General features: G+C 40.0%; 3 protein-coding genes across 4 annotated transcripts; 1 reads left to right on the forward strand and 2 right to left on the reverse strand.

Annotated features, from left to right (window-relative positions):
• The first annotated feature begins 1,851 nt into the window (after nt 1-1,851).
• INSM1 (INSM transcriptional repressor 1) lies at nt 1,852-4,713 on the forward strand. The gene has a single exon (XM_081953058.1). It carries the CDS (start codon nt 2,188-2,190, stop codon nt 3,568-3,570), a length of 1,383 nt encoding a protein of 460 aa, XP_081809184.1. The 5' UTR covers nt 1,852-2,187; the 3' UTR covers nt 3,571-4,713.
• A 25,038-nt stretch (nt 4,714-29,751) lies between these two features.
• Nucleotides 29,752-222,673, reverse strand: RALGAPA2 (Ral GTPase activating protein catalytic subunit alpha 2). 2 transcript variants are annotated; one of them, XM_081950241.1, is made up of 40 exons: nt 222,391-222,673; nt 216,304-216,414; nt 207,494-207,543; nt 206,315-206,372; nt 204,984-205,027; nt 200,552-200,729; nt 183,799-183,911; nt 183,159-183,297; nt 181,787-181,986; nt 178,781-178,993; nt 176,500-176,673; nt 172,426-172,554; nt 170,641-170,789; nt 168,593-168,704; nt 166,209-166,446; nt 159,948-160,112; nt 151,033-151,173; nt 148,472-148,639; nt 147,210-147,301; nt 138,013-138,085; nt 137,690-137,848; nt 136,628-136,821; nt 135,777-135,875; nt 133,793-133,948; nt 114,573-114,701; nt 112,710-112,835; nt 111,147-111,205; nt 110,602-110,710; nt 109,649-109,759; nt 107,477-107,545; nt 107,022-107,159; nt 106,310-106,493; nt 101,022-101,793; nt 96,131-96,202; nt 94,551-94,674; nt 93,523-93,678; nt 86,221-86,379; nt 71,854-71,981; nt 38,993-39,114; nt 29,752-29,791 (listed from the first exon to the last, which is right to left on the reverse strand). In XM_081950241.1, the coding sequence occupies exons 1-40, from the start codon at nt 222,494-222,496 to the stop codon at nt 29,787-29,789; spliced, it is 5,724 nt and encodes a 1,907-aa protein (XP_081806367.1). In that variant the 5' UTR covers nt 222,497-222,673; the 3' UTR covers nt 29,752-29,786. The 2 variants fall into 2 exon arrangements, with proteins under 2 accessions (XP_081806367.1, XP_081806368.1); XM_081950242.1 differs by lacking the exon at nt 151,033-151,173 and having other exon boundaries at nt 222,391-222,672.
• On the reverse strand, nt 153,953-154,955 carry LOC309390673 (general transcription factor IIE subunit 2-like; the record flags this gene model as incomplete). The annotated part of the gene is given in 3 exon segments (XM_081950257.1): nt 153,953-154,014; nt 154,017-154,358; nt 154,361-154,955. Coding segments are annotated over 3 exon segments (867 nt in total). The 5' UTR covers nt 154,824-154,955.
• Nucleotides 222,674-272,114: the final 49,441 nt, after the last annotated feature.

The raw sequence follows: 272,114 nt of genomic DNA on the forward strand, positions 1-272,114 counted from the left end.
AAGATCGCTCAGGAGAATATCGGATCAAGGCCAGAAGGTGGAAAGAAACAATCCTATCTACCGACAGGAAGCCGAAATAAACGGGCACGGTTTCCAAAGAATTGGGTTCACTGTAATTACATGTTACGCGGGGGGTGGGCAAAGCGGTTAGAAAATAGAATTTCGAACCTGGCAAGCAGAAGGCAGAAGAGTCCAGACGCGGCAGATGGGAGGGGTCCTCGGGTGTTGCTTGAGCCCCCCCCCCCCCCGAGCCTCTGATGGCAAGAGTAGGGAACATGGCCCCGCTGCTTCCCTAACCGGGTAGAAAGTTGGCCAGGAGGGGGATTTAAGCCGCGGAGCTGCACAGTCGCTGTTATTCCTGAAAACCGCTGGGTTTTGAGTCGGACTTGTTGCAAAGACTTGAAGCCAGATCCTGCCCCTAACTAACTAGGATCCTCAAAGACGGCTGGAAGAAACGAAGCCCCCACTCCCCGCCACCCGGAAGGTCTTAGAAAAGCAAGTAAACGGTCCATTGCTCAGGATGCTCTTAGGCCCAAGGTGTTACCTGTATTTACAATACAATTCTACAGTATGTCAAAATGTCTCATCGAGTCAAGGCACAAAAGCCCATTCCACTCTGCTCAGTATGGCCTTTCACATTGATAAATACACCAATGCTTGAACAGGGTAAACAGCTGAAGCAGCAGTGACGTGACATGCGCATCCCCAAGGCAGCGGCGTTTCGTTCCTGAGCGTCTGCGCTACAGCGCACATCTTTGCGGTCTGAAACAGCCACAGGTCTCCCCGGCTGTCCGGCAAGTGTTGCAATCTTCTGGTTGCGGTTCTTCGCCCGGAGTAGAACTGGAAAGGGAATCGCCTACGAGCGCCTGGGATTTCGCTCCCCCCCCCCCCCCGGTTGTCCTGATACGTTAAAAATGGCAATACCCCACTGAACTTTATGGGTTTGCTGTTGAGTAGGTTTGCACAGGATTAAGCTGGACAGCAGGGGAGAGGGTTGCGAGGGGAGGGGGCTTTTTTTCCTCAAAAGCGCCAGCGCAGCCGCAGTGCTTTCTGCGGACAAAGCTTTTCGCCGCGAGAAGCCTTTGCCTTGGCAAAGACAACAAGCGGCTGGAGGCGAGGCCGGGCTGGCGCGCGTCGCCTTGTCCTCCTTTCCTCCCCTCTCCTCCCCGCCTCCCTCCCTCCCGCCCCCGCAGCCCCCCATGTGTGGCGCCGGGCTGCTTCTGTTCCGCCACTAGAAGCTCGCGCGCCCCACGATTTCTATAGCCGCCCCTTTCCTCAGGATTGTCCTGGCCCCAGAGGGCTTTTGAACAATTGGCCTCCTTCTCTGGCTCCGCATCGTTCGCGGCTCCCTCCTTTTCTCCCGCCTGCATTTTACCCTCCTCTCTTCGGCATATTTCGACTCATTCTTCTCTTTTGTTGCTATTTTGCTCGCGGAGGTGTGGGCAGCTCTCTCCCCCCAACTGCCAACACACTCGTCCTCCCCATCCCTTATTGTCATGCTGATGGCTATTTCGATTTGGCAGCTCTTGTGCCCCGCCTGGAGAAAAGACACAAAAGGGAGGCACGTGCGCCTTCCCATAGAAAAGCAGCAGACCGTGAAAGGAGGCGGAGCTGGGCGTGTGCCTTTTGGCGGATGAGGAGGGGAGGGGGAAGGGAAGGCCTAAGAAAAGAAAAGGAGGGGGAGGAAAAACAAAAAGAAAAGAGAAGCGCCGAGCCCCTCAGGTACATCTGCTGCGCTCTACCTAGCTCAGCCACTTGTTCGGCGGGCGCCTGCCCCCTTTCTGCCTCAAAGCCAATGGAGCAGCCGCGGGAAGCGCTGATTGGCTCCAAGGAGGAGCAGGAGCCCAGAACAATGCTGTCCTCCCCCCTTAAAAAGCGGGCGGTGAGGCTGGGCGACTCGGGGGGGGCAACTTCATCGAGAGTCGGCGGTCGTGGCGCTCTGGCGGGGACGCCCGGGGAGTCCTCCTCAGTACAGACTGCGGGCGCGCGAAGTGAGGAGGCGAAGAGAAGCCTCCTCCTCCTCCTCCTCTGTTTCTCTCTCTCTCGTTTGCCTCGGCTGTCGGAGGGAAGGCGGGCTGGTGGAAGAAGGACCCAGTTGGATGCTAGCACCGCGCTTGCCGATCAGAGATTGAGGCAGCATCAGCATCACCAGCCGCAGCCGCAGACGCCTTCCGGAGCTGTCCGAGGATGCCCCGGGGCTTTTTGGTGAAGAGGAGTCGCAGACCTACGCCCATCTCTTACCGGACGCGTTGCTCCTGCTACCCGGCCGCTGGGCTGGAAGGAGGCGATCCGGTGCAGCTCTTGGTGCCTCCGCCTTTTCCCGCCCCTCATTTCCCCAGCGCAGCTTCTGCCTCGGAATCCGCGGAAGCGGCGCTTCTGCCTGCGTCCGCCGTGCCGCAATTTGGGACGCCGGAGGGCCCCTCTTCGCCGGCGCCGCTGCACAGTCCAGCGCGAGCGGTGAGCGAGGAGCGTAGCCTCCACCTGGCCTCGCCCGTCTCGGCCGAGTCCTTTCCGGCGCCGGAACCGTTACTCTTGGGCCCTGGAGGAGAACTCAAGCTTTGGGCAGTCGCGGCGGCCGCTGCCGCCGCCCTCGCTTCTGGCCCGCCGCCTGTCCCTCAGCGCAGCCATGGGCCGAGCCCAGGCGCGTCGAAGCGATCTCAGGGCAGGAAGGCCAAGGCGGCCCGCAAGTTGCACTTCGAAGACGAGGTGACTACGTCGCCGGTGCTGGGGCTGCGGATCAAAGAAGGGCCGCCGGAGCCTGCTCTAGCCACGCAACAACCGCAGCAGCAGCAGCCGGCTGGCTCGGCCGCTGGGCTGAGAGCGGGGAGCGCGCAGCCGCTGGGCGAATTCATCTGCCAACTGTGCAAGGAACACTACCCGGACCCGCTGGCTCTGGCTCAGCACAAGTGCTCGCGGATCGTGCGCGTCGAGTACCGCTGTCCCGAGTGCGACAAGCTCTTCAGCTGTCCGGCCAACCTGGCCTCGCATCGCCGATGGCACAAACCGCGGCCGGTCAACGGCCCCCCGACCAAGGCCAAGCCTGTTCCGGAGGAGGCCGCCAAGGGAGGAGGGGGCGGCGGCGGCGGCGGCGGCAATAGTAGTAGCAGCAGCGAGCGGGATACGCCGAGTCCAGGGAGCGGTGGGGGAGGCAGCAGCGGAGAACCGGAGGCCTCCGGAGCCGAGGAATTCGCCTGTCCTCGTTGCGCCAAGCGCTTCCGACGCCAGAGCGCCCTGCGGAAGCACCTGCCGCTCCACCACGAGCCCCTTGACGGCTTGTCCCAAGCTCGGCCGCCTCCCGAGGCCTGTCTGGAAGAGGCGGCGTCCGGCCACAGCCCGCTGAGCTTGTCCGGGGAGTGCCACCTCTGCCCAGTGTGCGGGGAGACCTTTCCCAGTAAGAGCGGCCAGGAGCGTCACCTCCGCGTGCTCCATGCAGCCCAGGCCTTCCCCTGCAAATATTGCCCAGCGACGTTTTACAGCTCGCCAGGCCTCACCCGACACATCAACAAATGCCATCCCTCGGAGAACCGGCAGGTTATCTTGCTCCAGGTCCCCGTGCGCCCAGCCTGCTAGAGGGAATCCCGCAGTGCCTTACCTCCAGCACCAGCACCAGCACCAACGCCGCCCCGACCGACCGACCGACCTACGGAAGGGCAAGGACTTCTAGACTTGGCTGGCCCTTCCTGCGGGAATCCGGCCGGGTCAGTTTGCCAACTAGCGACGATCCTTCTTCAGCTGCTGCTGCTGCTGTTTCGTAGGGCTCTCTCCCCCCCCCCCCCGACCCCTGCCAGCCATTGAGCATCTGTGTGATGTTGGAGTTTAAGGCGTCGTATCCGTGCCGCTCGGAGGGCGCACTCTGGAGCAGCACCTTCCCTCTTTTCTCTGCTCCCGGGAGCTGCTCCAAGGTCCGGGCTATTTTAATGGGAAAAAATCCCCGTTCTCTCTCCCGCTTCCCCAAGTGAATCTTAAGGAATGATGATGGATGCCTTTACATTTCACAGGCTGTGAACCGAACATTTACCTACTTGATTAGCTTTATTATGGCTTGTGAACTGCTGGGATCTGGCTTTACCTTTTCGTTGTTGTTGGTTGGTTCGTTTCCTTAAATTTTATTTTGTATGTGAACAAAATCAAACCGCTTAAAGATATAACTTTGGTTAGTATAGCCACAATTGCCTTGACTTTATTGTTGTTGAAAAATGTTGTAGACGCTGCCTTAATATTATAAAATGCCAACCGTTCGAGTTTCTTTTTTGAACTAGAGATATTTGTTGACACTCTGTGTATATGTTGATTTATGCGCAATGGTTATTTATTGGTTATTTATTAATTATGGTGTTTATATCATTTTTGATGTGCTTTGCATTTCTCTTACCATTTCACTGTGCTCTTAAGTGCTGCAGTCCCAAACTCCCCTGGACAAAAGTCCTTCTGAAATCTGTGGGGCTCATTTCTAGGTAAATATACATTGGGTTGCACGATTAACTTTTTTTAAAAAGCAAATCTGCTGAAAGGGATTTAATTTTTATATCTAGAATAAATGTACAACTGCAACTCTTATTCTTGTTTGGAGAGCTCTCAAACAGCTCAGTTTACTTTTAGATGCAATCTCTTTTCTACACACATTATTTTCTTAACTGTTAGCTATTTATAGAATGCTTCAATAGAACTGTTTTAACTGTATAATTATTTATTATTCAAATAAAATATTTTCAAATTCAAGTGTACATTGTGTTTTCCCCATTTTTCTATGCTTTATCCATTCCTACAGAATGGCCATTAACCATTCTCGTTGGGCAAGATTACTCCATTGGGATTGCTGAGGCTACAATTGGAAAAAGAAAAGTGTTGTGCTTAGCAGCTGTTAAATAAGTCTGAGTTGGCAATCACGATTTGTCTGCAATTTGAGGGGAGCATCTATTTCTTCAATTTAGGGGCAAATGCCTAATAAGTATCGGAGCTCATCACATTCATTCCTGATTTATTATTTCATTGTCTGAGCTCAGCCCCAGAAGCAGAAAGAGGTGGTAAAACAATACTCTTGAAAAAAATGCAGAGTGACCTTAATGGTAGCACTACCCTGGTGGACATCCTTTGAGTTAGACTAAGGGAGCGTTTTTGGTAGAAAGACACTAAAGCAATTAACAGGGAGCTTCTTAGAAAAGCCCCCTAGAGCCTTCAAGCTCTTTTCTGCTTCAGCTCACCATTCAGATACCTCTTTTCCACCAACACCTAAATTTAATTTTCCTCTTACTGCTTTATTGTACTGAATGCAAGAAACCACTCCAAAGTCCTGAATTTATTAGTATTTTAGTGCAGAAAAACTTATTTTCGGCAGATGTACCAAATGGTTTGGAAGTTCTTTCTCAGAAAACTAAGGGTTTTCTTCTGGATGCAATGGAGCATGGAGGGAGAGGAAATGTCCTCCAGAACAATTTGTTGGGCACAACAACACTAGCGGGGAGTCCACCAGTTCCAGGGAAGGAAAACACGACCAGGCTCCATAGAATTCAATGGTGAGTACAGAATTACAGTCCAGTCCTTTGTGGGTTTGTTCCAGGTGAGTCTCATTCATTTTAATGGCGTTTCCTGGCTGGATGTGAGCGTGGTTGGTCAGAGAAAACAAAGCAAGGGGAAAACTCCTTTTGGCTTGAACCCTCATTCATTCCCCCAAAAATCTCCCCCCCCACCCTTGCAGACGAGTTTCCTTTCCACGGAGGCCTGCAGAAAGTCGTCTTCTCTTAGCTGTTGCCCCTTCCAAAGCCAGGGACTCTAGTGGCCAGAGCCGGCGCTCAAGGAAGCCCTGCCTGCAGACGCATTGGCCAGGGGGCTAAGGCTGCCCTCCAGAGACCGAGGCGGGAACTGCACAGAAAGGGAGCCGCGCAGGTTGTGCCAGACGAGGTGACCCCGAGGACCCTTCTCTGGGGTTTTTTATATAGCGTTACGCATTTCCGGCCTTCGCTACAGGCAGCTGCAGCTCCACAGCCGAGGAGACGCGTCGTGCAAGGCGCGCCCCAGAAGGAAGGTAACGCGCGAAAGGCGGGGACTCTCAGTAATTCCTCCCTGATATTTCAGAGGCAGGGGGTGCTGGAGGCGCAACAGCAAAACGGCAGGACTTGGCTTGTTCTAAGAAATACACTCCCCTGCCCAAGGCTCCTGCCCGCGCTCCCCGCTTTGTCCGAGGGTCGCCGCCGGTCTCCGGGGCAGGCAGCAGTTCTAGCCTTCCTCTCTCCCGAGGCGCTCTCGAGCTCAGCACGGACTTCCTGGACAGACCGTCCTGTCGCCCCCACCCCCGCGGGCTGTAAAATGTGGGCGTTCTGACGTGAAAGGTGAGGATTGTTACGTCACCCGGCGCTGCCTCTGGCCCAGGGCTGCCTTCTGTGCTTGACGCTAAATTTCGGAGGAAACAGAGGTCTAGAACAGTTTCGTCTAAAGTTTTGTATTTTGCCAATACTGCGCCTTATCCGAGAGGATTTCAGTTTTTTTCAGCGGCACTGAGCAATTTCTATGTAATCGCGAGACATTTATCGCCTGGGCAGGAATTCCGCTCCCGATGGCTGCTAGGATGCCAGCAGGTGCGCTTTTCTTACCCTGCACCCGCAAGGGCGGGGGGTGGGTGGGGAAGGCCACTGCTACACAGTTGAAGCCTCACCCCTTTTCGCAATTTATTATTTATAATTTGTAATAATTATTTCTATGCCACTAACTTGGATGACTCCAAAAGACTTCTAATTAGAATGAAAACCTTCATTAGGGCATTGGAATAGTCTTTTTTTCCTATTTCAAACATATTTCTTGCACTCAAAATGATAATTTAAAAAAATGACTTCTGCTGTGACACGGTAAAGATAAACCTATTTAATCTGGCTTTAATAACCATGGAGCCATTTTAAGCAGGTGTATGTCATCCAGGGAATGAATTATATGTTACACATACAATTTATAGCCACTTCTGTTGGGGATCAGAAAGGGAATGTTCTTGCATTGTTGATTCTTGTGTTGGGCAGAAATTCTTGCATTAATAAGCTGGCTAAGTGTAAAAAAGAAGGACGAATCAAGATAAGTGTTAAATCTTCCAAGGTCTCTTTTGTGGTGACTGACACTGATCCTATAATTATTTTCCTCAAGGTTGGCTTCTTTGAGGTCAACAATGGTTATGCAGGGTTTTGTCTTCATTCAGAAAGAGGAAACCCACAGACCCAAATGTCACCTTTGTTATAAGATGGCAAAAATTGGGGAAAAAATCTCCCCCCCACCCCAGAACTTTGTTCTGTTTTCTGAAAAGTTACAAAAATGGAAAGACTTATTACTGATCCTCAAAATTCAGGCCATAGCTATATAGTCCCTATAGTCACGTGATATTAATTTGGGCCTACCTGCATTTATGATAATGTTCATTAAAATGTGCAAATATAAAGATAACAACTATTTTCTTATCTTGGTTATACAAACCAAGAAGAATATAAAAAGTAAAAATGAAGTGCAGAAAAAGAAAATAATGAAGAAAAAAGATAAAGAAATTACTTCTTCCTCCATTAAAGCAAATACAAAATTCAGTAACGTATCACCTTCTCTGATATTTCAACAGAAGATACCTTATTTAATCTATAAAGCCTTGTCATTCAATCTGATCAGCAAAAATCCATTAAGAGTTACTAGGTATAATAATATATATTTTAACCTTAACCCAAAAAGTCAGTTTTACATTCCTTTCCTTTTAATGCAGTAATTTATCACTTTCCTCAAAAAAGATGGAAATCCACCCCCCTTTCTTCCAATATTTTATTTATCTATTCACATACGTACTACTAAAAGGGTTGGTAACCTTTAATCAGATGAAATGAGGCATCATAAGGCAAAACATTTTCAACCAAGGTATTTGAAATAGGATATTACAGAATGCAATCAAAATCTGGGATCTATGACTCATGTGGAATTGTAATTTGTCAAATTCTATAAAATATGACAAAAACTTTATTGGAAAGCATTTTATTATTTCATACAAAATGCCATAAATCATTTCCTGCAGTCAACTCCTGAAGTTTGACTATACTATACAGTTCAATATGGGCTACCTTCAAGGCAGATACCTTTCTGAATATTTCTCTGAATTTTTAAGAACTTTTCCAGTGAAGGCAGTACATCAGAAGCCCTTGAAAGCATCATTTTCTATGTCTTCTCTTAGAAACTCCTTTACTAGTTTAACACCCCTCTTTTGTAAACATAATAAAGCTGTCCAAATCATTCTTCTGATGTATTACTTGTTGGTCCCTTTTAACTATTAAAATATCAACTGGTTTCATTTATAAATTTAGTGTAACATTGTTTTCCATTTCATTCTTGTAGCCTGACATTTTAAAATCCATTTTCAGATCCACATTCAAACCAGGATCACTCTGTTTTATCCAGTAAAATTTGTGTCCTCCATAAATTTCTTCTGAATTCATTTTTTTAAATAGCAGACATTCTTAACAGTAAATTTCCTAGTCCATTGTTTTGAAATATTAAATTTCAATTCTTCCAAAGTCAAATAAAATTCTGTATCTCCATTCTGTATCAAAAGATCTTTTCTTTTAGTTTTCTGTATCCCTCTAATCAACTTTCTAGGTCACCTCCTATCATTTCCCCCCCAAGATCCAACCAGGTCCATATTTCATTCATAACTTTTGGTTGATTGGCTAGTACCTGCCTATCTTTCTGTATCTGGAAGTCCCACAGGATCTTAGCTTTCTTATTCCCTGTGACTTTCTGTGGGATCTCCCATCTGGACTCAGGAAGAGCTAGCCCATATTCTGTGCAGATCTTGCTTTCTATGGGTCTGGTGCTTAATGCTTGTGTTGCTATGGTCAGTGCCTTAGTGCTGTCTTTAGTCCAGCCTTTTCTAGACACCAGTGGGATTCCCGTGTCTGCCACCTCAGCTATCTGCTGATGGTACATCTCATTTAGGGTCTTGTCTTGCCATGGCATTTTCTCTTGTTTAAGCTTCCTCCCATGTCTGCTGCTGCCTCAGGCATTCGCTCAGCAGCTCAGTTTGGGTGCATCTTATTGATGCATTCCTGGATGCTCTGGATTTTGTCTAGAATAGATACTTTGACACGCACCATGCCCCAACTGCCCTGTTTCCAGCTAGTATACAATCTTTAGGTGTTGAACCTGGAGTGGAAACCTCTGTACATTGTGAGGAGCTACCAGATCTCCACATCAGCAGCTTCAATTTCCTTCTTTGGCCAACTCACTATACTGACAGAGTAGTTGACGATTGGCAGGACATGCATATTGATGTTCTTCTCATTGAACTGGCTCTTAAAAACCTGCCACAACCTTGGTAATACTTGGATGTTGCTGTCTTCTTGCCTCATCATCATGCTTTCCATGTGACTGTGGAATACCAAAGAAATTGAAACTGATCTGTATATCTGCTATATGGCCCAGATAGTTCCACCCCATTAGTCTTTACTTTGCCTCTTTTGATCATCTGACCAACATTTCTCTACTTTGAATGACATCTCAATGTCCTGATTGTACATCCCTTTCAGATGCATCAGCAAGTTGGTGTCTCATTCACTCTTAACATACAAGTTGATGTCATCCACATATAGGAAGTGGCTGATGGAAGTTCCACTCTTGAACTTGTATCCATATCTAGTCCTTGTGATTATCTGGCTGAGGGGATTCAAGCCTATGCAGAACAGCAGCTTGGTATATTATTTATTTATTGAATTTAAATTGCCGCCTATTCGACCATGGTGACTCAAGGCAGTTTACAGAATATAAAATCACATTTAACATGATAAAAACTAGCAAAAAGAATAAAATAAATAAATATAGTACAATATAACAAAATCACTCCCCACCTCCCACTCCTGCCCAGGCGACAGCAGATCACACCAGCCATTTAATGGGCTCCATTTAGCTCTGGGTTCCCCAGGCCTGCTGGCAGAACCAGGTCTTCAGCACCTTCCGGAAGAGTATTAGAGTGGGGGTCATTCTAATTTTTGGGGGAATGATGATCCAGAGAGAGGGAGCCACCGTGGAGAAGGCCCTTCTTTTGGGTCCCACCAGTGTTTCTCCCTTGGGGATGGGACCCACAACATTCCCCGCCTCCCCACACTGAGGGGTTGGGTAGATGTGACTGGCAAGAAACGGCCCCTCAGATTACCTGGTCCCAAGCCATGAAGGGCTTTAAAGGTGACAACCAGCACCTTGAATTGCACCTGGAAGCAAGTCAGCAACCAATGCAGCTCCCACAGGAGAGGCAATACATGTGCACACTGGGGCCTGCACAAAACCATGCGGGCTGCTGCATTTTGCACCAACTAGAGCTGCTTCTAGATGCTCTTCAAGGGCAGCCTCATGTAGAGCGCGTTGCAACAATCAAGATGGGAAGTGACTAGAGCATAAGTGACTATGAGTAGGGACTGTCCAGGAAAGGGTATAACTGGCACACAACCTGCAGTTGCACAAAGGCCCTCCTGGCCATGACCACCACTTGCTCTTTGAGCAGGAATCGTGAGTCCAGGAAAACCCCTAGATTACGCACAATCTCTGTTTGGGGTAGTGCCACCCCATCCAATTCTCCCTGAGCCAACGAACCCCAAACCCAGAGCCACTCGGTCTTGCAAGGGTTTAGTTTTAACCAGTTGCTCCCCATACAACCATATGTAGCTCTCGATGGTCCCTTGTGTGAGCTCTCTTGAGCTGACTTCCAGTGTTGTCCTCCACAGTCACTCTGACTGTTTGTGTAGGGTCCTGTTGACTTTGTATAGCCCCAGGCATTCAAAGATCCATGCCTGTGGCAGTGAGTTGTAGGTTTTCTGAGATGGCAGTCTGGCTGATGCTGGGCTTCAAGTAGAAGAGGAAGTGGCAGCAGGCTTAGATTGTTCAAGTCCACCACTACAGAGTGCTGCTTCAACCATCACACACCCATACACCCTGGTGCTTGCCCACAGCACTCACCTCTCAGCCTGTAAATTTCACCTGCCAGCTGGCCTGTTTCTCTTGTCTCTTCCTCGTAGGAGTCGCATGAGTGCCTCATTTAACAACCAATGTGGTTCTGGGTTTAGGACAGCAACTATCACTGCCAGCATTTCAACTGTTAAGTGATGTGGTCATGTGACATCACACTTTATGACCATGTTGCTTAGCGACACATTGAGGAAATGACTAGGGCCTAGATATTGAGAGGTAACTTAGGGGAAAAAATAATTTATCTGAATTGATTTTTTTTCTTTGTCTTGCAAACAGTCCTTCAAAATCTGTCTTCCAGTCAAGAGCAAAAATTCATATCAAATGGGAAATGGAAGTTTTCCAGTAAGTTAGGATTATATTTTTTCACAAGATGGAATGTTTCATTTTTGATTTAGTACTAAGATATTATCTAGCCTTTTTGGTCAGGTTTATGTAGAGCCTGACAGAACTGCAATTTTGGTTATCTTCTCTGCTATGTTTAGTTTTTGATTTAGTTGTACTGAAATTCTTGTAGTTAAGCACCTAAGGAAGCATTACATTCTATTGATTCCTTTTAAATAGATGATAACTGGCATTTATAAATGACAATGCTCTCATATACACCTTTTCAAAAGCTGCATTGGCATGTCCTGATACTTTGATATTTATAATTTTGAAGAGCTAATTTTGTTGGAACCTATTATTGCCTTATTTATCTATTTAGATAAATACCAATGCTAGTATTATATGATATATATAATCTAGGACTTGAAATAATAAAGATATATTTCTAAAGTTATTTTAGAAAATTGGATGGGGGGGAATCCAAAACAAGGACTCAACAAAGTAACCGTACACAGCTTGGTGGTGAGGTTCATTTTAAATCTATTCTGTTGTTCCTGGAAAACATCAAAGTTGTTTTTCCTGGTAAAATGTCATAGCAACAGCAACTATTCTATTTTCTTGCCTATCGAGTATGTAAATGATACAGCAACGGGTCTGTCACTAACATTTGAAAAGTTCCTATTAATCAGAATTTATTATTAATATTCAAATTGTATTTCACAACATTAAAGACTCCAAAGCCTGGCACACCATACAATGTTAGTATTTAGAAGTGCCCAAATTATGTTTGATATTCTATTCCTGCATAATAAACTTACAGATCACGCTGTTTGTGGCCTTGAAACATAAGAGTGACTGATGATATTATGAATGTAATCCACAAAAGAAATCATTCATATGTTATAATTTTATATTATAAATTAATGCATACCTGGAAATAATGCACTCATAGCAGTTACAAAGACATATGGTATGTAATTTGAACATGTATCCAGGAGTCATCATTTTCCCCATTGGGTCAAATGCAGGCTGCTCCCCAGCCCTTTTCCATTGTATGTCTCTGTTTTTCTTATTATTATTAAATGGCAAAAATCTATAGGTACATATGTCAGTGTTCCAGATAGCATCCAAAATTAAATTAGAGTCCAAGGCAACGTGCTGCTTAAGGTTCCAATTTATTAAGAGAGCCATGCAGGTACATCTGGGGGAAAACCTGAATCTGAATTCAATGTAAAGTTCAAGATCTTGCCCCCATACCCACAAGTCCATCACATAGTCTAATGTTCCCCTGCCATGCTGGCAGTTCCACCCATCCAGTTCGGGTCAGGGGCAGAGCCACCAAGACAAAGGATGACCTTGGCAATCTAAAAGGAATTTTATTTGGTTACATCACATCCTACTCCTTACTATCCCCCTCCCATTCCCCCACTATAGAAACAGCATAGAAGTGTGGCAGGCCAAAGATCCAAAAGGAACATGGTTGTAGGCCTGACATCATATTTATTTTGTCCTATAGGAACAAGCAGTTTTCAGGGCCGGGGGAGAATATTAGCTGGAAAAATGACACGGGGAAAAGGATGACTACTTATAACTTGAACTAACTCTGTTTAGGGAACTGTGTGAAAATCTCAGAAAGGAGTCATATAGGAAGTAGAAAGAGAGACTGGTCACCCACCAAATGTGTTTGGGATCCCAGGTAGGCAGAGCAAGAACAAATTAAGAAAGAACTAGAATCAGCAAAGAAATTTAGCAACTATAAAAACGGTTTCTATTATGCTGAAAATACTGTAGGAAGAGAAAAGAACACTGCCAGTCAGTGTTCCAGGGTAAGAGCAATGTTGAATTAACATATCAATAATTAGGAGATGGAAAGGAGATAACAATATGACAAATGCTCATGTCAACAATATTGTTAAAAAATAATGGCTATGCTAACATAATAAGGGGCAAGATGGGGTCATTGTAATACTTAGTTAGATGGCCATATAAACCTGTTCAATAAATAAATAAATAAATAATCACATTGGTGAATCTAAAGGCCCACAACATAAAACCCATAAAATTTCCCACACCTTATGGCATAGTTATTCTAAACAGCCTGTTTAGGGTTACCCGGACCCTTCCAGTAAGGGGGAACCTGAGGTTCATCTTCAGTGCTCTGTTGAGAAATTTTCAATACACCTGGCAAATAAAATTGCTCAGATCCATTCTCAGTTGGAGACCCAAGCATGGTGCAGGGGCTTTACAGACTTTCTCAAGCCAGACAAGAGTGTAGATGATACTAAACTATTTAGTGTGTAAAAACTAAAAATAATTATGAAAATCTCCAAATGATCTTTCTAAATCGGAGGACCAACAAACTTTGAAATATAATTTAATTTAAATATGTGCAAAGTACATTGGGGCACCTCCCTGACCTCCCCATCTTCTTATATATATATGAAAAATGGCCAATATTGTAGTGCCCTTATATATATTTATGGTATTTCCATATCTAGAATAGTATGTATAGTACTTGTCAGCACAAGGATATAATAAAGCTTGAAAAATGCAGATGGGGACAATCAGTGAGAATGAATTGTATAGAGGTTTAATCAGTTTTCAGGTAGCGCTGCTTCTGGTCAGTGGAATTTCTTGAATGTCAGGCTTAGCAATAAAACAAAAATCTCTTGACTTACTACAGCTGAACTTGGCCCTTAGGCTAGAACTTGCAGAAATATCCAGACTGCACCTTGGCTATGTAACTATTTCAATTGTAAAGAAGAATTAATAAAACAGTTGATTGCCCTTTACCAGTATATGATTTACACTCTTTGCTTTTCTCTCTTGCTCTTTCCATGAATTAATATCTACATTACTTAGTCCTTGGTGGCCCTGAAGCTAATGGGTTATTCAATGTTTACCAAATTGCAATTTTTGCTTAACTATTTTTGTCTGTCTTTAACTCTTACAGATGACCAATTATTCTGGCCTTCCACTGCCTACCTTATATTTCTTTGAAAGGGATATCCCTTCAAAATTATAACAGGGACTCATGTAACATCTATATGGCTTCTAATTCCAACTGGAATTCTTCATGATTGCTGTTTCTATACTTCCAGGCAGACCTTTACCAATGTATCAGCATTCGTCATAGGTGAGCAACATTCAGTTAAAATGTTATTAGATGCCCCACTGGATTTAACCTCAGAATGAGAACAATAAATATTTCACTTCTGACCACCTTATTTATTAATCAATGTCAGAGATGGACTGATCCAAAGGTATATAAACTTTAATGCTGTATGTACTGTCTCATGTAATGCAGGTAAAATTATAGTAGTTTACAAGGTGGTTCCTAGATTAGAGGTCCTTATCTTGCATAAATAGGATACTTGTGATAAATTTGTTGTACTTAAAAGTATGTTGTCTAAAACATATCCCAACTGCCTAGCACTCTCTTTACTATTAGCAGAAATACAAAGGGCACTTACTCTTTGGGGGAGGGGGGATCTGGAAAGTCCTTAAGAATGTGGTTCTGTTCCAGGCCAGAGGTTAATATGTGCATGATCTGTTGGTGGGGCTTCTCGTATTTTTAAAAAATTTTATGTGGTCCATAATTGCTTTAATCTGGGCTGCCTGTCTTTGTGGGTTTTCATTGTTTTATCTGTTTTAGTGTTCTTTGTGGATTTTGTAGGCCCAGAGCCTTTTGGAGAAGGCTACTGTATCATTATAAATAAATTCAATTCAATTAAAAACAGGGAATGCTGCATGTGGCATCAGTATGATTAAGGCTCACAACCTATGAATAAAAGAAAAATAGATATGATTTCTATCTATGAAACTAGGAGAAATGAGAAGGTAGAATATATCTGAACATAGATTCATAGAGCTAGAAGGGACCTTGGAAGTCTTCTGATTCAACTCCCTGCTCAAGGCAAGAAGCCTCATACCATATTGGATAAAGGGTTGTCCAATCTTTCCTTGAAAACCTCCAGTAATGGAGCATTTTCAACTCCAGGAGGCAAGCTGTTCCATTGCTTAACAGTTCTTACTGTCAGAAAATTCTTCCTTATTTTCAGATTGTATTTCCCCTTGATGAGGTTCCACCCGTTGCTTCTTGTACTACCTTCAGGTGGTATGGAGAGTAAATAGATGCCATCTGCCCTGTGACAGCCCTTTAAACTGTTATCATATTTCCCCTCAGTTTTCTATTTGTTCAGCTAAACATACTTAGTTCTTTTAGCCCTTCTTCGTAGGATTTAGCCTCTAGGCCAGGGATGTCAAACTCAATTTCATTGAGGGCCGCATCAGGGAGGAGGGCTGGGGGAGGGGCATGCCCAGGGGTGTGTGGCCAAGGTGGGCATGGCCATGGGCGTGGCACGGGACTTGAGGGGGCACCTGTGGTGTCCAAGTGCTAAGGCAGGACTTCCCTGAGATCCTCCCTCACTCTCATTATACAGGTAATCCCCGAGTTATGAATGTGACAGGGCCTGCCAATTACATTTGTAACCTAAGGATTTGTTTGATTGAATCATGTTAAATGAACGTGATCACTCCCTGCTTTCTCAAATGCATTTGTTAATTGAATGTGCAGATCACTAAATGCACATGAGGTCTCAGAGTGGGGAAGAACATGCAGGGCCTAATGCTGCAAGCAGGCCATCCAAGGCTTCCCCCAATGCACTGAGATACTTCATGCTCCCCTGGGTCCCCACAATTGCTTTCCCTTCATCCTGCCCCGCCAGGTCTCCACACACCGAGCCTGCTTTGCTAGCATCCCAGATTCACTTACTCCTCCCCACCCCATTTTCCATGGATTACTTACTTTTTGAAGATCTCCAGAGCTCCACAACAGGCTGACCCACTGGCAGAGAAGCCAAAGTGTTTTATTCAGATGATTGCAAAGCTATAAGAACATGAAATCTAAGGAAAACATTTTCACCAGCTTCTAAGTAAAAGACTTCGGCTGGGGCCATGTGACCAGCAGGCCTAGGCCTGGACTGGGCCACAACATGGTTAGGATCTGGCCCGCGGGTCTTAAGTTTGATACCCCTGCCTAGAATAGCTTATTTTCGATCATTATTAGAAATCTTTGAAGTGGTGTGAGCAGAATTTATATTATCTAAAAATTCTGAATGGCCATTGTTTAATTAAATAAATATTTGACTGTACTATTTGGGCAGGAGACATTATCAGTGCCCTGAATTATCATTGGAAAGAGTTTTGGAAGATTTAAAAAAAAGGTTTATAAAATGTACAAGTAAAGAGTATTGATACTATTTGCTACAGGTAATTTGCAAGCTAGTTGGAATGAGGAGTTGGAAAATTTTATTTTAGTAAGTTAGTGAACTATCCTTTTACAGATATTAAATATGGATCTTTCATCTACCCTATTATTTGCTATAGTAAAAAAATCACTATAAGAATGCTGAAATACATAGTTCTCACCTGAGGGAATTAAGCATGAAGATGTTTCCCATCTTGTGCTATCTGGTTCACTTCCTTCCTCTGCGGCTGCTCTCAGTCAGTGTTGATAGGAGGAGAGATATCTAGCCCTCACCCACTGCTTTGTGGGGTTCCGTAGGGCTTAATACTCTCTCCGCTCCTGTTCAACATTTATATGAAGCCGCTGGGTGAGATCATCCGTCACCATGGAGAGGTATCACCAATATGCTGATGATACTCAGCTGTATGTCTCAGCCTATGGTAAGTAAAACGATGCCATAACCTCCCTCTCGCAGTGCCTGGAGGCTGTTAAGGGTTGAAACAATGGCAATCTGAGTGGCTCTGTTTGGGGTTTGTGGGCTCAGGGAGAATTGCCACCTATGGTCTTGGATGGGGTGGCACTACCCCAAACAAACCCTGTTCTAGGGGTTTTCTTGGACTCACGACTCCTGCTCAAAGAGCAAGTAGTGGTCATGGCCAGGAGGGCCTTTGTGCAGCTATGGGGTGTGTGCCAGTTACACCCTTTCCTGGATCAAAAGTCCCTACTCAGTAACTCATGCCCTAGTCACTTCCTATCTTGACTATTGCAATGTGCTCTATATGGGGCTGCCCTTGAAGAGCATCCGGAAACTCCAATTGGTGCAAAATGCAGCAGCCCACATGGTTTTGTGCAGACCCCGGTGCCGATTTGCTTCCAGGTGCAAGTCAATGTGCTGGTTGTCACCTTTAAAACCCTTCATGGCTTGGGACCAGGTTATCTGATGGACTGTCTCTTGCAGGTCACATCTATCTGACCCATCAGAGTGAGGAGGCAGGGAATGTTGCGGGACCCATTCCCTAGGGAGATACACCTGGTGGGACCCAGAAGGGCCTTCTCCGTGGTGGCCTTCTCCCTCTGGAACATCATCCCCCCAGAGATTAGAATGGCCCCCACTCTAGCACTCTTCCAGAAAGTGCTGAAGACCTGGTTCTACCAATGGGCCTGGGAAAAACAGAGTAGTTTGGAGAAAATATGTCTACAATCAATGGCATTCCCTTACAAGCTGCAGTGGTGTCAATATGTGATGACATATGTGTCATGATGTCATTTTGCAAGGAACGTGGAAGTAAATGCCAGTAAATAAATAATTTTCATCATAAAATAATGCCGTTGCTATGCTCCCCCCCAAAAAAATCTCTTTAGGCATGTCTATGGTTAAAGTCCTGCTAATGTCATTCTAGTCCACTAAGTATTTATAAATTACCTAGTCACTTAGGTGAGATGGGTGGTGTAGAATTTTGATAAATAAATAGTAAGTGTAACCAATAATACTATATTGTGTTTTTGAAAACAATAATCTTATCTACTTGTAATTATAATTTATCATATTACTTTATTTATTAATTATATTAAAAATAAATCATTTTATCAAGACAAATTAATTCTAGGCTATTTTGTTTAGTAAAGAAAGACTTTATTAATCATTAAACATATTCAGTTGCTTTTAAGTAACTTTATCCCTGAAGCCAACATATGGTTTGCTTCTTATCCCATTATGCAGTTATAGTCAGTAAGCTACAATGAGCATATGAGAAGTTTTAGAGTCTCCCAAATATCATTAAATGCCTACAGTTTGCTGGAAGGATATGAAATTCTTAACCTCTTAAAACTTTAACTGCTGTTAGTAGATTGTTGCAGTTTGATTCTGTTTGGTTTAACATACATACAAGACATCCACAATTCTACCTCTTATTTTTACATGCCAAGCAACTTTCATAATATGGTAATATATTTCAAAGATGCAATGCATAATTGAAAAGTATTTTTGGGACAACCATGACCTGCATGACTGAGAATCTCCATAGACAACCATTGACTATGTTATATTCATGATAATTGGCCCAATTCAAACCTCAGTCTATGATGACTACAACTTAGTACAGTAGTTATGAATTAGGTTTGTTATATCCAATTCTATGTCAGGAAAAGGGCTGCATTAATTGCAAATAGCACCAGAAATAAAATAAAATAAAGCTATGCCTTCAATCATTTTTTTTCCACTGGGCCCATTCCCACCAATATTGTTCCCAAATACTGTTGCTTCATCTATAAGCTTTTTTGCCTGTTACCTATTATATAGATTAAAAAACTATGGATTTTAACTTTATTGTAGATCCATAGAAATTAATGGGGATTTGGGTGACTCATGTTCCCTCTTCTATCTTTATGGTGTTTTCCTTAAATCTCTTCTGAAACTTATTTAAAGAAAGGAGCAGAGAGAATCAATTTTGAGGGCAGAACAAGAAAGAAGTATCCATTCCATCAGATTCCATGATATCAATATTGTGCAGACCCCAAGAGGTAATCTGCAGCAAACAAAAACTGATAAAATGACTGTAAAAAAGAGTACCCTAAAAACTATTACTGCAGTCATAGGGAACCTTTTCATGCAACTGCAGTGTTTTGAAAACAAGATTCTCATAAGTGAGACCATAAGAAATGATTTTACAGATAGGGTATTTTGTCGCTCAGGTTGAATTGTGGGGTCCTTGGTATTCTGCCCTCAAAATTGCTCTCTAAGCTTGTGGTACCACCAAGTTCAGAAAACACAAGATTCCACAGACAAATGTTTGCTACTCTCTTGCATTTGAGTAATAAAGCTTGGTTGTCTTCATTGTAGCTTATGCATGTTTGGGACTGATTGCTATTTGAATAGGAAACAATCAAGAAGTCCTGGGTTTGAAAGCTCTGCTGGGAAGTCAAAAACCATCCCGGCAGAAGGGAAGAGTCGGCTATCTTCTAATGAGGTAATAAAACCAAATCCTGCATGGATGTTTTCAATAAAGTCCTCAGACTTCAAATTCAGTTTGGAGACTTTTCCTACTTCGGCAACTATATTCAGCAAACATCACAGAAAAATAAATAAAGGTAGCCCATGTTCATAAGTGTTCATAAGAGGTATCTGATTACTAACATTGTCTATTGTGCAAGGACTTTGGTAGTTTGCACTGATATCCCAAACAACACTTTACAAAAAGGCTTTGTATACCTGAATCAGATTGATTCCTCTTCATATAGAAATTATTCTGCTTGTAAATTCTGAGTGGTTTCAAACAAGCTGCCAGGAAATGTGTCTTGTGCAAACCTCAGGTGGGATCATGAGTTTATGATTCACTGTATTGCATGAATCCAGGCAGATGGATTGAGCAAACCATAAGTAGCGTGCAGTATGAAATGACTCATATTGATCCATATTTCCCCAGGTGATCAGTTAAGTAGCTGTTCTATGTTGATAAAGTAGCCAGTATTCATAAAAACAATGAATTTAAGGATTTGCTTGGTAGTTTTAACAGAACAATCAGAAATAGGAATGTTGAATTGGCACGAGCCACTGAACTACTCACTGTAAGATTTAAATGCCATAGGTTCACACTATATATCTTGCATATGAAATAGTATTTTACCAGGCAATTTAAATGTAGATTTTACTACTGTTGTATTTATTTAACTATATAAATATTTAAAAGCGCTATTGATTGTTAAATAGGAATTCTTGGTTATAAGCACAACAATAAAGTTTGGAAATAAGTAATATAAAATGATGTTATATTGGAAAAGATATTGTAAAGGCATAATCACTTATCATCTATATATTATGTAGTTTGTACTTTACAGCATTTTTATTTAATATAAAAAGGAAATTACTAGTCAAAAGTCCTTCATTTTGGTTAACTGTGGCTCTCCATCAATGAAATAAAAAGTACTTTCTTCTAGTAAATTTTAAATCACGCTGAGATTCCAGGGGCACGATGGCTCAGCGGTTAAAGATGCTGGAGCTAATCAGCTTTACCTTTACAATGAGATTATTAACGTTACATTTAAGAAATTTTCGAGAGGAAGGGCTTTCAGTGACTGTTCTGAATTCTCCTTTAGAGGACATAAAATCGGCAAAAAAAAAATTAGATAAAGCAAGTATCTAGAAAGATAGACTTCAATATTTCATAGCAGCAAGCTATTAACTGAGCTTCAAGAACTAATATCGGAAAATATGAAAAAATTAACTTTGAAATTTAAGGAATAATGATTTCATAGCAGAAACAGAAAATAAAAAAAAACCCTTCATTATACAGTCTTCAAATTACCACCTGGAAAGAGAGCAGATGAACATGTAGATTTCTTCTATTATTTCAAATTTCCAAAATATTGGTGAAATCTGCTTTGTTTATTCGGTCCTTCAAGGTGCAGTAAAATCATCAGTCAAACATGTAGTAATGTCTGCAAAAATGAAGAATATATTAAAACATTTATTAAAGAACCTACAACATAGGCCACTATACATTTATTGGTTAAAAAGATTCTACAATGCATGGAAGGCTGAAATAGAAGCCACACAAGATTTAAAGCTGATCAGCTTGCTTTCCTATACCACCTCTTATGTCCAGCTTCTCCCTCTACAAGCATATGGAAAGGGCTGTCAGGGAAGTGGTATAAGGCAAATGATACCTAAACCTGTTGCCCAGCTGGCACATCACTTTGCAGACTTTCAAACTATCACCAAGGTTGCAAACTGAGGACATCAAAAACAATTGTACACCTCCATGGAGAAAATGCCAGATATTTTCTCTCTTCTATAATGTCTTCACAAAAATAAGGTTTGTCCTTCTGCTGGCAGTCCTAAAGGTCAGATTTCAAAACATCTTTTATAATAAATGAAATTATCCTCATGGATTAGGAATAATAGAAAATGCTATTTTATTCATATGACTTACTGTGAGGCTAGGAGAGCCAATGCTTGCATTTTTTGCAGAGACAATATAGCTGAAATTGGCAGCTAAATGTGATATAAAGATTGTCAAAATTCTCTCTGGAAGAAAGACAGATCTGAAGTTGTCCATATGTATTTTAGACAGCATTTTTGTGAGCAGACAGTAGAAACATTCATTTTGCAGCCACTGAACAGTCCCATCATACTCTTAGTTTAAATGTAGCCTTTCAGGATTAAAGGTTTGACAAAACTTTATCTTTTTATTTTTAAAAATTTGGAATTTTATCTTTAAGATTGAAAAACCTTCAGAACCACAAGTCTACCAGTTGCTAGATGGGATTCTTCATCCCATCAGTCTAAAAAGAAAGAACATCAGCTTTGTAAGATCTTTATATTTTTAAATTTCTTCTAATATATAGCAAAAAGGTTCTATCAAGAGTTGTTCCTGGGAAGCTTCATTCATTGCTAAGGCTTGTGAAACTAACTTAAAGACAAACAAGAAAAACAAGAAACAAGAAAAAAAAGTTTGCCTCTGCCTCCCAGCATCCTTTTAGTATTCATCTGGCTAGTGTCCTTGCAGCAAATAGCAAACAGCCTGGTCAGCTTCAGCGCGTTATCAGAGCCCCAGCATGTGGCTTGTCAGGGCTCCGCTCCATTATGCCCACCAGTGGTCAACTGAGCTGAGCTGCTCCCACCGCTGGGGAACACTGGAGCCTTCACTGCTGATCAGCTGTTGGCAGTTGGATTGGCCTCCCGGAATACTGCCGATCAGCTGCTCTAGGTGACAGTGATCAACCTCGTCATTCACCGCCACTGTTCACCGTTCACCACTGCCACATTTGGTGGTGGTGATTGGTGGCGGCAGCAATCCCTGCCGCCTAAAACAGTTTAATAGTATAATGGATTAGTTTTTGATATCTAAATAAAGAGTTATTATTTTGGTAATGTTTAGTAGTTTTTAATTCTTTTCTGCATGTTTAATTGTTGATAGAGGGAGGAGGGGAAGTTAGATTAAATGAAAAGGAAGATTATATACCTCAATTATTAGGCATTTTTGTTTATTTTTATTGGATATTTGCTGATTTCTAAGGAGAACAGAAGATTTAGATATTTTTATAGAAATTAGGGGGAGGTATGGAATGAAGAGGTATTTGACTGTGTTTTGAGAGGCACTGATAAATTATTAATGTTGAATATCTGTTGGGTGTAAAATGTAAATTTTTAAAAGTGGGTTCTGCACTTTCTAATTTTTTCTTTTATGAATTATTTTTGTATTGCTTTTATATTTGTCTTGTCTGTTTAATATAATCCATAATAAAATTATATTGAGAAAATGGTACTTTATGCTACCTTTTAGAGAGACCTCATTACACTTCCCCATTTGAATTTTCCAGGTTGATCACAGCAATTTTGTAAATTCTGACAAAAATCTCATTACATATAATGTCACAAAATTCCGTGCAATAACACATAGAGCCTGACATGAGATACAACAAGGCAACTTTTGTGAATTTAATTTTGTCATATCAGTCTTGGAGCATTTTAGATTTTAAATGTTTTTGTTTATGTAGATTGACTACACTGGTCAATTCTCTAACAAATGACTTACTGTACAGACTTACAAACAACACAATTGCTTAGTCATTATGCATTCTATCTTGCTTGCTTTGGCTATAATTTATTTCTCTTTCTACTCTTCCTTCTCTGTAGACTAAATAGTGGATTAGAAAAATTAATGTGGCTTGTGATTCTGAATATCTGAATGAATTCATTTACAGTTGATCATTGAAAATTGTACAAATTCTCAGTTACAAGAGGGTAATATGTATAATATGTGTATGTATTTGAAGGGTTTATTATAAAATTCTTCATTTTTCTTATGTATTCTGATGAAATCCATATTCAGAAATGTATACACAATTGCCTTAGGACTATATCATTTCAGATGGCAGACAGAATTGTATACCTCCCTAGATCTTTTTAGAAAATCCATACAAATAAAGATATATTCTAGGCTGTTTCTAGGTACATTACATACAACAACATATCACTTGATGATCATCACAACTGAATGTGTATTGTTATTTTAAAATGATTGAATCTGATGGAGGCCATAAATGTTCTCGCTAATATGTTCACCAACATGACTATTTATCAGATGTTGACAAGCACTTTGCATTAATTCAGGGCTAGAATCTTCGTGATTGACTTCCTTGCAGGGAAGTACAGATTTTAGTAAAGTCTACAGCTGATGTGATGGAGGTCTTGAAGTGTGGTGACTTCAACTTCAGTGTTCTATATCGCATCTGTGCTATGGCTGGGCCACCTTCCTCTGATTCTTGGGGGCAAAGTGTGCTCTCCCAAGATTTACTTATTTTAAAATGTCATCCATTTTCCTACTTTAAATGCATGAGGGAATTTTACGCTATGATCTCGGAGTGGTGTTGGAAAGTATGCAGATATAATTAATATTTTAATAATAAAATATGTAACATTTATTTATTCAACATCACTTTGTAAGGCTAATATACATTAAAGATAATTTAGAAATCTTTTAATAAAGCAAAGTTCCTAGGTTTCAGATACTGACATGAAAGTTCAAAATCTGGAGTGACAAACACAGCAAAGGGGTTTTGGTGTAAGACAAAGAAATGAATGCCATCCATTTTATATTTTTGTATCAAAATACAACTGGCAATAGTCCTCAGATAGCTTAGCAAATTATATTGGCGGCTATTCCAGACAAACATGAAAACATTAAGAAGAAAAAAGGAAACTAGCTGCTACCACATGATGCAATTCCTAGAAGAGTAACATGCTCACACTCATAACAGAGACAGCATCACCAGCAAAATTAACAGTTTACCTGTGATGTGTGTCTCTGTGTCTGCCAGCTGTAAAAATGTTTGGATTCATGTGAGCAGTAGTAAATTGATATCAGCTTCTGAATTGGATTTTTTAAACAAATACTTCGGAAGGGAAACTCCAGGGAAGCATAAAATAGCTATGATACGTCTAATAGTTATGCTTCCCATCTAGAGATTTTAGTTTCTATTTTCACTATATTGTTGATCCAAGAAATCTGTTTTTTTACTGTTTACATAAACATTTACCTAAAGTCAAATAAACTTACAGTCATATAAACAATTTGTGCTGATGTAAGACCAAGTTCATAATCTTAGGATGGATGTGTATGTTGGGAGGATAAATGTGAACATTATGGAATAACAATTGTTCCTTATGTTCTATTTAAGATGTATATTCCTCTATATATAAACAGTTTATTTTTATATAATACTCTAATTTCCTGAAAGATATAAAGCAGTTTCTATTTAAATTAATATTTCTCTTGTACAGACATCATAATTTACAATGTCTATTTATTTAGAAATACATTCTAGGCTATTTAAAATGGCTGAGTTTTTGTATGTAGAATTTCAGCTAAAATTGCATCTCTTCTAACTGAAGAGAAAAACTTACTTAATTCAAAGGCAATCAAATTTATTTAAAGCATATATATACATGTACATAAGACAATGAGGATGCAGGATCTCTAGTTAGTTCCTCAGCATAATTATAATCAATGCTCCCAGGAACAGAGAAATGCATGTTGCAATCAAGTACAGTTGTTGCTACTGTGTCTTTGATCTGTCTCATGAGACTTTTGTAAATGCAAAGGCCATTTCATCAGCTCTCTCTTAGTAAAGAACTTTTAAACAACGTTATCCATTTCCTGCAACGTCATGTGTATGTTTGTATATGCCCAACACAATATACACAATTCTTTTGAGAATACAGTTAGTTGTGTGACTCCCATAAACAGAAGAAAAAGATGGATAAATTTGTATCTAACACTGCTAGTTCTTCTGGTTTTTTAAAATTATACACAGGAAAATGCATTCTTAAATGAAAATGTTTGCATTGTACATAATGCTTCATCTTGATGAAATGACAAAAAGGAAATTTATCATCAGAGTGGAATAGTTTTCAAAGTGGCCTTACATGTTCCTCTGATACCACTTTAAGCAGAACGGGCTGAATCATTTAAACAATCCATGACAATCCACACATCAGCCCATTTCCAGATAAGCCAACCCTCGCACTGTTGGTATTTTGGTTAAAAATGTGAAAGTCAGCTTATCTGCAGATGGATTATCTCTGAGTATATAGAGAATATATGGGTATTTGAAAAAGTATTATTGTATATACTTGGAGTTAAGCCCATATGTAGATAAGCTGAACTCATCATCTAAAATTCTATAGACTTATCTGCAAGTATATATATTAATTATATCTTGCCACTCAACCACAAAAAAAAATGTTCTTTGTTCTTCATTCTTTTCCAGGGGTACAGTACACATGTCTTCTGCTATTTTATCTTCTGGAGTGCCTCTGAAACCTGGGGGCTTACGAGGATCCACATGTAGTGGGGGTCTGCACAATTGTGATATGACCTGAGCCCAACATCACCTCTGCATTCTGGACAGCAACTAAGGCCTCCGTTGATTTGTCATCAAAAACAGAAACAATCCCAAATTCCCTTTGGAAGTGAGCAAACCATCAGCACCTGGGATAAACTGATTGAATAGGACATTCCTCTATTAGAGGAGTCTGCTCTCCCAAAACACCAACTCTCTCCTACTTTTATCTATCACATCCTCATGTCAAAAGGCTCCACCACGTAACACAATCATGGAGAAAATCTATCTAAATAAGTCCAACAATCTACTGACATACTAAGAGAGGAGCAGTTTTGCTCCCAACACTATCTCCCAACAGTGGCACTTATTGCCACTATAGCTGAATCCAGCTAGTTTGCTCCTGGCCATCCTCTTCTTTTTCTTTACATTTTTCTCAGGATCAGAGCCTTTTCTAGGGATCTAAGTCTTTTTACAATGTGTCTGAAGTAAGATAATTTGAGCCTGACCATTTGTACCTTGACTAAGAATCTGCATTAATTTGTTAAATAATTATAATGTACTTGCTAAGAATCAATATGAATTCGAGAGCACATAATCAACCAATTATTGGTATTATTGATTCTTATCTATCTTATGTTATTAAATTTTATCTTGGCATTTAAATTATTGATTATATATTGCTGCTGCTTTTTTGTTGTTGTTGTTTGACAAATTACTGTGAATCCATAGGTAAAGATAAAAGTTTCCCTTGTTCAACTCTAGGGGTGGTGCTTATCTCCGTTTCTTGGTTGAGGGAGCCAGCATTGTCTGAAGACCTTCTATGCCACATGGCCAGCATGACTATATGCCAAAGGCGCATGGAACCCTGTTACCTTCCCACTAAAGTGATACCTATTTATCTACTCACATTTGCATGCTTTCGAACTCCTAGTGAAAGTGATTATTGCTTTTGAACAAGCCTATTATTGATCACCATGATGGCCAATGTTGCAGGTATCCAGTTTCTTCTTAACCTATGTATCACATTGGCTGTCCTGTAGGTTCGACATTATTTATGGCATTTGGGCCACCTGGTTACAGCCTACATATTTCAATTATTTCAGATAAGCAGGGAAGTGTTTTTGCTATTACTGCTCTTTATACATGTGTGAGGAACAGAGATTGTGAAGAAATACTAAAACAGACTATTTAATTCTGCTCTTCTGAGGATTCATCTCTAACCTACTCTACTTTCTTATCAGATGTTCTACAGTTAAACTACCTTTATTTCAGTTACTGTGAAAGCAAATGGAATGGAGATTTATGTTGTGAAATGTTTGCTGGTGAAGAAATTGGGCTATTTCCACCAAAAGTTATTTTGGGACCAAATTCTCTGTAGGTATACAAATACAAATATGTGAATGTGTAAATGATATTAAAGCACAATTCAAGGCTAGTAGTCTGCTGCTAGTTCTTTTGAAAATTTTTTTATCCTGAAACCTCTTTGTTGCAGATGTATTAATTTAAGCAATTTAAAATGGAATACTATTTTTGTTTGAACATTTAGATATTTCATAGAATTAGAAGGATAATTTCAATTCAATCTAGTAAATGTAAGTTGAGTGATAGAGAGTTAAAACAATACTTTTCTTGAGGAAACTCAAGCAAAGCTCATTCAAAAATCTGGCAAGAAAAGTTCAACAAATATGGAAAATATTGCAGGACAAATAAGGAAAGATGGTCACAAATGAGACATTCCATTCAGTCATAAAACAGGTCAGTCACATAATTTCACGGTCTTTTTTGGAGCAGTTGTTAAGTGACTTCAGTGGTCGTTAAGTGAACCAATGCTTTGCACTGGGTGCAATTTTTGCTGAAAAACAGGAATAAATGCTGGCTTTTGGCAAAACCATCATAAAAAGCAGATGTGACAGTGGGACCCTGCAAATGGCTGCGAACGCAGCTCAGTTGCTGAGTGCTGTTTGGTCACATGATTACAGGGAGCGGGGGACTATTGGAACTTAGAACCTCAGTCATAAGTAGACCCAGGTAGGTCCATTGCAAGTCAAAGACTGCCTGTATTTCAAAAGCAAACATTTAATCAGTCAGGATTTTCTTGTGTCATGTTAATAGGGAGGGGTGGATTAATCTGTTCAATTTGATTTTGCCTGGTTTCTCATTTTTTCAAACTTAGCGCCACAGTCTCGTGTTTAATTCAACTATCCTTTTTCATAGTTCATATGTAAAGGTTCTCATACACATTTACATAATACTATATTTTTCCTAATGAACACACTTACACATTGTGCTTTCCTTTCATAATGCACTTTTGTACTGTTTTCACTGATATAAACAGTTTCCACACATTTTGAAATATTACTTCATTCTGTTTTGGAAAATGCAAATACATTTTCCCATTTGATTAATGTGTATGAAAAAGTTGCAGAATTAAGAAATAAATGCAAGTAATATAGCCCTGTTATATAAATATTTCACCGATATGGCACAATTTTCAGCTGCTCAGGTTTTTTTCTCATCGTTAGGAATGGAATCTTGTTCATATTCCTTTATCACTATATAGAAAAGAATAGTGCAAATACTATTCCCATAAAATAATTCAAATGTTTTAGTGAGAGATTATTATAGCAAGAGGCAGATAGAATGCATTTTTGCCTGGTGCAAACTATGTAAACCATTAAAAACATATTTGGTTGGAAAGTATGTCTCGACATCATTCATCTTTGAATAATAAAAGACACAGTCTCCAAATAAAATATTAGGAAATTGTATGATTTAAATGGAATCACTTCCAAGGAAGGCGAGCAAAGTTAAATCGATGAAACATTTATATCTAATAGATATGTTACTCCTTGAAACATAAATGGCTTCCTTTCCTTAGGGACCGTTCATCATAGAAATTTGCTAAATGAGTATGTAACTCTGATACAGAAGGCTAGTTTTCAGTTGATGCAGAGATATAATGCAGACTCATTGACCAACCTGAAGAGCTGGCCATTTAGGCAAGCTGTTCTTTGAAAACTCAGTTCTCTTTATCCGCAGGCTGGTTTTGCAAGAGTTAAATCAACGTCCCAGCAACCCAGTGAGTGCATCTATCCAGCAATGCTCTGCTGCCCAGCAGCTTCCTTCTTCCTTTTCAGGATTGCACTGAAATTGCCCAAACAAGCAGAACCAAGCAGACTGCAAAGGTCACACCTGGCGTGTGGCCAGCTTGCTCTCCGGCTCCAAAACTGTACCCCCAATTGCCAGGTTCAGGGCAGCCTATGTTTTCCCTCTTTTGTTTCCCTTTTCTTCCCCCAGCTGTTCCATTCATAGGCCCAAGCTCAGCAATCTGCCCTTCCCAGAAAAAGAGCCCCTTATTAAGCTGAGCTAACTCAAAGGGCCACCACAGCACGTGCCACTCCTTATCGGCACCATCTCAAGATCCTATTCCATGGTGCTTAGGCAACAAAAAAAGTAAATGGTTTTAACTCCCATTGGCTCCCCTACAGCAATTCAAACAAAAGTGCAAAGCAACAAAGACATTTTCCACCATGGCAGGTGTTGGTGTCAAATTCTGCCTGAAGCAAACAGGCGCAAGAAAAAGAAAGACGAAAGAAAGAGGAAGAAAAAGAGAGAGAGAAAGAAAATAAGGAAGGGAGAGGGTTTTCTAACAAAGCTTAGACCTTCAGGCCCAGAGGGCTACGAATAATATTCTTCCTAGTACTCCTTAGCGAACCAGACATAAACAAGAACCATTTGATCTCAGAACAAACCCAGTGGAAAAGCAAGAGACCAATCAAAATTAAATGACAGCTATTTCAGCTTCATGCAAGCAACAGAAGGAATCTAGTTAGTAAATTGAGAATGACGCCATGTGAGCAAACTCTTACCTTTCTCAATTACCGTAACGAGATCATTACATATTTTAATCTAAAGGGAAAGAACACAAATGTATGTAAATATGGGAATAGTGCAGCTGCTGCTCTGATGACAGTCTTATACATACATTATTACAGAGTTATTAGAGGAGGACACATTGGAAATAAACCTAATGAGCATCAGCAATATTATGAAATAAGATGCAGATAGTAATAATTCTACAATGCTGTTTTTGCTTACTTGAATACATTGTCTAACATAATTTATTAAAAGCTTGAAAATTGTACCTGGAGTTATCAGGCAGATAGAGTAGAATATTTGTATATTCAGCTTTATTACAATCTTCCCCCAAAACTCAGAGTAATGTTTTTCTTTATACAAGTTGTGAACTTGTAAATAAATATTTAGAATAAATGGATATCGCCCAATTAAACAAACAAATCCCTCCTTACTGTTTTGTTTTTACAGAATGGTGGAAGTTTGTATTTTTGACAAATATGATAGAATATTGTTGTACTTGTTATATTTTCCCATCCCAATTTTTAAAGGTTTTACAGGTGGTCCTCGAGTTACGAATGTAATGGAGTCTGCCCATTCCATTAGTAACTCGAGGATTCGTGGGAGTAAATCTCATACCGTGAACATGATCGCTTCCTTTTGCTCACGCATTCTGTAATCAAATGCATGACTCATTAAGTGCACAAGGTGTCTTGGGGTGGGAAAGGCCATGAGGAGGGAGGGGGCTAGTGATGGAACAGGCCACCTGCTTCAGACCATTCAAGGCCTCCCCGACCCACAGATACCTCATTCTCCATCTCTGGGGTCCCCACAATTGTTCCCCTCTATTCTGCCACGCCAGGTCACTTACCTGATGAAGTTCTTGTCTCCTCTCCAGCTTGTTTCTTTGCCTGCTCTCTCCTTTTTCATCGCCAAAACCTTCCTCAAGCAGTTTGGCGGCAAGAAAGGAGGCATGGAAGGGCACACATGCCCTTCTGGGCCTTTCTTACTGCTGAAGCACTTGAGGACAACGTTGGTGATGAAAAATGAGGCCCAGAAGGAGTGCCTGTGAAGACCTGGAGGGAGGGGGTGAATAGGCAGGGCGAATGTTGCAGAGCCTCTGCAGTTATTCATAAAGGTGAACAACTGCCGTGGTGCTGCAGTATTACTAATTTCAGGATTTGTTCGTAAACCCTAGGGAGTGCTTATCGCGTAACTTCGAACGTTCACTAAGGGAACGTTTGTAGCCCTGGGATTACCTATATAAACTAGGTTTTATACTAAACAATTAATTCAGAAAGAAGTGTTTCTTTACCACTTGATTTTTGAACATGCCCCATGACATACAATAACTTTTAGGATTCTGAATTTTGATGAGCTAGCAAATCATTCAAGGGACGTAGCTTGGCCCTCTGATAATCTTATGATATGGGAAGTTATATAGAGAGTTTAGAAGATTAATAAAATACATAATGTAGCACACAATCACATTCCCCATACTTTTTATTTCTCTAGCTCATCATTTTCAATCTTTTGGATTATTAGCAAATCTACTCTTCAGAGCACAGATGGCAAAACATTACAGTGTATCAAAATGATTACTCTTTTGCTCATGATGTTATAAATATGATGTTATAAAGATATCAAGGCAGGAGTGAGACATCTTTAACTCTCAAAGGAATGAAGTATGAGGGGAACTGGTTGATATCCTTTTGTAATTTAATAATCCTAATATATTGACTGAAGAACCATTTGGCAAATCAAATGGCCATCAACTCAAAGCCCATCAACAACAGTACAGAAGATCTAAAATTTCCCCCCCTTTTTTGCCAATTTTGTCCTGGTCTCTTTGCAAACCCTCCACTGGTGGAGGATAGTTAATAACCAGGTTCTCATCTACACAGTAGGAATTAATGGCTCCCATAGTTCTTCTTTATCCAATACTACCAACTGCAGTTCAGCAACAGCACAACGAAAGATTTACTTATTTGATTTTGCAGATGAAATTCCTTTATCATGAGTCTCTGCACCAAAGCATTAATAAAAATTAGGTAACAATGGTTCTGGAATACAAGCTTTAAGACAGGAACTGGGATAGGCAACTGCCCATTGCTATTGTTGCATGTAGGTATCTTCATGCAACATCTAAAATTAATACCAAAAGCCTCTGATCCATGATCTCTCTTCTTCAGAAGCTTACTCCATCAAAGAATTGTAGAACTGAAAGCTGATTCAAAGTTTACATTTAAGATTTTTCAAGGTGAGTGTTTCTGTGTGTGTACACACAGAATATATATATACTGTATGTTGTAAACCTGAACACTGATCCGTTGCAACTAACAGGCCTGGTCCTCAGCTAATATGTTCTGCACAGGTATACTATAAGTTACATATAATTCCTTTACAAAAGTTACGTTAGTCAGTTATCTTGTACTACCAAGCAGCCTATTTGGTGAGACCCTATTGTAAACATATGGTTGATTGTAATAAATTCTATTATTTGTGCCTGTATTATGCTTTTTGCATATGACAATATAGTATTAACCTTTTAAAAATACTCTTTCCTATCTTCCAAATTATTAGCCTGCATATGAATGAGCCGTTCTTGTTCTTGTTGCTGACAAGATGTGTCTCTTGTCTGGCTGCTGGGCCAGGTTGGGCTTGCTTTCGGCCGTGGGGGAAAAAAAATCGGCTGTGGGAGAAAAAAAAAGAGAGCCAAAAGCAGTCCCTGAGCTACAAGCATGTCCTTTGCCTTTGCTGCTTCCTGCAGCCAATCCGGGCATGCCTTGTCAGCAATTGGATAAAGACACCAAAGGCCAGTTTCTGGTGAAGCACAGGGCAACAGGGGGTCAAAAAGGCATAGATGGGGAGGAAGCTAGGTAACTGGGGGGAGTTGAAGTGCCTTTGTGGTTATAAGTGTGTTTGGGCTGCCCCGTATCTGAAGTTCGATCATATATTGGGGGTGCTGGAACAGTCATAACTTTGGGCACAAGTTGTAAGTTCCTTAAGAGCTGCTTAACTCATTCCTTGCATCAGACTTCACACAAAAAGAAACAATAGCCCAGCCCAGGGGTCACCAACTTTTCGGACATCAGAGACAACTAAATTCATAATTTTAAATCCCGCAGACCACTAATATGATTTCCCTAATGACCGGCTGGGTGGGCGTGGCCAACTCGATGCACTCATGTTGAGGGGGCACCTTGCCAGCCTCTACTCACCACTCCTCACCTGCCCATCCGGGCTCCTTAGGGCCCCAACAGGAAGCAGTTGCCGGAGCTAAGCAGCCACCATGACAAAGAGTTTGAAAAACAGCTGGCTCAATTCAAATTGGATCTGACTGAGAAGGAGGCTCAGCAGAAGCACCTCACTGAGGACTACGTGCACAGGCTTTCCAAGCAGAGGGAAGACCTGCAGGAGTGCAAGGCCAGGTACCGGCACCTAGAGGCTCAGTGGGTTGAGATGGTCAGCCAGTTCCAGGCCATGATGCTGTCCCACTGGAACAAGGCCCTCTTCACCACCAGCAGCACTTCCCTCCAGCCTTCGCCCAAAGCCCCACACCAGGAGGCTGAAGCAGACGCCCAAGTCGGAATTTCTGCCTCCCTCTGACCAGAAGGGGAAGACTCTTTGCAGCAACACGAAGATTCATTCCACATATTTGGCCCAGGGGCACAGTTTGAGGACCTCTGATTTAGTGCAATATAAAAAAGGCAAACAATTTTTCTGTGGACCAAAATGTTCTCGTGGATCACCAGTGGTCCATGGACCACTGGTTGGTGACTGTTGGCCCAGCCTACCAAAAACATAATTGTAAAAGATGGACTAAATATAAAAATTAAAATAAGCAAGAAAATGGAAAGAAAACACCTGTTTGATCTTGATGAATATAAATCACCAGGACTTGATGGATTACATGCCAGAGTTCTAAAGGAGCTGGCCGATATTATTTCAGAACCATTGTACCACATCTTTCAAAAATTCTGGCGCACTAGAGAACTAACAGGATCGGAAAAGAGTTGATGTGGTTCCCATCGTCAAAAGTGTGTGTGTGTGGGGGGGGGGGGAAACAGTCCCAGGAAATTACACACCAATCAATACTTGGGAAGATATTGGAAAAGGTAATAAAAAAACAGATTTGTGAGTATCTAGAACAGGGGTGTCAAACTTGTAGGCCCCAGGGCGGATGCGTCACGTGCCAGTCTCGCCCACCCCCTGTTTAGCGAAGGGGAAAAAAGCCATGATACATCACGTGATGACAACGTGATGATGCACGTTTGTCAAACTAGAAACTAGATTATGATTAAGCACAATTAGGGGAGTGAAATGATATAGTTCCCAACACCTCTATCAGAGTGGCAACAAGAAATTACATTTAGTATACAGACTTTAGTATCACAGAAAACAGTATGCTACAGATGTAGGACTGGATAAAATGTTAGGAGGCAACACAATAAAGCTGATATTTAGTTACCCTTTTTGTCCCAACATGGCATGGAACTATATAGTAATAAATGTTAGTAAGGACTAGGATCAGGGTGGGGCCGAATTTTGTCTAAATATGATACCGACTGTTCTAATCACTTTGTGGGAGATGTATAATGAAAATTAGATGGGTGATATTTTGCTATATCTCATGAATCTCTTGGTAGCTTTCAACACCATTAACCACAGCATCCTGGCTTGTCTTGTGGGCACAGGGCTTTGCGGGAGGGCATCCTTTCAGAAGATGGTGGTGGAGGATGTCTCTGACATCTCAGGTTTCTGTCTTGCCTTCTTTGCTTTTTAACATCTACATGAATCCAATAACACAGGTCATTTAGGGCTTTGATAGAGAATGCCATCAATATACTAATGCAGCTCTATTGTTTCTTAAATCTAATTGTGAGAAAACAATCACTATCCTTGAATGTTGCTTAGATTTAATAATGATCTGGGTAAGGGAGAACAAGCTGAAAATAAATTCAAGTAAGATTAGACAACCCATGACCTGTTCAGTCAGAGATATTTCCTTTCCAGATTCCTCAATGCCTTCAATAATGGCATTGCTTCTAATGCACTTTAAAAATAAAAAATCAAGCCTTAAAAATTCAAGGACATATTCAGAGATGTATCTGTCTTGAAAGTCTGAATGGTACAATTTGCTGATGCCACCTCGCCACCACCTCACCTCCATCATCTAGCCATGGCCATCTCGCCTCGGGACATCTCAGCCAGGCCAACACACTGTGGGGAACAACTTGCTGAAATCCTGGCCCTTCCACTCTGGTTTCCCAAGCCGGCCTGGTTTAAGGAAAGCAAAAGTTCCAGCTATCCTCTAAAGGCTCACTTTCCAGCAGCCATCAGCAAATAGCAGGCTAAGTGGGAGTTATTGTCCCATGCACACATATAGTACACACACCATTCCGAGTTTGGGGCCTTTTATCTGCATCCAAACTGGATCCTGACGGTTCCCAGGCAGGGAAGGGGGCAAGCAAGGACAGTGGTAGGACCACTACACCTGGAACAGTGACTCCCACTTAGTCCACCTTTCCCGGTGTGTGTGCGTGCGCGCCCGTGCACTGGAAAGTGAGGTGAGGAAGTCTTTGGGGGAATGCAGGTGGGCCACGGGAAAGTTATTGTTCCAGGCTTCAGTCTTTGCAGCGATGGCTGTCGGGAGTCAGTCACCCTATTACCGTCTCTGCTTGCCCCTCTCCTCGCCTGGGAGCCATCAGGGTCCAGCTCAGCATGCTGAAGGAGAGGTTCTTTTTCCCAAGCCTGGGCACAATTGGCAGCTTGCCAGCTTAGATGCTGATAAAAGTCCCCAAACTTGGAATGATGGGTGTCTGTGTATATGTGGGGAACAATGAGTCCCACATATTTGCCTTTTGCTGTTTGGAGGGAGTTGCCCTGTCACTATCCCTGCTTCATTCTCTTCCTGCCTTGGAGCTGTCAGGGCAGCACACCAAAGGAGAGGTCCTCCCCTAGTCTGGGCAAGAGTGCCAGCTTGGATGCAGATAAAAGTCCCTATCTCAGAATGGTGTGTGCGTGCAAGCACACGGAATCATGACTCTTCCTTAGCCTGCCTTTACAGGGGGACTCTGGAAAGTGAGGCAAGGGAACCTTCGAAGGAGGAGTGGGAAACTTTGCCTCTCTTAAGCTGGGTCAGCTTTGAAAACCAGGCAGAAGGCTCAGGCTTGTAATGAGTTCTCCTGGTGGCAAGTTGGCTGGGTGAGGTGTCCTGTGACAAGGTGCCAGTGCCAGGGCCAAGTTGTCACAGACCTCTTGAAAGTAGCCCATATTGAACTGTATAGCCAAATGAAGTATCAGGATTTTCCCCTAGGAAATCTGTTATGACATTTGTATGTCATAATATGTTTTATAAAATTTGTCAAATTTCATTTTTTTAATGGGAATAATGGATCCCAGATTTTGGTTGCATACTGCAAATTAGCCTATTTGAGGTATCTTGATTACAAAAGATTTTATATTAAAGTGCACCATTTCACCCTGTTAAAGATTACAGACATGAAAGTTTTAGTAATATATGGCTAGAGATGCTGTTGGTAAGGAGACTGGACTCAAACACTGAGATAACCCCTGATTTGATGAGGTTGCACTCTTCCTGCATGTACAAGTTTTTCGTTTGGGACCACTCTAAACTTGCAACTTATTCCTCCTCCCGCTTTTCTCTTTCTATTTTTTAAATTCTCTCTATTGCATTTTTTAAATGTAATTTTTTAGTATTTCAAATTTGCTAAACTTGTTTTGTTTTAGTCCCTTTTTCTTTCCTTATCAACATGTATAAAACACATATATCCTTATTCATTCATACACATACCCCCCCCCCCAGTAATAACATAATGTAGATTAATATAAAGTTATTTAGATTAGGACATACATCATTATTGGAAAATAAATATCTCGATATATGTTTTTTCCTTAATTTCTAAATTTCATTTCAAATGTTCTACTTAATTTTGAAAAAGTCAAATAATAATATGTGTAATATTAATATTCACAACTATAATATTGGTAGAAAATCTACTTTCTCTTATCTATATACATTATTTTAAGACATATAATTGAACATTAAGAATCTAAGTATATTATATAAATATCACTGTTGAAAGAACATATTTCATTTAATTTGAACCTGTACTTCCATTTATTCTTTATTACTTTTGTCAGCCAATCTTCAATTCCATATTAATCAAGGCATTCCATTATTCAATTCAATCCAAGTTTATTATATCTTTTTTTAAATCAACAATTGTAAAATAATTTCATTCTTGCGTTCATGCAATTTCAGTAACCTGTTGAAGAGCAAAAACCTAGTCTGACATCCTCTGCCCAGCATAAAACTGCACTGACCTTTCCAAATTTTGTCCATTCTAGTGCTTGTATTCCTTCAACCAAAATTCTATCAGACATTTTCCCAGCTACACTTAATAGGTTTCTCTGTAGTTTTTGCATTTTTTCTAGCACAAGGGAATACAGCATGGACACACCATAAGTACACTTGATCTTAGCCAAAAGGCTGAGGACCAATGACATGCCATAAATAAATCACATCCATATTTTAACTTTTTCCCAATTACATCACTTGTACCTGCAGTCTTACCATTAAGCATGGTGAATATTCTCTCACTGTATTTAACAATGCTGGTTGAAAGGGAGAGAGATTTGATTGGCTCATTAAATTGAATTTTATGAGATTTACTGCCCTCCATTTAAACTGACTAATTAACTTTCATATCTAAATTGCTGGGAATGTTTTCTCCCCTTCATTACATGCATGAATTCCAGAATGTCCAACTAGAATTATGTATAAATCACATGTATGTATATACATTTCAGCTAGATGCAGGCTGAATCTCAGTTCTCCATAATCTAGGTACGCTGTTTCATAAAATTTAACTTTCATGAATGGATTTTTATAATGTATTCTTTGTAATCATTCTACTACTATTGTTACATAAACAGTTCAGTTGTTCACAATGCTCAAACCATGTTGTTCTATAAAATTATGAAACTCTTTCATAAAACAATGACAAATAATCTGTGTTTGATAGAATATATAAATAACATATACAAATCAATTCACAGCTGCACATTTTAATAGAGAAAAGATTAATCAAAGCTTTATTTATAAGCTTGCCTAGTGTTGTTTAGTATTCCAGTTCAACAAAGATCAATAGAGGCCATTCCCGTCTCTTGACGCCTCTCCAGGAAACAGAGGTGCGATTATGTAAATAGCACTAGTTCCTCTATACTTCTGCCAGCTTGCTTATCTCCAAAGCCTTCTGCCTGCTGCCATTGGCGACCAATACAGTATGTGCATCTATCCCATATCTCTTAACAAAGCTCGGGAAGTACAGCCAGTCATGTTAAACCGTGATGCATGCCTGGTTTTATTTGTAAAGTGATTCATTTCAATACCTTTAATCTCTGTTGTATTTAGTTCATATATAAAAAATAGCTGATCAGTTAGAATAAGAAAGAAAACAGATGCATCCAGACATTCACTGGTGCTAGGGATAATCCATTGACTTAACAATGCAACACAGCATTGCAATATAATTAGGAAATGTCAGTGTCAGAAGATGGACATTGACTATACGGAATAAAGGAATGTTCTTCTAGAACGGCACCTGGTTGGTTTGCTATTCTTTGCAAGACAGCAGTAAATCATAAATTCAAAATAAAACAATTATGTTTTAAACACTACATAATAATTAAATAAATTTATCTCATAATAAAAACAGGGTTGCAATAAATCAAACATCTAAGCACTGATATTGCCTGACAAAACATTGCATTTATCTTGCACTCTCCTAGCCTAATCTCCATTTAACATTACTAGCAATGGCTCCTACTGTGAGGGAGTGCTTTTTTATAAGAATGCACTGATTCACAAATAGCTTTTGCACAACGTATTCTCAGCTCAGCAAGAAGTCTACACTCTTGAATGAACCAGAACACATTAGTGAGAGAAAGTTCATTAACCTTGCTAGATTCAGAGGGTTAACATGATACTGAAAAAAGGAATTGAGTGAAAAGCTCTGTTGCAAAACAAATTAAAATGAATGTCATCATTCCTTTTGATATTCATTAGCTAATTCACAGGGAAAGTGGGTCTTTAAAAAAAAATGCAGCTATTTATCAGTGAAAAACAGGTGTACACCTGCTGTTTAAGTTGTTCTTAGTGATGATAATGATAATAATAGTAATAATAATAGTAACTGCAGTACTAATAAATACAATATAGAGACTTACCGCATCCACTACGGGAGTAACTGGGAGAGGGGGAGAAAACCTGAGCAGCAAAATCTTCAAATGACAGTAATTCTTTATGATTCCGGATTATTTCATCAAGATATATTGCTCTTTCCTCATAACTGTTGGAAATAGGCTAAGGAAATACATTCTGTTACCAAGCCTTAGCTATTCAACTTTGTATTTAATAAATAACATACGGAAAGAAAAGTGTACCACAGATGCTATGGTATATTTCCAAAGCCACAGAATTCTAAGTGTTGCAGTAATTAACATTTAGATTTTTTCACATAAATGTAATAGATTCAGTATTAAGCAAATTATAGTATTACAAACACTGGTTTTCAAATTAAATATAATGGATCTTTATCAGTGATAAATTGATAAATTAAAATTATATAATAATGAGGAAAAGTGTTATAGTAGATATATACATGTAGACATACTCTACCTTAATATGAATATAGACATGCACATACATTTGAGATATGACACGAAAAGAATTAGAAATGTTAATTATTTAAATTAAGAATATATATAGCTATCAATTATATTCTTAAAATATGCTAATGTTTCATACCTGAGATTTTCCAGAAATACTGGCTAGTCAATCTTGAAAATAGTCAAAATTTTAAAATAGAACATGTAGTTTTAGTTTTAAGCATCAAAATTAAAGATGTTGCCTTTAATTAAAAATCAGCAACCTGGAACACACCCCATATAAATGCATAATCAAAAGCCAGTCACCAATAAAGCTTACAAGCATAACAAGCAGAAGCAACTTTCCAGCTGTCTTAACAGGACCCCTGCTTGTGATATCTTTTCATGGGGAAGACAGCAAATCTCTCTCTTTGTGTGCAATTTCTAATTTCTTTGACGATGAGTATAGTATTTTGTACATATCTGGTGCTGACAAATTTATCTTATATTGGACTTTATGACTTCAGTGGTTAGTCATTATGTGGTCAATCAATAATCACATATATTGCTATTCAGATTGAAAATATGTTTTCAATTGTATCCATTTTTTAAAAAATATATGAGAAAATTGCTTACTTTTATATGACTCCTTCAGGGGTTGGAGCAAATAATAAATCCTTTACTACACTCTTATCTGTTATTTGCTACTCCTTAATATTTTACAAATGTGTTACTTGCATAGCACATTTCACTTTAAAAATACAACAGAAGCAACTTGTAAGCACTTTCTAAGAGGACAAATAACTTCTTTCTTGGTCATTATTACTGAAATCAACTGATTATCATATAAAACAAAACAAGGTGAACATGGTTTTTAAAGGTTTTTTTTCATATCTCTGTGTCATTATTGTGCAGGGATAGAAACTAACTTCACACTGCATACCTGTTTATTTTCATCCATTCCTCTGGTTTATTTAGTTCCCATTCCTAGGTATTGTTAGATATGCATTTCTGTTATATGCTGAATTGCTGATGACTGGATGCCAAACTTCCTAGGAGAGAGAGCCATGCGCCTAGAACCTATTCTAAAGGGACTGACGGATGCCATTCACTTCTCATTATGAACATACTTATTCTGCCTGGTGCTTGGCTGTTGCTAGGGATCTCAATTCCACACTGACACAGCAAGTGCTGGTCCTGAACAGCAGGATGTTAGGCCTGAGTGGCCGTCTGGTGCACAGACTTTCTGACACTAAGCTGGCATGTGCTGGCGCAGCAGGGGAAAGCCAAGGCGTGACAAATTACTGAAAGAGCTAAGCTAAACTTATGGTTGAAAACCACCTGAGCCTGTGGACCACTGTGGGCTTGCCATCTCTTCTCAATTCCTTTCCCCTTTCCCCTTTAAGGTCCATGGTTTCTATGTGGCCTCACTTTTGTGGAAGCAGTTAAAATAAACATTGCTTCCGTGCTATGTCTATAAACATAGTAAATGGGAGAGAAGGCATAACAATTTGGGAGGAAGGCGGGGATGCTTGCATATCAGAAAGTCTGATTAGCCAATTATTTTAAACAATGAAATCAATAATAGTACTTCAGAGGAGGATAAATATTCACCCAATAATAACTGCCAATGATTAGCAACAACATCTGGAAATTATTATAGATTTGCAAAATAATATCCCCTCCCCTGCCCTGGACATACACCAGGATAGGCAAAGATGCCCTTCAGTGGAGTTAATGTCATAAACTGCCAAGCTCTATACCAAGTAGTTTTCTTGGTAGCTATGTGGAAGTGTTATTGCTACTGCCCTCTGATTTACATTTACATTTCTCAGTCTAACATTCAACGGTTGTATTTCCTAGTTAACTTTCATCAAACTAAATTCTGCTCTGCTTAGGCAGTTTCAAAATCTACTAAGATCAGCTAAGTATTTCCAGTGGTAAATTATATAAATAATAATAAACATATTTTAAAAGTTTCCTTAAGTGTAATATGGGGAAATTTTCTTATTAGACGGTAATTAGAGAATAAGTTTAAATCAGTATTTCCTGCATATTGAAAAGGTAAGACTGTAAAAAATACAGCTACATTTACTAACAGTGAAGCCAACAAAATTTAAAATTCCTGTTCATTTTTTATCCTAATTTTAGATAATTTATAGTATTAGGTTATTCTAGGTGAAGTAGTTAGTAGGTATTAAGACATAGCATAATAAAGTTTAGTTTCCTTTCATTTTAATTAAGCCAATAAATGTTAAAATTTTAAGGGAAAGTAAGATTTCAGTGTATTTGGTGTAATAGTTAAGATACCAGTCTAGAAATCAGGAGACTGGGACTTCTAGTTCTGTACAGACAACTGGGTGATTTGGGCCAGGATTTCAAGGCTCCTCATAAAATTATACCCAATTTGGCTAAGTTATTTTTTGAGTGCAAACCAATGCTAGTGATTTAGAACTGACTGCAGTATGGATGCTGCCTGACCAGGCGTATCTTTTAGTCTGACATATCTGAGAACTGTACTTGGAAATCACTACCTGTCTTTTGGACTCACTTCCTTTCTGGTTATTAAAAACTGTTAAAAAAAACTACCTGTGTCAGGGACAGATAAGTTTTTTGGCCATATTTTTTAGTAGCATTCACATGTATATAATATCCTAGGAGGTACGTGCTAGGAATGATTAGTATCTAAGCAACGTTCTGAGTGGCCCTTGCTTTCTCTGTCAGCATTAGTCATTCACAATTTCCCTGGTATTATTTGCTGCCTGCCAGGAAAAGAAGCGGAGGGGCTTGATCATAGGAGTATTCTAAAACAAAAACGGGCAACCTTTTTAGTTACTGCAGCTGAATCAGTTGACAGATTGATGACAGTACACATGCATGTGCATCCATTTTCTCTCTCACTCATTCACCACTGCATTGCCTTCTCTTCCCAACAATCTTGATCAGGGGCATTAGGAGGAAGTGGGGAGAGTTATGTATTTTTGATTTATTAGATGTATAATCTATGTTTTGTTTGGAAGTCAAGGCAGCCAACACTTTCATCACTACACCATGCTCCACTGGTCCTCAGTGGTGAATAAGGAAGAATTCTCCTTTCAGGTAACTGACATCATGTTGTAGGAAACCAATTATTATAAGTCAGATAGCTGGAAAGAGGGTGAATTTCCCCCCCTTGTTTTGTGTACTTTTGCTCAAAATAGACTGAATACCAGTAGCAGCAGAATCAGCATTCTTGCATAAGGATACAATAGGGGGAAGCAACAAGTTTCCCCCTAACATCCTGTTTAACATTTCCTGTTGTCAATAGCAATAGAAAATGAATGATTTATTCTTTACTAGCACCTATATTGTTGGATTGTAATACTATTTTTAATGTTTTGAAAAGATTTACACTAATAGAATAGATCATTAAAGTTAACATAATACACATCATGCATAACAACAAAACAGCATACACCTGAAAAGTTTTTGCTTTATTGTTTTGTGATAGTCTCTACCATCTTAAGCAGCATCTGCCCTGGGCACCCTTCCATATGAAGCACCATGGCAGTGTCTTTTTCCAAAACAGCACTACTGCTTACTAGGCTTATGATAAACAATACTATATGACAGCTGCAATATTCAAAATATGAGGACAAGTTATACATTTGTAATTGCAATAATTATTCATATTTTGCTGTAGGAAACTAGTGCTTTTTCTGAAGGCTTTTTCTGGGGAGCAATGAAATATTGTTAGTGATTAGCAGCACTGTGGTTGTACACACTCATTACTGTTATCTATGAACATGAGTAGATTTTCAAAAATCACTTCAGGTAATTTAAATTTTGCAAGCATATATTACCTGCAAACTCAGTAACTTCCATAATGTTTCTCGATGATTGTGTTCAGATAACCTAGCTAGGCCATTTTCTGTATTTGTACAATATTCTGAATTATAAACAAGTCAGATGAACTTGGCTTGTGAAACGAAGTGTTACAAACAACAACAACCCTAAGGTTAATACCATCCAAACTTAGTATGTACAAATCTAGTTGCTAGGTTTAAATTGATCTGGTTAGTATGTTGTGCAAGCATAGCCAATGTCCACAGAAAATTTCCTATAAAAACAATAATAAATCTTTATAAAAATCAAAATGTTGAAGGCATGGGAAAAATATTGTGGAAGGAAAACACTGCCACAATGACTGGTTAGAACCTGTATTGTTCTAAGTGGGAAGTAATGCTAACACTGACAGGATATTACTCCCTACAGATCCGATTTATATAGCTAATCATCAAACCACAAACTATTATTGATGACAATAACATTTTTGATGATAACATCAAATTTGCAGATGACATTAATGTGGCAGGAATTGCCAACACCCCAGAAGATAAGCTGAGTATCCAAAAGGATCTTGACAAACTTGAATAATGGGCCCTATCCAACAAAATGAATTTCATTGTGGAGAAAAGTGAAGTTTTACATTTAGGCAGTAAAAATCAAATGTATAAGTACAGATTAGGCGAGACCGGGCTCAACAACAGTTACTGTGAGAGGATCCTGTAGTCCTAATGAGTGATCACTTGAATATGAGCCAGCAGTATGCAGCAGCAGCCAAAAAAGCTAATACAATCCTGGGTTGTATAAACAGAGACATAGAATCAAGATCACGTGACGTACTAGTACCACTTTATAAAACCCCAGTAAGACCATACCTGGAATACTGCAACCAATTTTGGTCACCATACCACAAAAAATGTTGAGACTTTGGAAAAAGTTCAGAGAAGAGCAACTAAGATGATCAAAGGCCTGGAGACTAAAACATATGAAGAACGGCTGCAGGATTTGGGTTTGGGTAGTATAAAGAAAAGAAGAATTAGGGGTGACATGATAGCAGTATTCCAGTATTTGAGGGGCTGCCACAAAGAAGAGAGGGTAAAATTATTCTCCAAAGCACTAGAAGGCAGGGCAAGAAACAATGGTTAGAAACTAACCAAAGAGAGATGCAACCTGGAATTAAGGAGAAACTTACTAATAGTGAGGACAATTAAACAGTGTGTTTTGACCCAGCTCCCCAAACACAACAAACCCTCTGAAGTGAACTCAAATATTCCTGTCAACTCTCCGTGTTGATATTCCACACATACCATCAGCGGAGCCGGATCTCAGATTACAGTAGTTGGTTTGAGATGGGTGTATCTATTGGTTAATGTGATTTATGACACAGACTGAGGGGAGGAAAGGAACAGGGGCAAAGTTCAGAAGCAGATAAACAAACCAAAGGAAATGGCTGCGAATAAATCTTGCCTAATGAAGCTGTCAATAAATCACAAGTTTCTGTATTAAAACATTGGCTCTTATTATGAGTTAGTTACGGCATCGTTAGGAAACTTTACAATTCCTTTATTAGGAGTGCTGGCAGCCCTGGAAACAAGTTTCTCTTTCAGCACAGGCTAACAAGTCCATTTGGCTGGAAGATGAATAGTTGTCTTCCACATCTATTCATCTCTGTCCCCTGCCTTTTATCCCAGAGCTAGTGTGGGGCCTCACTAGCAGCGGTGGCTCTTCCTTCCCCAGGATCAGCCCGCGACTTTCCACTGCTCTCCTCTCCTCGGCCTTCTGCGCAGCCGCACATCAGGCACTGGACCCAGCTGTTCTTCCTCTTCTTCATCAACCACTTCCTGACCTGGGGGCTGTTGACTGATCTGAGGGCTGATGGCTGGTCCAGGCTCCGCCTCTGTTTCTCTCTGCCAGCTCCATTCCCTCTTCCCCCTCGGAGCTCTCAGGCTGCCTTGATGCTAACCCTGACTCTCATGCCTCCTCCTCTTCTGATTCAGCTGTTGGAGGGGCTGGCAGCCGACAGGCCACAACACAATGGAACAGCTTACCTCCAGAAATCGTGGGTGCTCCATCACTAATGTTTTTAAGAAGAATTTAGACAGACTGTCAGCGTTCCAAATATCATGCAGAATTAAATCATTGTCCAAGGCAAAGTAGTCCTTAAAACTCCAATTTAATAAGACAGGCATGTTGGCATTAAGCTGGTGAAATTTCAACTCTAAGGTACATCCGGTGAATTCCCCAAGTTAAAAGTTCATCATCTATCCCCACACCCCATAATTCATCACATGGTCCAATCTTCATCTTCCACTCTGGCATGTACACCCCTCTTCTTCCGGCCAGGTGTCGAGGTGCGGAGACAAAAGACGACCTTGAGCTTCTAAGAAATCCATAACAATACATTCCACAATCCTACTCCTTTCTATTCCCCCCTCCCAACTACTATACCAATGAAACAGCATAATATGTATGTTTTAATTATGTGGCAGGCCAAAGATCCTAAAAGGAACAGAATTACAGGCCTGACACAGACACTTATCTGAAATGGTAGAGGTTCTCCTGCTTGAGCAAGGAGGTCCCTTCCAGCTTATTCTATTCTAAAGAACAATGTCAGAGAGAGTATAGACATTATTTCTATATTGTTTTGTATCTAATCAGGAGATTTTCATCTCCTAGGTAGTTGAGATGTGAAATACCACATATTATTATAGCCACCAAAAACTATAGCTATATAATTTTAAAAAATGATGTAAACAGAATTCTTTTCACTGCAAAACAACTGTTACTTAAGAAATCCATTTCCAAGGGAGTCTGCAAAGGAACTACTAATCAAAAATCTAAACTTATGTAATTACATAAAACATTAAATATGTACAGGCAAAATTAACATCACAAATCTACTGTACATATCAGCATTTTGCTATAATTTGTTGCAGATATCTGTAGGTATGTTTCAACTGACTTAAACACTGCAATGGCACCTGGCATTGAGATAAGGCTTTAAAATGCTTTCAACCAATTACTGTAAATCAATAGCATAAGACTAATACATGAAATTTATAATCCATTTCCATTACCTGGTTTTAGATTTTTCTGTTGGTACTGTATATGCTCCTAAAATCTGCTGATGCAGGCCGACTACTGCAGGAAATAAACATGTGAAGAAAATGTGCATGATTTTAGAAGCTATGAATGACTTTGATATACAAGTAGTCCTTGACTGGTAACCGCTCATTTAGTGACTGAAGTTGGCACAGAAAAAAGTGATTTATGACCATTTTTCACACGATCATTGCAGCATCTCCATGGTCACATGATCAAAATTCAGACAATTGGAAATTGACTCATATTTATGCTGGTTCAAGGGATCATGTGATCCCCTTTTGTGAGCTTCTGACAAGCCGTCAATGAGAAAACCAGATTCACTTAACTGTTACTAACTTAACAACTACAGTGATTCACTTAACAACTATGGCAAGAAAGATCGTAAAATGGAGCAAAATTCACTTAACAAATATCTCAACAAGAAAATTTGGGGAACCAATTGAGGTGGTGAGGCCAAGACTCCTGTATAAATCATTATTTTTTAATTTGGTATAGTTCCATTTAATGGGTTTGGTGAACTTGACTTTCTTCTATTATGGGGTTTCCTTCTAAGTTACTTCCCCCTCTGTCTCCATGCAAAAGGGAAAATTAAACTAAAAATAAACATACATTCGATTGCTATGAATTGGCTGCCTGTAACATTACAAATTAAATGAGAACTGCTGCTATATTTTTGATTCATATTTGACATACATCAAAACTTTCTGAAACTAGTACTAAAATAATATTGTTTTGGGCTTAAGAAGGTTTTTCTGAATTAATTTCCTAGCATGAAGCACATTGGTAAGAGGCTATGTGCTATATTATTTATAACCTGGTCAACATGATCTTATTTTATATAGCAGGAAAGGATGATAGTTTATGTGCAACTGTGCAAAAAATAAAATTGTCATTGCTGTAACAGTACTTATTCTTGTATTGTTGGAAGTAAAAGCCATATGTTTTATCCATATCCAATAAGCAAAAGATAAGCCACGCATATAGCAATTCTCTCTTGCAAAGACTCACTTTCTTCTCCCCCCCCCCCAATGAACACACAAACACATAAATCCCTGAAAGAGATGAAAACAACCAAAACAATAAGAATGCCACGTGGAAGGAGGGCTGACAAAAAAGCATCAGTGTCCAGGATGAACTTCAGGAATGCTGCCCATCTTTCACCAAATACTTCAGGACAATTGTTACTATTAAGCCAGTGTACTTCAGAGGTCTGTTGTGAGGATGGAAATGAAGGAGAGCTTTTGTTTCCCAAGAAAATGCTGGATACAAGCATAATAAATAAATACACTATGTTACTGAAGTTCAAAGTTGGACTGATTGGCATTTAAATTACCAACTATATAAATCTTGATGTTTAGAAATAGCAGCTTGAGCAACACCTCGTTAAAGAATGGGTGGCTTCGGAACATCCACCACTTTCCTTTGGGAAGCTGTCAGCTGTTTACACTCTATCAGAGCAATCACCATTGTGTTGCGCTTGCTTGATAGCAAGGAAAAGCAGATGGACACGGAACATTTCCGTTAGGGATGAAATGGGGGGAGGGAGAGGTAAAGATTCCTCCATGTTCACCAGGTAACACAGGAGGAGTCAGAAAAAGGGATAGGCTAAAGTGAGACGAGAAAGCAACAGGTCTGGTTGAATACATATCATCTGGCAGGTGATTTATTTTATTTGAAGGGACACTGGCTTTACACCCATCAGTATTAGAGATAGAAACCACAAGAACAAAGCTGGCTTCCACTTTCACATTTCATTCTATAACTGACAGAATGTAAATCGCATGGCTTCAACATCAACCACCCTTCCTTAGCTTATATCATCCATCTCATCCTTTCAAAATAATTCAAACATTTGCACATTATTTTCTGACACTCTGATTAGCTTAATATGGAAATAAGCAACCTGAGCTTTAAAAAGCTATACAGCTTTTTTGTAATATAATATAATCATTCAAAATTTACAATATAAAGAAACGTGTTATAATTTATAACATTTTCAATTTTCTTGACATTTCAAGGCTCAGGCAGCATTGCTTCCAACAATATCTCAATCGAGGATGTTCTTTGATTTGTACTTTTGTGTTCTGGCTACTATTTAGTGCTAACATATTCAAAGATGAACAAGGATCACACATTCATATTTTGCCAAGCTCAAGCAAGAACTATTAAAACTAGACCAACATTTCTATATGGAGAGACAATCTTCAGATCAAAACAAGGATGGGCAGTTGTCAATGAAAAGAGTGAAAATGAACATTAGCACATCAAAGGCACTTGTTGTAAAAATAAGACATGGCACACACTTTAATCTTTTTTGACAACCTATTCATGAACGGAGAGACTTCTGACACAACTGTGAATACAAGGGAATCTTTGCCAAAATAAAGGATGTGCAGAGTCCTAAAACTTTCAAACAACGAAGACCACAGCTTGCAAATACCCCAAATTAAAAATTATTTAATTGCAAACATGAATCAGAAATTTCAGTTTCCTTAATAAAAATATGCAAAAGACACAGAAACATACACACACACACGTATTACAACTGCATTAGTGTCATTAAATAACTCCAATACATGGAATTAAAAGCTCAGCAATAGATTTCCTTTGTGTTGCCAGGACTGATTATTGTACACTGATTGTAAACACAAGATTCCTCCTGTCCATAGTATGCCTGGTCATTTCCCAGAAAATTATTGCCCTGTGATTTGCTCATACAATAATGCTTGTTAGACAAGCATGGGAAAACAACACATTTATTTGGAGTATTAATCTTTTTATTTCAGTCATGGTTGATTTAGTGCTTTTAAAAATTGTTACATTTTCTGAATTTTTTTAAATATATTGCCATACTTTGATTTTTATATTACTGTTATTATGACAGAAAGTAAAGTTTATTGGCAAGTCTTCCAAATTATTTGTTGTTGGTTCTTCTAGTAATATGAGAAGTTTTATTGTGCTTATGGCACATACACTGACATCTAATATTTCTGCAAAAGAAACAAAGATATTCATTATTTACCAAGTATTGTGTTTAAATGGTTAGTTTTATAACCGGTACTAGTAGCAAGTATAAAGTCTTTGCTTTATAATGAAACTTTGTGAAATAATAGCTTTGGTGATAATTTCTATTTTTATATATTTAGGATTTACAAGATGAAAGCCTTCACTGAAGCAGAGTAAATATCAACAGTTTTTAAAATATGTAATCGAAATTCACAATTTTACTTAATCATCTTCATTTTGTTCTTAGATCTCTGAATTGTCATGTAGGGTGGTATCATAGAACATGGGTAGGCTCCCACTTTAACTTCAGTAGGAAACTACTGTCACTGTTGCTATGAAGAACTCCAAAGTTAGAGCCAGATATAGAAGCACTCTCTAGATATAATATTTATGTAATTAACCAACATTGATTGCATAAATATTTAAATCACTATATCTAAAACAGTGCTTCTTTACCTGTATTAAAGTAAGGATTTTCCAATTAAATCCCGAGATGTAGTATTAGCAGACTTTGACATGTAATACTTGGCTGTATTATTAATCATCATTACAGAGGTAATGCTGACTGCAGAATGTAGCTACAGAATTTTGTATTCATCTTTATATACAAATTCTAAAGATTGAAAGCCTGTTATTTTTGGTCAATAGGAAAAATAAGGCGTAGTTCCTATGATACATACTATTTGATAGTGTTTATAGGGAATCAAGAGTTGACGTACATAATTTTATAAATTATTTATTATATACAACAATGTGAAGTCACAGCTGCCAGTTCTTTAGCTGGTGTTGGCCTTTATATGCATTAAGTCATTTATTTATTTGATTTTTATCCCACCTTTATTTCTTTATAAGTAGCTGAAAGTGACTAACATACGTAATATCTTCTTCTTCCTATTGTCCCCATAACAATCCTGTCAGGTGCTTGGACTGAGAGTGAGTGACACAAAGTCACCCAGTTGCCTTTTATGCTTAAAATGGGCCTGTAATTCAATCTCCATATTTCTCACCCAGCACTTTAACCATTATGCAAAACTGGCTCTCTTCCCAAGAACCTAGGATGTTCTAACATTGGCGTAATATATGTGTGGATTCAAGCACTGTGAAAATTTTGCCAATGTGAATATTTTCTGGGTGCCATCCAAGATTTTTGGATATGGCACCCAATGTGCTGATAACCATTGGGACCACTATGTTGGTTTATGTCATAATCTTTCAATTTCTATTTTCAGATCTTGATACTTTTATGACCTTCTCCAACATTTGGCTTTTATTCCACTACCTCTTGGCATTATGTTTATCTAGTAAGGATTTTGTCTGTTTTATCAGAAGCTGACTTAGTGGAATTATGATATAAAGGCAAGAGATGCTTTAGGTTTTCATGTAATGGAAGCCGTATTAGATAGTGCAAGATATTGTTTCTTAATGACCTTTAAGAGCCAATGAAATGGTTGGGATAAGAATCAATGTAACAGATGAATCCCAAGATTGTGCCACCAATTAACTGAGATGTGACTTGTAGTTTTTGAAAAAACAGGGGGTGGGGGGAGATTAGTAAAAAAAATCACTAGATGTAGACCCAGTAGGAAATATCAGCAGAATACTGAATTGAGCAGAGTTCTCTCAAAACCATTGTCACACATTGGACCAGGAAGATGAAATGGATTATTGGATACTATTGTTCTGGAGTGCCATTTCTGGCCAGAGGGAGCCCAGAATGCTTCCTATTTTTGAGAAGATATGTGCAGTGAAGCAAACTGATAGATTATTAGAGTGCAGGTGGCATAAATCATGCAGCAAATACAACTGAGCAGAAGTGGGAGTGCATAATCATATCTGCCACATGGCAGTGGAAGTACTTAAGAGGGCTGACTTCTATAGTATTACTGCATGCTCAGTGAACTGCCCAGTAGTGCTTTCTTTAGTGGTGGATAGCTAATCAAGATTAGGTTAATCCAAAAGCAGCTGTCTACTTAATTAAAAATGCAATAGACAGAATGCTTACCTTCACACCAAATCAATTGGCACACTTCATACAGAACACGCAGAGATCATGGAGATACTACTAGATTTGACTCTGGAACAGTTTGTTATTGCAGCTTAAAGAATGGGACAAGATGCTGGGGTTGGTGGTCTATTACCTGATACTTTGACCAGCTTTTCTCAAAGCTGTGTGTAAATTCAGATGATTGCCTATAAACTTCAACTCCCATAATTTTCAGTAATGCCCATTCTGGCAAGGAAATTCTGGAAGTTGAAATTCACATGTCTGGAGGGCTCTAGTTGGGGGGCAACTCTTACTAATAAAGAGTGGTAAAATGAAACAGAAAGGGTTTAACTGTATGGATCTAGATAGATTAGCATCGGCTGATAAATGATGTCTTTAGAAGAAGCCAATTTGTAGTTCTACTTCTATGTGCTAGAGGGAAAGTGTTATCTACAATTAAAACAAACAAACAGACATAAACATAATAATAATGCTCCAGAATGATATTCATCTATCATTGCCAAGATTAATTTCACTAATATTGACCTACATCTAATGAATTAATGATTTCAGAAAATAGCTCATCATCTCCAGAGAATTAAATGAAATGGAAAACCAGATGTGAATTTTCTCCAAGATGATACCACATACTTCCGTCCATCTGAAAATCTACTACAAAGCCTGTTAAAGGTTTAACTCTGGATAATGTTAAAATGGTACAAACCCTCAATGATGGCAAAGATACTTGGAGAACTATGAATGATACCTGCTAGTGTTTGTAGAAATTGGTGAGGGAACGTACACCTACATAATTTGTTTGTAATTTTTAAAACACAGATTTATAAGTATAACATATTAAATAGTCTATTTTTTTAACATGATGCAACTTTACCATATCATCCTCATTTTTCTATGGTGTAGCCAGTTAAAAATAAACAAGATTAATATTCCTCTTTCTCTTTTGGAAAGAGACTATCAATATATAAAAGGAATATATATATATAAATTTGAACTTTAAAAATCTTCAGTATGGATCAGAACAATTATCTGACAGTAAACATATATTTCAATTTTCATTCATGCCTCTCTTCCTCAGTAAGACAATTTATTGCAATGTCAAATTATCATAAAGACAAAAATAAGAACATAAGAATTTACATTGGTGTGTTCATGCTAGGAAGACTTCAAAAGATTGCTTTTTCAATAGAATTTGCAGCAAAATATGACTATAAGAATTAAAAAAACCTGTACAAATGTTCGCAAGCATGTTCTATCTAACAGTTTTTAAAAAATTACATGCCTTTTACAATGCTCAGGAACATTTAAGAATTTGTTAATTAAACTGCTCATGGAACAGATGGAATGGTTATTTGGGATCTAATTATGTTAAGTTGTCCAGAGTTTGCAGATTTTAACAAGCTCAATAAAATGAATGATTACATATCAATCACAATTAGAGATACCAATAAGATAGACTGAATAATAATGGTAACATGTCAAGCATGGAAACACAAAGAACAACAGGCAATGGAAACTCTAATTAGGAATTAAACAACCCATCTTTACCCCCGGGAAAAAAGACTGAGGATATTTGCACAATTTGTTTCATTTCATGTATGTAGATCAATTCTTGCATTTCCCCTCTTCCATTATTTTATCCATAACCTGAATCCACTTGCACAAATGAACAGACTGTCAAATTTTTTAAAATCAGCATTAAACATACTGAACATGCTGGCTAGTAATGGCATTATCATCTGACTTCTTAAAAGAGTATGTTTCATAGGTCTAAAAAGGCCAGTGTCAGTCAATTATCACTTTTACTCGGGTATTCTGGTATATGTTTAGATACGCTAAACTCAAACTAATCTGCTTTAATAAAAGTTTTTGATATCTGGAAATAATGTGAACAAAAGTATGACTAATGATAATGACCTCATTGAAGACAGGTAGGTCCAGTTACTTTCTATTTAAAAAATATGATTTTGAAAAATTGTATGCAATAAAATTTAATGTATTCAATTTGGGTGCCATCTGACTTAAGACAAGTCTGGGTAGCTCACCATGTAACAAAAAATAAAAACGCAATATGAATAATCAATGACAAAATAAATAAATATAAGTAAATAAATAAAACATACTAGGAACAAAATGGTGACTGGCAACCACTCACATAATACACTCCACAAGGGCTCAATCTACTGCAACTCAATGCTGGGAAAACAGCCATGCCTTTAAGGCCTCTGGAACACCATCAGGGTGGGAGCTACAAAAATTTCCAATATAGTTTTCAATTCTATTGTTAAGAGTTCAGAGAATACATAATCAAAAACTAAAAATAACTTTACGGCAACAGTTTAAAAAAAAGTGTTACAGTATTATGGTATGTGCTGTTTGTGAAGAGTTAATATAGTTTTTAAAAATATATTCTATAAGCTACAGCCTTGAATATCTAATGTCACAACAGTGCAGCATTTCTTTATTCCAGCCATTAAGCAACATGTCCTTAAAGTAGGGCTTGGTTTGCTACTTTACATGAATGAGACACACATGGTCTTAATACCACATTATGTTGGCCCTTATGATTGGAATTCAACATTACATTAACTGGTTTCCACTAATGCTGATTATTCTTTCTTTTCTTCCATCCTGCACATTCTCAATACTGAAAGTGCAAGAGTATGTGTGTGTATGTGTAGGTGTGTGTGTGTGTGTGTGTCAAGGTGGTAAGGGGCACTGCCCCCTCCTTTCTGTCAATTAAACCTTTCCCATTACTGGAAACATAGTGTTAGATTTTATTTTTAATGCTTAAACATCACAAGAAAACTACATAATTTTTTTTTTATTTGTATGTCCTCCACTTTAAAAAAAAATCTTTCTCATCTCTAAACTGTATCTATTCTCTATTCTGTCTCAGGAATTAGCATGCATATCCCCAGATTAAAAAAAGATGTTAAACTGCCTCTGTATCACCACTTCAAAATACTAAAATGCAGGCAGTGCAGCTTGTCCTTCCTAAGATATGCATATAGCCCAAGGCTTTGAGGAACCTTTGCCCTCCCTCTTACTTTGCCAATTGTTTTGCAGCAAGTCCTTAGAAATTCTTTCTGTGTTTAGGGTAGTTATATGAAAAAAAATAAATTAAAACATCCGGGGCATATTTCGGACATATGGTTAAACTATGCATTTTGAATTAATTTGCTTATATATAGTCCTTAGTTAAAGATCATTCATTCAGCAAGTGTTCAAACTTCTGAAGGAGCTTAATGAGTAGTACTTATGACCATTAGTCCTCAAGAATTCCAATCGTCCCAGCAGTTCCAGTCATATGATCATGATCTGGGAGTTTGGCAAACAGATGCACTTAACAACGGTTGCAGAACCCCATGGTCAAAGGTTTGCCATTTTGACTTTCCCTGCCAGCTTCCCACAATCAAAGTCAATGGAGAAGATGGCAGGGAAGACTTCAAGTGCTGTTAAGTCACACTCCTGCAGTCTTTTCTCCTGATCAGCTCCGCTGCAGAGTACAATATCAGCACACATACCACAGCACCTTTCTACCTGTAGCAGCCACCTGCGCACCCTCCCTCACTTGGCTGCAGCCATCCCTGGCTCCACTGAACCGATGCCGCGGCAGCCATTTAATTGTCATCGGCTTGCTTGTGAGCTCCTGGGACTTGCAACTTTCTGCCAGCTTCTTTGCTGACTTTGCTTGTTGTAAGTTGTAAGGAGGTCCTCACTTAATGACAAGGACTGCTATCACTAATTTAGTGCTTTATGACTGGATTGCTTAACAAAGAAATTCTGGTCTCAATTACCACTGTTAAGAAAGGACTATCTGCATTGTTTATGTTGTATATTTCAGTTGTTAATGATAAAATGGTTTGTTTTCTTCAGTTTTAAGCCAGTTTTAAAAACAGATATTGAGCAATGATGGCAAAGTATGATAAATGGCACAGGCTTAAGATTTTACACTACACTATTTGGAAGCACTTGATTGACTGCAGGGAGTTATTACTTTCTAAATGTATTGTCTATTTACTAACTTGCACCAGAACAATTTTATTCTAGAACTCGTTATTTTTGAATGCTGCTTTTAGCGTTCACATAAGCATGTCACATAAGACTGAACAACCTAACTTTGGCTTAAAAGGGCTAGGCATCCATCATATAACTGAAACAAGAACCTAATGTTTTGGTTTTGCAACTATTGATAATGACAAGATATTTCATTTCATATTGATTATGCTTTTGTGTATTCACCGTTGTTCGGATGCAATTTTCAGTGGCAGAATACTTGAACTTCTGAAGACATAAAAACAAGGATTTTAGTATGCATTTGCATATTGATCTGAAGGCTGTTTTAAGCAACACTGACTTTTCAAATCCCAATTAGTTCTTCATTACTTTGTATCGGGCGTTTGCAAAGCCTTTTCTTATTAATCAGAACAGAATCATTTTAGATAAACATAAGGCTGCAATATATAAGAATTCAATGAATTACCCGTCTAACTATATTGCTGAAAATCAGACTTTTAACAAATGTATTTTCAAATTTATTTTCATTAATATATTATTCTACTCAATGAAATTTATGGTAAAATATTTCTCATACCTTTTAATCCACATTTTGTCTAAGAAGTTATTCTTTAGATTTCCAAAGATCTCTGACTGAAGCAAAAGATTTTCTCCCTGAGGGGCTAAAAGTATGGGTGTGGAAGAGGGCTTTTGTTTGAAAAATTAGCAATGCTATGAGTCATTGTGCATTAGTGCTAGAATAGTTTTGCATCTTGTATGAACCCAGACACCATATGTCATGCGAGGACCTATTACTTTATTCGGTGCTGTTGCTGACAGGCAGACACGTGGATATCCCCAATGGAAAGACTGTCTCTTCTCTGTAGTGAGTACAGGAACCCAGTGATCTGAACACATCAGACATTGTAACTAGCAGCAGGAACAGCTGGTAAGCTAGGAAGAAGCAATGGCAATACCGAACTAGAATGTTAATGAGAATGTATGAGCTAAACCACAGTGCTAGCCTCAAAGGGGGAAAAGTCAAATTCATTTTATGCTACTTGTTCATGTAACATATCATTTGGATTTCTTTATTTTGAAAACATACTCTTTCATTCTGATTAAAGGATTAGTTCATATAGTTATAAAACAGTAATTATTAGTGAAGATTCTCAAGGCATCTTTAAATGTATTAAGTTACCCTTTCCTCTAAAAATAGGAAGGTACTTTCTGAAAAGAAGAACCTAAGTTTATTTGTTTTCAATATCACAGAACCAACCCTATTTTAGCTTAGTTAAGTAAACATCAACATGACACTAAAGGCTGCTACAAATAAAAATGCAATTCAGAATACATTTATGTATTTATATAATTAATATAATCATTAATTTGGAACAGCAATGTTTGACTATTACTAACTATGAAAACCAAGGAATAAGTACTTCCTTTATATATGTTCCTGTGCATGTGTGTATATGTTAATGTGAGCTACCTGCTTTTTAATAATAAGTCCACTAGTGTTTTCTCAATAATTTGAGCTGGAAAAACTTTGAACCGCAGTTTCCAATAGAGAAACCAGTGGCTCAGAGACAGAAAAAATATTAATTCAAAAACACAATACAATACAAAGAATAGTATATCTCAAGCCAGGCACATTGTTTATGACAAGCAATGGCCCCTGCATTCTATAGGGCATTGCCATTGAGAAAGAGAAGTTGCAGCAGACCTTTTGAGTAAACACTGGGAAAGTGAGGTAAGGGAGCATTCTTGTCCCCGAATAATAGCTGAAAGTGCAGGGGTGTACAACAAAGAAAAGAACAGCAGTCAAAGTAGGCAGCAATGTTAGGTGACACAGGCTGGAAAGCATTACATTCAACTTGGAGCAGGAAAACATGGGTGGATACCTGGAAGCAAATAGAAAATGGCAGGACCCATTCCCGTCCTCAAGAATGTTGGGGAGGGCATGGTGGAACAACCTGGCAGTGTGTGGATATGCTTTGTTGTAGGAACACTGAAGTGCAATATTTATTCCATTTTGCCTTATGGTCTTTTAAGGGAAAAAGAGTGGTTGAAAAAAATAAGCCTGACTATTACATAACTGACTGCTATGGCCTGGCAGGAATGCATCTCCCAACCATGACTGACCGTAGCAGCCAAGCTCTAACTAATGGTGCCTGACTGATTAATGGGGAAAGGGGGTTTGTACTATCACAAAGCCTTGCCAGTATTCCCCTGGTGCAAAGACTCATTGGGTACTAGGCACTTCCTCTCTGTTATGAGCATCCATGCCCTGCTGCCTTTGCTGCTCTTCCATCTGTACTCAACAGAAGTAGCAGCAAAAAAAAAAAAAAAGGGCATTTGAGGAATAAGGTTGAAATTTTCCATCTGCTGAAGCTCTGCCCTCAACATGTCCCTGGAAGTGGAAAAAAGGGCCCGTTTAGCAAACTTTCAGTAATTCAAGACCTATTGCCTCATTCTAAATTATTATGCTGAAGTATTGGCTGTTTCACTATATCATTCCTGATTGGATAGAATTATCAACATTATTTCTAATGTTTATTAAAAAATGGCACTAAAGCAGCAGCAAGAAAATAATTTAAAAACATGAATTGCTCAACTTATTTTTTCTTTTCTGAAAAGATTTGTGCTTGGACATGAAGATCCACATACAGCCATAATAAAAATGCTTTAATATCAGGGGAAGACAATATCATTTATTAGGGAGAGTACTACTACAAGGCCTAGATTTTTTTTCCCTGGGTCTAAACAAGTGGTCCACAACTTTTCCGGCTTGGTAGCCTGATGGGGAGGAAGAGGAGATGGTTCCATGTGAGTAGTAGACACTTGCAGAAATGAAACTGCGTGTGTGAATGCACACACTCACTGCTTGCACAAGTGGGGCTGTCAGTGTAGGCATGCCTACCACTTCCACAGCCTAGTTCCAAACGGGCTGCTGTTTTTAATACAATACAGTACAATACCAGAGTTGGAAAGGACCTTGGAGGTCTTCTAGTTTGACTCCCTGCCTAGGCAGGAAATCCTATACTGTTTCAGACAAATGGCTATCCAACATCTTCTTAAAAACTTCCAGTGTTGGGCATTCACAACTTCTGGAGGCAAGCTGTTTCACTGATGAATTGTTCTAACTGTCAAGAAATTTCTCCTCAGTTCTTAAGTTGCTTCTCTCCTTAATCAGTTTCCACCCATTGCTTCTTGTTCTACCCTCAGGTGCCTTGGAGAATAGTTTGACTCCCTCTTCTTTGTGACAACCCCTGAGATATTGGAACACTGCTATCATGTCTCCTCTAGTCCTTCTTTTCATTAAACTAGACATACCCAATTCCTGCAACCGTTCTTCATATGCTTTAGTCTCCAGTCAATCATCTTTGTTGCTCTTCTCTGCACTCTTTCTAGAGCAGCGATGGCGAACCTTTTTTGGCTCGCGTGCCATAAGTGGGGGGAGTGCAGGGGGGTCATGTGCAGGTGTGCCGCACCCATAATGCAATGCGCGACCCCCCCAGTGCACATGTGTGCACTACAGGTGCGACCCCCCCATTTCTGCATGCTTTTTTCACCCTCCCCAAGCTCCAGAGGCTTTATAGGAGCATGAGGAGGGTGAAAACAGCCTCCCCCGCCCCTCCGGAAGCCCCCCGAAGGCTTCAGGGACCTTCAAGAGGCTTCCCTGAAGCCTCCGGAGCAGTCAAAACGACCCTCCAAGCAAACAGGAAGTCCGTTCCCGAACTTCCGGTTTGCCCATAGGGCCAGTTTTTTGCGCTCTGAATGCTTCAGGGAAGCTCATGAAGCCTCTGGAAGGTCTCGGGGGGGGGAAGCTCTTTTCGCCCTCCCCAGGCTCCTATAAAGCCTCTGGAGCCTGGGGAGGGCGAAAAATGGCTTTAAAAAAGGGTGAACTCAGCTGGCCAGCATGTGCATGCATGCTGGCCAGCTGACAGGACAGCGCCTCGCATGCCCTGACAAATGGCTCCACGTGCCACCTGTGGCACACGTGCCATAGGTTCACCATCACTGTTCTAGAGTCTCCACATTTTGTTTACATCGTGGTGACCAAAACTGAATGCAGCATTCCAAGTGTGGCCTTACCAAGGCATTATAAAGTGGTATGAACACTTCACATGATCTTGATTCTTTCCCTCTGTTTATGCAGCCTAGAACTGTGTTGGCTTTTTTGGCAGCTGCTGCACACTGCTGGCTCATATTTAAATGGTTGTCCACTAGGACTCCAAGATCCCTCTCACAGTTACTACCATTGAGCAAGGTACCACCTATACTGTACCTGTGCATTTTGTTTTTCTTGCCTAAATGTAGAACCTTACTCTTTTCACCATTGAATTTCATTTTGTTAGATAGTGCCCAATGTTCAAGTTTGTCAAGATCCTTCTGTATCTTAAGCCTATCTTCTGGAGTGTTGGCTATTCCTGCCAACTTGGTGTCATCTGTAAATTTGATGAGTTCCCCATTTATTCCCTCATCCAAATCATTGATGAAGATGTTGAAGAGTACTGGGCCTAAAAGGAAAGGAATGCCGAAAGGAATGACAAAATTTTGGTGCCTCATTGCAAAACTAGATAGTTGATACACTGTTGCAAAATTTCACAGAATATCTGATTGCCCCAATGTTCTACATGCAATGGGAGTGGGCATGGATGTCATGAAGGTGGGCAGTGATATCTCCAGTAACTTCCAATTCTGGCTCCTGCTGCTACACTCTATAGCCCTGTCTAAGGATCTTATTAGCCTAGTTTAAACATTACTCTAAAAATATTACAGAAAAATATTCTCATGGAAGCTTGACAACCTGGCATAAGCTTTTCAGATTACTCATGGCAACAGATTTCTAAAGCAACTGAAATTGAGAAACAAATTATACATAATTCTAATCATGTGGCTGATTCCCTTGAGTGCATTATTTTCTTTTTTTGCTAATAATGAAAGCAGCTTCACTATCTGGAGGACCACATTTTTCTACCTTTCAAGAAGAAAATAAATTTTTTTCTCTGTCATTCTCCTTTGAGCACATTAACAGTTTGTACCTTTTAGTCATCCAGAGAAAGAATCCAGGCAATTGATTCAGCCTAGGCAGCACTGGGCTGGATTAGATAGCTGAGATGAATTGATGGACATTGCATGGAAATGAATGGGAAGAATGTTTGAGATGAGATATATGTAGCAAAAGAAGGAAAGAGAACATAAACAGAATGAGAGGAAGATGTCCACAGGTGGTAGAAACGCTGACAGACTTGTAAGAGTAAAGAGAATGAGAGTTGGATGAGGAGGAAAAGTCAGAAGACTGACACCAAACATGAAGTCACAACATGCAAAATGTTGAGGACTAACAGGAAAGCTGGGAAGAATTGCTATTGCTACAATTTGGTGGAAAACTGTTGCAAGATTAAAGTAGAGTGAAGTCTCTACTTCACTCTACTTCTGAGGCCATGAGAATCAACATGAGTCATTCATGCCTGTTTCCAGACCTGAACTACTATCACAGGTTCCATTTGAGGGTTTTTGACATTATAGGACCTGGCTAAACAACATAAGAAGTATGTACCAATCTTCCTTAGAGGTTGGGGATAGTGTTACCATGTGATGAAGACAAGGACACCTACTTGTGGAGAATGGGAGAGGGTAGCCTGGGCTCACTTTTCTTCAGTGAGGAAGGAACAGTTGCGGGCGGGGGGGGGGAGAAACAGGAATAAGGAAAAGTAATTGGGATGATGGGTGAGGATGAGAAGACAGACACAGAGGAAGGTGACAGAATGGCTATGACGGACACTGTGTCTGAGTATCTAAGAGGCTGTACAGATGAGGAAAGGATGTGATAGGAATGATTATAAGCTATAAGATCTGGTTGCAATTGCCAAACCTGGAACAGGAGTGTCAGAGATAGGATATTTATTCATTGCTTTTTTTAAAAAAATAAATTACTCAAAGTGCCAAAAATACATAATACTCCTTCCTCGTTCTATTTTTCCCACAACAACTTTATGAGATGTGGCATACTGTTTAAGGCAAACCTATTGATGTAGTAACAAGTCAAGAAATATAATGATGGGAGAAGTTGGACAGGCCATTCCAAAGAAAAGAGCTTGACTATTTGATTCTTATCTCCTCTTCTTGGCCAATTATTTCAATGCAACAGCATCACTGGCATCAAATTACTGCTGTTAAATGCTAGATTGATGTGAAATAAGATCAAGTAGTGTCCACAATTTGGCGATTATGCTTACTGGGAAAAGGTAGCATATGTCCACTTTCAAATTCAAATTCAAATCAAATAAGCAAAGCAGGATCCCAAAATGATTCTGCATCAGACATATTCCCAGGGTAGGGAAAGTAGAGGTCAAGATGTAAACGCCTATGATATTGGGCCACAGGCACAAGCCCTGGGATCCTCCTTGGGTACTCTTATTCTCCTAGACCTCCTCTTGGAATGGTGGTAGAATATTCTTTATATTCTGGGGGAACAGTCTCTGGAAAAATCTCTTCCCCCAGAATATAAAAATAGAAAAAAAAATAGATAGTAGATATACAATAAGAGTTATTCTAACAGAACACAAACTTTAATATATACAACACTTAAAAAATTCTACTGCTCTTTCAGCACGAAGCCCTCAAAAGGAAAAAAAAAACCCATCCATGACCTACTTGTTTTTGAAATTTCTCATATTTTTATTTAAATTTGAGAACTTTGAAATATATATAGAAACAAAATCTTGTGGGCACATGGTACCATAATTTCAGAATTTCACAATTAAGAACATGTAACTAAGGAGAAAAATCTAATACATTCTGCAATGTTTATAATTCGGCTGCATGAGATTCTAAAGTCCAAAATGGAACAGAAGTTAAAATAAGAGCAACTAACATGTATAATAATAAAAGGGCTTCATATCTCTGAGGGATATTAATTTTTTTATGGTACCTATGAAATATATTAATTCTTTGTAAACCTATATCACGCACAAATAATAACCCAATGTTAATGCTACTCTGAAAGCTTCCCATATTATTTACAGGTTGGAACAGATTACAGCTATTGATTACTGCCTAGAGAATGTTCTTTCTGTGAGAAGCCAGGCACATGGAAGTGACAGTCAGCTGAGCTATTGATCTACTCCAACAAAGAAACTGCACTCCAAAAGGAGGACAGTACTTTTTCACACCATTTATTAAACCTTCAATAATACTTATCAAGACACTACAGAGATTGGTATGATAGGACTGAGCAATCTTAAGCCTAGTACCTTATAAGTACCATTCAGAGTTTTGGGCTGACAAGTTCTATTTCTTTTCCTTTGGTGAGATAAAACTAATAATTTTGAAAGACAAAAAAGTGAGGCTATTTCAATGTGCTGCATGGGAAAGGTAAATGCAAAATTTTACAACTCACAAAAGGATTATGAAGTTTTTATTGACTCACTATGTTAATGTATTTTTGCCATAAAATTTATATTTCATAATTTCAATCAATTCAATCCTTGAAGCATAAAGGTCTACATGGACCATTTATTATAATAGCCTGAAATTCTATAGGAACCAACCTAACTTCACCTACTCAGAGCCTTCCCAGAAAGATATCAGGCAGACCACGGGAAGACATTAATATAACTACACCATAGAACCTCTTAGGATATATCTAGTAGGTTAGGTTATAACTACAGTTTGGCAAGATTCTGTCCATTAGGTGTAATCAAATAAAGAGTTAAACTCCTCTGCCTAAAGACAGTGAACTCACTGTCTTGTCTCTGAGCTTGGGCCTGACACTATCCCTTTCTTCCTGCATACACTGGACCTTGGAAGGCCTCCCATTATCAAGTCCCTGTTGAAAACTTACTTCTCATCTTCTTTTATGTTGAATTGCTTACACAAGGCTTTTACCAGTCTTGCCTACTCCAGAGAGGTCATCTCATTCTCAATCTTATTATTATTTTGTAAAGTTTTTCTTTTTGCTCAGTAAAAATACAGTACCTGGGTGAAAAAGATTGCTTACATTTTTGCAGAGTAATATTAGCAAAAACCTCTAAGACAAGGGGTGTCAAACTAGTGGCCCATGGGCCAGATGAGTCCCATGCAGGCCATACCCACCCCAGCTCCATGAAGGGAAAAAGTCGTGAAACGTCACATGACAGCAACATGATGCCGTGAGTTTGAAACCTGTGCTTTAAGATCAGGAACCTCAATATGAACTACAGGAAGTGTTGCTTTTTTGTTGTGGCAAAGAGATCCATATTTTTGTAGCCTTTGAAATATTTAGGATCCATTTAATATTCAATTCCTGGATGACTCTCTTCCCCAGTTCCCCATGTTATAGTTTCCTTGCTGGTTTTCTACTTTGATGGGCAAGTGATAACTTTTTGCCTATTCATATTTCCTTGTTCAAGAAACGGATTTTTTTTTGTCCTAATGATTGACATAAGGCTTCACAGAAATACAGTATATCTGAAGGAAGACAACTCAGAACTGACTTTAATGGAACTTTAAAACAAATTCATCCCTTTACAGCCAGACATATTACATCCCTGGTTCTGAAGGTGCTGACATGATTACTAGGTAATCTTTAGAAAAGCCTACAGATAAGACGAAGTGCCAGAAAATTGCAGAAAAGTGAACATACTTTCAATATTCCAAAAAGAGGAGAGAAAAAAACAGAGGAAATTATGGACCAGTTTTAAAAGAGATTACTAAGTAGAATGCCTTCAACTGGTACCAGGAACCAACATGAATCTGTCAAGAAGCTATGCCAGAGCAATGGTATCGCCTTTATGACAGAATAAATACTTAGATAGACTAAGAGAAAATTATAGATATAAATACCTTGATCTCAATAAAATTACTATGTTTTTCATACTATCCTTATGAACAACGTGGATAAAAGTGGGCTAGAAGATAGTGTGGTCCACTGGATTTTCAACTGCTTGAATAATCATACCCATGTTATAAATGGCTCTACATTGACGAGGATGAAGTACTGAGTGAGCTCCCCAGTTCTTTGGGATGTGGAGACAGCAGCCAGACTGTCCAGTAAAGAATTGGACTGAGTCTACATTTGTGATGTCATCGAGCCCTGGTGACTCCTCCCAGTTTAGATGAAGTAGACTGTACACTCAAGTGAGAATTGTGAAACAAAAAGATAACTGTCAACTGCATATTCTCTCCTCCGCACAAAAATGTTCAGTTCAGAGTGACTTACACTAGGGTGCGGCTGGCTGCTGTCTCCACATCACAGAGAATGAGCGTATCAGGTAAGGACCAACGCTCATTCTCCTATAATTGTGGAGACAGCAGCCAGACTGGAACTTACCAAAGAAAGGGCTATCCACTAGAGTGGGGACAATTGAGCAAATATTGTTAAGGCACATGTACTTGTTGTAGTACTTTGCGGCCAAAAGCTGCCTCAGCCGACACATACTTGTCTAATTTGTAGTGGCGTATGAAGGCCGTGGGAGATGTCCAAGTGGCTGCCTGGCAAACTTCCTCCAAAGAAGCCTGTGTAGACCATGCTGCCATAGTTGCCGCACTCCGGGTAGAGTGGGCTGTAATGTCCCGTGGAACCTGTAAAGACTGAAGTTCATATGTTAATTTAATACAAACTCTGATCCACCGGCTCAGATTCGACGGTGAAGCCTTGTTTTCCAAGGACGCCTGGGGAAAGAAGACAGAGAGAGATTCCGAATGGTGCAGTGAAACGGTCGGTTGAGATAGATTTTAAGGGCTCGTTGTACATCAAGGGTGTGCCGTTTGCGCTCCCGTTCATGGTGAGGAGCTGGACAAAAATCAGGTAATGTCAATTCTTGGTCCCTGTGAAACCGGCTGTCGACTTTTGGCAAGAAGGTAGGATCAAGGCGCAATACAACTCAGTCTGGGTGCAATTTGCACAGATCGTGCCTCACAGACAGGGCCGCCAGGTCTGAAATACGTCTGGTAGACGTTATAGCTAACGTCTAAAGTATTGAAAGATAACAATTTCAATGCCGTGGACCTTAATGGTTCAAATAGAAGTGAGAACCTCCAGGACCCGTGGTAAATCCCAAGTCAGGTATCTGTTGATGACAGGAGGTCGGAGGTTCGAGGCACCCTGGAGAAATCTCTGAACCAGAGGGTGAGTTGAAAGATGCTCTGGGGATGAGCCGTCTAGGAGGGAAGACAAGGCGGCTACCTGTTGACGTAATGTGTTTGGGGTGAGACCCTGAACTAGCCCTCTTTGTAAGAAGTCCAGCACTTGAGGAATGGAAGCCCTGAGTGGATCAATACTGAGGGTAGAGCACCAGAGAGCAAACACTCGCTACGTGGCATCATAAATACGGTTCATTGAATTTCTACGAGATGCCTGAATAGTAGCAATGTCGTTGAGGGAGATGTTATCAGCTGTTAAGGCTTGCTGTTCAATCACCATGCAGTTAGTTGTAGCCACTGGGGGTCGGGATGTAGGATTGACCCCTGATGAAGAGAAATTAGTGACTGTGGAATGTGCCACGGTGGGGAGATTGATAGTGTCACAAGGTCGGCCAATCAAGATCTGCGCGGCCAGTGGGGCGCCAGGAGTAAGAGTTCTGCCTCCTGTTCCAACATCTTTTGAACTACCCTCTGGACGAGAGGGAGTGGCGGAAATGCATATAGGAGGCCCCTGGGCCACTGGCACCTGAGAGCACCTACCCCTTCTGCATTGGGGTCCACAAACCTTGAATAATACCTGGGGACTTGGTTGTTGTCCGCTGTCGTAAACAGATCTAGGACTGGCAGGCCAAACAGGATCGTGAATGGAAGAAGTCTGGGTGAACACTCCACTCTGCCTGATCTATTTTGGCTCGACTCAGCCAGTCCGCCTGGACATTGGAGATGCCTGAAATATGTTCTGCCTTGAGGGATGCTAGATGAGAGTTCACCCAGCGGCACAATAGATTGGCTTCCTGCATCAGCGGCCAGGATCATGTCTCCCCGCCTGTTGATGTGTGCCTTGGTAGTGGTGTTGTCAGTCAGGACGAGTATATGGTTGTCCTGTACTGTCTGTTGGAAGTGTATCAGGGCAAGACGGACTGCCTGCAGTTCTAACCAATTTATGCTGTTTTGGCTTTCTTCTAACAACCACTGACCCTGTGCCATCAGATTTTGCATGTGAGCTCCCCACCCTGTCAAGCTGGTGTCCGTCGTAAGAGTAAGATGGCCCGGCTCTCTGAATAACGTCCCCTGCAAGATCGCTGGGGACTGCCACCACCTCAGAGACTGGGTGACCTGCCTAGGGAGGAGAACCCTGTGGGGGGAGCAGCTCCTGTTGTTTTTCTGGTGCGGGAGCATGAACCACTGCAGGGTTCTACTATGGAACATGGCCCACAGTACTACCCCAAAGCAAGACACCATTTTCCCTAATAACTGGGACAGCAGTAGAATGGACACTTTTGAGTAGGTGCAGGACCCTCCTGAATATATCCCTGAGGCTGAGAATGTGGTCTTGGGAAGAAATACCCTTCCTGCCACAGAGTCTATGATGACTCCGAGATGTAGAATGTGAGTCCCGGGAACAAGGTGGCTCTTCTTGAGATTCACCCCGAATCCGTGATCCCGCAGAGTCTGGATGGTTTGGGCTAGATTCTTCTCCGCTTGAAGGGGCAACCTGGACAATAGGAGAATATCGTCCAAGTAACAAAAGCTCCTAATGGGTGACGATCTGATGTGGGCGGCTAGAGCTGCCAGCACCTTCGTGAAGACCCTGGAGGTGGAGGAGAGGCTGAACGGGAGGTGCCTTCCCCCATAGGAGAACCAGAGATATCTTCGGTGGTCTGCGAAGATGGGAATGTGAAGATAAGCTTCGGTCAAGTCTACTGAGGTGAGGAAATTGCCCTTTCTGACTCCCTCCAGAATGGTGTGGAGGGAGTGCATTTTGAACCACTGATAAACAATGTGGCGGTCAATGACTTTAGGTCCAGGATCGCTGTCCAGCCCCCAGAAGCCTTTGGTATCACAAAGAGGCAGGAATAAAAACCCTGACCACTCTGATGCGGAGGGACCGGCTGGATGGCCTGAATCTCTAGGAGATGCTGTATGGCTTGCTCTATCAGCAGCTTCTTGCGAGGGCATTGGGACATCAGGCCTGGCACAAAGTGCTCCTGAGGGATGGAGAGGAACTCCAGAAGAAGGCCGAATTGGATCGTTTTGATTACCCAATTGTCTGTTGTGGTCTCCTCCCAGCGGTGAGCGAAAAACGCTAGGCAGCCCCCGATTGGGTGAGAGTCCAGATAGTCACTTTCACTTTTGGAATTGGCGATTACCTCCCCTCCAATAAGACTTCTTGGGGGGGAAACGCTGGGTGTTTCTATTAGACCTGTCCTGATTGGATCCCTGTCTGGGTGGGAAGGACTGGCGTTGTGGACGGGGCAAGGAGGATCCCCCGTCCGCTGCCCGAAAGGGCAACCTTCTATAGAATGGAGAAGGACGGTTTTCCTGCTTCTTGTATATAGAGGAAAGGACCTTGCGTTTATCCTTAGACTCCATGAGGTAAGGATCCAAGGGAGCTCCAAAAAGCTGAGTGCCACTAAATGGGGAGGCTGCAAGGAGCCACTTGGTCTGGACATCCGCCTGCCAAGGCTTAAGCCAAAGCAGGCGCCTGGCTGTGACTGAATTGGCCATGGCTTTTGATGCAAAATGGGCTGCGTTTAAGCAAGCATCCACTGAATATTCAATGGCCACCCTAATTTTGTTCTGATCCTTGTGTGACCTAGTATCAGTGGTCGCAATACATTCCTGCAGCTGCTGAATCCAGACTAGTGCTGCCCTGGAGAAAAATGAAGTGGCTGTGGAGGCCCGTACTGCCCAGGCAGCTGCCTGGTAACCCTTCACTAAAGTTTGATCTGACCTTTTCTCCTCAGGCTTGAGGACTTCCTCTGGGGCTCCAGAGACCACTGTGGGTGAAGACAGGGCTGCAAATGGCGCGCCACTGATGGTGTCTCAAGAAGCTTGGTGAGTTCTGGAGCGACACTGTAGAGGCGTTTGTCCAAGGTGGTTGGCAGGGGACCTGTGCCAGGGGAGGCCCACTGTCGTTGAACCACATTCATAAAGATTTGGAAATGGGATGACCTCCTTTTCCACTATAGGTTCAGAGAAAAGAGCATCAGGACAGTCACTCGAAGATGACTCAGCAGCCTGGGTCTGAGTAGATGAAGCAGAAGGTAAGTTAGCCACTTTTATTGCTTTGAATAGAAGAGATTTAAAGTGATCAGTTTTGAAGCAGGGTAATCTGGGGTGATACCCTCATCATCCGATAGATCTGAATACCTGAGGGTATCTTGGTCTCCAAAGATGGAAGCCTGACTGACTGAAGCAGGTGTGGTTTGCTGAGTGCCCCTTGATGACCTATGCCTGTGACTATGGGATGATCTAGATGATGGGCACTGCTGAAGCCCGGCAGCAATGCCTTGTTTTATAGATTCTGAAATTATGGCAGACATCTCTGTAGGAGAGGAGATTGAGGCTTGGGGCGCCCCAGTGTTCTGAATTGGAAGGGGACCAGCCTGTTCAATGAACAGTCCCTATTGAGAGGGACATCAAAAAATTTTCCCCTGGTATCAGGCTCTATGGAAGACAATGAGAAGGACAATTACCCATCTGATTCATCTAAAGATGGATAAAGCCCAATAGGTGGTAGTTTGGGGGGGTGAGTGGGTGGGTAGGGGAGGTAGCTTGATCCCCCATGGGAGGGGGAGGAGAGGCTTGGATGTTCTGGCTCGCCTGTTTTTGGGCCCGCTGAAACTGACTCCCAGCAACACTGGGCATCCAAAATGGCGACCACTGCTTCTTCGCATGCTTTTCCAAGCTGCAAGTTGGCCACTGCTGATCTTTGCACGCTTTTTATGGCTGGCAGACTCATAAAATGGCAGCTGCTTCTTCCGATGCCAACCGGGGAGCGAAACGGCTGGTCGTGAGGCTTCTGAGACAGCAGTCACTTCCAAATGGTCAGGGGATGCAGCACGCTTCGTTAAGACAGCCCCAGAGCCGCAGCTCGTGAGCTGAGGAGTCAGCGCCGTACTGACTGAGGCTGGAATGCGTCCCAGAGTGAACTCGTGGTCGCAAGGCAGACAGGCAGCTGAGGCGAAGCCTGAAGGCTGATTTTTGAATCTCCCGCCCAAATCAGAGCAGGAGACAAGGAGAAAATATTCCAATCAAAAAATTTAATTTTGAAAAATGCCAATCTAGTAAAATAGACCAATTTAGAGCAATCGCAAAGAGGAGAGATCAATTCTAGGTTGGACTGAGTCTAAACTGGGAGGAGTTACCAGGGCTCGATGACATCACAAATGTAGACTCAGTCCAATTGATTACTGGACAGAGAAACCCAGTCTGGCTGCTATCTCCATGATCACAGGAGAAACATATGGCTGCTTTAACAGTTTGAAATGTTATTCATGGAAACACACTATACAAGGCAGCAGCTAAAAAGATCAATGTAATTTTGTGCTTTATTAACAGAAGCACAACATCCAGCTCATGGGACATAACCGCCCAAGTGTACTCAGTTACAACATAGTTGTATCTAGTTCTAATTACCAGACTAAAAGTGACATGGGAAAGCTAGAACAGGTTCAGAAGAGAGCTACCAGGCTAAATAAGGGACATAGAAATCAATCCCTTTGAGAACTGATTAAAAGAGCTGAGCCTGTTTAACCTGCATATTAGAAGGCACGATAGCAATTTACAAATATCTAAACAGTTTTCACGTAGAAAAGGAGGCTGGTTCCTTGTTGAAATTGAAGATATTCAAAGCTCTAAGAGTCTGAAATTAAAAAGTTTAAAATTTAATTTAGAATTAAAAAATAAAAATTAAAAGGACAAGATTAAAGCTGAATATTAGAAGTAATTCTCTGATGGTACAAGTTTCTTTTCTTTTTTTACATCAGCAATGGATTCGTTCTCACTGGAGGTTTTCAAGTGGGCTGGATGACCACTAGGGATGGTTTAGTAAATTCCTTAAGTAAAGATGGCTTTCAAAATTCCTTCCAACTTATTTCCATGATCTGATCGTGGCAGGTTACTCTAGTATATAATCTTTAATCGTTTCTACAGCTAACTCAATGGCTCAAAAGTTTAGCCATTTTCTGGAATTCATGTACTGTATGTGCCAGTGTAGAAAATCAATGATACCCTTGAAGAAACTAATCAAGGCTGTTAGAAAAAATAATTTAAATCCAGAAGACGAAGAAAATGATAGAAATTCAAACAATCTTTCCCTTAACTTTCTTGAGTATAAGAAGTAGAGAGTTAGACTTTCATATACTGTTAGGCTTTCAAAATTCTATATTGATGATGTTCCACTCATTCTTATGGAGTCTTGTTTTCTGACCTGGCTACCTTTAAGAGCTTATAGCCAACATCTGGATCATTTTGTTTCAGAGGAAAATTCATTATTTAAAAGATTTTGGCATTCAGCTGTAATCATCATCACTTGTGATCTATCACTTGTGATCTATGATAAACAAATACAAACATCAATGTAGTTCCTGTATGATTATAACTGGATTTGAAGAGAGCAAGTGATATGTTATTTTTTCTGATAGGGAAGAAGACATCGTCATCAAGATGATGGCTTTTCACAAGATAAGGTATCAGGTTTTATAGATCCACAATGTGCTCATTGAATTGGAGGAAATTAGGCTAAGAATCCTTATTCTCCTGTTTGAGCAAAACTCTAAACCAAAAAATGTCCAGAATTACTTCCATTTGTTGTGGGCGGGGGGGGGGGAATTCTTTGTATTTATGATAACGTATTTCAATGTTTAAACAATGAATTGAATACTATCATGACATGATTATTCAGAAAAAGTTTTGATTAATATATTAATCCAATATGAAATATGAACATTCCCTGCAATAATATATAAGCCTCCAAGCAATGACTTCCTTGAAGTGAAAGTGAAACTCCTGCACACATTTTCTCCCCTTCTAGTGAAGGAAGGGAGGCAAATGAAATAATTTTATTTTACGAGCATCAGAACAAACTAGTGTTGAAGCCTTTGGTTTGCTATCTGATTTTCAGAGGCCCATGCCAGATTCTAGGTCACTGTCTGTTATTAGGGGATGCAAGCAGGAATATATTAAACTGAAAAACTCTCAATGATGTTCAGAGCCTTTTGACTCTTAACCAGAAACTGTATGTATGTCAAATATACAAACAATAAACAGTGACATTGTTACATTGTTACCAAGTAATTCACACACAAATTTGCATTGAGAATTTTGCCAGATTTTTCCCTTCCACATATCACCTACATATTTTTCTTCAATATCAGCTTACCAGTTTTGAGGAAACCTTGTAATCTTGAATTCAGCTATGTTTTTGCACTCTTCATCCTTTATAAATTAAATGTATCAGTAGGTTTAAATTTGAATGAATCTAAAAATGTTGTTATTAAAGAGGTTGAGATATAGCATGTTTTTCAGCACATGCTGAAAGATAGATGGATTTTTCAATCCTGATATAGAAACAAGTGAAAAAGGATACAAGCTCTGATAGAGAGTTATAAGAGATTTTACAGCTCTGCTGGCATTGACACATGTGGCCCGTATAAGATTTGGCAACAGTTTTCCAGTCACAATTGCTCCATTAAACAGAGGGCCAAAAAATGGGACCTGTCAATAAACAAACAACATGAATATAAAGCATTAAAGAAGTGAAAGAAATTCCTGTGAAAGAATTTGTATTATATTTGAGTTTTTAGCAGCAAAAGTGTAACACCTATGTGCACACATACTATGTAAAAGTTTAATTTCTGTATTTTTGGTGGAAATCTTTGTTAAACTTGACTGCTATTACATAAATCAACCAATAATTACAGCATTTAAAAAAAATGTTTAAGAGTCTCAACAGAGTTGCCTCTATGTACTAGTTTTAAAACAAAATCATTACAACAGAAACAACTAATATAATTATATATTATGGTAACTACATAGCCCATTAAATATGAAAATATGAATTCTGAATTTAGATGAAACTACATCTCTTAATAATCATTTTCAATTTTCAACATCTGTGCTAGATCAATGAGAAAAATGTAAAAATCGAGTTTCCTGTAATTGAAGACATCCCCTTCCCTTTGACATAATTTTTCCTTTGCTGCTTTTGAAACTAAAGCAACTTTATTGTATGGCATATATTAAAGTAATTTTTTGTAGAATGTTTCCATTCTCAAAATGACAGTCTTCTGCCAACATGAGATAAATCTTTTTTTGGGGTGGGTGAGTGTTATTCATAATATGTGAAAATAACTTTTTGGATGCTATTGGCTAGGATATTTCAGGATTCCAAAAGTAGTGCTTCTAGCAGCCAATAAAATGTACAGATATTTGAGTTTTCTTCAACATATTCTTTCTATTTACATATGTGAATGTATTATATGTATTATATGTATTATATGTATTATATGTATTATATGTATTATATGTATTATATGTATTATATGTATTATATGTATTATCGCGAGGAGGCGGAACCAAACTGTCCAAATTGGTACCGCCCCAGGCGCCTGATGGAACCGGATAGGTTCCAGACGGAGCTTGGGCCATTCTCTGTAGCCCTGACCCGCTCTCGCTCCGAGAACCTAGTGGCCGCCTGGAATAGGGCGGCCGCTGGGGCCCTGGACCGAGTTGCGCCTTTGCGGCCTCTCCTGCGGCGACGACCCACCCTGGCTCCTTGGTTTACCGAGGACCTGAGGGTGATGAAGCGCCATAGGAGACGCCTAGAGGGCAGGTGGAGGTCCTCACGCTCCGAATCTGACCGAACACAGGTAAGAGTCTATTCACGGACTTACCTTGTGGCATTAAGAGTGGCCAAACGCAGACATTGCGCCACTCTTATTGCGTCCGCCGATAACCGCCGCCGCCCTATTTCGGGTGACCCGCTCTCTCTTATCACAGAGGACGCGGGAAGCCCCTTTACAGGGCAGAGCAGAGGAGTTTGGGGAATATCTGCAGGACAAAATCGCTCAGATCCGGAGCGGATGGGCCCCCTTCAGTGGACCAGAGGAGCCGCCAACAGTGAGTCTTGTGAGACCATTCTGGGAGGAGTTTGATTCTGTTGCCCCCGAGGATTTGGATAGGTTGCGTGGACGGCTGCGACCGACCACATGTTTAATGGACCCGTGTCCCTCCTGGTTGGTACTGGCATCCTGGGAAGTGACACGAGGCTGGCTACTGGGCTTGGTGAACGCCTCTTTGAGCGAGGGGTCCTTGCCTGCCGCCTTGAAAGAGGCGGTGGTGAGGCCCTTACTCAAGAGGCCTTCCCTTGACCCGATGGAGCTAGCTAATTATCGTCCAGTCTCCAACCTTCCCTTTTTGGCGAAGGTTGTAGAGAATGTGGTGGCACAGCAGTTTCCACGACACCTTGAGGAATCCAAATATCTAGACCCACGCCAGTCCGGCTTCCGGCCCGGACACAGCACGGAGACGGCCTTGGTCGCGTTGGTCGATGATCTCTGGAGGGCCAGAGATAGGGGTTGTTCCTCTATCCTGGTCCTATTAGATCTCTCGGCGGCTTTTGATACCATCGACCATGGTATCCTATTGCGCCGGCTGGGGGGGATGGGAGTTGGAGGCACCGTTCTGCGGTGGTTCGGCTCCTACCTCTCTGACCGGACGCAATGTGTGTTGGCAGGGGGGCAGAGGTCGACCCTGAGGTCACTCACTTGGGTGCCTCAGGGGTCGGTCCTCTCGCCCCTTCTGTTCAATGCATATGTGAAGCCGCTGGGGGAGATCATCCGTGGTTTTGGGGTGGAGTATCATCTGTACGCTGATGATACGCAGCTGTACATTTCCAACCCAGACCACCCCAACGAGGCTGTCGAGGTGATGACCCGGTGTTTGGAAGCCGTCGGGGTCTGGATGGGGGACAACAGACTCAAGCTCAACCCCTCCAAGACCGAGTGGCTGTGGCTACCGGCACCCCGGTTCAGTCAGTTGATTCCATCACTGACCATAGGGGGCGAGCAATTGCCCCCTGTGGAACGGGCGCGCAATTTGGGCGTCCTCCTAGATGCCCGGCTGTCAATGGATGACCATGTGGCAGCCGTGGCAAGGGGGGCGTTCCATCAGGTTCGCCTGGTGCGCCAATTGCGCCCCCTACTGGACCGGGATGCCCTACGCACGGTCACTCATGCACTGGTGACGTCTCGGCTGGACTACTGCAATGCCCTCTACATGGGGCTTCCCTTGGGACGCGCTCGAAGACTGCAGCTAGTCCAGAATGCAGCCGCGCGGGCTATTATGGGGTGTACTAGGTACTCCCACGTAACACCGCTCCTGCGCGAGCTGCACTGGCTGCCTGTGGTCTTTCGAGTGCGTTTCAAGGTGTTAATTACTATCTTTAAAGCGCTCCATGGCTCAGGACCTAGGTACTTGCGGGATCGCATCCTACCACACACTTCCCTGAGACCGATTCGCTCTCACAGGGAAGGACTCCTCCGGGTGCCGTCCACTAAGCAATGCCAACGGGCGGCGCCTAGGAGTAGAGCCTTCTCTGTGATGGGCCCAACCCTCTGGAATGACCTCCCCCCTGATATCAGAACCACCACCGACTTCCGCTCCTTTCGACAAAAACTGAAGACTTACCTGTTCTGTTTAGCCGGCCTGGCCCATTTATAGTTTTATTCTACCTCCTGGCAGATATTTTAATTGGGTATTTTTAGGGTATTTAAATATTGCTTTTTAACTACTTTACTTCAGATATGTACAGTTTCTTATTGCCTCCTCTTTGTGTTTGTATTTTCTATTTATTGATGTGTTTTTATTTGACTGTACACCGCCCCGAGTCCCTTTGGGGAGAGGGGGCGGTATAAAAATCTAAATTAAAGTAAAGTAAAGTATATGTATTATATGTATTGTATGTATTATATGAAAAGAGGAACCAAAAACCTGTGGTGACAAACCACCTGAGGGTTACAAGCAGATTACAAGCAGTTTGGTGTCAAAACTGCCCGCTAAATTCTAGGGATGAAGTCACAGTAATTAAAATAAGTATGAGATTTCAGTTTGACAATCCATCAGATAAAATGGACCATGTTTAATAAACTTATACTGTAGTCCATTAAAACATATATGAAAAATATGAGTGTCCTATAGATTTTCAAAATTCTTGTGATTGTAAAGCAATATTATCTTCATTTACATTTTTGCTTAGTTGGTAATTATTGAGCAAAATGAAGTAGTGCTATAACTCAATTAAAATACAGTTCAGTTTAAACAAAGCATTTTAGTTCAGAGACCTATCTTTGATAGTAAGCAACATAGTTTAAAAGCTTGTGAATGAGAGAATTATTGTACCAAATGGCTGAGCATTAATCTCTGATGACTGGCTTCAATATAACGAGGCATCTGTGTCCCAGGGACCTCTCAGTGTGTCCCTGGTGGTAGGCACACTGTATTGAGTCTCTATGGCATTCTTTGTCTGCTTTTACAGGCAGCTTTCCCACTCATTGTTTAGAGTATCTTAATGCATCTGTGATGGGTGGTATGCATTCATACTAAAAGACCTACTATTGTTTTCTCTCTGAGGCTTTGTTGAGCAAAAGACTGAATCATAGTTCCCAATAATTATATTGGTTAATTAAACAGACAAAAAAGTTTGTCAATCATTGCATGGTTACCAAGCAGGAAGATAAAAGTGAAAACAATAAAACTGTAGCAATAACAAAAGTAACAGTTATTGCATCAGAGATTCTTATATTATGAAGTTATTAATGCAAAATTGGTAAATGTTTTTTTTTTTTGTAATAAAATTTTATTGGTTTTTCAAAATTTATAGGGAAAAGGGTAAATGGACAGGTATACAAATTTTGGCAGTTGCAAAATGTGAGAGGCACCCCTCCCTCCATACCCATAGTATACATTTATATATAATGCATTAGTATATAATTGATTACAATCAGCATATTAGTTCTATTATTAAATTCAATCAAATTAAACAATTCAATATAAAATCCTAATATAATTCCATTTTCACTTTCGGTCAATTTATAATAATATGATTTTCTTATTTATTTCTGTGATCTGAGTCTTCTTGCTATTGCCCCATCTCCCTCCACTGGCAGAGCTCTGGCCCCTCCCGTGTCCTGCGTGTCCGTTGTGGTGTCTGGTGGTTTCTCTAGGAGTGTTTTATTTTTTTCCATAAAGGCCTGCGCCTCTATGGGTGAATTAATTCTGATTCTTGTCTCCTCCCAGAATATCAGCATACCTTCAGGCATCAACCATCTAAACCACACCCCTTTCTGGTATAATTTATTCGCTAATTGCGAATAATTTTTTCTTTTTTCTCTAATCTTCTTAGGGATCTGCTTCAGAATGGTTATCTCCATATCATGATATGTCAATGCTTGCCCCCTTTGTACACCCAGAATCTCATCTCTTGTGCTTTTTCTAAGGAATTTAATGTGAACCTCCCTGGGTACATTGTGTGTTCTAGCGTAAGCTGAGTTCACTCTATAAACCAGGTCTATATCCCACCCCATCTGTTGTTTTTCTTTGTGTATGTAGTCAGCCAGAATGTTTGTCATGATGTCCCTTATATTTTCCCCATCTTCTTCTATAACATTTTGAAATCTAAGATAATAGGACATTCTCTCAAATTCTAATTTCATCTGTTGGATGTCAAGATCTTTGTTCCCTTTCTGCACAGCTTCCACCCCCCCCTCACCTCCTCCACCCCCCCTTCCACAAGATTCAGTCTTTGTGAGTTCTTATATATTTGGGCTTGATTTTCTTTAATTTCATCTTTCATTTCCCTTAGCTGTTTCTTGATTTCCTCCTGGCCCTGTAGAATTTGTTGAAGCATTTGTTGAAAGTCCATCTCTGTAGTCTTATGTTGCATCAATTCTGTTATCTTTGACTGTGTGGCTGGACTGGATGTTGCGGATGTTGGAGCAGAAGTGGCAAAGCCAGGTTTTCCAGGAGGGGGTCTTTTAGATGCCATCCTTTATAACGTTAGAAGTTCAGTCCAAATATGAAGTAAGCAGTTAGAAAAGAAGGGTAGCCAGGTGAATCCGGGAGCAGAAGAACCAGGCAGAAGAGAGTCTCTCCAATAAGTCTGGCAATAGATAGAAAATTTCCCCTAGAAGGTTGAAAAAATACCAATCCACAAGAGATTCCTCTGGGAGACACGGAGACAAAGACCGGAAGCCTGAGTTTTAAAGGTGGAGTCAGGTTTCAGAGTTCATAAAGACAACGGAAGTGTGCCATCTTGCCCTGCCAGTTTTGGGCACAGAGGCGTAACGAAGTTTTAAAAAGTTCCAAAAGTCCTCAAATCATTGTAATATGTAGGATTAAATTGAAAAGAAAATCATCTCAGCCTAAGTGAGGCTTCATTCGTTGGCTCTCCCCCCTCCTCCTTCCCCGGGGGCTGAGAGCAAAATTGTTTCTCGCCGCTTGTCCAAGGGGGGGGGGAAAACCCCCCTCCCTCTAGCCGCACCTCTAAAATGCTCCGAAAGTTATTTTAAAGTTTTAAAAGCTGAGTAAATCTTCATGCAAAGTAAGGGATGAAGAGAGAAGCAACCTCACCGCACCGCAGCTGCTTCCTTCAATTGTAGCATTCTCCAGTCGGCTTATAGCGAGGCGCGAGGCGTAGGAACGCGAAGCGCCCTCCGAGCTTGCTCCCCGGTGCCTTGGGCGCGCGAGAGAGCTACCGCCGGCTACCGCCGCTGCAGGAGTCCTCCGCGATGCCGCCCCTCCGGCAGGACCCCTCTGCGGGGTGTCCTGTGCCCCCCAAGGAGTGGGGAAGCCCACCGGGGAGCCGGAGCGGGCAAAGAGCTGCCCGTCGCCGCCGCCGCCGGAACCGGAACCACAAAATTGGTAAATGTTAACATTACTCCAGATGTCACTACCTGGATGCAAACAAAAAGGCTAACATTATGAATGTAAAAGGCCAAACGTTACCATGGATCCTGGAACCTGAAAAAAGAAATGACAGCTTTTTCATTTGATTAGAGAACTCAGTTTAAATACCAAGAATTGCAACCAGCCAGTATTTATCTCTACAAGACACTTTCATTCATTCCATGGTCAGTAGCTGATTGACCAAAGGTCGGTCACATTTGCCCCTGAAATGTGTTGATTGTATCACTATAATTATATTTTTAATGGACAATAAATTCAATTTTGGTCTTATTTTTTCCAGAGGATTTTTTAATGATTAATGCATAACTTAAACAAGCTTCTTCCTATCATATATTTGCAAATATATTTTAGATTGTACTTAAAAGTTGCTTTAAGAAAGTTGTCTAGAAATTGAATAACAGCAACCACTTTTAATATAAGCATTACAAAAGACATGGTGTTAGAGGGGGAGAGTCTAATATTTAAATATTATCTTCCAACTGGTTCCTTCCAAGAGTGAGAAATCCCAATGTTGGAATATTAATATTGAGGGGTCCTGGGTGCTCTCTGAGCTTGATTGTCTTCTTGCTGAAGTTTCTTTACCCAAACTAGATAACATCATCATATTTTGAAATATCTACAAGAAAACAATCAAACTCAGAGAGCACCCAGGACCCCTCATTTCAACCCTCAGCTACAAATAGTCTCCTTTATTGACATTGATAAAATATTGGCATGAGATAGGAAAGAAGAAATTAGATTCCTAGAATCTATACCTCTCACAACCCTATACAAATGGCCTTCACTTAGTGACTGCCTTATACAACAGCCATTTGCAGGTATAAATATGATCACTTACCACCAGTCCTAGAACTGACAACCTTCACAGATTTATAAAGGAAAGCTGAAGGAAGATTGCACGCCCAGTTGCAGTTCACCAACTAATTACTTAATGAACAAGTTTCCAGTCCCAAATGTGGTTGATAAATAAAGGCTACCTACATCAAATTACTGGTTTATAGAGAGATAAGCTGCAATAAAATAAAATGCATAAGCTCTGGCAGGGCAACCTACTATGTATAGGGAGCAAAACCTACACTGACTTGCACTGATGATTTACCCAATTGAGCAATGGAGGTCTACAAGCAAGCAACCTTACTCAGAAAGCTAGGTAAGCTGTTACACTGAAATCTCTTGAAACCTCTTCACAAAGAGGTCTTCAACAAAACTTTCAGCAAGTTAAAATTGAAATTTGATTCTTCTGCTTAAAAGCACAGTGTTCTCTCTCTTCTCTTTTTTAGTGCTAGATTTTTTTATTGGTCAAAACCAATCTTTTTAATCAAGTTATACATCTGAATTTTAATAACATAAAAGAGGCTCTGGAAACCCCCGGCTTGAAAACAGGGCAGGAGGTTCAGTTTAAAAACCCACATGACAAATTGATAAACTTTAATATTAATAAACTTAATCTAAAAGTGTTATGTAAATACATTTCAATGAAAGAGATTTCATTACGGAGTGCCAAACAGATGCTTGATTTCAACAAACTTCAATATGTCGGATATTACTACTCTTCATTCTGATGCAAATTTCTAACTGCAAAATGTCTTTTAATTCTCTACACGTCATCTGCTTCTGAATCTGAGCACCTTTTCTTTTTTTCTCTGAGTGCTTCAGTGCCTCAGGGTAACAGCAAGAACTATCCCAGAAGGCTGACTCAGTGTGCCATTGACATCATCTTAAAATGAATTTATTAAGCAGCTGAACATTTTCCCCACACCAAACAGTGCCACAGGACTACATTAATAAACACACACTGAAAAATTTGTGTAAACTGTGAAAAATTACAGCAGCTGAACAGGTGAAAATTAGATTCATCAATTTTGCTACTGGATGATTGAAGGCACTAAAGATTAAAGAAAGAGAAGGGAAAATAAGAGCACATGATCATTTTTGCTCATCGTTATTTGATATGAATTCTTACATCAGATCTTTCTAAGAACATAAGCAGGCATTTTGAGGTTATATAACCATGTATTATTCAATCAAAAATAAAACTAAATAAAAGCGCAAGTTTTTCTCTGAATGTTACCCCCAAACTATGGAATGTTCATTTTTTTGTTCTTTTTTATTGAAAATTAAGATAAAAATGAATACAGAATTAAAAGGAAAATAAAAAAGCAAAGGCAACTCTTTCCCCAAAGGGGGAAAAAAGAAAGAAAATAAAAAGAAAGCATTTTGAATTTATTTTTGGGATTCATTATAGAGTGTGAAGGGCTTTTTTTCCAAAATCTTTTGATCAGAATGAATAATTAACTGGGCGATGATATGCTATGTAAATTTGCTTACTGCCAACACATTGTAGAAAGATTCAATTTAATGCATTTTAATGCCACATTTGGATTATTTTCATAGATTTAAATGACTTAATGAATCAATTAAAAACAACACTATGCCACGAAGAGTTCCAATGAGGTACATTGAGTTTAAATCCCATGCTCTCAGTTTTTTCAAGATTTCCAAAAGAACCTGTCATAATGGATATATGGATTTTATATAATACTGAAAAGATTCTCTTAATTTTAAAACAGCTAGATGTGTATAACTCTTCAAAATATATTAATGGTTGTAAGTTATGAGTTTTATAGCAAGCTTAAAAAAGGAATTATATAACTTGACTCATCTGAAATAAAGCTGAAACATGATTAATCCTTTTGCAGAACAGATTTAACAATATGAATGTTCATAAATAATTACACGTTTAATTCTATTTAACTCAGTTCCTTGTATTAAATACATCTGCCTTTGTAAGAAAACTATTAAAAAACAGGAACAGAAATCAGGAGAGCTTTCATTTTTCAGCTGTCCAAGTTTTAACTATCAATGAAATGACTGTCTAAAAGCAGTAGTTTTTTTATTACTAAAAGGCTGTTGAATATTTTTATTTCATCATATCTTTGAGGCTTTAAGGATCCCATGGATGCCATGGCTTTTTATTGTTTATTCAATTTATTTTTATACATTAAATGCATTTATTGTTATAACACACAGCAGTACTGAAGGACAATAGAAAGAAGATAAAATCATAATATAAAATGCAGATAGAACAACTAAATGATAAACGGTATAGTTCTTATTCTCCAAATACTGCTGGAACAGTTCAGTATTTAAAACTACCATTCTAACTTGGGGGGGGGGGGGGCATCTCATAGTATAGGGCCACAACTGAAAAACACTGATGTCTCCTCCCTCCGCTTTATTTACTTCATGGACTGGGAGTCATAAGCCATTCTGAAGAGGTATGTGCATTTTAAATGGGTTAAATGGGCTGCTTCCTTACAGAAAAGGCAGCCTGTAAGCATCTAAGTGTCAGGGGAAGAACACAGGCAGGTGGATGCCAGATTCCCACAAGGAAACTCAATGCAGAAGCCAGGAGAAAGTCACAATTTGCTCCTGCTTTTACTGCTTTTCTGTCTGCCCTTGGTCATTCTGTTTCTCTATTTAGGTAAGGAAGTATCTCTGAAACAATGATCCAAGAGGTCATGGATTGTCTAGGTTTTTTAAAACAACAAATCAAAGATACTTCACATCCTCTCCTAAACCAGCTCCTGCTATGTCCATAGTTCTGTTTATTTTGTGACCATGGCTCTGATTGCCCTGCGTTTTCTGTGAAAGACATGTCAGAAACTTTCATCTTAAGCTTCCATTTCTGCTATCCTTAACTACAAGGGAACTAGCTATACAGCCTGATCTCCATTTTCATCAACTATACCTGGTCTTCTACAGCCACAGTAATGATAGCATCCTTTCACCTCATCTTCAAAGAGGGGAGAATATTACCAGTACTATCTTGGACAGTTGGCCCTGAAGCCACTTCTTAGAATTTTAGCTGGCTTTTTTGTCCCAATAACTGAGGTTTTGTTGAGTTAAATCACTCCACACATCTCCATTCTATGATTTGTATTTTAATTTCTTAATTTGTTTCCACCTTCCAGTATATCTTCAGTATATATTGATTAGATGCCTTCAAGTCAATGTCAACCACATAAATAGATAATACTTTAAAATTTAAATTCATTTTGTAAATATTTCTAAGCATTTGTGATAAAAAAACCTGCTGCTTTAGCTCTGATGAACATGTCTATGCATAGGGGAAATAATGATATGGGAGGCAGATGTGCCCTAAGAAACTATTCCAGAAGCTCCAATAGAAGAAAAAACTACTTGACTATTATGTCTAAGAAGTTAAGCAACCTTTCTCAACCTTGGAAGCTCCAATAGAGCCATCACCTTCTCTTTGTTGGCATTTGCAATTACTGAAACAGCCTGTATCTTTCTCCTAGGTAGCACACCATAGCAGATTTAATCACACAAGCTGCAATTGCTCTAGATTTTGTTTAAGAGACCAGCCTAAGCTTTGCAGGGAGCTATCTAGGGTAATATATGGCTTTCTTGACTTTGCTTTTCTATTATTGGTTCTGTGCTTTGCTTATTTTTGGTTTTTAATGATGATTTTACACAGTTTGAAGCATATTATCAGGACAGTTTTCAACAAAATATCAAAAATATTATAAATAGGAAGAACATATACTAAATTAAAAGTAGAGAAACTGTACAAACAGAAAAGTGTATCAAAGAAAAAAACTCAACACATCAACAAGCCTGCAGAAATAAGTGAAAATACGTGTGGCTTTTAAGTTATCAGAATGAACAAAAGGAATGCTCTTTTCAAGACAGAGTTCCACATGCAGGGTTTCATCTTTTTTTTAAAAAGAATTTTATTGGTTTTTAAAATTTATGGGAAAAGGGTAGGTGGATATACAAAAAAAATTTTTGGGCAGTTCCATCGTGCTACAGGTAGGAATCTCTCCAATTCTCACAACTTTTTACAGAAAAAAACCCCAAAGGATAAAAGATAAGCAGAAACAGCATCTTATTATACATTGTATCAACCATGTGTTCAATCATCTCTTTTGCCACTTTCTAATATATCAACAATTAGAATGATATTCCAGATATATTTATTTTTGTGACCTGAGTCTTTCTATTATTGTTCCCTCCCCCCTGTCCCCAGGCAGAGCCGCAGCCCCTCCTTCCTTCAAGTCTTGTGTGTTGTCGCCTTTTTCATTACTTCTTATATTTCCTAGGAGGGCACTATGTTTTTTAATGAAGGCCTCTGCCTCCACAAATATGTTAATTCTAATTCTGTTTCCCTCCCAGAAGATCAGCATTCCTTCTGGCAATAAACATCTAAACCAAATTCCCTTATTATATAATTTCTTTGATAAGGAGGAATACTTCCTCCTCTTATCTCTTATTTTTTTTGGAATTTGCTTAAGAATGGCAATTTCTTTATATTTTAGTGGTCTCCCCCTCTGAGCCCCTAGAATCTCATCCCTCGTGGTCTTCCTAAGAAATTTAACATGTACTTCCCTTGGAACATTATGTGTTCTGGCATATGCTGAATTAATCCTGCAAACCAGATCCATATCCCACCACAACTGTTCTTTATCTCTTTTAATATATTCTGCTAAAATTGTACTCATAATATCCTTAAGATCTTCATCTTCTGTCTCCGGTAGATTCTGGAATCTGAGAAAGAAGGACATTCTTTCAAGTTCTATCTTTGCCATAAAGTTTTCCAATTCTATATTCCCCTTCTGGACTGCCTTAACCTCCTCTCCCAGCCCAATCGCGCCCTCCTCTAGCACACCAATTCTCTGTTTATTTTCTGTTATTTGTTGCTGCACACTTTTAAGTTCTTCTCTAAAATCTGCTACCTCCTTTTTCAACTCATTTTGTCCCTGCATAAGAGCTTGAAACATTTGAGTAACAGATAAATCTTTTGAACTCTCTCCAGTCCTTTCTTGTGAAAATGATGAAATTTTTGTCTGTTGAGTCGTTGGACTGGATGCAGTAGAAGTCGGTGCCGAGGCTGCTTTGCCTGTAGGTGGTTTTCTGGGCCCCCTTGTCCAAGTTCAGAAAGAGTATAAATCTTTTGCAAAAGATATGGCGTCTGTGAAGCGCGCAGGTGAGCGAGTCCGAGAAAACAGGCAAATCCAAAAGTGAAAATTAACCCTCTGTCACAGTTCCAAGCCAAGAAGTCACTCAAAAAAAAAGAAAAAAAAAAGAAATCAAATAATCCAAATCCAGAAAGACCACGTAACAGGAGAGGCTGCAAGAGCCCTTCAGGGGGGATAATATAAAGCCAGACTTTCTTCAAAGGTAGTTTCAAAAGGCAGACTTCATTTATAAGTGCGAAGAAGAAGAAGGAAGAAGGCCATCTTGGCTCCTCCTCGGAATCAGGAATAGAACTTTAAAAACTTCCATAAAGCTTTCAAAACAACTCAGCAATCAGCTCTTGCAGTTATGATATAAATCTTTTCACATAGTTAGTTCAAGTGGCTAATTCAACTTTTTGCTCTCTATCTCCATTCCGAGATTGAGAGACAGTCCAAATGCCGCTTTGCCTGAGAGGGGTAGAAGAAAAAAAGCAACCTCCCTCCAATCTTCCTACTTCAAACAGATTGAATCCACAATTTATAAAAAAGCTGCTGCTCATCAGTTGAAAGCAATTAAGGAGATTGGAGCGAATTTCTCACCTCCAGCACTTCAGCCGCTGCATGTAGTTAACACTTTCCTTCCAGAATCCATTCAGTGAAGGTGCTGTTATGCACCCCCTACGCTCCCCGGCTCCTAAGGCGAAACTGGAGACCCCCCCATGGCTGCCGCCTATCTGGGGGGTTCCAGCAAGCCACCCTACGGCAGGTGGTACCTCCAAGACCACCTGTGCTCCTAAAAGGAGTCCACCGGAGAAGCGAACAGCGGACCAACGCCCGTTGCCTTCGGAAACCAGAAGTGATCTCCAGGGTTTCATCTTTTGTACATAGTCCCAGCTATACAGAAATTAGAACACCAGAACAAATTGTTTTCAATGAAGTATGGAAAAAGAGGAAGAGCAAAAGCAATTCATAAAAGTTCATTATAGGTTCAAGTACCCCAATTCCATTTAGAATATAGAATATGCCCTCGGTTGCAGGAGGCCGTTGCAGCCAAAAATGGAGCTCAGGAGCCTGTTTTCACTGGCAGAGCACTCGGGCCATCACAGCCTCCCTGCCCCCCCCCAGGTCAAATACAACCCTTATGCGGCCCTCGATGAAATTGAGTGATATCCCTGGTCTAAAGGATGTCACCACAAGCAGTGTGAAATGTCATGCTATATGCAGGAGGATTCCTGAATAAAACAACCCCAATTATCTTATTCCGAAGGAACTTTTCTGTTCTGGATAATTCTAAAATGGCATGCCAATTACAGGAGATAAAAACAAACACAAATAGAAGGCAACATTTGATTTAGTTACAGTACTTACAAGAGTAGCAAGAATGTTTTGAAGAAGTACAGTATAAAGACAAGGGAAAAATACTATTCATCAATACTAATATGAATGTAGAAAAATGCCATGAGATTATATCAATGTTAGTTTCAACTACAGAAAGAATTCAATATCATTTCAAATTCATTTTAACATCAAACCTAACTTTTGCATTTTTTATTTTTATCTGATTTTACTTTTGTAGTTGCTGTAGATTCATCTTGGTGGGGAGAAAAAGCAGGAATATGTTATTAATTTAAAATTTAAATGTTGAACTTCATTTTTTGTACACTTTGAAGCCATGTATATACATTAAAGGAAGTAATTTTATTCTACTTTCTCTCATTTTTCTACAGTTCCTGAATGACTTTGTAATAAATGAATGAATGTGTGTGTATATGTATGTGTGTATAACACATATACTTTTTTCTGCAAAGCTTCTAAACAGGTACAAGTTACACATCTGTCAGTAATTAAATCAATTCACCTCCACTTATAAATATACCAGACTACTTAACATGGAATTTTCCATTTCATTAAGAGAAAAAACAATTTTTAAGAATAAATTTTCTTTAGAATTAAGAATTATTCTACTATTATAAGAACCTGACCTTGTTGTATTGAACTTCAGGACTTACCTGTGGTTTCTTCATAATCTCGATGTAGAACATACGGTTCCTCATTGGATAAATAACAATTAAAACGTCACCAAAATCTGTTGGTATAATGCCCCTGCGATAATTTCTGGTGTGTTCAGACCAGATAACATGAACTTCATCATTTCCCAAGTGACGAAGCTGTAACAGCAAATGGATTTGCTATTAATCAGAATGACAGAAGAGTTTGAGGAGGTAGGCTATAGGAATGAAATTATAATACCAACAGTGTATCAGCTTCATCAGAGAAGATTGTATAAAAAATATTTTCTGCATGTTAAATAACTTCCTTTTTTCAAATATCATGGGACTTCACATGGATTACTATTTTGTGACAAATGAGTAAAAACATATTAATGACTGGAACATCAAGAAAATGGGACGAGCTAATAAGAGATAATTCACAGTAGATATGCTTTGTATCCATTGCAATTCAATAATTTTCATTCAAGTTTTAGTAACTACATTCAAATAATCAAAGATAAAATTAACAAAGTGAACATTACAAAAAGAGTTTATAATTTCAAAAGCTCTAAGACTTACTGTATTTTTCGGAGTATAAGACGGACCTTTTCGGCATGCCTTTTTATGGTACAAGGGAACTAAAACACAGGGGTATTTTAGAAGACATTACCTACAGAAGGCTTTGCTACTAAATTGGGAGAAGATTAAAAGACAATATTATTTAAAAATTCCAGTCTGGCTATCAACTATCGAAGCCTTTTCATACGCAATAATATACAAAAAGGAACAAACAGATATGGTGAAATATTGAATACAGAGGGTGAACTTAAATCTATGCAAGATCTGGAAGAGGAAGGTATAAAGATGAATTAGTTTTCATATGTGCAAATACAATCTAGATATGACAAGGACCATAAAGAGGAAGGTTTTTATGATAAAATGACTGTTAGATAAAATTTTGATGGGTACTGATGAAAAAATAATTTTAAAACTTTATGGACACTTATTAGAGGTTAAGTTAGAAGAAGAATAAGTTAAAGGAACTTTGATAGCTTGGGGGAAAATTTTTGGGCATGGGATTAAATTAGAGAAGTGGCAGAAATTGTGGTCCCAAAATTACAAAATGACAATGTCAACAGCATATAAAGAAAATTTGTATAAGATGTTTTACAGGTAGCATCTACCCCCGACGAGAATAGCAAGAATGTTCAAGAATAAATCAGAAAAGTGTTGGAAATGTCACCAGACACTGGGTTCATATTACCATATGTGGTGGACTTGCGCAGAAGCTAAAAGATATTGGACTAAGATCCACATGTGGTTGGAGAAAATGACACAAAAACGTATAGACTTTAAACCAGAGACTTTTTTTATTGGGAATTATACCAGAAATATATAATAGAGACTTGAAATACTTGATTGTAAATGTTTTAACAGCAGCTAGAATTGTATTTGCAAAAAATTGGAAAAATGAGAAAATACCAACGCAGGAGGAAACTATTCAAAAAATTATGGAATGTGAGGAAATTAGTAAATTGACATTTGAAATTAGAGAACAAGCTGATGAACAATTTTACAAGGTTTGGGATTTATTTTATCAATGGTTAGATAAAAAATCATGGTAATGGAAAAAGTGGGAAAACGTTTTATATTTTAAGAATAATAGAATGATATATGCAATACTATAAGGGTTTAGCACTGTTAAACAGATTAGAATGATGTAATAGAATAATGTTGTATGTATGATTTCAATATATAGAATATTTTGTTTAAAATGTAGGAATAATAATTGGAGTTGAACTATTGAGGCAAAATGATGTTGTATGTATGGATTCAATCTTCAGAATATCTTATTTAAAATTAAGGAATAATAATTAGTTGAAAAATTGACATTTAATATTAATGTACTTATGTTTCTCTAATGAACAATTTGTGATTCGATATATAATTGTAAGTGGTGACCATGTAAAGGACGCACAAAATCTTGTAACCGACACACTATATGAAATGGAAGAAGGTTTTATGTGTTTTATGTTTTTTTGTTTGCTTTTGTTTGTTTAAAAATTAAAAAAAACTTTTTTTAAAAAAGACGGACCTTTCCCCCCCAAATAAGAGGGTGAAAATCTGGGTGTCTTATACTCTGAATGTAGCTCTGTTGGCCCCCACCCTTCAGACATTTTCAGCCTCCGTGCGTCACATTTTCGGGCGGTTCCAGGGGGCGGGAATCCTCACTTCCACTTGGATTTTAATAATGAGCAGCATAGATCTTTTAATCCATTTAAAACAAACTCTATCACCCTACACACATTTAACTGGAGCGGGTGGGGTGGGGTATGATTTCCATGGGGGAAGAAGAGGGAATTGGCACCGAAGGCTCCACTCCCGAGATGCCCCCCATCTTCCAACCAATAGCTGTCGACATTGAAAACTAAGCTTTCTTGCAGCAAAGCCCGGTAGAGATGCAGCACTTTAGTCCTCCTGGACGCTGTCATCTTGTAAACAGATTGCTGGGCTTCCCAGCAAGTCCCCTGTGCCTTTGCTGCCTCGGTTGGAGCCTGATTCCCGAAGTGGCCTTGGGAGCGTGGAGGACGGGAGTCTGTTGGTGAAGCAGGCACTACGCAGGAGGTGTAAAGCAAGGTGGCTCACCGTTCTGCCTGCCCCTTCGGTGCCAAGTCCCTCTTCTGCCCCTATGAAAATCATACCCCACCCCACCCCACTCCACCCACTCCAGTTAAATGCGTGTAGGTTGATAGTTTTTTTTTTTAATGGATAAAAAGTTCTGTGGTGTTCGCTATCAAAATCCGAATGGAAGTGAGGATCCCTGCCACCTGGAACCACCCGAAAATGCAAGGCACAGAGGAGGCGATGGTCTGTGGCAATCCCTGCAGCCTGGAACAGCTGATTGGGGGGGTATTCCACCTGCCAATCAGCTGCTCTTGCTGAATCAGGCTGCAATAATGTGCTAAAGCTGACCAGGCCATTTGCTGTTTGCTGCAAGTACGCTAGCCAATGGATGCTGGCAGGCAGAGGCAGAAATTTTTTCCCCGGTTTTCCTCCCCAAAAATCAAGGTGCGGCTTGTACTCCGAAAAATACGTTAGGTTAAAATGAAAGTTGGGTTCTTTCTGAAAATTATTTATTTATTTATTTGCGCAGCTACAATCTGATTTTCACTTACTTAAAATTAGTCTTACACAATGGGACTTAACGTAAGTAATTGTATATATTCTTGCATAATGACAACGGCAAGTAAAAAAACTTCTACAATTAATATTCAATTATTAACTTGATATACCATATTTTCCAGAGTATAAGACGCACCTTTTTTCCTCAAAAAAGAGGCTGAAAATCTGGGTGTGTCTTATACACTGAATACAGCATTTTTTACCTCCCAAAGCCCTTCCCCTTCACCAAAATGGCCATGCATACCCTTATGGAGGTTTTCAGAGAGCACCTAGGGGGTGGGGAGGGCAGAAATGAGCAAAAAATGGACCATTTTTGCCCCTCCAGCAACACTCTATAAGCCTCCCTAAGGTTATGCATGCAGTTTTTTTGAGGAAAAAAGGGCCCATTTTGTCAAAAATGGGCCATTTTTTGCTCATTTTTGCCCCCCCCGGAGCACTCTGCAAGCCCCCCAAGGCTATTCATGCCTTTTTTAAAAAAAGAAAGGGGCCGTTTTCATGAAAAACGGGCCGTTTTGGGGAGGTTTGCAGAATGCTTTTTTTTCCCTTTTGGAAAGCTCTTTAACTGAGTGATGAGAATTACATTGATCAAGTGCTGTGCCAGCAGAAACAAAGTCTTATGTGCTGCAGATTGTCAGTGATTTCTTTCACATGGATAAATACACCTGGGAACATCTACCTACCTACCTACCTACCTACCTACCTACCCACTCTCTCTCTCTCTCCCTACCTAGCTACTATATTTCTCTCTCTCTCTATCCCTCTACCTACCAATCTACCTACTCTCTCTCTCCCTCTCCCTACCTATCTACTGTATTTCTCTCTATCGCTCTATATTTCTCTCTCTCTATCCCTTTATCTACCTACCTACCTACCTACCCTCTCTCTCCCTCCCTACCTATCTACTGTATTTCTCTCTCTTTCTCTTCCTCTCTATCCCTCTATCTACCTACCTACTTTTTTTATTTTGCCTCTTCAAAACCTTGGTGCGTCTTATACTCCAAAATATGGGTACCTCAATTATACCCACATCTACAAAATCATAAATTTGGGAGATATTAAAAGGTATAATTATAGCACACATTAAATCTTAGTTAGTTTACTACTGTAATTTTAACAGTAGAAACCAAAAAGCACAGAGAAAGCAAGTAGAAAAAATACAATTTGTTAGTCCATTATTGTCAAAAAGATATACAAAATAATTTCTTACTTCTAAATTTTTCTCTGAGTATTAATTTTTTAATGCTTATTACTGTGTAAGTATGCAAAGTTAGTACAGATAGTCCTCATGTTAGAACCATAATTGGGCCTGGAATGTCAGTCATTCAGCAAAGTAGTCATTAATCACCCCTATGACTGCTGTTGCTCAATGACTGCAATCCTGGCACTCCTGGTTGTGGTCATCAAACGATCTCCTGGGTCATTAAGCGGACCTAGCGAAAGAACGGCATGTCAAGTTCAGCTCTCCTGTGTGCATGGAAAGGAACTGCTCTAATGAGCTGCAGGAATGGTGCTGGGATCTTTGGGATCTGACCTCTATTTTTGCAGCCTTACAGAAGAGTTAACACCCCACCCATGCGTGGAAGTGAACGGCAATGGCAGGCTGCAGGAATAGAGTTCTTTACTGCAAGTTTGCTTCTGCAGCCCTTTGAAGGGTTCATTAGTGGAGAATTCCATTGAAGGCCTGAGAATCAGAGCAGAAGCTTAGTTTCATGGCAGGGGGCAGCAGTTTGCAGCCTTCCCTGTTGTTTTCCCCATTAACTTTCTAGGGAAGCTGGGAGAGAAGATTGAAAAAGATGATCACATGGGCACTTGGAAACTGGTTGTGAGAAAAGATTGTTAAGCATCCAGAACATGATCATATCATATCACTCTATGATAGCTGAAAGTGCATTATGGGTCGACAAGCACCCTTTCCAAGGCGATTGTAACTTCAAATGGATGTTAAACTGCCTGTCATAAGTCGAGGATTACCTGTATTTAAAATGGCCCAAGCTGTTAATATTTAAGAAAGCAACAAATGCTTATACTGGAAATAAATGAACTTAAAATACTGTTTGTTTACAATAAATTACAGATTATATATAAACATTTTCTGTGTATGCATTAAAATAACAAGGGTTTAAAAAGCAAGTCTCAGTTTTTGATAATAAATATTGAGTTCTAAAATGCAGACATTAAAATTAGAAACTGGATCCATATTTTAAATGATCCCAAATAGAAGGACATCTTCAAAGAACAAAAGTTAGTAAAGAGTCTAACTTAAATTTTGCTATCAACCCTATCGAGAATTATTACATTTCTTCAATGTATTTGCATAATAAGATACCCTGTAGATTTTGAATATTTGCTATTTTTTAAAGCCTTTTAACAAGAATTGCATGTTTGGGCATGCAAGTCTATGTGTCATTCGGCAACTACTATTTAATAAATAGTGATAAAAGATCTTTAGCTATTCTCCTTGTCTGCCAGGCTTACACACTAATGCTGACTGTGGTCATGGTATAGACACCTAATAGTCTGACCTTTTTTCCCTACTAATTGTATTATGGAGCCAGCTGGCTTCAGAAAGGAGTTGTCTGCATGATTGAAGAACTTCTGCTAGGGTTAGGCAAGGGTGCTACTTTTACTGAGTAATAGCCCATCCTGACATCCCCATTGTCTTCCTGACAGAGTGCCCATCCTAAAATCGAAGTTTTATTTGTAAATTAACCAAAGAAACTTCCTGCCAGAACAGTGCTGCCTGGAGACTGATAATGTGTGCCTTTCATTCCCTTTCACTCTTACTGTATTCACTGCCAATTTGTTTTCTGCTGCCAGCCAGCCTTAGGCTATAAAAAGCCTTGTAAGACATAAGTGCAATTATAGTCCTGGAGTCAAATGAATTGAACAAATCCAATAGCGCAGCTCTGTCTCCACTTTGCAAACCCCTACAGCAGTTAGATTAGCTGCTAAAAATCTAATCTAGCTATAACTAATGAATTTCTTGAGTAAAGAGCAAAGGTTCATATGGGGGGGGGGGGAGCCGTGTTTCTCAGCTGATTGGCTTTCTGTCACTAATTGATTTTTTAAATAAAAAAGCTACATATAATTTTGACAAGGAGCTGTTAGTTAGCTATGGTGCATGAATCTCTACTATGGTTACAAGATGATTGGATTGAAAACCAAAATGAAAGACTGTACATAATGACAAATCCTTACGACCAAAAAATACCATCAAATGGTTATTTCACAAATCTGCCAGCAATTGCAATTACTTTACTGTTTTCTCACCGGAAAATAGAAAACTGAGTTGTCCTGCTAGCTGGTATTAAGGAAACATGTCTTTAATTATTTTATTCTAAACCAACTAGTAATATTCCTCAACAGTTGTCAAATTTATGGTACTTATTTTAGATGTCATGTGCAGGTGCAACTATTTTACATACAAAAAAGCCTCTCTTAGCATTAAATATTTCTATGACATCTGTTTTATTCTGTGGGTCAAAAAATATACTGCCTGCTGCAGAATGGTCATATTTATAGGCAGTTTTTCTGGGCAGCAGGTGGTATGACCTTCTGTCATGCTATTGAATTTGTCACTAAGCAAGTTATTCAGCTTTCTCCTTCCAATGCTTGGAAATTGGCAAATTAAAAGGAAGGGGGAATGATAATAGCAGGAATACAAGTATCACCTAAATAGCTGAAGAGGCAAAATGTATTGTTAAATAGAGAAGCAATCTTAAAATGTGTATTTTTTCTAACAAGAGATTTGAATATACAAATTTATATAAACGTAATCTAGAAAATAAATATTAAAAATGTCTGCCTCTATAGATAAACTTTTAAAAGATGTTATGGAAGAGAATCAAGTTCTACCACACAAGATCAAGACTGATTTCAAAGTGGATTTAAAAATGATAATGCTACAAGAATGACACAGAAAAGATGTTACATTGGACATGCAAAACAAACCAGGTGATGTCTTAATAATTAAAAGGGATATGCAAATAACATAGCGAGTAAGTGATTATAATTGTAGTCTTTAATAAAATTTCTGCACAAAACCCCCAAACTCAATAAACAATCATGCTGCTAACAGAAGGCAACACGCACTTCTGAAAAGATATTATACTATTTATATTTAGGTTTATATTTTACCTTTTTGGTCAGTGAGTCATCTGAGTCAGATGGCATTCGTGTAGATACATGAAAAATTACTTCTACAGTTGAAGTAGCGTAATATGGGGCTGTTTGTCCTGTGCTACCGTTACGTTGAAGGCCACCCATAAACCCACAGTGAGTTGAAAGATCAACCTTAATCAAGCAAAAAATAAAGATGTTAGCCTTAATTTGTAATTAAAAACAAAGATAAAGGAAATATCCTGTGAATTTACTGGAACACTTTTACTAAACAAACTTAAAATTAATGTTTTATTTTTGTTATTTTAACTGACTTGTAAGTCACTTTAATTGAAGTCCACTTTGATGACATATATCTCAGTTTCATAAATTGGTATAAAACAAGACCTTACAATAACATACACAAACCTTAAAGTAACACTAAAGCAAAACATATAGCACTAGGCACAAAAATCAGTTTATTTTATAATTATTCCTACACAGAACACTTCAGATAAGATATCCAATATATTACAGATATCACAGATATCATACATGTTATATTATAATATATGATATGCCATTAATGTGTATTAAAAAAGTAAATGGTTTCACTGACAATTAAATAATGAGGTCTGGAGTCAACTAATGGGTTGTAGAATATCCAGAAGGGTGTATAAAGTTCTCCTTATAAACATTTTATGGTAGATTTTCTGAATGAGGGTAACTAAGTGCTCAGAACTAAAATTCTTGCAGTAGTCATTGGGACTATATTATTTGGTAACATGATGGGCATTATGTTGGGGTTTATAGATGTTCTGAGTAAAGAAAAATTATAGAATTAGCTCTCCTGGCTTCTTTGCTAAGTAGTAACCTAAGTGATATTACATGTCTGTTGAGAACATGTGAGAGTTGAACTCAGGCTCAGTAACAAAAGAAATGCTGGATTAAATGGATTGGACTAGACCAGTTAATCTAAAATGTGGATAAATTAATATCACAACTCAAATATTCCATTATCACCACTAATATTATTATTTGAAACAAGACATTTGGGCAATATTTACCTCCCAACCCAATCCAGCAATAAAATCTTCATATGCTTGGCTTCCTTGTGGATTGGACAATATTGAGCATTTATCTTCTTGTCCTTCAGCAATGTAAACTACTGCAATCTTATGAGTTTCACGACTGCAAAAACAAACAAAAAATATTGTACCTTTATATAATGTATTTTTATTCTGAAGAGTTTACATGCAGTGTAAAACAGATTTCAACAAAAATAATGAAGAATGTGTAGTTAAAAATATACAAACAATAATTTTGTTGACAACTGAAAAAATATATAACCCCCTCCCACAAGTTTAGTTATTGGCACTTCACATTTTTCTTAAAAATAAACAATTTTAAAAAAATTAAACACTTCTCCCTGCATGGATTGCATTCTTCTCTTCTACTCATTAAACTGACCCTCTGGAGTTAACATTACTTTCTTCTTTTACTATCTGTTTTTCTTTTGTGAATTTGACATGTCTGTAAGCTATGAAATATAATGTTACAAATATTCCTACAACTGCTGAATTCTACTTCATTTGACATTATTTTAATCTTGGCTAGGAATGTAAACCAAAGATCATTGCAAACCATCTATTTAAAAAATCGTAAATTTGTTTCCCAACATTCTGAAATAAAGCATTACAATGATTTAAATATATGTCTACTGAGTACTGATTATTTAAACTCAATTTATAACCATATCAATTTTGTCCTTTTATTTTATCATATGACCACAATTTACAATATTTTTTGCTCAAAGCTGCCATTTACTTCCAGTAAAAAAACCCTCAACAATGCAATTTTTTTTGCACTGGGTTCCAGACAATGGGTTTGCTGAATGACTGTGATGGTCACTTAATGACTGCTGCAAAGAATGCCACTAAGTAAAGGGACTCACTCAGTGACCACTTCAGAAAAGGTCATAAAATCAGGCACAGCCACACACTCACTTGCTTAACAACTGGCCTGGTTTATGGACATAATTCCAGGCTCAGTCATAAGTCAAGGACTACTTGTCCTTGAAAACCAATCCAAAACTGTCCAAGAATCAAATTTGTGTGGATAAGTAGATTTTATTTATATATGTTCAAGACCAACATGATTTTTAATGGAATTTGTTCATAACAATGGGTTTATATTTTATAATTATAAAGAAAGAGTAAGATATGTATTTTTAAAGGTAAAGGTTCCCCTTGTACACATGTGCTAGTGGTTCCCAACTTTAGGGGACAGTGCTCATCTCTGTTTCAAAGCCGAAGAGCCAGCGCTATCCGAAGAAGTTTCTGTGGTCATGTGGCCCGCATGACTAAAATGCCAAAGATGCATGGAATGCTGTTACCTTCCCACTAAAGGTAGTCCCTATTTTTTTACTTGCATTTTTATGTGCTTGGCAGAAGCTGGGACAAGTAACAGGAGCTAACTCTGTAACGCGGCGCTAGGGATTCAAACTGCCGACCTTACTGATCAACAAGCTCAGCGTTTTAGCCCCTGAGCCACCGCGTCCCTATGTATTTTTAGAAAACATTAAAATATTGCAGCTGATACTCTAAACATATTCATGAATTGTAAGTAATTAGAATGTTTAACTTACCATTGTCTAGAGTCTAAATTTTTCAGCTCTCTCAATAACTTAGAATTTTTCTTCAAAATATTAAAACTTTTTCTAAAATAAATAGAATAAAATTATGGTAGAATATCTCATAATACGTAACTGGTATATTTTGTAACTAACAAACTGGTGTATTTTGTTAATTTAGCTACTCTGAAGTCCTCCTATCTGACTGCTTTTGGCTCTCAATAATTCCTCCCTCCAAACATATTAACTTCTGTTTAATGGTCTAGCATCAGGATCTAGAGACCATTTCGTAACTATTTACGCAGCTTCGTCAGAATGGAAGTATATTAGTTACTTGATTTTTCTATAAGCATGTTATCAAGTACATAAATTTTCTATTTTCAAATTATATTTTCTAACTTACTTATAAAATTTCAGTTTGAGAAATTCATTAAAATTGAAATATTTCCTACCAAAATAATGTGTGTATGTATTTATGGGTACATACATACATGCATACATACAAACTTATCTGAAAGAAAAAATGAGCAAATTTCAATTAGGTGATATCTGGAAAATAATACAATCGTGACACTTAAATAATAAAATACATTTTATGGTATAAATTCTTAAGAGCAGAGGTTCTTGGGTTACTGTTGTTTTGCTGAAGAAGGCTAAAGTGGCAGTGCCTATGCCTCTGTAATTGAGAGTGAAAACCTAGGATCTACTTTTAAAGATCTATTATGGCAATGGTGACTTAGTTCAAATGTGATAATTTAACTTTTGGGGTACTCTGGTTCTTATAGGACCGTGATGGCGAACCTATGGCACGCGTGCCACAGGCGGCACGCGGAGCCATTTCTGAGGGCACGCGAGGCATTGCCCTGTCAGTTCCAGTGCGCATGCACCCGCTGGCCAGCTGATTTTCGATAGTTTTTTTAAATCTCCAGAGGATTCCCTGAAGCCTCCAAAGGGCGAAAAACAGCCCAATGCAAAAAGAGCTGCCGGAACGGGGGAAAGACAAGCGGCAAGGAAAGAGGCTTCTTTCACTCCTGCTGGCTGCTCTGTTCCCCCCTCTCCCCTGCTACTAAAAAGGATCCTGCCCGATCGCTGAGAGAGCTGCCAGCACGGGGGAGACAAGCGGCAAGGAAAGAAGCTTCTTTCCCCCCTGCTGCCTGCTGTGTTCCCCCCTCCCCCCTGCTACTAAAAAGGATCCTGCCCGATCGCTGAGAGAGCTGCCAGCACGGGGGAGACAAGCGGCAAGGAAAGAAGCTTCTTTCACTCGTGCTGCCTGCTGTGTTCCCCCCTCCGCCCTGCTACTAAAAAGGATCCTGCCCGATCGCTGAGAGAGCTGCCAGCACGGGGGAGACAAGCGGCAAGGAAAGAAGCTTCTTTCACTCGTGCTGCCTGCTGTGTTCCCCCCTCCCCCCTGCTACTAAAAAGGATCCTGCCCGATCGCTGAGAGAGCTGCCAGCACGGGGGAGACAAGCGGCAAGGAAAGAAGCTTCTTTCCCCCCTGCTGCCTGCTGTGTTCCCCCCTCCCCCCTGCTACTAAAAAGGATCCTGCCCGATCGCTGAGAGAGCTGCCAGCACGGGGGACACAAGCGGCAAGGGAAGAGGCTTCTTTCACTCGTGCTGCCTGCTGTGTTCCCCCTCCCCCCTGCTACTAAAAAGGATCCTGCCCGATCGCTTGAATCCACAGGGAAATGAGGAGAGCAGGGGGGAAAGACAAGCAGTAAGGAAAGAAGAAAAGAGGCTTCTTTCACTCAACGTGGCTGCTGTTGCCCTTTTCTCCATTTCAGTGCTAGGGCATCGAGGTTGCCCCACCCACCATCGCCCAGGTCCTCACTTCTCCCAAACATTTCTTTGCCTACCTGATTTCCAGCTCCATCGCGTTTCTTGCCATCGTGTGCAGAGAAACAAAGTTTGTGGGACAAAAAAAAACTTCAATCAATTACAACTTGGGGAGGGGGAAGAGATCTCCCAAAGTTGGAATTGATTGATTGAAAGGAGTTTTTTTTAGTCCCACAAACTTTGTTTTCCTGTCCAAAACGGCAAGAAACATGATGGAAAAATGCTACGGAGGGGAAATTAAATAGGCAAAGAAATGCTTGGGAGAAGCGAGGACCTGGGCGATGGGGGGTGGGGCAGGCTCCATGGAGTGGTGCTGAAATGGAGAAAAGGGCAACAGAGCAGCCCCTTGAGGGGGAAAAAGCTGTTTTTCCTTATTTCCTTGCTACTTGTCTTTCCCTCATGCAGATTGGTCTCTTCCTCATTTCCCTTTGGATTGCAGGGACCAGGCAGGATCCTCTGTGCTAGCACGGGGGAGGGGGGGAACAGAGCAGCCACCTTGAGGGGAAAAAGCTGCTTTTTCTTCTTTTCTTGCTGCTTTTCTTTCCCCTGTGCCAGCAGCTCCCTTCCTCATTTGTCTATTGACTGTAGTGCCCAGGATCCTCTTTAATAGAAGGGGAGAATTTAGCAACTGGACTCACACCTGCCATTGTAAAAAGGGCCCAACCTTTACACAGGAGAATGATAAGGGAAGGTTTTTTGACACAGGAGCACACTTCAGCATCCCCCCACCCCCACCCCAATCTCTGCCCGTTAGTGGCAGAGCAACTTCTCCCCTCACTGGGTGTTAGCCAAGGGGAAGCAGCCAGAGCAGGGAGTGGCGAGGAAGCCTTGTGCAAAAATGCACGGTCCACACAGGTGAGCGGGGACATTACGTTATGTGGGTCGGCACTCGAGTTCGTGTGATAGCGCGCACGTATGTGCTTTTGGCACCCGAGGCGAAAAAGGTTCGCCATCACTGTTATAGGAGATAGACGTCAAAATAAGCACTTTTCAATAAATACCTTTTTATACTGTATTGGAGTAGGGAAATCCTTATCATTGAAGAATAAATTGGAAAATAATTATTTCCTTTCCGCCCCAATGTATTACTCATAAATGCTGAATGCTGAAGCCAAATGACAACTATAGTTCATATCAGAATTTTAATTAGTAAATAGCAACTTAAGCATGGCCTATTAGTTTGACTATAATAAAAATTTAATCCATTTAGGTTGAATTGCTATGCCAATCTAACTTCAGGAGAGGCACTGAGATTATTTTTAGAAGCCCCTATTATCACCCTTTAACCACATGGATAGAAGTAGCAATCTCACTTGAATTACACTAATTAACGCAATTTATTTCCCACTTTTGTGATCTTTGCTCAGATCTGTCCTTCATTAAGGAGGCCAAGAAAATATTAAATTGGAAGGGGAAGAATGATTTTGCTGTTAATTTTTATTCTTGAATTACCCAGGAGGCATTTTCCACCTTGTGGTAGCATTCCTTTTTGTGTTTAAAGACTCCAATCTTTAAAACCTTCTCAGAGGGAGGAGCTATCTGTCTCCCAAACCAGACCGAGAGAGCAAGATTAGCCCTCAACCTCATACGTTTTTTTAAATCTGTAATTTACTTCAGTAAAATGCAGAGAATCAGGATGCATATAGTTAAACTATGAAATTCACTGTCAAAAGTTGTGGTAATGGTAGAAAAAAAGTTTTGTAAGGGATCAAACTATCAATTTTCTTTTTAACTTTTGGGATGTGTGTTTTTTAATGTTGTACGCCGCCCTGAGTCCTTTGGGAGAAGGGCGGCATATAAATCCAATAAAAACAAAACAAAACAAACAAAACAAATTCCTATTAATAATTGATATTTGTTTACTATTTTCTAGTACGCAGAAAGTCTTAGATACTGTCTGCTGAGAAGCAATCTAGAATAGAATAGAGCTGGAAAGGAGCTTGGAAGTCTTCCAGTCTGGCCCCCTGCTCAAGCAGGAGACCCTATACCTGGGATGGTGAACCTATGGCACGTGTGCCACAGGTGGCACGCAGAACCCTCTCTGCAGGCACCTGAGCCGTCACCCAGCTCAGCTCTACTGCGCATCTGCATGCACCTCCCACTGGCCAGCTGATTTTCAGGTCTCTGCTGCACATGCAGGAGACATGCGTGCACGTACAGGGGGGTCTCACATGCACATGTGCAGGGGGTAGCACGGGAGGGGGTGCCCCCCACACCCCATGTTTGGCCCCAGGAGCCTAGCAGGGAGGAACCCTTTTTTTAAGACAGGGCTTGCCTGCAAGTTCCAGGAAGAGATCATTCCAAGGTGGAAAATGTTTTGTGCACAACTCAGAAAAATAAACAGAAAGAAAGAAAAAGGAAACAGCAGCAGCAATGAATAATAAAAACGTAATGGTACAGAAAACTCTGAAAAACTCCACAAACTTAGCAGTTGATACTAGCTGCCAAATTATGTTGAATTACAACAGGGAAATAGATTTTTCCTTTTCTTTTACAGAGAGTAGATCTGATTGGAATTCTGGAAAGGCACCAACTATATCCCCCCCTTTCCACAATAAAGAGCTCCATGTACCCTGTTCTGCAAGTGATGGGAGAGTAGTCCTAGTACTTCTTTCATAATAGATACTGAGTGCCTGACCATTTAGAGGCAGCTTTTAAAAAATAATAAACACCCCCCCCCCTCGCTCACTGTACAAACTGAGTTAGAAGAAGAGGTTGATTTGGTTCTTCTCTACATAAAAAAGGCTTAGCTTTCCTCTTTTCTTCAGAAATAAGTATCACTTGAAGATCCAACCTTACCTAAGATAACTCTTTACTAAGGAAGAATAGGGAACCTTTAGAAAACTTGTGACTAAACATTGGACTATCTTAAGAGAGAGAGAATGTAAACAAGGGCAGAATGACCTCTCCTTCTCCTTGGATACTAATTAGAAGTTGGACTTTAACTCAGTAAAAATTGCTCTCTCCCATTGGGTAAGGAAAAGTAAAAAGCCTTTTAGTCCACTACTACTGGGAAAGGCACTAATGTTCCTCCCCACCCCCTCAAAATTCTTAGAGTACTGTGAATGCTTACCTTTTTTCCCACGAATTCATTCCTAAGTCATTTAGCAAAAGCCTACATAAATGAAATGGTGACTGTGGCAGAGCAGATCTTGGCATCTTCTGATTTTCACTTTTTGTATTATGATTCAGATGGTATCCATGAGCATATTCATTTTCTATACAACTTTGCTGCATTATTGCTTCAATTATATCATTAGCTTGGGCGTGACTCATGACAGACGGGGATGGGGATGGCTCATTTAATTTTATTTGTGGATGTAAAAGACACTCAGGACTACTACTGCCAATCTTTTCTAGCAACCTATCAAGAGCATCTTCTCCATCATCTATCTGAATGAAATCAGTTGGAGACTCAAAGTTCTGCTTATTTTTTTCCATAGCCACAGAGAATTTTCTGTTCATCTGATCTACTGAACAAGCAGCTAATGGTCCATACATCAATTGTCCATCCCATGAATATTTTCCAGAGATATCCCTAACAATTACTCTTACTTCTGAGAATGAGTCTTCCAATTCATCAGCCATTCCCCTTTTTGAAGGAATCTGGAGGTAAGAAATGACAGCATTGTCATTAAATTCAAAGATCTGTAAATTGGGGCTTCGGAAGATTTCAGGTGAGAGTTCAGAAGATTCCATACAAGAATTGCTGTGATTTTCACTGATAAGACTATGTAGAACAGCAGGTCCTTCAGTTAGAGGATAATGGCCCAGATTGTTAACTAGATGTGCCTTAATCATTCGTGCTGTCAGTGGTATTAACTCCAAGCTTCTCCGCTTCATTTCTGAAAATAGTTAATCATAACAATGATTATAATTTTAAAAAATAAAACAGCCTACAAAAACACATACACACCCTTTTCAATTTTGAAATTTAGGACAAGATACATTCTCAATTTTTATAAATTTCTAAAATGAGAAGGTACAAGTTGTACAGTCTGACAAGAAATTAACTAATAATATAATTTTAAGAATAGTATCTAAAGATATGCTATTTGTGGATTTGAAACTAGATAGGTTTGCTCCAAGTATATTTAAAGATACCACATTATTTAACCATACATTGAAAACTGAAGAATATTAGAAACATTTTTTCATAAATCTACATAAGAGAGCAAAAGATCAGGAGCAGATTATTATTTCAAATCATCTGCAATAACTGTTTAATTTGTTCCTATCTGTGATGCTGTGATACTTTGGCAACAATATGCAAGGTGTGTGGTCCAGACTGAAGTCTACTGCATCAGTTCCCAGCCTTTCCAGCTTGGCATCCTAGCTCGATGTGGGGTCGGGTGACTGGCAGGCACACGCATGCACAACAGCTCAATTTATGCAAACAGTGGGCGCTGGCGCCTTCCACTAATGCAAATGGAGTTTTGCACATAAGCAGATGGTGTTTGTGTTTGCGCAAAAAGTTCCAGTCACACGAGCAGAGGGCGCTTCTGCTCACATGCAAAATTCCACTCTTGCAAGTGGAGGGCACTGCCACATTCATGTGAATGGAGTTTTATGCATGACCGCAAATGCCCTATGCTCACATGAGTGGCGTTTTATGCGCAAGCACAAGTGTGCTATGCTCGCGTGAGATGAGCTTCATGCATGTGGGCTTCCCATCTCTCCTGCGCCTGTTTCGAATAGGCTGCTGCCCGGTAATTGGCCCTATTGCTTCCCATCTTTCTGTTCCAAGAAAGCGGCAGCCAATTGTTTTCCTTCCTTTAGGCAAAGCTTAATGCACATAAACAGTTATTTTTTAAAAAAATATTTATTTACATACATTTATCATGTCAATTTAAATTTATTTACATAAGAAAAAAGAATGGAGATGGAGCCAATCAAATGATAAATTTGATTATATTGCTGCTGCCATGGGGTAAATGGAAAGAAAGGAAGGAAGGAAGGAAGGAAGGAAAGACAGACAGACAGACAGACAGAAAGAAAAGGAATCAATTGGTCAATTGGTCTTACAAGTCACATTATCCTGGGATATATATAATCAGAGAACTGGCACTTTAAGAAGTAATAGTAGAAGTGGATCAGAGTTTGACAAAAACAGCTAAAGTAATAAGAATAAGTAGTTGAAATAACAAAAATGTGAAAAAGTCCATCCTTAACTTTATAGTGTTCTAATGTTCTAAGGTTGGATTATACTTAAGAAGAAAAAGGAACTGGCAATAAGGCATAAGTAAGTATTTAAAATTTGTTTAAACTTATGATGAACTGGTTTCTAAAGCTGTGAGCTTTGTACATTGTCCCCAGATAGGAAATAACAATCAAACCTAATTGTTATATTTCCAACAGTGTTTTGAATATGTATTATATACTTTGACGATCAACACTGCATAATATACTAACTAAAAAATTCTCATGCCAGTTTTTCCTAACGATAATATTCACAGTAAATTTAATATCCACCTTCTATCAATATTTCCTTTATTGCATACCAATTTTCCTGTAATTAATATTTCTCTCTGAATTAATAAGCTCTTACTAGGTAAAGCTGTTCGCCTCTGTGCTATTTTACTTTTGATGTTAAAGGGAAGGCCTAGAAATTATTACAAAGCAAATGGTTCACAAAACAGGATTTTTTATTTTAAAAGCAGTTGTGGTGCATTTTGATGCATTTGGATATATAACTTTTTATTATTACATGTTTGTGTGTTTGGGTATATGTCCCTTATACATATGTACTATACATACGTATATCGCATATATGAAAAAGGATATATAGGGTGACATATTAAGAAAGTTATCTGAATTTGAAATGCTTCTACCACACAGAATATATCCTAATGCAAATACGCATACATTATCTATTAACTATTAATCTCTCCCTGCTGCTTCTTTAACTGCAAGCTCTCTACATTGATTTAAGATTAATAAGCAAACTGTTAAGATATCAGCTATCAATTGCTTACTTTAAAAGTGGAATAGGAAAAAATCCTTGCACCAATTTCAATTGCATTTGTAGGAAGGGTAAGTTGACAGGTCTGACTATTTTAAAAAGGAAATACATTGATACAACGGAAGACTAAAAGGAAATGAACTTTATGAGGTAGCAAAATTTTAATATGTATTTTATATTAATAAGGAAAATATATATGAATTGTACTGTGAATTGTCTAAGTAAAGGCATCTTTTATACATAATAATTGAGTTTATCTATTAAAATAGTGGATATATTTTATTTGTAGAACAATAATAAGCAAATTATTTCTGTTATTTGTTTCAGATAAGAGTTTCATTTATGAAATCTGGTTACAAAGAAAAAAATCTTCAAATTTAGAGAGATACAGTATGAGAAGTCTGTTGTTCCCAATTTTTTTTATTTTTATGCAGATATTATCTTCAAAAATATTTAAAAACCACTACATAGGCTAGAAATTAATTAGCACTGCAGCAGTTATGTGTAGGATTATACACGTGTCTTCTCAGTATGTGCAAATTCTCCAACTTAAATAAAAGTGAAGCACCACACACACACACACACACACACACACACACCTTAAATCTCAAAAGATTGACAAACCTCATGGTGCTCTCATCTTAAGCCTTAATTATTTATTCATACATTTTCCATTACACCTTCTTCTCTAGGAGCTCAAGATGGTATGCATGGCAACCTCCTCCTCCCTCAGATTATCCCCAATTAGATTGGGTTTGGTCACTCAATGAGCTCCACAGCGAGGTAGGGATTTAATCTTGATCTAAACCAATACACTACACTGGCCCTCTGGAGATATGGGACAAAGAATCCCAAAACGTAGTGAGGTTTGATTATCCTATAATATTTTGATTATTTTAAACACAGCTTTGATACAATACTAATACCATACCATACTGCAGTTTTCTAGTAGGGTACAAAATGTCCCTGGTGGAGAGACTGAATGACACCATGAAATATTATTCTTAAGTTTTCTTCTGGGTTATTATAAACCATGAACCTCAGCACAAACACAACTAAAATTATTGAGTTCTAGATTATTATTGGAAACGCCCTCTATAAAACCTTGTTGCCAAATATTATAATGAAAGAATGATTAGGTTTCCCGTATTTGCATATGTCAGCACAGGATTTTATCTAAGTATGAAAACTATTCCAAAAGTAATATTTATTGAAAAGGAAGATTCTTCCTTGTCTTGTTGTAGCTCTTTCAGAAAGTATTGCATGATGGCCCTCAAGAAAGATTTGAAATGTGGACACTAAATTATAGTGACAGAAGAGAAAGACATTCAGGTGGAAGCAACTTGCATCAGAACATACTCCAACATGCTGCCTCCAAATTAAAGAGGAGGGTGGAGGAGGGTGCAGTCGGGCTGGGGGAGGAGGTTAAGGCAGTCCAGAAGGGGAATATAGAATTGGAAAATTTTATGGCAAAGATAGAACTTGAAAGAATGTCCTTCTTTCTCAGATTCCAGAACCTACCGGAGACAGAAGATGAAGATCTTAAGGATATCATGAGTACAATTTTAGCAGAATATATTAAAAGAGATAAAGATAAAGTTGTGGTGGGATATGGATCTGGTTTACAGAATTCAGCATATGCCAGAACACATAATGTTCCAAGGGAAGTACATGTTAAATTTCTTAGGAAGACCATGAGGGATGAGATTCTAGGGGCTCAAAGGGGGGGGGGGGAACCACTAAAATATAAAGATAAAGAAATTGCCATTCTTAAGCAAATTCCAAAAAAAATAAGAAATAAGAGGAGGAAGTATTCCTACTTATCAAAGAAATTATATAATAAAGGGATTTGGTTTAGATGATTATTGCCAGAAGGAATGTTGATCTTCTGGGAGGGAAACAGAATTAGAATTAACACAGTTGTGTAGGCAGAGGCCTTCATTAAAAAACATAGTGTCCTCCTAGAGGACGAAAATATAAGAGGTAGTGAAAAAGGCGACAATACACAGGACATGAAGGAGGGAAGGGCTGCGGCTCCGCCTGGGGACAGGGGGGAGGGAACAATATTGTAAAGACTCAGGTCACAAAAATAAATATATCTGGAATATCATTGTAATTGTTGATATATTAGAAAGTGGCAAAAGAGATGATTGAACACATGGTTGATATAATGTATAATAAGATGCTGTTTCTGCTTATATTTTATCTATTGTTCTTTCCTTTCTGTGAAAGTTGTGAGAATTGGAGAGATTTCTACCTCTAGCACGATGGAGTTGCCTAAAGTTTTTGTATATCCACCTATCCTTTTCCCATAAATCTTGTAAAATATATATTTTTCTTTTCCAAAGAGTTTTCAATGAAAAATAAAAGATGCTGTTCCCTTTCAAATTATTTGTTACCTTCAGCAACAGTGAGCAAATTATTCAGGTCTGCAGAAGACTGAACCAGAATTACTTCAGAATTCCTGACATTTCCTAGAGGCATAAAGGGATCATATATCTCACTGGAGAGATCGGCAAGACTTAAAAGATAATGGCTTTGCTGGGTGTACAGGCTTGAACCATAAACACAACAGTTCAGGATCTGCAGTAAAACAAAAAAACCATATATAAAATGAAATACCATGAAGTTATTCAAGAGAAAGCACCTTAGGGATGTTGAACTTGAGCTTCTAATTGTTATGAACATTACTAAATTAAACATAAAACTGCTTGAGTAATTCCTAAAAAAATATCTTTTAAAATGGAATATATATAGATATAAGGAAAAAGCCATAATCTCAAATAGGGTATTGAAATGATACTGAAAACTTGTTCTATTTCACATTTGAAATACATGAATATAGAAAATAAATGGGACAATGATACATTTGAAAATGTATCTAATACAAGAGCAATCGAAAGGAATTAATAATGTCCAAAGCACATATTTTAAAGACAAAACTGGTGTAACAGTATGGGCAGGATCTCAGAGAGCTGTACACAAAGTCTGACGTAGTTCATCAATCAAAACTAATGGCTTTTTTGTAATTGTGTTTCGATTCAGTATGGTGCTATTCATATACATAGTTATCAGGAAGTGAAGTATTTAGGTACAACAATTCATGCTTACCCTATAAATATAATCAAGCAATGGAGTATTAGAAGAATACTGATTTTCAAAATTGGAAGTAAATACAGGCTCCAACAGTATCTTCACTGGCAATGTCATGCACCAATCCAATAAACAAAGTAACAATGAGACTATAAACTAAAACAGAAAAATGTCCAAATATTAGTTACACTTAGAAAGTTGTAAAACCTGATTAAACAAAATTAAATTTATCAGGAAATATATGATATGCAATCAAAAGAATATGATCTGAAAAATCTATGAACAAATACCATTCATTCATCAGCACTAAAGTTATTACCGATAATCTATTTGAACTCTAAGCTAAAATTTGCTCTCTTCCCTGAAAACAGCAATTATCAATTATACAAGCCAAATTGCCCAATTTAAACATTAGCTCTTCGTGTTAACTATGCGATATTGAGACAAAAGAAAGGCATCTAATCATTACACACCTTTTTATCACTTTCCACAGAAGAATATTCTGCACTTGGTAACAGAAATGCAATAGTGGCAACAAGGACCTGTGACAAAGCAATTTTGAAATAAATTTACAGAAATATTCAGTTTCCCAGTCAAAGCATCGGGCAGCTCAAAAATATCAGTGAAATATGAATTATTACTTTGTCATTATTTACCATTTATCTTTTTTCTTCAACTCTATTGCCTAAATGATTATCAAAGTTTCCAAGAGGAAAAATAAAATTTTGTACTAATGTGATTTTCTTTTCCTTCACAGATTTGCAGTCAGCTAAATCTCTTGAATTTGCAAAGATCAGCTTAAAGCCCTAGAACCATGATGGCAAACCTATGGCACACGTGCTACAGGTGGCACATGGAGCCATTTATTAAGGCACACAAGGCGTTGCCCTGTCAGCTCCAGTGTGCATGTGCGTTAGCCAGCTGACTTTGGCCTTCTTTTGAGGCGTTTTTCACCCTCCGGAGGCTTCCTTGAAGCCTCTGGAGCGCGAAAAACCGACCCTAAGGGCAAACCAGAAATTCAGGAACAGACTTCCGGGTTCCCCGTAGGTCCGTTTTTCGCCCTCTGCAACTTCAGGCTTCCCTGAAGGTTCCAGATGGCAAAACCTGGCCCTAAGAGCAAACCACAAGTGTCTTCTGGTTTGTCCATAGGACCGTTTCTCCGGAGCCTTCAGGGAAGCCTCCTGAAGTCCAAAATCAGCCCTATGAACAAATTGAAAGTCACATTCCTAAACTTTTGGGTTCCCCGTAGGTCTGTTTTTCGCCCTCTGAAGGCTTCAGTGAAGCTCCTGATGCCTCTGGGGGCCAGGGAGGCTGTTTTCGCCCTCCCAAGGTCCTAGAAAGACTCTGGAGCCTAGGGAGCGTGAAAAAAACCATGCCAAAAGCAGGGGGTGCTGGTCGCACGAACATGCATGCACGGGGTTGGTGGTGGTGGTGTTGCGCACATAGCATTATGTGTATGGCATGCCCACACATGCCCGCCCTGCTGTTGGCACGGGAGTCAAAAAAGGTTAGCTATCACTGCCCTAGAACATCCTGCAAAAACTTTTTATCAATGTTGCAGTAGCTGATGATATGTTTATAATGAATAATGATTACATGAATGGACATATGAGTAGCTAAAATAGAAAAGGTAGTCCCAAAGATAGCAGACGATCTCATCCCTGGCTAATGAAATGAGTAAAGATTCCTCTGACACTTAATTTCTGATGCTTTGATATACTTGGAATGTTTGCAAATGATGGACTTACATAAATTTTGTCCAACATTTTCCTGTTAAATGAAAGCAGGTGAAGTTTTATACAATCTGAAGAGAAGCCAGATTAAGAAATAAGTTCCCAACTTTCTAAATACAGATATTTTGATCTAAAGAAATCTATGTCCAACATATCAGCACTGGCCCTCAGAATGAACTAAATTCATTGTCCTCCAGAAGGAGGGAGGCAAAGTTTGGTATGATAAAAAACCAAATTAACTTTTGGTAAAAAGTAAGGATTTGGATGCAATTCATTGTCATGAAAATGCAACCCTGAGACAGAAATATAACTTTAAAAATCTGTAAGTAGATGCGACTACCACTAAAATGAGAATGAACTGTTTCTAGAAATTTCTAAAGGCTAGAAAGAGTAGCACTATTAAAATATAGCTGACGTTCCAAGTAGAGAACTAATTAATGTAATAATTCTTTACAATGTTTTAAAGATTAAGATATAAAAGAAAACTATGAAAAAAACCTCAATTGTAATTTCTGAAATAGGTATATTTAAAAATGGAACCAGCAAAATATTGGTTCCTGCACCATATTTTGTGGGTTATTAGAAAGAGAATAAACCCTAATTAGCTTATATGCTTTGTAGTAAATTGCAGCCAGATGGCTTTGGCAGCAGAGGGAGAGAGGACTCAAATACACCACTACAGAATTACTAGTGTTATATCTGCTGAGAGGGACATAGAACATGAAGTGGTTTGTGTTTTCTAAAAACATTTTATAATTATTTTAAACAGCTACTGAAGTGCACAGCATCTCCATTAGCATAGGAGGATTAAAATGTGTCTGCTCCAAATAAGGCATTACATTTCACTTAAAAAGCAAGCATTATAAACAAATACCAATTTCCATATATAACTATTTTGGAAATGAAACATACTTCAATAATTTTTTGAGGTAGAGAAATGTTGTATTTCTGTAGTTTTTCCCAGTAAGATGTCAACAACTGGAAGATATCACATGCTGCTTGTGCAATCTGCTTGTTAGAAAACTGCAAAAATGAAAAACAAATTAATAAGAAATAAAGAACCAATACCATCACAAGTGGATTGTTGTATTTTGAAAAATTTCTTTCTCACTATCACTACATAAATTAACATTAATAAACAAAATAACATTAAATTGGCCTCTCTGCATTATGTGACTTTATATCCAAGGGTAAACGATGCTACAATTTCAATCAACCGTGATTTAGGCCAGCAGGTGGCTTTTCCCATTTGACTCTGTAAACAGCTTAGAGTGCTGTAAAACACTATGAAGCGGTATATAAGGGCTATTGCTAAGTGCTACTTTCCTTAGAATACCTTAAGAAGGAATGGAGTTAACAATTCTCAAAACAGTTGTGTCCCTAGTAGAATTACTATGCTAAACCCATTTGCTAAAAAAAAGAAATCTCAGTCACAGAGGGTAAGGAAGTTTTTTGCTTTGTTTTTAAACATGAGAAACTGAAAATAGGTTATTATTTCAATAGAATTACATAATTCTTTTTGCTATGCTGCAACTCAGCAAATAATGACTATATATAAAATCCAGGTACATCATCCCAAAACAGTCTTTCGTATGTTTTATTAACTCTACAAAAGCTTGAATTATAACAGTTTTATTTAGATATCAGAAGACTTGTTGCTCTAAAAGCTTATTCATAGTAAATAATTTGTAAATACATAATTCACTGTCTCTAATAAATGACAAATGTTTCTGATATTTTCAAAAACATAATAATAGACCAAATAAATGAACCTTCTGAATAACTTAAAGAATTCCAAGTGAATACTCTTTGTTTTTGGTCAGCCCACAGTTGAATACACTTAAAATCATTTGCTATGCTTGTACCTTTAGTGTCACACCAAAAACATTTATTGCATCTTTTACTTGAGGATGGTTGGTACAGTTCACAAGTTCTTCACATATCCAAAGCCCAAGACAACAAAGGGCTAAATACCTTAAAAAAAATTGCTTTGATAAGTCACAAAGTCATCTATATTTTTTTATAGTAGTAGGGTCTTTAAATTGAATTATAAATAATCACCATGCATAACGTTCAGATTGTCTCTATTTTAGGGTAAATGTTTTTTGGTTTTTTTTTAGTGCTAAATGCAAGCCTTAACATTTCTGCCACAAAAAGCAATGTTTGGTCTTTTGCCAAAGTTGTATTCATTTTTTATATTTATACTCTAGCTTTATGATGTTAAGGGTCTTATTCTACATGTAAGGACAATGAAATTACAATTATTTTTTGCCCTCTTCTGTGAGCCGTTGGCTTTACTTTTTTTGTCTGTAATTTACTTTGAGGTGAAATTTGTCTTTCTTTCACCAATATACTGTATGTTCTTTAATTATATTTTGTAACATTTTGTTTTGTTTCATTCAGGTTTTACCTTGAAGCTTCACTTGGTTCCTCTGTGGCATTCTTTAAAAGATTATTTATGAGGCAAAGCTAGAAGAAGAAAATACAATAACAAAGTATTTCTAGATTTTTGCTTTTTTTCAATAAAATTAAGTAACAAAACTTAAAGACAAATAAAGTTAATAAACTCATTGGACATTTCTTAAATCAATAAATGAACAGTATTCGACATCAATTCTGAAAACTGCTACTTAATAAATAATTACAAAATAGCAAATATTATTCTATTTAAACCTTGTTAACATTTGTTTTTGTGGGAAAATGGCAACATTGACCCTCAAAATAGCACACCTGACCTCACTGTAACTATCATTTCTCTGCAAAGGTGTAAACTCTTCTGAAAGCTACCAGCAGCTTAATTAAAAGTATTTTTTTTCCAAATTCAGGAATACATAGTGTTATCCATTAGAAATATATTATGCGTGTTATAAAGGACAATAAATATTTTTTAAAATACCATTTCCTTAAAGAATCAGGAAAAAGTAGAACTTCTAGGTGGACATTGGCGATGCTACCAAATAAATACATTGTGCAGCTCTTTTAAAGTTCTTCCACTTTTCTGAGCCAATGGATAAACTTACATTTTTGAGATGATGGTTTAAGTAATTTCACACAAGAGCTGCCATAGGAAAATAGCATACACCAGCAGGCAAACAAAGCATCAGTGTATGCATTCATCACCTTATTTTCTAAGATAAAATTCAGCAGTACTATTGGCAATAAAGTTATGCTGGAAGCTGTACTTTGAATGCTATGCAAAACATTTAAAGGAAAACTTGTGGGAATATTATTGAAACATCTCAATTATATTATTAAACTTGTCTGTATCATGAAAAACTGTCCCCATCAAAACAAAAAGGCTGTGCAGAGATAAGTCAACATGTGGATGAGGGAGAGCAACTACCTGATTAAAGCTTTGGAAGTATTCTTTGAGTATATCTATACTCACACTCTAACCCTAACCCTAACTTTAACCTGATTTATATCCCAAACCCACTGGTTAACGCTAAGCCTTAACTATATATTATATTGAGAAATATTTTATTTGTCTTATAATTTCATTAAACTAGTTTCAGTGAATAAAACTAAACACTGAAGGATAAATATGCATAAACACAAAACAATTTTTCTTTAATTTTTCCCCATACTATTCCTGATTCAATTTCATTCCAAAAAACATTTAATTCTTTGGCATTTCCTCATGGGGAGCTGTTTCAATGCCTTAATCATTTTGGTTCTCCTTTGACTCATCTTTTCCATTTCTAAAATATCATTTAAGATATAACTATTCTGGCTCTAAGTTGCCAATGAACTGTTTATCACATGTGCATTAAGATCTAAATCCCTTTTGGTATCTCAACACAATTTTTTTAAAATAATATTTTCTATATCATTTAAAAGTAAGAGAATAGCACAAGTTTATGCATGGCACTCCAACACATAGTATACAATATATTAAATGCAACACTTATTTCAGGAAGGCAGCCTGACTACCTATTATCATATAGATCAGCTCACAAAGAAAAAAAATTACTTTGACATCTGCAGTTCCTGTTGTGATTCCTGCTTCAGTAACAGATGATAACAATAAGATGTCTTGGTAAAGGTTAGGGAAGCAAATCAGAGATCCAAGAATAGTATTTGCTTCTAAGCGAGGAGCCTGTAACAAACAAATGCATATGTTTATATTGCTATATTAATAAAAAATAGATCCTGGTAATATCAAAGCAGAAGCCAGTGGTTAAGGCTCCAGTCTAGAAACAGGGAGACTGTGAAGTCTAGTACTGTCTTAGGCATTACAGGCAGCTGGGTGACTTTGGGCCAGTCACTCTCTCTCAGCCCAACCACCCTCACAGAGATGTTGTGGGGAAAATAGGAAGAGCTTTAACACTAAAGCTTTGATGTGTCTCTTATATCAAAATGGCAAAAAATTGATAGTATAACTAGAAGAGCATCCAAAGGCCACAAAAGGAAGGACTGGGGTCCATAAATTCCTTTCCCTTGAACATTTTCAACAACAGTCAATATACCATAGAGGGAAGAATTCACAAGTTTCAGGTACTGTTTGATACCATTTCATTTATTCATCAATGTTTGCTTCTCTAACGAAATTGGCTTGAATTAACAGAAAACTTCAGTAATTAACAAAATCTCTAATTACATAAATATTTATGAATATTCAATCTTTGATGCTTGAAGACACCCACAGAACATTGAATTCCACTGCCAATTTCTGATATCACAGACAGTCCTTGACACAGGACCCCAATTAGGACTGGACGTTCCACCATAAATAAGTGCAATATAAAGTGAACCATCGTGTAAACTGGACCTGATTTTATGTCTATTTTTAAAGTGGCCGTTAAGTGAATATTTCTTCCCAATTGTCTTTGCTTGTGGGAAGCTAGCTAGGAAGGTTGCAAAATTCAATTACATGAGTACAAGATGCTACAATCATCATAAATACAAGCTAGTTGCCAACTACTCAAATTGTGATCGTGATTGTGGGGGTTGTATGACAGATACAACTTTGTGGATGGATCATAGTATTTTTTTCCAAATCACTGTAACTTTGAACAATTGTTAAATGAACAGTTGTAAGTTGTGGACTTCATGTACCCAGAAAAACAATTCGGGGAACAAATATAATTTGAGGGAAGAAAAAAAAATGTTACCACAAAATAACTTTCAACTGAACAATTTTTGAATTCCTTATATGTTTGACTAAACTGCATGATACAGAAGGAAAAAAGTATTCATTTTTTCTTTAAATGGTATTTTTCATCAAAATGACATAACATTTCCAGATGTTCTTCTGCAACTACAAAAGATTGCACCTGCAAATGTAAGATGGACTGCATAAATTGCCATTTTTGAAAATTTCTCTTTCTCAATGAACAAGTGATTAATTTCTGACCAGATCAGAAATTGAAACATGAACATAAAAATGAATGAATTAAAAATGAGAAATTTATTCACATCTCAATCAAGTAAATTATCATTTCATAGCTAAAACAAATGACATCTAGAAAGCTCATTTGTTCTGCTTATATTTATTTTCAAAAAGACTGCATTTCCTAGCATTCAACTTAATATTATTAATATTATTATTAATAAAAATATTCTACTTCAACAACATGAGTTCTGGCTTCACTATGTAACTGACAATGGGAAGTGATCAACAAGATATTTTATACTGTCAATCAGAAAAGAGATATCATAATGAAAAATATACTGCTATCTTGAAATTTGAGATGTTTGGCAAGTTCTTATTTGAAAAAAAAAAATATCCAAACATAATTCTGCTCCAATGTCACACTGCATTAATGAGTTAATACTAAGAGTAAGAAAATCTGCACACTGTTAACAATCATACACTGAACCCTGACTTACTTACCTCCAACATGTTTGTACTAAGAATTCTAGTTGTCGCTGTTATGAAGTCTCTTATTAGCAGTGTAAAGCCGGGTAAGTCCAAGAAGAAAAAGAATGGGGAGCAGTGTTTGATGATAGTGTTCAAAACATCCTGAAAAGGGGAAACAATGAAATGTATGAATAAGTTAAGAATTTTTCATTTGTCCTTAAAATCAGTATCCTGTTCTTAGGTAATAGATCATAGGCGAAAGATGCTCTGGTTCATGAGGACAAATGTACTGCATACTGCAAGAAACCTAGTTTTTTTTAAATACAACTGGCTGTTATATGCAGAGTACAGGTAGGGATGGGCAGCTGAGATCATCTTCATTCTGGAAAGGAAAGTTAAACATATAGATATAATGCCTACTTTGAAGTAAATATATTTCAATATTAAAAATGATTCTTTCAGTATTTATATATGAATTTTAAAATTCACACATGCATGAAAGGTCCTTGGTGCTCTTTGAGCTTGGCTGTTTTCTTGCAAATATTTTATCAAACTAGGTAATATCATCAGACAAATGCTGAAGATGTTGCCTGCTTTGGGTGATGAAATATCTGCAAGAAAACAGCCAAGCTCAGACAGCACCAAGGGTCCCACCAAGGGCCCCTCATTTCAACTCTGAGCTACAAATATTCTCCTTTATTGGTACACATGAATGTATCCTCATTTCAAAATAACATATTGCCTGAGGAAATATCAGCAATACACAGTAACACAGTAATATAAAAAAATGGGAACCTACAAGATTCCAATAATGTTCAGAGGTGCAAGAAATGTACTAACATGGGGAGGAACACAACCCTAATTGACAATATTTTTCTTATATTCTCCTCTCAGTCTGGTAAAGGAAACCCATAGGCAGGAAATCCATAGTAGCAGGACACCCCACCCACCCCCATCCATGTCTAAAAAGCTACCATAATAAACTTTTTGCCAAATAAACAATAAAAATAGCAATGTGATGTTACTCCTCTTTTTTGCAACCATAGACCAACACAGCTCTTCCCCGATGTCTAAAACCTGAAAGGCTTATTTCAGATTTTGAAGATTAGTTTTCCAGCTTCTTTCACAAATGTAGAGTTATAGATGACATGTGACATGTGTTATGTCAAATGGGAGTGCAGAAATGCATATGGCTTTTCCAACTCTGTCTTCTTTTCCTACAATACCATGTCTTGGTCTGTTGGATTAAATTTGGGTCTGTTGCTAGAAAGCTGATCAGATCCTGCCTTAACAAGAGTGACTGCTGGAAATAATCTAATAATCTGGCTCTACAAGATTTTTTCCACTTCTGTTCTGCATTTATGCTATAACTATTCTCAAGGCAAGTTCTTCAAATGGAAAAGGAATGCTACTTCTTCTAACCCTATAGGCAAAAGAAAATAATAATTATTAGACAAAAAGGTAGAAAATAGACAGGAGGCAAACTTCATAGTTAAACCTTCATATGAAAACAATTTAAATCAAAGAAAAAAATTAAAATATTTTTGATATAAATTACATTCTTCTTCCTCTGTGTTATGCTTCCACTGTGGATTTGTAAAAGCCCTGCAGTTTTGTGGGTTTTTTTCTCTAACAAGACTGATATTCAGGAAATGTTAGATAAAAAATGTTACTCCATATGACTAAAACTTTACGGTTTTATTCACTGATAATAAACAGAAACAGATTTTTCTCAAATATTGACTAAAAGGTAAATAAATGTTAGCATCACAACACACAGCATTTCCCCATTGAAACATCACTTCAGTTAATGTTCAAACTGGTTTTAATCACTTCCCATGTTACAATTTAAAGGCAGTATCAGTCAATGCAAACATTCTAAAAGAATGAGCAGATGGAGACTGGAGTCATGAAGTGGCTGGTAAACTCCTGTTCTGAAGGCAGAACAAAAGACCCACCTTTTCCATAATTACTGGACTGATTAATGCATTGCGTTTTCTCACAGCACACCTGTAATTATTGAGAGGTAAGCATTGTGCTGTGTGCCTAGTGTCTGAACCAGCTCTATAGCAGCAGATGGGGCTACATCTCTGTTGACATATGTTACAATAAAATGACTCATGAATCTTGGCATGAAAGGCAGAGTGCAGCATTTTAAAAGATTAATAAATTCGAATTGTTAATCTTGCTGTCTTCTTTCATTAAAGCCATGTGTCCATAAAAAGATTCCAAAGTATTTTTCAAGTAGAGGCTAAAGCCACATTACATGAATGGACTAAAACTTCACTTTCCTTCTAAAGTGAGAGGTGTTTGGGTCTGGGCCCTTTGGGAGTCTATGAAACAAAGGGCACAAGACACTGTAAAGTTCTCCTATGCAAGTCTTAATTGAATGAATGGAACTTGAGCAAACACATTCATGGCACATTGCAGCAAGTTGCTTCTATAGCTGAACCCAGTTATCATCTACGCTGTATATGTTTAAAATCATTCACTGGTAGCATAAACAGGTATGCATTATTTTAAAAATAAATCATAATAAATCATTGTAAGCTTTTTAATTTCTATGGTTCAATATACTGACTTTCTTGAATTGCAATATTGTGCTAAATATAATAGAACTGATTATATAAAATTTAAGAACAACAATATATCCACTTGTGAATCTCTTCAAAATCTCTTCTTTGAGATTAAACTGAAGGACTAAATAACAAGATAATGAACATGAACATGATATTCGGTATCAATGTTGTGGAAGCACACTATTGCTGATATATGCAAATCAGTTAAGTCATTAGGGTGTCACAGGATCTTAAATATATTTGTTACTCATTTGTTTAATTATGTCTGATTCTTCATGACCAAACAAGCATCAATTATCTAGTTTCATTTGTGAGTAATTGCTTAGGTTCTTGTAAGCTCATGTTTGTTTCATCAGTAATAGTTTGTAATTACTTCATCTTCTGTCAAGCTTTTTTACTTGCTGTTGATATTTACAAGTGTTAGGGTCATCTTCAATAACTCTTTTTTTCACATTAAATGTCCAAAATACCTAAGCTAGCTGCAATATTCATGCTTCCAGTGAAAACACTACTTCTTTTAATCTAGTATTAAATTATGTATTCATCTAGTAGTCCAAGGTGTTCTCAACAATTTTTTCTAGCACGAAAATCCATCATCAAGCTTTTATTTTGGATTTTCTGTTACTATATGCACAGAAAAATATGTATGAACAGCAATGTGAATAGTGAATGCAATTTATAAGACTACCTTCAGGGCTCACATCTCTGCTGTATTTGCATTTGATAAAACAGCAGCACTGCTTTAAAAAAATGAATGATGTTGAAGAGAAAATAATGTGTTACGTAAGCCCTTTTGAATTTTTACATACATACATACATACATACACACACACACACACACACACAAACACACAATTCATTTCATTGGGCTCTTTATCCAGTGTTAAGACATGTGGATCACCAATTTTTAAACCTCATTGCTTATGTCTGGAAGCTTTTATATTACATTATATATTAAAAAGCTAAAAGAAATAAATTTAAAAATAAGTCCCACTAAATTCAGTAGGACTTATCCTTGGTACAACTTCCCCAAAGATACAGTACTGAAATCAGTGCCATTCCTATTGATCTCAAAGCAGATCTATAGCTGTTTAGAGGGAGTAGGATGTTACTGTTTGAAAGCTTGATTATTCTTTATGGAAGATTCCCTTAGATCTGCTCTCTCTAGGGTAGCGGGAAATATTCCTCTGGGACTAAATGATTAACTAAATTACTGACCAAATCCAGAAGGTATAGGAAGCAGAGAATTTAAACCCAGAAAATGGTTAGGTGGACTAACGTTAGCTTAAACATACACAGGTACTTGTGGATGAAGATCTAGCTAGAAATAAGAGTAGAAATATGTAAGAGTAGAAACCAGGTAAGAATTTCTACAGAGCTTCTGTGAACTGGGACTCCTAATCATTGGAAATTATGCCATCCTACAACTCTCTGATCATGCTATGCTACTATGGTAGTTCTAGCCATATATATAGTCTGGCTTTGATTATCCAACAGATTTTGTTGTTCTGCATTTAAAAACAAATTCCACAGCTCAATCCTCTTTGAAGCACATAACCTCAATAAAGATGGATTACACAAATGAACCTTGGCCTGCCTAGTGACAGTGTGTGAGTAACTGACCTGAATATTTTTGCTAATTACTGTTCCAACCTATGTTTTAGATAGAATAACTACCTTTCAACAAACTTTAAAAATGGCTGTCTATAATACCAACTTAATAGCCATGTCTGATCTTGTCTCTTATACTGGAAATTAGAGCCTTGTTATTATTTCCAAACAATCTGCAACATTTACTAACTTAAAATGAAAAAAAAAACCTAGCTACAAATACAGATAAAAGTAAAGGTGCCCCTCGCACATATGTGCTAGTTGTTCCCGAGTCTAGGTGGTGGTGCTCATTGCCATTTCAAAGCTGAAGAGCCAGCGCTGTCCAAAGACATCTCCATGGTCATATGGCCGGCATGACTAAACACTGAAGGTGTACAAAACGCTGTTACCTTCTCACCAAAGTGGTCCCAATTTTCTACTTGCACTTTTACATGCTTTCAAACTGCTAGGTTGGCAGAAGCTGGGACAAGTAATGGGAGCTCACTCCGTTATGCAGAATCTTAGCCACTGAGCCACCGCGTCCCTATAGCTACAAATATAGGATCCTATTATATCTTATTTTATATTTATCATCTTGTTACCCTTTCAATTCAAAAATATCTTTAATTTTGTTTTTTTAAATCATAACTGCAATACTTTCTTGAACAACTTTATCCAATATGGTGCCAGTTGTGTTGCATTTCATCTCCAGTAATGCTGAATGAGGAGCATAAGGCTGGATGAGCCAAAGCAAACCAAGCTCTGTTGTCAAAGTTAAATGTTAGAGAAAAGTAACACTATAACTGTAGTTTTGCTATCTTTTCCATAGCCGTATGATGCCAATTCAAGGAAGCAGGGGAAAACTGCACTAGAAAACAAATTGTGTTAAGAAAATGAGGGGGGGGGGGAAGAAATGCAACTCTACATATTCCAAGTCTTATGTCGGGTTACAGCATTAATGTACCTGCCAAAATCAACAGAAAATGTAAGACAAACATGTTACTGAAATATTCTTACAATAATCAAGCTGGGTAAAATGAAACCACAAAAAGAATTGAAAATCAGATGTAGCTAGCTATTTCCAGCATGGTTTGTTAAATATCTAATCAGAATGTATTTTCTCTTGTATCCAATTCTCAGAGATTGCCCAGAGAAGTCTCTTGTGTTATGGCTTTTTTTCAGAAGTGGCTTGCCATTGCCTTTTTCTCACAGCTGAGAAAGAGTGACTGGCCTAAAGTCACCCAGCTTATTTTATATCTAAGGCAAAACTGACTGTACTGCTAAAAACAAGATGTGCTATAATTTTGTAGTACCGTATTCTTAAGTATCATGAATCATATTACTGGCTTTCAGTTTTTTTTTTTAGAATTTTATGAAACTATATTTGCATTCCCATCTTAGCTTAGTGAATATTTATTTTTCTCAAGGTTTTAGGTTGAATCTAAAACTGGTGACCTGCGGGCCAGATGCGTCACACATAAACCATGTTCATCCCAACTCCACGAAGGCAAAAAACGTCATGATACAACACATGACATCAATGTGATGTGTCAAGTTTGACACCCGTGATCTAATACATATTGCTTCTGAAGTGTATGGTTAATCAGTAATTCTTTAAAAATTCATTTTGCTGAATTTGAATTTCCGCATTCTCAAATCAGTAGCCATAATTTAATGAGTTTTGAATTCATCCCATTTGGATTAACCTTGATAAAATACTTGTAAATACGACTTTGTTAATGGGAAAAGCCTACTGGTGAGCCAAATTTAAGCAAATTGCTACTGGCAGTAATATTCCAATTTTTTTTACAACTAATTACAGGAAGAATACGTCTTGCTGATCTCAGGGACATCGCAAAGTCACTGATTGACCCAAGAGAAGTTCTTCAAGCCGGTGACAAAAAATCCAGCCATTTGGCTGATGAAGTCGGGGCGGCTCCAAAATGGAAGGATATGGAAAGAGAAAGTGTTTCCAGCTGGTGAGGAATTTTTACTGTTTTAAAAGTGACTGCCTATAAAAAAACTTAAAATTAATTTAAATTGGAAAACAGAAGAAATAAGCGGCAGAATTAAATTTGGACTGGTTTTGGACAGTGGGTTATCTTACTTTTTAAACGCTATCTTCACGGATGGAATTTATGCAAGTCTTTTAAACGAATGGATTAAGTTTTCTTCTTCTATTTTTTTTTACTATTCTCTGTAATCTATGGACTAAAATTCTCCTCTTTCATTACTGTAGGTGTTTTTCTAACTCATTTAAGAATCAGACTTTTTTTAAAACTTGAAATACAAAAAAGAAACAAAAAGAAGCAAAGAAATTGTAACATTGTAACACTGCTACTCAGAGGCTGGAGGTTTGTGTATTGGAAATGAAACACTTTTTTCACTGATTATCCTGGCTTGGCACTTCAAGGTCTCACAGCCTGTTTATAGAGAGTGATAAGAAGAAAAGCACACAGATGTTCCTTTGAAGTATATTTTTAACCAGAGAAAGGTGAAATGTTATTTTGAATCTATGCTTAATCCTGTTAAAACCTTCTAAGCTAGAGCAGCAGTGTTTGTTAGCTGAAGATAATGGCACAATTTCAACAGCAGAAAGAAGTTTTATGTGTGTAAAAGATACTCTCAGAAATACAAAATTATCAAACACACATGAGAAAAGAAGTTGGAAGTTTTAGTGCACCTAACAACAAAATATAATGAAGAAGTTGAAGATGCTAATCAAATGGAAAAAATGGCAGTTAAAATCCTAAAAATTGAAAAGGAAAATGTATATAAACAAATTAAAATTGCTGATATTTATGGTGATTGGTTTGTCTCTGAAAAGGGAAAGAGTGGAATACTGAAAGAGGAATTAAATGGAGGGGAAATCTACCCCAGATGGCAAGATACAGAAGAAGAGAAAACAAAATAATTTATGGATTTAAAGAGAGAAATTTTATTAGCAATTTCATTGATAACACTACCGACAATCAAAAGATAAACTGATTAAGGAAACAGAGGAAGGGCATCGAAATTACATGAGAGATTTTATAAGCAAAGAGTTGCTAAGAGGAGTCCATACAAAGTTGATTAAGGAGATAATTAGAGGACTGACACCAAAAATGGCAGAAGATATGAGACTGTTTTGCTACTGGAAAGATACAGGTTGATAGATGGAAGAGTATAATTTAAAACTAGCTAAACTTAGTGAAATTTAGTGACAATATATATAGTTAAATAAATAATCGATAATGATAATAATGTATACAATGCATAGTGTTATGATAAGTAATAACTGGGTTCCTTTCATGAATGGTACCCATGAAAGGAAGATTAGAAACCTTTTTGGATTATATATAAAGGTTAATTAAAAAAAAGAATTAAGTTAGAGATTCAGTTAAGTCTTGATTATTAGGGGGGGAAATGATATGGTGCAGGATATAGTCAAATAAAGAAGGGATAATGATAACAACGTATATACACGTATGGATACAACATAAGGAAATTGGATGTAAATTGTAAACAGTGATTTGGAAAGAAGGATTAGAAAACTTTGTTATTAAATATTATGGATGTTTAGCTAGAATAGGACGTAAGGATTTAGTGCAGGGGTGTCCAAACTTGGGAACTTTAAGACTTGTGGACTTCAACTCTGGGAGTTGAAGTCCATAAGTCTTAAATTTCCCAAGTTTGGACACCCCTGATTTAGTGTCATTGGAGGATTTTAGAAATAGTAAATGAAATGCCAGTATGTGGTTATGTATTAAATCTTGGTATATTTTATGATGAAGGACATTTAAACAATTATAGTCAAATGAAAATGGAGGTATGATGATGGTAACATATATAAATATCTGAGTTAAAATACTTGAGTTAATATGAATTATGCTTGATGACTGTCGAAGAGATGCACGAAAGTCTTTTGTAACCAACTGATACACTTTCTACAGTATGTAAAGAAGGAAGATTTTATGTGCTGTGTTTGTTTTGAAAATTTTAAAAAAACTTTGAAAAAATAATAATCCCCGATGGCTTAGATTTATGTAGCTTTTTCACACTGTGCCTAGCTAGGATGAATTCAAGGTAGCCAAATATTTTTTGACAAGCTGTTGCTGTCAAATGTTTGAAATCTTCCCTTTTATAAAGCAATACAGAAAACTGCCAATTTCAGAAGAGAATTCACCTCCAAGGAAATTGCAACATAAGAACTGTGTAATGTCAGGGAGTTTACGAATACAAAAATAAATAAGGTAGTTCAAACATACTAGGTTGTTTCCTTCCTTCAAAGTACAGTTCTCTAAATGTAAATAGCATTCAGCAGCATGCAGCCTAGCAAATCAATCATTTTAATTGAATGCTAAATACACAGAAAGAGTAAGACCACAACCAATAAAAAAAGCACAGAAAAACATCAACAGAAATAGGTTTATAACTAATCCTGCCACACACATCCTTTGCCACGTTTATAGCTGATCTATAAACATGCAAAATGATTTTGGATTATTATAGTTCCAAACCATTCTACAATTACCAAAATGAAAATTTCAAATGAGAGATTGGTTCTGTAAGTGCTTCCATTGTTTACATAATTGCAGAATATAATTTAGTGTCAGTGCTGTTATAGAAAAAAATAGGAAAAAAGCACTGCAAACCATTGCTATACAAAATGTTGTAGAATCAGAAGAAGGGAGAGTTCTGCTTGTGATTAAATATCATAATTTATGTTGATAAATTTACATTTTCAAAGCACCAAAAAAATTTATACTGCATATTTATTTTAATATCTTCTTTTACCTCTATCAAATTTACTGAAAGGTTATAAAATATCTTTTTCTTATATTCATTATTGACTATTGACATTTATACAAGTAACATGATAGTCTGCCATATGTCTTCAGAAAGTTTGAGTTGTTCCTAACCAGAAAGAAGTTAACAGATTAATTCCTGCCTTTAATTATGTAGAGCAGGTTTGAGGTGCTAAAGAGCTTAACATCATTTTCCTTTTTCAATAAAAAGAGATATTTAAATAATAAACTATAGTAGTATGGAAGGCAGCTAAGCAATATCATTATTTAATGAATTATTTTGATAAAATACTCAGGTACACCCAATTCAAATATTTTTAAAAGACTACTGAAAGGTTTATTAAGAACAGCATATAGCACTAATAAACTAGTGTTTGCACTAAGAGTTTAGAAACTTCTCTGCATATCCTTAATTGTTCTGAGCCATTAGATTTTTCTCTGCATCCCAGTTTAGTATTTAAATTAGGCTTTCTGTATAAAACATCAAAACTGCAAACTCCACGTCCAAACCCTCATTAATTGCATGCTATTGTTTCTAGTGGAAATACAAATAATTAAAAGGTTTATAGGAAATTACATTGTTGAAATATTTTTGGACTTTGTCAGCTACATTATTTTCCTCTCTGAACGTAAGATTAATAAATATATAATTGCAGGATGCTATTTCTAAAACACAGCCTCTAATTCTGATTGCATCTAGAGTAAAGTATGCAAAAAATAATAATGATGATGATGCAACTGTTGCATGATGTTGCTCTTTTAATTGGGAGATGTTGCTAGAATAAACTAAGGGAAAAGAAGAATGCAAGACACAATGAAGAAGAAATCATTCTCAATTCTTACCAAATATCAGAACCCCGAAAATTCCTAAAGTATAACAATAAAGTAATACCAACTTTGAATTTATAACAAATGTCTACTTTAGGAATTACATCAACATGAAGTCTGGAAGAATGAAAGGGAACATTTTATTTCAATCAATTGCACTGAATTCCCAGTGTATTCCCTTGCAACCATACAATGATTTCACCTCAACCTTATCCCTATAGCAAAATAGTAACTTATTTTTTAAACTTCAATTAGCAAAACCAGCAAAACTTGTGTGCTCAGATGTTTTCCCACATTGATGGGGTCTACCCTCCTCCCACTTTGTTTTTCCAGGTAGTGGTAATGGTACTTTTCATGCTTGGTCTCTGATACTTCTAGACAAGCCCCTTCACCAGGGCTGTGTTACTGCCCCTCTCACCACATATCTGAGAAAGATTGCCCTGTGCTTTATAAATAACATGGTCAAAATTAATACCTGTTTAAGGACATGGATGATGCAGAATGCTGTCTTCCACCACTTGCACAAAAAAATAGCTAAGAGTATTTTCCTATAAAGGATTCTATTCAACAAAGGGCTATAATCAAGTGAAAGTCATGATTACTTCAGAAGTTTCATGTTTTTGTATAGCAAAAAACAAAACAAAACATGAGAAGTTGTATGGAACTGGCGCCATGCAGTGACTATGAAGTTGAACTAGAGCAGTGATGGCGAATGTTTTTCTATTCAGGTGCCAAAATGCAATGCCCTTCCCCCTGACGCATGTGTGCACACCCCTCCTGCCCTCCACCCTGCACACAGGCCTCACTGAAGCCTCCAGACATCAGGTAGGCCCGTTTCGCTGTTTCACACCCTCCCCTGGCTTCAGGAAAACCTGCGGAACATGTGGATGGCAAAAAACAGGCCCAACTGGAAGGCCCAACTGGGGAGGGTGAAAACGGCCTCTCTTTGCTCTCTGGAAGGCCGAAAATCAGCTGGCCAGCTAGCAGATATGTGCCGGAGCTGACGTAGGGCAACACCTCACGTGCCCTCAGATATGGCTCCACATGCCACACGTGCCATAGGTTCACCATCATGGGAGTAGAGGTTGAGAGACGCAGATAATAATTGTAAACTTTGCTGCTGATCTTTAAGTTTATTTGTGGGTGCTTCCAAAGTTGATTTCCAGAAGAGGGCATTAGTCTCATACCTATCAGCATACATATACAGCAGTATCTTTTAATCTCAGCTGACTGGGACACAATGGCTCAGTGGCTAAGATGCTGAGCTTGTCGATCAGAAAGGTCAGCAGTTCAGCAGTTTGAATCCCTAGTGCTGCGTAACGAATCAAGTTCCAGTTACTTGTCCCAGCTTCCGCCAATCTAGCAGTTCAAAAGCAATAAAAAATTCAAGTAGAAAAATAGGGACCACCTGGTGGGAAGATAACAGCTTTCCATGTACCTTTGGTGTTTAGTCATGCCAGCCAACATGTTTTTCATCTAGGTTTTGCAGGACAGTAAAGGAATTTTTGACATTGACAAAGGCATTGGCTTTTGAAACAAGCCTTTTGCTACTCTTAAATATATACAATACATAACATTATCCCTGTTTCATATAGGTGATCATTTACTATCACCAAGTCTCAATGCTTTACTAGCAAGTAGTAACCTCCTATTGCCAATTAGATCTGTCATTGCCTGGAGGATGCAGTTGAATCAATGTGACCTGTTTCACTGAGCTGTCCACGGTACTTTCATGGCAATCTGGATTACTATCAACCCCACTCCATTGTAAATCATTCCAGCATTCTCTGGAAGAGAATACCTTTTCTTAATTTCTAAGACTCCACAAAAGGGATTTTTAAAAAACTATTTCTGAAAGAGTTCTGTGGATCTGAAATATCAGCAGGAAAATATTGTCATAGTAAACCCTATGTAGAATTTCAGTAACAGATCTGTATTTATGCATGGGGGAGGATTGCCACTGTAGGTCCTGTGCAAATACTTTACTCTGACACATATTTACTCAGTGAGAAGATATATTCCTCCTTTGCAAAGCAAATAGCATTTAAGTATGCAGAAATTTGCTTTGCATGGAGTATAGTGAATGTTTTGATTTCAGGGCCAAAAGTAATGCTTTATTAATCTAAATATTCCAACAAAGGCTTGTTACCAACAATGCTTTACTGTTCTATGCTTATTTATAGCTGTTCATATCCCCATATCTGCTGATTTTGATTATTAATACTACCCAAGAAAGGGCTGAAAAATGAATCATCTGCCTTTTTCTATGTGATGTTATCGTAAGGGGAAATAAAGTTGATTTATCATAAAGGCAATGCTCCCTAAACTGATTAGGTTCAACATGTGACCTCTCACAAATATAATACATAGGAATTATCTAAAGCATTTTTTCTTTTGAATCAGATGTAATTCATGTGCACTGATCCAAAATGTCATCGAAGTATATGTTGGTTGAGCAGACCCTTTAATTATTGTCAAATGTTTGCAAGTTATCTTCTTCTTTAAACCCCCTGCTTTTATCTAACCCTTACAGATAAACATATTGTAACTTTCCAGAATGTTTACATATATAGTCTTAAAAGTCTCACTAGCTTTGTTCAGATTTAGATAAAATGCAGTGTATTCAGAATGGAAAATAATACATGAAGAATCACAAAAGCAATTCTGTCTCAGAATTGCATGTTCGGCTTACTGAAAAATCTGAAGCTAAGTCTGCCACCAAGAGGAATAAAAGAGAATTATATTTATGTTGCTTACTAAAAAATTTAGAAATACTGATTTCACTTCTTACTCTGGTTATGCATGGTTTAAGGTAAACCAAATAAAACAATTTTCTATCATGCATTTGATAGCATTATATATTTTGTATGCTTACATACTATGTAAATTTATTTGGAAATGGAAGCCATGTTAATAGTCGAACTTGGAATTTTCACGTTTGGACAGTTATTACATTTAATATTTGACACAGTCAATTGACTTAATAAAATTATCTTCCTCTACCTTATACTATTTTATCATACTTTTTATCTACTGTTTATCTCATCTATATTTAATTTTATCTCATCATAGCTATTTTATCTAAGGTCATTATCTTATCTCATTTATTGTATTTTATTATGGCTGATGCTCATGTTTGATATGATCAGTTCTAATTGACTAATCAATAAAGTATATCTTATGTTTAATAATAATTTTAAAATAAAATACAGATATTCTTTTTAGTACTAATTTTTATTGTTGCATTCATTCAGTCATACTAAACAAAAAGTCAATATGCTAACTGAGTGGATTTCTATTTAGGAAGACCTTCAAAATGCAAGATATCAACCTACACTATATTTAGCATTATGAGTGGCTGCCATTTTAGAGTTATCTGATAACAGAATAATTCACATTATATAAGTAAAAAAAAAACCCAAATATACCATATATAGCAAGCAAGGAGATAACAGCAACCAATTAGTCTGTATAAAAGTAGAGACAGATTTTTAAAAAGTTTGGTTTGTTTATGTTTCAACCTTTTTCTGCATGGTTGGAAGGCATACTTTATGAACAATATACACGATCTAGTCTATCCAATAAGACAGTTATTGCAAGGAAAACTTCAGAGACATTGTATATGCTATCTTGTTGGGCGAGAACAGAGAAGAGCCATTTTCAGTGAAGCCCCTAAGAGAAACCGGCATGGTTGCACAAAGATCTCTCTGATAAACTAAAGGACAAAAAAGACAGGTACAAAAAATGGAAGGAGGGACAAATAACCAAGGCAGAATATCAGCAGATCGCCAGAATCTGTGAAGACAAAGTCAGGAAAGCAAAGACTCAGAATGAACAAAGACTTGCAACAAAAGTCAAAGATAATAACAAAAAGTTTCTTTCAACATATAAATAGCAAGAAAACAGTCCACTAAAGAGAGAAAATGGCAAAGAAATAACAGGCAGCAGAGAGAAAGAAGAGCTGCTTAACTCATTCTTCGCATGCATCTTCATGAAAAAAGAAACTATACCATATCTTTCAAAAATCCTGGAGCACTGGGGAACTACCAGAAGATTGAAAAAGACTTGATGTGGCTTCCATCTTTAAAAAAAAGAGAAAAAATAAATAGACCCAGGGAAGATACTGGAAAAGATCTGCAAACATCTAGAAATAAATAAAATAATAACTAGAAGTCAGAATGTGTTTGTTAAAAACAGATCATGCCAAACCAATTTTATTTCATTCTTTGACATAATAATTAAATTAAAAGATCAGCGAAATGCTGTGGACATAGTATACTGTACTTAGACTTCCGAATGGCATTTGACAAGGTAGACCACAACATACTTCTTGGTAAGCTAGAAAAAAGTGGGATAGATAGCATCACCATCAGAAGGATTTGTAACTGACTGAAAAAGAGTACTCAATGAGTAGTCCTTAATGGTACTACATCTATAGGAAGAGAAGTAAGTAGTGAGGTACTACAAGGTTCCCTCTTAGGCCCAGTACTCTTCAATATCTTCATAACCGACAGATGAGGGATTAGAAGGGGAATTTATCAAATCTGCAGATGATACTAAGCTGGCAGGAATAGCCAACATCTGAGATGATAGGTTCAAGATCCAGATTTAAATACTGGGCCTAACGAACAAAATGAAATTCAATGTAGAGAAAAGTAAAGTCTTACACTCAGGCAAGAAAAACAAAAAGTATAGATATAGATTGGGAGAAACCAGGTTCAATAGCAGTAACTGTGAGAGGGATCTTAAGAGTCTTAGTGGAGAACCAATTAAATATGAGCCACGGTGGCGCAGTGGTTAGAGTGCAGTACTGCAGGCTACTTCTGCTGACTACTGGCTGCCTGCAATTAGGCAGTTCAAATCTTACCAGGCTCAAGGTTGACTCACTTCCATCCTTCCAAGGTAAAATGGATAAAATGAGGACCCAAAACTGTTGGGGGCACTATGCTGACTCTGTAGACCTCTTAGAGAGGGCTGTAAAGTGATATATAAGTCTAAGTGCTCTTGCTATTGCTAACAGTATGCAGCAGCAGCAGCCCAAAAAGTCAATGCAATCCTAAATTGCATTAACAGAGCAATTCGATCAAAACCAGACCTAGAATACTGCATCCAGTTTTAGTCACCACACTATAAAAAAGATGTTGAGACTAGAAATAGTGCAGAGAAGAGCAACAAAGATGATTAGTAGACTGGAGGCTAAAACAAATGAAGAATGGTTACAGAAACTGGGCATGGCTAGCAGTGGTGGGTTCCGGATCCAGGTGCAACCGGTACGGTGCAATGGGACCAGGTATCCACCACATGTACGCGCGCAGCACGTGCACACACATGTGCACAGTGCGTGCATATGTACTTACCACCCACAACGCTCCAGCTGCTCAGCGGAGCATCGCGCAGGCGCCATATGCTCCATACGCATATGGAAGCCCCGAACAGATCAAATACAGGTAAGGAGCATGGGAGGGCAGGTCGACCCTCTGAAGCACTGTACCAGAATGGTACCTGGTGCTCCCAGCAGGCACAGGTACGCCCGTACCAGGGCGTACCGGCCATATCCCACCACTGGTGGCTAGTCTAGTGAAGAGAAGGACCAGAGTAGATATGATAGCAGTGTTCCACAGAGGCTGTCACAGAGAGGAGGTGGTCAACCTATTTTCTAAAGCACCAGAAGGCCAAATAAGGAATAATGGATGGAAATTGATCAAAAAGAGATTCAAGCTAGAAATAAGGAGAAATTTTCTGATAGTGAGAACAATCAATCAATGGAACAGTTTGCCTTCAGAAGCTGTGGGAGTTTCGTCACTGGAAGGTTTCAAGAAGAGACTATCAGAAATAGTGTAGTGTAGGGCCTCCTGCTTGGGCAGGAGGTAGACTAGATGACCTACAAGGTCCGTTCCAATTCAGTTATTCTGTTAAGAGTTGGATATAGTGTATAAAGAAGAAAGTAAGGAGTGTACGAATTATCCATAGAGGAAAATTATTGTTCTGAATCTTGAGCAGTATTTACACTTCCATATATATGTTCTTATATAACAGACAGCAATGCCTTATTTCTTACTGAAACAACTGATACCAGTTTTCCCTACAACAGCCCTGTGGGGTGGTTGAAATGAGATTGAGTGACTTACCCAAAGTCACCCAGCTGATTTTTCATGCCTCAGGAGAGACTAGACTTTACAATTCTATTGTAAATTGTAAACAATCAACCATAGAACCCAGACAAGGAATAATGGATGGAACCTGATCAAGGAGAGATTCAACCTAGAAATGAGAAATTTTCTGACAGTAAGAACAATCAACCAACAGCTTGCTTTCAGAAATTTGAGTGCTTCATCACTGGATGCTTTCAAGAAGAGATGGGGCAGCATCTGTCAGAAATGGTATAGGATCTCCTGCTTGACCAGGGGTTGGACTAGATCAGTGATGGCAAACCTATGGCACGCGTGCCACAAGTGGCACGCAGAGCCATTTGTCAGGGCACGCGAGGCGCTGCCCTGTCAGCTGGCCAGTGCGCATGTGTGCGCTGGCCAGCTGATTTCACCCTTTTTAAAAGCCATTTTTCGCCCTCCCCAGGCTCCAGAGGCTTTATAGGAGCCTGGGGAGGGCGAAAAATGGCTTTTGGCTCTTGTCGCCCTCCCCAGGCTCCTATAAAGCCTCTGGAGCCTGGGGAGGGCGAAAAAAACATGTAAAAATGGGGGGGATCGCGCGTTGTGCCCGCATGCGCACTGGGGGGTCGCACGTTGCATTATGGGTGCGGCACACCCGCACACGACCCCCCTGCACTTCCCCCCACTTGTGGCACGCGAGCCAAAAAAGGTTTGCCATCGCTGGACTAGATGAACTACAAGTTACTTTCCAACTCAGTTATTCTAATTATTGGTTTCTAACCTAATGCCTTAATTATTAGACCAAATGAGGTTAAGAGTGATCCAATCCATATATGTATGTTTGATCATGAGATTGTCAACAAAGGAAGCTTAAGTAAGAAATTTAAACATTTGGATTCAGAAACTGAAGGAGTTAATCCAAATTGTAAGAGCGGCAATTAGTTTTGTTGGTTTACAAAGAGTGTTCTCTTCCTCTGGAATAATTCACTGAAAACTGCAAAGCAATTTGGAAACTGAAAAGCAAGACAATTTGTCTTTCTTTTGCCAGTCTCTGAAAAAAAAGGAACAGATGAACACTTTATTTGCCTTTTACCAAAGTTTTAAATGTTTTCTGCTGTCTTGATTTAAATGGTCTATTCTTTATTTTTAACAAAATGTACTTTAAATCAGAAGAGCACGTTTTAAGTAATAATCTATTTTTATTGTTTGCTGAAGAAAATGAATGAGAACAAGCCAATTTAAAAGCAGCTGGTGGTTATGCTGTTATAACATGGCAAATGTATCTCTCAAATACCCACAAATAATTCAGCTGAATTTTTTAAGTAATAATCTATTTTTATTTTTTAAGTAATAATCTATTTTTATTGTTTGCTGAAGAAAATTAGTGAGAACAAGCCAATTTAAAAGCAGCTGGTGGTTATGCTGTTATAACATGGCAAATGTATCTCTCAAATACCCACAAATAATTCAGCTGAAGCTGGTTCATCTCCTAATGTTTTCACAACTACATAACTGCTAATTTGCTATTAATATTCTAATTTTATTTTATATAAAAATGATTTTTTAAAAATCTGACAAAAATGGAATTAAATGTAAGTACATTCTAAAATTTATATATATCCCTGAATAAACCATTGCATTCATACTGTATCAAACAAACACTTTTATTAAAAATGATGATTGCAAAATATTCCTGATAAGTGAAATGATTTAAAACATTAAATTGGCTCTCCCTGACTAGTGAATTAAATTATGAATTGAATCAATTTGATTTAAACCAAATCCATCCTATTTATAATTATTCAGATCTTCAGGATCCATTTTTTTAGGAATGCTCTCGTGGGACCTCTTATAATGAGGCTAAGTTCATTCTTTGTAAGACCAAATTTATAACTCCCAGATCCAGCTGAGCATTCTATTCAGTGGTGGGTTCCGGATCCCGTTGCAACCAATATGGTGCGCAGGGCCTTACCGCCTGCAATGCTCCAGCTGCTTGGCGGAGCGCCACACAGGCGCTGTACGTTTCGTGCGCATAAGCCCTGAAAACCTCAAATACCGATAAGGAGCACAGGCGGGCAGGTGGGCCCTCCAGAGCACCGTACCGGAATGGTACTGGTGCTCCCAGCAGGCACCGGTACGCCCGTGCCGGGGCGTACCAGTCATAACCTACTACTGATTCTATTCTTACTAAAGATTACATTACATATAATACACTGAGGGGGATTATATAATTTAGCAATAATTGGTTCCAATTCCAGCTTCTTTACTTTCCCTCTACTCTCATTTCCAAGAAAAGTACAATTCTTTGCCTAGCCCAAAATCACATCTTGCTCTGATGCAAGGACGGCCCACTAACCATTTCCCAAGCATTTGTCCACATGCCTCTAGCTGTAATTCAGTTTTAGTCTGAAGTTGAGCTAAAGATGCTTTAAGAAATTAACCACTCTGAGTCTGTAATTGGAAGCATAACAGAAAAGCATTAGAACCCATTGTGGTGCTCCTAGGAAGAATCCTTGTAAAATTTCCCACCACCACAAATTACAATTGGTTTTCATGAACATATTTAGCTATATAATATATCTGATATATTCAAATATCTTATATCTGAATGAGGCAGAATTTCTGAATAAGCTGTAAGAAGTAAAGAATAACTAGAAAGGTCTTTTGCTGAACAATGTCAAGTATTTAGTTCACATCTTTAGGCCTTTAAACCTGTAAGTCATCCAGAAGAATTCAATCAGATGCTTTTGACACCTTTATAGTCTAAGACAGGCTTTCTCAAAGTTTGCAATACTAGAAGCCCCCTAAATCCTTCTTTACATTCATCTGCTGAAATTGTAATCTAAAAAAAAAGTGTTTGGCAATCCTCTCATGAATAAAATCAAACAAATAATACATAATACATTAATAGGTAAACCAGAAAACATCTGTGATTGTTAGATACTTCTGACAAATGGCTAGATCTGTGAGTTTAACCATCTCACAAAACTATAGGCTTTGTGTTTCTTTGTTGCCTGTGGAAACCCACTTTGGCTTCTCCAGGCAAAGTGAGATTGTAGAAGAACTGCTGTTTCTGGAAAAGCAACTAAATGCTCTTTATACTAGGGATATCTAGGACAACCAGTTTTCAGTAAGAAATGAAGTGAAAATGGTTTGAGGTGAAAGCCCTTCTATTAAAGGCTGTATCCTATGTTGGAAAAAAAGTTATTCATTTTTTCTCTATTCATTCTTCCCCTTAGCCTCATTTCAATCTACTCCAGAATTTCCTTTCATTTACACAAAAAATATCTTATGATCCAAATTAGGCAAATTGTATTAATTAGTGCAATTCAGTTTTAAAATTAGAACGATCTCATTAATACCTGATCTTTATTAGTTAAGCCAATGTGCATGATAAGATAAAAATGCACCAGGTAGTCAGGATTTGGCATAAAATCTTGACGTCTTGTCATCATAGCACATATCAGTTTGTAGGCATGAATCTTTCCTTCTTTATATTCATCGGGTAAAGTTGTAGCCTAAAAAAAACATTTTGTTAAATCATTTGTGAACTCTGAAACCACCAGACCGTTATATATTAAAATATGTAAATATCCTCACCAGGGTGGTTTTGATTCTATTTCTGATGCTAGTCCGAAATATTTTTTTAAACACTCCCAAAAAAATCAAATTGTTGATCTTAAATTGTTAATTCATAAATAGATAAGTTTTCAAATCTAGTGCAAACCTCCAGTAATGCCAAGTGTGATGATACAAGTTTTATATATTCCTTCTCAACAAGTAGGTTTCAGCAAATCTGTTCAAATCCCCACAATTCCTACCTTCCTGTGGCCCACTACCATTTCTGTAGTCACCTATCACTGACTAAGTGGCTCAGTGGCTAAGACACTGAACTTGTCAATCAGAAAGGTCGGCAGTTCGAATCCCTAGTATAGGTCTCCTGCGTGAGCAGGGGGCTGGACTAGATGACCTCCAAGGTCCCTTCCAACTCTGTTACTGTACAGGGCAATGGTTAAGCCTCAATCATTGATTTGCCTGGGTAAGCAGGATCCGTTGTCCCTGAGGTCACACCCCACAAAACATGCTGCATTGTTTCCATAAAGGCGATTCTGGATAACCAACCTTAGGCTACACATAGTAAAAAAAATGCTCACAACTATCTTTTTAAAAACTTTGCTATGGGGAAAGTAGAATTTATGGCTTATTTGCACATATATGTTGGGTTCTACAGTATACCTTCTTGCACACAAAGGTAGACATTAGGTAAAATACAAAGTTATACGCATGCATTAAGCTATACATGTAGTCCTCATCTTACAACAGTTCATTAAGTGACCGTCGTAATGGTCACTTTAATTGAACCATTAAGTGAAGTTATAATGGCACTGGAAAAGGTTACTTATGGTCGAGTTTCACACTTTTGCAGCATCCCCATAGTCACGTGATCAAAATTCAGACCGTTTGACAAATAAAGTCAATGGGGAAGCCACATTCACTTAACAATTGTGTTACTAACCTAATAACTGCAATGATTCAATTAACAACTGTGGCAAGAAAAGCCATAAAATGGGGCAAAATTCACTTAACAAATGTTTTGCTTAGCAACAGAAATTTTGAGCTCCACTGTGGTCATAAGTCGAGGACTACCTATACTTACTATGTTGGCTTTGTTAACTTTTGGTTTAAACACAGAATATGATCTTCATGCTACAGTGGTTAGCAGTATATTTTCATTGGAGCTAGTATAATTTAGGAAATAATTGAACTTTTTATTTGTTCAAATCATACCGAATACAAATAGATTGGTTTCTGGATTTGGGGTAAGTAAATCACTTTAAAAAACAAAACAATGTATTATAATTGCTGCTTCCATTGGGTGTTAAGAGACATTTTAATTTATTTTTATTATTTCAACAAAATTTGCCCTTCACTTTTTTTTTTAGATTGCATAGTAGGAGCAGTCATCATACAATATCACCTACACTATTTTGGGAGGTCTTTTAAGTTCTCATTATATTATGTGGTCGGAAGATTCAGAAAGTTTGGAACATGGATCACTCAATATGTCAGAGTGGATACAGCTGACTCAGAACATGCTGAGTAAGGCTACTTTACCCAGTTTCAAACAGAAATACATTTTCTCTGTCATGCACACCTCTTGTGGAATGTTCAAAATGTTTCTGACTTTCTTCACCTGGAACACAAGACACTAAAAGCATTCTGAGTAATTCTGGAAAATTCTAAATAGGGCATCTTGTTTGGCAATAAAAAAACTTTCCCTCTGTTCCAAGTCCATCCACGAACTATTTGCATTTTCATGCAAAAGGAAACAAACAACTAACTTACCTTGAACAACCATGATGCAAATATTCTAAGTGGTGGAATTAAAACAGGAGGGCATGGAGTAGACTGGTTATCCAGACTTATTGCCAGATTGTCTCTTATCTAAAACAAATAAACAAGAAATAATTTAAGTGTTTTAAATTTCATCAGCCTTATAAAGTTAGTTGCATTCTTCTTAAACATTTACATGCAAAATATTGGTTCTCAGTTATTTTCTAGCTGATTAGAATAAATTTAGTTGATGAGACCAAGACATGAGATGATCTATACATGTTCTTTCTTTTCTTCATTTTACAGGAATCAATGGAATTTTAAATATGCATTTCTCCTATTGCCTTTTTTCATCATTGAAAAAAGTGATGAACAGGGTTCTGAAATTGGAGCAGTTGTTTGCAAATGTCTCCATTTTCTATGGAACAAGATCCATTAGCTTGCCAAAAAGAAATATACATTAAAATTGTTCTAAACACATTAGTGGAATGATGGAGAATCCATCGCTTTCTAAATATTGCTGGATTTTAGTTCATTTATTCCTTATTTAGTCCAATATTCGTTTAGCAAATGTCTGCTATTGGAAACCATCATACTAGATAAAATACAGGGTTCCAAAATGTTTGACGTAGGGACCACATCTAGCAAGTTAGCCTCTGTTTTTTAACATGTGTGGGGCAAAAAAAATGGGAGTACTTTTGTGCATTTTGGGTGGCTTACTGCAAATAGTCAAGGCATTTCTATCATTAAATTATATTGTTAATTATTTTTCAGGAACTACAATTATTTGATTTGAATATATTATACAATGTTTATTTTAGCTGCTTACCTCACAGTAAATTTATCATAACATTCAACCTTACCTTTGCTAATTTGTGCCATAACTCAAAGAGATATTCAACAACTCTGGCATGTATTTTAGGAGACTGGATATTGTTCACATCTCCAAGAATTCCTAAAGTTCTTCTCCACAATACAGCTGCAGAGTCAGGATGCCATCCAGTAAGAGTGCCACCAGCAATTATACTATAGTCATCAGCAAGGAATTCACTGCTGTCTGAAAGAAAGAATGGTTTGCATTAGCCTTTGCACATATTAACATATGTGCAAAAACAGAAAAAGATATCAAATTTTATTCATTTAAAATATAGAAACAAAATACAAACATATAAATTTTATTTTCCCCTATCTTGGTGTAAAGGTGTAAAGATAGACCTTTATAACATCAACAATGCTTAAATACCACTTTATTGAAATCATATACATGTCTTATAATGATGAAATATAAAAGTATTTTTTTAAAAAAAGAAACCTGGTTTTCCATTTAGTTATACTGGAATAAAATCATGCAAATTTCTAGAACAATTGAAATATAAAATACAATATAATAAGAAAAAAGTAGATGATAAAGACAATAAAAGCATAAACGCAGCAGCTTGAATAAAATGTTTTTGAACATCAGCATGTTAAAAATTAACACATTGATTAAATTTCCCAGAAGAAAAAACATATTGGACTTGTATCTAAAACCCAATCAAGGTATGCCAGCTATTTCTCACTTTGGAGGATTATTGTATCAATGGAAAAGTAAATGCAAAAATAAAAGTTTACACTTATACAGACATACACTCTTCTATTACATATATTAAAAGTTAATAGAGTTTAGGCACTTAAGAAATATGACAATACCATATATGTTCCCATGTCTGGGAAGAAATAAAAGGACTAATCACTAGGGAAGGCAAAACTGAAGAGCTAGTACAAGCCTCTGCGCATGGAATGAATGAATGATGTCATGTCCTTTGTTTTATCTCCAAACAAGATGGTAGAAAGCTCAACCATTTCATAACTCAGTTTCCTTAGCTGAAGTATAATGTTATGATTAATACCAATTCAGTTTATCTTTCTCTTTTAAGACTACATACCTGAGAAGTTGGTAGCCAACCACTGATGGGCTTCTGGATCCATGGAAATGTCAGCGTGCATGGATATATCATTATTTTCTTCACATGTTTGCCAGGTAGCCAAACTCATGCCCATTTCATTGTTGTATCCAATAGAAGTATCACTACTAATACTTTCACCTAAATAAAAAAAAGTGAAATATAAAATAGGCTACAGTAATAAAATCTGAAAATATGACTGAAGTAATTAAAATAGAAAATGTTACTATATGAATCTGGTGACATCAGTATACAGTATTCTATTTCACCAATCATTTCAATAGTGATTTTTCTGAAACACTCACATTTTTCTTTCTCTTTCTGATTTCCATGCTGTCTGTCTGTCTTGAGATTTAATTCAGATGGAGTGTTGCTTGCCTGCATGATTTTGTGAAAAAAATGTTTTATATATTAATAGAATAATTGCAACACAGCTTCATAATTTTTCTCTGTCAAAGCACTGATCAATCTCACACACTACTACTGTATAAGCTTCACAATATTGGATATCATTCCTTAATTATTTGATTTCATTTATTTTTCTATGTTCAGAGATGAAAAGGACAGCAAAACTTGTTAAAATAATTAACAGGGATAAAAAAGAAAATAAAAAGGACATGTGAATGTATATGTTAAAAAAAAGAATTGATAACACAAAGCATTCTATTCAAATTCAAAAGGCTTTCATAGAGCTTCTGGGGCTGGGGAGGGCAGAAATGAGCAAAAATGGGCCAGTTTTTGCCCCCCCCCAGCCTCCAGCAGCACTCTATAAGCCTCCATAAGGCTATGCATGCAATTTGTTTGACAAAAAACAGGCCCGTTTTTGCCCCCCCCCCCCCCCCCCCGGAGCACTCTGCAAGCTGCCCCAAGGCTGTTCATATCTTTTATTTGAAAAAAAAAAAAAAACAGGCCCGTTTTCGCGAAAAACAGGCTGTTTTTCGGAGGTTTGCAGAGTGCAAAAATTTTTTTTTCCCTTTTGGAAAGCTCTTTAACTGATGAGAATTACATTGATCAAGTGCTGTGCCAGCAGAAACAAAGTTTCCTTCTCCAGCACATGGATAAATACACCTGGAAACATCTACCTACTTACTCTCTCTCTCCCTACCTACCTACTGTATTTCTCTATTTATCTCTATTTTTCTCTCTATCCCTTTATCTACCTACCTACCTATTCTACCTACCTACCTACTGTATTTCTCTTTCTTTCTCTCCCTCTCTATCCTTCTATCTATCTACCTACTTTAAAAAAAAAGCCTCTTCAAAACCTTGGTGAGTCTTATACTCTGAAAAATACGGTAATTGTAATTGCAATGAGTTTTAAAACTTGTTGTATACAGTATTTTTCAGAGTATAAGACGCACCTTCCCCCCCCAAAAAGTGAAAATTTGGGTGCGTCTTATACACTGAATGTAGTCTCACCCACCCACCAGACCCAACCCTTTGGCCTCTGCCTCCAGGAATTTATCTTCTTGCAGCAAACAGGGGCTGGCAGAGGCTGCAATAGGCTATAGCAGTGGTTCTCAACCTGTGGGGTTGACGACCCTTTCACAGGGGTCGCCTAAGACCATCGGATAAAAACATATTTTCGATGGTCTTCGGAACTGAGAGACCAATTTTATGGTTGGGGGTCACCACAACATGTGGAACTGTATTAAAGGGTCGCGGCATTGGGAAGGTTGAGAACCACTGGGCTATAGTAATCCCTGCAGCCTGAAACAGCTGATGATCAGGAGAAATTTAAAGTGAAAAGGGCGTTGATACACCTCTTCTAATAGGGTGGAGATAGCATCCATGCATGGGTTGACATTGTCCGCCTTCTGATTGGACTGAGTCTGATTAAAGATAGTTAAGACACGCCCCTTGTTGCTAGCTTTTTGGCGAAGAATATGGACCCCTCGTGACATCCATAGACAGAACCCCTCGTGACATCCATAGACAGACTCAACATGTCATCGCACAATTTTAGTAAACAATAACTTATCTACAATCAAATAGTATCAAAACTTACTTGACAATAAACAACCTGAAACATAACCCCTCGTGACATCTATAACCTCAAGATCTCCACCCTATTAGAAGAGGCATATCAGGTAAGTACCAATGCCCTTTCTCAATAGAGGTGGAGATAGCACCCATGCATGGGACATACCCAAGCCTTATTGTCCCTACGGGAGAGAATCAGACTGATCAGAAACAGGCATGGTCGAATGCGCCGCCTGTAATACCCTGCGGCCAAATGCTGCCTTCGCAGATGCAAAAGTATCTATTTTATAGTTGTTAATGAACAAGGAAGGTGAAGCCCAGGTGGCCGCCCTGCAGATCTCATCCAGAGAAGCTTGGGTTGCCCAGGCTGCCGTAGTAGCTGCACTTATCATAGAGTGCGCAGTTATGCCTCTAGGCACGGGTTCATGGTGTGCACTATATGCTGTAGCAATACAGCTGTGGATCCACCTGCAGATGATCGAGGCAGATACCTTCCGACCTAGAGTCGCGGGCTGAAACGTTACAAACAGCGTTTTAGACCTCCTAAAGTCAGACGTGCGACTTATATATACCTTAAGGGCACATTGCACATCCAGCTTGTGCCATCTTCTCTTCAAGGGATGGTTAGTTGAGGGGCAGAAGTTGGGTAAAATGACCTCCTGTGCCCGGTGAAACCAGGATGAAACCTTGGGTATAAACGAAGGGGCTACCTGTAGGACCACCCTATCAGTGTGGAAGGTACAAAGATCCTCCCTCACTGACAGCACCTGCAGTTCCGAGATCCTCCTGGCGGAGGTGATAGCCACCAGGAAGGCAACTTTCCACGTAAGGAACTGCAGTTCCACAGATCGTAGAGGTTCAAATGGGGAGCCCGTTAGAGCTGATAAAACTTTTGACAAATCCCACATGGGGTAGTGGTGAATAGGCAGTGGTCTCAAATTGACCGCACCCTTTAAGAACCTTCTTACAGTCGGGTGATGGGACAAAGGTTCCCCCCCCCCCAAAGCAGAATAGTGGCCAGAGCTGCTACCTGCCTCTTCAGTGGATTAGGTAATAGCCCTTTCTCCAGCCCATCTTGGAGAAATTCCAATACCTGGAGTACAGAAGCAGATGAAGGATGAAAGGTCTTGGCTTCACACCATTTACATAAATTATGCCATGTAGCATCATATATGCGGACTGTGGAGGGCCTCCTGGAGGCCTGGATCATGCCAATGACCCTGGAGGAAAAACTGTCAAGCACCAGGTGGTCAACTGGAGCCACTGAGGGTTTTGATGCTCCAGCAACCCCTGGCTGAGGACACCCTTGGCCTGAGGGATCCTCCAGGGTCTGGCCACTGACAAGGTCTGTAGGTCAGCAAACTACGGCCGTCGTGGCCAATGAGGAGCCACCAGAATCACCTCTGCTTTTGCATTGATCACCTAGTGCAACACCCGAGGAATCAGGTGCAGTGGGCGAAATGCATAAAGAAGCCTGAAGGGCCATCGACACCTGACAGCGTCCGTCCCCTTCGCCCCTTGCATCCGAAACCTCGCGTAGAAGTGGGGGAGCTGTATGTTGTCTGGGGTGGCGAAGAGTTCTACAACTGGCGAGCCAAAGCGATTCAAGATCAGCTGGAATAGATGAGGATGGAGGCGCCCTTCCGCATGGTCCACCTTGGCTTGGCTGAGCCAGTTGGCCCAAACATTTGCCACCCCTGAGATATGTTTTGCTGTCAATGAAGCCAAGTGCCTCTCCGCCCAGAGGCCCAGTCCTTGGCTTCCTTCATGAGTGTCTTGGACTTTGTGCTGCCTTGACAGTTCACGTGGGCTTTGGTGACCACATTGCCCATCAAGACTAATACGTGTTGGCTGGCAATAGTGCCGAGAAACCTCTGGAAGGCCAGGTGGATGGCTCTGAGTTCCAACCAGTTTATGTTGTGAGTCCTGTCCACCTGGTGACATTGTCCCTGGGCCATCTGCACCTGCAGATGTCCTTACCAGCCGCAAAGGCTAGCGTCCATGGTAACTGTCACCCTGTGAACGACCCTGAAGTGGCAGCCCCTGGTGATGGCCGTCGACCTCCACCAGCGGAGAGACTGGAGAATGTCCACGAGAACAGTGACCTTCACCAGTGATTACTCCTGCGTGCCTTCTGAATGGATAAGAGAAACCACTGTAGCTCCCTAGTGTGTAGGCGTGCACAAGGCACGATGTTGATAGCCAATACTAGTTCCCCCAGCAAGCGGGATAAGGTGGCCAGGGAGACCCTGCGCTGACTCAAAACCTCTCCAACCAGTTGTTCAATAGTTGCTTGCCTATCCTGTGACAGGAAAACCTGCCCAGAAACAGAATCAATCCATGCCCCCAGGTTAAAATCCAGGTGGTGGGTTCAAGGTGACTTTTGTCTGTTTATAGAAAACCCATGGACCTCCAAGGTGTGTAGTGTTATCTCTAAGTCCCGTCTTGCTCCAGAAATGACCTGGATTGTAACAATGTATCATCAAGGTAGCAATGGACACGCATGGTCGCAGCCCTCAGATGTGCTGCCATTGCTGCCAGCACCTTGGTGAGTGCTCGGGGGCAGAGGAAAGGCTGAATGGCAGGGCATTGTACTGATAGTGCCGCACAAATAACAGAAATTTGCGGTCTTCAGGCGGAATAGGGATGTGCAGGTAAGCCTCCGTCATGTCAAAGTGAGGTCACCTTCCTGCACCTCAAAATAGAATGCAACAAATGCATTTTAAATCTGCAATATTTTAAGTGACGGTTGAGCTGTTTTAGGTCTAGAATTGCTCTCCAACCCCCTGAGGGAAATAACAAAAAGAATAGAATACAAACCCTGATGTAATTGGTCGCCCAGAGCCAGTTGGACAGCCTTGATGTCCAAGAGGTGTTGTATTGCCAAATTCATGAGGGTTTGTCTGTCTGGATTGCGGGACACCAGGCAACAAATAAAGAAACTTGGGAGTGTGGAGAGGAATTCTAGAGATAAGCCTGACCTAATGGTATGTCGTACCCAGTCGTCAGAGGTAATCTCATCCCACTGGTCAGCGAAAAAGGCTAAACACCCCTCGATTGGTATGGAGGTGTAAAGGGATCTAAAACTTGCGGAAGTTGTGACCTCCCCTCCGAAAGGGCTTCTTGGTCTGGCTGCCCCTCTGGTATCTGTAGGATTGCTAACGCTGTCTCTGGCAATATCCCCCCTGGGCCCTAAAACCTGGGGACCCATAATCGTGGCCTCGAAAGGAGGTACCGTAGTTCTGCGCCCGAAAGGGCTTTCTCCTGGTATATGGTGTTGCACGGGGTGCCCCTTTCCTGGAAGCTGAGGATAAATTTTTTCTTTTATCTTTGTTCTTTATAAGAAGTGGCTCTAGAGCCTCTCCAAACAGGGACCCCCCTTTATAAGGGGCAGAGGCCAGAGGCCACCTATGCCTCATGTCCGCCTGCCATTGGTGAAGCCATAGATGAAGCCATGGCCCTAGATACAAATCTCGTGGTATTAAGTGTAGCATTGGCCATGAATTGGACTGCAGCCACTATCTTATTTAAATCTTGATGTGCCCTCGAATCAGCTGCTGGAATTCTTTGCTGGAGCTGTTGGAGACAAAAGAAGCAGGATTGTGAGAAGAAAGATGCAGTAGTTGAAGCCCACACTGCCCAAGCCGCCGCTTGATGACCGCGCTGCATTGTGAGGTCAGGTCTCTTGTCCTCTGGCTTGAGGACCTCTTCTTGTGATCCAGACATAGTGGTCGCCGTGAAAAGGACCGCTATCGGGGCGTCGATCATCAGAACTTGGAGATGTTGTCCCAGGTCATTGGCCACATTGTAGAACTTCTTGTCTATAGATGATGGTGTAGGGCCTGATATTGGGGATGCCCACTGGTGTTGCACCACATTCAGAAATAGTTTTGGGGCAGGAAAGGTCTCTGTTTCCACCATCTGTTCCGTAAAAAACGAATCAGTCGAAGCAGAAGCTATTGCAGTCACCAGAGCGGTCGGCAGTGCTGCAAAGGTGGCTGAAGCTTTAGCCTTGGTCAGCAAGGTCTTGAAGTGGGCTGGCTGGAACAGACCTAAGAATGAGGCTTTTTCTGGAACTGCCTCATCTCCAGAAAATTCAGGGTCCTTAATCTACCCATCTTCTGAGATGGGAGACTGGCTACGGTGAGACCTAGCCGGTGACAAGGGCCTCTGCACTGTTGGGGCTAGCACTGCAGCTAGCCACCGGAGCTACTGGTGGGGCTGCTCCAGACCCCTGTTGTAGACCTACAGCAATGCCCTGGGTAATGGCCAAAGCTATTATATTGGATGTTAGCCAAAGCCAGGGGAGGCAGTTGTAGGTCTGGGCGAAGCCCCTCAGCTGTAGGGGTGAATGTAGTCTCAACAGGTCTGCTGCACACAGTCCCCAACTGGACATCTTGCAATATGTGTCCTTTGAGATCAGCGCCTGATCCCCAAAGGCCTGAGGTGTTGATTGGAAATAGAGGACTGAAAGGTCCAGGGTTCTGTTCCAAGCGAATAGATGAGAGTTGGAAGGATCTACTGCTGGCTTGGGAACCTGATGCCCTTTTGATGAAGAGGAAGACCTGTAAGATGCAGACTTGGAGCCTTTAGTGCCAGTGGCCTGGTCTTTCCCCCTCTCAGACTTCGAGGCTGATTTGGAGGATTTCTTACCCTTTGACGAATGGTCAGAAGATTTTTCTGCCCTCTTGCGCCCTTTAGGGTCATCCCCTGCTTGGGAGGTGGAAGCCTCCACCGCAATTAGGAGTCCTTGATTGGAGGCTGCCCTGACTGGGCTCATAGGTTCTTCAGTGTCCAATGCTGAAGTGGCATCCGCCATCTTGGGAGAAATGGCAGCTGTCAAAATGGCGGTTTGCATCTTTTTTAATGGCCCGAGGCACTCCACAACTGCTCTAGCAATACTAGTTGAGACGCAGAGGTCGGCAGGGAGATAAGCACCATCCGAATGTTCGCTTATCTGCCTCTCTCAATTCGTGCTGCCTCGCCTTTCAGCCTCGGAGTCTCCCTAAGCACTCTGCTAGCGTCACCGGCAAAGCCTGATCTTGAGAGATCAAAGGGCTGGCGCTAGAAGCACAAACGGGTTGCTAGAAGCAGCGTGGCAGCGATCCGGCCACCGCGCCTCTCTTCGCTACAAGCCTCTCTCGTTGCTACAGGGACACTTTATGGGTGGCCTCAGCGGCCACAGAGCCAAAGTGCTGCCACCACTTTGAGACAAGCCCTCCCCAGAACAGCAACTTCAAAACATCCCAGCCGCAGCGTTTCCGGCTGCCTGTCAGCTTCTATTTAATGAAGGACGACGTGGTTTCACAGGCAGAAATTGGTGAGGTGTGATAGTCTCAGCTGGAGGCCAGCAGGGATCTGAGTCACACTGAGTGACCAGACAAATAATACTCCACACTCTCCTGCCCTGTCAGTTTGCTTTGGACAGGCAAAGGTCCCTCAAGGCAAGCTGTGGCTCAGGCTCCTTTTGCTCCAGCCCCAAATAACAGCTCAGATCAAATCCAACTCTCACTACAGCCAAAGTCCACAACTGAGATCAATGATAAATCTTTACAAACCACACTAAAACCACTTAATTTTAGGAGATAGCAATGATACATCCATCCTCTGAAGTGAACTGAGTCGAAAAGCTGGGTAAGGCTAGTAACAAGGGGCGTGTCTTAACTATCTTTAATCAGACTCAGTCCAATCAGAAGGCCTACAATGTCAACCCATGCATGGATGCTATCTCCACCTCTATTGAGAACTTGCTGTTTGCTCCACGTGGCAAATTGCTGGAAGGCAGAGGCAGATTGTTTTTCTTGTGCTAATCAGGCTGTTTGCTGCAAGGAGGTAAGTCAATAAATATAAATGCCTATAGAATGTTTAAATTATCAAACTTATTTTTTAAAGACTGCTTTATTATCGTTCAAGCCAACTTAACAAAATGAAGAAGCTTTTTAAAATAAATGCTTGATCTGAAGAGGCCCAGTGCTATTGTATCTTCTTTTAAATAGCAGAGAATAACTATACTTCCAGAAAGCACATCAATTTTAACAGCATCTATACAAGTAACACTACAAAGTGTATATTGTCTGTACTGTTTGCTGTTTGTTGCAAGGAGGCAAATTGCTGGGAGGCAGAGGCAGATATGTTTCCCTTGCTTTTCTCCCCAAAAGCTAGGTGCGTCTTATACTTCAGGCGTCATACTCCAAAAAATATGCTACTTTTCACAGCACTCATTTTTTAACAGAAAAAGCAAGATTTCTTATTGAGGCCAGTCCAGTAATATGCTGAGGAAGGGCTCTGACTTTGATGCGGCAGTCTAAAACTGAACCATTAAAGAAGTATTTCATCCACATAGTTTATCTAGCCTGGCAAGCATTCATTTTAAAAACTGCAAACTATGCCTTCAACAGTGATTGAGGATAGATAGCTTCATATTCCTGTTCTTCCCTTTTCAAACTGAACATTTATCCAGTAAGCTTTTATATCTTAAATTATATTTATCAGTCTGTGAGACATATATTGAAAAGATGTGGGATATCTCTCAGATGGTTTTTTTAAATTCCTTCACCTTATTTTAAACAACTATAGGATATAACCCTACTTGCATTAACTGCAGAAAGGTTTATCTAAACAAATGCAAGTTGAACAGTGCTAGGTATGGGCCAATGTTGTATTACGTTCTGTTTTAAATATTTGTAATGTTAATGTATGTTGTGGGCTACGGCTATACCATATTATATACCAAAATAAGACTTGGCTTTATTTTCTTTTGACCCCCCCCCCCAAAGAACAGTTAGGGCTTCTTTTCAGTGGTGTCTCAATATTTTTGAGGGGCAGGAGGTGGCAAGTCCAGTCACCTCATGACTGTTTGTCCCCTTAATTGCTCGCTGTGGATCAGCTGAGCCAGCATGGGCTGGGAGTTCTGTCTCTGCCGGCCACGATTAAGGGGCCAAGCAGCCATAAGGTAAACTGGGGAAAGGAAGGGCTGACCCGAATACAACAAGATCAGCATACCTACACCCGTGAAAATCTACAAAAACATATATATATATGTACACGGGAAAAGACCCGAATACAACAAAACCAGCATATATATATATATATATATATATATATATATATATATATATATATATATATATATATATATATATATATATATATAAAACCAGCATATATATATATATATATATATATATATAAAACCAGCATATATATATATATATATATATATATATATATATATATATATATATATATATAAAACCAGCATATATATATATATATATATATATATATATATATATATATATATATATATATATATATATATATAAAACCAGCATATATATATATATATATATATATATATATATATATATATATATATATATATATATATATATATATTCGGGTCTTGTCAATTGTTAGCATAAAACATAGATAACAGCACAACACATTATTTTAATATAATGAAATTTAAATATGTCTTCTTTTAATATACATTATGATCCTATTTATTTGTACTTACTTCTTGTAGTGTATTTTCCTTGTTCGTGGTCTCATTTTTTTGAACAGATCTGGATCCTGAAGTTAAATTTTGTGAACTTTCTGTTTTTCTAACTGTGAAATATGAGTAGAATGTTATGGATTACAAAATTAATAAATCAATTTGAATATGTTTATTTCATTATTTAAAATATACAATTTTATAAGTTATGGATATATATATATATATATATATCTGTGTATTTACATTTATATAATAAAATATTAAATTCATATCATAAGCATTATTAAACATATTTAATTAATTAATGGATATATTAACAATCATAAATGTATAAATAAAATGTGGTGTACTCTTTTAAAAGGTTTTTAAAAAATAACTGGTAAAAATTAGTGTGTTGAACGTAGGTTTACCTGAGGCTAGTTACTTTGCAAACTGCAAAATCTCATTAAATATTTAGGAAAAGAGCTTGCTTTGAAAAATGACAGTTATTGCCGCCTGGTGAATAAAAAATACTACCTAAAATATATGATCACTGAATATCAAGATCTTGCATAATATAATGGTTTCCAAATGACTGCAAATCTGCTACATGTGAAGGATGCCCATTTATAAAAAATCATTTATAACATGGTTGATTAAAATGTTTCTTATGTTTTTGCATCTGTTTCGCAGAGGCAGTTTGATGTAGCAATGAAGGTGTTCTAGTTCACCCTTATGCAGGAATGCCAGCTGCATAACTTTGGACCAGATACACTTTCTCAGTCCAATCCATCTCTTAGGATTGTTGTTTGCCATCTTCAGTTGTACAGTATATAAAAAAGGTGAGATAATAATATATATGTTGGTTTATGATTGTAATAAAGATTTGTTTTGTTTTGTTTTTTTATATCTGGGGTTGTTGCCTTGTATGGGACATTTCTATTCCAACAAGGAAAGCTGTTTAAATGTGAGTAATCTGATTCATATTTATTTAAAATAAATTCTACTGAATTGACTGGGCTTTATTTTTGCTATGTTAGTGTATGCTTTATATAAATGGGCTATAATTAAAAATTGCCATCAGTCTTACTGGTATAAATGTAAAAAATGAACTTTTAAATTGTTATTATAAAAAATAATAATGAATTGTATTTTTAAAATGCTTGGACAGAATTGTAAACAATAGAAGACAGAAAATGGCATAGTAAATAAATTTAGCACATGGTATGAATAATGTTTCAGATGTTACATGCAACGATTGCATATAAAAATAATTCTTTCTCAAAGTGTTTCTAGATTACCTTGGAAAATATCAGAACTGCATTGATCTCTAATATCAGAGGTACTACTGCTTCGAGTTAATTGATCCAGGTCTGAAAAAGGACTATTATATTTTGCTCCCAATAAGTTTACTGGTTGCTGATTCACAATTCCTGATCCATTTTCTGATAGTTCATGTTGTTCACTTTCTATAGGGATTGATATAAAAGTTTTATTAATTACATTTTTAAAATGTCTGTATCTATTTCTTATAAAGGTCTTTGACTTATTAAAATATTTACATACTTATCATCAATTAACATATAAAACATTGTCACTTAGCACAAGGTAAACATATAATACAGTTTAAGCCTTTGTACTATTGGCTTGTGATGGGAATGTCCTATGATCTGAAGTATGAAGGGATATCTAAAACTACTAAGAACTTATCAGAACACCCTTTCTTCTCAGCAAAATTATTTTTTTCCAATAAAATGAATTCCCTTATGTAAGAAATATGGTAGCTGTAAAGAAATTTCAAATATCAGCTTTTGTTTAATTCATCCTTTTTTAAAAATGTATTATGTTTTGAACTCTGCAAGAAATACATGTACAATGATTGAAATAGAAACTGTTCTAATTATGAATCTAATATCCCTGTATGTGATTGGAAGTACATCTGGCCATTTACTACAAGAATAGGTAGAATGCCATAATGGGAGTGCACTTAAAAGTACTAAATACATTGAATTCTGCATTTATACTCATTGTTGTTACCTGTTCTTTGCTGTGGTATCTATGATTTACCCATGAAGTGAAAGCACATAAGAATATATTAAATTTGTAACATAACATTGACCTCCAATTTTTAATTTTTCTTAGTATATCTAGTTACAATTTCTTTGTATTGGTTGAATCTTCATATCTGTGTTCAATGATATTTCCACAGACTACATCTGCAAGGCTTTCCTCTTGAAACATTCACAATCAATATTTCAGTGTAGCATTTTATCTTACTGTGTGCCGTCGTAAAACCCAGAGGCATGAGGTTTTTTTGAGAAATGCATTAATTCTGGGCCTCAAGATAAGAAGGATCAGTTTTTAACAAATATATATTTTGAATTCGTCAGATGTCAAAATGTTATGTGGACAAATGAACAAGTTGATTTGTGAAACTAGCATAAGCCTATTTCCCCCCATATTTTTCATAACAAAATGTGAGTTTCAACTTATTTAATAAAATTTTCCTTGGGAAATTGGTTTATAGTATTCTGGTTCCAAAAACATGAGTCCTCTTATTGTTGCCATGCTTCCAATACTTCTAAATTTAAATGGGAACGCCCGGCATTTGTAGTTGTGTCTGAAAACTGTATCAATCTGGGAAAGACAAGAATCCTAGCAGACATGCTTCCTAGTTGATTTGTAACTATCAGTCCACAAGAAGAGCAGGACAGCCTCCTTGCCTCTCCATCTATGACAAGAGTGGAAGAGGCAATAATGGACTTGGCAGCTCTTCTATTGAACAGCAGCATTTCTAAAGGGGAAGGAAGGTAAAAATAAAATCACATCAATGAACTCAATGCTTCTGCCATATCACTCACAAAAGCACTCTCGAGTCTAGCAGCAGGTAGCATCCCTGAAAGGAGGACAAGACAGTGGAGATGGCAGCAAGAGCTGGATGATTTAACAATGGAAGCAGAACTTAAGGGCGCAAAGAGGACTTACAATATCAGCCATCTTTTGATAGATCTCTGGTATCATTTAGTTTTGTGGTAGAGCTTGGAAATCTTACAGTGAGGACTTGCATCCAAAAGAAGCAGAACAAATAAAGTATTTGCATTTCCCATTTGCCCTTCCTCTTAAAATAAATTCATCTTGCTAAGATGATTGACCTCCAGTTGACAAACATGGGTAAATCAGTGGATATTGCCACCATTCTCTTAGCAGGCTATCCATCCAACTCCAATTCTATAAAAATTGTATCAAGATTAGGAACTAGAATCATAGTTAATTCCCTTTCCTCATTTTCTCAAATACAGTTGGCTAAATTGGAAAAGAAGCTTAAAGATATAAGGGAATTGGAATATATATCTATGTCCATGATGTGATTTCCTGTGAGCTGGGAAAAATCAGCTGCTGATTTCTACATAGAGAGAAAAGGGAGGTGTCAAGAATAGGTAGTGTGAGGATTTATCTCATTCAAACTGTACTATCCAATGATTATTAACAACTTGAGAATGTTGTAGAAGTCTAAGAAACTGCTATATTTAAAAGTAAACAATTAGTCTCTCACAGTATAAAAGCATATATTGTATATACATATATATGTATATATTCACTGACAAGTGAGTATTGTTCAAGGGAAATTGGTATATGTCTAGAAAATATTTTGGTTTCAGTCTCAAAGAAACATAGGAATCTAAACAAGATTTCAGATTGTTAATGCTTACTTTTCGACATACTTGGAAAAACACCAATGTGTTTTCAAAATACAAAATCAAAATACAATATTATGTAATATTAGGATGTTGTATGTAAGATATAGGGTAAAATAAAGAAGAAAACAATCTTGCTAAATTATAACAACTGTATAATATCATACCTGAAAAAGTGCAAGAGTAAGAAGTGTAAGAGATATCAGGGAAGAGAGAGCTCACAGTATGAAGGAGAAGAGGCACACTTTTAGTGGCTGGCAAAGCCTCACAGAGACGAGCACAGTTGTTGATAGACAGACTTCGCTTCTCTTATAGGGAAAAATAAATTAATAGAAGTAAAAGAGTAATTTTATTTTACTTAGCAGAATGATGTTATTTCCACATAAAATAGAAAATAACAGGTTTAGAATCTTACAAACATGAATGCTGTGCATATACAATTCATTAAGGTAAAAAAGCAGTACAGAAGAAATTCAGTAAAGTGTATCTATCTCCAAGGTTATCAATATTCAAGATTTTTTTTAGAACGCCAGTTTATTAGAAAAAAGAACCAGAGGACAGATAGAAAATCTTGCTTTTGGAGCTTCTGTAGCATTAATGTTGCTAATCATCCTTAATTCTCTGTGTTACTGATTCTATAGAGGGGCCGCAGTGAGTCACATGGTAAGACGATGGGCCTGCACACTGCTGAGGTCAGTGGCTCAATTCCCATAAGTGAATAAACCGTGTAGGGACAAGAAATGAGCCTCCCCTGATTGCCTATTGGCATTCACATATCCCACGGGTAAAGGTAACACTACCCGAAAAAATTCCTTTCACAGACGCAGCCAGCCACCTTGATGATCCCTGGCGTACCATATGCTAAAAACAAAAAAACCCCACCCTAATTCTATAAAAAGCACATCTTATGATTGCACGTTGTATTACTAAAGAGAAAATGGCTACATCATCATCTAGGAATCTGTTAAGAAGATGGCAACAGTATAGTTGTGGCATAAAAGTAAATATAGTTTACCTGGTGATATCAGCATTGACAAAATCACCATCAGTCAATTAGAGCTTTACTTGTTACATCCTGCAACAATTTAAAACTTAACACATCAAATAAACTGCCTATTCCAGATCCTTGAGAAAGATGACTAAAAATGCCAAATTGAGTCTAAACATTTGGCTGACTTTGCAACAAATAATAATCCATCAAAAACAACATCTGCTTATCCCAAGTCCTTCGGAAGCACTCACCAAGGGGGTTAAAATGCCAAATCCAGTCTAAACACCTGACTGACTGTAATCCTCATCCTCATCATCATCAAGTTATCTTTGCCAAGGCCTAAAAACTGCATTGGCAGTGGTGCAAAATAATTAGACTTTAAACAGCAGTTTTGAGTATTCTGAACATAAACAACATTGTGAATTTTGATCCTTATTAGTTCAAGTTTCTCAGTGTTCCAAAGTTTTTTTAAAAGAATGAACTGTTTTCCAGTACGCTGCTTGGAGAGTCCAAGCAATGGGTTAAACTCAGCCAATCTGCCCAAGACTGAATTGAAACTTTAGCCACCCTCTGGTGTTGCCTTGACCTGCCAGATTTTCAATTCAGTCAAAGCCCAGGGGACGCGTTTCTCAGTTTCTAACACCCTAAGACGCCAAGTGGCTGCTCATCCGTAGCTTCCTGCAGGGTGCCACCAATCTGAGACCTCCGGTCGTCCATAGGTACCCGTCATGGGAGCTCGAGGTGGTGTTACGGGCCCTTATATCGGCGCCCTTTGAGCCTCTACATTCTGCCAGCTTGAAACATCTCACCTTTAAGACAGTTTTCTTAATTGCCATCACGTCTGCTCGACGGATCTCGGAGTTGGCAGCTCTATCGGTGAGAGAGGACGTGTGTCGGATTCATCCTGATAGAGTGGTCCTCCGTCTGGACCCAACTTTTATTCCCAAGATCAACTCCTGGTTTCACCGTGCCCAGGTCGTCGTTCTGCCGGATTTTTGTCCTCATCCCAGACATCCGAGGGAAAAGAGAGGGCACATGCTTGACGTCCGCTGCACTCTACACAAGTACATCAAGCGTACGGCAGCTTTTATACGTTCTGAATCACTTTTCATCTCGTTTCAACCTGCATCTCAAGGTCGCAAAGTCTCTTCATCCACCATTGGTTGCTGGCTGCGGGCTTGCATCTCCCTTGCATACGTCTTACAATCCAGACCCGGTGCCTCATCATATCACCGCACATTCCACAAGGAGTGCTGCTACTACAGCGGCCTGTCCAACCCAAGTGCCAATAGAAGAGATTTGCAAGGCAGCTACTTGGACTTCCTTATCTCCATTTGTTCGGAACTATAAATTGGACAAATTTGCTTCTGCGGAGGGCGCTTTTGGGAGGGAGTCCTACAGGGGATCCATAACAGCAGAGAGACCCTGGACTCTTCTGCTTCCCGCCCTAGTGACATTTAGCTTGGGTATGTCCCATTGCTTGGACTCTCCAAGCAGCATACTGGAAAATGACCATTGGCTTACCTGAAGGGTCGTTTTCAGTCACTGCAAGGAGAGTCCAACCCTACCCTGGGGTCTTCTCTGCTATCATAGTTTATTGGACCTGTTGGGGTTTTTTTGGACTAGTTTGGACTTCTTATCAACATGTACAGTTCCACACCTTCATTGAAAATCTGGAAAGTCAAGGCAACACCAGAGGCGTGGCTAAAGTTTCAATTCAGTCCTGGGCAGATTGGCTGAGTTTAACCCATGCTTGGACTCTCCTCGCAGCGTACTGAAAATGACCCTTCAGGTAAGCCAATGGTCATTCTAAGTTACAGAAATGTGGAGATATTCATTATCCAATAAAATAGCAAGCACTAATTCAGTCTTGATACTACCCATTGAAGGTAGCTGAAGGACAGAAAGAAAACAGGTTGAGGGGAAGCCAATTAAACACATAGACTAACAATTGATAACATTTTGGGTATAACAAACAGGCTGCATTTTTAAAAACAATTGCAGTGAAGAAATGATGTTAATTATATAATTCAAATATAATGTATTATCCCTAACGTCCCCATGTGCTTTTTTTCCCCCCAGTTCAGAAGACCAATTTATTTGCCAGCAGCTACATCGGAATAATCCTTCAATACACCAGCCAAATGATCATTGTGATTTTGAACCTCTGTTTCTTCTGAGATGCTGACTTTTTTCTCTTCTGGATAGGAACTAATTTCTTTGGGCCTACGTCTTGCATAGAGGAAATACCCTGGCGTTTCAGATAGTCTTCTATCTTCTCTTCATCCTTAGAATCCACAGGAACACTCCTCCAAAGTTTTTGAAATTCTTCATCCACTGTAAATTGACAGCTTTTATCATTGTAGAATAGAATTTTCTTCTTATCAGGACGGGTAACAAAGATGATCTGGTCTCCTAAAGCCTTAATAGCTTTTTGTGCATTAGGAAGACCTTCCTCAATATCTTCCAAAAGTATTCCTTCTAATCCTCGTTGATCATGTTATCCAAAAGCCTCAACAGGGCCTTTTTATCTTTTAAGTTATACTTAGGCTTGAAGGCATATTTCCCATCTATAACTTCTATTTTAGGATTGCTGACAAGGGCCTCGCTCATTAACCACTGCTTCTGCTTCAGTCCAATGTCTAAGTGCTGTGTTTCATCTAATATTTCTTCTAGAGTTAATGGATGGGTATCACCACGTTGATGTTGTGTCTTCATATAGTTCACTATCTTTGCAAGCACTCCAAACTTGTAGCCAGAGCCTCCAGAAAGAGCTTTCAAATTAAAAGTTCCATTGCTGTGGTCTGCATTTGGTTTTGAACTTGATGAACCACTCTGTTCTACTTTGGCTTTTTTCTTTTTAGAAGATGAGGAATCAGAAGAAGGTGCTGGACGTTTCTCTACAGCAGGTGTACAGAGGGCTCGTTTTTTGAAAAGTTCTCGTTCTCGTAACAAGTTTGGATCCATAATTCTCGCGCATGAGGCGACTCCAACGGCAAGGAGGAAGACGGCGAATCCGGGGAGCCCACCGGCTCCTCCTTTCCGATTGGCTTAGTAGTTCCTATTTAAGGGCGCCCATCTTTCCTGTCGCCGGTCCCTTGCATTTCATTTGCAAAGAAATGTTGCCAAAACCAAAAAAGTATGTATACTGGTAATCTTGGCTTATGGGGGAAGTTGGATTCACTTAAATGACAGCATGATTAACTTAACCACAACAAAATGATTGTAAAATCAATTGCAACTCATTTAACAACCACATCGATTCGTGATGAAAGTGTTAGTCCCAATTGTAGTTGCAATTTGAGGACTACCTGTGCACATACAATAGTAATGTGAAATGAAGGCTATGCAGCTGAGCCTTTAGACTGCTAAATGCAAGAACTATTGTGAAGTTGCTTGATGAGCTTTACATGTTGGACAAAAAAAAATACACTGTGCAAAATTTAAGTCAGTACTTGGTTAAGCGCATAGTTACTGTTCATCATTTATGATTCATCCATTGCTGTTGTTACTTTAAAAAAAATTCAGGAGGTTTGACAGTAAGCAGCATTCAGTGTGGAATACCACTGTATTCTATCTAATCAAGGAATTCAAGCAACTGCTGTAATTCAAGAGCAAGCACTATGTACAAAAAGCATATTCAAAACATTTGTCTCTCATTCCCATCATATGAAATGAATTATCAAGTTCCTTCTTTGTTTTGGAAGGTCCACTTTTTCACTAATTATAAGAAAATAAACTCTCACAGAACTCTTTCTGTTCTGGGTTCCTTCCCGATAACATAAACGCTGTCAAAAAGGATTCTGAGTGAATTGGAAAAGATAAATAAAGGGATTCTTTCACAAATTAAATATCGTGCTTGCTACCAACAGATGCAGATCTACTTTATAAGAGACAGAAGTGTGAAAACAGTCCCATTCAATTAGTCTTCTTGTTGCCAGACCCTAAGAGGCAGATAGCTACCAGTACCATACAAATGTTATCCAGTGGCAGAGGCATCAATCTCATCTGAAAAAGCTTAAACAATGCATGCTACATTATTTATTGATGTAGAAAACCATAATCATGTTGTTAGCAGTGACCTGATAATTTTGTTCCAAAGGATGGGTTTGAATGTAAGGCTTTGAAAATTGCAAAGGTCCAAATAATTAACTTGATGTTTTCATTTGGAGAGGAACCATATCTCATTTACTCTAATAACACTCAAGAGAGAAATCCAAATTCTATTAAAAGCATTTGTTGATACTGTCATAAAAAGAGGTTCGGATGTGAAGGGAAAGCCTTCTATCAAAATATTCACTACAGAAGAGTGGTGAGTTACCTGGAAGATTTGCAAATTAGGTACCGTATTTATCGGCGTATAACACGCACTTTCCCCCCCGAAAAATAGGGGGCAAATGATGTATGCGTGTTATACGCCGATATACGCCAGGCGATATACGCCAGGTGCACAGAAAAGGATCACGGAGTGCTTCGCCCCAAAAGCAGCTGCTTTTCTGTGCGCCTGGCGTTTAAAACATCCGGCTATCTATCTAAACGCCAGGCGCACAGAAAAGGATCGCGGAGCGCTTCGCCCCAACAGCAGCCGTTTAGATAGATAGCCGGATGTTTTAAACGCCAGGCGCACAGAAAAGCAGCTGCTGTTGGGGCGAAGTGCTCCGCGATCCTTTTCTGTGCGCCTGGCGTTTAGATAGATAGCCGGATGTTTTAAACGCCAGGCGCACAGAAAAGCAGCTGCTGTTGGGGCGAAGCGCTCCACGATCCTTTTCTGTGCACCTGGCGTTTAGATAGATAGCCGGATGTTTTAAACGCCAGGCGCACAGAAAAGGATCGCGGAGCGCTTCGCCCCAAAAGCAGCTGCTTTTCTGTGCGCCTGGTGTTTTAAACATCCGGCTATCTAACTAAACACCAGGCGCACAGAAAAGGATCACGGAGCGCTACTCAGCGGGGTGTGGGCGAGAGGAGGAGAGAATGGATGAGCCGTCTCTCCTCTCCCAGACACCCGACTAAAACACTTTCTTTCGCCCGCGGAAGAGCTCGGGCGGGCGAAAGGAAGCGCTTTAGACAGTGGGGTGTGGGTGAGAGGAGGAGAGAATGGATGAGCCGTCTCTCCTCTCCCCGGACTCCCGACTAAAAGTTAATAAAAAAAAGGAAGGAGGGAAGGATGGAACTGGAAGGGAGGCAGGGAAGGAGGGAGGGAGAAAGGAAGGATAGGAGGATAGGGAAAGAGGAAAGAAGGCAGGCAGGCAGAAGGGAGGGAGGTGCAAGGAAGGAAGGAAGCATAGATAAGCAGGAGGGAAAGAAGGCAGGCAGGCAGGAGGAAAGAGGAAGGAGGGAACTGGAAGGGAGGCAGGAAGGAAGGGAAGGAGGAAGGGAGGGTGGAAGATAGTAGCAGTGAAAGCAGCAGTGTTCATAGTTGCTTTTACTGTCCTTTTACATTATTTACCTTATAAGTGGTAATAATATTAATAAAAAAAAAGTTCTGAGCTACCCTTATTTTGCTTCAAAGTTCTTTATTTGAAATTTAATTTTTTCCCCTGAAATTTCCCTTAAAATGAAGGTGCGTGTTATACGCCTGTGCGTGTTATACGCCGATAAATACGGTATTTACCAAGAAATAGAATAGAAAGAAAATGGGTCCCTTTGTTTCTTGAGGAGCTACATGGAATTGTTGGAGTGTGGGGAAAGATGGAGAGTTGATGTGCACAAGAACTCAATACAGGTAAGTCCTTAGTTAACAATGGCAATTAGGATCAGAATTGCTGTTGCTAAGCACTGTGATCATAAAGTAACATGCCACGTGAAATTGCTGTTTAGTGACAGCAATTCTATCATTCCTGATTTCCATAGTTAAGTGAGACATTACATGGTTACATGGTGTTCTTGTATTATGGTGGAGAAAAAGAAAACAATTTTTCCTGGACAAGTTTCACAACTAAGATTAACCATATTTGTACACAGGTGGTTGATAATAGAACTAATTCATTCTGCTTAGTAATACTTTTCAACTGTACATCTTCTCCAAGGCACAATGTTTCTGTACACTGATCAAACTTTTATCATATGGGAGATGCTAACCCAGATGTAGGTTCTTGTCTTAACCTATTCCAACATTCCTATAGAATGGAACCAGAAGTAACTACAGAGGGAAATTAAGCTTACTATGAGAGTAGGGGTACCAGTGAATTTATCTTTTCAGTATAAAGCTGTTACTTTGAAACTGGGGAAAAAACACCCCCAAAAGACTACATGATGAGTTATAAAACCAACCTTGTCTAGCTATAAGTAGCTGTAACTAACAAAAATAGGGAAATAAGACAGAACTGAACCAGTGTATTTTGGATAGTTGAAACAATAGCTGCAGTTCATGTGAAGGCAAATGTTACCAACAATTTTAAAAACTATTTGAAAATCTTCATTCTAAAGGGCCTTTGGCTGCAGCCAGGATACTTTTGCAGAGAGTTGGTGTTAAGAAAAGTAATTCTTCCTAGCTTGCTGTGCAATTTTTTGCAATGAATACAGTTTTGTACTACATGCTAAAGGTGTGATGGGTAAGGAGAATGCCTGTCAGTAGCTGGCAATTTGTAACACATTTAATAAATGCCTACAGAGTCATTTTGATGCTGTATGCCAGCAGTCTCCAACCTTTCTAGCTCTAGGGATCGGTTTCATGGAAGATAATTATTCCATTGGGGTGTGTGGGGAGATAATGTTTTCGCATGCAATCTAGATCCTGGGCATGTACAGATGAAGTTTTGTGGTTCCTAACAGGCCATGGACTGGTACCAATCTGCAGCCTGGGGGTTGGGGACCCCTACTATAGACCATATCTCCATTACAAATATAGAAATATTTGCAAGAATTTATGAGAAGTATCTGGAATTGATGAGTAGGCAACATATGACCTTATGAAGCACGAACTCTCTGGTGAAAGTCCTGTCCCATTTAAAAAGGTTTTCAGGCCTAAACAGTGTTTCATCCATGTGTGACAAACAGAGACCTCAAAGATATAACTAGGAAGTGGCTAACTAAACATGAGTTCTCTGTGGAAACTAACCCTGGATTTTTCAAGAAACCACGATTAAAACAAGCCATGATTTAAATTAGTAACGATGAATGAAGAAAAGTGAAACACCACCACCACCAGGCAGTTGTGGTGTTGAAAATGTCTTACTAGGAACCCCAGAAAACTTGTAAAAGAAACTGGGAGGAAATCAGAGGAATATATTTTACAGTAGAGGTAAATCAAAGTTGCTGAAAAATTACAAGCATTTTTGAACATTGAAAGAATGCAAAAGTATTTGTTATGGATTTTACAGGAATTTCGTTTTTACTCTTAGAGCTCCAACCATTTAAAACTACATAACTTATAACAACATTGAACCTCCCAGTCACAATAATCTTGTAATTTAATAGCAAAGGCCTTTACATTATACACATACAATCTTTGAATGTTTCATAAAATTAAAGAACCAAATTACATTCTTGAAAACATGTGCACACATATACAGTAACTACAGGTTAAACCATACATATAGGAATTTCAAAGGTTGTTTCAATCAATACAATGCAACTCTCCACTGAATAACTAGAATAAAAAACCAAGTATGTGCTGCCAAATTATAACAGCATGATGATTGTATGAATAACCCAACTATTTTTAAATACAGATATGTGAAATCTCAATTAGTTTGCAATCCCAACTACTATTTTCTACCATCCTACAATTTAAAAATGTTTAATTTACATATTGATTAATTCTATATAATTAATAATGAATAACCAAAACAGAAAGTTCCCCTTGCTACTCCCCTCCAAGTTAAGTGTCTTTTACTAACTGGATCAGAAACACGCACTCCAATATTTGATTGACATACAAATTCTAAGCCAAAGGAAGGGTTGCTAGATCTTTAGAAGAGTCCTAGGGAAATAAAAACAATTTATATGCAGAATTATATAAAAGCCACAACAAAAAACAGATTGTTTAAAAAGCAACTCAACAAATAAAAAGAAATATGAAATGTTAGAAATTAATTTAAAAAAAATCACTGATATTTTTACTATTAGAACACTAAATTGCCTGTTTCTAACCTGTTGTTCTCTGACGCACTATATTTCTTGCTTTCTCAATTCCTGGTATTCCTGAGGTGGTAGCACTCCTAAACCTCATAGGTTCCGCAACATCAGGATGATCCCTCCAGCTTAAAGAAAATGATCTTCCAACTGCAGCTCCTTTTTGAGATTCCAAAATGCCACCTTTCAATAATGGAATGTACAGCAAAATTAATGTACTTTGAGAATTCAAGAATATCATATTGTAAATAAAAATCCAATTGACAAGAATAGTTAACCAACTGATTAATTTCCAATACAAATGGCTAAGCAGGAATTGTCATTTAAATCGTTTAAAATGATTTCTACCACCAAAACTGTAAACAAATTCTGATTTCAGGAATGCAATTAAGGAATAATTAGATAATGAACCCAACCCATCGGAAACTTCCCCAATAAATGAGTTTTTCTAAGAATTTGCTGAAGTGGGAAGTTAATGCTAGCCATGTCAATAAAAACAGTAAAAGAAGGGTATTAGAAGTTAATACCACTTTATAATGCCTTGGTAAGGCCACACTTGGAATACTGTATTCAGTTTTGGTCACCATGATGTAGAAAAGATGTGGAGACTCTAGAAAGAGTGCAGAGAAGAGCAACAAAGATGATTAGGGGACTGGAGACTAAAACATATGAAGAGCAGTTGCAGGAACTGGGTATGTCTAGTTTAATGAAAAGAAGGACTAGGGGAGACATGATAGCATTGTTCCAATATCTCAGGGGTTGCCACAAAGAAGAAGGAGTCAAAGTATTCTCCAAAGCACCTGAGGGTAGAACAAAAGCAATGGATGGAAACTAATCAAGGAGAGAAGCAACTTAGAACTGAGGAGAAATTTCCTGACAGTTAGAACAATTAATCAGTGGAACAACTTGCCTCCAGAAGTTGTGAATGCCCCAACACTGGAAGTTTTTAAGATGTTGGATAACCATTTGTCTGAAGTGGTGTAGGCTTTCCTGCCTAGGCAGGGAGTTGGACTAGAAGACCTCCAAGGTCCCTTCCAACTCTGTTATTCTATTCTATTCTATTCTATTCTATTCTATTCTATTCTATTCTATTCTATTATTCTATTCTATTCCATTCCACTCCACTCCACTCTATACTATATAAGAATAGAGAGTCAGTAGCTAAACCAAAGCAGACCTTTGCCTACACGTAGGCAAGAAAAAACAATGCACTGATATAGACAGGTGGTACCTGGCTCAACAGTTGCAACTGTGTGGTGTCTTAATAGACCACCAATTAACTATGATCCAGCAATATGCTGCAGTTGCGAAAAAACTAATGCAGTCCTAGGATGCATCAACAGAGGGATAGTTTCAAGATCATGTTGTGAAATAATAGTACTACTTTATACTGCACTACTGAGACCACACCTAGAATGCTACATCCATTTCTGATCACCACAATACAAAAAAGATGTACAGAACCTAGAAAGAGTGTAAAGGTGCAACAAAGATGATAAGAGGTCTGGAGTAACTTCCCACATCAAGAGTTACAAATAGTAAATGAAAAGATCTGTTTGAATTACTTAAAAAACCCAACAAACCAAGCTTGCAACATACAGTGCTTTGCTGTTTCTGCATTAAACAGCTGTTATAGAAGTTTTTGCCAAATGTACCAGTCAATTTGAAATTGATCTGCACAATCCAAGTCTCCCTCCTATATTTGACCAGCTCATCCCTATCAGTTCCCACCCTTTTTTTTTACAGGTGAGCTGCATTTGTGAGGTTTAAATACAGGAAAGGAGGAAACGGTCCATAGTTGTCATGACAGAGACCCTTGCAGACAGAGAAGTGGGAAGCTGGCTAGAGAGTAATATAAGGCAAACACTGGACTCTCCAAAGGTATAGAGAACTTGCTAAAGAGAACAAAAACAACCTCTTTTAGCTCTTCAGTAGTTCAGACCAAAATTCAAAGTCCCATTTAAAACAAAACGCCTCACCCAGGAGGTAAAATGTTCTGGAGTGCCATCTGGAAGCTTGTTATGTTGCTTTTATACCAACAGTCTCAATATGCCTGCCAGCCTTAACTTTTGAGTGTATAAGCAGCTCCTTACTTAAGTATGAGCCAACAGTGTGCTGCAGCTGCCAAAAAAGCTAATGAAATTCTAGGTTGCATCAATAGAGGGATAGATTCAAGATCAGGTGAAATATTAATGCTGCTTTATACTACAGGGTGAGACACTTGGAATATTGCATTCAATTCTGGTCGCCACAATACAAAAAAGGTATTGAGATTCTAGAAAGAGTGTAGAGAATAATAAAAAAGATGATATGGGGTCTGGAGGATAAACCATATGATGGATTGAGAGAACAAGGTATGTCTAGTCCAGGGGTGTCCAAACTTGGCAACTTTAAGACTTGTGGACTTCAACTCCCAGAATTCCCCAGGGAATTCTGGGAGTTGAAGTCCACAAGTCTTAAAGTTGCCAAGTTTGGACACCCCTGGTCTAGTCTAACAAAGAAAAGGACTAGGGATGCAGAGGTGGGTTTCTGCCGGTTAGGCCTGTATCAAGCAAACCTAGCAGCAGCAGGAGGCACACACAAGCAAGCTGGTAGTAAAAAAAATGGAAACCCACCACTGCAGGGATGATATGATAGCAGTCTTCTAGTACTTGAGGAGTTGTAGAAAAAGGAATCAACTTATTTTCCCAAAAAGGTATCAAAGAGAGATCTAACATAGAATTAAGGAGAAATTTCCTGACAGTGAGAACAATTAATCAGTGAAACAGCTTATTGGCAGAGGTTGTGAGTGCTCCATGACTGGAGGTTTTCAAGAAGAGACTGGACAGTTTGGAACTGCATAGGGTCTCCTGCTTAAGCTGAGGGTTGGCCTAGAAGACCTTCCAGGTAACTTCCAACCCTATTATTCTATTCTGCTAAACATAGAACTGCTAATTCATGTCACATAATGCCCCCAAATAACTTATAAACATCACAATGTCTCAAAAATAATAAATACATACATAAAATATGCACATATTTTAATTAATGAATACATACATACATAAAATAAATATATTTGTGGAAATTACATTTTTGTTTATTCTCTTCCCAACGTTTTTCATGCATTAAAATATTTCTTTAAAAAGGTTTTGTTAGGAATTGTAGTTACAATAGAAAAATTAAATTTAGGAAAAGAGAAGAGAATGCAAATAATAGAATAGGCAGGGGGGGAAAGAAGGGGGAAAAAGAAAATATAAAATAAATATATAAAGAAGTGACTAGCAATCTTTATTACAACTATAAACAAATTTAATAACATTTTAGACCCTATAAGATTAAATAGATATATTTACATCCCATATCTCATCATTTAAGGGTAAATTAGAAATTCAAGTAAATGAGGGCAGATATGATATTGTTGCCATTACAGAAACTTGGTGGGATGAAACCCACAAATGGAACATACAGCTAGAAGGATTTAAATTATTTAAAAGGAATAGACCAAATAAAAGAAGAGGTGGAGTTGCACTATATATAAGAAATAATTACCTCTCTACAGAAATAGAGCACAACAATGATGAGAATTATCTTGAATGCATTTGGGTCAATATTAAAGGTTCGGGGGGAAAAGACATTGCCATAAGTCTATACTACAGGCCACCCAACCAAGCAGAGGAAGTAGATGAACTTTTTGCTAGTCAGCTAACTAAGGTATGTAGGAAGCACACCACAATAGTAATGGGGGATTTTAACTACCCTGACATCAACTGGGAAACAAACTCTGCACCAAGTGGAAGATCCAACAGGTTCCTAACGAACCGAGCAGACAACTTTGTTTCCCAAAAAGTAGAGAAGGGAACAAGGGAATCAGCCATATTGGACAATTCTCACTAACAGAGAGGAAATGATAGAAGGTGTTGAAGCCATAGGAACCCTGGAGGCAAGTGACCATGCAATATTGGAATTCAACATTATGCAAACACAAGTAGTAAAACAAAGTCAAACTAGAGTCTTGGACTTTAAGAGCTAATTTCAATAAACTTAGAGAGAGCTTGGGAAGAATTCCATGGATGAGAATCCTCAAGGGGAAAACAACTCAAGAAGCTTGGGAAATTTTGAAAAATGAGATTACACTAGCCCAGTCTAGCACAATACCAATGAAGAAGAAAAATAACAGCTCCTAAAGAAACCAGCATGGCTGCATAAAGAACTCTCTGACAAATTGAAAGACAAAAAAGATAAGTATAAAAAGTGGAAAGATGGGGACATAACTAAGGCAGAATATCAGCAAATAGCCCAAGCCTGTAAAGATGAAGTAAGGAAAGCTAAGGCTCATAATGAAGAAAGGCTTGCCACAAAAGTAAAAAAAAAAAGCTTCTTCCAACATGTTAAAAGCAAGAAAAAGGTTAAGGAAACAATTGGTCCATTGCTGGCAGAAAGTGGCAAGAAGGTGACAAGCAACAAGGAGAAAGCAGAACTATTTAACTCATTTTTGCATCTGTCTTTACACAAGGGATAAAATAGTCCAACCTATCAAAAACAGCATCACAAAAATCAGATTAGGAACACGAATTGAAATAGGGAAGAAAATGGTAAGTGAGCACCTGTCTACCCTAGACGAGTACAAATCACCAGGACCGGACGGATTACACCCCAGGTTCTGAAAGAACTGGCAGACGAGATCTCAGAACCACTGAACTATATCTTACAGAGATCCTGGAGCACTGGGGAACTGCCAGAGGACTGGAAAAGAGCTGATGTGGTTCTCATCTTCAAAAAAGGAGGAAAAAAATCAGATCCAGGAAACTATAAACCTATCAGCCTGACCTCAATACCATTGAATGCCGTCAATGTAGTTTACTTGGACTTCAGTAAGGCATTTGATAAGGTAGATCATAACTTACTACTAGATAAAGTAGAAGAATGTGGGTTAGACAGCATCACCACCAGATGGATTCGTAACTGGCTGACCAACAGCACTCAAAGTGTAGTCCTTAATGGAACTGCATCTCCATGGAGGGAAGTATGCAGTGGAGTACCCCAAAGCTCTGATTTAGGCCCAGTACTCTTCAAAATCGTCATCAATGATTTCGATGAGGGAATAGATGGGGAACTCATCAAATTTGCAGATGACACCAAGCTGGCAGGAATAGCCAACACTCCAGAAGACAGGCTTAAGATACAGAAGGATCTTGACAAACCTGAACATTGGGCACTATCTAATAAAATGAAATTCAATGGTGAAAATCTACATTTAGGCAAGAAAAACAAAATGCGCATGTACAGTATAGGTAGTACCTTGCTCAATAGTAGTAACTGTGCGAGGGATCTTGGAGTCCTAGTGGACAACCATTTAAATATGAGCCAGCAGTGTGCAGCAGCTTCCAAAAAAGCCAACACAGTTCTAGGCTACATAAACAGAGGGATAGAATCAAGATCACGTGAAGTATTAATACCACTTTATAATGCCTTGGTAAGGCCACACTTGGAATACTGCATTCAGGTTTGGTCGCCACAATGTAGAAAAGATGTGGAGACTCTAGAAAGAGTGCAGAGAGGAGCAACAAAGATGATTAGGGGACTGGAGACAAAAACATATGAAGAACGGTTGCAGGAACTGGGTATGTCTAGTTTAATGAAAAGAAGGACTAGGGGAGACATGATAACAGTGTTCCAATATCTCAGGGGTTGCCACAAAGAAGAGGGAGTCAAACTATTCTCCAAAGCACCTGAGGGTAGAACAAGAAGCAATGGGTGGAAACTAATCAAGGAGAGAAGCAACTTAGAACTGAGGAGAAATTTCCTGACAGTTAGAACAATTAATCAGTGGAACAGCTTGCCTCCAGAAGTTGTGAATGCCCCAACACTGGAAGTCTTTAAGAACATGTTGGGTAACCATTTGTCTGAAACGGTGTAGGGTTTCCTGCCTAGGCAGGGGGTTGGACTAGAAGACCACCAAGGTCCCTTCCAACTCTGCTATTGTATTATTTTTCAGACATTAAGAGTATTTCCAATGACACTGCTAGGATAGGTATTTTTTAAAATTTTATCATTCCAGAATTATGGAAATAAATAACTAGTAAACATTTCTTAGATTTCCACTAGGTTCTGCATTGAAATAAAGTATTATCTATTTTTGAATTTGATCACAAGAAAATAAACTGCTTACACATGTTGGAGAATGTCAAATTCCACTGAGTAGGTAAAACAGGTACTTTTTAGGGGAAATCATATATAGAGACCTCATGTAACCACATGTTTTATACAAACAATTTCATTCATTTCCTTATCAGTTACCTCTTCCTTTTTGTATTTTCTCTTTTTGTTCACTTAGCTTATCTAGTGGCAAATTGGTCATTTCAACACCGTATACTGTTCTTGCTAAAACAGATGTTAGAGAATCCATTATATTAGCCCATTCCATTATTAGTTCTTCCCAATCTGTAAGGGATGATAGTACACGTAGCAACTCGTCCCAAAGCTCACGAGAAATATAAACACTCAAATTTGCCCGGATCCAAGCCACGATGAGAGTCTGTGATTAAAAGATAAGGAAGGAGAACAGATTGGATTATCATCTTGAAATGAATGAAATTCAAATGAACTGATTCTAGGTAATCCTTGATTTATAACCATTAATTTAGTGACTGTTCAAAAGTTACAATGGCACTTAAAAAAGTGACTTATGAGTGTTTTCAACTTATGAGAGCTGCAGCATTCCCCACAGTCAGATGATCGAAATTTAAATGCTTGGCATTTATGGCAATTGCAGTGTTTCAGGATCATGTGATAACCTTATGTGACCTTCTGAGAAGCAAAGTGAATGGGGAAGCTTACTAACAGCTACAGTGATTCACTTAACAACTGTGGCAAGAAAGGTCGTAACATGGGGCAAAGATCATTTAACAACAGTCTTGCTTAGCAATGGAAATCTAGGGCTTAACTGTGGTCATGCGTTAAGGATTATCTGTGCATATTTCTAAAGAAAGGAGAAAATAGATACATTTATACCAGATTAATTTCAGGTTGATTCTCTAACTTGAATAAATATACACTCCGCAAACCATTCTGTTAATATAATGTTCCCATTGTAAAACAGTTTAATCTGACAACAGAAATACCTGTTGCAGAGTTGTGCTACTTCCACAATTGTATCTCTGAATATATAATATATAGTGAGATCAATACCTATAAGCCTATCCCTAATTTATTTAATGGGAAGTAAAATTGTTATTTCAAACAAATTCCATCTAGTTTTGAGAAACTATTTCAGTCTTAGAGCATGAAGAGGCCTACATTTAGAATATATATGTCATTTATTCCACCTCCATTTTCCTGTTCTCTATGCTGAAATCATAGGAATAAACATTGGTTATATTGCAATATTAAAACTACAAATTTAATTGCAGGAAGTGGCTGACATAGACAAGGTGTTTAATGATGATTCAAAATTGTGGAAAGGGTGCTTTAGGGCCTGTAAAGCACATTTAGCTGTTGTAAAATGTTGCACAGTCCATCCCCCCCGCAGTCACATGATCTCAATTTGGGTATGTGGCAACCTGTTGCACTTACGAATAGTTGCCAAGCAGCCTGCCACCATGTGATCACCATTTGTAATCTTATCTGCTAGGTTCTCCAGAAAGGCAATGGGGAAGGTTACAAGTTGCTCCTACCTGCTGAGGGGACTCCCTCTTATCTCTGTGGGCTGGCTGAAAGAGCTGCCTTCTGAGGGGAGTGAAACTCCTTTAGCAGGATGAAGAAATGGAGCATAGATTCCAAAGAGCTAAGCTCCATTTCTCCATCCCGCCGAAGGTTTCCCCTTCTGTGCAAGGAGAATTGAACTCGTTTAGCAGAAATAGAACTCAGATCCTAAGTTCATGCATGGAAAGATGTTCCTTTCCCTATGTGGGGGAGAGCTCAACCCTTTTGCCAGAGCGGAGAAACACAGCTCAGATCCTGATGATTTGAGCTCCATTTGTGCACTCCACATGACTTCCCTGTCAGGCGCAAAGGGGAGCTGGCATCCTTCAACAGGCAGCTCTTTTAGCAAGTCTCTAGAGATGGAAGGGAGGCAAGATCCAAGCAGGATTTTAAGCTTCCTGATCAGAGAGGGAGCATTATAAGGTAATAGTGTGGGATGCTCAGGCAGGTGGGGAAGGCCCTGGGATGCCTGGCACATACCATATTCAAGTATCTCTTTGCTCAGGGACTGAAAATCGTCCTTGCATTTAGTCAGAGAGCCTTTTCATCTTCTGAGTGGAGCATCCTAGGGTCCCGTCCCCCCAGAAGCACCCTGTATCCCTGGCATGGGACTTCCTCCACTTAACAACCTCAACTATGAGTACTGGGACTGCAGTCTTTGAGCAAAGCAGTCATGTGGGTAGTCATATCACTTAATGACCACTTCACTCAACAACTGAGATTTCAATCTCAATTGTGGTCATTATACAAGGAATAATGAACATAATATATTACAACATTTAATATTCTTATCATTTATATGCTTCTAAATGTATGACAAATGTATGATCTTGCTATACCTTGCTATATTGTGCTATAAAATATAACTATGCAATGTAATTATTTTCTGTGTAGCTGAGACTAGGAAGTGTATAAATTTAATTAATTAACTATAGCACTTAAAACAATGTTTAAATTGCTCTACAAAAAATGAGACATACCCGAAATAGTGAGGCCGCTAAACTTTGACCAAATGCATCCTTTATTTGATCATCTTTGGAGTTGCTCATGACAGCTTCTGTTATGCTAAGAAGTATTTGCAATATATGCTCCCTAGGATAAAATTTAAAAAATATATTATACATATGAAAAATGTATGAAAAATTTGCTAATGGCATTTATCTTAACATTTTCTCATAATGCTGACACTACCATCATAGGTACTTCTAACAGCTCTTAAAAAGTTGCAAAGAGAAGCAAATATTAGGATTGTGCACACTTAAAAATTAGTCCCAAGGAGACTCCTTGTCCTCCGTTGTTCCCATCTCCTAACTGCTCTGTGCATAATGCATCTGGAACAGGCCCCAACTGTTCTTCCTCCTCACTCATATCAGCCTCCAAAGGGTGCTGCCTCTCTGGTGGTTGGGAAATGTCGGACGGTCCTGGCTCTACCAATATGATAAATCATTTAGATTCAACATTATCAAAAGAGTTTTCAATTGAAATACAATAAAAAAAACGTAAGTCATTGCGGAATGTCAGAAGTGAAACTTCAAGTCAAAAGTGTATTATGCCTTCTATAACAGGGGTCTCCAACTCCCGGTCTGTGGATTGGCACCGGTCCATCACATGCCAGCAAGCAAACAAACAAACGAATCCCCATCCATGGGATGCAGGCAGCATGCAAAATCACTACCCTGCAATCCACGCAAAAACCTTTCTCCATGGAATCAGTCCCTGGTGCTGAAAAGGTTGGGGGCCACTGTTCTATGGGGTACAGACCCTCTGAGGTCTTTTTATAGAAGCTCTTTATGCTATGACAGCACTTAGAAATTAAAAAGAAGAAAAATTAAAGCTAAGGTCTTCAATAAGAAACATGCTAACCATGGGTCCTGGCTTCTTTGCCTTATTTTTTTGATAGTTTTGGCCAGAAGAAAGCTGCATAGAGGATTAGAACCCAAACGGGCAGAACTTGGTAGATGCAAACTATTCATATGGATAAATAAAAAGCTGTGTCACTCTAATATGTTCTATCTGTTACTACTGTGATTTGCAAACTGCATTATAAAGCATTTGCTTTATTTTAAATATATTTACATTACTTAAATATTTAGTATTTCAAATCAGGTCTTATCTAAACCAAGTAATAAAACATGTTTTATAAAACAAAGTATAAATGTTGAGTAAATTATTTTTATTAGCCTTTAGTTTTATTTTTTTTAATTCAATTTCTATAGCAACCCATCTCAATTGATGGCAATGATTTCAACTATACTTTGATTTTTTAAAAAATATTTAAAAATAATGTCCTAAAACTATGTCCTGAAAACAAATACAATCCATCATGGAAGCTTTTCATTCATTTCCCATGATTTGGAAAGATCACAATATAATTCTGTATTTTTTCCTTATGGGCAGAAAAGCCCAATATAAATTAAAATAGAAGTGGTAATAATTGACAACATTCTATTTGTTCAGCAATGAAAACATGTATTTCAAATAATCTTGCCTTATAACAATATGTTTTTTTTCTAGAAAGCAAAACAAGTTATCAGTGGAATATCCACATTACACTTGTGCTCTCAGAATTAAAAGGTGTCTAACTTATGCACTACCTGTCTTTTCAGATTTGTGGAAAGTCTGGACATTCATTATCTGCTCTCTAGAATTCCACTTTGTACATAGATAATTTACAAAGGTGTATGTATGTATATACGAGTTATGAAGCTATACCATATCTTCATAACTCAGATATACCAGTGAGAAGAGCAAGAGTCAGCTCCCCTAGGAAAACTAGATAGGAAACTGGATAAGATAAACTAATTCTACTATGTAAGGTTATATTAATAGAAACTTGCAAATATGAAGGCACAAGCTTCCTGCCTCCACTGTTAACTATTTGATTCATTTGGGCAGGTCTCTCCTAAATTTCTTTCTCTGATCATTAAGCGACTGCCAGCTCCTACCTCTCTTGTCTGATTGTTTCCTAGGCAGCATTTCCTCCTCTTTCCCCAAGGTCATACACACATTCCATTTCAGATAAACATACCAGGTTTTTTTATTCATTGGAACTTCCATAATCATGCGCCTATATATACTCAAAACTGCTCTGCAAGAATTTATTTGCTCTTTAAGTAGTTCAGGGGCTTCACTGCATGGTTCCAATAAAAATATGTTTGCAGAGTTTGTCAAAAATACCTTTATATTTTGAAGGATAGAGAGGAGGAAGAAGAGGGAAAGGGAGAGGGAGGGAGAGAGAGAGAGAGAGAGAGAGAGAGAATGAATATGAATCTATTCAGGTTATTTTGAATAATTTGAACAATATATTCTTCATTACATTTAGGATTAACTTAATCTATTCACAAACAAAACATCACCCTTACAATAAATTCATACTGAAAGTTATAAAGAGCAGAATCTCTTGCACATATTAAATGATGTATATAGATAATACTGCCATTTTTATCATTCAGAGTTAAGAGAATTATAAATCCATTTTATAATAGTATTTTCCTTTCTAATAAAAATGGCAATTTGCCCATTGAGCTGTTTTAGATTTAAAAACCTGATGGCCCTGAATTGAAATGAGAGCAAATATAGTCCTGGAATAGATATATTATGGAGATGTGCATTAAATATCTTTTCTAAAAATCTATATACTAGGAAATGATCTGTATTTCAAAAGTTAACAGAATTCACCATGGTTGCAAATTAACCTCATTATAAAAAGTCTCTGGTTACCCCAGTAACTCTAAAAAGCTTATATAGCCAGATTGTCCCTCTGTATAAAGTAAATTTAAAAAACATTCTACAATTTTGTGCCTTTCTGCTTAATTTAGACTGTCATAGTAATCTGAGAACAGGAGAACTGTTGGCAATAAAGGAAGATGTACAGTATTATAAACAAAAGTTGGATCCAGAGCATTATGCAATGAAACAACAGAAAATAGTACCTTATGAACAGACTCTTATAACACAGAATTTTACATAGCTGACCTATGACCACATGCCTGTCTTGCAAAAGTTAGGAGAATGCTTGAAAAAGGATGCAATGATCATGGGAAAAGGCCCTGATCAACTAAAATATTGAAGAGCCATCATATAATTTCATCATAGTAATCATACAGAGAGACAGTTGCTGCAATGACTCATGGATATTCTCAATCTTGGGTTACATAGAAAACATTATTTATTATTCTGGGGTTTAAAACAGTATATATTCAAAATGTTTTGAGTATAAAATTTCTTGCCTCAAACATGAATTGATTATTTTCAGCAGCAAAATGGGATGCATCTGAGTATTCTGGAGTGAACAGAGAATTTCTGCTTATCTTTTAAAAACCAACTCTTAGAAGCCTTTTGATCTTGGTTCCTTTGATTTTTTTGAGGGGGAGGGGAGATCACGTTGAGGAATGTGAAGGAGAAAAAGGACAAAATACAGATGCTGATCAGGGAACTTCATATTTCTGGGGCCTTCTTTGCTTTTATGTTTTTTAAGTACTTCTGGAGCTATTTGTGTTTCTTTTCTACTTCCTTTTAATTTTTTGCAGCTCAAATATGGTCTCTGAATATTTTGATTTTTTATACTTTTGATCAACTGCAGCAGTCCACCCCAAATTTAGAATAATTCTAGTTACAATTAAGATAACATCAAATTTATCTTTTGCTTTGCATTTATCAGTTCTAAAGGAACAATATACGTATTTTCTTTTGTCCAAAGCAAAATTTCAGTTTCAGTTTAATTATGGTAACAAATATAAATACAATTAACAAGTACAAAATGTATTATACAAACTAAGAAAGCAATTTCTTTTGTATTATATATATGTAATACCTGCAGTGTAGCTTGAAGTCCTGCTTTAACATTCTCATTTTCATCTTCTAATAAGCATCCTCTGGTAACAGCACTAGAGAAGGAGTAACTTCTTCCCCAACTTGAGGATCTTCTATGTCCAGACACAAGCTTTAGGAAAACATATTAGTCAACATGTGCACCCAGAATGTAACCCACAGTTTGCTCACTGTAAATTTTAACAAAAGAATTAGCAGCTTTAATACCCTTCAAAAAATAAACAAGCACTTAGTGGTTAAAATATTTAAATACTCTTTATACCCATGATGGCATGGGGAGCCATATTTGCTGGCACGCCAGCCTTCAGCTCCTGCGTGCATCTGATTTTTGGCCTTCAGCAAGGCCGGGGAAGGCCGTTTTCATCCTCCCCAAGTTTCAGGAAAGCCTCCAGGTACTGGGGAGGGCGAAAAACAGGCCCAACCTCCGGAGGCTTTCCTGAAGCCTGGGGTGGGGGTGAAAAATGGCCCCAATGAGCCAACCGGAGGCCCTCAAGAAACCGGAAATGGATAGGGAATAAATTTCCAGTTGGCCTGTTGGGCCTGTTTTTCACCTTTCCTGAAGCCTGGGGAGGGCGAAAACGGCCCCAACAGGTCAGCTGGAAGTTCAGAAACGATCCATTTCCGGCTTCCAGAGGGACTCCGGGGGGTCAGGAAAGCCTCTGGAGCCTGGGGAGGGGACGTGCGTGCATGCGCAGGTGGGTGGGGAGGATTGAATTGGTGTGGGCACGCGTGCACGTGTGATAGTACGCACACACACAATTTTGGCACACCATAAGAAAAAAGTTCGCCATCACTGCTTTATACCATAAATTATTATGTGTGTGTCTGTGTCTGTATGTATGGTTTGCAATATGTCACTACTAATTTACACATGCTTTTTACAATACAAAATACCATTTTTACTTGAATACTACTATTGAGGAAAAGGCAAGTGGTGATAATCTCCCAAGTATATGGGCCCACTGGGTCTATAATTGTCCACACAAATTTAGGGGGCTTTTAGAAGGAGAGGAATTGGTTCCATTTACAAAAATCTATACTAGATTAATAAGACTTACCAACAAAGAGGTGATGATTTGATACTATTTGAAATCAGATACAGTAATAATACAGAATAGAATAAAGATTGATGCAGTAAATTTTGAATGGGCTAAATTAGTGACCACGGCATTAATAACTCCTTTCTTTACTTTAGTGATATGATAGACACGGGGAATAAATATTTCAGGGGGAGAAAAAATGTCTGACAAAACATTTGTACAACTTGAAAACAAAATCTAATTTTGTATTGGGATCATTTTACTGATTCATTTACTATCAACAGGTTTACAGAGTTACCTATTAGTGATGAATAAATATGATTTAAACTATGTTACCTATTGGAAATACAGTTTCAATTTCTTGACATTTCCATACCAGTTTAATACTGTGGCCTGTGTATCATAATTTGAATTCAATAAAAGAATACTGAAGGAAAGATTGGATTCCAAAATTGAATCACTCTACATAGAAGGAATAGAAGGGCAGCTCATCAAATTTGCAGATGACATTAAACTGGCAGGAATAGCCAACACCCCTGAAGACAAGCTCAGGATCCAAAGAGATCTTGACAAACTTAATGGGCCCTATCCAACAAAATGAATTTTAATGTGGAGAAAAGCAAAGTTTTACATTTAGGCAGGAAAAATCAAAAGTATAAATACAGATTAAGTGAGACCTGGCTCAAAAACTAGCCCTGAGAGGTACCTTGGAGTCCTAGTGAATGATCACTTAAATATGAGCCAGCGGTGTGCAGCAGCAGCCAAAAAAGCTAATAGAGTACAATCATGGGTTGTATAAACAGAGACATAGAATCAAGATCACATGAAGTTTCACTACCATGTTTTCCCGAAAATAAGAAGGGTCTTATTTTCTTTTGACCCCCAAAATATGGCTTGGGCCTTATTATTGGGGGTGGGCTTCTTGTTTTGGGATGGCTGCTCTCTTGCAAGCGGGCTCCCAAAGAGCCAGGCACAGCCTCAGGGGCGAAGCAGCAGTGCAACACAGCAGCCATGAGGTGACCACGCTCATGAGTAGCCACCCGGCAAGCCCCCTTTCCAGACAGGCACAGCGCCATTCACTGACCTAGGGATATCCTAAAGGCACCAAGCCATGTGAGCGCCTGTTCCCCGCCCCCTGGCTCCCGCGGCTGGGCACCTTCGGAATACCCCTAGGTCAGTGAATGGCGCAAAGTCTTCCAGCAACTAGCCCACAACCATAGAGCACACTCCCAGAGTGGCCACTGCCAGAAGACTTGGCAGCCGATCTCTGGAGTTTGGAAGCCAGAGAAGAAGTCATGCTGGGATGGCGGCGACAATACCGGTGCCCTGGCCCTGCAGGGAGAGCTGAGCCAGGCATGGTGAGGCTGGGAGCCGCGTGAGCGGAGCAGGTGCTCACGCTACCCCCCTCTCCAGCCATGCAGAGCACCATTCACTGACCTAGGGGTAGGAGGTGGCAAACAGGCGCTCACACAGCTTGGTGACTTTGGGATTTGCTGAGACTTTGGAAAAAGTTCAGAGAAGAGCAACTAAGATGATCAAAGGCCTGGACACTAAAACATATGAAGAATGGCTGCAGGATTTGAGTTTGGCTAGTCTAAAGAAAAGAAGAATTAGGGGTGATATGATAGCAGCATTGCAGTATTTGAAGGACTGCCAAAAAGAAGAAGGGTCCAATACAAAGCATCAGAGGGCAGAACAAGGCATAATGGTTGGAAATTAACCAAAAAGAGAAGCAACCTGGAAAGGAGAAATTTCATAATAGTGAGGACAATTAACCATTGGAACAAGGAGAGAAGCAACTTAGAACTGAGGAGAAATTTCCTGACAGTTAGAACAATTAATCAGTGGAACAGCTTGCCTCCAGAAGTTGTGAATGCCCCAACACTGGAAGTCTTTAAGAAGATGTTGGATTAGCTTTTTTGGCTGCTGCTGCACACCGCTGGCTCATATTTAAGTGATCATTCACTAGGACTCCAAGGTACCTCTCAGGGCTAGTTTTTGAGCCAGGTCTCACTTAATCTGTATTTATACTTTTGATTTTTCCTGCCTAAATGTAAAACTTTGCTTTTCTCCACATTAAAATTCATTTTGTCTGAAATGGTATAGGGTTTCCTGCCTAGTCAGGGGGTTGGACTAGAAGACCTCCAAGGTCCCTTCCAACTCTGCTATTGTATTGTATTGTATTACTTATCTGAAATAGTATAGGTTCTCCTGCTTGAGCAGGAGCCTGGACTAGAAGACCACCAAGGTCCCTTCTAGATCTATTCTATTCTAAAATTGTAAACAGATGCTTTTGGAAAATTATAATAGGACATCCTAAAAGTTACTTTTCTTAGACAAAAGGATTTATACTATCAATTTTAATATATCAATCTTTCATTTGGGTAAAAGTGTATTTAAGGAAAAAAGAATGAACATAAATAAATGTTTCTCCCAAATTAAAAATTAATGCAATCCTAAGAATGATATAATTTTAAGCCCAGTCATTTCAGATTTAAAGATCAAAATTCTGTTCGCATATATTTTGATTTTTTGACAAAAGAAATCCTCTGAAATGCATTGTAATGATCAGGCCAAAAAGAAAAATGTTTACATCATTATAAAATGATTATTAAACAAAAGCTTTAGAAGAATACTTCAAGATATATTCAACTTGTGCATGAATATGATACTAAGGTTTTTAAGGAAAAGAAGATCTTGATTCTGTTATACTTTTCATACCCAACCTTCCATGTTCAAAGTATGTAATTAAAATTTTATGATAACTTATTCAAATACTTTATGATAAATAACAAAATTGATAATTGACAGAATTCCTCTGAAATTTGAAGGTGACTAAGAGAAATATGAGTATTTGAGTAGCAACTGATTGTTAGGGAAAAAGTGGAACCAAGTTTTCTATATACTATTTACATTACACTGAGCAACATCTCTGCTTCGATTATACAACTATTTATAAACCTCAATTGATTACATCATACAAACCCACAGACTATTCATAAAGACTGGCAGCATACCTGTTTGCCATCGGTCTCTTCTGTTGAGTGTTCTGTAATGACATCATCATCTTGAATAGTTTCCTTTGCATCTGGTTCTTCCATGAAGACAGGTTTTTCATGTAGTATCCATTTCCTATAAACTTTCACAATGTTTTCAGTTAAGGATATCTCTGATGGTGGCAGCAAAAAAGCCTAAAGGGGGAGTAATAGATATGAGGAGATTGAACTCAAACTTCTCCATTTACCTACTTTAATCCATCAAGCTGTCATCCATAAAAGGAAATTCATTATGTCGTCATACAGTTATGTAACAAAAGCACATAAAGATCACGGGTTTAGAGATTGTTAGACATATATATTAATACTTATTTAAAAGTATAGTTTTTTTCAACTTTTTTCAATGTCTACGTGATGCCTATGAGTTTCATTACTCTATCATCAGAGGAGCTTTAATATTTTCAAAAGGCACATGGTGCAGGACATTATTATAGGTTGAAAAACTAAGACAAAGGAATTCAAATAATGTGGCAACAATTCTGGTAGAAGAGATATGTGGTACATTGTGTCTACATATAGCTCTACATCTGGAGAGAGGTCTTTTCTGCTGTGGCATCGGCCCTATGGAATAACATTTCCTCTGGAGATCAGACTGGACCCATCCATGGTAGCCTTCCAGAAGTTCATCAAAATGTAGCTCTATCAATAGACTGTGGGGGGGGGGGTGTCCTTAGGAAAATGGCTGTACTGTTTGTAATACCAAATACGCTTTTTTCTAGTCTTTTAAAATAATATTTATATTCTTATTGGAGAGTATTTTGATATTTATTTTAATGGTTTTTTATAGTATACATTTGCCAGATAGGTTGCATGAATAAATTAATTAAGTCTTCAGATAAAATTCATAATACTATATTAAAAGTACCTAAAATAAGCACTTATTCCGGTACTATATCTTATTAGGTACTTATTAGGTTGTGCAATTTTTTTAAACTTAAATACTTTCAACCAAAATGATTAAGTAGAGATTGGTACCTGTTGTTATTACCTGATTGCAGAATAGAGTATTTTCAATACAATCTTAAAAATATTTGTATTTATATAAATGCAATTTTATGCTACATTCCTCAACTGATTATATTTGTTTACTTATTCACTGAATTCAATAAATCATAGGAAAAGGAGACTTTAGTGGTTGAAAAGGATTTCCATTTTTTTCAAACTTCTACACTAATAGTTCAGCTATTTATAGAAATGTTTTCCTCATATTCTTCAACACGTAAATATTTCTTGTATCCGGATTGGTTTCATGGGTTTGGGAAAAAAGATAGCAATGTGCTACAAACATAATGTTGATCTTCAGACCTAAACAAGGATTTACTCCTGTATCTAAACAGTAAATTAAAGCACTATTTGCCCCAAAGATATACATTCCAAAGCTGTTGCCAGAAGGCTGTCCATGAAGGTAGTGTTCCGAGACCTTGTGGAGAACAAGTGGCGGTTGTAGCTAGGAGGGCCTTTGCTCTTGCTTCTAGATCTAATTCAAGATGTTGGTTATGACTTTTAAAGCCTACATGACATGGTGCCAGATTACTTATGGAATCATCAGACTATCCCACCCTCAGTCAGGCAGGAAAGGTATATTGCAAACCCCGTCAATTAAAGAATACTGACCGATGGGGTCCAGAGAGAACCTGTTCTGCCATTGCCCCCAACTATTAAAACATTCTCAGAGGTGAGACAGGATCGGTGTCTCCTGGCCTTCTGGAAATGTCTAAAGACCTGACTCTGCCATCCGTCTTGGGGCTCACAAAGGAACACACAGCTATGGCGCTGGTTAGCACCCTGAAAATTCTCCCCCTTATCTTTTAATGAAATTTTAATGTTCAATTTTAACTATCCTTGCCTCTATTTTAAATTTTTATGTTCAGTTTTTATGTTTTAATATTTATATTTGTATACAACCCAGAGTTCCTCTATGAGAAAGATTAGCAGTTGCTAAATTTAATGAATAAATATCAAAATATGTTATCCTTTTTATTGACCGACATTTCATAAGATTGTCAAGTATTATAAGAGATTGGTGTTGCTTTTGAAAATTCCACAGAATACAAAGTCACGATTAACTTAAGTTAAGCACTTAATGACACTATCTGAAAGGATGTGTGCCATGAAAAGCATAGCTAATATACTGTTAAGGGTTGATTCTTAAAATCTTTCACAGATATTACGAATTCCCACAAAGAGAAAGATATGGAACTGATACTCTACAACATATAAACAGATGTTAATTTATACCAACCTGATGAAATACTTCATTAACAAAATTCACATAATCTCTTGTAGACAAAAATATTTGTTGCACCATTTCATATACAGATCGGTGCTGCTCTTCAATGCTGCAAAAACTGGAATCACTGAGCATCCCGCTGTGGTTGATATGATTTTTCTCCTGATCTGATGGGGCACTGTTTTCCACTTCAGGATTTTTATCTTGCGCTGTATTACCCACTGTCTTAAGAAGATATGAGGAAACAACTATGATAATTTATGGAAATTACTTAAGATAATTTAGCTTAACTTCTAATTATTAGCAACTAATCCCAGCACCCAAACCCCAAAACCATTGAATAAAAAGTTATAGAGTATATACAGTAGGGCAAAAAAGTATTTAGTCAACCACCAATTGTGCAAGTTCTCCCACTTAAAAAGATGAGAGAGGCCTATAATTGGCATCATAGGTAGACCTCAACTGTGAGAGACAAAATGTAAACAAAAAAACCAAACAATCACATTGGCTGATTTGGAAAGAATTTATTTGCAAATTATGGTGGAAAATAAGTATTTGGTCACCTACAAACAAGCAAGATTTCTGGCTCTCACAGACCTGTACCTTCTTCTTTAAGAGGCTCCTCTGTCCTGCACTCATTACCTGTATCAATGGCAACTGTTTGAAATTGTTATCAGTATAAAAGACACCTGTCCACAACCTCAAACAGTCACACTCCAAACTCCACTATGGTGAAGACCAAAGAGCTGTCAAAGGACACCAGAAACAAAATTGTAGACCTGCACCAGGCTGGGAAGACTGAACCTGCAATAGGCAAGCAGCTTGGTGTGAACAAATCAATTGTGGGAGCAATAATTAGAAAATGGAAGACATACAAGACCACTGATAATCTCCCTCGATCTGGGGCTCCACGCAAGATCTCACCCCGTGGGCTCAAAATGATCCCAAGAACGGTGAGCAAAAATCCCAGGATCACACGGGGGGACCTAGTGAATGACCTGCAGAGAGCTGGGACCAACGTAACAAAGGCTACCATCAGTAATACACTACGCCGCCAGGGACTCAGATCCTGCAGTGCCAGACGTGTCCCCCTGCTTAAGTCAGTCCATGTCCGGGCCCATCTGAAGTTTGCTAGAGAGCATTTGAATGATCCAGAAGAGGATTGGGAGAATGTCATATGGTCGGATGAAACCAAAATAGAACTGTTTGGTAGAAACACAACTCGTCGTGTTTGGAGGAGAGAGAATGCTGAGTTGCATCCAAAGAACACCATACCTACTGTGAAGCACGGGGGTGGCAACATCATGCTTTGGGGCTGTTTTTCTGCAAAGGGACTAGGACGACTGATCCGTGTACAGGACAGAATGAATGGGGCCATGTATTGTGAGATTTTGAGTGCAAACCTCCTTCCATCAGCAAGGGCATTGAAGATGAAACGTGGCTGGGTCTTTTAACATGACAATGATTCCAAACATACTGCCCGGGCAATGAAGGAGTGGCTTCGTAAGAAGGTCCTGGAGTGGCCTAGCCAGTCTCCAGATCTCAACCCCATAGAAAACCTTTGGAGGGAGTTGTAAGTCCGTGTTGCCCAGCGACAGCCCCAAAACATCACTGCTTTAGAGGAGATCTGCATGGAGGAATGGGCCAACATACCAGCAACAGTGTGTGCCAACCTTGTGAAGACTTACAGAAAACGTTTGACCTCTGTCATTGCCAACAAAGGATATATAACGAAATATTGAGATGAACTTTTGATACTGACCAAATACTTATTTTCCAGCATAATTTGCAAATAAATTATTTCCAAATCAGCCAATGTGATTGTTTGGTCTTTTTTTTTACATTTTGTCTCTCACAGTTGAGGTCTACCTATGATGCCAATTACAGGCCTCTCTCATCTTTTTAAGTGGGAGAACTTGCACAATTGGTGGTTGACTAAATACTTTTTTGCCCCACTGTATGTATGTGTATACACACACACACACCGTTTTTTTCCGGAATATAAAAAGCTCCAAAGTATAAGACGCACCTAGCTTTGGGGGAGGAAAAAAAAGGGGGGGGGATCTGCCTTTGCCTCCTTGCAGCAAACAGCTTCACTTTCAATTTCAGTTTCAGCACTGGACTCCCGATGATCAGCTGTTTCAGGCTGAAGGGATTGCCATAGCCTATTGCCTTCCGCAAACCCCATATTCCCCATTTTCTGCAAGGAGATAAATTGCTGGAAGGCAGAGGCCAAAGGGTGAGGGCCAGTGGGCGGGCGGGGCTACATTCGGTGTATAAGACGCACCCAAATTTTCACCCTCTTTTAGGGGGGGGAAGTGCATCTTAGACTCCAAAAAGTATGGTGCATATACATATACACATATTTGTTTTCGTAGACCCGAATACAACAAAACCAGCATATACACATATATGTACACGTATACACACAAACACACAATTTTGCTTGGCAAACTTTTGCAGAGGTGTGATATGATATTGTGATTATGCAGTGATTACAGCCTAGTGGCCACTATTTTATCAATGGAAGCCTCTGGACAATTCCTTTGCTAGACTGGGTGTGGGCATGGCCAGTGTGTGATGCATCCGGCCCGCGGGCCACGAGTTTGATAGCCCTGCCTTAGATTATGTAGTATTCTTATCTGGAACAACAGATACTTATTAATTAGACATATTCAGAGTAGATGGCTTCTCTTTACTTGCTATTCTTTATTGTAGCCAGTGAAATACATGTGCATACAACTTAGACATTCAGTCCTAATTTTCCATTTCCATTAGTTTAAGCTAAACTGAAATAAATGTTTAATAATGCTAATTATTAAAAGGATGTCATTCTATTACTAAAATTGATTACTAGGTACATGATACTTATTTAAGGTATCAGGACTCCAAAAAATGTAGTATTTTACTAAATGAAATTTAAGTTCTCAAGCTCATGTAAAAGTTATAGTTTAGCTAATGTAACTTGATATTGATTCAATGTCAGAAATGCTAAACTAAGTAACACTTGCAACATACTTGAATGGTTCTGGGTAGAACTTCCACACCATTTTTGAAAGTTTGTGCTGCTGTAGGGTATTTCTTTTCCAGAAAAAAATTTACAAGCCATTTTATAAAAGTTACACGAGCATCCAGGTATGGAATTTTTGTACTATAAACATTTTCACCATCACAAGTTGTACTAACATATACGGATTTGGGGCGCATGCCAGGAATCCCTGTAAAACAGAAAACATTAAATTGAATCTTTAAAAGCCTTATAAATGGAAGTTTACATTCCAGACAGTGTAAACTGGGATGTCAGGGCAGATGACGGAAATACAAATGAAGATAATAATGTGCTTTCATAGGCAAAAATGATCAAAGCATGGTTGAAGCATACAATAAGAACTGTACATAGTGAGAGTAATGTGAATTAAGAGAGATAAAATAAGTTGCATGGGAGGGTTTGTAAAACCTTGACCCTAATTATAATTTTTTTTGTAACCTTAAAATAAATTTTATAAGATAGATCAATATTTTATTAATTTTAAGTTGCAGATCAGAAGCCATAATTTTAAAAAATTAGCTTATCTAATAAGCCAGTTTCTGCAATTATCACTGTTCTCCAGAGTGTTCTTCCAAATGTGGTCTTAAAGGTAAAGGTAAAGGTTCCCCTCGCACATATGTGCTGGTCGTACCCGACTGTAGGGGGCGGTGCTCATCTCTGTTTCAAAGCCAAAGAGTCTGAAGACATCTCCGTGGTCATATGGCTGGCATGACTAAGCCCCGAAGGCGCACGGAACGCTGTTACCTTCCCACCAAAGGTGGTTCCTATTTTTTCTACTTCCATTTTTTACATGCTTCCAAACTGCTAGGTTGGCAGAAGCTAGGACAAGTAACAGGAGCTCACTCCGTTACACAGCACTAGGGATTCAAACTGCCGACCTTTCTGATCGACAAGCTCAGCGTCTTACCCACTGAGCCACTGCGTCCCTTTAAATGTGGTCTTACCAAAGCATTATACAATGGGCCTAATACTTCACGTGATCTTGAGACTATTCCTCTGTTGATATAGTCTAGGACTATGTAGGGTTTTTTTGCAGCTGGAGCACACTGCACAGGTTCATATTTAAGTGATTGTCCACTGGGACTCCTAGATCCTTCTCACAGTTGCTGCTATTGAACCAGGTAGTATCTATTCTATACCTATGCATTTGTTTTTCTTGCCTAAATATAAAAACTTACTTTTCTCACTACTGAATTGTATTTTGTCGGATAGGCCCAATGTGGAAGTCTATGAAGATCTTTCTGGATCTTGAATCTATTTTCTAAAGATCTCAATCTTAATATTATGGAAAAACTTTTATTCTAATGTTATTAAAATAATTGAGGCAAAATAGTTACTTACCAAGCACAGGATTGTAGAGGTTGGTTAGTTTTATAAAAGAAGGGAATAAATGAGGAAGATAATACTTTCTGAAGAGGGCAAAGAGAAACTTAAATCCTGTGTTAAGGTTTTCCTTATTCTTCCATTCCACCTTTGCAGCCTTTGCCAGAATTAAAAAAAGAACTCAAGTTAAATGAAAGAACACTGAAACGTTTGTGTAATGAAAAATTCTATGTATACTTCTTTAATGCAATCTCTTTTCCTAAGCCTCAACTTAGGTTAAATATTATGTAGGGGATAGGATGGGAGGGGATAGGGCAGGGCAGGGCAGGGCAGGGCAGGGCAAGAATTAGAATTAGAATACACTAGGCTAGGAATAGGAATAGGAATAGGAATAGAATTCTAAATTGGGCAAGTGTGATCGGACACACAAGGAATTTTCTCCGGTGCATAAGCTCAAAGTGTACCTATAAACAGCAAGTAATAGTCATAGGTCATAATCATAGTTATAATCATTAATCATAAGTTATAAACAACAATTGATAAATCATAGGAAACCAATAGAAGATAGTAGGAAAGATGAGAAATGAAGACAGTGCTGTGAGAATTAATACATGAATAAATTAAACAATTTTAATGAAATTACTGTATATGTGCTTACCTGAATTACCATGTATTTTAAGAGTATCTGAAGAAAGTAGCAAGTTGGGTCTTCACTCTTTTCCCCAGTAGCATGTGGTAAAAGTGGTGTTATATCTTCAGGATATATTTTCCCTAAATAAGACATATAAAGATTTTAAATGATCACGCCATAAAATTTGTACCTGAAAAATCTGCCTATTCCAATCCTTGGGAAGGACTTGATAGGTGAACAAAAATTGGCAAATCTAACCAAAACATCTGGCTGACTGTGCAACCAACCATTGCCATCACCATCACTACCATCATGAGAAATGTGCTACAATAACAATACAGTGCAGTAAAATTACAAACAATAATGGAATTGAAATGCCAAATGGCCAAATGGCCAAATGATCAGAAGACATCTGTCAGGCCTCCAGTCATATTCCTTTTAGGATCTTATTTTACTATACTGTTTCATTAGTGGGGAATTGGGAGGAGGATAGTAAGGAGTAAAATGTTGTTGTCAAAATAAAACATTCCTTTCTAGAAGCCCAAGGTCATCCTTTGTCTTTGTACCTCTGCATCTGACCAGAAGTGGATGGGTGGAATTGCCAGCGTGGCAGTGGAAGACAATGTTCCCTCTAAGGTACGCGGCTGGGCGGCCACGCACATGGCAAGAAAACACCGTGCAGCAGTTTTCAACTGCCGCGCAGTGATTTCTATTGCCACAGGTTCCGGAAGCTGGGGAGGTCCTTTGCAGGCAGCTAGAACGGGCTGCCCGCAAAGGACTTCCCCGGACTTGCTTTGATGAGCCCGGGGCGACTGAGGGTAGTTGTGAAGCCCTAAAGCCCCCGCCGCCACCGGAATAACTGCTGCCATCTCCTCCTCCTCCTCTAACAGCACTGTCGGATTTGGCGCCCGGCACTGCGGCTGACTTAAAACCAGCAAAATTCCAGCTGGCATCCCCGCGCGTGGCAGCGCCGCCTCCCCTCCACTCGGAGCACCTGAGCTCAGCGCCGCATTACCCCTGCTCCCTCCTCCTCCGCCGTGCTTTTGAGGAGCCATGAGGCTGCAGGAAGCAGTAGGAAGGCAGGGGGGGGGAGCAGGGGAAAAAAAGCCTCATGGCTCCTCAAAAGCACGGAGGAGGAGGAGCGGGCAGGGGTAACGCGGCGCTGAGCTCAGGTGCAAATGTGGTGGTGCTGTTGGAGGAGGAGGAGGTAGCAGCAGTTATTCTGGTGGCAGCTCGTCGGCATCTTCAGCAGCAGCCCTGCCCACGATGAAGAAACCAAAGATGGAGCAGATCCACGCAGATGACGTCACTGCAACATGACTGGTGGAGGAATTCTGGGAGTTGAAGTCCACAAGTCTTAAAGCTGTCAGGTTTGAAGACCTCTGCATTTTTTTTCTAGGGGTGGAAGGATCTTGTAACTTGGCAGCTTTAAGACTTGCATGCTTCAATGCCAGAGTTCCTGAGCCAACATGACTGGAGGAGGAATTCTGGGAGTTGAAGTCCACAAGTCTTAAAGCTGTCAAGTTTGAACAACCCTGGGTTTTTTTTCCCTAAAGGATTAGGGGTACAAGGGTCTTGTAACTTGACAGCTTTAAGACTTGCGTGCTTCAAATGCCAGAGTTTCTGAGCCAACATTTTGGTTGCTAAGCAGGAGCGTTGTTAAGTGATACTGATATTATATAACACTTTGAATTAAGCGGGTACCTTGAAGAAACATAACTTGAGTTTCAAATAATACTGATTTCGTTGTTGTCTTTGGTGACATCTGTGAAAAAAATTCAGGTGCTCAGGCATGAAAATGTGCCGCTCAAACACTATACTTTTCTGCTCACATTGAAAAAAAATTAGAGGAAACATTGGTGGAAGATTGGACCATGTGATGAACTTGTGGGTGTGGGGGCAAGGTCTTGAACTTTCAACTGGTGGAAAACCCAGGAAGCTTTCAGATTCGGGTTTCCCATAGATGTACCAACATTTCTTTCTTAATAAATTGGAACTTTGAGGAAAGCTCTGCCTTGAACTTTGATTTAATTCTGGATGATATTTGGAACGCTGACACCATCAGGATGAAGTCTACAAGAAACTGGGCATTTTACAGTTGGATGATAACATCAAGCATGGGCAAATTAAAAATGTGATTAGTAAAGAATGCATTCAAAGAGTGAGAAAAATATAAAAGACAAAATTGAAATGGTGAAAACAATATCAAAGCCATCAATACCTGGCCCATACTTGTGATATGATATACAGCTGGAATTATTAATTGGACACAAGCTGAACTGGACAGTTTGGACCAAAAAATAAGAAAGCTCATGACTATTCATTATGCATTACATCCTTGTAGTAATATTATACTGGTGCCACAGAAATGGAGCCAGAGGTTTACTTTCAAGTCAAACTATTGAAGAAGAAAATCATGCATTGGCTGTAAAAGATCACCAAGACCAAGTACTGATGCAACTTAAAAATTGGAACTTGGACAGAATGTAGAGGAAACCAAAACATGAATTTTAAACGAATGTAATAAAAATACAGACTGCTATCAAGGAAAGCATTACATGTTCAATTCTACAAAAGACAGTGGCAAAAGTTTATACACATAAAACTAGGCAATGGCTTACAACTGGAATATTTTTTAAAGAATCTGAAGGGTTAATTTTGGTTGTTCAAGAGCAAGCTATTCGAACTAATACAATCAAGGCCAGAATTTTTAAAAAACATGAAATGATTCAAAGTGTTGACTGTACAAATAAGCTGAAAAAACAATAGCTCACATACTCAACTTGTACAAGAAGATGGAGGAAATTGACTACAAACAACAACATAACAAAGTCACCAAAACAATTCACTGGAACATCTGTAAAAATTATCATATGCTAATAATAAAACATTAATGGGAACACAGTGTTGAAAAAGTAGTAGAAAATGAGCAGGTTAAAATATTGTGGGCTTTCCAAATACAAACCGATAAACTCTTGGAGCACTAGATTTAACTGTGATTGAAAAGAAGAAAGTAAGGACGATTGATCTGACAATAAGAGGATAGAAGAGAAAGAATTGGAGAAATATCAAGCAATGCAAATGAAAGTTAAAAGATTATGCTGTAATTTTTTAATTTTGATTTGCGTATTTTGATATTTCTCCAATTTCTCTAATTGGCAGCAGTGGTTCCAATGGTTTTTGGCATATTGGGTGCCGTATCAAAAAGCCTTTAGATAAATCTTGGGAAATCTTTGCATTGATGAAATTTCCATCTTACATTTGCATTTATCCACACATACATCATGATATCTTAGGCTCTTGGAACAAACTCAATGCGTATGAAGACCAACATTAGCTAATGAACTGGCAGCTATTATTTCAGACTGGTGTGTATTTACTGGGGTTGGACACTCCTGCAGCGCCTAGAGAACGACCATTCAGGTAAGCCAACGGTCATTCTCCTAGGCGCTGCTTGGAGTGTCCAAGCATGGGACATACCTAAGCTATGAGGTCCCAGGGTGGGAAGAAGGAACCGTCTTGCCTCCAGGAGCCGCAAGGATTCTCTGCAAGTCCCTCCTTCCGAAAACGGCCTCAGCCGAGGCAAAATAAGCTGAAAAAACAATAGCTCACATACTCAACTTGTACAAGAAGATGGAGGAAATTGACTACAAACAACAACATAACAAAGTCACCAAAACCTGAGGGATGAGCGGGAGGGGCGGGAACATGTAGAGAAGACCTGGGGGCCAACGACACCGAAGGGCGTCCGTCCCTTCCGCCTCGGGACAGTGGAACCGAGAAATGAACCTTGGGAGTTGGGCGTTTCCGGGAGTGGCAAACAGTTGACCACCAGAAGGCCGAACCTCTGTGTCAGTTGGTGGAACAGGGATGGTTGTAGCTGCCACTCCGAATTGCTGATAGTTGTCCTGCTCAGCCAGTCTGCTGTCACATTGTCCTGCCCCAATATGTGATCCGGTCTCAGAGATTCCAGGTGGCATTTCGTCCAGCGTCCCAACGCCTCCGCCTCCATCATCAGGGCCGTAGATTGAGTGCCTCCCTGATGATTGACGTAGGCCTTGGTTGCGATGTTGTCCGTCAGGATGAGGACATGGTGGCCTTCGATGAATCGACGGAAGTGACGCAGGGCCAGTCTGGCGGCTCTGAGCTCTAGCCAATTGATGTTGTGGGCGAGCTCCGCCTGCAACCACCTGCCCTGCGTCACGTGAGTCTGTAGGTGGCCGCCCAGCCGAACAGGCTGGCATCTGTTGTCACGACCAGACGCTCTGGTTTCTTGAAGAGAGACCCTTTGCCATCGCCAAGGATTGCCACCACCGGAGTAACCAAAGCACCTTGGGAGGGACGGCGATCACCCTCTTGGAGTTGCTGGCTTTGCATCGCTGAATGGGAAGAAGAAACCACTGAAGTTCTCGTGCATGCAGCCGCCCCCATGGAACCACAGCTATGCACGAGATCAGTTTCCCCAGTAACTGGGAGAGGGTTACCAGGGGAGCTGACCTGGCTGTTCTGACCTGGCGCATGAGGGACGAGATGCTGTCTCTTCTCTCCTGCGTGAGGAAAACTCTGCATGTTCTGGAGTCGATCACGGTCCCCAGGTGCTGGATCCTTGAGGTGCGCTGCAGATGGCTCTTCTCCATGTTAACGGAGAACCCGTGTTGTTGCAGCACGTGGATGGTGGTCTTGAGATCCTTGAGATCCATCACGGTCTCACCCTAGACTTCCTATCCTTCCCCCCTCAATCATTCATTCGCTGCCCCATTCCTCGGTCTCCCCTCAAGCGACAGATGATGCAGGCAGAGATCCAACACCTTCTGGACATAGCAGCCATAGAACAGGTTCTATGGCTGCTATGTCCAGAAGGTGTTGGATTGAGGGGGGAAGGATAGGAAGTCTAGGGTGAGACCGTGATGGACTGTGTTCAGAACCCACGCGTCCGTCGTTGACTCCTCCCACCTGTCAGCATAGGACTGTAGCCGACCCCCGATGGGAGGAATCCAGTGACGGTCACCTGGATCTACGATTGGAGCGGTTAGAGAACCCTCCTCGGAAGGACCTACGGTATCCTTGTTGTTTGGACCTGTTTCGGAAGGGTGCCCTATCCTGGTTGCGGTCCTGCGACTGAGGGTAGGACCTGGAGAAATTCCCCGATGTGGAGGGGGAGTCACTGTTCCAAAAGGACTGCCGACGAAAATAGGGGCGACCCTTGCGGTCTTGTTTCTTAGTGACCGCTGGGAGGATCTTCCGTTTATCCTTGGACTCAATTAGGACTGAGTCCAAGGCCTCCCCAAACAGCTTGCCACCCTTAAAGGGAGCCGAGGCCAACTTCCACTTGGCCTTCATGTCGGCCTGCCAGTGTGTTAACCATAGCAGGCGATGGGTGGTCACATTAGAGGCCATAGCTCGAGATGAGAATTTGGTAGCATTAAGTGAAGCATCGGCCGAGTATTCGACCGCTGCGATGATTTTGTTCACATCCTGGCGTGACCCGGTATCTCCAGCAGGGAGGTTGGCCAGCAGTTTGCGAAGCCAAAATAGAGCTACCCTGCCAAAGTAAGAAGAGGAAGAAGAAGCCTTCATGGCCCACGCGGTGGCCATGTGAGCCTTATGACAGGCTTTCTCCACCTTCTTGTCTTCCGCCTTCAACCCCTCCAGAAGGTCAGCTGGAAGGGCCGAGGTGGAGGTCAGCGCCACTATGGGGTCATCCACTTGTGGGAGCTTGAGAAGCTCCTCCATGGCAGACTCCACCAAGTAGAGCTTCTTGTCCACCCCGCTAGGATTGGCCATGGTCCCAGGTTGGAGCCATTGGCGCTGGATGATATCCAGGAATAACTGAGGCGCAGGCACCAACTCCTGGGGAGGAGTGATCTCCTTAAAGAGTCCCGCGCCTGGATCCCCCGGCCCAATGGTGCCCTTATCACTAGAATCGGTAGCATTCTTATCCGATTGGGCGGGGAGCCCCATCTGTATGGCTGAAGCCCTAGCCTTGGTCAAGATGGCCTTAAACATAGAAGGCTTAAATAAGCCAGAAAAGGCAGGGGCATCAGGGGCCGGATTCTCATCTTCTGAGAGATCAGGGGCCTCCTGCCCAGCCTCCTCCTCATCAGACGCCTCGCTGACCGCTGAGGAGGCAGGAGGGGAAGCCCCAGAGGTCTGAGGGAGAAAACCAGAGTTCTGCCCTTTAGCCTTTGATCTGTTCAACAGGGGCAAGGATAATCCCAGCTGTTGGATACCACTAGCAATTCCCTGAGAGATTGCCCGCTCAACCACCTCCTGCATTGCCAGGGGTAGTGCTGTAGGCTCCCCAGCCCTATGATCAATTGGAGGGGGCTCCTCCCCTAGAAGGGAACAGGCCTCCTCCTTGTCTACCTCCTCCAGAGAAGAAATGAGATACCTGGGGGAAGCCCTGGAAGGATTGGGGGAGAAAGAACATTGGTCTTACCTGAACGTTTTTTTCGGTTGAGTGGAGGGAGGGGTCACAGAAGGGTTAACACAGCCTGATTGGTCCATTTGACTGAGAGAAAACTTCTTAACCTTCGGCTTCTCCCGTTGGTTCCCAGTTTCCGCGATGTCATGGCATGCATCTGTAACAACAAACACAGACAAGGGCAAGCCCCCCCGGGGCACCCCGATCCTACACCTCCCGGACCCTGTCTATCTAACTAGGGCGGGAATGTGACCCCTCCCTCCACTCAACCGAAAAAAACGTTCAGGTAAGACCAACGTTCTTTTTCCAGTAGAGTGGAGGGAGGGGTCACAGAAGGGACATACCCAAGCTACGTCCCCGGGAGGGCAGACTGGGTCCCAGGTGAAGGATCGGCCACCACCCTCTGGAGGACCCTCCGCCCAAAGGATGCTTCAGCAGAGGCATAGGCATCCAAACGGTAATGCCTAATAAAAGGTGTAGGGGAGGCCCAAGTGGCCGCTCTGCAAATATCCTCGAAGGGTGCCCTGGTAGCCCAGGCCGCAGTGGTAGCGGCACTGCGGGTGGACTGGGCAGTGATCCCAGACGGGGGAACCTTCCCAGAGGCACCGTAGGCCTCAACTATGGCCAACCTAATCCATCTTCCAATAGTGGAAGAAGACACCTTGCGCCCTAACGAGCCCGGCTGAAAAGAGACGAACAATGCCTCGGTCCTCCTAACGCCCTCCATCCGCTTCAGGTATATGCGGACGGCGCGGCGGACATCCAGCCTGTGCCACACAAACTCCTGATCCCTGGAAGGATTTGGACAGAAATTAGGAAGCACAACCTCCTGTGCCCTATGGAATTGAGAATTCACCTTCGGAATAAACGAAGGATCCAAACGCAGGACAACCCTGTCCTGGTGGATTATACACAAATCACTGCGAGAAGAAAGGGCCCCCAATTCTGAAATGCGCCTGGCCGATGTAATGGCCACTAAAAACACCACTTTAAGAGTGAGAAGGCGCATGTGCACTGTCCTGAGCGGTTCGAACGGGGGGCCCGTCAGGGCCTTGAGGACCAGGGTAAGGTCCCAGGTCGGGAATCTATGAACCGGAGGCGGACGGATGTTAGCCGCCCCTTTTAGAAAACGCTTAATCAGGGGAGAACGGGAAAGGGTAGGGGAACCCTCCCCCCCCCAGAATGGTGGCCAAAGCCGCCACTTGTCGCCGGAGCGTATTATGCGACAAACCGTCCTCTAACCCCCTCTGCAGGAACTCCAATACGTCCGGGACGGTAGCCCTAGAGGGATCCAACCCCAATGGGACACACCACTTCGCAAACGCCTTCCATGTGGCATTGTAAATCCTAACCGTGGACGGCCTCCTAGACGCCTCTAAGGTGGCTATAACTCCCGACGATAGTCTCCTCCCCCTCAGGATCCCCCGTTCAAGAGCCAGGCGGTCAGATGAAGCCACTGAGGCCCTGGGTGATGCAAAGCCCCCTGACTCAGAACGACCTCCCCTGGGGGAATCGTCCAGGGGTCTGCTACTGACAGCTGGACCAGGTCCGCGAACCAGGGTCTCCTCGGCCAGTACGGGGCTAACAGGATAACGAGAGCCCTCTCTGTGACTATCTTCCCTATCGTACGGGGAACGAGGGGAAGGGGAGGAAAGGCATAAAGAAGGCCCGGGGGCCACCGGCTCCTGAGAGCATCCGCTCCTTCCTCCGACGGAGACTGGAAACGGGTGAAGAACCGCGGCAGCTGAGCGTTGTCGGGGGAGGCGAACAGATCCACCCGGGGCGTGCCGAATCTGCTGCATATCTTCCGAAACAACTCCGGGCCCAGTCGCCACTCTCCATCGTCCAGGGTTGTGCAACTCAGCCAATCCGCCTGAAGATTGGACACTCCTGAGATGTGTTCCGCCACTATCGATGCTAAGTGTCTCTCCGCCCACAAGCCCAACAACTGCGCCTCTCGCCAAAGGGAACGGGAGTGGGTGCCCCCTGGCGATTGACATGGGCCTTTGTCGCCACATTGTCCGTGAGCAGGAGGACATGGCGCCCCCGCAGGTGATGACGAAAAGTCCGAAGGGCAAGTCTTGCGGCTTTCAGCTCCAGCCAATTGATGTTGTGGCGGAGATCCGAGGCAGACCAACGTCCCTGGGTCATGTCGGAGTCCATCACGGCCCCCCAGCCAAAGAGGCTGGCATCCGTCGTCACGGTGACTCTCTCGGGCTCCCAAAAGCAAGCTCCCTGTTGCAGCGCTGGGAACATCCACCACCGAAGAGAGAGCCTCACCTCCGCTGGTAGAGGAACTGGCCGCAAAGAGTTGCTCATCATCCTTCTCTGGACTGGAATCAAGGCCCACTGGAGAGGTCGCAGGTGGAGCCGGGCCCAGGGCACTATCCCTATACAAGAGACCATCTTCCCCAGGAGTTGAGACAAGGTCAGGATGGAAACAGACCTTCTTTTTCGCACGGAGGAGACCAGCTGGCGTAGGCTGGACAAGCGGTCTGGGGATAGGCGGACCCTCCCTGACTCAGAGTCTATCACTGTCCCTAAGTGTAGGATCTGCCTGGATGGGGACAGGTGGCTCTTGGGAAAGTTCACGGAAAACCCCAACGCCTGAAGCCAACGGATTGTCAGCCGAAGATCCGACGTGGCTCTGGGAAGGGACTCCGCCTGAACGAGGACGTCGTCCAAGTAGCACTGAAGTCTCACCGGGATGGAACGTAGGTAAGCCGCCAGTGCTGCTAGGACCTTGGTGAACGTCCGCGGAGCTGAGGCCAGACCAAACGGAAGAGCCCGGTACTGGTAATGCCTGCCCCGGTGAGAGAACCTGAGATAACGCCGGTGAGACTGAAGGATGGGGACGTGGAGATAGGCCTCCGTCAAATCTACTGAGGCCATGTAATCCCCCTTCCGAATGCCCTGCAGGATTGATTTTAGGGACACCATCTTGAACCGCCTGTAGACTAGGTAGCGGTTCAGGCGTTTCAGGTTGAGGATTGCCCTCCAACCCCCCAAGGATTTTGGGACGAACAGGTGTGAATAGTAGCCCAGACCCCTCTCCGGCTCCGGAACGACCTCCACAACCCTGATGTCTAGAAGATGGGCGACAGTGAGGTCCATGAGACGACGGCGTTCCAGATCCCGAGCCGGGGGGAAGACCTTGAAAAAACTCGGGGGCTTGGAGAGGAACTCTAACCTTAGACCGTGGCGGACAGTCGCCCTGACCCAACCGTCTGATGTGATCCGATCCCATTCGTCCGCATACAGTGCCAGGCGGCCTCCGATGGGATGACTCGGGGTCGAGTCATTTCCCTCTGCGGAAGGGACGGCCGCCCCCCCCTCGAAAGGGCTGCTTGGACTGCGGCTGATACCTAGAACGATCCTGAAAGTTCTGCCTATTGAACGACCTGTCCTGCCTGTATGGTTGGTATCGCTGATCCTGATCCCTGTCATAGGACTTGAACTGGGGTCTGCGATAGGGGTGACTACGGGACTCTGCCTTCTTGGTGGATGTAGGCATAACCTTCTTCTTATCTTTGTTCTCCACCAAAATCGGGTCTAGGGAGGCCCCGAACAAATTTGGACCTGCAAAGGGGGCAGCCACCAGGTCCCACTTGGCCTTGTAGTCCATCTGCCAGTTCCTGAGCCACAGGAGCCGACCGGAGGCCACAGAGGTGGCCAAGGCACTTGAACCAAATCTAACAGCGTCTAGGGTCGCATCAGCCGAATACTGACACGCTGCCATTATTTTAGCTAAATCCTGGTGTACGCGCTCATCTTGGATCGGAATGTGATCCTGAAGCTGGCGGAGCCACATAACCGTTGTGCGGTTGAAGTACGAGGCGGCAGCTGCCGCCCGCACCGCCCATGCTGAGGCCTTATAATTTTTATGTAAGGTGAGCTCCGCCCTCTTGTCCTCTGGCTTAAGTTTGTCTGCCGCGTCCCCCGAGACCACCGGGGAAGAAGAGACTAGAGCTGCTATGGGCTGATCTATAACCGGAAGCTGAATAGCCTGCACAAAGGACTTTTCCATGTTGTAGGCGCGACGGTCGTTGCTGCCTGGGGGGGAAAAGTTAGAAGGACGGGCCCATTGGCTAGTAGCCACCTCTAAGAAAAGAGGAGGAGCAGGAATCTCCTCCTTATTGGTGGCCGTTGCATAGAACATGACCATGTCTGGATCCGTGGGCGGTGGGACTGTGGGGTCCCCCGTGCCCACCTTGGTGGTCCTCCTAGCCTTCTTAAGCAATGGTTTGAACATGGCCTGGAGGAAAAGGTTGGAAGAGCGAGGCGGCTCAGGAGCCGCATCCTCCTCCTCAGAGAACCCCCAATCATCCCTCCGTGCCTCCCCCCTAGAGGAGACCTCACTCATGAGGGAAGGGGAAGAAGCCCTAGATCTGGACCTACTAAAGGGAGTAACTCGACTGTGGTGATAAGGCCTGTCCCTTTGAGAAATGCCCCTAGAAATGGCTGCAGAAATTAGTCTTTTGAGATTCTCAGGGAGGTGTTCTAGATCCTCCTCATCACCTTCTGAATCATAGTCTGGTGCCACATAGGTCCTGCTGGATCTCCTACCCCTAACGGGACCTGCAGAGGTACCTTCCAATGGGTCCCCCCTATCTGCCTCTCTAGGCCCCAGGGAAGCAGAAGGAGAGTGAGGGGCCCCCCGCTCCTGACTCCTATCAGATCTGCATGGTGAAGCAGAGGAAGAGGAAGGGCTGAACCCCCTGGCTACAGGTGGGGAAGGGCAGGAAGCCACCGGGCGTGGGGATCTGGATCTAGGCCTAGGATCCCTGGCCTGTCTCTTCTCAGCTCTTTCAATGACCTTCTCAATAGCCCTGGATCGCCTGAGCTCATCCCTCTTGAAGGTCTGTCCTCAGCCGAAGGCCTAGAAACCCGAGGCCTAACTGGGGGAGTGGGCTCAGCCTGATCTTCGCCTGCCTGAGACGGCGCGGCCTGCTGGGCCTCTGCTCTATCTGCCATCCCCACTCACGTGCTCCAGAACGAATTCTTTTTGGTAGTAATGGCCCTTCAGCTGGTGAGGATCGCCTGCTCCGGGCCTCCGGCAAAGTTGCAAACCTCACTGCCACGTTTTTCTCAGCCTCTCCGTGTTGCAAGCCCCAAACACGTGACTCAAAATGGCCGCCAGCTTCTTTGGGCGGTGCTCCAGCAAAAGCGCGCCTAAAAATGGCCGCCGACCTCGCCCTTAATTTGCTATCGCCTGCGAGCAGCCACTTGCAAGCTTGCCTTCCCAGAAAAGTACTCCAGACCTCCGCTGGGCTCCTAAGCCACGAGGAGCCCTCCAAAGCCAAAAAAACGATTCCGCGCTGCTGCCGTGGGCTGTAACCGGCCCGGGAAGCAAGCAGTTTGAATCTGAAGCCGATTAGTCGCTTTCGCGCCGAAAAGCCCCAGCGCGCTGCGATTCTTACAGAAAAGGAAGTTTAAAGAACGCAGGGTCGCCCGGCACACCCGAGACCCCAGGCACCAGTCCGGAGCGATCCCTGAGGAGGGGGGAGGAAGCTAACGCCCCCCCCACTGACTTTCCCAGCCTTCTGAGGGCAGCCGAACAACAGCCCTGCAAGGCGGACCCACTACAAAAAAAATTTCTAAATAAAAAAATCCAAATATACAAATAACACTAATACTGACTAGTAGAACACAATAAAACACTCTTACTAGGAACCAAACCTGAGTCTTGGACCGACTGAGAGGAAACTGGGTACCAACGGGAGAAGCCGAAGGTTAAGAAGTTTTCTCTCAGTCAAATGGACCAATCAGGCTGTGTTAACCCTTCTGTGACCCCTCCCTCCACTCTACTGGAAAAACCAAAATCCCCTTTCTCAGCTAAATCAGGAAGGCCCTCCTGCTGGGTCTGTTTCAAGGGAATATCAGTAAAAACTGGTGGAACTGCCAGGATTCTGTTTTGCACGGCCTGTGCACTAGCAGCCTTCTGGAACTGTCTCTGAAGGACCTTTTGTCTCCTTTCTGCCAATTTCTCTGCAGCTTTGGAGGTCTTTTTGGCTTGAGACTGTTTCCCTTTTGCAGGGCAGCCTGCACTGTCTCCCTTTGCAGCAGGGTTGGTCTTGCTGCGCTTGCTGGGGGGGGGGGGGGGGCTCAGCTGGGTCTCTGGCTTCAGCCATGTTCTTGGTGGCCATGGTACCTCTTTGCCCTGAGAAGAGCTTTAGAAGAAACTGGTCCCAGTAAGTAAGAGCCTTGCAGGAAGGCCTCTTCACTCCAGTCCAGTCCAGATGGGAATGGGGCCTTGCCGGAACTCAATTGGAATCAGCAGTCTTTTGGCGGCAAATTCAAAGTTGCAGGCAATGCAGATCAGCGTATTAGAGAAGCGAGGAACGGCCCAAGAAAGCCAAACTCCTTGCTGCCGCCCACACGTTCTTCCTGGGGAGGGGGGGGAGATCCTGCCTGGCGACCCAGGGGAAATCCTGAATCAAGGTCCTCCTGGCGGCGATCTGCTTTGGGAGCAGGCTGCGGCAAAGTAACGGCTAGAAATGAAGCACGCCACTTTTTTTCTCTTCCAAAATGGCCACCGCAAGCTACAGAGCGCACCGGGGAGCTGCCTGCGGATCGGAAAGCTCAGTAGAGCTTCCGATCGACAATTTAAAGGCCTGGCAGCGAATTTGAGGGTCCTGACTACCTACCTGCCCTCGGAGCTCGTCAGCAGCCGCCAACGAGCCTCCCGGTGGAGCCTCAACCGTGGTGGTCGCGGAAGGCCGCCGCGCTCCGAGCGCCTGTCCCACGCACTCACAAGCACTTTACAGTGATCGATAAATTTAACAGATCTACAACTAAGCTAATACAAAAATAAGAAAAAATAGGCTACACTAACTATATGGAGAGTTCAATTTGCTGCTCAAGGTCTGGAAACTCTCCAATTGCATCCTTTTAGGGCGACTGAGTTTTTAAAACTGAGCTCCTGGAGGGAGCAGGAGGCATGGCTACACAAAGATTTGAACTCAGTCCTTGGGCAGCAAGCTGAAGTTAACCATGCTTGGACAAAACAACTTTTGCCCAAAGCACCGAAACCTGGTTCAATGACCGTGGGATTACTGTGCTTGATTGGCGTCTCCATTCTTCCTTCATATTCTGGGTCCTTGGTTTCCAAATGAGATGCAAAAGTTGCTCTCATCAGAAAAGAAGACTTTGGACCACTGAGCAACAAGACTTTGGACCACTGTGCTTCATTAAGACCAGGGTCAACAAAGCAGTCTACCAGGAGATTTTGGAGTATTTCATGCTTCTTTCGCAGACTAGCTTTATGGGGATGCTGACTTAATTTTCCAGCTGCCCACACTGCCAAAAGCACCAAAACCTGTTTCAATGACTGTGGGATTACTGTGCTTGATTGGCAGCAAACTTGTCTGACTTGAACCTCATAGAGAATCTATGGGGCATTGCCAAGAGAAAGATGAGAGACATGAGACAGAACAATGCAGAAGAGCTGAAGGCCGCTATTGAAGCATCCTGGTCTTCCATAACACCTCAGCAGTGCCACAGGCTGATAGCTTCCATGCCACACCGGTAAATTCTAGGGCCTTTAACACCATCAAACAACCTCTGCCTATCCCAGATCATTTGGGATGGATTTGATAGGTAGATAAAAATGCCAAATCCAGTCCAAACACCTCAATGACTGTGTGGACAACGACAACAACAACCTTTTATAAATGTGTATGCCACCAACTCTAAATAACTCTGGGTAGCTCACAACAATGAAATTATAATTAAATCAATAAAACATAATGCATAAGGATAAAATATGGCAAGCATAATGAAGCAAGGGCCCTTACTCTTCCAAATGGCTCTTCTAAACAAGCAATATCTAGCACTCCCCTTTGCATTAACATACTTAATAGGAGACTTGTTGTCTTAGCAGGGTGATTTAAATCACAATTTAAATCATTATCTAAATCAGTCGTAAAAAGGCTTGATTTAAATCATAATTTTTAAAGAGCAACTATCATCTGTATCCCACAGTGGCTCCTCCTCTGACCCGCTGCTGACAGTCCCATTCACTTTAATGGGATGGCTGGTGATGTGGCAGTGACACAACAAGATGAGGGATGGGGCAGGCAGCAGGTGAGTGGATGCCAGCTAACAGGTGCTACCATGATGGATCTGAAATGACAGGTGTTCTTTAATATTACATTTATAAGGTGCTTAAGATTTCACTTTCATTTTTACTGCTTGCCCTTCCTCCTCACACTTAGAGCCTGATGGTACAGATGCATTTTTCTTCAACCAATCATACAGTTTATAGTGTACAAAGAATTGAAAAACAATAGGATAAAGGAATATTCCTGAATTTTGTTTTATGATTTATCTCATGGTTACTGTGAAATTGCGTGAATGCATCAATGCAGCACATGCTTGCAGCGTTTGGATTCATTGAATGAGTTTACCAAAAATATAAATATTGCAGAATATACAGTCTCATGCTATATACGTAAGCTCCATTTCATGCTGAATAAACTACATTAGTAATGTATTTTAAATAGAAAACTATCTTTAGATAGATTTTTACTTCAAAAGCATTTTATTAAAATAAATTTAATTTTAAAAAATTCTATTTAATTTTTTTTTAAATCGATTTTTATCCACCTTGCTTCCTAGCCCTCTCTATGCTTTCTTCTTAATCATGACTTTCATCCTGATTTGGGAAAATCTACATTACTAATATACCACCATAAACAGTTCAGTCAAAGATTTAATTATGCTATATATCAAGAACTATTTTTTCTAATTATATCAAAAACAAGATCTATTTTAATATTTAATATAACATTTCATATATCAAAAAATTATGTATGTAACAAACCTGTCTTAGCAAGCTCTGGTCCAGTCCAAACTTTAGCAGGTGGCATGATTCAATTTTCTACTTTAAGATTAAAAGGCAAATCAATTCAATTTAAGCAATTCTGAGTTTCAATTAAAAGCTTGGACCATAGAATGTGATGGGGAAACATCCTTTTAATGACTGCAGCTGCTTCATTTTTTGGCATAATAATGGAATGAAAATTACGGGACAGTAATTCCTGCCAAGTTTTAGCTAGGCACCTTCAAGGATTTCACTTTCATAAATGTATTCCCTGTTCAACTCTCTTAAGGCATTAGGAATGAGGAACAAATAGCACAGCAGCTTCAATTGTCCAGCAAAGAGCCTATAAAGAAACTGCATAGAATAAATGCATAAAGTACCCTAGTGCAACTGAAAAATAAATGCTTTGAAAAACTGTGAAAAAAAGCTATTGCTTTTCCACCTGCTTTTCTGGGCTAGCCCACACATACTGGCATAACACATTGGCAAGGACACAAAGTAATACCAATTTACACTCATTACCCTTTATATGCTCTATACTCTGTCTTTTGTAATGCCCATAACTGGTTGGCAAGCTTAATATCTTAAGTGTTTAATTCAAGCAATTCTCAAACTACAATAACCACTCAGTGAAATACAAAAAAGTAAAAGAGTTTCCAAAAATAATCTTCTATAAGACAGAAAGAACAGAATAGTGTTTGTTAATTTATTATTTATTTATTTGATTTCTACAGTCACCCATCTCAGTAAGTGACTGTGAGTGAATCTGACTCTGCATCATAAAAACATACAAATAATTTTTAAAAATAAAATATAAAATAAATATATCTGGTTGCTATGTAATTCACATTCCTTGGCTGACAAGACTTGTAACATGGCCAACCTGTTGAACCAAATTGGACAATTAGAAAGACCGGAGAACACAGTTTCTTATGGCTCCCAGCTAAAACCAGAAACATATAATCAAAGGTGTGTCACACTTCCTGGACAATGACTTTTCCCTTTCAAAAACATTGCACAATTGACCAACTAGGTACTATAATCAGGCACCAATATTGAAACCAAACTCCATGGAAGATATATAGATAGCAATAGCACTTAGACTTTATAGTCCTCTCTAAACGGTTTACAGAGTCAGCATATTGCCCCCCAAAAGCTAGTTCCTCATTTTACCGACCTCGGAAGGATGGAAGGCTAAGTCAACCTTGAGCTTGGTGAGATTCGAACTGCCAAACTGCTGGCAATCGGTAGTCACATAACTTGTTGCAACATTATATCAGAGCCTAATAATATCACCCGCAAAATGAAAAGCAGAATATTTATTTTAAGGAAGTGAGAGGAACACAGATTTCCTAAATGAATAATTAAAAGTGTTTTAATTACTGCTTAAAACTTTTTTCTATAGACACATTAATTACAACCATTATTTAAAACTTCAATTGATGTCAATTGACTAATATTTCATTAGCAGAGCAAGTAACTTTTACTCTCTAGAAATCTAATAAAAAAATCAGAAGAATATAATAACTAACCATTAGGAAGACTAGAAGGAGGACTGATGAGGGTATCGAGTGTACATGGACCTTTTGAAGATAGAACTGCAGGAAAACCAGGCACAAGACAAGCAAAAATTAACAGCTGCTCTTCTGCACAATTAGTCTGGAGAGCTTGCAGCCAAAGAAGAAATAACCGTATTCCTTCACATCTTATCTGAAAAGAAGGCATATTTAAAAAATCAGTATAAAAATAAATATTCACAAAACATGTATTAGAAACCATCAAATTTTAAAATAAAAATGATGAAAATACAATTACCAGTTCATAATCAGATTTCAGATTTTAATGAAAATTCTATATGACAAGGCTAGTTATGTCAGTTTAGCAGATTTACAAACCACACAATTCTCATATTATGTGTCATCAACAATGTCAACAATAATTTCTTTGATTTCCTAATTAATGTGATATGATTGCTTTTCTTCTTGCACACAACATATACACCTATATGCTGTATATAAAATTTAAGTAAATACCAAATCTTCCTTTTGTTTATCAAGGTATTTATTTGAAAAAATTGCAAAATCTTTTTGTTAATTAGTATATTATGGATCCTTTAATAGTGACATATGAAAATGCCAACTTACACCAGCTTAACATTTGTTACCAAAAATCATAAATAGTCATGATCAATATAGAGAACACAGCACAATTCTTGACCTATTAACTATGGATCAAGAAAATAGTAAAAAAAATCCAAATATGAACATTTGCCAGGATAGGTTTTTACAAGTATCTTGACTCTTTTATCTCCTTATATCGACCAAATTAAATTCCTTAATAAACGTATTTTCATCTTCTACTCAGTTTTTCTTAAGCAAGGATCAATGTCAGCTGAAGGATCCAATACCAAATTAGAATTCTCAGTTAAGAGTTATATAGAACAGCTGTAAACTAATGAAAAAATCAGAACCAAACAAAAACCAAACAGAATAGGCTTATCTCTCACTGGACCATAAATTCACGAGAAACACACGACATTCAGGCCCGCACAAACAGACTGTGTAACAGTTTCTTTCCACAAGCCATCAGACTCCACAACGCAAAGAAACTGGAACCATAATTACTTGTGTATTTAGCTTGTGTATTTTTTTTGTGTATTTAGTTTGTGTATTTTTTTTAGCTTGTGTATTTTTTCTCCCTTTTAAGTTTTTAGATTTAGAGTTATATGTAGCTCTGTGTCCTGCTTTTTTATTTATTTTTTATCTATGTTGTCTGATGTATCACCTTGGTCCTGGGGAAACGTTGTTTCATTTCACTGTGTACTGTACTGTATATTGTTGAAATGACAATAAAACTTAACTTGACTACCACCGTTTCAAAACTAAAAATTAAAAAAAAGAAAAGAAAACTATAGAGATTATATTAAGTGAAGATGAAAATAAAGGTAATAAATAATATAACAAACAATGGCTATAGGAAAATAAAGTCCTGGATTTAGTTTAGAATAACATTGAAATCTTACTTGGATTTCAGGCTGTACAAATACAGTTTAATCGTTCAGCTTTTACTCTACTAAATATTTCTCTATAAGAGCCACTAGAGGTTGCTCATTCTCTACACATATAAGGATATTCTGCAGAGGTAGTTTTGAATCTGTCTCAGCTGCTCTTAACAGGTTGCCAATTTCTTTCCAAACGTTATGTCTTTTGTTTTGTTTCTGGTGACGTGATTTTTTTCTCTCACACAAGATTTATTCTTTAGTTTCCTTCTGCACCAAATCAAATTTTCTTTTAAGCATATTAACACATATTTTGTGATCCTTCTTATGGATTGCATTACAATAAAGAATTCAAAATTAGTTTTTTCTCTTCGCTCAATTCCACCAGGAAGTTCACTGGTTATATTTCTTTGCTGAATGTTGCCAACTGACATTCAATTGGATTATCAATTGCCTCTTCTAAATGCCTTTTCTGATGCAATCTAACTTTCAGGAAGAGAAATATGGTGTCTTTTTTTATCCCATGAGTGAGGCATTTTAATGGGTGAAACTGAAGGGGAAGTCTGTTTTTTATATATTTACAAAGCATACTAGCTTCCCAAATATGGTTTGACTAATGTTACTGCTTACCAATTCCTTTTAATAAGCAATTCATGTGTAATATTTATTAGCATACAGACAAGAACAAACTGCAAATCACTATATATTCATCTTTATCAAAAATTCACAAAAAAATTGTTGGACAGTCAGCAACCATAAAGTTGGGGCCATGACTTTGTAGGAGCATGAAGGTATCTATATACCTGAATCTATCTATCTATATAAATCCATCCATCCATCCCTCTAACCATGCACTACCATATATGGGCAAAAGTTAGACCTCCTCTACCCACTCTCCAAAAACATCAATTTAATCATTTGCAACTGATCACTCAGGAAGAAGGTAAACAACCACAAAACAGTCTCCTCAACTCTTAAATCTTAAAACCATTCTGAAGAATACCATGGTTGATGGTAAACCAGCAAGTGATCCAGGAGAATCAGGACAGCCTCCAGAGATTATTCCAAAGGGCAGTTAACGCTGTCTCAGTACTATCTACAGAAGCTTCTTGGATGAGAAGTGAAACATCTTCAAGCAAAACAAAGAAAGTCCCGTTGCCTTCTGAAAAAACACCTTGGGATGTAAAATCACCATGCTGTTCTAATCACCATAAGTAAGTCCTAATACAGTACAGATATCCTGCAGCCACCCATAACACCAGAAAAACCATCTATATATCATCCAACAAAAAGGAGACTCATAGAACTTTGACAAAATGTGCCTGATTATGCAAACTATACAGGACGATCAACACAAGCTCTTCATCTTTCGCCAGCAGTGCTCTAGACATCGCTTCCATTGTTTCATCTTCTAGAGTTTCTTGGTAAACTAGGGATCTTGCAGTAACTGTGGTCACAGAAGTACACACACTCCAAGGAGCCTTTGTCTCATGTTCATTCCAAGCCATTACTAGAGCATCAGAGTTTCAAAAAACCCTCTGAGTTCCCTCTAAACCTCACTGGGTTCATTAGTCAATGGGGAGGCTGATTGAATCCCACCTCCCTGATATGTAGGGCAATTGCAGACAGTTAGAGGACCAAGTGGGTGTGATACAGGGCGAAGGGACTAATTGATTAACATATGTGAAACTCAGATAATGATGCTATTGTCTCAAAACAAAACTTATGCAGAGTGAGTTGGGCTCTGAATAAGTTGGACCACTTCTATAGGGACCATGAACTTCTGAGCCATCTCATTCTGGGATCAGAGAAAGCAGGTTGAAAAACTATGAACTGGGGAACTCAACTGCTAAATTAATTGCAGGTCAAGGAGTTTGGCAAGGGCACTGCTACACTGCAAGAAGGAAGGTGGAAGGAAAGCAATCCCAATAATCCCCGTGACCCAACCTTGCAAATAGTGTCGCACATTGAGCTTTATCTGGAGCAGCATACTTAAAGGTCATCAGAGATTTGAGCAGAAGAAGCTTGAGGAGCAAAGATGACAAAGAATTAATGGATGAAGAAGCTCAGAAAGAAAATGAGACAAGATTTATAATAAAAGGGGTAGGAGAGAGGCATGTCGAAGAGACAATACATTGTCCAAACTCTCCTGGAAATCAAATTGGACAATTTAAGTTTTTAACCATATTTTCTCATTAAAGAGGGAGTAACAGGGAGAAGTAAAATGAAAATATTCATATTTGGAAAATGACAACCAAATATTATTTATGATGCTGTATATTTTGATTACACCCTGTTTAAACTATTACAAATCAAGAACACAATTAATAAGTTTTATGACTAGATCAATTTGCAAATAAATACTGTTGACCAAATGCAAAATTCCATCCAGTAACAAGTGAAACGTTTTGAATAGATTTTAAACTATGGAAATTTGAATTTCCATAATTTAATAGATCATAAGTACTTATAGATAAATAAGTATTTCTAGAAATATATTTGGCTTGAAGAAGATGGTTCAAATACTGTTGGCATAAACAAAATTATCAGACTAAGCCTCCCCCCAAAATAGGGCCCATAAATCACTACTAATCTTATTGATACTAAATAGCAGTAATATCAGCAGCAGCCAGGCATATATATGACAAAAGGGGAAGATGGCAGTTACACTTTGTATAGCATTTGTACACACACAAATGGGGTATGTGTGCTCAAATCACATTGCTGCAATTGCCATCTTGCAATGTTTTTGAGCCTCCTCCCGCCACATGGAGATTGCTTCTACAAAAATATACAACCAGATATGACAATCAAAAGGGCACAACTAGGACCAAAAAGCAGTGAAATATATGAAAATAGTATATCACATGTTGCCTTGTATTTAACAAATCATCTTCTTCTAACAAACAAAATGTTATGAATATGAATTTAGAGAAATGCAGAATTTTAAGCAAGCACTAAAATACCTTAAGGCAGTTTCCAGTGTGCAAAAGTTTCTTCAAAACTGACCCTAAAATAAAGAAAAATGGATTAGGAAAATTTCAAATTAAAGATTAGTTACAATTAGTCATGGTCGATAAAAATAAATGTAAATTCAAGAACTAAAATAGTAATGCCTTCAGTGGCCAAAAACGACTATATATTACTATAACTACTATATAATAAAAAACATTTACATGCATATGGCTTAAAATTTTACTTTGTTCAAACTTTCTAAATATGTTGTGCAGCTCTCAATGCAGGAAATACAATAGAATTATGGCTAAAATTAAATTTCCTACCTTTGTACGATACGCTTTAAAAAAAAAAACCCTAAGACTTGCCCTTGCTATAAAAAGTTCTTAATATTTTATCAAACCATTTAAAATAACTTTCATTTGAAGTAATTCAACAACATATTGGTCCCCACTTTTATGAATTCCTGTATGCTGTAGGGCCAGGATATATGGGGCGCTGTCTTCCTCTGATTGTCTCTACCCAGTTTGAGGTCCCATCCATAAAAGAAGGTCATCTAGTGGGACCCAAGAAGCATGCCTTTTCTGTTATTGCACTTGCCATTTGTACACTATTTCCCAAGGTTAGATAGACTGCACTCTTGCTGCCTTTTGGCTGCTCTTTCCAAGTGTACAAATTGGGAAGTTAAGTAACCCTGTGACACAGTTAATTGTTGATGGCTATATAAATTGTACTAAATAAATAAATACTGTAAGTAAGTTAAAATAACTACCTCTAAGAAAAAACACTGCTCTTGAAGCAATGCTCATTTAATTATCTGTTCTCATAAATTTATTACTCACATTTATTTTCATTTGTGATTTTTAAAAGATACCTTGTAGAGTTTTCCATACAGGTATTAGAACTTACTGACACCCAATAGAATTCATTCCGGTTAACTAGGTAACCATTTCAACAACAAATACATTTCCAAACTTTTGATTAAAAACAATACAATTTGGTATAGAATCTAGATGATGCACCTTATCATCACGTAACAGTTTAACAATTCAGATGCAATGATATCTGAACTATCATTGGTTTCTCCACTATAGCAAACTAATTGTTCAAATATCAAATTAAAGAGATAAAGACAAGAGATTATAAAGATTACTTCCAATATCTTCCATTCAACATTTTAACATACAAAAAAACAATCTAATATGCAAAGTGTAAAATATCACATGTCAATCCAATTTGTTGTTTCCCATTAAGAAAAAAGATGACAACATCTTTTTGCCTTAACTGCACCACAAGGCAAAATATGAAATCTTATTAATCTGGACTTTAAAAGTATACTTACCTATGCTATGAAAATGCCATCGATAGAAAATTCTCTCAGGTAATAATTGTAGTATCCTCTGGAGAAGTTAAGAAAAATTGTTGTTTTACATTTACATAAAGCAGCTTTTTAGATCTAGTGATTTGGTCTAATTTGCATAGCGCACAGTATAATCTAATGTACTCAGAACAGAAGCCACGGAATTCAACATGGATTATTCTGAAGTAAAGAGCCACAGAATCCTCAACTGCAAAGGCAGTTTAAAATTAGAGATCAAGCATCACTGACATCTAGTTACAGAGTCACTGACTAGATTCACAAATTGTATTCCATGATAGTTTCATAAAGCATGATTTATTAAATAAGCCAAAACTGGGTTCATACGTAGTTTAGACCTCAATATTGTAATTCATGAACCACAAAGCAAGAATCATATAATATTCTAAGCAGAGCCAATTAACTTTATTATGATTAAACATGTAAATCAGTCTCCCAATCTGTTTACAAATCAGTGGAACCCTAGACTTGATCAAAATCTGAAGCTTTAGGTAAGACTGCTGGCATTTTACCAGAGCTCATCAGATGCTCTAATTCCTAAAAAAATACTAAAATATTCATTTTAAAAAAAAAGATGAATTATTTATTGTTTACATTTGTGTGCTGGCAACATTTCACAAAGGCAGCCAAGTGACTAATTTGTCATATCTATTATTTTGGTCAGATTCAGATGCAACTTCTAATTAATGAACAAATCAGTCTTGTCCTGGTTAATTAGAGGCAAGAATTTCCACTTAACTTCTTCATTTGATCATGTCACTTATTCATGTCATTGCCTCACATTTTGACCATGTAGGTATCTACTTTAATAGGTATCTAAAACTGCTCACAGAGCTGGTTTACAACTTCATAAATGTTCTGACTAGAATCTGCAAAATGGAAATCTATGCTCTTAAAATAGTAAATTGTCTGCGTCCAAACTTTTGTCTTTGCTCTCCTTCTTTGCATTACACATCTTGTCTAATAGCAGGCTGGTCCAATTAAATTGCTATATTTTTATCATTTATTTAAACAATTAAAAGAGAGGGTCCCACCTCCGCTACTTAGGGTCATACCATTGTGCTTGTAAACAAAATATGTGTTTATTATTATAAGAACCATATAACTATAATGCTCAGTATATGTTGCAAATGGGTAACTTACTTCAAAGAGAAAAAGAATGGAATCCAACTCTTCCCTTTGGGATTTATTTCCTGAAGGGCAAAGAAAAAGAGCATTCCTTCCCATTATGCATAATGACAATATTATATAATATATAATAAAATTCCACAGAAGGCCTTTATTTACTTGAAATAAGGATTCTTTTTTTGCAGTTTAGCAGTAAAACGGGGTGGCAGACTGTCTCATTCACTGAGATTAAAGTAAAGGATAAACATTTTTTTCCTAAAGTTCTCTTGATTCTTTAGGAGGTGATACAAGACAGAGAAATACTTCAGAGATGCCACAAAGATCTTTAAAAAAAACACTTTTAATTGCCCTTGGAAGCAAACTGTCAATCCATGGAATAAAGGTGTAACATGTGCCATTCTAAGGGTACACATAGCTGCATATCCCACTGCATACTGCATAAGCTTGCAAACACTTTTCAAGGATAGCCTCATGTAAAGTGCATTACAGTAATACATCTGGGAGATCACCCAGAAGGTCACCAGGGCATGAGTGACCATGAGCAAAACTTCCCAATCCAGGAACAGATGTAACTGGTGCACAAAACAGAACCATACAAAGGCCTCCTAGCCATAACTGCCACCTATTTGTTGAGCAGGAGTCATGAATCTAGGAGGACCTCAGATTACACACTGGGTCTGTTTGGGGCAATGCAACCCTGTCCAGTATCAAAGATTGCATAGTCCCTGAAGTGGAGGGCCCCAAAATCTATAGCCATTCAATCTTGCAATTCCAGGGTGGCAAGTTAACATTAGCTATGGTCTCCAATTCAGCGTAAGGCTCGTATCCTCTTAAAGACGATATCCAACTCATTTTGTCACTCTACACCCAAAATCTGTAGTTTAAATACTACTTTAGCTTGCTCATAACCCATGGACAAAATATGTATAGGTCCACACTTTGACCAATAGAGGCTTCTCTTCCAGACTGATGATGGCCTGGATATTCTATTCATCTTGGAGTTTGTGGCAATCATTATAATTTCTGATAATTAAAAAACCTGGTTGGGCCACGAGGGTGGCTTGCCCCTCGTGGAAATGTGCCCACCAGGCTACCGTGTATTCCACCAGCCACGGGCCCAGGGGAGGGGTGGTGGGGTAGCGGTGATCATACGGGAGAGTCTGGAACCGAGAGAACTCACTGTGCCACAGACATCCGGGTGTGAGTCTCTGAGTGTGAGGTGGGGCCCAGGGAGACAGTTGGGCCTGCTGATTGTATACTTGGCTCCTCGCTATACATCAGCGGCCCTGCCCGAACTCCTCGAGCTGATCGCAGAGATGGCAGTTGAGACCCCCAGACTGTTAATTATGGGGGATTTCAACTTGCCATCGATGGGAGAAGCATCCGAGGCGGTTCGGGAGTTCATGGCTTCCATGACAGCCATGGACCTGACTCAAGTAATTCAGGGCCCCACACATGAGGGAGGTCACACTCTGGATCTTGTTTTTGTCTCTGGCCAGTGGGCGAGTGATTTGGGAATAGGGGATTTAGCCATCACACCCCTGTCATGGTCAGATTACTCACTTCTCCGGCTTGACTTCCCTGGTACTACCCCCCACCGCGGGGAGGCGGAACCAAAATGTCCGAGATGGTTCCGCCCCAGGCGCCTGATGGAACCAGAAAGGTTCCAGACGGAGCTTGGGCCACTTCCTGTCGACCTGACCCGCTCCCGGACGGAGGACCTGGTGGCCGCATGGAATAGTGCGGCTGCCGGGGCCCTAGACCGGGTTGCGCCTTTGCGGCCTCTCCTATGGCAAAGAACCACCCTGGCCCCTTGGTTTACCGAGGAGCTGAGGGTGATGAAACGCCATAAGAGACGCCTAGAGAGCAGATGGAGATCTTCGCGTTCCGAATCTGACCGAACACAGGTAAGAGCCTACTTAAGGACATACCTTGTGGTATTGAGGGTGGCCAAACGCCGATATTGTGCCACTCTCATTGCATCTGCAGATAACCGCCCTGCCGCCCTGTTTCGGGTGACCCGCTCTCTTCTATCACAGAGGCCGCGGGAAGCCCCTCTGCAGGGCAGGGCAGAGGAATTTGGGGAATATCTGCAGGATAAAATCGCTCAGATCCGGAGGGAATGGATCTCCCTCAGTGTTTCAGGGGAGACGTCCGAGGCCAGTCTTGAGAGACCATTCTGGGAGGAGTTTGACTCTGTTGCCCCCGATGATTTGGACAGGTTGCATGGGCGACTGCGAGCCACCACATGTTTATTGGACCCATGTCCCTCCTGGCTTGTACTGGCATCCTGGGAGGTCACACGAGGCTGGCTCTTGGGAATGGTGAACGCTTCATTGAGTGAGGGGTTCCTACCAGCCGCCTTAAAGAGGCGGTTGTGAGGCCCTTACTCAGGAAGCCTTCGCTGGACCCAACTGAGCTAGCTAATTATCGTCCGGTCTCCAACCTTCCCTTTTTAGCGAAGGTTGTAGAGAGTTTGGTGGCTACGCAGTTCCCATGCCACCTGGAGGAAAATGACTATCTAGACCCGTGCCAGTCCGGTTTCCGACCCGGGCACAGCACGGAGACGGCCTTGGTCGCGTTGGTTGATGATCTCTGGAGAGCCAAGGATAGGGGTTGTTCCTCTGTCCTGGTTCTGTTAGACCTCTCAGCGGCTTTCGATACCATCGACCATGGTATCCTATTGCGCCGGCTGGAGGGGCTGGGAGTAAGGGGCACCGTTTTACGGTGGTTCTGCTCCTACCTCTCCAACCGGACGCAATGTGTGTTGGCAGGGGAGCAGCGGTTGACCCTGAGGCCACTCACTTGTGGGGTGCCACAGGGGTCGGTCCTCTCGCCTCTCCTGTTCAACACATATATGAAACCGCTGGGTGAGATCATCCGTGGTTTTGGGGTGGGATACCATCTGTACGCTGATGATACTCAGCTGTACATTTCCACCCCGAACCACCCCAACGAGGCCGTTGACGTGATGTCCCGGTGTCTGGAAGACGTACGGGTCTGGATGGGAGACAACAGACTTAAACTCAACCCCTCCAAGACGGAGTGGCTGTGGCTAGCGGCCTCTCGGTTCAACCAGCTGACCCCATCGCTGGCCATTGGGGGCAACCAACTGGCCCCCGTAGAACGGGCGCGCAACTTGGGCGTCCTCCTAGATGCCCGGCTGTCTATGGATGACCATGTGGCAGCCGTGGCAAGGGGCGCGTTCCACCAGGTTCGCCTGGTGCGCCAATTGCACCCCCTATTGGACCGGGATGCCCTTCGCACAGTCACTCATGCGCTGGTGACGTCTCGTCTGGATTACTGCAATGCTCTTTACATGGGGCTTCCCTTGAGATGCACCCGAGGACTGCAGTTGGTCCAGAACGCGGCCGCGCGGGCAGTGATGGGGAGTACGAGGTACTCCCATGTGACACCTCTCCTGCGCGAGCTGCACTGGCTCCCTGTAGTCTTTCGGGTGCGTTTCAAGGTTTTGATTACTATCTTTAAAGTGCTCCATGGTACAGGACCTAGCTATTTGCGGGATCGTATCCTGCCCCATACATCCCTGCGACCAATTCGCTCTCACAGGGAGGGACTTCGGGTGCCGTCCACCAAGCAATGCGAGAGGGCGGCGCCGAGGCGCAGGGCCTTCTCTGTGATGGGCCCAGCCCTCTGGAATGACCTCCCCCCCCGACATTAGGACAACAACCGATCTCCGCTCCTTCCGCACGAAACTCAAGACCCACCTGTTCCAACTAGCCGGCCTGGCCTGAATTATAGCTATTCTAATCCCTCTGGATAAAATTTTAAATTAGGTTTGACTTTGGGTGTTTTAATTGTTTTTTAATTGCTTTTTGCTGTTTTAAATTGATTATTTATTTATTATGTGTTGTATAATGCTTTTTGTATATCTCCTCCTTGTTATTTATTTGTTGTGTAGTAAATTGTACGCCGCCCCGAGTCCCTTGGTGGAGAGGGTGCGGCATATAAAATGGATTAATAAATAAATAATAAATAAAATAAATAATTGTTTATCCACTCCAACACAATATTCAACAAAGGCTAACCAGTGTCTATAAGAGGGTCATAGCAACATAATTATATGTTTAGGAACATATAATATGTTCATACTATAAATATAACATATGTTTATGGTACAATAGTTAACAAGCTCCACTCTACAGATTTTTTTAAAAAAATTAGCCATAGTGACTAGTAGCAACTTACATTTGTTCTTTTTCTTTTGTTTTCAAATATTTCTTTAAATTACCGTATTTTTCAGAGTACAAGACGCACTGGAGTATAAGATGCACCAAGGTTTTGAAGAGGCAATTTTTTAAACAAGTAGTTACATAGATAGAGGGATAGAGAGGGAGAGAAAGAAAGAGAGAGAAATACAGTAGGTAGGTAGGGAGAGAGAGTGTGTGTGTGTAGGTAGGTAAGTAGAGAGATAGAGAGAGAGAAATAGAAATATATAGAGAAATACAGTAGGTAGATAGGGAGAGAGAGAGTGTGTGTGTAGGTAGGTTGGTAGAGGGATAGAGAGAGAGAAATAGAAAGCGAGAGAAATACAGTAGATAAGTAGAGAGAGTTAGTGAGTAGGTAGGTAGGTAGGTAGGTAGGTAGGTACGTAGAGGGATAGAGAGAGAGAGAGAAAATACAGTAGGTAGGTAGGGAGAGAGAGAGAGAGTAGGTAGGTAGGTAGGTAGGTAGAGGGATAGAGAGAGAGAAATAGAAAGCGAGAGAAATACAGTAGATAAGTAGAGAGAGTTAGTGAGTAGGTAGGTAGGTAGGTAGGTAGGTAGGTAGGTAGGTAGGTAGAGGGATAGAGAGAGAGAGAAAAATACAGTAGGTAGGTAGGGAGAGAGAGAGAGAGAGAGTAGGTAAGTAGATGTTTCCAGGTGTATTTATCCATGTTGGAGAAGGAAATCATTGACAATCTGCAGCACCTTAAGACTTTGTTTCTGCTGGCACTTGATCAATGTAAACTTGATCAGTTAAAGAGCTTTCCAAAAGGAAAAAAGTGTTTGCACTCTGCAAACCTTCCAAAACCGGCCTGTTTTTCGCGAAAACAGGCCTGTTTTTCTTTAAAAAGGCATAAATAGCCTTGGGGCTTGCAGAGTGCTCTGGGGGAAGGGGGGCAAAAAATAAGCAAAAAATGGCCCATTTTTCTAGAAAATGGGCCCTTTTTTGTCAAAAAAAGTGCATGCAAAGCCTTATGGAGGCTTAGAGAGTGCTGCTGGGGGGTGGGGCAAAAAAGACCCGTTATTTACTCATTTCTGCCCTCACCAGCTCCCAGGAGCTCTCTGAAAGCCTCCATAAGGGTCTGCATGGCCATTTGGGGGGGGGCCTTTGGGAGGCAAAAATGCTGCATTTGATGTATAAGACGCACCCAGATTTTCAGCCTCTTTTTTTGAGGAAAAAAGGTGCGTCTTATACTCCGAAAAATACAGTACTTATTCTATTTATGCTTTCATTTTTTGAGGTGACTAAATAGGGTATTTCCTAGTTTTCCTCAGCATTTAAATGTGATAAAGGATTAAATTAAGATCTAAAGGACTAAATTAAACACTTTAATTTAGCTATTAGTGAAGTAAATATACAGAAGTAAATCTCTAATAAAAAGCATTTAGTCATACACAATGACGGAACAGAGAAAAAGCTTCAAGGATAAAATTGACAAATTTGTTAAAAATCATCCTATATTCTTATTGCTTAGAATTTGACATGAAATTAGAGTCAGCAATGATGATTATACAGTTACAAATCTATAGATTTCTGGAAAATGCTAGAAAATTGTAAAAGAAAGCAATAGATGGGTATTTCAGACACTGGAAGTATCATGCAACCTCATACTGATACATTGACTGTTCAAGCTTTGATATAGAGACGTTCATTGCATAAATACTATTTTTTACAAATTTTATTTTAGTTTGTTTTAATGAAGAAGAATCCTGCCCCCTCCCAAGTCCAGATCATGATTTAAATACAAAATACTGTACATCTAATTTCCAAGATAGCTTTGATGGTATACTTAAAAACTGTGGTTACTAATATAGGCAACAATGATTTAATTCCACTAAAGTTCAAACTGAATGTATATTTATAGATCCAGCTTCTCCAACACTAAGGCTATGTGGTTAATCGTGATATGCTCATGCTGAAACAGATTGTGCACAGTAACTCCTTACTATATTAAAAAACAACAAGCTTTCCTTAAACTAGACTAATCAAGCATATTAAACTGCTATGTACATGCCCATTGCTTGGATCAGCAGGAGAGGCTATTAAAGATTCTCCTATTGCCAGAAATGTACTAATCTAGACAAGGTCTTCACCTGCAGGGAGTCCAGATAAAAGAATGCATTCATCAGAGAGATGTGCATGGCTCTACACTACCAGTTCTTTGAAAAATGGTAGAAATTTCACCAAGCTTTTAATTGTTAAATAAAATTGATTTTAGTGACATTCGATTTTTAATTTTTATACTTTTGTGAAAAAAATTGTGAAAATCTCATTGTTATTGCTGTAATCTCCCTTGAGCATTATATGGATAGAAAGGCAGGATAGAAATTTAATAAATAGCTAAACCACTTGTAAACAATCTCAAAGACAATTTTTGAAACGTTAGATAGACATTCCTAATTTTTTTTTTTTTTGAATAAAATTTTATTGGTTTTTCAAGATTTATAGGGAAAAGGGTAAATGGACAGGTATACAAATTTTGGCAGTTGCAAAATGTGTGAGGCCCCCCTCCCTCCATACCCATAGTATACATTCATATATAATGCATTAGTATATAATTGATTACAATCAACATATTAGTTCTATTATTAAATTCAATCAAATTAAACATTACAGTATAAAATCCAAATATAATTCCATTTTCACTTTCGGTCAATTTATAATAATATGATTTTCTTGTTTATTTTTGTGATCTGAGTCTTCTTGCTATTGCCCCATCTCCCTCCACTGGCAGAGCTCTGGCCCCTCCCGTGTCCTGCGTGTCCATTGTAGTGTCTGGTGGTTTCTCTAGGAGTGTTTTATTTTTTTCCATAAAGGCCTGCGCCTCTATGGGTGAATTAATTCTGATTCTTGTCTCCTCCCAGAATATCAGCATACCTTCAGGCATCAACCATCTAAACCACACCCCTTTCTGGTATAATTTATTCGCTAATTGCGAATAATTTTTTTTTTTCTCTAATCTTCTTAGGGATCTGCTTCAGAATGGTTATCTCCATATCATGATATGTCAATGCTTGCCCCCTTTGTACACCCAGAATTTCATCTCTTGTGCTTTTTCTAAGGAATTTAATGTGAACCTCCCTGGGTACATTGTGTATTCTAGCATAAGCTGAGTTCACTCTATAAACCAGGTCTATATCCCACCCCATCTGTTGTTTTTCTTTGTGTGTGAAGTCAGCCAAAATGTTTGTCATGATGTCCCTTATATTTTCCCCATCTTCTTCTATAACATTTTGAAATCTAAGATAATAGGACATTCTCTCAAATTCTAATTTCATCTGTTGGATGTCAAGATCTTTGTTCCCTTTCTGCACCGCTTCCACCCACCCCTCACCTCCTCCACCCCCCCTTCCACAAGATCCAGTCTCTGTGAGTTCTTATAAATTTGGGCTTGATTTTCTTTAATTTCATCTTTCATTTCCCTTAGCTGTTTCTTGATTTCCTCCTGGCCCTGTAAAATTTGTTGAAGCATTTGTTGAAAGTCCATCTCTATAGTCTTAGGTTGCATCAGTTCTGTTATCTTTGACTGTGTGGCTGGACTGGATGTTACAGATGTTGGAGCAGACGTGGCAAAGCCAGGTTTCCCAGGAAGTGGTCTTTTGGATGCCATCCTTTATAACATTAGAAGTTCAGTCCATATATAAGATAAACAGTTAGAAAGGAAGGGTAGCCAGGTGAGGTCCGGGAGCAGAAGAACCAGGCAGAAGAGAATCTCTCTAATAAGTCTGGCAATAGATGAAAGGTTTCCCCTACTAGAAAGTTCAAAAAATACCAATCCACAAGAGATTCCTCTGGGAGACACGGAGACAAAGACCGGAAGCCTGAATTTTAAAGGTGGAGTCAGGTTTCACAATTCATAAAGACAACGGAAGTGTGCCATCTTGCCCTGCCAGTTTTGGGCACAGAGGCATAACAAAGTTTTAAAAAAAGTTCCAAAAGTCCACAAATCACAGTAGAAAGTAAAATTAAGTTGAAAAGAAAATCATCTCAGCCTGGGTGAGGCTTCATTCGTTGGCTCTCCCCCCTCCTCCTTCCCCGGGGGCTGAGAGCAAAATTATTCCTCGCCGCTTGTCCAAGGGGGGGGGAAACCCCCCTCCCTCCAGCCGCGCCTCCAGAACACTCCGAAAGTTATTTTAAAGTTATTTTATAACTAATTCTTCGTGTAAAATAAGGCATGAAGAGAGAAGCAACCTCACCGCACCGCAGCTGCTTCCTTCAATTGCTTCATTCTCCAGACGGCTTTAGCGAGGCGCGAGGCGCAGAAACGCGAGGCGCCCTCCGATCTAGCTCCCCGGTGCCTTGGGCGCGCGAGAGACCTCCCGCCGGCCGCCGCCGCTGCAGGAGCTCCCCGCGATGCCGCCCCTCCGGCAGGACCCCTCTGAGGGGTGTCCTGTGCCCCCCAAGGAGTGGGGAAGCCCACCGGAGAGCCGGAGCGGGCAAAGAGCTGCCCGTCGCCGCTGCCGCCGGAACCGGAACTCCGACATTCCTAATTTTTAATGGTCTACTGATTAATTACTAAAGTTATTTGAAATATACAGAGATTTATATAATACCGAAAATAAGGCCGTATTAAGCATCTTAAAAGACAACATTCTTACCTTTTTGTTTCAAACTGGTTTCCAGTGTTACAAAACTTTCATAGAAGATAAGATAAATGTGAGAATAATTGATCTCAAAGAACTGTTTGAGTTCACTTCCATCCACAGCATCTATATAAGAAAAATTAAAACAAAAAGTTATTGGATGTGAAAGTTATAAGAATACATAAAATATTATTAAAATGCATAAACAAAATAATGTAACAGGAAGAAAACTCTGCAAACACAACTATGTGACACGAACACTAGCATTAAAGGACAGTATTTAGATTATCTGGAATTTTGGAATTGTCTAGGTACGTCTATATTTATAAGTAAATTCCATTTTAAGATAAAAAATTAAAATACTTGAAATTTCTGCTCATGCTATGAAGGGATCACAATTAAAAATAAGGTATTTCAAATTTCATTTTATGTTGGATTTAATTCACCTTTACATTGCTTCACAAGTTAGTTCCACGTATTCAGTTTGCCTTGGTATTTCAGCTCAATAACGGTCTGGTGAATGAGGCATCCAACGAAATTTTCAATGGATGCAATTTATTCAGTGATCTGAGTCATGCCTGATGTATCTCTACAAATGTGTACAGCTTCTTCAATGTTCCACCTGTTATAGTGGTACCTTTGATGTTCTTTCACACACCTCTATCAACAAAAAAAGGGAAAAAGTAAATTCACACTTTATTAAAGTTAGGGTTCCTACCCCAAGCAACCGGGATGAAAAGAGTCCTGGAACCATGCCAAGTAACCACTATCTGAGTCTCAGTTTAGAAGACATCAAGTTGACCATGACCTTAACAGAAGATTTAAAAGAAAACACAATGCCTCTCTTTCTGTTTTTAAATCAGCTGAACTAGCTCCCTGAACAGGACACTTAAGGAGGAAACTGAGGAACTCTGTGTAGTTCAAGGCAGCATTGCCAAGCTTGATACGTTCTTTCACAGTTACTTGGAGGGATAATTTCAGCCTCACCTCCTTCATTCCTTTCCTTGCCTGAACTAGCTTTCTATTTTCACAAGCCATGATTCCAATTCTAATTCCAATTTATTGAATCCTCTGACAACAAATAGAAACAAAAATACAAGGAGAACTTAGAAATATATTCAGTATTCAGGCTTATTTTTCAGCCTTATTTTTCCCTGTGGATCCCTTGCCTTAAAATTGGGTAACAAAGCCTTGCAACATTCTATGTTACATAAAATAACATCTGCACAAAGTAAATCAGCACAAAAGTCCTCTGAATGGTCAGAAACTGCTGTTAAAAGAGCAAAAATAACTTCAGCTATGATGTGGTTTAAATTTGTTTAATATAAATAAATATCTAGTCATGTATATTTTTTCTTTCTATCATGTTAAATTTTGCAATTTGTTAACAAATTGTGTACTTTCTTATAAAACATGTAGATCTGCTGGAGGATGCAATCAAGAGTTGTGATTGGTAACAACTCAGATCATCTATTATCATAAACATAATTTAAAGAGCAAGCAGAATGAATAGGCAATTGCTGCAAATTATAGGAACAATGTTCCATAAAAGCAAAATGCACATTTTATTAATCAATCTATGTAATGCCCCTAAGGACATGAAAGTATATCAAGGAAGAAGTAATACCGAAAGGAAAGGAAGTTCATCTTTGCTAATAAGATTCTGCATTTTTACAGGATTCCATTTGTCTGAATAATTCACGACTGCCAACAAAAAAGGAAGTAGGTAGTACTTCCTCTCATTTTACAGTAACTAAAAATGAATGGAATAAAGAGGGTCAACCAGTCTCATAAAGTTCGGGTGAAAAATATTGAGTGAGAATACCAAAATCTCACAAAATTTGATGATCTCAGATGTCAAATGTTACAATACAAGTGACTACAATACAAAAATGTTACGCACATATCGTATTTTTTGGAGTATAAGACACATCTTTTTCCCTCAAAAAAGAGGCAGAAAATCTGGGTGCGTCTTATACACTGAATACAGCATTTTTTGCCTCCCGAAACTCCACCTCTTCACCAAAATGGCCATTCATAGCTTTTAGGAGGCTTTCAGAGAGCTCCTGGGGGCTGGGGAGGACAGAAATGAGCAAAAAACGTGCTGTTTTTTGCTCAATTTTGCCACCCCCCCTCCCCAGCCCTAGGAACTCTCTATAAGCCTCCTAAAGGCTATCCATGCCCTTTTTTTGACAACAAATGGACCATTTTTTGCTCATTTTGCCCCCCCCCCGGAGCACTCTACAAGCCTCCTAAGGGCTGTTCATGCCTCTTTTTTTTGGAAAAAAAAAACGGGCCCATTTTTGCGAAAAACCGGCCATTTTGGGGAGGTTTGTAGAATGCAAAAACTTTTTTAAAAAATTTGCCTCTTTAAAACCTTGGTGCATCTTATACTCCTGTGCGTCTTATACTCCGAAAAACACGGTACCCTTTTCTCTCTCTCTCTCCCTCCCTCCCTCCCTCCATTCATACATGCATAGACATACACGTACACACGCAGTCAAGCAACCATAATTTTATAATGTGATCGTCAGATTACATATTGGACCTATTGGAATACAGTACACTAAGAAAATAGCTGAGTAATAAGATAAAAGATTCTAATCATAAACATGTCGTTTTACCATCAGATTAAAATAATTTAGGATACAGTTAAATTCTTATAAATTATTTACTAGAATTTCTTTTTCAAAAATCTGAACATGTTATCATCAGACAAATAAGATTTTTTGCGATAACTCAAAAGGAAGGACAATCAAAATCTTTTTGGGGACAACTATTATTTACAATTCTTTTACTATTCAAACTTTACAGTACTTAATCTACTTAAAATTTCTTTTTCTTATTGGTTCATTATTTTCTGAACCACGTTTTCTCAAAGGGAGGTAAAACTACACCATCAATAACTGAAATATAATATTGTACAATAATTTATCCATAGCTTCTTTCCTACTAACATACAATGAATTGGTACAGATGCCACTTTTAGTACAAGTTAAAAATAATGGCACTAATAACAGCAACCATCTTATTTTCAGGAAAACTTGTTTTCCAATATACAGGATTAAAAGAAAATATGGGCATATTTTAATCACTGAGTTACATGGTAGGAATAAAGAATAAGATTTGAATTCTAAATGTTTTAAGCTCAAACACTCAGATCTTCATACAAGGTCAAAGTATCAGCTTGCAATTAAAAACAGAGGTTGAAATATTTTACATGCCCCTCTGACATACCATATTTTAGTCAGCAGATAATAAACATTAATTACAGTTCAGTTACAAGTCCAGCCACTTTTAGTATGGACTAGACCTGCACGGTTGTTGTTCTTAGCATTTATCTCATCTGACAGCAGAGGCTGTTTGTTTTTGCACCGCACTCCCTTAGCTCCTAGGGTGAATGTATCTGCATTCTTTATATGACAAGGAGTTTGTTTCCAAAAGACGATACTGATTAGGGATGAGGAGGAGTGCCAGACTAAAGATCACCAAGATGGCTTCCATTCCTCAGGGAAAACTAGAACCTGAATCACCTCACTCATAGTCCAACACCTTAACCACTACATGATGAAGGCTTTCTCAGGAAATAGAATTCAATAACATACAACATCTGTACTTGCTGTTATACCAAAATAATACAATTTACATTTTAATGAACAAATCCCAGCATTTTACTAAAAAGATGGGGCAGTTCTTAACTCATAAAAATGTATACAAAATGTTCCACTGTTTTAGGGATCTCTAAAAACAATGATACTTTTATGAGTCACATCTTTTACTCAACCTACTCCCTCTGAAGAGATTATTAATCCAAAATAGACAGATTTCAGATTTGTAGAGTTAATACTGCCTTTAAATCTTTAAGAAGTCAACAATTATAAGATAATTTATTCAGTCATTTATTAATTTGATGCCCCTTGAATCCAACGAACTCTCTTTCCTGGCAATTTCCAGGACTTTGTAACTTTCAAGTATATACTTAATAGTGAGTGAAAACAGGGGTTCTGATGGTCTATCTGTCACCCTTATCACTTAGCAGAATGAATTTATATGAATAGTCAATGAAGATGATAGTGGAGATCCAAGATTTTTGGTCTCCTCAAGATTTTTGGTCTCCTCAAGATTTTTGGTCATCAAGCATTTAATTCCAAGATTCTCCTGACAAATGAAATCCAGACTCTTAAGAGCTGTCATGGGACTTTACTAAGATTGTTTTAGCATCTACTTGATCTGATTTTCAACACGGAAAACAATAGTTTATATAGAGAAGTATTAGAAAAGTTGTCTTTTACCAGGGGCTAACAGTATCCGAGACATTTAGAGTTGTCCATGCCTCCCTCTGCAGGTATGAAGACTAGATTAAATCAGTTTACTCTAGGGATGGGTGGATCATGTAGCTTTCAGATCATTCTGAGGGATATTCTCTCAGGCCTGGTCCATTCAGCAGTCCCCCAGGCATTTTTTGATGCAGCATCTCCTAATTGCCCTCTATCCAATGCTAAGGCCATACATTTTACAAACTTCAAACAGACATCAACAAGCAATTTGGCCTTCTATCTTTGGCCCATATTATAAAATCAATTACCTCTAGAGTTAAAGCAACTTCATTCAGTACAACTCAGACAGGGTAGCAAAATATATTTATTATTTCAGGTCTTTTGACACTACTACTATAATTTCTATTTTATATATTATGTTTTAATAGTGTTTAATTAGTTCTTTTCTCCAAAGCTGTTAATGGAGTGGAATGGTAATAAATCTATCTAAATACTATAAATAAACATGAGCAAGATGCTAGATTATATAGAAATGAGGCTATTATAATTACATTTCCAATGCATGTGTGAAATCAGAAGTAAGGAGACAGTGAGGCTTGTTCCTTGAAAAGATTTTAGTTTACTATTTAAAAGGATTTCCACAATGTAAATTTCAAAAGATCAAAATTAAAATGTACAAAAATAAACTTCAACAATCCTTAGAAGCTGCTACTAAAAGGTAAAGCTATAAATAAGATGTATCACTTCAGTGTTGAGATGAAGAACTCCCATGGTGGAATGTTATCTCACTACACAAAGTATTACATTTTTGCTTCCCCTTTAATAGTATCTTGTGTAACTTCCTGGAAGATCACTGCTTTATTATTAGAAGCAGATAAGGTAGTTGAAAAATGCTGCTTTTTGCTGCTTTTAGTCACTAGAAGCATTTGTTTACAATGAGAGGAAATCCTCAAAACAAAATTCACACTAGTGTAGAAAACCATTTTGTTCAGCTTTCAAGTATTGGAAATCATAACACTCACCATACTGATACTTCCTGACACAAATTATTTATTTGTCCAATATGGTCCCTGTTAATTCTTCATGAAACTATTTCCTATATTCTCCAATGATTCCCTGCACCATTATGACACTAGTCATCTTATCCAGTCATCAGAGAACTGAGAAAATAAATGAAAATTCTGGTTTGAAATTTGAGACCATGGAGGATCTTGTACTATGGCTTTTAAATTTTAAACTGCTATCACTAACTTCGTAATTGGCACAGCTTGAACTGCATAAATAAAAATATATCCCCAATTCTCCAGGTTATTTTGCTGTATCTAACCTTACCACTTAGGACTGAATATGGGCTTTTTTAAAGCTGCAATATAACAACTCCTGGAGCTGGGCATTGTTTAGTTTTTTTTACAGGAAGCTGGACAACAATCCAAAACCAGGGAGAGGAACGAGAGAGGGAATACAAGCGGCGCGTTGAAGTGGGTTCTAAAGCAATGCTTCAGGCATGAAGCTTTTTTGAACCTGCAGCAAATTTCACGCGACGATTGCTTAGCTGCTATTGCTAAGGTCCCTGAACATTTAAAGCGTTTCCTGAAATCCCTACAGTACTATCAGTCAGCTAGACCAGGGTAACTGCCAGCTGGTGCAAGAGGCGGGAGAGACACGGTCGCACCTGAGACGCCCGCCTCCTGCTCCCGACCTATCTTTCAGGCCCCCTCCCCCTTCCTCTCCGTCTCCCGGGCTCGGAGCTTCTGGCGCTGCTGCTGCTGCCGCCGCGCGCGCTCGCCCCACGCCACGCCACGCCACGCCACGCCACGCCACTCACCCATCAAAGCCCGAAGGTGCTTGAGGCGGGTGAGCGGTTCTTTACGCGGGTCCAGCGCCTTCTGCGCAGACTTCTTGACATCCGCATGACCCCTCCGCGAGAACATCTCGAGGGCGCTTGAAGGAGGTGCAGCCGCAGCGGCGCTCCCCCCCCCCCTTTGTCTTCGCTCGGCTTCTTCTGGACTGACCCTCGCCCCGAGCTTCGCTCCCCTGGCCAGTCTCGGGGGCTGAGAGCCGGACGCGCAGCAACAGAGGGAGAGCAAGGTTGTGAGCGGGGAGGGGGGAAGAAGGAGGAGCTAAGCCCCGTGAGGGGAAATAGGCGGTGCTTGCCGCCGTCGCTGGGCGGGGCATAAAGTAGTGGTCAGAGCAACCCCCCTCGTTGCCTTTGTGAGAGGCGGCGCCTTCAAGGGACGGAGGTGGTTTGCCTCCTATAATGCTGGAATATGTTCCATTTGTTTAAGTTATTTATAAATAAGTGGTTCCTCCTCCAGGGCTGGGAGCTCTAGCCACGCTCATTCGCATGACTTAAATTTTAGAACTACAAAGTCCAGAGGGCTGGATGGGTGGCCATCTTGGCGGGCGCGAGGTTGTCCAGAAGGCGCAGCCTCTTGCAGCAGAGTCCAGGGAGCGCCTTGGCTCCTGCGGGCGCCGGCAACTTCTTATTGTGACCTTGATATGAGCCCCGCAAACGAAGCCATGATGAAGAGTGCAAAATTACAGGGATTTTCTGAATGGTTAACTAGATATCATTAACTGTAAATTCAGAGTTGTGCGGAGGTTGTTGAAATGAATCTAAAATTGCACTTTGTTTGCTAGCTGCCTCTATTGGGAATAAAGTGTGCAAAATCATTACACACAATCAGATTCATATAGACGTAGAAGCAGCTGAGCTCCCGGCCAGTAAATGTTTGCTTGAGAGGAAGTTTACACCATATATTTTGCATTACAATTCCCATGATTCTCAATTGGTGTATCTGGAGAATGTTGTTTTTCATTGCAAAGGTGAACTGTACAGGGGATTCGAAGACCTCTAAGGAATTTAGAACTCTATAGGACTCTTAAGAAAGAATCTGATTTCATTTCTAGAAATTATATACTATTCCTTTTTTTAAAAAATTAAAAAGCAATTTTTTAAAAATGTAGTTTGCAAATCAGCAATGGTGAGAAACTGCTCGTTACCCATCACCATAAATAAACGTTCAGTGACTCAGTTCCTAGTTTAAGGAGGAAGTGGACCCAGTGCAAACAATTCTAGTTACCTGACTCCACAATCTCCTGCAATGATTGGCTTCCATGACAGGTGCACAAGGCTGATGGACTCCATAAATAATTTTTTTAAAACTACCTGAGGTTAATTTTTAAATGCATTTTTCAAGGTTTGATGGCTGTTTGAGGAATAAATGTTGCTATGATCATAACATCAGGAGTGTCAAAATGGCAGCCCGCAGGCTGCATGCATCATGCGCAGGACATGCCCATCTGAGCTCTGTGAATGGGAAAAACATCACAGGACAGTGTCACCCCGAGTTTGACACCTGTGCTATACATCAAAGTCTCTTGGCTTTTCCCCCCCAACATAACATTAGTTTAAAAAATATCATCCTTACTAAAAAGCAATCCTGTACTGCCTCAGATTTTGTTCTAGTTTACTTGGACTTCAATAAGGCATTTGATAAGGTAGACCATAACCTACTACTAGATAATGTAGAAGAATGTGGGTTGGACAGCATCACCACCAGATGGATTCGTAACTGGCTGGCCAACCACACTCAACGTGTAGTCCTCAATGGAACTGCATCTACATGGAGGGAAGTATGCAGTGGAATACCCCAAGGTTCTGCTTTAGGCCCAGCACTCTTCAACATCTTCATCAATGATTTCGATGAGGGAATAGATGGGGAACTCATCAAATTTGCAGATGACACCAAGCTGGCAGGAATAGCCAACACTCCAGAAGACAGGCTTAAGATACAGAAGGATCTTGACAAACTTGAACATTGGGCACTATCTAATAAAATGAAATTCAATGGTGAAAAGAGTAAGGTTCTACATTTAGGCAAGAAAAATGAAATGCACAGGTACAGTATAGGTGGTACCTTCCTCAATAGTAGTAACTGTGCGAGGGATCTTAGAGTCCTAGTGGACAACCATTTAAATATGAGCCAGCAGTGTGCAGCAGCTTCCAAAAAAGCCAACACAGTTCTAGGCTACATAAACAGAGGGATAGAATCAAGATCACGTGAAGTATTAATACCACTTTATAATGCCTTGGTAAGGCCACACTTGGAATACTGCATTCAGGTTTGGTCGCCACGATGTAGAAAAGATGTGGAGACTCTAGAAAGAGTGCAGAGAAGAGCAACAAAGATGATTAGGGGACTGGAGACAAAAACATGAAGAACGGTTGCAGGAACTGGGTATGTCTAGTTTAATGAAAAGAAGGACTAGGGGAGACATGATAGCAGTGTTCCAATATCTCAGGGGTTGCCACAAAGAAGAGGGAGTCAAACTATTCTCCAAAGCACCTGAGGGTAGAACAAGAAGCAATGGGTGGAAACTGATCAAGGAGAGAAGCAACTTAGAACTGAGGAGAAATTTCCTGACAGAACAATTAATCAGTGGAACAGCTTACCTCCAGAAGTTGTGAATGCCCCAACACTGGAAGTCTTTAAGAAGATGTTGGATAGCCATTTGTCTGGAACGGTATAGGGTTTCCTGCCTAGTCAGGGGGTTGACTAGAAGACCTCCAAGGTCCCTTCCAACTCTGCTATTGTATTGTATTGTATTATTCTATCTGCATTTCAGGATCACAGGTAGTCCTCAATTTATGACAATTATTGGGACCAAAACTTCCATCAGTAAGAAAAATGGTTAAATGAGTCAAATCCAATTTTTCCACGTCTTGCTGCAATTATTAAGGGAATCATTGTGTGTTGATCCGGGGCACGGCACAGAGATAACATAGGCAACTGGCAGTTCAAACCACCACTTTATTGCTCCAAATTTTCCCAAGTGCAGACCAAAGAGATGACATCTCAAGCAACCTCTGGCTGCAAATAGTCCAGCCCTCACTATACACTACGGCTGCACAGCAATAAATCCATCAGGGCAAATAAAGGAATTTGGGAAGCAAAGGATACAGGTAATTAGCTCAGAAAGCCAGAAAGAATGCAAGGAATCCAGGAACGTTCCAACATAGGCACTCAACACTTCATGAATTCAGTGTTTGTTCCCAACAAATGCCCCTCCCCACAGCATCTCCTTAAGTCTCATTCCCCAGGTGTGCCTTGTGAAGAGGGCTGGGGCGCTCTTCTCCTGAGTAGCCTGCTCAGTCTGTGCTGTTCTCACCACCTCTCCACTCTCCATGCTCTCGGTTCAGGAGGTGGTGGTCCTTGCTCATCACCTGAGCCCTGTCTCTCATGTTCACTGCTCAGCTTCTCTTGGTCATCCTGCCCCCGTTCCTCCCTGCGTACAAGCTGTCCTAATTCTGAAAGACCCTGCCTGACTGGCCCTGCCCTTCCCCATTTTCCTATGAAGCCACCCCCTCAATCTCTGTATGCTCCAGTTCCAGCTCGTCTTCCCCACAGAGTCATGCTCCAAGAGGCATGACTCATGATCATTAAGTGAATCTGGCTTCCCCCTTTGACTTTGCTTGCAAGAAACCAGGTGGGAAGATCAGAAATAGAGATCACATGAGCCTAGGATTCTGCATCTATCATAAACACATGCCAGTTGCCAAGTGCCTGAATTTTGATCACATGACCATGGGCACGCTGTGACAATTGTAAATACGAGGACTGGCCATAAGTGCCGTTTAATTTCAAAAGGTCAGTAAAAGAATGGTTTTAAATCAAGTACTACCTGTGTATTCTAAGTAATATCAATATTTCTTGTGATCTCTGAAAATAATATCAATTAAAATATTTTGTATTTCTTTTGATTTCTAACAATTAAAAAGGGTGTTCACAAAAAGGCTTAATGGACCCTCACTCAGTACACAGAACTCACTGGAAATAAATTCATGGTACTTTTTACAACTGCCATGTGCATATTATTACATCATCATAATACAGCTACAATAAAACAGCCAACTTTAAATTCCAGATGGGTGAATGGGTTACTTTTGAAATTGAATGTACATATTTTGAATGTCATTGATCAATTGATTTATGTTTAGAATTAAATAGCATTCATGTGACCTGTATTTTTACAATATTCTCTGGTATTCCTTTAAATGTAAAACAAGTTTTACAATATTTTGTTTTTGTATCATATGTAATAGTTTAATCTTTCTAGACTGCACACAACTTTTTATTTCAGCAATATAGTTTTATTGTTGGTCATTTTCATCCTAATTTTTAATTGCAATATTTTATTTTATTATCCTTTAGAAACTTACTTACTGGTTTTCTTCAATTTGTTTTCTTTTTTGTCCTCTTTGTTGTCTTTTATGTAATGTTAATAAAAGTTTAATTTTCGCCATGTTTAAGTGTGCCACAAAGCATACCTCTATGCTTACACTAGAAATAGAGACTTCCAGGTTTTCTCACTCAGGCTTACTACATGACATAGGGTCAGTTAGTCTCAATCCAGCCAACCGTACAGATTTCTGGTTGTGGAGAAAATGTGAATTATCTTTTGCTCTGGAATGAAAAGTAAAATAGGAATCAAATAAATACATTTTTTTTTGTTTTTGTATCTTGCAAAGATACTAAACTGTGACTTCCTGATAAACATATATATATACATTTGTTAAATTAGTGATTTAAATATTTTCTAAATAATAAATGTTAGCAAATGTATTTGCTAAATCTGAAAATTAGTTTGTGATTATATATGGACTGCCAAACTTTACATTTTCAAAGAAATGTTCTTATTGTCCAGAATTGCTACTATTCACATTTTGGTGTGGACATTTTTATATTTGACAAGGTGTTCTTACTTAAATCAGTTTTCTATCACAGTACAGGCCTGGAATACATGATTGTTGACATTCTATATAAATAAGGTCATTAATATTTGCTTCAAAGAGGAACTAGTTCGGCACATTTAAAAGAAAAAGGGTTCCATTAAGAGCAAAGCATACCGCATGAGGCGTTTGGTCAAGATGGTGTTTTATGGGAATTGAAAAACTTCCACACACCATCGTTTCTATTTCCAGATCCATCCAAACCTTTCTGAAGCTATCCATGTAATTGCCTTTACTGATCGCAATCGCCGAATACTGAGAACAAAGAGGGAACATCATGACTCAATCTGTGGTCCTTCCAAATAGTTAATTAGGAATTTTTTTAAAAAGAATAAATTATTCAGTGACCTGTGCGTGGGGCTAGGCAGCTCTTGTTGTAATAGTGGGTTTTTTCCAATAGTTGCAATCATAATTATTTTTACATTAGGTTATAGCTAAAGCCTCTTGAATTGGAGTAAGAGGAGAAAGCCTTGGTTGAACCCAGAGCCTGGAGGTTGGAATGAAGTTACGCGTAGGTACCTACTCCTTATATAACCAGAGAAAATCAATCAGGCAGCTATTAATGGGATATAAATTTAGAGCCCACCAACCACACTGTTGTTTTTTTGATAATGATTTCTTCAGACAGTCAGGTCAATTGTTTTCTGTTATGCAATGCTGAATCTTCGCAGAGCCTACAGCAGTTATTGAACTTCTTATTTCACCCTACTTCCTGTAATGATGTGTATGCTTTGTATTATATCTCAATTGTTATGTCCAGTTCTTTATGCATGTTAGAAAACAGTTAACATTTCTAGTCATGTGATCTGAGGGCAGGAAGTTGTTTTAAGATGGATGCTGCTGAGTAAAGACAAGCCTCTGGTTCAAGCTCCTTGCTGTCTGCCTTTATATTGTGTTAAGTCATCACATGGTACCAGGAGCACCTACTACAAAAACCACTAGCTGCTACACCTCCACGCTTGCAGGGAATGATTATGAAATTACAGCAGCATGATCTCACAGTGAAGTATAAGCCTGGAAAGGAAATTCCAATGGCAGATAGCCTGTCAAGGATGTTTCCAGAAGGACATTGTTAGATATTAGCATATATCGAGATAAGTCTCCCCTCTGGTCTGCTACTACAGCGGGAAACAGGTATCCCTCTGATTGGTCGAGGGGCGTACCCGATCCCTATAAAAGGGGAACCCTCCGACCTCAGAGTAAGCTGGATCACTACTACTCCTAATAAAGAGCTGTTAAGTTACTTCGTGTCCGCAGTCTGTCTCTCGTTGCCCAGATCTAACATTGGCGACGAAGGTGGGATTGAGAGACAGATAGGACGAAGAACGCTACCTCCAGAATCTCCGGATTTGATCCAGCCCAGGAATTCGGCAGTAATTCCGACAGCCATCTCAGATCACCGCAGCGCGGCAAATTCAAACTGAGAAAATGGCGATGCATGCTCCCCCCGCTCCTTTCGACCCAGCAAACGACGAATGGGAAGCTTTCATGATTCGTTTCGAGTGTTTCCTCGAAGTGAACAAATACACGGGGATCACCGATGCGAGGAAGAAAAACATCTTCCTCGGCTACTGCGGAAAGGAAGTCTTCAATACGGCCAGAGACCTCACCGCGCCTACTCCAATACAGGCAGTATCGTGGACGACGTTGCAACAGACTCTGCAAACTCATTACGCGCCAAAACCTTCCCGCCATGTCTGCCGCAAGGAATTCAACATGAGGACCCAGAAGGCGGGAGAATCCATCAATCAATATGTTGCAGCCCTACGAAAAGCAGCAACTCACTGCGAATACAGGGATCTGGAAGAGCACATCTTAGAGCAGCTCATCTGTGGGTTAAGAGACATTTCTTTGCAAAAGAAGCTGTTGGCAAACCCGAATTTAACCCTACAGACAGCGTTAAACGAAGCAAGAGTGTCAGAGTCAGCGGAGAAATCATCAGTGACCATACAACGAGGGGCCAACGTAAACCAGCCAGCACCAAGACAAACCAGAGTTCACTACGAGGACACAAGCCCCGACTTCGAGAATCCCGAGTTCGAGGACAGTCACCTGATGCAGAGCAGTCACTTGAGGCCTGGGGGGAAACCCGGATCCCGTTTGCCGCCCTGCGCAAGCTGCGGAGGGAATCACCCCAGGTCTACTTGTAGGTTCAGGAACGTTGTTTGTTCGCACTGCAACAAACTTGGGCACATCGCACGAGTGTGCCGGAGCGGAGTCCCTGCCTCAAGGCAGCCACCCATGTACCGCCAACAGAAGCCCAACCCAGGGGCTTGGCGAAATCAAAAAGGGCGCCCAGAGAGAAATCCACAAGTGTTTACCCAGAGAGAATATTTCCAAAGAGCTGAACGAGCGTATCCCCAGAGAGATTACTCACAAGGAGTTGAGCGAGCGTATCCCCAGAGAGAATACACACAAAGAGCTGAAAGAGCGTTCTATCAAGACGCTCAACGAGAGTATTTTCAGGATGTTGACGATGAGATAGAGTTGACCCAGAGAGAAGAGTTGCGAACGTATCTCACCACAATACATCAGGTCCGCCCTAAGCGGCCAAAAAGGCTGAGAGTCACAGTCCTCTTGGAGGGCTCACCCTGCGAGCTAGAAGTTGACACAGGATCGACCCTGACGATCATTTCATGGGCATCCATGAAACAGGCTATCCCTAGCCTCAGAAAGAGCCAACTACGCGCTCCAGACGTCCTGCTACGAGACTACCAGGGGAACCAAGTCCCCATCGTGGGCCAAGGCACATTCCACATCCGTTTCAAGGACATCGAAGCCCAGCTGCCCGTGACCATCGCCAGCGTGCCATTGCAGAACCTTCTGGGGCTTGATTGGTTTGAAGCCCTGGCGTTAGAAGTCACCGGAATCAACGCCGTGAGAAACAGCAGCGCTGAACAGATTTTTAAGGAGTTCGAGGATGTGTTCAGCCCCGGTCTTGGTAAGTATGTGGGTAAACCAATATCATTCAATTTAGACCCCAAAGTGGCGCCAATCCGACTTAAACCGAGACGAGTGCCTTTTGCACTCCGCCGAAAAATAGATAAGGAAATAGATAAGTTAGTGGAGCAAGGAATCCTTGAGCCGGTAGATCACGCGCGCTGGGAAACGCCCATCGTGACCCCAGTCAAACCAGACGGATCAGTCCGCATCTGCGCGGACTATAAATGCACAATTAATGTCGCGATACAACAGAGCGCATATCCTGTGCCTGTAGTACAGCACTTATTGCACTCGTTGGGACCAGGAAAGGTATTTGCAAAATTAGACATGGCACAAGCTTACCAGCAACTGCCAGTTGATAGCGCCACAGCGGAGGCCCAAACTATAGTGACGCATAGAGGAGCATTCAAATGCAACCGGCTACAATTCGGCATAAGCATTGCCCCAGGATTGTTCCAGAGCGTCATGGAACGACTTTTGCAAGGGATACCAGGAGTCGTCCCCTATTTCGACGACATCTTGGTGTCCGCTGCAAATGAGGAGCAATTAAACAAAAGAGTCAGATCTGTTTTGGCTAGAATCAGAGAAAAGGGTCTCCGCCTTAAAAAAGAAAAATGCCAAATTAACGTGCCTAGCGTAGAATTCCTGGGTTATAGAATCGATGGTCAGGGAATACACCCCACTTCAAAGAAAATTAAGGCGATCCAGGACGCCCCCACACCACGAAATCAGACCGAGTTGCAGGCCTTCCTCGGATTACTTAACTTCTACAGCGTTTTTCTGAGGCAGAAAGCGACCGTTGCTGAGCCACTACACCGTCTACTCCAGAGGAACGCACCATGGAAATGGGGACGATCCGAAGCTGCAGCTTTCGCCGGGGTAAAGCACCTGCTCACCACTGACTCACTGCTTGTTCAATACAGCCAGACCCTACCGCTGGTATTGACCTGCGACGCATCACCTTTCGGAGTTGGAGCAGTCCTCAGCCACAGGATGCCCGACGGAAAAGAAGCACCCATCTCTTTCTACTCCAGAACTCTTTCATCGGCCGAGAGGAATTACAGCCAAATGGACAGGGAAGCGCTGGCTGCCGTAGCGGGAGTAAAGCGCTTCCACGAATACCTCTACGGCCGCGATTTTGAACTGATCACAGATCACAAACCGCTGTTGGGACTTCTGGCGGGAAACCGCCCCACTCCGGTCTCCCTTTCTCCTCGCATGACCAGGTGGACTGTTTTCCTGGCTGCGTATTCATACAAATTGATTCATCGACCGGGCTCCACTCTTGGACACGCAGACGCACTCAGCCGTTGCCCATTACCTGACATTCTGCCAGACCCCACTCCAGAAGTACCGGTATTGCTCATTGACTGTTTGGATTCGGGACCGGTTTCTTCCTACGATGTTGCAAGGTTCTCCTCTAAAGACAATTTAATAAAACAAGTTCAAACTTGGGTTTGGAGGGGGTGGCCGAAGGGAAATGTGGGCCCGGAATTCAAAATGTTTTGGTCAAAACGGGACGAGCTCTCAGTGCTACAGGGATGTTTGTTGTGGGGGGATCGAGTTGTTATTCCGTATGCTTTACGTAAAAATGTATTAGATGCTTTACATATGGGTCATCCGGGGATTGTTAGAATGAAGGCGTTAGCAAGAAGTTACGTGTGGTGGCCAAACATGGACAAAGAAATAGAGGAGTGGGTGGCCACTTGCGACCCATGCCAGGAATCGAGACCAGCACCCCCGGAAGCGCCCGCCACAGAATGGGAGAAACCCAAAGCACCCTGGTCGCGAATACACATCGACTTCGCAGGGCCATTCCAAGGTCAGACTTTCCTTATAGTTGTGGATGCATACTCAAAATGGCTAGATGTAGTCCTAATGACTTCAACCACGGCAGAGGCAGTCATAAAGGTTCTACGGCGACTTTTCGCCACCCATGGCCTGCCAGATCTCCTAGTATCCGATAACGGGCCCCAATTCACGGCCATGCAGTTTGAAACATTTTTAGCAGGTTTGGGAATTCGGCATGCCCTCGTCGCGCCATTCCATCCAGCATCAAACGGACAGGCGGAGAGAATGGTGCAATTCGCAAAAGAGGCCCTCGCTAGGATGGGTCCAGGTGATTGGCAAACACGCATTGACCATTACCTCCTAATTCAGCACATTACCCCAAGCGCAACAATGGGTAGGAGCCCCGCTGAACTACTCATGGGTCGCCGCCTACGGTCTCACCTGGACCGGCTTCACCCGAATTACTCTGCCACGGCTCCCCCAGACTCTACAAGCAAAATCCGGTCTTTCAGAGTAGGGGATTCAGTATACGCCCACAACTACGCAGGGGGAACATTATGGATGCCGGCAAAAGTCATTGGCATCACGGGTCCACGATCGTATCTGCTGGAACTAGAAGATGGGCGGAATTGGAAAAGGCACATCGATCAACTTCGGGGTCGCTTAGCACACTCCGACCTTCGGAACGAAGACGAGAGTTTCCTGTCTACAGAAAGTCAGCCACGCGAAAGCCCCATCATAGGAAACGACGACGCCGGCGAGCCAAGCGTGGGACAAGACAACACGCACGAAGCAGAGCAAACCCCAGACAACGCAGCCGAACAGACTCCTGAACGCCCGAGCAACGAAGGCACAAGACCTCCAGAACGGGAAACAGGAAAAGCACCCGATCCTGCAACTACTTCGAACCAACCCGCACCCGGTCCTGCAACCACTTCAAACCAACCCGAACTACGACGTTCCTCCCGAGCAAGACAAACACCCACATACCTAAAAGACTATGTTACCTACCGCAACGTTCCATCTAGGAGGGGAGGGGTGTTAGATATTAGCATATATCGAGATAAGTCTCCCCTCTGGTCCGCTACTACAGCGGGAAACAGGTATCCCTCTGATTGGTCGAGGGGCGTACCCGATCCCTATAAAAGGGGAACCCTCCGACCTCAGAGTAAGCTGGATCACTACTACTACTAATAAAGAGCTGTTAAGTTACTTCGTGTCCGCAGTCTGTCTCTCGTTGCCCAGATCTAACAGACATGAAGCCAGGGACGAACCTGAGTTGGAAGAGCAGGTACATACAGTATTAGTGAACATGCCAATATCATATGTATGGCTGGAGAAGATAAGACAAGACACCAAACAGGATAAAGTACTAGAGAAACTAACTCGTGTCATGTGCAATGGCTGGCCAGAAAAACAGAAGAAGCTGTGTCCTGAGCTGCAGGAATTCTGGTCTGTGAAAGATGAACTATCCATTCATGAGGATATCATATTAATGGGTGACCGTATTCTTATTCCTAAGTCACAGCAGGCAGAAGTAATGGAACAAATTCACCAGAGACATTTGGGCATTACTCTGTGTAAGCGCAGAGCATGGGTGGTGGTCTACTGGCTTAATTTGGACTCTGATATTGGGACACTTGTGAAGAAGTGTGACACCTGCCAGACATTAAAAAAAGCAATGCGAAATAACCTCTTACACCATGGAATGCTCCTTCACGGGCGTGGCAGAGACTGGCTACAGATATTTTTCATTTTGAAGACATCCACTACCTGATGGTAGTAGACTACTACAGCAAATACTTTGAACTAGAGCAGCTGGGAAGTCTAAAAGTGTCAACAGTCATATTAAGGCAGGACATAAAGCAAGATTTTGGACACACGAGTGAACATGAAACTGGGTCAGACTAGAGGATCTCCTGGGGACCCATTTATCTCTTCTACCTTGTTATACATTTACTGAGTCTTGAAGTAAAACAGGAAACATGAACACAGGAAACTTGAATGTCAAACCACAACACCTGCTTGTAAGTAGATCAGGTCAGTTGGAGGTCATGCTTACGAGTCAAAGCTTAATCACATATGTCAGAATGAAACTAGTGTTTCCAGTATGCTTTTCTACCTAGAAATAAGGAATTTAACGAATAGAAATGATTTAGCACATTTCCGTGTTAGCTGTTTCAAGGAAGTTATAAGAACACACTTCTCCCTAAGAACCTTGCTCAGACGTCAATTGTGGGTTTACACAGTCTGAGCCATTTGGCCAAATAAAGCTATTTCTTGATCTCGCAGTCCGAGTCTCTTGATTTTCTGCAACAATATGGGCTTTTAAGACAATAGAGTGTATGAAGAACCTGTGTCTAACAATGGGCCACAATTCTCATGTGCTGAATTCCAGTGCTTCCTGTGTGAATGGGGAATCAGGCACAAACCCACAAGTCCTTATCACCCACAGGCCAATGGCCTAGCAGAGAAGTATGTTGGCATAGCCAAATCCATTAAACAGAAAGCATCATCAGGGCAGGATGTGTACTTAGGCCTGTTAAACTATCGTGCAACACCCATTGAGGGTTTATGCTCACCTGCACAGCTGCTAATGGGGAGAACACTGAGGACCATAGTGCACCACATAAATTTCAACCTCATTCTATCCCACATGAGCGGGTAACAGCTCAAAGGATCATAAACAGGAGAAAGTAAAAACTGTATTTTGATAAATCTACCAAGTCTCTTTGTCCACTGTGTACTGGGCAAGCTGTGAGACACAGAGTCACTGGGAGAACATGGGAACCTGCTCAAATTATCAGAGAAATTCATCAAAATCATATGTAGTTGAAACCAAATGTGGACAGCAACTGAGATGAAACAGGCATCATCTTTGTCCAGACACTGCCGCTGATCATCAGAAGAAGCAAATGACAAGGAAAATGAAGCACAAATGCATGATGGCACAGAATTCCTGAACACGGATATACAGTTTACCGAGGACACCAAGGATAACGTAAGTGTATCAGCATGTGATAATGCTGGGACTGACTTTCAACTTGACAGCAATCCTACTGATGATGAGACAGCAGTTACCTTCTCTTGCTATGGTTGAGCTATTAAACCAAAAATATGGACAGACTTTGTATCATATTAGATGTTTTATACTTAGGGAGGGAGATGTAATGATGTGTATGCTTTGTATTATATCTCAAGTTCAATTGTTATGTCCAGTTCTTTATGCATGTTAGAAAACAGTTAACACTTCTAGTCATGTAATCTGGGGGCAGGAAGTTGTTTTAAGATGGATGCTGCTGAGTAAAGACAAGCCTCTGGTTCAAGCTCCTTGCTGTCTGCCTTTATATTGTGTTAAGTCATCACATTTCCTGCTGCCTGAAAATTAGTGTGTCCAGGACCACACTATTCCCTTTCAGGTACATATTGTTCCCCAAACATCTATTCACTTTCCCAAACTATTCAGCTACATCTCTGTATTCTCCCTTTCTGCCTTTCTCAACTAGGCAAAGGGCAATATTTTTTCAGAGGGGGGCATCATCCAATGAGATTAGGCAGCCTCCATAATAAAATCATCAGTAACCACCCTTCTCCAAATTCTGCTTCCATCTAGGTAAGCTATACTTTTAGCTGCTACATTTTGTGTCCTTTTTAACTGCTTTGCTGTTTTTTTTTAAAAAAAAAATATTGGCTACTCATTTACATAACATGCTAACACCCTACGAAAATATAAACACTAGTTTAAAACCTGGGTTATTGACTAGTTTCCTCATCCTGAATGCCCCTATCAAGAGAAGAGCTCTGACCGGTTGTTTTGCATGATTGGCCCTGTGGAAAAGACTAATAATATTTCTTGAATTACATGTGCTTAATTTGGCACCAAATGATCTGTGGACTGATATCTGATATCTGTTGATATCTGTCAAAACTAGTGTAATTATATTGATGGCATCTGACCTCTTGTTCATCTATTCTGTTCTAGAGATACCCAAAATATCTCACAAACTCTTGTCCGACTGATGAGTAGCTGTATTCTGGGCCTTACTCCTCATGAAATCCTCATGAGGGATCCAATATATACTCTCTCAGGAGCATAGGTCATAGTCCTGGATCCCATTTTAGAATTTGAGGCTGCTTTTGTCTTCTTGTGTGCTTTGATTTCTATTTAACAGGCCACAAACTGCCATGTGACCAGAGGTGGTATTCAGCAGGTTCTGACTAGTTCTGGAGAACCATAGCAGAAATTTTGAGTAGTTCAGAGAACTGGTAAATACCACCTCTGACTGGCTCCACCCCCATCTATTCTCTGCCTCTCGAGTCCCAGATGATCAGGAGGGAATGAGGATTTTGCAGTAACCCCTGGAGTGGGGTGGGAATGGAGATTTTACAGTATCCTTTCCCTGCCATGCCATGCCCACCAAGCCATGCCCACAGAACCGGTAGTAAAAAATTTTGAATCCCACCACTACATGTGATGTGCATTCAGAGAGGGACAGAAAGGAGAAGGGGACAAAGAATCTGAAATTTTGGTTGGAGATTGGGTATTTTAGATGTACCATCAGAAAACTATTTTAAAACAAAATGGAACAGTTCTTATCGCATATTGTTGACCATCCTGCAGTAATTAAATGCTCAGGACGTTTGAGATAGAATAGATTCACCAGTCTCTGGGAATCATGAGAACCCTTCATTACACTTGCAGTTTATAACACTTAGACAGGTACAGGTACTCTATTTGTGCACATGAATAGAACCTTATTAAGAGAATAGAAGAGAACAGGCTTTCTAAGTATCAGTAGGACAAACTATAGGATGCATTACTGTAATATCGACATCCTTCCTAATGGAACGGAGAATGCAAAAAAGCCAGATGTATTGATCCAAAAATATCTGTATTCCTGTAACTGCCTTAGATTTCATTCCCTTAGCTCATGATGACTGCTGAATTTGAGTTTCTTCATAAATTGTAAAGAGCCCTATTCTAATACTGATCACATCAGGATCATGCATTGAGAAATAGTATGGCAGATATTATGGGCAGCATCTTTGAAAATATGATCAAGAAGGATGGTTACAGACAAGAACAAACAACACTCTGATAATTGCACTATTTAAACTTGAAGCTTCAAACAGGCTTCTTGGTCACCTTCAAAAGCTCTGACTCTCTGGGTGAAGCTGGGTGCAAAAAGACTATGGGCCCATAAAATATTACCATGTAATCTGGAAGCTGATTGCATTTTGGGGTGTGAGTGGCCTCTTTTCTATGATGAGACTGGTAGTCCTCAGCATTGTGGTTTCCTAGAGTTGTTGAAAAATCACTTCAAAGAAAGAAAGCATTGATGGTCTTGGTGAAGATGAGAATGCCTAAGATGAGGATCTATTACTTGGAACCCTGACAGTTGATATATTATCTTGCAGGTCCATGCTTGGGGTGTATGAACTCCAGAAGTCAATTATTAATGTGTCTGCCAAGCAGGAGCTAAGTTTTTAGGCCACAGCTGATTTTAGCCATATCTTTTAGTACCCATTAGAAAATATTGGGCATATCGGTATCGACAGCACAATGGCCCTGAATTATTTGCTGATATCGCAAGGTGGGGTTTGCAAGCTAATCAACTCATCCCATTTTTTCTAAATAAATTGACATAAGCCTATAAAGTCTGATAGAGTCTTCCATATGAAGACATAGAGTCTTCCTCTACTAATCAAGGAGAGAAGCAATTTAGAACTGAGGAGGAATTTCCTGACAGTGAGAACAATTAATCAGTGGAACAGCTTGCCTCCAGAAGTTGTGAATGCCCCAACACTGGAAGTCTTTAAGAAGATGTTGGATAGCTATTTGTCTGAAACGGTATAGGGTTTCCTGCCTAGGCAGGGGGTTGGACTAGAAGACCTCCAAGGTCCCTTCCAACTCTACTATTGTATTAAGACTTATATGCTACGTGGTTGAATCGCAGATGTTGGATGGCCATAAATTAATGTAACATGTTTTAGATTTCATGTCCTTTTGAATTTGTGTTAAAGGACTGCTTTTTGTTGGATTTGTATTATAGCTATATAACCTATCTCTCTTTTGCTTTTAGATCCACTTGGTGTGATAAATCGCACCCGCATTTTCGGTGTTGGACAAACTAGTTGTTGCATTATGTGATACCAGCCACTCTGTGATCCATTTAAGATGGTGCTTTACTCCATTGACATATCTTTGGAGACTTATCTGGCTTCCAGTCCCACTATGCTTTTAAAAATTAAATACAGTAATATAATTAAATGCATGGGAAATTAGAGTATTGCAAAGCAATAACATTATTTTTACTTTCAAAGTATAAGCCCTACGGTAGGACTTCCAGATCTGATCAGCAAAAATATGGATGTTCCTTAAATAAACGGAAAACATTTCTTGACATTCTTTGCTCCATCTAGTGGTCATTCCAATTTTTAGAGCCTGCTTCTTGTTAGCCTTACCCTATAACCAGTGATCCCCAACCTTTTTAGCAGGAGGGACTGGTTTTGTGGAAGACAATTTTTCCACATATGGAGAATAGTTTTGGTTTCATTTGGTGCCACTCATCTCCAACTCTGAGGCCCAGTTCCTAACAGGGACTGGTACCAATCTGTGCCCTGGGTATTAGGGACCCCTGCCCTATACAATAGTCACTCTAGGAGAATAAAAATTATGCATGATTCTAGCCTGGCATTTTGTTTAAAATGTGTCTGCATACCAAAAAGAAAACCAAATAAACCAATGCAGATTGAAAAGAAAAGTTAAAGAAATATCAGAGAATAAATTTACCATTGCTCTTAATAAATGGATGCCAGTTAGATACATACTTTTTTTTCATTTTGTGTAAGGTTCCACCTCCTGTGATGACCATTAAAGAATTTTCAACATATATATGTATAAATGTGGTATTTGACAGAATAATAGAACAGAATAACAGAGTTGGAAGGGACCTTGGAAGTCTTCTAATCCAACTCCCTGCTAAAGCATGAGACCCAATGGTGGAATTCAGCCGATTCGCACCAGTTAAGTAGAACCAGTTGTTAACTCTTTGCTCATTTCTGCAAACCAGCTGAAGCCTCGACCCTTCCTCCCAGTCTCTCTTCATCACAAGGATCGTCTTGCCACCTGGCCACTGTTCTGCACTTAATAGAGCCACTTTGTGCCATGATATCACCTGAAAGGAGGAGAGCAGGAGCGGGGAGGCTCACTTGCTCCCTTTCTCTGTGCCATTCAGCCTTTCGTTTCCCTTTTTGGAGTCCAAGCCACGTGACTACCACCATGGCCCCCCAACAGCTGTACTGGAGCCACCCCAGGAAGTTCGGGCAGGGCTCGCACTCCTGGTAGGTCTCTGACTGCCCCCCTGACTCCCTCTTTCAGCCTCTGTGTGCCCAGCACCAATGCCTTCTGGCGCATACCAGCCTCTGCAACCAGGCCTGGCAGTTGAGGGAACATGGAATCGCCCGCAATCTTCATATGCAGCTGTGAGAGGAAGAGAGGCTGGATGAGCTGGACCCAGATGCTTCCCAGCTCCCCTCATCCCAGAAGCACTCTCCTCTCTGCTAACGGCTGCCCCCTTCCCCCTCTCCCTCCTTGCTGCCGGGCAATCCTGTGTGAAGAAGGGGATGACTGCACTTTTTAAAAAGGACTTTTAATGAAACCTCCAATGCGGCAGCCAAGATCCAATCCCGAGTCAAAAAAACAGCTCTCCTCTCCCCACCTGGTGCATCTGCTTTGAATCACTAAATTGGGTCTAGAGCTTGGAGGAGGATGAGAAATTTAACAGAAGTCACTTCCAGTTTGCTCGTAGGGTCATTTTTCATCCTCTGGAGCCTTCAGGGAAGCCTCCAGAAGGCCCCTGAAGGCTCCGGAGGGATTAAACCGGCCCTACGAGCAAACCGAAAGTCCATTCCTGAATTTCTGGTTTGCCCGTAGGGCTGTTTTTCAGCGCTCCAGAGGCTTCAGGGAAACCCCTGAAGCCTCCAGAGGGCCAACGGGGAGGCGGGGGAGGTTGTTTTCGCCCTCCCCAGGCTCCTAAAAAGCCTCTGAGTCTGGAGAGGGCGAAAAAAGCATGCAAAAAATGGGGGAGTGCCTGTCATGCGCGCATGTGTGCTGGGGGGTCACGCATTGCATTATGGGTGCAGCACGCCTGCACACAACCCCCCCTGCGCTCCCCCTGCTTATGGCACACAAGCCAAAAAAGGTTCCCCATCACTGACCTAGAGCAAAAACTTCATGCAGTATTAAAAAGAATAGAAAAGGGAGCTGCTGTGTATTGTTTAATGGACTGCAAAATGGATGGTTAAATTGGCCATGCCCACCCAGTCACATGACTGCCAAGCCACTCCCACCTGGTCACATGACTGCCATGCCACACCCACAAAATAAGACATGCTCACAGAACTGGTAGTAAAAAAAATTTGAAACCCACCCCTGCTACAATGGATATCACAGCACCAGGGAGGGTGGGCGGCCACCCGCAGCTTGCCACTACCGGTTCGCCCGAACCGGTCCTAACCAGCTGAATACCACCACTGATGTAGATGTAGTTCCACTAAGGACTATTCATTGAGTGTGGTTTATCAGGCAGTTACAAAATCATCTGGTGACGATACTGTCTATCCACATTTTTTGGCTTACCAAGAAGTAATTGTGATCTACTTTGTTAAATGTCTAACTGAAATCCAAGTATATTTTATCTACAGCATTTTGCTGGTCTGCTAATTTAGTTACTTTGCCAAAGAATAAAATAAAATTTATTTGGCATGATCTGTTTTTCCCAAAGCCATGTTGGTTCCTGGTTATAGGTTGCTGGCTTCTAGGTGTTCACAGATCTGTTGCTTGAATATCTTTTCCAAGATCTTCCCAGGTATTGATGTCAGGCTGATTGATCTGTAGTTACCTGGATCTATAGTTACCTTTTTTGGAGGGAACCACATTAGCTCTTTCCAATCCTCTGATAGTTCCTAGTGCTCAGGATCTTTGAAAGATATAATTCAATGGTTCTAAGGTCAAGTCTGCCAGCTCCTTCAGAACCCTGGGATGTAATCCATCTGATCCATCTGATTTGAATTCATCTAGCATGGACAGGTGTTCTCTTACTATTTCTTACGTATTTTTATATGGATTCTTAGTCTGTCTATTACAGATGTATAATTGAATTGAATTATAATTGAACTATAATCAAATATATTTGTTTATTATTGAATAAACAAACAGCATTTATAAGTTGTTTATTTGTTTATTCAATTTAGATGCCACTTGACACCAAATTTATTAGCCAGTTCACAGAAAAAACAATATAGAAACAACAATTTACATAAAAGAGTAAACAGGTGACATATCTGATCAACACATAAGAAATCATGCAGCCAGGAGGCTGTAGCCCAAAGCCTGGAATATTTTTCAGAGACTATCCACATAAGAGAGAGTTCTCAAATGAATCAAAAGAATTTTAAAACTCTTTTAAAATGTTTATTACATACATTACATAAGGATTTGGCAGAAAATCCTGGGTATAAGGTTTTTCCAGGGTATTTTAATGAAAACTGTATTTATGGTCTATGTATTACAAATAGTGACTAATTCTAAATTTCATCTGCTGGAAAGATGTTTGGAGGATTCTGCAAAAGCACTCCTAGTTCACCAGGAAGTCAGACATATGGTGTCGGATGGTTTGTTAAAGAAAATGTTGTCAGTTTAAACAATGTTGTCGGAAACAAAAGTTATGAAAAGTTCACCTGTTCTTGTAAAACTGGAAATTCCAGGTGAACAAAATAAACACCATTCCTGATGCAACAGTATATTACTTCATGTAAACACACCTTATGACCAACTTTTCAATTGATATTCTCAAAAAAACAATTTAACCATTTTAAAAGAAAAGTATACTGTAGAATCATAAGAAAGAAAGTAGTAAAGAAATATTAAGAATCAGGAGATCATACTGTGAAAAGTTATCACCCAGCCCCCTCCCAGAAAAATGAAATATCCTAGGAAATATTGAAAAGGCAGAATATTACATTTCCCTGGATGTCAAAAGGAAGAAACATGTTTAAAGAGAGAATAGCTCCTTGTAGCTTCCTGCCCCCACCCACTTTGTCAATGGGCCATTAAGAAGGCAAGCCAGTCCCTTTACATAATAAAAAGTTCTCCCGTTCAGCTCCAGAGTGATGGGATTAAGGCATGATAATATTGGCCCTTTACCCAACTCACCACAAGGCATCTGAGAACTCAACCAAACCTGGATTCAAAACGCAGCCTAGAAGTTGCCCCTGCATGGCCCATGGGAGTCTGACAACCAATCAGAATACAAGCTAGAGATCAAAGGCCAGAGAGGGCATAAAACCAGGGACTCAGCATCTCAGTCCTGCCTTCTCTTCTTCTCCCCAACATTGAAGCATTTGATCACCTTTTTCTGTTCAGGACTCAAGCCATGTGGTCCTGTCCACCAATAAACCATCTTTCCAAGCAGCCTCCATGTCTCCAGTGTGTCAGGCCTGTAGTTCTGTTCCTTTTAGGATCTTTGACCTGCCACACTTTTTATTAATTTCTTATGCTGTTTCATGGGACTTCCGGTTCCGGCTGCGGATCGCAACGGGCAGGCTCTGCTCGCCCCACACACTCCTGGTGGACTCCCCCTTGATCCGGGGGGGCACAGGACGCCCTGGAGGGGCTCCTGCTGAGGGGGCGGCGTAGTGGGCGACCCCCTGTGTTGGCGGCAGCCAGGGGGGCTCCCCGCATCGCCCTAGGCACTGGGAGGCAAGAGGGGAGGCGCCGCGGCGTCTTTGCGATGAGGCAGCTGGAAGAAAAGCAAAATCTGAAGGACGCAGCTGCTATGCGGTGAGGTGGAAACTCCCCCCGTTCCTTTACTTGACTGAAAAAAAAAAAGGATTGCCAGCTTTTTCAGAACTAACTTTCAACTTGTTTTGGGGAAGTGTGATTGGACAAGCGGCTTGGACAAGCGGCTTTAAACGGTTTTGCTCTCTGCCCCCAGAGGAGGAGGAGGGGGGAGCCTTGCAACGAAATCACGCTCATAGCAAAGGGAGATTTTTTACTGCAATTGTGAAAATGAGGTGATGATCTGAAAACTTTGAAAACTTTTGGTCTGTTGCCTCCTGATCTCGGAGCTGGCAGGGCAAGATGGCACACTTCCGTCGTCTTCACAGATACTGAAATTTGACTCCACCCACAGAAGCTGCTGGCATGTTGTCTTTGTCTCCGTGACACTCAGATAAATCTCTTGCTACAGTTTACCCTGGGCTTGGAACAAAAGACTTTATTGCTCTATTGCCAGGAGCTGAATCCAGAAAGGTCCCTATCTGCTTGGACTCCCTGCCTCGTAACCTCTCTTGGCGGTCTACCCCCCTAATTGTTTCTTCTCTGTACTGACATTGTGATCTCTCTGCTTACTACGATGCCACCTAAAAGACCACCACCGGGGAAGCCGGGTTATGCTGTCTCCGCCCCAACATCTTCAACGTCCAGCCCCAGTGGACAACAGACCTTAACTTCTTTGCTCCAGCCTAAGCCTTCTGAGGTGGACTTTCAACAGATGTTTCAACAACTTTTAAAGGGGCGAGGACTTAAAAAATCAACTAAAAGAGATGAATGAGCAGCTTAGAGAGAACCAAGACCGGGCGATTCAGAACTCACAGAGACTGGAACTTTTGGAGGAGGGGACGGCTGAGATGAGGGGGGAGGTGAGGGGAGTGCAGAAGGGGAACCAAGAACTTGAGAACCACCAGATAAAAATGGAATTTGAAAGAATGTCATTTTATCTTAGATTTCAAAATGTGATTGAGGCAGATGATGAAGATTTGCAGGCCTGGCATAATTACAATCTGTCCCTCCTGGCAAATGTATTATTATCTGGCTATCTTAGGGATTTTTTAATTTGTTGTGTCTGTTTTAGGGATTTAAAACTTATATTTATATTAGCTTTGTACAGTTCTTTTAATTGCATTTTAACCTCCTCCAAACTGTACATATTTCACTTTTTTATTGTATTTTGTGATATTCTCTATGGACTGTACACCGCCCCGAGTCCCTTCTGGGAGAGGGGGCGGTCTAGAAGCACCAAATATAAATAAATAAATAAATAAATAAATAAATAAATAAATAAATAAATTTAAGAGATATTATGACAAACCTATTGGCTGAATACACCAAAAAAGACAAACAACAGATGGGGTGGGACATGGACCTGGTTTATAGAGTAAACTCAGCATATGCCAGAACACATAACGTTCCAAGAGAGGTACACATTAAATTCCTTAGAAAGACCACAAGAGATGAGATTCTGAGTGCACAAAGGGGGCAAGCACTAAAATACCAGGATAGAGAAATAGCCATTCTGAAACAGATCCCTAAGAAAGTGAGAGATAAAAGAAAAAACTATTCGCTATTAGCGAAGAAATTATACCAGAAAGGGGTGTGGTTTAGATGGCTGATGCCGGAAGGTATGCTAATATTCTGGGAGGACACGAGAGTTAGAATTAACACAACCACAGAGGCTCAGGCCTTCATGGAAAAAAATAAAGCCCTCCTAGATAAACCTGATGATACTACACCGGACATACAGGACCCGGGAGGGGCCAGAGCTCTGCTGGCAGGGGAAGAAGGAGCAACATCGAGAAAACTCAGATGAACAAGAAAATCTGTTTGGTATAAAATGATTGAAATTATCTGAAGGTAAAAGTTTTTATGATGACAAAATATTATTAAGTAGTAATAATCTAATGTATTAATAAATGAAAGTTATGAGAATGGGGAGGTCCATTTCCTGCATAATGTAACTGCCAAAATTCGTAACCTGTTCCACTACCCCTTTCCTTGTTTATTTTTTAAAAAACCAATAAAATTTTGTTTAAAAAAAAAAAGAAGGGATGGGAGAATACGAAAAAGGCGCTAACAGATGCGGCAGAAGCCTACAAGAAGCAAGCTGATAAACATCGTTCCCTACAACCCCCCTTTCGAGTGGGGGACAAAGTTTTTGTGTCTACTAAATACATAAGATTAAAGATGCCTAGTAAGAAATTAGGTCCAAAATTTCTAGGTCCTTTCCCAATAGAAAAGATAATTAACCCAGTTACAGTTCGACTCAGCCTACCCAGACTCTTAGGGAAAATTTACCCGGTATTCCATTGTAGCTTATTGAAGCCGGTAAGGGGGTCTAGCATAAGAGCATCCACCCAAACTCCACCTCCTCCCGTAGTGGTAGAAGGGGAAACACATTATGAGGTGAAAAAAATATTAGATTCCAGGCTGTATAGAGGTCGCTTACAATATTTAGTGCATTGGAAGGGATACCCTTTGTCCGAAGCTACGTGGGTGAAAAGTTGTGATCTGAAACCAGATAAATTAGTGAAACAATTCCATGAGAAGTTCCCTGATAAGCCAGAGGGTCTCCCTGGGGGAGGAAGAGGTGGTTAAATTTTAATATGTTAACTTTTATGTTATTCTCTTTTCAGGAAACGTTTTTCTCCTGAGGAGAGGCTGCCTGTCAGGCCTGTAGTTCTGTTCCTTTTAGGATCTTTGGCCTGCCACACTTTTTATTAATTTTTTATGCTGTTTCAATAGTGTAGTAGTTGGGAGGGGGGAATAGAAAGGAGTAGGATTGTGGAATGTATTGTTATGGATTTTCTTAGAAGCTCAAGGTCGTCTTTTGTCTCCGCACCTCGACACCTGGCCGGAAGCAGAGGGGTGTACATGCCAGCGTGGAAGATGAAGATTGGACCATGTGATGAATTATGGGGTGTGGGGATAGATGATGAACTTTCAACTGGGTGAACCCACAGGATGTACATAGAGATGGTTTTTCATAGAGATAAGTTTCTGAGCTCCTAGCCAAGGGGTGGCTTACCTACTTCATTAGTCGTGGCAGATGGCCAAGCCAGCATCAGTATAATTTGGAGGCTTGGGGGACAGAACACCACCTAACAGTTTGCTTTGCTTTTGGCTTTGTTGGGGAAGGCCCAGTTTTTAACAGTTCAGTTAATGGGAGGGGAATCTCTGCAAAAGCTGGAATGAATTGCCTGTAGAAATTGGCAAATGCAAGAAAGCTTTGTAGCTGCTTGCGGGTACTTGGAGGTTTTTAGTCTAACACAGCTTTCATTTTTCCTGGATCCATCTCTACCCTCTCGCTGGAGATGCGAGGTAATCTAGTGAGGTTTTGCGGAATTCACACTTTGACAACTTTGCGTATAGCTTGGTGGCTAGAAGTTTTTTCAGGACTTCTCGTACCTCCTCCATCTTCACTGAGATTTTGCAGTGCCCAGGGTCGGGTCAGTACTGGGACTCAGAGCCCTGCACAACGCCCCAATTCCGGGGTAGCTGGTGAAGTATTTTAATAGAGATTTGAGTTAATGTCAGCATTCCAAATAGCATCCAAAATTAAATCAGAGTCCAAGGCAAAGTACTGCTCAAAGTTCCAATTTATTAAGAGAGCCATGAACCCTAAAATTCTACTCCGTACTATCCTCCCTCCCAATTCCCCACTATAGAAACAGCATAGTGGAATAGAAGTGTGGCAGGCCAGGGAAGGAACATGGCTGCAGGCCTGACGCTTCTATTATCTTATCTAGAATCTTATAGCAAATAACATCGATATCAAGATATTGTGGACTTTTGTTTTTTCTACTTTTTCCCATTTTTGAAAATAGGCAAAATATTTGTGTTCCTCCAGTCACCTGGCCTATCACCAGTTTGCCATATTTCCACAAATTTCATATATAAAGTTTGGTTAGATCATTTTTTACTTCCTTCAGTATCATTGAATTCAATTCATTTAGCCCTGGAGATTTAAATTAATGTAAGGTAAATAGATAGATATTCCCAATGGATATCAAGTTTCAGTTCTGCTGATGTATCATAATTGCCTGGTGGAATACATATCTCTTGCTAGAGAATGAAGCAAGTAGGAGTTGAGTACCTCTGTATTCCTTTATTACCTGCTAGCCATTGATAGTGTAATTAATTAATTAATTTTTCTTCCCTTACTCTTACTTTTAACATCTTTAAAAAATATATTTTGCTGTTCATACTAAGTGTTGCCAACCTCAATTCATTCTTAATTTTCAGCTATTTTATATACTCTAAGGTGACCAGATTTTAACATTGGTAAAGTGGGACACCATTGACCGGGGGGGGGGGGAGTGTTCTTGATTTAAAATTTGGTCTATATCCTTGCACCCCTAACCCTTTAGGGAAAAGAACCCCAGGGGTCTTCAAACCTGACAGCTTTAAGACTTGTGGACTTCAACTCCCAGAATTCCTCCTCCAGTCATGTTGCGGCGACATCATCTGCGTGGACCTGCTCCATCTTTGGTTTTTTTCATCGGGGGCAGGGCTGCCGCTGAAGATGCCGACGAGCCCCCCACCGCCACCAGAATAACTGCTGCCGCCTCCTCCTCCTCCTCCAACAACACCACCACATTTTCTGCCCACTGCTTCGGCTGAGGTGAAGCTGCCAAAGCTCCCGCTGGCGCCTCCACCCGTGGCAGTGGCAGTGGTGCCACCCCTCCACTCGGAGCACCTGAGCTGGGCCCCGCGTTACCCCTGCCACCTCCTCTTCCTCCGCCGTGCTTTTGAGAAGCCATGAGGTTTTTTTTCCTGCTCCCGCCCCCTCCACCACCTTCCTACTGGCTCCCGCGGCCTCATGGCTCCTCAAAAGCACGGCAGAGGAGCAGGGGGCAGGGGTAATGCAGGGCCCAGCTCAGGTGCTCCGAGCGGAGGGGGAGGCACCGCTGCCATGAGCAGGGGTGCCAGCGGGAGCTTTGGCGGCTTCACCTCAGCCGCAGCATCGGGCAGCAAATGTGGTGGTGCTGTTGGAGGAGGAGGAGGAGGAGGAGGCGGCGGCAGCAGCAGTTATTCTAGTAGTGGTGGGGGCTTTGGGGGGTTCACTCCAGGCACAAGCGACTAGGACTGGCTGCCCACAAAGGACCTCCCCAGGCTTGCTTTGCTGAACACGAGGCGACTGACAATAGTTTGAGCGAGTGCAGCTGGCGCAAACTACTGTCAGTCGCCTTGCGCACATCAAAACAAGTCTGGGGAGATCCTTTGTGGGTGGCCAGTTCTAGCCGCTTGCAAAGGACCTCCCCTGCTTCTGGAGCCTGTTTGCAACTGCCGCACAGTATTTTCTTGCCACGTGCACTGCCGCGCACCTTACCCAAAATTGGGACATTTTTAAAATGCTGCGGGACGCGGGACAAATTATTAAAAATCGGGACTGTCCCGCCAAAAGCGGGACGTCTGGTCACCTTAATATACTCTCACTTGCTAACAAGGGCTTTTTTACAACTACTGTGTATACTCTTTTTTGTTTTGTTCACTGAGTTTTATGTGTACAATAGAGACACTGGTCATCATTCTTTTATCGTTAGAATTGTTTGCTTCTATGGCTTTTTTCAGGGGTGGGCTTCAAAAATTTCAGCAACGTGTTCTCTGCCTAGTTGCTGGGTAGGCACGGCCTAGTTGGCCTCCTGCATCACGATGGTGGGAGTGGCGTTTTCACCTTCCCCAGGCTCCGGAGGCTTTCCTCGAGCCTCTGTGAGAGCGAAAACTGCCTCCCTCAGGCTCTGGAGGCCCTCCAGAGGCCGGAAACAGGCCCGTATCTGGCCTTCTGGAACTTCCAGGAAGCCAGTTTTTCCCCCTCCCTGAGCCTCCACACAGGCCCTGCACTTACCTTGCATCCAAAATGGGCCATGTGGAGACTCCTGGGAGGAGAGGGATGTGGAGGGATGGGTGGGGCCCACCAGGAGTGGGATTTGGAGGTTCTCCGAACTGGCCATAATGTTAGCTACAGGTTCTCCTGAACCTGGGCGATCCTGTAGCAACCCACTCCTGGCTTTTGTGTCTCTGTGTGTGCTTTCAAGTCATTCTTGACTCCTGGAACTGTTTGGACAGGTTTGTGCAGTTTTCTGGCAGCATTTTTGAAATTGTTTTCCTTTTCCTTAGGGATTTGTGAAAATGACTGGCACAGAATTACCCAGTTGTGTTTAAACTGAATTGGAACTCACAATCTCTTAGCTTCTAGCCTTAACCATTATGCCAAAATAATCAGAATCAGAATAGAGCTGGAAGGGACCTTGGAGGGTTTTCTAGTGCAGTACCCTGCTCAAGCAGGATATTCTGTATTATTTCAAGCAAGTGATTGCCAGTCTCTTCTTAAAAACCTCCAGTAATGAAGCACCCACAATGTCTGAAGGCAATCTGTTCCATTGGTTAATTGTCCTCAGTGTCAGGAAGCTTCTCCTCAATTTTAGGTTGCTTCTCTCCTTAATTACCAGTAGTTTCTATCCATTGTTTCTTGTCCTGCCCTCTGGTGCTTTGTAAAATAATTTGACCCTCTCCTTGTGGCAGCCTCTCAAATATTGGAATACTGCTATCATATCCCCCTAGTCCTTCTTTTCTCTAGACTAACCAAACCCTGTTCTTCATATGTTTTACTCTCCAGGCCTTTAATAATCTTAGTTGCTCTTCTTTGCACTTTTTTTCAAACTCTCTCTTAGTGGTCTTACTAAGGCTTTGTAAACTGGCACTAATATTTCATGTGATTTTGATTCTGTGCCTCTGATAATACCACCAAGGATTGTATTAGCATTTTTGGCTGCTGCCACACATTGCTGCCACATGTTTAAGTGACCATTGACTAAGACTCCAAGGTCCCTCTCATAGTTACTGTTTTTTCCACCTAATCTGTACTTGTACTTTTGGTTTTTCCTGCCCAAGTGTAAAACTTTGCTTTTCTCCACATCAAACATCATTTTGTTGGATAGGGCCCATTGTTCAAGTCTTTCAAGATCTTTTTTGATCCTGAGCTTGTCTTCTGGGCTGTTGGCTATTCCTGCCAGCTTAGTGTCATCTGCAAATTTGATGAATTCCTCTTCTATTCCCTCATCTAAGTCACTTATGAAGAAGAGTACTGGGCCTAAGATGGAACCTTGTGGTACCCCACTGCTTACTTCCCTCCATGTAGGTGTAGTACCATTAAGGACTATTCATTAAGTACGGTTTGTCAGCCAGTTACAAATCCTTATGGTGGGGATGCTGTCTATCCCATATTTTTCTAGCTTACCAACAAGTAGATTGTGGTCTACTTTGTCAAATGCCTTGCTGAAGTCTAAATATACTATGTCCACAGCATTTCGCTGGTCTAGTAATTTAGATATTTTGTCAAAGAATGAAATAGGATTGGTTTGGCATGATCTTTTTTTTAAACAAACCTGTGATGGCTACTAGTTATAACTATTTGTTTCTAGATGTTCACAGTCCTGTTTTGTGATTATTTTTTCCAGTATCTTCCCAGATATTGATGTTAGGCTGATTGGTCTGAGGTTTCTTGGATCTGTTCCCTCCCCCCCCCCTTTTTTTTTTAAAAGATGGGAACCACATCAACTCTGATAGTTCCCCAGTGCTCCAAGATTTTTTAAAGACATGGTTCAATGTTTCTGAAATCAAGTCTGCCTGCACCTTCAGAAGTCTGGGATGTAATCCATCAGGTCCCAGTGATTTACATTCATCAAGGCCAGACAGGTGTTCTCTTACCATTTTCTTGCTTATTTTAATTTTTATATCTAGTCTGTCTTTTACAGTTACGTTTTTGTTAGGTTGGGCTATAGTTTCTTTTTGTGTGAAGACTGATGCAAATAATGAGCTAAGCAGCTCTGCTTTCTCTCTACTACCTGTTACCTCCATGCTATCTTCTCTCTTTAGTGGACTGACTGTTTACTTGACTTTTCTCTTGTTATTTATATGTTGAAAGAAACTATTTTTAAAAATTATCTTTGACTTTTGTTGCAAGTCTTTGTTCATTCTAAGCCTTTGCTTTCCTGATTTCATCTTTGTAGATTTGGGCTATCTGCTGATATACTGCCTTAGTTATGTGTCTTTCTTTCCATTTACTTATCAAATTTTCCTCTTTTTGTTATTTTGTATTTTATATATTTTTTTGAAATTTAATAAGGTTGGTGACAACCCCAATCTTTCTCTTTAATCACATGCTGTTAGTCTTGCCTCATTCCCAACACACGAGTTAAACAGTCACATACATTATATACCAGAATAAAATAATGAATCATTTTTATTTTTAATCCACCACTGTCTCATCAAACCTGCCATGTGTATAAAATCTATGATATTTTCCCACTCATTGTCTTACTGATAAAGCCAAATGACCTGTTGTGAGTGTGACCCAATTATATTTCAAATATGTTTGAAGGTAGAGGCATTCTTCCTTCCTGCTGAGCACTGGCCAACCTTCGCTGCAGCACCAGCAGAAAATTATTGCAGCATGCAGAAAATAATGAAGTGTGGATGTTGAGCTTAGCTTCTACTGACCCTTTGCCAGTTTCCCAGTATAAATCACTTTCTGTTGTGAAGTAACAAGGTGGCTGCCTAGAGCAGTCAGATTCTGTCATACTATTCTCCAATTAGCCCGGGACTAGGTGTCCATTTTCAGCATGTAATCGGCCAGTGGAAGACATTGCACCAAGTGGGGCACTGTAGGAATTGAGTTATATTTGTCTCCTGATTTGTTTTTCCTGCTTCAGTGCTTCCTATTGGGTAATGGGCTTCAGTAGGCAAGAATAGACCAGCATAGATACAACAGCATTTATAGACTCAAAACTGCAACTGTGGAACAACAGGCAAATCCCTGTAATTTATACTCTGGGCCCAAAGGGCCTTAACCAATCACAATACTTGAAAAAGTCCACCCAAATATGAATGTTCTAAGTTTCCCTCCAAAACAGTTGCAGTTAACAGTTAGGGCTATCTAAAGGTTACTTTCACTTTAGCAGGGCTTAATACAACTATATATATTTAATACATAACACTTCCCCTACCCTGTTGAGGCACGTCATAATATGAAATAAAGGGAGATACGAGAAGTTTACACCCGCTCATAAAGAGGTGGCTAAGAAAAATATTAACTGAAAAGTACTAGATTTATTCAGGCAATATAGTCACACACGTACACACAGATACAAGGGGAGGGGGGAGAAGGAGAGAGAATTAAAAACAGAGGACGTAATCTATCACTCTATCACCTTGCATATAGTACCTGGTATACCTATAAATCTGGACAGCAACAATCAGAAGGGAATTTTAGCAAAAAGGAGCAGGGGTTGGCAATTATGTAATTTTATAATGACAAAATAAAAATAGGTTATTATTATTGGTGGTTATATACTGTAGTTCTCATTTACTGATCATATTTGAATGGTCAGTCAGAGTCTACTGATTCTGTTATTGTCTGCTGGAAGGCATAGCTGTCTAGTTGCTTATCTAATCAGGAGGCCAACTAAGCAAGTTGATTGTATTATGTGTGGGCTTCTTAGAACTTATCCACCTAGCCTCCTTGCCCCAGTGTGACTGCTTCTTGATGTGTCCGCTATTAAAGCAGACCATCTATAATTGTCTAGGGTGGCTGAGATAGAAGGATGGTTGTTACATGCCTTTTCCATTTTAAAGAGAACAAGAGAAGGCTGTCCCAATGTTTTAATCTGTTTGGAACTTTGGAACTGTTTGGAACATTTCATCTGTTTGGATTAAATGTGCAGCTGAATTATTCATTATGTTATGAAGGATATAATTATAGGTTAGATTTTTTTTGTTTGGTGCAATCCCTAAATAACTAACTAACCCATTTATCAGGTATAAGATGCTAAGAAAGGAATAGCTGTGATATTTAACTAGGAATTTTGCTGACATCCTACTTTTGGAGCAGGTAGTTTTCATTTTTACCCTATCTGAAATAATTAAAAAAAAAAAGAAATCTCCAGTGACTTGGCTGGGGAAAGAAATCTCAAAGGCCAAATAGGAGAAGATGTGGCTCCCTCCCCACTTTTCTGTTCCCATTTCATCCTCTTGTCCCTTGCTGGGAATGGAAAAGAAGGACATAGATTTCTACAAGTTATTCAAATTTTTCAGCTTTGAAACAGAGACCAGAAAAGTGAAATATCATGTCAAGTTAACTCTCTTTTCCAGATCAAGGCAAAACATAGGTTGAAATGTGACTAAGCTTGGTTACTGTCAGGGCAGCTATAAGCCAGACTTGTTGGAGCTGGTCACTCCACTGGGAGAGGGATAAGACTTGTGGCTTTTCACGGGGTAATTCTGGGATAGGTACAAAGTCCTGCCCAAACACAACTCTAAAAGGGGTGAAACTGGTGCTGCTGTGCACAGAGTTGTTGTACGCTACTTCAGCATGTGGTAACAGTTCAGCCCAATTATTCTGCTGATAATTGATGAAACACCGGAGGTAATGTTCCAAAACAGAGTTAGTCCTTTCACAAGCCCCATTAGTCTGAGGATGGTGGGCGGAGCTTAACCCCTGGGCGGAGCCAATCAACTTCAAAAACTCCTTCCAGAAGAGGGAGGTGAACTGTACCCCTCTATCTGATATTATGCGTTCCGGCACCCCATGTAAACGGTATATATGTGTAATAAACAATTTAGCTAAAGATTTAGCTGAAGGGATCTTGGAACAAGGCACAAAATGAACCTGTTTAGAGAACAAGTCCGTGACCACCCAGATCACGGTATTTCCTTGACTCTCCGGTAATTCGACAATGAAATCCATTGATATTTCCTTCCAAGGGGATTCAGGACGGGCTATACCTTGAAGCAGGCCTTGGGGCTTTCCTGATGGCCGCTTAGCGGCAGCACATACAGGGCAACTGGCCACATATGACTCAATGTCTTTTTTCAAAGACGGCCACCAAAATTGTCTTTTAATGAGATACTGAGTTTTCACAAACCCAAAATGCCCTGCCATGCGGGAATCATGAGCTCGCTGTAGCACAAAAGACTTCATGCTTGCAGGAACATACAATTTAGTGCCTATCCAAGCCAGTCCATCTTTCATGTGCATTCATTTGAATGTTCCTTAAACCAGTAATTGGACTCAAGGCCTTCCTTGAGTTTGCAGATGAGGTCTGTTGTGACCTCCAAATTAGAGTTGCTTTGGCTTCTGGTAATCATTGGGGCAGCAAGACTCTTCGCTGGGATGACTGAAAGAACCACGCTTAGCTTGGAACTGTTGTACTGTGGGAGTCTGGTTTTTTTTGGGGGGGAGTAGCCTTCTCTTTTTCACTGTTATCACGGTACTTGTCTTGGGCTAAGTCAATTTCCACATCCGCTGCCAATTCATACCAGGGCTGCAATGTGCGCCCCCCCCCTGTTTACACAGTTCTGGTATATGAAGCCATCCAACAGGGCCTGTTGGGACCAACCCCTCATATAAACAGACAATTCATGAAATTCTTGTATATATTCAGCAACTGGCCTGTTCCCCTGGGTGAGAGTTTTAAATTTAGTTCTAGCTTTTTGCTCTGTGAGCGGATCATCAAAGCGGCCATAAATCTATTATATTCTCTCAGTAGGGTGGAGTCAGCATTATGCAGGGCAACCATCCAAGCTGCTGCTTTATCTTCTAATGCCATGGTAACGACTCTTACCTTGGCTTCTTCTGTAGGTAATTCTTCGCCAAATTGACGCATGTAATTCCATACTTGAACAAGGAAAAATCCAAGATTCTTTGATTCCCCACCAAATTTCATACCAAGTGGAGGAACTTTGGCCATTCGCCGTCTGCGGGGGGCCCCTTCCCCTCTTGGGATGGCTCTGGTGGCCGCTGCTACAGGGGTTTGGGCTCGTTCATCCTGATCATCACCACCATCTGCACCCCCAGTCTCTCTTGGGCAGAACAGACCCTCTGCAGCTCCCCCCTCTGTTTCTGGGAGAAGATCTTCTCTTTCAGGACCACTCTCACATAAACGTCGCCTCTCCCAAGCCTCTTCGAAGGGTTTCATGGCCTGGGACATCATAAGGTTCTCCTCCTTGATCTCCTGCCACGCAGCGGCTGGTCGCCTCTGTCTCCTTGTGGTGACTCCAAACGGAGTTTCCTCAGAATCATACTTCTGTCAAGTCTCGTGTTACATCTTAATCTGGACTTGGAACAAAGGACTTTATTGCTTTATTACCTAGGTCCCTATTTGTCTGGGCTCCTCTGCCTCGCGATCTCTCTCGGCTACCCATCTCCTCAGTTGCTCTTTTTATGTATTGACATTTTCATCTCTGAGCTCTGATTACCACAATGCCACCCAAAAGACCACCACCGGGGAAGCCGGGATTTGCGGGCTCCACCCCAACATCCTCAATGTCCAGCCCCAGCGGACAACAGTCACTAACTTCCTTGTTCCAGCCCAAGCCCTCTGAAGTGGACTTTCAACAGATGTTTGAACAACTCTTAAAGGGGCAGGAGGAATTAAAAAATCAACTGAAAGAAATGAACAAGCAGATCAGAGAGAATAAAGACCATGTGACCCAAAATTCACAGAGACTGGAACTTTTGGAGGAAGGAATGGCTGAGATGAGAAGAGAGGTAAAGGGAGTGCAGAAAGGAAATCAAGAACTGGAGAACCACCAGATAAAAACGGAATTTGAACAAATGTCCTTCTTTCTTAGGTTTCAAAATGTAATTGAGGTTGATGATGAAAACTTGAGGGATATTATGGCAAACTTATTGGCTGAATTTATTGGAAAAGACAGACAACAGATGGGGTGGGACCTGGACCTGGTTTATAGAGTAAACTCAACATATGCTAGAACACACAATGTCCCAAGGGAGGTACACATCAAATTTCTTAGAAAGACCACAAGAGACGGGATTCTGAGTGCACAAATGGGGCAAACATTAAAATATAAGGATAGAGAAAAAACCCATTCTGAAACAGATCCCAAAGAAAATTAGAGATAAAAGAAAAAAAATATTCACTCTTAGCGAATAAATTATACCAGAAAGGGGTGTGGTTTCAATGGCTGTTGCCAGAAGGTATGCTAATATTCTGGGAGGACACAAGAGTTAGAATCAACACGACCACTGAGGCTGAGGCCTTTATGGAAAAAAATAAAGTCCTCCTAGATAAACCTAATGACACTACACCGGACTTACAGGACACGGGAGGTGCCGGAGCCCTGCCAGGGGGGGGGGGGAGAAGAGGCAACATTGAGAAAACTCAGATCACAAAAATGAACTTAAAAATCTGTGTGATATAAAATGATTGAAATGATCTTAAGATAAAACTTTATTGCTGACAAAATAGTACTTAGTAATAACAAATGAATGTATTAGTAAATGAAAGTTATGAGAATGGGGGGAGGGCCATTTCCTGCATAATGTAACTGTCAAAATTTGTACTTCATCTATTACCCCTTTCCTTGAATATTTTGTTTTAAAAACCAATAAAATTTTGTTTTTTAAAAAAAGAATCATACTTCTGTCCCACTCCCAATGTCCATCTGGGGCGAATGGATTGTTCTTCCAAGTGTAATCCAGCCATTCGCTCCGTTTCTAGAGGGCATGAGGATGCAGCTGCTCCTATGCCTTCCTCCTGGTCGCTGCCTGGGTGGGACATTCTTTTGAAGTTTGGGATTTTGTTGCACTCCCCTCGGAAGATTTTAACTCCGGGTTGAATGCAAAATTAAGTTCTTGCTTAATGTCAGGGCAGCCTCCATCAGTAACCAAGAAAGAAACCACTCAACTCCATATTCCAGAATTAAGAGTACTTTTACTGGTTATGAGTAGATAGCAGCTAGGCAAAGCAAGAACTGAGGCAAAAGCGTGCGTAATCATAGATATCAATATGTGACCCAACCTCCCTCCCCCTAGTAACCCCATCCCCCAGTCCAATCCGCACACCCCACAGGTGTCATGTGGGCTGCATCTTCAAAACCCATCATCAGGTTGGTATGCCTGATGGTTGGCCTTGGCGGCAATTCCACTATCTGCAGCATGAGCAGTAGATGGTGAGAAAACCACACCCTTCTTCATTCACTCCTGTGCTGAAGCTTCCCCTGCCAAATACCATGTCATCCCCCTCCCCGTTTCAATGGCAGCTGAAAGCAAGCAACAAAACAGAGGCTGACAGTTACCAAGCAGTGGTGGATTTCAATTTTTTTTATTATCGGTTCTGTGGGCCTGGCTTGGTGGGTGTGGCAAGGGAAGGATACTATAAAATCTCCATTCTCACCCCACTCTAGGGGAAGCATACTGTAAAGCCTCCATTCCCTCCCCATTCCAGGGGAAGGATACTGCAAAATCCCCATTTCCTCCCGATCAGCTGGGATTTGGGAGGCAGAGAATAGATGTGGGTGGGCCAGTCAGAGGTGGTATTTACCGATTCTCTGAACTACTCAAAATTTGCGCTACCAGTTCTCCAGAACTGGTCAGAACCTGCTGAATACCACCTCTGATATACCACCTCTGATACCAAGGGCACATTTAAAGTTTAACAGCCAGCCTTCTAACCTCCAAAATGTTCCAGATTCAGGCAATATGGTGTCAATTTTCAGTACTTTTGAGTTTTTTAAAAAAATAACCACTGTTTATGATAAAATGTTCTTTGTTTATTGTGACATTTGTATTTCATGATTTATCTACCTTTGTAATGATTGATGGAGTTATGTACCTTCTGTAAAATATTTTATACTAATTTTCCCTTAGATTATTGCTTGGGATGAATTGTATTGATTTTTCCCATAATTCTTCCAATTTATAAGTTTATATATACATTTATGTAGATGGTCTTGATTGTATGTAGATTGTTTAAATTCTGTCATCTTTCTTAAAATCTCTCCTTTTTTCCCATTATAACTTTTTACTTTTCTGGCAATATGTAAGCACATCAAACATGGTAAATTCCTGCCCTCGTTGAATAATTCTTGGTGTGCCTATTTTTAAAATCTGAATGCACCCTATTTACATATTTATTTATTTTATTTATTTATTTCTTAGATTTTTAGACCGCCCCTCTCCCAAAAAGGGACTCGGGGCGGTGTACAGTCAATACAATAAAACCAGTCATAAAATTAAATACATTTAAGCTACATTTAAGATACATTTGGAGGGGAGATAGGCTGTACTAAGAAATAAATAATTCTAATCCTAAAAACATCACAATTAAAACCCCAAACCCTAAAATAAAATAAATCCCTGGGAGGTAAAACTAAGAAAGTGCCAGGCCAGCTGATTGAAACAGGTGAGTCTTTAACTTTTGCCGGAAGGAACGGAGGTCGGTGGTAGTTCGAATGTCTGGGGGGAGGTCATTCCAGAGGGTTGGGCCCATCACAGAGAAGGATCTACTCCTAGGTGTCGCCCGCTGGCATTGCCTAGCAGACGGCACCAGGAGGAGCCCCTCCCTGTGTGAGCGGATAGGTCGCAGGGACGTATGTGGAAGGATGCGATCCTGCAGATAACTAGGTCCTCTGCCATGGAGCGCTTTAAAGATGGTGATCAATACCTTGAAACGCACCCGAAAGGCCACAGGTAGCCAGTGCAGCTCGCGCAGGAGAGGTGTTACGTGGGAGTAACGTGTACTTCCCATAATAACCCGTGCGGCTGCGTTCTGAACTAGCTGCAGTCTCCGGATGCGTGCCAAGGGAAGCCCCATGTAGAGGGCATTGCAGTAGTCCAGGCGAGACGTCACCAGCACATGAGTGACCGTGCGCAGGGCACTCCGGTCCAGTAGGGGGCGCAATTGGCGCACCAGGCGAACCTGGTGGAACGCCCCCCTTGCCACGGCTGCCACATGGTCCTCCATTGACAGCCGGGCATCAAGGAGGACGCCCAAATTGCGCGCCCGCTCCACAGGGGACAGTTGTTCGCCCCCTATGGCCAGCGATGGGGTCAGCTGGCTGAACCGAGGTGCCGGTAACCACAGCCACTCGGTCTTGGAGGGGTTGAGTTTGAGTCTGTTGTCCCCCATCCAGACCCCGACGGCTTCCAAACACCGGGACATCACTTCGACAGCCTCGTTGGGGTGGTTTGGGGTTGAAATATACAGCTGAGTATCATCAGCGTAGAGATGGTACTCAACCCCAAAACCACGGATGATCTCACCCAGCGGCTTCACATATGCGTTGAACAGGAGAGGCGAGAGGACCGACCCCTGCGGCACCCCACAAGTGAGTGGCCTCAGGGACGACCTCTGCCCCCCTGTCAACACACATTGCTTCCGGTCGGAGAGGTAGGAGCCGAACCACCGCAAAACGGTGCCTCCGACTCCCATCCCCTCCAACCGGCGCAATAGGATACCATGGTCGATGGTATCAAAAGCCGCCGAGAGGTCTAATAGGACCAGGATAGAGGAGCAACCCCTATCTCTGGCCCTCCAGAGATCATCAACCAACGCGACCAAGGCTGTCTCAGTGCTGTGCCCGGGTCGGAAGCCGGACTGGCGTGGGTCTAGATAGTCGGATTCGTCTAGGTGTCGTGGGAACTGCTGCGCCACCACATTCTCAACAACCTTCGCCAAGAAGGGGAGGTTGGAGACTGGACGATAGTTAGCTAGCTCCATTGGGTCGAGCGAAGGCCCCTTGAGCAAGGGTCTCACCACCGCCTCTTTCAAGGCGGTTGGTAAGTATCCCTCACCCAGTGCATATGTAGTTACACGTTTCCCTAATTATCCCCAAAATAGAAAGCACTTGAAGGTGAGACGAGGTATGAAGTTGTTGAATTTATTATTTTTAAAGAGTTCTGTGTTTTTATCAAACTTTGTCTTATGATCTGTCCTTTGAAATGTTTGTTTTGTTCCATTCTATTATCCTTGGCAAGCAACTTGCATGGCAATATAGTTTAAAATTTGGAAATATCAGTTCATTTCTTTCCTTTGAATCTTGTAAAAAATATTCTCTGGATGTTTTCTCACTCTCTGTAAATTTATTGTCTGTTCTTTGCCAATCGTATCTGGGACTGAAATAGATGCTATTTAAATAAAAAGTTTATTTTAGGTAGCATGTTAGCCAGTATGTTTATTTTATCAGTTGCTATGGCTCCTAACCAGGAGAATTAATAAAAGGAGAGATGAAAGGCAAAAAAATGATGGGAAATTTTAATCAGTGGCTCAAAGGGAATTTGACATGAGTGGGATATGGATCAGTAATTGAAATGAATATCCTTCCATAAGTTATTTTTTACCTGTGAATCTGCAATAGGGAGGTTCTCAGTGGTGGGATTAATTTTTTTTACTACCAGTTCTATGGGTGTGGCTTGGTGGGCGTGGCAGAGGAAGGATATTGTAAAATCTCCATCCCCCCTGAAAAGATGTCATTATTTGTGCATGTATTACATATAATCCATAGCCATAGGAGATATGAGGTATACTGCATTTTAAAACAGAATTTTAACCTGCATTGATGGGAACATCCAGAAAGATGGCTTACTTTGGCAGAATAGAATATTCTGTTCCACAAAGCCTACGCAAAGAGCCTGCAGATGCCACTTCACAAGGAGACAAGAAGCTCTCCCAAGAATTAGAAGGCAGCCAGCCTAATGCAAAAGAAGAAAGCTGCATCAGTATGTTGGTGATTCACAGCTCTATTGCTCCTTGCCATCTGATTCCAAGTGGTACTTTTAAACATTACCTAATAGGCTGGATAAAAGAGAGCAAACTGAGAAATCCAAACACGATGGAAATATGATGCAAAAACAGGAAAGTGGGCTTGGGGATTGAGGTTGAGGTTGTTTTGAACAGATTTGCATTTTCAGTAATCTATTAACTGGTGCAAGGTACTGGGTTCATATAAAGAGTTCATATTAAAGTTTAAATCCTAAATCACTTATGGCCTGATGATTTAAGGGTATGCCTCCCTCATTACAAACCTGTCCGCTGTTCAGACTGCTTGAAGATACCTTTACTACTGAGTTTTGTCTTTCTGACTCCTAGGATAGAGTTTCTCCTTTATTGTTCCCAAGCTATGCAGTGCACTCCCTCAAAAACTGCATTTGGTTTTGATTCTCTCTCTTGGTATATCAGAAATCTATAAAAACCTGCATTGTTTAATGGGTTCTGTGGGTAGGAATTTAAATAATTGCCCCTGAAGATTATCAGATTTTTTTTAAAAAAAAATTGACTTCTCTTTGTTATTCTGAAAATAACTTTGTTTAAGGTTGGTGGGAGTTGTAATTTGAAAGAACTGTGAAAATGAAAGGACTGTGGGAAGAGGCGCTAGACTAAGGGTGGCTGGTACAGAAACATGTTTATTTTAGATGGTGAAAGGCAAATCAGTAAAAATCCTGTTAACTTGTTAATTATCCAAATTAATAAGGCAATAAAGTATTCCAGCCTGGAACATTTTTATCCTATGGATAAAAGAGATGCAAATGTATTATACATATATTTAAATTGCATACATGGTTTAATGGCTGTGGGTGTGGAAGCTTGCAGCTTTGTAGGGTAGGACTAGGGAATTGAGATTCCTACTTTTAGCAAATTCAAAATACTGGCAGATATTCTCCCAAATGTTGTTTATTTCTGAATGCCCATTGGCTACACTTTTTTCTTGTTCTCAGATGGATACAAATCAAGGGTGGGTTCCGGCAGGCACTACTGCCAGTTCGCTTGTGTGCATGTGTGCGCGTGTGCGATGCAGTTAAAATTGTTCTGCGCATGGACAGAACCAAAAAGCAAGAACCCGGAGAACCGGTTTGGGGGCGTGGAAGGCCTGGTTGCTGCCAATTTCAGTGACCCAGGCCGCCAAACCACTACCGGTAGGAACCCACCACTGATACAAATTGCTTATAAGAAGGTTCTACATAATAGCTTTGTAATTTGTCCTTTCTTCAGAATTACAACTTCCCTGTGCTAAGTGATGTATAGTACAGGTAGTCCTCGATTTACAACAATTCATTTACTGACTGACTAAAATTATAATGGCCCTTGAAAAAAGTGACTTATAACAGTTTTTCACACATATGACCATTGCAGCATCCCCATTGTCATGGGATCAAAATTCAGATGCTTGGCAACGGATTCATATTTACGACCATTGCAGTGTCCAAGAATCACCTGATCGCCTTTTGTGACCTTCTGACAAGCAAAGTCAACGGGGAAGCCAGATTCACTCAACAACCGAGTTACTAACTTAACAACTGTCGTGATTAATTTATCAACTGTGGCAAGAAAGATCGTAAAATGGGCAAAACTCACTTAATAACTGTCTCTGCTTAGCAATTTTGGGCTCAATTGTGATAGTAAGTCCAGGTCTACCTCTACATCTAATCCTCTGCTTTTAATTTACATTTATTTGGGCTATGGACTTTAGCTGTAAATGTAAAGGGCAAAGAACAAAGTAATAGGAGCAGTTGCATAACCTTCTCTTAAACCCACTTTTTGAGTAGCTGCTGTGTTGTTGCCTATTGTAGCAAAAAGGAGATTGCAGAATGACAGGTTGGGATAAGAGTTCCCTGGAGGATTTTGAACTGCAGCAGTTGGAGCCACCTCTAGGCAACTCCTGTAAGCAAGAATTTGTCCCAAATAATATCATCTATTCTGGAGTTGAACTTCATGCCAAACTAGTGCACAACCATACATGTATTATAAATATATTAATGTATTCTACTGTCATGGGAAGCAAATCCATCGCCTTCAGATATTGCAGCCAAAGTATGCATGTCTCATCTATAAAAGTTTTAAAAAAAAAGTAAGAAAGAAAAACCCATTCTGTGACAACATCTCTAACTGTTAAAACCATTGAGAGCCACTTCAGTATCACTGCAGCTTCATTCTTGGCCTAAGCCAGGGGTCTGAAACCCGCCCCTCTTTCATCCCTCTAATGTGGCTCCTTGTTGCTCAAAATATGCGCCACAATTGCCAATGTGCACTGGCACGCGATTTATTGAGTTTTCCATCTTTTTTTCGGATTTCGACATGTTTTTGTTGCATGCAGAAATAAAAATTTGTTTTCTCTGTAGCAGTTCATTGATTTCATAAATGCATCATGCTATAGTTTCTTTATACATAGCACAAAGGTAAAAAAAATAATATATGCAGCTCTACCTTCATTTTAGATGTCAAAAGGGTTTTGTGGCTCCTGGTGTTTTCTTTTCTGTGGGAGACGGGTCGAAATGGCATTTTGAGTGCATAAGGTTGCCGACCCCTGGGCCTAAGCAAAGCCAAGAGACTTGAAGGAATTGGCAGATGTCATCTCAGAATGGTAAATGTGATGCCTATCTTTCGTGTGAAGTAGAAGGAAAGCCTGAGCAACTCAATAATGGTTAGTTTGATGCCAATTGTAGGTAACACTATGGAACAGACTGCTACATAGTCAGTTTCTGAGCATGTATTTTATTTTTAAAAAGAAAGCATTTTGTCTTACCTTGTTGTTTTCCTTTACATGTTTTCCTCTCTTGCTCAGAATCTTTGGTGATTCCAAGACTGCTTTGCCTCCAGATGCACTCAAATCCAGAGATCCTGAGAATTTATTCTTATTTATTAGGATTTCCTGAAGCAATGGACAATTTGGAAATGAATTAACAGACCAGACACTTCCGGTCATCACATGCATTCATCTCACATCCTTCTGTTTCCTATGTGGTAGATAACCTTATGTCTCTGGAAATATTTTATGTACTTTATTTATTTATATTCTTTGCATCACTTTCTATCTTGCCCTAAACTCTAGGTGAGTATTTGTGCTCTTGATCTTATTATATCAGTGAAGTGGCCTAATATACCAGCAACCACTGCAATGAACAATGTCCTGGATGTGGCCATTGTGTTCCCACTGGCAAGGACTCACAACAATCGGTCAAAGTAGATTGGATTGAAATATGCAAGAACCCGAGATCAGGCTTACTCTGCTCTCCAACTTTGGACATTCCTTATTCTGTGTTGGTTGCTGCAAATATTTATCCCTACTTTGTAGAAGAAAAGACTTCAATGCTACATGAGTTGCTCTTGTTTGCACAATCAGCTACACTGCAAGAATTCTCTAGGAGTTCTATCTGCAACTGTCATGCCTATTTATTAGTCATATACCTATACATACTTAATAAAAAATTTAATCAGATGGTTCAGTTCATTTATTGGACAAGGGGAAAATTCATTTCAGATTGGAGATATATAGAACTTAAAGAGGTGGCACCAAGAAAAAGTCTCGTTTCATGAGCAGGCTTTTGTTTATATGATATTGAAAACTGTCTTACAAATCTGGAATTCTAGAAGATGGGCCATCTGTTAATATCCTGGACTATAGTTGCTATACTATGTAAAGGAAAAGCAAAATATTGATCAATGTAAATACAAATCACTTTTAAACCAATAGTTAAAGCAGGAAAGCAGAAGACAACACCCTTTAATATGCTACAGTATCCTAAAGATAAAGCAAATAAAATGCCTATCTTTCTATCTTCAGAATATTACAGTCTTAAAAACCTGATGAAAGGGGGAAAATGATATCTCTGAACATTAGCAACGTGGATTTGGGATGACAAACTAAATCTTCTTAATTATAGCTGCATGATAATTCTTCACTAAATAGAGGTAATAAATTACTCTGAGTTACCAGGAGAGGGAGCTACTAGTTCACAAATGATTTAATCATTTCTCCTGTTCCAATAATCAAAGACAGCTCCAAACTATAAAGGAAGTTTGGGATAAAATCTAAATGTTTTTTACTTTATTTGCAAGTGTTGCAAGGAACTCCACTATTGATCAGAATAGTGGTGCTGTGATTAGTATTTTTATTGCTTTTCCCTATACTGTTTTCTAGATCTCAACCACTCTTCCTGATTCCATTATTAATTTTCCTATATAACATTGGGAAAGGTATTGTGTACTCAGTCAATTAAAGAATAATCTGTTTCTAATTAAACTTCAAAGTCTTTTGCAGGGACCAGGGCTATCATATGTGGCCTCCAACAATCTGGAATACTGCTACCATGGTTTTCTTTGTTTTTCTTATTCATTTATCACATTTATATGGCTGCCTATGCAATCTATTAAACCAAATCAGAAAAGACAAAGTGAGAGGCAAGAATCTCAATACCCCCCTATCCACCCTGGAGTTGCAAGAACTGAGTGAAGTGCCTGAGGGGAAGAGTTTCAGAGAGTTTACTGCTATTTAATTATTGCCTGATTTTTGAAGCCCAGATATAGGACACCTCAAAGAGACAATATGAACAAAGAGTTGCTATTATTGGAGAGATGAGAGATGGATATGGATGAGAGAAACATGGATAACTAATAATATTTCACAGCGTACTTTATAAATTGACATGCTAAGCATACCTGATTTGTTTCTATTGAGACAGATACTCAGGTAGACAAAATCTTTCGGCTCGGAGAAACTACTTGGTAGTGTTACTGCTTAATTGCTACATAGGAATTAAAAAACGTGGACAACCCAAGACAAACCAAGAGTTGAATGGCTAATAAATGCAAATAAACAAAAAGTAGCAATAGAAATAGAGATGCAAATTTGGGGTGTGTAGAAGATCTTAGAGGGTTTACAAGACTTTCAATCCCTATAGTATGCTGCCTTCCAACTCATGTTCCTTTTTATCATCTCAAGTGAGTGAATGCAGAGGTCTGGATATAGCCAGGAACATCTAACATCTTTCCATGGATAAAAGCAATTATTTCGCCCCAGTCTACTCTGCAGAATTGAGGAGTGAAATTTTTATTTATAATGATCCCAATGCATTCCTCATCCCCAAGTAAGCTTTAAATGAGTCCCATTCTTCATGCAGAACTTCTCATGCTGATAAAGTTGACCAGATTAATTAGGTCTCCATATGTGTTTGGTCCAGCATGTGGTTAATTGCAGCTATGTTCAGGACATCCTTCAGAACAAAGCTGTTGGTTTCCATTGATTCCAGAGTTGCTATTTTTTTTTTCTTCCTTGCCTTATTTTCGGTAGACTTCTTTCCCATTTCCATTACTCTTTTGATTCCAAGCCTGTTTTCTCATTTTTCAAGAACAGCCTTTCAAAATAGTGCTTTAGCAAAGCAATAGATGTTCTTGATGCTTGAGCAGCCTGTTTTTAGCTGGACAAAGTCCAGTGTTTTGTTTTGTTATTGCTGTTTTTTTAAAAAAAACATAGCTCTTATGCAGTCAGTCAACTCTACATGGGATTGCGCATAGCTGAAGAAGAACCAAGAAAGTTTCCTGAAAGATGAATGACAATAACTACTCTTTGTGGGCAACCACCACAGGAACATTCCTCAGGAGAGGAAAGGCTGCAATGCAATAGGCCATACAAATTCTATAGGAAGTATCTGCTGCCCCCCCCCCACCAAAGATCTACACTATCTATTTTTCTTTGGTGCCTTGCTTAGTGACATATTCCACAAGACATACTAGCACAAGCAAGTGCAGGATAATTTTTCACAAATGTGACAATTTCACACAAACTGTCTGCAAAATATTATTTACTGTACTTTGGTTTTCTTTGGCCTTTTGTTTTTCCAATGAAAGAGAGGGCGGGAGGCAGGGAGGGAGGGATTAGTTTTCAGTTCTAAACTGCCCAGAAATGTTTAGGAGTCAGCTGGCCAAATACATAAAAGTTCCTGGATTCTTCTTCTTCTTCTCCATTGAAGTTATATTGCAGGTTAGGAGATTTCAGAATTCAGTTCTATCTTCCATAGTGCTTAATGTCTACATGAAAGTGGGAAGTTGTCCAACAGTGAGCATGATGATGATGATGATATTACGCAGAGAATTGTGTTGGGATCTTACAGCATACAAATGGTACCTCTAATATCTGCCTGAACAGTGTAGTAGACTTAGTTTCCATTGGTGAGTGGATTATATACCTGGTGAGAGGTGTTCATTTGTTTTGGAAGGAGCGGCATCTCTTTGAAGGCTTAGGTGCACAGTTTGGGGATATTTCTGAATCCTTAATTTTACAAGACACTTATAAACTCTTATGAACTCTCCATTGGAATAGTACAGTTGATGTTATCTCTGAAGATGGTTCGAAACTTCAACTAGCCTAAATTAAATCTGCTCCATTTCCAACTGGAGCTGGATGAAGGGATAATGTGTAAAGGCCTTGAGATACAGGGTGGAGAAAGGCTGCCTGGGGTATCATCAGGTCAGAGACAGCAGTGGCCTAATGCAGAGTTGGGTTGCTCCCGGTTCAGCCTGGATCTGGTGAACCAGTAGTAGGGGAGGCAGGAGGCTCCGCCCACCCACCCGGCCGCTTCTGCGCATGCACAGAAGTGTTGCATGCGCGAGCGCACCTGAACCAGTAGTTTAAAAATTGGCAACCCACCACTGGCCTGATGGGTGGATAAAGAAGCTCAGGAGGTACCTTCCCTAAGTTCTTGAACTGTAGAAGTGATGGGGGAGAATTTTTACTTTCAGACTTGCAATGTTAATGTAGCTTTACAATAAAGTAGAATGTGTTTAGCTGGTCATGTTTCTTGCCTGGTATACTTGGAAAGTCTGACGTAATATAATATTAGTTGGACTGAGCACTGGTCCACTTTGGGACCTAATTTAGAGAGTGGGTATTGACCACCACCCCCACTCTCAAGTGAAGTGTTGAACTATTTAAAAGCAGAGAAACTTAAAGGTGGGCTCTCCAAAACTGTATGTTCCTGTCCCAGCATCTTGCTCATCTTGAAACATTTCCACTACATGAAATGGCCAGATGGTTCCAAAGGATATTTGCTGAATACTTCCTGAATGAGAAATTCACTTTCTTTCAAAGAATTTCACTGTTTTTACTCCTTTTTATTGTTTTATCTTTAAGGATCCAGTCTCTCTCTCTCTCTCTCTCTCTCTCTCTCTCTCTCTCTCTCTCTCTCTCTCTCTCTCTCTCTCTCTCTCTCTCTCTCTCTCTCTCTCTCTCTCTATATATATATATATATATATATATATATATATATATATATATATATATATATATATATATATCAATTTTTCCCCTGTAGTATTTATCTCATTTACTACTCTTTTTACTGATTTATTGCTTTTACACTTTGATTTTTTTTTTGCATTTTCAATTATTTTATAATCTGCCCTGAGAATTCCAGTTAGAAGACAGTTTAAAAAAAGCAACGCAATATATGAATAATTCTCTGTGTTAGTAATATCTCAAAAATGTTTGAAAATGTTATTTTGAAAGGAGAAATATTGGAAAGGAATAGTTATGTTATCAAAGTCCATGATGGACTGATTATGCACCAACAAGTCTTTGACAATTCTTGGCAACCGGCATAGATTGATTGATTTTATTTTATTTTAGTTAGTTAGTTTGTCACTCATGTACAAGATAACAGGAATAAGAATAAACATGAATAAGAACACAGGAAATGGGTACAAATAAATGGGGACAGTAGGACAGGGATCTTAGGCCCACTGGTGTTCTTATGCATGTCCCTACTGACCTCTTAGGAATGGGGTAAGGTCAGTGGTGGGATTCAGCCAGTTCGCACCACTTCAAGAGAATCAGTTGTTAAATTACCGAGCAGTTTGGTGAACTGGTTGTTGGAAGAAATCATTAGGGCAGAGAACCGGTTATTAAATTATTTGAATCCCACTACTGGGTGAGGTCAACAGTAGACAGTTTAAGGTTAAAGTTATGGGGTTTTGAAGATGTAACAACAGTGCATTCCAGGCATTGACCACTCTGTTGCTGAAGTCATATTTTCTGCAATCGAGTTTCGAGTAGTTTACCTTGAGTTTGTATCTATTGTGTGCTTGTGTATTATTGCAGTTGAAGCTGAAGTAGTCATTGACAGGTAGGACATTGTAGCAGATAATTTTGTGTACTATGCTTAGGTCAGACCAAAGGCGGTGTAGTTCTAGGTTGTCCAAGCCCAAAATTTGAAGCCCGGTGGCATAAGGCATTCTGTTGCGAGCAGAGGAGCAGAGTACTCTTCTCATGAAATACCTCTGGACTTGCTCAATTGTGTTAATGTCCAATATAAGTGAGGATACTAGACAGATGAGTTGCATTCGAGAATTGGTCTAGCAAAGGTTTTGTATGCCCTAGTTTGCAGTACAATATTATTGGAGAAGAAGCTTCACAAGATTAGGTTAACAACTCTTAATGCCTTTTTGGCAATGCTGTTACAGTAATCTCTAGTGCTTAGATCATTTGATATGAATACTCCAAGATCCTTGACAGAGTGGGAGTCGTCTATGAGGTTACATCCGCCTAGCTTGTATTTGGTGTTCTGATTTTTTTTTGCCAGTGTGTAAGACAGAGCATTTGTTGAGATTTGGAGTTGCCAATTGTTTGATTAATCAGACACATAGTCAAGGTCATTTTGAAGACACAGAATTGTCAGTGGTGTTGAATAATTTTACTTCATCAGCGAAGAGGATCCAGCTGCTTTTGAGATGATTGCAAAGGTCATTTATGTAAAGCAGAAAGAGAGTGTGTCCTAAGACACTGCCTTGGGGGACACTGCTATTAACTGGTGCAGGGTTTGATAGAGCTCTCCCTATTTTGACTATTTGTTGCCTGTTTCTCTACAAAAACTTGTTTTCCTAACCTAACCTGATTTCAGGTCTCCCAACAGTACATTTATTGCAATTGTGAGTCCATCCACCTTGCTCCTGATTCTCCTGTTTTTCTCATTCCTTCTTCCTTTCCCAGCAATATTACCTTTTTCAGAGAATCAAAGTCTTTACTTTCAGTTTATTCTTTTATTAGGTTTTCTTCCATTATATATTTTATTGCATCCATATTACATACGTTAGCCACCAGGTGTCAGTATTGGCCTGCTGATGCTGCAATGGAATACAGTGAAACTTAATTTAGATCTCTAGATCAGTGATGGCTAACCTTTTGGGGTGCCAAAAGCGCAGGAAGCATGGGGGATTGCGTGCCTACACCCATAATGCAATGCCCTCTCCCTGCGCATGTGCGCACAGCCCCCCACCCCTTCCGCGCATGCACGCAGGCCTCACTGAAGCCTCCAGACTTCCGGTGTGTGTGTTAGGCTGTTTTTTGCCCTCTGAAGGCTTCAGGGAAGCTCCTGAAGCCTCCAGAGGGAGAAAAACGGCCCAATGGGCAACCCAGAAGTTCATTCCCAAAATTCCAGTGGGCCCTGTTGTGCCATTTTTCGCCCTACCCAGGCTTTAGGGAAGCCTACTGAAACCTGGGGAGGGCGAAAAATGGCCCAACATGCAAACCGGACATTTGGGAACGGATTTCTGGGTTGCCCATTGGGCTGTTTTTCTCCCTCTCTCAGGGAAGCCTCAGGAGGGCGAAAAATGGCTGAAATTCAAGGCCGAAAATCAGCTGGCCAGTGCACGCATGCTGATAGGGCAACGCCTCACATGCCCTCAGAAATGGCTCCGTGTGCCATGTGCAACCTGTGTGACAGCCCTTCAAGTACTAAAAGGCAACTATTATGTCACACACACCCCATCCTTCTCTTTGGTAGGCATAGACATAGTTCCTGTAACTATTCATCATATGCTTTACCTCCAGACCCCTTATCATCTTTGATGTTCTTCTCTGCACACTTTCTAGGGTCTTGGCATCTTTTTTTGTATCACCATTGGATGGTTTTCATAAAGTATAAATTCAAAGATTGGGGATGAATTTACTCCTAATATATCAGGCACCATGTAACTGATCCTAAATGGGGCATCCAGACTTTTGTTTTCACTGCTTGTATGGTAGAAGTCGATCTGGATTCTTATTATCTTAAATTCAAGTAACCAATTTTTATTTCAATTCCTTAAATATTTGAAGACTCTTAACCTCCATTTGAATTTTCCATTTCACAACAGAAAAATACTGTACGTCCCCAACAGACCTTAAGATCTGTAAGTATATGCAATGGATGGAACCTGTAATAATATCAAAATAGAGGAATTCCATAATCTTTTCTTATTTTTAATATTGTAACAAAATATGGCCCTTCTGGAGATCTTTGAACAAGGCTAACTCTTGAAGTTGTCTTCTTTCTTTTCCTTCCTTCCTTGATGAATTAAATAGCAATAACACTTAGTATTTAGAATTATATTCCACTTCATAGTGCTTTATAGCTTACAGAGTCAGTATATTTCCCCCAACAATCTGGGTCCTCATTTTACCGACCTCGGAAGAATGGAAGGCTGACAACCTTGAGCTGGTCAGGATTGAACTCCTGGCAGTGGAATGCAGTCAGCCTGTGATACTGCTTTCTAACCACTGCACCACCAGGGCTCTTGTTCCTAAATCCAGCATGTAACAGTAATGCCACCAATAGAAAAGTGGAAGAGAGGAAGTTATATCTGTAAGTCAATATCTTTTACTCAGTACTTCATAGCATTTATGATGTTAGATTATTGTTGCAGAGTTGCATTTATTCTCCACTCTGTTTTATCTTTATTCCAAACAACCTATAAACTTTTTCTTATATACACATTCCAAATAATACCTGCTTTGCCCCCAAAGAACCAAGCTTGTAGGCAAATACTCTTTTAGGCCCATCAACAACACCTATGAGATGCATTTTACAGAAAATGTCCAAGCCTTCACTCAAGCTACTTTATGCCTTTCCCATAAACTCAGGCCTCACTCCAGCCGTAAGTTAACCTCTGGAATATCTCAAAGGCACTAGGTTGCCTTCTCTTGATTTAAAATATGTTTACAAAGCAAATTAATGCATGGCAGGTGACAGCAGAATATAATTTATCAGAAAGCTCAGCAAGTTTACAGACTTGAATCTACAAATTATGGAGCAAACATGACATTTTGTATGTTTTATCCACCAGGGGGAGAAAGTGCTACACCATTAGGCTCAAGATATTTGCTATGTAGTTGTTAAGGGAGTGGTTTTAATTTTTGTCGTTGTTGCCCTCTGGCATTACAGTATTCCTGCAGAGGGAAAAATTCCCCACAAGGCAAGTTGATCTTTGCTCGGACTGATTTTTAGCATTTTGTCTTGGTGTTTTCTCCATCTCTTTTCAGTCCTTCAACTCTGGTTGATGAATAGCTAAATAGTGGTTTGTGTTCTTAGGACAGATTTGAAATTTGTAAAAATAGTCATTGAGCTTCTTAAATTACTGAGGTTATCAGGTGCTTATGCCTACATGCATGCCTATATGCATGCACACCCACAAAATTGGGAAAATTGTTAATCGGGATTTTGTAGAATCCAGCTTTAAAAATATATGTGTAACTCAGAAATGGAATTAATAGTAACAAGATGGGATAGTTAAAAAGGAAAAATACGAATCATGGAGGAGATAGGAAAGAAGAATAGGCTAATAATTATTTCTTGACA

This window comes from Natrix helvetica (genome assembly GCF_964273705.1).
Source record: "Natrix helvetica genome assembly, chromosome: 4".
Taxonomy (NCBI): Eukaryota; Metazoa; Chordata; class Lepidosauria; order Squamata; family Natricidae; genus Natrix; species Natrix helvetica.

Bases quoted from the DNA above. Each gene is read 5' to 3' on its own strand.
- INSM1 (XM_081953058.1), top strand. From the start codon at position 2,188: ATGCCCCGGGGCTTTTTGGTGAAGAGGAGTCGCAGACCTACGCCCATC.
- RALGAPA2 (XM_081950241.1), bottom strand. From the start codon at position 222,496: ATGTTCTCGCGGAGGGGTCATGCGGATGTCAAGAAGTCTGCGCAGAAG. The intron at 172,555-176,499 runs GTATGCTGCCAG...GTTTTCCTAAAG, and splicing joins AAGAGACCGATGGCAAACAG to CTTGTGTCTGGACATAGAAG. The intron at 110,711-111,146 runs GTAAAACCTGAA...ATTTTTTTTAAG, and splicing joins GAACCAAGTGAAGCTTCAAG to GTATTTAGCCCTTTGTTGTC.